The sequence below is a fragment of the Carettochelys insculpta genome, chromosome 12, assembly GCF_033958435.1.
Source record: "Carettochelys insculpta isolate YL-2023 chromosome 12, ASM3395843v1, whole genome shotgun sequence".
NCBI lineage: Eukaryota > Metazoa > Chordata > Testudines > Carettochelyidae > Carettochelys > Carettochelys insculpta.
In genome coordinates this window covers 35,505,122-35,793,479 of record NC_134148.1, presented here as the reverse complement: position 1 = coordinate 35,793,479, position 288,358 = coordinate 35,505,122, and the positions used below count along the sequence as shown (strand labels likewise).

General features: G+C 43.0%; 1 protein-coding gene and 1 long non-coding RNA gene across 20 annotated transcripts; one reads left to right on the top strand and one right to left on the bottom strand.

Annotated features, from left to right (window-relative positions):
• Positions 1–88,686: 88,686 nt before the first annotated feature.
• Positions 88,687–101,349, bottom strand: NR2F2 (nuclear receptor subfamily 2 group F member 2). 6 transcript variants are annotated; one of them, XM_075006875.1, is made up of 4 exons: positions 101,048–101,349; positions 100,633–100,756; positions 92,822–93,349; positions 88,687–90,034 (listed from the first exon to the last, which is right to left on the bottom strand). In XM_075006875.1, the coding sequence occupies exons 2-4, from the start codon at positions 100,673–100,675 to the stop codon at positions 89,760–89,762; spliced, it is 846 nt and encodes a 281-aa protein (XP_074862976.1). In that variant the 5' UTR covers positions 100,676–100,756; positions 101,048–101,349; the 3' UTR covers positions 88,687–89,759. The 6 variants fall into 6 exon arrangements, with proteins under 6 accessions (XP_074862976.1, XP_074862975.1, XP_074862972.1 ...); XM_075006874.1 differs by lacking the exon at positions 101,048–101,349 and having other exon boundaries at positions 100,633–100,821; XM_075006871.1 differs by lacking the exons at positions 100,633–100,756; positions 101,048–101,349 and adding an exon at positions 94,862–96,093 and having other exon boundaries at positions 92,822–93,370.
• LOC142019691 (uncharacterized) lies at positions 99,952–231,605 on the top strand. Of its 14 annotated transcripts, XR_012647165.1 has the most exons (12): positions 99,952–100,074; positions 107,270–107,318; positions 123,589–123,803; positions 127,577–127,669; positions 128,342–128,496; positions 136,137–136,236; positions 137,840–137,894; positions 157,622–157,744; positions 169,231–169,302; positions 169,675–169,781; positions 185,670–185,753; positions 197,212–206,520. It is a non-coding gene; the product is annotated as an uncharacterized LOC142019691 (long non-coding RNA). The 14 variants fall into 14 exon arrangements; XR_012647162.1 differs by lacking the exon at positions 157,622–157,744; XR_012647161.1 differs by lacking the exon at positions 157,622–157,744 and having other exon boundaries at positions 169,539–169,781.
• The last annotated feature ends 56,753 nt before the right edge of the window (positions 231,606–288,358 follow it).

The following is a 288,358-nucleotide window of genomic DNA, read 5'->3' as shown; positions in this document are numbered from 1 at the left end:
GTGTGTACTATTAACAGGTTCCACTGTCTACCTCACAGGTGGCTTCATTTTAGTAGTTGGTGATGCAATCTCTGAATATAATTTTCCTTTCTCGTAGAGCTGTTGAAATGTTTAATTAATGTTTGTAAAGCACTTTGAGATTCTTGGATGAAAGATAGTGGAATTGCAAAGAATTATTATTGTTATTATTATTATGAATAAATGCTACAACAAAGAAATGGTGACAGCTCTCACATGCTCTTAAAAATGCAAACCTATTGTGGAAATGTACTTTTCCAGCTGTGAGCAAACTGTTGTTTCACATACTCAAACAGAGAAAAGATTAATCTTCAAGTAGCAGATATCCAGTTATTATTTAGTGTTCTGGGCACTTTACACTAGGGTATGTAATTTAACTGCACATCATAACAAAAATCAATGTGTAGACAAAACAAGAGGGGGAAAATCCTACTGTTCTTTACTTTGATAATACACACATACAAAATTAAGAGGAAACAAAGGCAAAGAAGAATCCTGAGAATTGAAAAGATTGTTTTAAATATCAAATTGCTAAAATATTGCTGTAGGCATCACCTGCAGCTTAAACACAGCAGCTTTTCCTACATGATGCCTAGAAGCACAGAAACTCCTATAAATTTAAACAAACTTCTCTTTGTCAGTCTAGGGGCTTTTTTTAAACAACTGTAATTTTATGTTATTTATTTTTGTTTGGGTAATTCAGTAGCTTACGTGGGGATATGTCTTCCCCATTCTTCAAATGAAGTTTTGGTTTCTTGGGGCAAAATGTACAAAACCAGATTTTCACTTGTAAAATCCTATTTACACTTAGACCCAAATTCGGTGCAAACAGATGTTTCATAGACAACTCTGGGATCACTGAAAATGTAATGGAGGACAGATAGGAAGACAGGCATAGAGCATGAGGCTAGGTTTAGACCCCTTTAAAAATTAGCTATGTGACCAAAGCTAGGTAAGTGCTATTACAGCCTGCCTAAGCACTCAGATACCACAGTGACGAGTATGGTATAATAAGGCAGAAGAGCAGATGACAGGATGTTTTGGAGGGTGGTATTCAGACATAACCATAGTTTGATCTTAATATAGCACATGAACTATAAGGACTAATGTCCTCTAACCTCTGCATGTAAAAATGTCTAGGAACATAGACAGAGGGACTCTGTCCATAGCCAACAGAAAATAGATACTGTGTAGAACTTCCAGTGGTCAGAATGTATTGCCTGCAGCTCTGGGCCATATACTATATCAGTCTCAGGCACTGAAAAGTATCTTGTTGCTAACACAGTTTCAATCACTGTTTGAGTGCTAACACTCATCTAGCTTTCTTAATAGAATTTCATACAGCCCATCTTCACAGTACTTTCTAGCGAGCTATCTTCATAACTACAGTATATGATTGCCTGCTTCAGACCCTTTGCCTATAAGTTACAAGTAAGTTAGAAGGAGCAGATCAAGGATGAGGCCATGCTTACTGCAAAGTGATGGCTAAGTGAAGTGGAACATTTCCTTTCGATAAGGCCTCATATTCCATTTGTTGTGTTGTGCTATTGGCAACAGTAGTTTAGGAGATGAAGTGTATATTAATTATTCCCCTCTGCAAAATGCCATCCACTGATTTAAAAGGAGATAGATGGATATCTCTAGTGGCATTTTTGTTAACATTGTTTCACAAATGTTGGTGTTTAATTCTGACTGATTCTGATAAAATAGAGAATGATATTGATTAATACAGTGCAACATGTCTGGATATTTTTTTAAAAAGTCTTAATAGGCCAGAAAGTTTTTTTTTAAATTTCTTTATTATCTAAAAATGTATTTTTGTTTATAAAACTTGGCATATCCATTTTATTGCAATTCTGTGCTGTTATATTACCTTCAGGAGGAGTTGCTGCTGTATCATAAGAAGCAATCAGTCCAACAGAGAATACATACAAAATTATGATACGCATCCTGATAGAGAGAAAAAATGTATAAAATGGGAAAAGTTTACATGAGTGCCTGGTTTGACTCTTTACCAATGTTATTTTTATATGAATGTACTCTCTTTAAGAACATTGTAATCAAGATGGAACTTTGTTAATGACTGAAAGTGAGCTATGGAGCTGAGCACCCAGACAGGATGAGCAGGGATTTCTTGTACTTGTTAGTGGAGGCACACATTGGTTAACTTACTGCAGTCTGATCACTCTTCTGTGACTTACGGGAAATGAGCTGATACCCTCAAAACACACTCCCCAGCTAAATGCCTTGTCAGTCTCAAATGAGATGTCTGTGGTTGGACGGGCTACAAAGACTGATCTGTACCCCCACCTTAACAGATGGTTCCTTTTGGGTTTATCTTCCTACAGTAGTGTGGAGAAGATAATAATGATTCTCCAGCACTGTACCTGTTCTGTGGATAAACAGGACTTCACTCTCCAAGGCTGTCATTCTAGCATCTTTCGTGAAAACAAATTCTCACACACTGAGAATGCAATAGTAGGTGCAAAATCTACTATGTATTTTAGAGAATGTGTGTGATCAAGAACTCCTCCTAAACAGTGAGCATTGGGATCACCAAATTCAGTATATAGCTTCCTCTTATAACTTATAAGCAATATAAAGGTTTGGCTGTGCCAGGAAGACAGGATGTGCCTGGAACGGGATTGCTTCTTATCAAAACAAAACAGAAAAGAGACAGAGAATCATCAAAACAAGTACAGTCCTCAAAACCGACATAAATGAGAGAATGTTGCAAGAGACCTAACTAAGGTGAATCAGAAAAATAGGATGAACCTGCAATAGGACTGCTGCACAAGAAACCTCACAGAAAAGAGAGATAATGGAGAAATTTGGACCAGGGCTCTGTTTTTGCACAGTTAAATCAATGTTTAAGGTTGGAAAACTGAAGGAAAAAAATGTTATTGGAAACCAAATTGACTATCACGTGTTTTTGTTAAAGCATAGTGAATGATAAGATGAGATATATATAAAAAAATACTTGAGGAAATTCCCATTTAAAAATGTACTAAAATACTTAAACAGAAAAATTGGAATATTTTTAAGAAATTTTAAAAAATAAAATTAATTGCTTAAAATAACCTTATTTCTAAAAAATAAAATCATTTAAATAAAATATTTTCTTTCATTTCCTGAAAAAGAAAATAAACGGAGTTAAAAACCTGAGCAATGCCAAGTAAATCTGATAGTATGTTACAATCAACATACAATTATGTTGAAATAAGACATATAGGCTACGTCTACACGTGAAGCCTACATCAAAGTAGCCTATTTCGATGTGGTGACATCGAAATAGGCTATTTCGATGAATAACGTCTACACGTCCTCCAGGGCTGGCAACGTCGATGTTCAACATCGACGTTGCACAGCACCACATCGAAATAGGCGCAGCGAGGGAACGTCTACACGCCACAGTAGCACACATCGAAATAAGGGTGCCAGGCACAGCTGCAGACAGGGTCACAGGGCGGACTCAACAGCCAGTCGCTCCCTTAAAGGGCCCCTCCCAGACACACTTGCACTAAACAGCACAAGATCCACAGAGCCGACAACGAGTTGCAGACCCTGTGCATGCAGCATGAATCCCCCGCTGCAGCAGCAGCAGCCAGAAGCCCTGGGCTAAAGGCTGCTGCACACGGTGACCATAGAGCCCCGCACGGGCTGGAGAGACAGCGTCTCTCAACCCCCCAGCTGATGGCTGCCATGGAGGACCCCACAATTTCGACGTTGCGGGACGTGGATCGTCTACACGGTCCCTACTTCGACGTTGAACGTCGAAGTAGGGCGCTATTCCGATCCCCTCATGAGGTTAGCGACTTCGACGTCTCGCCGCCTAACGTTGAAGTTAACTTCGAAATAGCGCCCGATGCGTGTAGCCGCGACGGGTGCTATTTCGAAGTTAGTGCCGCTACTTCGAAGTAGCGTGCACGTGTAGACACAGCCATATGGTGCTATGATGTGTTGAAACTAGCAGTTAAGTATACAATTATTTGATATGAATTCTATGCAATTTACTAATGTATTCCATTAAACAATACCAAACCTGATTTATAGTAACAAGTCTAAAGGTGATTAATTAAAGAAGAAACAAGGTTAAAAAGGTTAATAAAATATTATTAAACACTCAGTCATATATATGAAATAACATACATAAATAAATAAATGCCTGTAGTCAATGGACTCCATAAATGTTATGGGTGAAGCATTGGAGAAAATAATTTGGTAGGTTACATTTCTTTGAAATATGATTAGAGGAGTTGGTTGAAATTTTTCATATTAAACTTTTAGCTGTTGACAAAACATTTTCAATTAATATTTTATTTTTAAATTGCATTTTAAGGGTCCATTTCAAACTCTGTGAACTGGAAACAATTTGCAAAAACAATTCTTTCATTGACAATTTTAATGATTAGCTATAAAAATGTAAAGCATTTCTCCTTTGGGTCCTTCTCTTGCTATGAGACTGTAAGGGCAGAATTAGGATTAATGCATATTGGCCCTGTCTGTACTCAGCACAGGACCAAAGAGGGTAGATAAATGGCAGCTTTAAGTCTCCCAGGTCACCTTCAGGTCCATGGTGGATCTGTCACAACCTGGACTCTGACATGTGTTAGAGTATCACCTCAGAATCAAAATAAGATAATGCTGCTATATAGATCCTTGGTACATGCCCAATGTGAATACTGTGCGCCGTTCCAGCCACCGCGTCTCAGGAAGGATGAGAGGTTGTGGAATCTCCATCACTGGTGATAGTTAAGAGCAGGTTAGATAAACATCTCTCTGGGATGATTTAGAGGGTGCTTGGTCCTGCCGTGAGTGAAGGGAACTGGACTCAATGATCTCTCAAAGTACCTTCCAGTTCTAGTATTATCTGCATCTGTGATCCTATGATACTAGAATTGGTGAAAGCAAAGAGAGCACAGCAAAATTATTAGAAGCATGGAGCATCTTCTAGTTGATGTGAGACTAAAGAGATTGGGACTGTTCACTTTCGAGAATAGATGACTAAGTGGGAAATATGATAGAGATCTATAAAATAATAAACGTTGTGGAGAAAGTGAATAAGTAATTGTTATTTACCCTTTCACATAACACATAATCAGCAGTAGGTTTAATACACAAATGGAGAAGTATTTCTTTATACCATGTATAATCAACCAGTAGAACACGTTGTGAGGGGATGTTATGACAGCCAAAAACACACCTGGGTTCAAACGAGGATGAGGTAAGTGCATGGAGGACAGGTATAATAATAATAATAATCTGACTAATAAAAATCAGAAGTTGCCCCACTGAAATCAGTGCTATTGCACCAAGACAGTGAGATAAGAATAAGCCCCACAGGGTCCTTTATTGCCATTGTCTATATCATATTACAATAATAATATCAGGAAGCTGATGTGAAAATGTGGCCTATGGCAGGAATTTGCAGATGGTAAGAAGGGCAAAAGATGCAGAATTAAGTTTAAGTCTGTGTAATGACTTAGTACGCAACTGTCTATAAAGTACCCAATAAATGTCATTAAGATTTCCAGGGGCTCTCATTAAGATTGTATTCAGCAAATCAAGGGTACAGCTAACTGAGTGAGCTTAAAAAATATCATAGCCATCGGAGGGTGGGGGGAGCATATTTAGTCCTAGGGGAATTCTGTAATTGTTGCATTTGTAGCCACAGTAAAACTGCAGAATTCCCCCAGGGCTGATATATAAAATAGCTTCTCAATGAGTGATATTTGCCCTCCACTTTGTTGTTTAGATTTTAATTAGTCAGATTCCTGATAGTATTATGACACTGAGTATTTATAAATAAGTAAAGGACTGTTTGACCCATTCCTTCAGCTTCATAGTCATGAAAGTCAATATGTGACAGGCTTGGAGGATCAGGCTCTTAAGTGAAGATCATACCTAAACAAAAGTCTAGATTATTACTGCTCTGGCTGGTTTTGGACTTAAATGAACAACCCCCCCCCCCCCCCAACCTCTATTTTCACTGGAGTTTTGCACAGTTAAATATTGGAGAACCACTCCCTTCCTGGACCCCAGATTACATGTACAGGGTGTGATCCAGCAGCACATCTTCTGGTACAACTCACCATGAACTTCAATGGGAGAGTAATCAGTGAAACCATGTTAAATGTAAGACCAGAGTGAATGAAATTCATCCCTGTGAGGATAACCTACTCCAGGCCTACAGACCATTACATCTCATTCAAGTAATGTGTATGCTGTGTACAGGATCTTTACAGAGGGTACACTCCAGGACAAAGACTGCCTAGGTCTTACTCTGGTCCTTGGCAAGGAGGTGAATTTCACTCCACTGAATCTGCTGACATGTCCTTCAACAAAGCCCTGTGCCTGGATGCGTGCATACCTCACTGCTCAGATCTTTAAGACTGAAGATGTGGGGTTGAAGAAGGAAGTGACAGTAAGGCCGTTTGAAAGCAACATGTGCTATAAACAGAAACAACATATTCCGTAGTACAGCGAGACCCAAGGTCGTGGAATTGTCTGTAAATTCATATGTCACTTAAAACCAAATAAACAAGAAAGAGAAATGGCATAAACTATGCATTTGGTACAGAATAATGTTTCACAGTGAATCCCTATGTTACTAAGTGAAAATTATGGCTTGATCATCATGTATCCAATAACAACAGAACCAGTTTGTAGTCACCTGGTTTGTTTTCGTTTTACCAGGCAACAGTAACTAAATTAATTCATTTCCTAATAAAATATTTCAAGATGTTGAAAAAATACAGATAAGTAGACAGAATCCTTATTACAATCATCAGCATTAACATGAAATCTTGTTATGCTCATTAAAGAAAATACAGTCAATTTAATTAATACACATTAATCTCTAATTGACATTAAAATCAGCTAAAAATCAACATTGATATAGAGTATTAAAACTGAGGCATAAAAAAAGTGTTAAAGGTGGCCTCTATGGAAAAGAAAATAATTTCTAAAGATCTAAATGTCTCACTGTAATTCCACTTTAAATAAGTTTATAATTACATTTGCCAAACACCTATTACACCAAGGAAAAATTACATATAGAATACTGCTTTCCTTGTGAGGTTCAGTAATGGAAAAGTACTTTTTCAAAATGTCATCTAATTTGGATCTATTCCTCACAAAACCTGACTGTTAGGGGTGATGCTTTAGATATAGCAAGGAATCCAAACACCCCGGCAAAACATTCACTAATACCTGCCCTGACGCAGACAAAAAGGGATGGGCCTGTAGCTCTTACATTCACTGCATGGTCCCTTGCCCTCATAAAGTAAGATAATAATACCACCCATCTGGGTGGCTGTCAAGTTTCCAGTTCTCCACATCAGACAAAAGATGGCCAGCAGTCATTCTGCTACAGGATCATTAGTGCATTTTAGGACCTGTAGCGGGTGGACATCAGTGCCAGCTGAGCATGTTTTTCTGTTTACAGATGGCACACTTCCCTTCACGTAGCATCACAGCAAGCGTCTGGTCTGGAACCACAGGCTACCTCTGCACTACAGAGATCTTTGGAAAGAAGCCCTTCCAGAAGATCGCTTCCACAAGAACTTCTTTCGAAAGTGCGTGTTCACAAAAAAGTGAGGTGCTCTTTCCATAGAGAGCATCCACACAGCCCCCCCTCTTTCAAAAGAAGGGGCCAGGCCTCGAAAATCAGGTCCCATTAGGGCTGCTCTTTCAAAAGAAGAGCCCTGAGGAGCCTCTATGCATGTTTTCTTTTGAAAGAAGCATTCAAAAGGGGACGCTCTTCCTGAAATGGGAAAGGAAGAGAGATTTCGAAGGTAGCGCTGCATTCCTTCTATTTACTTTCAAAAGAATGCTTTTTGGGTGTAGGCACTCCATGGGATCTCTTGAAAGAGCCCCCGGCTTTTAAGAAATCTTTCGAAAGAGCTTGCTAGTGTAGATGCAGCCACAGTGGCTGCCAAATCGTCCAGCTCTCAGCAGGCAGCTGCTGAAAAGTGTCTCAAGGCACTGTGGTAAGGTTCCATCCGGTGTCAAAGTACCTGAGCAGGCTGCAATCTGTGAGGCCAAAGCAGGGTTGTCGCTGGCACTTTTGGGGCCCTGGCAGCCTCTCCCCCCGCCCATGGTCAGGACCTTTGCAGATTGAGCCCTCTGTGGAGGGTAGGAGCTGCACACAAGGGCTGTGAGGTCTGGGAGGCCAGGAGCTGTGCAGGGAGGCTCAGAGGTGCAGGTAGCAGGGGCAGAACAGAGAGGCAGCAGTTGTAGGGCATTTCCACCCACACACTGGCAATGGAGGGAAGCACATTCACCTGGTCCCAGACTGATCCATTGCTCTGGTTCCCAGCTGCATCACTCCAGGGAGGGGGTCAGGAGAAAGGAGTGGAGCAACCCCCATACTCACGGATGATGGGAAATGGAGAGATATGGCTGGGATATGATGGAGAGGAACCTGTTGGAGCTGAGTTGCTCCACTTCCTGCTGATGATGATGATGAGAAGAGCTGTTCCATCCATAAGACAATTCAGGGTGGCCGCCCCAGCACCTGTGCTTTGAGGGGCCTGGCAGAAGCTGCGTTCACCATCCTATGGACAGGACCCAGGGTGAACTGGGGGATTACCTGGGGTCTGGCACAGGGTGGTAGCAGGGGTCACCTCCCCATCACTGTAGTGCAGCACTCCCCCCTCCTGGGGTGATGTGGAATGCAGTGGGCTGGGAGATAGCAGTGGGTCAGAGTGGACCAGTGTACTCCACTCCCACCACTGTGGGGAGTACAGGAGGTGCTGAGCCCTGCTACCACGCCATTCCAGGCTCCCAATAATCCCCCATTTCACATTGCTCAGGCAGTGGAGGCTTTGGGCAAGAGGGTGGAGCAAGGATGGGAAGAGGCAAAGTGGGGGCGAAGCAGGGGCAGGTCTTGAGGGAAGCAGCAAAGCACCGGGGGCCCTAGGGTTGGCCCTACTGGGCTGTGACTGTCCACCAGAGCCCACACTGCTCCACATGAGGCAAGCAGCTGCTTGAGGGCACCATGGAATTTGGGGAAATTTGATTCCCCAACGTTCAGGCTACCCTATGTGGCTGTGCATTTTCTGTATTGGTAGGGACAGCCTTGGGCTGAAGGGGCTCTGTGGAAAGTTCTGTGCCCCACTCACACTCTTCATATAGCGAGCACTATGGCTTGTGCAGGTCTTTGCTGAGGACACCTGCATTCGGTGAATTTCCATTAAAGGTACATCTATACCAGAAAAAAAAATTGTTGAGATTTTGGGCTCAGGCTGGAGCCCCAGAAGTAACGAAATTCTCAGAGCAAGGCCTTCACGTGCAGTCCAAATATCTGCACTACTATTTGTAGACTTGTAGCAGAAATCCCACAATTCCAAGTCACTTGACCTGGGCTCTGCAACTCACTGTCATGGGTCTTCTTGTGTAGAGTAGACATGCCCTAGGAGACCTTGCAATAGCCAAGATGTCCCTTTTGTCCTGAAATCAATGGGAATTAGGTGCCTAAATGGCGACAAAGATCTGGTTCCATGCGATTTGGCAGCCTAAGTCTTTTTTTCCATTTAAGACATTTTACAGCTAACATCTTGTTGGCTTTCAATGAAATTTAGTTTCCTAAGGGTGGGACACACTCATGTTTGCATATATATACTTGCCAGACTGAAGTTTCCTACATTTCATGCATCTGACAAAGTGGACTACAGCCTATGAAAACTTATGCCCAAATAAATTTGTTAGTCTTTAAGGTGCCACAGGACTCCTCGTTCTTTTTGCTGAAGAAGACTAACTCAGCTACCCCTCTGAAACTTAATAGAATCAGAAATCAATCTCCTGCTTTCAATGATACATAAGTATTTTAAAAAAAATTGTAGGTAATTATGGACCAAATTAAACCTACTGATAGTTTGCCATTGACTTCTTGGAACCTGGATTTGCAACTTTATGATGCAACTTAAATGTGCATTTTCAAAAAAATTACATGGGTGTTCTTATTACCTATAGATTTTAATCTCGGGAGTCTGGGAAAGCTTAATTTTTCTTTTTTCTTCCTGATTTTCTGCTCTCTTTTAAACACTTAGCCACTCCCTTCACTATTGATTACATTTATAGACTCTTATCTTCAGCTTATAACTTATTTCATTCACTGTTTTAAAAGTTTAGATAAAACATCAAAAGGAGAAAGTGAATTGTGTGGTTATCCCATGAACAGTGTGTTTAAGAACTTACCGTGCTACTAAGAAAATAGAGAAACATTGATTTTTATTGCTTGACATGTTCCAAACTATGATAAGGTTTTGGGGTAATTAAATAAGATTCAAGATTTGTTCATGTACTGTCTGTGATAAATGTAGTGTGCTTCAGTATTTACTTCTGTTTCCCTTAATATTTTAAAGTTTCCTTTTAAGTGTGTGAAAAATACGTAAAAGTGTCAGTTCTTATCATACATGACCTTGCTTTTTGGTTAGACTCTTTCCTCTTATCTATCAAACACATTACTCTCTGCATCATAATGTGGCAGCGCAAACAGTGCAGCCAGCCAGCAAACATGACCAAAGCTACTTTTAAACTGCCTCTAGACTCTTTAAACACAGCTAAAAAGCTGATTAGCGTCCACCTCTTTGGTCATTATCTCATTTTGATAGCTACACTATGAAAAAGTGATTTATTAAAAATTTGCCTAATAGGAAAGCTAGTTAAAGTGTGTGCTCACTTAGAAAAGTAGACTTTGTTGTTGTCATTTATTATTATTATTATTATTATTATTATTATTATTATTTACTTTTCTAAACACACACTTTGTTATTAATAATAATAATGATAACACCTCATTTGTTTGTCATAATCAACTATGTAAACTAGTTCATCCATTTGCTGAGTCTTGGAATGAGGAAAAGTTGCTGAGTCTTGGAATGAAATTAACCCAGATCAAGGGTTTTCTTCCTTTCTCAACTCCCATGGAAAAGCTCAGAAAGCCAAGGGCCCTGACTGGCAGACCTAGGATTCAAGGGATATAGCTACACAGCAAAATTATTCTGGAATAGCTTATACCAGAGTTATTATTCCAGAATAATGAAGAAAAGTTTTTAAAGAAGTCTTATTGGGGAAGTGGAAGCAATTACACATTTCCCAAAGCTAACGTTCAAATACTAGTAACTGATAAAACCTGCCTAGTATATTAACCCTTTCTGTTAGACCCTTGCAACTTTTATATTGAGTTTTATGTGTTTACAATTCTTTTCCCTTGGTGTGAAATTAACCCAGATCAAGGCACAAGAAAAATGTAAAGAGGCAAACTGAGAGGCAGTACTGAGGCATCCACCCTGTGAGCTTTTTCAAAGGAGAAAACAATACTGGGATCTAAAGCTGCAAAGTGTGTTGTATGTCCTCTATTGCTGGTAAAACAGAAGTGAGGGCAAAACATAACTGTGTTTTCTCATTGAAGGCTAATCACATTTACCCCCAATTGACTGTAACCTCTCTCCAATCGCTCTTTGATCCATATACCTTTCCAGTAGATAGCTTCTCTTTCTTCTTTCTGCGCCAAATTTTAAAAGAAGAGACTAGAAAGGGGAGAGGAAGGCTGGCTACAAGAGAGCGGGGTGTGGTCTGATGTGGGGAGGTTAAAGTCAGCATGTGTAGGAAAACCACAAACCATGGTTGGAGCTGGTTTGCACGATTTACTTCTGCAAGTGAAATACAATGGCAATTATTCAGAAAGTGGTCAATGGGGCCTGACTGTAACAAGCCCTAAAAACATATATGCTTCATTATGCTGGAGCCAAGGAATCATGTTTTTAAGTGTGATTTGCTTTACTTGGTCAATAAAGCCGCAGGCAATATGTCTAGTCTCTGGCATACAATAAAAATGTGCACTTCCCCTCCCCTCAAAAAAAAACAAACCAAACCAAACAGACAAACAAAAAATAGGAAGTTTGAGGCTAGAGACTTATCTTGTTCCCCTTTCTTACCAACTGCACAGATTGCAGCAGATCAATGGTTGCAACCTCCTGACATGATCTTTAGTGCAAATACCCCACAACACCAGTTAGGAGTGGCATGATTTAGTTACATGTGTGTAATTCAGGTGCTAAGGGGATGTCTGCATTGCCAGGTTTTTCCGTAATAACTTATTTTGACCTCCTAACATCTAAATAAGTTAATTCTGAAAAGATTGTTCATGCTGCAAAAGCATTTCAGAATTGAGCATTCATAGTAGAGAGCCCAGTTTCAAAACATGCCTCCCTGGAGGCCAATTAAGTCTTAAGTATGTCTGCTTAATATACACTGAGGCTATGTGTACTGGGTGGAAGCTATTTTGGGATACTGCAGTATCTCAGAATAACTGCCCCACAACCATGGAATGCACCTGTGAAAATAATGGGCATGCTATTTCAACATCCCTGTGCATCTCATCACAGGAAGAGTAAGGGATGTTTCGAAATAGCACTTTATTTCGACATGTAGTGCTGTTTAGACAGTGCCACATGCCGAAATAGCCTCTTTTGAGTTTAAGCTGTTGTGTAGACATAGCCTGAGTCAATTTCAACATTGATAGCGGGTACATGATTGACAAAAGTCATGGGATACGGCTACACTAGAAGCATCTGTCAATAGACATTTCTATCGGAAGAGATTTTCCAAGCAAACATCTGTCGACAGAGTGTGGCCCTACTCTAAAGCGGGTCAAAAAAGCGATCTGCTCTGTCGACAGGCACCCTGAAGCACAACAGACAGGGCTGCCCATTGTCTTGGGCACCTTGTCTGTCCACAGAAGGCCCCACCCCAGAGCATCCACACAGCTTTTTTGTCTACAAACTCTGTCGGCAAAGGTGCTCTTCCTCATCTGGGAGAGGCAGAAGGTTGTCTGCAGAAGTGCTGAGTTTTGTCGACAGACTGTCAACAAAAGGCATTTTGGTGTGGACGTCCATTGAGTTTTGTTGGCAAAGCTCACTAGTGTAGCCATAACCATTGTCTTTGGGAAGTCTTGAATACTTTTTCAGGTGCCTTTCAAAGCACAAGAGAAGGAACATGATTGCATAAGTCTTGTACCTGTAACAACAGGGAAAGGGTGTTACTGTCCTGGGAGTATCTGTCATTGCATGCACACATCTGTTAGTTTAGGGAGGCGACTATCTCCTGAAACCAAAGTTTTGGAGACCCTCCTCATTCACAAAATATCCTTGGCTCATCCAGACTGATGCTCGATTCACAGGCTGTCCTCTGGAATGACAATCCATCCAAGTTAGCATCACAGCCTCTGTGTGAGAGAATCCCTCATTGGCCAGAGATCACTGACAACCACCTAAGCTCTGACTGCCTCTTTCTTCCCTCCCACACAACTGAGATTTTTCTGTTAGTCTGGCTACAGCCTGTGAGGATGTGGCTTGAACCCCAGGACAGGCCAGAACTCTTTGAGTCCCCCTTCCTTTTAACTGAATTGCCCAAAAATTTTGCCACTGGCTTCAGTCCCACCAGGTTAGTGACCCCTTGGGTTGCTAATCTGGTCCAAAATACTATTCAAAAATAATTAAGCAGTCCTTCAAGGTGAGAGGTCGTGTCCTTGCCTGTGGACAGGAGAATATACACACATAAAGCCCCGGTCCATATCCCTAACTAGACAAAATAAAAAAGAAATTGCAAGCAAGTTATTGCCTGGGACTGGGGGCAGGAAAGTAGCGTAAATACCTTGTTTAAAGAAATCCAGCACTGAGGGGGTTAAAGAAATTGCCTTCACTGAAGACCAGGGACCCATAAACATTTTTCACTGATCTCTAACAATAGGCAACATTACCGATTAACATGATCTGTCAACACTCCTTTGACCCAGGTGACTATAGCAGATCTATTAGCTGGCACCTCCACTGCCCTCTCGGTCACCTTGGTAAGACTTTGTACCCCTGGTTGTGCCTGAGTCCCTGGTAAATATTTTCTGACACCAGGCTGCCCTTTTCCGATCCCTGATCCCTGTGTATACTTACCTTGATAGCAGCTGTTTTCTTAGCCCAAAAATGGCACCTCCTGGAGCCTTGCAAACATCGTTGTCATAGAGTTAAGATCTGCAGGGCAGATAGCATAGGGGCTTTTTTCACAGAGGATTGGCCAACTTTGCGGGGAGTTGGTGGACATGGAGAGAGGATGTCACTGTGGACTAGGTACTGGAAAGGATGTACAAAGGGCTACCCAATAGCAAATAACTTGTCTCCTCTGTCTTAGGGGACAGGATCCATCTGTTCCCCTCTCTGATCAAGTTGGGTCTTGTGTCTGGTCAGAGTGGTATGGCTTGTAGTTTTCATCTGATATTGCTACAGGTATAATGCCAGTCAAGGCTGAAAAGACATTGGTGGGGTGGGGGAGGTGTGTGATTTACAAAACCAATCAAGAACAATTAAAAGTGAAAGGAATTCTTTCCTTCTCATCTCCCATGGAAAAGCTCAGAAAGCCAAGGGTCCTGCCTGGCAGATCTAGGATTCAAGGGGTATGGCTACACAGCAAAATTATTCTGGAATAGCTTATGCCAGAGTTATTAGTCCAGAATAATGTGTCTATACTACAGGGAAGCCCCAGAATAAGCAAAACTTATTCCCAAATATTGTATCCACACAAGAGAGCATATTTCAGATTAGAGCCCCTGGAAGCAGTGAAATAACTTTGCTGTGTAGGCGTACCTAAGGTGGCTGGTCCAGATGGTATTTAACTGAGAAGTCAACAATTTTCCCAGAAAAAAATATTTCTCAGGCTCCCAGCTGGAAAATCATTGGCTTGTTTGCTATGTTTGCTACCAACCTTGTGTGTTGGACTTAGCAACCGATGGGGAGGCTGTCTAACTTCGCTAGGGTTTGGATCAGGACCTACACTTTCAGTTCCCCAGGCTATAGCTACACTAGAGAGTTTTGTTGACAAAACTGGTGGAGCATCCGCACACAAAATGTGTTTTGTGTTTTTCCAACAATCTTCTGCCTTTCCCAGACAAGGAAGAGCACCTTTGTTGACAGATTCTGTTGACAAAAAGGCTGTGTGGACACTCTCGGTGGGACCTTCTGTCAAAGATGGGGTTTGCAGTTCACTGGGCAGCCCTGTTTGCTGACCTTTCAGTTGGCCATTCTATCGAGAGAAGGCCAGGCAAACCGGTCACCATCTGACAACAGAGCAGATTGCTCTTTCGATCTGCTTTAGTGTATGGCCACCCTCTGCCAACGGACATTTGTTCGGAAAATCTCTTCCAACAGAAACGTCTGTTGACAGGTGCTTCTAGTGTAACTGTTGCCCAGGTGAAACTGATTAATAGAGAGCCTGTTGCCTACCTCGCCTGTTCCTTTTGAGACAGGAGTAGGAACTGTCTGATTTAAGAGACTGCCACGGGTCCCTGGCAGTTGAGCTGGGAACAGAGATGGAAGGCTGTAGTGCTGCAGTCAGAGAACACAGTCGCAGGTAATGACCCTGCTCCTTGCACATTTGTCCATCACAATTTGCAGGGCTGAGCTCTTGGGATTTTCCCTCCTGGGGCAGTGAACAACTTTGCACTGAATTTAACCTGAGGAAAATCTGCTGAGAACACTGAAGTCTGAGGCTCTACTCAACCCCTAAACTTCTGAGCAACCTACCACAGATCAACTGCAATTAACTCTGCCAGGGCTGATTGCAGCCTATTCTTGTGCTTTGCAAGTTCCAGCCAATCTGAATGTCCAGAAAGAGTCTTTTAGGAAAGGATCTGAATTAATTTAAGTGACGGGTGCCCTTGGCTTGTGTGAGTTCCATTACAGAAGGAAATATGCAATAAAGATTACATATTGTCAGGGGAAGCAAGCTGCACTTCACTACTAGTTCACAGAAACCCTTCACTGTATTTCCCGAAACCCTAGCTTGTGCAGTAGAACCTGCTGTGTTAAATTATGATCCAAAGGCTTTGGGGTGGGAACAATCAATCAGAATACCTGGGGTAGTGTGTAATGTGTGTGCTCTTGCCAGCAGGAGCGAGCTGCCCTCGAACACAGTCCCCCAGCAGGTTAAATAAATATCATGCTATAGACAAACCGAGAGGATCACATGGCAGCATCAATCAGCTGTTGATAAAGTCCAATCTCCCTTAAAGACACGCTGGGAAAGTTATTTAACACGTACAAAACCTGCATCCACCGCTTTTCCCTTTTGGTGAAGGGGAAACTGTTCTTTGCAAGTGTAACTCTTTTAAAGAAGCGAAGGGAGGGGAGGGAGGGCTGCACTTTCCTGGGAAATAGACCAGAGAGCTTTTAACGAAGCCACACACACACACTGTAAAAAAACACCAGCAGCCCAATGTTGGGGCGGGGAAAATGGACGCAGTTAAACGAAGAAATAAACGCAGAAGTGGCCAGAGCCCAAGTTTTGCTGTCCATCGTTCACCAAGCTGGTCACTGGACGGTTCAAAGAACTTAGGGAACTGGTTTTCTCGCTATGCAATTAACTATAATGCCAAAAGGAGAAGGTCTGCCAGCCGCAGAATCTCCTGGATTTCCTGTTGCAACGGGTCATTTCTGACACGGGCTGGCAAAGTATACACCAAAGAGACACATAAATGCTCTTCTGATACAGTATGTCAGAGAAATGGGAAGAAACCTATAGGGTTGTCCGGAACTGAAATAATTATGAGAGTAGTTAATTTCCTCGGTAATGAAACCAATTGTGCATTGTTGTAAGGAACTGGGAACCTTTAATGCGTTGACTTTTCCGCGCATGTTTTTCAATCAGGCAGATGCAAATGGCAGCGGATTGACTGCTCAGCGAGAGCAAACAAGGGCGGGGTGTGGTCCTTACCTTGTGTTTCTTACCGCTCTTCTGTCAACGCCACACTTCTAAGTCGCATTTTAAGCCCCTTATTCTGGTTTGCATCAGGCGCCAGGCCCCGATCCTGCAAACATTTACCCTGTGGCTTTAGAGCACGCAGATGCTCCCATTGAAAGCGATGGTAATGCCCAGGCGCCTGTAAGTAAAGCACCTGTCTAAATATTTGCCTAAGCGCCAGCAGAGGTCCCTGTACCTACCCACCCACCCGCGCGGCAGGGCCAAAGTGCGAACGTGCACAGAGGAAGCCGGACGCTCGGTGGTGGCTCTGAAGAAGAGGTGCCTCCCTCAGCCACCCCGGGGAATTCTGGCCAGCCCGCTCTGCGCCAGTGAGGGCGAAGGTCCGCCCGAGAAGGACGCTGCTCGAGGTGCTGGTTGCCCCCCAGGAATGCTGGGGGTGGAAGAAGCGGCTGGGAGCGAGAGGGCTGAGCGTAGAAATGAAAGGCTGAGGCGCCAAGAGCTGCCACGCGTGGAGTGTCCTCCCCTGGGCACCACCGGCCCGGGCTGCACGCGCTTGGGGAGCTCAGAGCAACAGAGGGAAGAGCGCGTCAGTCACGAGATTGCGCTATGGGCTGAAGTTTGCAGCCAACACTGCTCTGCAGGCCCCTGCTTCGGTCGGGTCTGGATACCCGAGGTGACGCAGGCGGCACCTCACACCTGGGCATGACCAGACACAGGGCCTGTCACCTGCGCTCTGAAAACGCACTTCCCCCGCCCCCCCATTGATCTTCCTTGCGGAACCCGGAATGGCGATAGATACGGTGGCGCGTTCCCACCTCGGCCCAGAGCGATAACGAGCGAATCCGATTTGACGCGCCCACACAGCGGCACTCTGGGGCTGAGCTGCAGGCGGCTTCTGATGTCACCGGCTGGTTGTGATTAGACAGACGCTGCGCTGGGGCGTATAGAGATTTGAGCGGCACAGCAAGGCTGTGTACTTCCCTGTGTGTTTGTGTGTGTGTTTGTGTGTGTGTGAGAGAGAGAAAGGAAAAGTCCAAATTTCCCATGTAGCTTCTCTATTACTTTTATTTTTTGCTGGGGGGGGGTGGGTGAGTCGGACCTCGGAGTGGCTCGGGTACCCCCGACCACCAGCCATTGGCCGAGCTAAAACTCTCGGGCTCCCCTCCCGCAGGGTGTGGTCCGCGCCGCTTGGGAGAGAACAAAGGGGTTTTGAAGCCACGCCCCCCACGTGGGAGGCCGTGGCCGCTCGAGGCGCTCAAAGCCCCGGGCGCTCCCAGCGCCTCGCGCCGGCTGTGCCTGCCGCGCGCTGCGCCTTTGGCCCCCCGCTCGCTGCCGGCGCTCGCTTTGCGGTGCCTCATTGCGGTTGGCGGAGCAGGCGCTGTCCTGTGCCCTGGCCCCAGAAGAGCAGCCGGAGCTCCCCAGCCGCGGCTGCTGCAGCAGGACCTGCATCAGCGCCGCCGCCTGCTCCTGCGAGGCGCTGGGAAAGTTGCGCGCTAAAGAGCCCTTTACCTGCGCCAGAGTCCCTCCAGCGCTCCCCAGGGGCCTGTTGGGCAGATGTAATGGGAGGGCCAGGGAGGTCTTGTTTGGCTAGACACGGGGACATTTGTCATGGGCGACCTCTGAACTGCAGCTTCTGAGCGCCGCGCTGTGCGGAGGCGCTTGGGCTAATGCAATAAAGCCAGAGAGACAAGAGGAAAGGCCTATCTTGCCCCAGGGCCACCACATGCTCCCTCCGTTTTACTGTCAGTGCTACATGGAGGCTGCGGCTTCATTTCATATTCCATTAATATTTACAGCGGCGATTGAATTTCCCATTACAAAGTTCACCCTCCGCACAGGGCTCGGATGAAATATTAATCCTATTGTGCGCCTTCTGAAACGCCTTACGGTGGTTGGCAAAAATCCGAGCCCCAGTTTGAACCAGCACATTCATTTGCTCCGTTCACTTGGAATCAGAGGTTTTCATCACACGGGGAGGCAGAAACGCTCTCTCCACGCTTCGAGCTGCGTTGGGGACAGGTTCACACAGCCAACAACGTGGTACCGGGTTTTCACGCACAAGATGTATCTCGAATTCGCTACAAGTTTCCATCTGTGTAGGTTAGAAAAGAAAAGCGTCAGGTGTTCAGATGGTTTGGTTTTGCCGAGGCTCAGAATGACCAAGAAGGCAAGTCAGAATAATATATCTGCATATTATTAACAAGATGACTCTGGACCATACATAAGAACTTTGGATGTTTTCTTTGAATAAAAAGCAAACAAAATAACATACACATAAAACCGGGTTTTCACCAAGTTGGGAAATATATTCATGGTAAAGACGAGTAATGTGAGGTCAGTTTCCTTTGTAAATTGCAGCTGAATCATTTTTCAATGCTGATCATACAATGAGTTAACTTCTGCTAACTTCTGTGGGTGGGTTGTTGCCAGTAAGCATGTCACAAAAGTGCACCGGGAATCAACTGAATTAAAGTGAAACTAATCATTTTTCCAGCGGCCGTAACACAGAAATAGTGCTGAAGTAAACTTGGACAAACGTTAAAGTTAGACCAGGAGAATACCTGGCGGCGATTTTTCCGCCACTGTTTTATTGTTTATTGTCTTTTCGATTTGAGGGGTGACATACCGATCATCGCTTTGATTTTTGCCCTGAATATATTGTCTTAGCTTCGATGAAGTGCAAAGCTGCAAATCTTTGACCAAAAACAACAACAAAAAAAAAAACTCAAAAACAAACAAATAAACAAAACCAAAAAAACCCAACCCCCTTAAATGTTTTCAGCCGGACACAGGTATGTAATCTAACTATTACTCAGAGAAATGGGGCAGTCCTGTACCACAAATAACTGCTTACCTCTTTTTGCTTTTGACTACCATTGAGTCAGAATAATTGCCTTAGAGGTTAAACAACTGTCAGAAACTCTGTGCCTAGCATCCCTCTGTGGTAAAATAGTTGGGAGAAAGTTGTAATTTTCTCCCACTATTGGTAGCATTCTGTTCCTGGGCTCACACTTAAATTACACTGATGCAGCCCAGTTTTTAACCAGCTTTTGTCAGGAGCAGGGCTGTGTTGACTTCCACCAGTGTTTACTCTCTGTTGTCTGCAACAACTGGGAAGCTTCTATAGAGAGTCACTTCACCCTGGTCCCAGGGACCTCTGGTTAAGGTGGGGCTTGAACTTCTCTGAGATTGTTCCTCTACATCGTTTTCTTGAGCCCTTTCTACTCTCAGCCTGTCCCTGATTTTCATCTTGCAATATTTTGATCATGAGTGGAAGAAAGGGAGTTATGCTTTTTTTTTCTTGCATGCCCAGAGCCTCCAGAATAAGCACGCACGCCTTGGTCTCTATTTATCACTCTTAATCAGCTTGGTCTAAGGCCTTTTGGGAGCACTTAAGTTAGCTTTTCAGCTCAGGGGAAAGACACAGGCTCTGGAAGGTATGCTCGGGTGACATTTTCAGGATGAGCTCTCCCCTTCTCTCCTCCCCTCCCTCTCTCTTTTTTTATCCAACCCTAAATGTGTCATGCTTTGTCACATCCTCTGTGTGTGTGTTTTTAGAGAACATTTGAATAAAAGGCTCGATGCCAGGTATTGGTGACACAGTGGGTGGAATTTTCAGCCTTTCCACAAAGAGTTGGAAGCCTCCATTTGCATAAGGTCAGGGTACAGCTTCTGATAGAACTTTAGCAGCATCTCTGTCTCTTAGCAACACTCTTGCACTCTTGGTCCCTGCATTAAATTGACTGGTCCTTTCCTTTTCTTCCTTTCATAGGGAGGCTTACAATAAAATGTCACCCTTCCAACCTGTGCCTGTCACCCAGTAGGTCATCTGTTTCTCTACACCTCCCCCCCCTCCACTCTCCATCTCCAATTAGAGGATGAGATTATTCATTTGGTGCCTTCCCAAAACGGCTTCATTTTTATTTTGTTAATTAATATTAATAACGTTTCTCCTTTTGTATTAATAAAAGGGAGCCCTCATAAACAGAGAGGAGATAAGGAGCAAATTGCAGGCACCTGCAAAACAATGGGATTGGAGAGGGGTAATAAGGCGCGTTGAGATAGAGAGAGCAAGGTTTAGGCCACCCTCTGCACCCATTTAGTTGATGCGGGGTTGAGCTCGGTCAGCATGGAAGCCTTCAATGTGCTTTAGAATATTGGAGTCTCCCTCTTGGCTCCGGGATGGGAATTGGTGACAGAATACAGATGCTGATAGGTGGTGTTAATGGAGGGTCACATTTGGACAATGGTATCCATCACTTGCCTCATGGCTCTGCTGTCAGATGGAGTCGTTTCTGACTGCTCTATCACCAAGATTTGGGAGCGATTCAATGATTACTCCATTCAGCTTGGCAGCGGTATATACAAATGTACGGCTGATTTTTTTTTTTGGTGGGCGGGCGAGGGGAATAGACGCCATCATTTTGGGTGTTCCACCCAAAAAAGTATTTTTTTAAAAAAGTCTTAACTCTTCAATATGCCCCTTTGATGCTTGTTTCTAAGGGGTGGGGAGAAGCTGGTAAATTACTCGGTCTCCAAGTAACTTGGCAGCAAAACTGGCACAAAGAAACTTTTGTGGGGAAGATGGCTGCAGATCTGATGAAGTTTGAGCCATCTACACGCTGTTCGGCGGTGACCAGGAGTGAGAGGGAACAGGGCGGAAAGTGATCATTTGGGCACGTGTGCCAATTCTAGCCGGCCCTACAAAAATAAACACAACTGTGCTCACCCGAGCAGGAATTGATCCCGACTTTTAAAGTTCCATTGTCCAGAAACTCCTTCATGTAAAGCACTGGCGAGAGCATACAGCCTAACAACTCTGCGTTGTTTTCTTTATGTCTTAAAGGCATTTAAGGGATCACAGCCTTTTGGAAGGCAGTCCGGATCTTTTATTCACCCGCTCCCGGGGACGAACTGAGCCCCTTCTAAGGAGACATGGCTTGTCTTCCTATCTCTCGAGTGATGCAAAGGTGTAGGTGAAATCTGGTGCTTGTCAGAGGTCTGTCTTCCAAACTCCGACTTCTCTGGGGTGTTTCTCCCTTGCGAGGTTTCCAGACACGGTAATTCCTGCCAGAGAAATTCTCAGGTAATGGGTTCTGAGAAAAAGCAGCAGAGGTTAGGAGTCAACTGCTTCCTCTTTAATAATTCACATGTCATATTTCTTCCACTTTGTCAAGTTGGCTAAAGAAGATAGACAGGGCTGAGACAGGAAGACACTTGAGTTTATTAGCCTAGGCTGGGAAATCGTGGCAAGGCTGTGCCTTTTTACCTATGGACCGGGGCAAAGCTACCTGTTGCCTAGTTCTTTCAGACTGCCGTTTGCTCCGCGATCCTCCAGCAAGTTTGCAAAGAAACAGTGGTTGACAGTCAGACAGTTATATATAGCTCTCTCCTCTTCTCTCAGATTCTCTCACCGAGGACATGTCTCTCCCCTTCCCTCTCATGCAAGTTAACCATATGGTTCATTCACACCCTTTGCTGTTACAATTGTCCATCGACTATTTGCTAATTGTCTTGAATAGGAGCCTAAACTTCATTATTAATTATTATTATTATTATTATTACTATTATTACGAGTTAGCCAGAGCAATGTGATACTGATCCTGCCTTCTAGGTGATAAGACATTCTTCCCTTTTCTTTGTCTTGCTGTTCACATTTTGGAGACTTGGGAACTAACTTACTCAGAATCAGGCAGTCTGAAACAAAATGTCCGAGGAAGGCAAAAGAAGCAGGGATAGGCTCCTGAAATGTGTGAATCCTTGAAAAAACAAACAAACAAAAACAACACAAAACAAAACAAAACAAAAACAGAGGGTCCAGATCAGGCAATAAAAGATCCTGCCTACATCTAACATCTAAACTCTGACTGATCAGGAGCGTGGCATGATTCCTCACATTTGCCTTGTTATCTGTTTACCTGGACAGAATCAACGTTTAATTCATCACAGCTCCGCCAGTCCACACGCCTTTCGCCTATTCGCCCTCCTTTCCTTCTATTCGTCTGTCAAAAGTGCTTTTCTGCATTTTTCAGAACTTTTATGAGTAAAATGCTGGCTAGAAAATCTACTTTACTCCGCCCTTAATCAATACTCTCATGCCCTAGTCTCTGTTAGTTTCCGCGCGGAATAATATCATTCACTGTTATAATTTTAGTTATATTTTGAAATAAGTTTATAAGAAAAGGGGAAGAGAACTTGTCTGTTGTAACGTATGTGTATATAAAGGGAATATCATCTATCTATCTACCTTCACTGTAAAACATACATTCGGGTAACTTAGCAGGAGACAATAGAACAGGAAAGATCACTATTCTGATTGTTGTGTCGTTTCCCCTGTATTGCTATGGTAGAATTTCCGTCTTGGCGTGGGTTTAAGCATGAGGTATATTTAGCAGTCTGTCATTTAAGAAATACCCCGTTTGTGTTACTTCGCCGTTGTACTGTAGCTTGATGTAGTTTAAGTCTTATCCGACCAACAGAGCAGTACCGTTACCCGCCGGATTTCGGTAAGTTTACACGAGAAGCAGTAATTTCAGTAATTTAGCAAAACGTGAGGCTCAGAGCAGACCTCCCGGCCGCTGGGAAATCGGCCTGTGGGTGTCCGTTCAGGTGGTCACATTTTCGATTCCAGCAGGGGCTGCCTTGGACATTTCACCTTCTCTGTTCTGCGTCCTTTGGGTTGTGGGCTGGGGAAGCCACGGCTACTACGGAACCGGCCCCTGGGGTAAGAACCCCCCGAGAAAGACCCAGGAGCCAAGTACAGGTCGTGGTGGCCGCGAGGATGCTACTGGGAGCCCGATCCTGCGAAATCAGCGGGGTTGCAGTGGCCCTGCGCAGGTGTGAGGCTCGGGGTTTAACACCTGCCACGTTGACTTGTGTAGCTGCTGTTGGCGCTGGGGAGCGCGTGACAGGTCCAGGTTTAAAAGGAGCATCAGTGGGCGGGGGGGGGGGGGGGCGGGGACGACAGTGGCCAAAGGTTCATTTGTGCCGAGTTACACCGGCCAGCCCAGCGATCTGCTCCTCTGGGGCTCTGCTCCCCCCTGCTTGGCGCAGAGCGGCCGAGCCCCCAGCGTGCAACGTGCGCTCCAGCCCTGCCGCACGCCTTGGTTTGCTTTGCAGCCCGCGCCCGGCCCCGTTTGGCTCCTCCGGAGACGCGGGTGTCCTTGCCGGCGCCGCTCGAGCCCCCGGGGCGGTAGGAGAGAGCGGGCTGGGCGGGGGCGTCTCCCTCGGAGGGACAGAGAGAATCACTTGGAAAGCTGCCCGCGCGGATGCTGCTGGGAGCCCGATCCTGCGAAATCAGCGGGGCTCCATGGCCCTGCGCAGGTGTGAGGCTCGGGGTGTTAACACCCGCGACGCTGGCGCGTAGGTGCTACTGGCGCTGGGGAGCGCGTGTCAGCGTCGGTGAAGTCCTCGGCGTAGCTCTGCCGTGGCCCAGGGAGGTGACATGCGCTGTGAGGCGTAGGGATAAAACCACTGGGGGGGGGGGTACAAGCCGAGACTGTAGGTGTGACGGAGATGGTCAAACTACACCTGGCTCGTTCCACACCCCGCTGTGATTCTCTGCCCGCGATGAGCGCACACACAAGGGACACCGGGGCTTCCTGACACAACGGGCGGGTGATCACCGGGGGCTCGCAGCGGAAAGGGGATGGACGACGGCGGGACTGAGACCTTGTTGTTGTTGTTGGTTATACGGTGTGTGTGTGCGTGTGCGTGAGAGAGACAGAGAGTGTGAATGTGTGTATGTGTGAGTGAGTGTGTGTGAGACAGTGCGTGTGTGACAGAGCGTGAGTGTGTGTGAGACAGTGCGTGTGAGTGTGTGTGAAAGAGTGCATGTGTGTGACAGAGTGTGTGTGACAGCGTGTGAGTGTGTGTGAGAGTGTGTGAGAGAATGTGAATGTGTGTTTGTGTGTGACGGAGTATGTGAGTGTGTGTGTTTGAGTGTGTGTGTGTGACTGTGTGCGTGAGTGCATGCGTGACAGTGCGCGTGAGTGTGTGAGAGAGACACATACAGAGAGAGCATCCATGTAAGTCGAAGGGAGAGAGCCCAGAACGCACAAGCCCAAAGGCCCAGACGTTAAGAAGCCCATCGCAGGGAAGAGTGGCCAACTCTAGTGCACTTGAGTCCTTGCTCGATACTGCTCGAAGGGGAGAGGCGGTATTGGTACTGAAGCATGCTCGGGACCTGATCTTATTGGAGAAGGGCTGGGCGGGCAGGCGCCGGCCTGCTGGTGATCAGCACCCCCCCTCTCGCCCCCGCCGCCCAACCCTGCCCGGCGCTTGCTGAAGACCCGCTGCTTGAAATCCGGCGGACAGCACCAGGACCGCTGCTAACACCTGCCATTGGAAGTCATCCGCTCCCCCTCTTCAAAACAGCTGGAGTCCTTTTGGGATTCCCCTTGCTGGTTCTTCTCCGTGAGTCCTCCGTGTCTCTCTGCAGCTTGTCAGAGCCTGTAATCAAACGCCCTTTTTGTCGGGAGTTAAAGTCCAGAGGGCATCAGATCTATTTCCAACTGACAGCAGAGAAAAGCAGCGGGACGGCAGTTGGAGGGTCTCTTTTGTCTGCCTCAGGGTTTTTTTTTTAATGTTTCACAACTAAAAGAGCCCCAGAGCACACTGGCCAGACACGTTGGTAGCCAGAGCATCAGAGGGGTCATTAGGCGGACAGGGGAACATCCCAGCTCCAGCACTGCTGACAAGCTATGGAATACAAGATTTCCTGGGACCCTTTCTCCCTTCTAATCATTCCTGTGACTTCTTTTTAAACAAGGCTCTCCTGGTTTTATCAGTGTTCACTTGGACGGTGTGAGAGATGGGGAAAGTGAATCAAATTAGGGTTTTTTTTTCATCAATATTAAGATGGATTCCCTTCTTAATCCTCAAAGTTGCCTATCACTGAATCAAAGATGTCACCCCCCACTTTTTTTGAGGGGCCTCCTAGAGACAGGACCTCCTCTGGCCAACTCATTTCTCACGTGTGTGACTGTATGATGAGAATTTCTCTCACAATTGTATTTATTACTGATAGTAAAGCTCACTCAGAGAAACATGGCCACAACCACACACGCTAACTATCAGCATCTGAGGAAGTGGGTCTTTGCCCACCAAAGCTTTTGCTCCAAGAAGTCTAGTGCCTGGCATGATGAATAGTCACAGAGAGGCAGCCCTGTTAGTCAGTATCTTAACAAAACAAAAAAGCAAACCATGTGACTGAGTGTTTTGTTTTGTTCCAACGTATCTGTTAGTCTATAAGGTGCCACAGGACTTCAGTTGTTTTTGCACATACAGACTAATATAGTGACCCCTCTGGTACAAACTATTAGGAAACTTTATAAAGGATCATGTATGTATAAGCATATTGACATAAATCATTGAAGCATGAGGAGGAGACTTTGGGGCCAACCCACATGTAAGAGGTCAAAGGGGTTGTTTCAAGAACAGTCAAAAATCAGCCCTGCACATGGTCATCATAACCGCAGGTGACCATCCGTCCCATGTTGGCCAGGACAGCCCATATTTCTGGCACTGGGAAGGAGTCCTGATATATTTTAACAAAGGTACTAATTGCCCTGTATTTGCATGGAGAAGTGGCTGCCATCTGGTCCCCAACTCCCCACAGAGTCAGGAGCAGCACTGGCATGGACGCCGCCCCTTCCAGCACCCTGAGGTGGGGGGGCAGCCGGGGAGGTTCCTCCATGGCTGCAGCCTCCTTCCCTGCAGCTAGGGAGGTCTCCTGCAGGGTGGCCTCCCCATTCCCAGTGCCCTGAGGTGTGGAGCAGGTGGGGAGATGCACTTACTTGGCAGCAGCAGCTGGGAAGTCACCCCACTGCCACTTGACAGGGTGTCTCATATTTGCACTAGGGAAATATGGTCACCCTATCAAAAAACCCCAGCTGTCCTACCAAAGGGCCCATCTGCAGAGCTCAACTGGCTGAGACTGGGCTGGGAGTGCTCATGAGCACTGTATCTTTGCGTAACATTTACGCTGCATTCTTTAAAGTTTCCCCTGCTTCCGAGACCCTCTCAGAACAGCCTTGATACAGACACAGCCTCAGCGATGATATCAAGATTTTTTTTTTATGGTCAAGCCAAAGCGAGGTCATTCTAATAATACCCAAGGTCACTGGTGGGAGCCACTGAGTCTCCCAGTCATTTTTCATTTGCTAGCAGCACTTAATGACAGTTCCAGGGGACGGGAACTTGGAGCTGATGGCCCTGTGATGTCACCAGCACATGCTGAAGGATTATAAGGGCAGGTAGGGGGCAGAGTTGTGGATTAAAAATGGGAGAAAAAAATAACTATTAACTGCTTCGCTTCAGAGCTCAATGGGAAACAATTAACAAGAAAGATCCAAACAAAGAGGAGGGGAGAGGGGTGGGTTTTTAAAACCAGCCCTGCAAAATGCCAGCTCAGCTGCTAGACTGTTGCCCAGACTCAGTGACTCAGCTGTAAGTGGAATAAGGGTGGGCGTGTGTTGGGGAGACGATTTACGACACCACCAAGCAGGGCAGAGGTTGCAAAATAAAGGGAGAGTGTGTGTCGGAGGCGTATTTTAATAAGGCTAATTCCTCTCCCTCCTTTCAAAACAAAAGCTGCTCCCACTGAATTCACACACACACACACACACGCACACGCACACACAAACTCAGTTCCCAGGTCCCGACTGCCACTTGGCTTGAACAGTGGGGACCTAACGAAGATGAACCAGCCATGTCAGGCTGGAACGCAGGAATTTCCAAGGGATTAGTGGTGCTTTTTTTGTAAGTGTGGACTGCAATTTTATTAAATATAAAAGGGTTGGGAATAGTCATGGAATGAGCATGCATAAGAGAGGCTAATGAAAAATTTGAGTGGAAACAAAATTTTTACCAAAAAACTGATTGGTGAAATGATTTAGTTATAACATACTAAAAATGATGCAGGAATCAAGGTTTTGGAGAGAATGCTTTCTCGGATCTTGAGGTAATGTCATAAATGAAAGACAATATTCCAAACTAGTCCAGTCTTTGTCTTCAGAGTTTTCCGGTTACGACTGTGTAGAGGCCAGTGTACAGGGGTGGCTGACCTGAGCGTGAGCAGGGGCCAGAATTTACCAGTGTGCATTGCCAAAAAGCCATAATAATATGTCAGCAGCCCCCATCAGCTCCCACCTCCTGCCAATCAGTGCTTCCCTCTCCCTCCCTGTGCCTCCTCCCCGCTGCAATCAGCTGTTTCACAGAATGCGGAAGGCTCTAGCGAAGGCTGGAGGAGAGAGGATGTGGCAGGTTCAGAGGTGGGGTCCGCAGGGGTGGGACATGGGGAAATACAGAATTGTAGAACTGGAAGGAACCTCGAGATGTCCAGTCCCCTGCACACATGACAAGACCAAGTACTACCTAGAACTAGTGTCCAACTAGTTCTGAAGCAGTGACCTCTACAGTGGCTCCTGCTATAGAGAGATAGCCGCATTATTATGAAAATATATGTATTGTTTGGATCAAATAGCCACACTCAACAGGACCACATAGCCACGTGTGGCTAGTGGTTAGTGTGTTGGACACTAGGGCTGTAGACCATAAGGGGTAGGGTAGGGGCAGAGTCTGGGGCAGAGCTGGAGGTTAAGCAGCAAGCACCCCTAGCACATTGGAAAATTGGCATCTGTAGCTCCAGCTCCAGGTTTGGTACCTATTCCAGGAGCCACAGATAAATTTCTGAAGAGCCACATGTGGCTCCACAGCCACAGGTTGGCCACCCCAGGCTAGCAGCAGCACTCACAGTGTCGCCCCCTTGCAGTAGCCCTCTCCATGCACAGAAAGTGCTGTTTAGGGGTCTCACTGCTATCCCCTCTTCTCCCTCGCTTTCCTATTGCTAGTGGCCAAGGGCATGATGGGAAATGTAGTCCCTTCCTTGCTTCAGAGCCAATTCTGTGGGCAGGGAGCTGGCAAAGGAACTACAACTCTCAGGGTGCCTTGAGCTCCCCCATCATGCTCTTCAGGCTTCCCCTGCACAGCGCAGCAGGGAGGAAGGGAAAGAAAATGGACATAGGGGATGCTTTCATGCGCTACACAAACACATCTGTGCACGTATGGGCCTGCATATGCACCAGTAGGCTCAGGATCCAAGACACCCTTTATGCACACACACCTCTTCTATCACTCCATAAATCGCCTGGTCACACACTCTCCTGACAGTTAAGGCTGGAGCAAAACTGAGTCACATATTTCCCTAGGCAGGAATCAATCGAGATCATTTTAATCCGTTTGAAACATAGGCTTTTTAAAAATCTATTCTATTTCTCCATGAAGTACTTTAAAAATAATTATATCCCATTCTCCAGTATGTACAGCTGTAAGAAATAATATTTAATTGCTAGGAAAATTTTTATAGTTATAACCATGTGTTCTGTCTCCTTGAGAGAAATTGAAAGAAAGATAAAATACACCTCTGTCTCAACAATTCCACATAAATAACCCACTCATTATTTTTTGGAATGGTTTCTTGTTTTGCTTATTTAAACAGAAGTTTACTTCACTTATGGAGTTGTTTCAAACACATCAGTTAGTTCTTTTGTTTCTGCACTTCTGTAACCTTCTAAAATATTAACTGCCTTGTCAATTTCATTTTCGCTGACTTTTATTAATACTGTCTCACTATTGTAAAAAATCATTTTCCTGCTCTACTTTTGCAGAAATTGTGACATTGTGGCTATAGAAAAAGGCATTTCTAAACAAAGCTGGATACCTGTTTAGAATTCTCACCCAATTGTATGCATGTCACCGCTATGTCTATAAAACCAAATAACCTCTATCCAGGTATGGTGGGCCAGAATAAAAGAATTAGGAAAATCATGGAATGATTTATTGGCTGTTTCAGACCAATAGTTGACCTCTGGGTTTCTTCCACAGCTTATTCAAATTGGTGCAGTCTTCCCATTAACTCAATAGACTTGGGATCTGGACCTATGTGAGGAAAGGCAGGTCAGATAGTATGAAATGTTAAAACCCACACTGATAAAATTTGTGTAATACTGATTGTAACCCTTAAACCACCTGCTGTATCCTGCTATCTTTTGAGTCTGTCACACCTTCTTAATACTTATGTCAGATAGTAGTGAAGTCAAATCTTCCATTTATGTTAAGCAAAAAGTTACTAGCTAACCATTAGACTAGATCTGAGTCGTCTATCAGTATAAACTGGCATAGATGCATTGATGTCATGCAGGTTTATGACAACTGGGCTGTGTCTACACTAGCAAGTTCTTTCAAAAGATTTTCCAAAAAATGGGGGCTCTTTTGAAAGATCCAGCGGAGCTTCTACACACAAAAAATGTTCTTTCAAAAGTAAATCTAAAGACTGTGGCAGACAGTGTCTTTCGAAAGAGCAAATCACTCTTTTGATCCGCTTTTTTGAGTGTGGGAGCACTCTTTCGAAAGAAGTTCTTTCTGAAGAGATGTTCCAGAAGAGCTTCCTTTGAAAGATCTATGTAGTGTCAATCTAGCCCTGGAGATCTGCCCCAAAAAAATCAGTGTGAGGGGTCTTCAGATACTGCCTTTCATTTTCTTTACTAGTTTTGTAGCAACCAAAAGGAAGATTTTGCGGGGGCAGATAGAAGCCCTTGCATTACTGCTTGTAACAACAGGCTTTCTTCCTATTTTTCCATTTTTCCTCAAAAGTAAATAATGACCCTGTTATAATTAGGCCTGACTTGACTTATCTCAGTTAATAGGATTAGTGTATCAGCCTCTCTCAACAACATACAAATGCACAGGAAGTCTGTTACTGACTCACTGATGGGTTTTTTTTCTCCTTCTGTTATGGCCAGTGTGACACACCTACAAGCAGAGGGGATTTGTCCAGTATGAGCAGGAAGATTATCTGTATCTAGTGAAATAAGGCGTGCATGGCAACCTTTGCCAAGACTCAAAGCCAGAACCTACTCACTATAAAATAATTGTGTCACTACCTTCCCAATGCACTCTTCATGTTTCATTTGTCTTTTGACTGTAATTGAATGGTTGAAAAGCAAAAAATGCAGACAAATTCCAGCTGTATTGAGATCTGTTTCTTTCTCTGCTACGATGGCCCATCATTAGATAGTTTCCCTCTCTGTGCAGAAGGTCAGAGAGTATAAATATAAATTGCATTTTGCATTACTTCTAGATGAGTGAAGCTGTCAAAGCAATAATATAAGCTTTCAGTCCCACATTCTACCACTTCTTTCCCATTTTTTGGCCAGGAGGTCATGTGCAAATTGAACGTGACAGCCCAGACGACATGTCCAACAGACTTATATTGTTAGACTCCTCTGCCCTGGCACTCATCACAGCATTAAATCCTCATTGGACTTAGAGCTCTTCGCTAGCTACTAACAGTAGTCCAGAGTTCTTGCAGAAAACTTTGCTTCATACCACATATACATCACAATAGCATTTCTTCTTTGAGATCTCACCTAAACATATTCAAGGAATAAAAATGGAAACAACTGGTAATCTAAGAGGCACACTTTATATTCATATCTTTACAGAATACATTTGTACAGTATATGCATATGCCAGTCATATCAACAAAATCTTGGGCCTTGGAGTTTTACAAAGTTAATGATTGTGCTTTTTACTGTACAGTATTGGAAGAAGCAAACACTTATCTAATATATATTTGCCGGAACTGCAGCCAGATATAAATTAGAAAATATTTTACCAAGTGCCTACTTCCTGTTGGATACAAATACATTCTGCTTTCTGTGCGTTGGCTGGATAAGGCATCATGTATGGAAAAGAATAAAAGTGTCTGTCTTGGAGCATGCTTGGAAATAAAGATATATTTATTATGTACATATCAATGAAAAGTTTTCCCCAACCAGTTGTGGAAATATTATTGAACTGGGTGTTTGAGAATAATTTGACCAAGAACGGGCAAATCCAGAGCCAGCTGAAGTCAGTAGGAGTCTTATCATTCACATCAATAGCCAGTGGTGAATTTACCAGGGTGCCAATTGTTCCCTGGCATCAGGCCCAAGCTTCCCATTTCTCTCCCACCTGCTGGGCAGAAGGGAGGTCCCAAGGTACCCTGAGGATAGGGAACATATTTACACAGGGTGTAGGCAGCCTTGATGCAGATCTCACCCTCAGACACCTTCACCAGACTGGATGAGGGATGACAGTGGCCTCAGTTCACAGCCCCCAGATAAGGAACTGAGTGGACAGATTGGACCATGCACCTCTGTCTGAAGCCTTGCAAGGAAGGTATGTGGACCCCAGTAGGAGAGGTTAATGCGATAGAGAGGCAAGGCTCTACTAGAGGGTCTGGGCACCTTTAGCTACAATACCAGACACACAGGAGGATATTACTTTATTTCCACAGCCATGGAAGCAGAAATGGGTTTTTCCTTTTCTAGACTTATCTAATACACAGAAAAGGGGTCTAGCAACTGCCTCTCAGATGCTAGCTTAATTTGGGCAGCTGTTGCATCATTCCTCCAAAATCAAATACTGACCCACTGTGATTTGTTGTAGAAAAAGTAAGACAACATTGAGCAACAAATGTTGGCATCTTCCTGGTGCTAACTGGGCCTGGAGTTACTATTTTCAACCGTTATTATTAGGGTTGGTTTGGGGTTTTTTTTTGTTTGTTTTGCTTTTGATTTCTTATTTTAAAAGGAAGCTAATTATATTGCATTGGTGATTTCCCCACAGAAACACAGAGTGGAACAAATCAATAACAAAGGCACCTCGACTTTTCAGCTATGTCTACACTTGAGCTATCATTTGAAAGAAGTTGTTCCGGAAGATTGCTTCCAAAAAACTTCTTTCAAAAGACTGCGTCCACACACAAAAAAGCTGGTCGAAAGATTGATCCACTCTTTCAATAGAAAGCATCCACACAGCCCCTGCTCCTTCTAAAGAATGGTCCAGAGACTGAAAAATCCATGATGACTGCTCTTTCGAAATAAGGGCCTATGGAGTGTCTATACACACTTTTTCTGAAAGAGGCTTTCAAAAGGAGGCTCTCTTCCTGATCCAGGAGCAGAAGAGGGCTTCCGGAAGAAGAGCTGCGTTCTATCGATTTCAGATCGAAAGTGTGCGTTTTGTGTGTGGACGCTCCATGTGTTCTTTCAAAAAAGGGCCTGATTTTCCAAAAGAACTTGCTAGTGTAGACAAGGCCTTCCTTATTATGTCAGTCTTACAATATAGACCCACTTATCCTCCAATCACACAAACTGAAAAATGTCCCATTTTACTGGGCACAGAGGTAGGGATCTGTCAGAACTACTGAGGTAGCTGTTGGCTGTGGAACTTTATTGAGCTGAGACCAGCCTCACATACAGAGATGAGTGAAATAGGGTGGTCCTGGAGACCTGGCTGTAGCATGCTTTGGATGAGGAACGAGATAACCCTTCAGGGACTTTCCCCAATCACTGTGAAATTTCTGCTCAGTGTAGACACTGATAGACACACATGGGTGTACAGTTCACTGTGAAAAACAGGCAGCTGAGGAAGCTGTGCAGAGCAGTGCACACAATCTTGCAGAGGTGAGTGATCAGAATGAAAAATGCCTCTGAGACTCAGCCCTGGCTATACATTCACACTGCCACACCAGGCCCACAGTCTAAAGGGACCGATAACGACTATGTGGTAGCCCACCAACATGTTTGACACTAGGCTCACAAAATGTCACCCTGGCCCTGTCAATAGCAGATGGGCCAGGCCCTAGAATGGCATTAAAAATAACTCTGTCACATTATGAACAATACTGAAGGAAGAATAATATTCCAGGTGAGAAAGTAGATGGCTATTGAAACTTCTAATGTAATACAGAGACTTTCACTTTTTGATATGTTAAAATCCAGTGCAGGCTACAATGACTGGAAGTTGTTAGCATATGAAATCTTTTGAGCAATCTATGAGAAATGATTTGGTGGTGTTGTTCCAACTCTAAGTAGAAAGTTCACATTACAAATGACATTGAGTTGGGAAGCCTTCTGGGAAGGCTGTGCAAAGAGGCCAAAGATGAAATTAACATGAAAATGATGCTATCCTTTTGTCCATGGACATGTTCTCTCCAGGTGAGGGTTGAAACACATGGATGTCTAGAGAGGAGATATTCTTGTTGCCCCAATGTTGATCTTCCATGAGTAAGTAAAGAATTATGTTTCCAATGCTGTCAGGCCCATCAGTCTGTCAGCATTGTGTATTTATTTATTTACTTCATAAAGACCAAACTTACTTCAAGCTGAAGGACTGGGATGTATAAATCAACATAACTTCCCAAAGACTTCAGTGTACCAATGATGATTTATAGCAGATGAGGATCTGGACCAAAATATTCAACAATCATTGTGAAAAGGTCTTTGATCATTAACACCCAAGTTTTATTTATGTTTACATTCTAGAGATTTGCATGGTGCACAGTGGGAAGTGGTGTATTTCTACAGAATATTGCACCCATACAAGTTATCCACTAACACAGCAAAAATAAAATGCCTTCTTTTTATCACCAGATGGACCAGAAAGGTTTTTCTTCTTCTTCCTCAAACAAACTTGACAACAATACTTAAATTCAAAGTTCAGTCAAAGGAAGAGAAAACACAGGAAGGGAAGAATAGCAAAGGTTCTTGACCAGGTGATTGTATTACAGGCAACTATAAACCTGTTGTGCTTAAGTGTGCCTCTAGAGGTAAACTAAATAAGAGCTTTGGGTAAGCTCAAAAGCCCTGTCTCCCACCAACAGAAATTGGTCCACTCAAAGGTACTACCTCACTCACTTTGTCTTCCTAATATTCAGGGCTAACTACAATTCTGCACTTCACACATAAGATGAAATATCATGCCAAAGTAGAACATACTCTGAAAAAAAATACAGTCCCTCATTTGATAGTGCAGTCATAGCATTTGTCAAGAGGTGCAAACCGGCACAAATCCAAACTGAACTCCTGAGGTAACTGGACCTAAACTTATCAAAGGTAGAGATGGATGTAATCACTCAAAGACCTGAGGCAATGTTCTGCCAAAATGTCAGCAAAGAAACTATCAACAGAAATTACTAATATTGAGGAAATCATGTCAAATTTGAGCTTTTGAGATGGAAATCATAAAATATGTAGCGTTTTTTATGTTTGTCTCACAAGAGAAAAGGAAGATAAAGGCCAAAGTAATATATATTTAATAACAGAACTATATGTATTGATCTTTCTCTTCCAGTTCTTTTCATCCTGTTTTCTAATTGTCCTGTCCATTCTCTTCTAGTGCTGTTTATATACTTGCATGTTTCTTAAAGTATCTTACGGCTGTGTTATCACCTATAAAGCTTCACCCCTGACAAGAATGCAGAGAGTAACTACTGGCATTTTAGCTACCATTGTCAGACCAGGACTAGATGACAACATGGTGAAAATATCAATGACCTGTCTGGCAGCATCCACCCATTTCTCCTCAATGGCAACATCAGCAGGAGCTGTAGTTGTCACCAGGCCCCATACCCCATCTGCAGTCAGGAGTGGCTCTCACTCAGCCAGTAGAACAAAAGGTTTGTTAGTCAACAAGGACTCAGCATGGTAGGGACTTGTCACTACAGCAACCAGAAGCAGTCCATGAAGTCCAGTTTGGGGGAGAGGGAGCCCAGAGTGGGGCACCAAGCAGGGACTTTCACCCCAGCCCTTTGTCTCTCATTCCAACTCCCATTTACAATTCAAACCAGCCACACCTCTTCTCCCTCCTTTTCCTGTTTCAGGTGGAACAAAGGTGTCACCTGGGAGCTCATGTTACCACTACCCACTGATGCTGCCCTGTGGAACTTAGGGAAGCTGCAGGGAACTACAGGGCATCAGGAAATGCATGAAATCTAATTAGAGGAATAAAATCCCAACACCTCCCAGTAGTGTAGACTTTTGGCTAGAATTTTAACCACTGCATCTTCTGAAGCGACTTGTCACAAAGCATGAAAAGCGTGGTTAAATCTCCACCAGCCACTACTGAACTGCCTCTGGCTGCTGAACTGGCTTTGAAGTCCCTAGGAGTTATTTCAGTTATTTTAATAGGCTTTGAATCACACCCTATATGAGTGCTTCTACCACTGTTACCATCAGGAAAGGTCCAGAAGTGGAAGTGCAACAGTGGGGAATTTTTAATGCACATGTTTTTATAGTCAAGGCCTTGGTAGAACCTCTTCTCATGCTCAGCACTTTGCATAGCCCAAGGTAGTCCATGTTTCATTATCAGTGGAAGTAGTTTTTGCCTGACATGGAAAGGCATACTCAGGCAAAAATTGTCATGATGACAGCCTTAGAATGTCAGCTGGTCATGTGGTGAAACAAGCAAATATATAAAGCTTTATCCCCATTTTGGAAGAAAATTTCATGAGAGCTAAAAATATACCATTAAGAAACTAGTGAGGGACATTGACACAGTATAAGGAGAACACAGTAGAAAATAGTTGAAAACCTGCCAGGTAGCTAGACAAACCGTCCTACTTAATTTTTTGAACTTTATGGACCAAGTCCACTCAGCATAAAAGTAAAAGCCATACACACATCATGTTGTCAGCATCAATGAGGGAGCGAGACCTTATACACACACACACTTACTGACCCTTGGAGCTCACCTCTACCCCAACAAGGAAGGATTCTTAAACCTCATGTTATCTGATTCAGAAAAACTGTTGCTATGTTTTAAAAATCCTGAATGTAATCCTTACTAGCCCACCCTCCAGGTCAGTGTGTCGCAATTTTACTTGGCCCCCTTTTAAATTCAAAAGAAGTTTTCAGACACCATAATAACAGTCTTATATATGGAGCTGAGAAAGTAGACCACAAATAAGTAATAATAATACTAAACAAATGCTAAGCCCCAAACCTTCCATCCCATCGCCAGGATTAACCTGCCTCAGCCCCAAATTGCCCCCCAGGATTAACCCATCCCCCCAAAGAGGCCCACAGCCTAACCACACCTGAACAAACTCTGCTGGCGTTAGCTCCTCCTGTTACCTTAGCCAGCTTGGTGGACAAACCTACCTCAGCCAATGCAGCTCCTCTGACTCTAGTCCTGAGGACCTGATTTTATTGGCTGCCCTATAGCAAAGCAAGAGGCCAGTCACAGTCAATGAAAGGTGAGGATGATGCAGTGCCTGCCTGGTTCCTTCTGGATAGCCATTGGTTCCCTTTGCCCCTTCTGCTTTGTGCGGGCCGGCTACTATGTGAGTGAGGGGGTCTTTATGGCTCCGTGCTCTGCCACCGCTGAAATAATGGGCCTAATTCAGTTGGTTTAATGGCTGGATCCCTCCCACTATCCTTCTGGCTGTTAAACCAATTAAATGTAGTTCTACTGTTTCAGTGGCAGCAGGGCAGGGAGCCAGAGAGGAGTGAGCAGCAGCAGCTTCCAGAGCCACAAATGACTCCTTAAAGAGCCACATGCAGCCCCGGAGCAGCAGGTTGCTGATCTCTGATCATAATAAACTTATATTTGTCACAGATAAATTTTTAAATACAAGAAATCATGCAACTATACTATATTCATATTCAGCCACCCATGTGCTCCACACTCCCTGAGAGTGAGTGTGGGGATTTACGGTGATATATAACAGACTATCACACCACTGACTGATTGCGCACGCAGCACCACTTAGTGGCATCATGGGCCCCACTCGGTGGCAATACACAGGGACTCTTATTGTAGAAAACACAGATGAAAATATCTGTTAGTCTATAAGTTGCCACAGGACTTCTCGTTGTTCCTGAAGATACAGACTAACACAACTACCTCTGTGATACAGGTGCAAATTGTTTTCATTAAATTTCATAAGTGTTTAAGTATTAACTATTTTTACTTTAAATCATAAAATGACATTGTAATGGAATTTTCTCGTGTAACCCTTATTTTCACTTTGAGGAACCCCAGAGTTCCATGGAACACCATTTGGGAAACACTGTTCTAGGCAAACCACCAAGCAGATGTCTTAGTACAAGATGAACCTGTCTTTGTAGTAAAACCATATTGGTTAAATTTTCCAAGATGCTTGTGACATGACACTCACAAATCTGGAAGTCCACCAGGAACCACTTAGCATGTATGGTTTGGATTTCAAACTTCTTTTGCCGTTCTGGTTTAATTTCTTAAAAGGCATAAAGCTGCTTGAGATCTTAGAGTGGAAGATTTATGGTGGTCCAAAGTGGATCTAGCTACATGTCTGCTACATAAAACCCAACCATCTGGCAACATGGACACAGACAAGAAGGAGAATTTGTCTTTACAGCATAATCTGATTTAATGGAGGACCTTGATCAAAACCAATTGAAGTCCGTGGAAATACTCAGAATGTGAAACTAATTTGTTTGTGATGTGAAAGACTCACCCATGTGAGGACTTAATTAGTTTGAGAGTCAGGTTTTCACTATGTACTATGCAAAGTTAAAGTACAGCAAAGAGCTGGATTGTTCAGAATGTCCCACATTGCTCAAAGTTTTTGAATAAATGTTTCTCCTAACATTCTTACACTCAGAGAAATGGTTTATGGATTTCATGAATGAAGATCTTGTTTTAGCCATTTCACATGACTGTGTTTTACACTGTTTCTATATAAACAACTCTTTTTGCTTTTAATTGGACCTTTGCTCAAAGACTAAGCATGCTATATAGTTCAAAATGTTCTCCTTCTTTATATAAAATGAGGAGAACCATAATCTTTGGACAATAAAGTGTATCCATCATAACAGACTCTTATTTGTGGTCTATCAAATCTTCCTCAGCTATCCTATGTTTATTTTCCCTTTCGGTAACCAGTTGCTGGTCTTTTAATTCACAAACTGGACTTACTATTTACAATTTACTTTAAAAAAAACAGTTTGACAGAATTGATTACAAGATAACTGTCTAAAAAGTGAAGTTTTGGGTCCATGGTCTACATCCAGGGATCCTTCACAAATGGTAATTGTAAAGAACTGTAAAATATCTCTTCCCTTTGTTTTACACTACCTGTCATATTGGTGCTCAAGAGACAGGCATTAACAAGGGAATTCTGTTGTGTAGTCCCACTTCAGCTGTGGATTGATCACTCATAAGCTGTGTTTACACATGCACGCTGCTTCAAAGCAGCGGTGCTAACTTCAAAATAACGCCTGTCACGGCTACACGTGTTGGGTGCTATTTCGATGTTAACATCGACGTTAAGCGGCGAGACGTCGAAGCTGCTAACCCCATGAGGGGACAGGAATAGCGCCCTACTTCGACGTTCAACGTCGAAGTAGGGACCATGTAGTCGTTGCGCGTCCCGCAACATCGAAATTGCAGGGTCCTCCATGGTGGCCATCAGCTGAGGGGTTGACAGAGGCTCTCTCTCCAGCCCCTGCGGGGCTCTATGGTCACCGTGTGCAGCAGCCCTTAGCCCAGGGCTTCTGGCTGCTGCTGCTGCAGCTGGGGATCCATGCTGCAGGCATAGGGTCTGCAACCAGTTGTCGGCTCTGTGGATCTTGTGTTGTTTAGTGCAACTGTGTCTGGGAGGGGCCCTTTAAGGGAGCGGCTTGCTGTTGAGTCCGCCCTGTAACCCTGTCTGCAGCTGTTCCTGGCACCCTTATTTCGATGTGTGCTACTGTGGCGTGTAGATGTTCCCTCGCTGCGCCTATTTCGATGTGGTGCCGCGCAACGTCGATGTTGAACATCGACGTTGCCAGCCCTGGAGGACGTGTAGACGTTATTCATCGAAATAGCCTGTTTCGATGTCACTACATCGAAATAAGCTATTTCGATGTAGCGTTCACGTGTAGACGTAGCCATAGTGGTACTAAATTTCCAAGGCTGCCAGAACAGAGTGAATGTGGTTATATATGTGATAATTTTTCTGTTGATCTCACTTTCTAGGATGATTTAGCAACCTGGGTAAATGATATTTCTTACTTCAATGTTTTTTTTATTCTGCAGGATTTCCTGTGCTTCCTTTTTCCTCCAATTTACACTTTTTTTGTTTGATGGCAGTTTTAGTGAAATTTTAGATCTAGCGACTTTTTCAAAGACTGCCATCTCTTGTGGCATGTATTTAATGTTCTCTCCATTGAAGTGTTCCATCCGAAATCATTTCTGATGTCAACATTGATATATATGTTATACAGCATGGTGTACTAACATACACAGGAAATAGCTGTACTTTCTGATGAAAAGTGCTGTATAAGAGCCAACAAATTTATTTGGGCATAAGCTGGGTTCCTGCCCACAAAAGCATAGGCCCAAATAAATTTGTTAATCTTTGAGGTCTCATGGGGTTCCTTGTTGTTTTTGCTGAAACAGAAGAACATGTCTACTATTCTGAAACATATAAGAGTTAAGCATTCTTCTTTCTCTTACTACTATTCAACCTTGATTCTTCAAAACATGCAAGTCCTATTCATCACATCACATCCTTATTTTTCACATGAACATCTTTATTGTTATGTCCACTCCTCTTGGAAATCAGTGTTGCTTTTGTCCAGGTTTACGTCCTTGCAGCATGAGGAAGAAAGAATCAAATCACACCCTGCTTGGAAGACCCAGATCCCTGCAGACAATAGGATGAGAAAGTATCTATCACTGGCCATGACTCCAAGCCTCAGTTTGTTTAATGAGATAGCAGAAGACCATGACAGGCCTCCAACTTGGGGTCCATCACAACAGAATCTTGTATCACTCATCATCTCTAATATAACTTTATTTTGCCTTCTGCAAAAATAATTTCATTTCATTGCTCATGTGTCTCTGAAATTATCATGTTGTGAACTAGGGCTATATGGCAAAAGAATTAAAGGGGAAAACCGTCACTTCAGTCAAAAAATCTGTGAGAAGAGACTCTGCTGTGTCCCTCGAGTGTAGCAGAATTGTGATGAAATGATGCCCTTATTTTTATAGATCTGGAAGAGCTGTTCTAAATTAGCACTTCTAAACTTGCTCAGTGTTTTGCCTACATAGGCCAACTGGTATAAATGAGTGTAGTTCCATTTGAAGTCAGTGAAGCTGGATGAAGTGATTATTTAAATCAATGAAGAAAAGCTGCTGATGTAGGCTGAGGATGTAGGTTAGCATGCTTCAGTGAATGCCATGTCCTTTGTTATGACATCAGTCTGGACAAACTACCTGATCAATTCCTTATACAATATGAAACAGCAACGTAAATGTGATTCATTCTTTAAACTGTTGTGTATCTATGCAAGGCACTACATTTAGCCTGTTGTGTATCTATGTTGACATCTGCTGCTAGGTCTGTCTTTCTACGTCTTTAAAATATATATTCATAATGTGGAGGGCTCAAACCAGGGCCCCAGCACAGCCATGCAAGGCAACCAGAAGGTTACCCCCTCTCACAGGAGCTTTGGGGTAATGCAAAGCAGATACAGTTGATCCTACGAGCTGCACTACTTCCATAGTCATGTCCAGGACAACTTTAAGTTTAGGGTATGAGTCAGAAGTGGCAAGGGCTATGGGTAACACATCTTAACTAGTGTATCTTTGAGCATTCCTGTAGTTAATTTACAACCACTTTCTGTCCAAACATCCTTAGATGTGCCAAGTGTAAACTGGACATAGTTAATCATTGAGCCCAGACATAAATGTTTGTGCTGATAGAGAAAAAGTTCTTTATGTATGTAAGAAACATAGGCTACGTCTACAAGTGTATGCTACATTGCAAGAGCTTATTTCGATGTAGCGACATTGAAATAGGCTATTTCGATGAATAACGTCTACATGTCCTCCAGGGCTGGTGCCGTTGATGTTCAATATCGACGTTGGGCAGCACCCCATCGAAGTAGGCGCTGAGAGGGAACGTCTACATGCCAAAGTAGCACACATCGAAATAAGGGTGCCAGGAACAGCTGCAGACAGGGTCACAGGGCGGACAAGCACTTCCGGGGCAACAGCCAGCCGCTGCCTTAAAGGGCCCCTCCCAGACACACGCAGCCTGCACAGCACGTGGTCTGCAGAGCCATAGGCACGCACACCTCGAGCGACGCAGTCATGGACCCCCAGCAGCAGCAGCCGCAGCAGCAGCAGCCAGAGGTCCACACAGCCGCCCCTGTAGGAGCAGTGCCCGCCCTGCTCCATGCCATGCAGGAGGCAGCTGATCACATCCTAGCTACAGAGGAGGAGCTGCCTGCAGGGGAGGAGGAAGCAACCCCCAACCCTGCAGCACCCCGCCCCCACCACCTCACATGCCGCCAGCTGTGGAGCTACCCCACCAGCACCAACTGGTGGGAGCGGCTGGTGCTCGGAGAGTGGGACGACGACCGCTGGCTCAGGAACTTTCACATGAGCTGGCAGACATTTCTGGAGCTATGCCAGTGGCTCACCCCCACACTGAGGCACCAGGACACCTTCATGCGGCGTGCCCTCAGTGTGGAGAAACGGGTCGGCATCGCTGTCTGGAAGCTGGCCACTCCAGACAGCTACCGATCAGTGGGCCAGCAGTATGGCGTTGGCAAGGCCACCGTCTGGGCTGTCCTCATGGAGGTAAGAGGACCCACGGGGGGAGGGGGAGGCAGCCCTGGCAGGGGAGGGCCACACACACCCTGCACACCCCTCACTGGTGCTCTTCCATGTGCTTCCCCTGCAGGTCGTCCGCACCATCAACGCCCTGCTCCTCCACAGGCTCGTGAGGCTTGGGGACCTGGATGCCGCCATCGCAGGTTTTGCCACCCTGGGCTTCCCCAATTGCTTCGGGGCTCTGGATGGGACCCACATCCCCATCTGCGCCCCGGAGCACAGTGGAGGATGCTACCTAAACAGGAAGGGCTACCACTCAGTAGTCCTCCAGGCCTTGGTGGACAGCCGGGGCTGCTTCCTGGACATATATGTGGGCTGGCCTGGCAGTACCCACGACGCCCGGGTATTCCGGAACTCAGGCCTGTGCCGCCGGCTGGAGGCGGGGACCTACATCTCCCAGTGGGAGATCCCTGTGGGGGACACCACCATGCCCCTCTGCATCATTGCAGATGCGGCATACCCCCTCTGGCCCTGGCTCATGCACCCTTACACGGGCCACCTGTCAGCCAGCCAGGAGCGCTTCAACATGCGCCTGAACCACGTGCACCAGGTGGTGGAGTGCACATTTGGCCACCTCAAAGGGCGCTGGAGGTGTCTCCTCACCCGCCTTGATGCGGGCCCCACCAACATCCCCCAGATCGTGGGCGTGTGCAGCGCCCTCCACAACCTCGTCGAGAGCAAGGGGGAGGCCTTCTTTCAGGGCTGGGCTATGGAGGCTGGCAGGGCCGATGTGCAGCCACCTGCTGCCCCCAGTCACCAGGTGGACCCCGAAGGGACCCGGGTCCAGGAGGCCCTGCGGGCCCAGTTCGACGAGTCCGCAGGGTTAATGCTGGCAGGCCCCCCACTGCACCCCCCCATCCTCCATAACATTCCCTGCCCCTACGGCCACACCACAGAGCACCCAAGAGCACATCCCCCCCGACTTTTCTTGTAAATAAAAACAGACATGTTTTTCATCAAACCAGAATATATATCTTGAACTCTTCTTCTGATATTATAACTATGTACAGCCAAAATAAATATTATATATATACGTATTATAAGATGAAAGGAAAAAAAAGGGGAAGACAAGGAAGGGGAGAACTATTTACATGGGGGGGCAGGTATCATCATAACATAACAGAACAGGGGTCTAATACAAACTATTTACAAAACATAGGTGAGGGGGATATATACAAAGAGGGGGGGCACATCCTGGGCCCCACGACCCCTAATATCCAGTGCTGGGGGTGGGCGGCTGCGACCCGCACCTCGGCCACAGCCCACGCCGGGGCTGGCTGGGGGCCGGGCGGACCGGGAGATAAGGCCGGCGGGTGTCAGCTGGCCCCAGGTCCCCCTCGGCAGATGGGCGCTTGGTGGCGGATGGCAGTGCGACGGTGGGTGGAGCAGCGGGTGGAACAGCGGGTGGAGCGGTGGCCGGCGCGGCATGGGGGGCCAGGTAGTCTGCTATGTGCTCAAAGGTGCGCATAAAGGCCCCCCATGCCTCCTGGCGCCAGGCCAGTGCCCGCTCTTGGAGCTGGAGGCGCTGCTCCTCCACCCGCAGACGCTGCTTGGAGACCTCCAGCTGCCGACGAAGGATGGCCAGCAGCTGGGGGTCCGTCGCCGTCCGGGGGTGGTGCTGGCTCCGCCGTCGTCCCCGCCCTGGGGCCGGTCGAGGGGCTCCGCCGAGGGGCTGGCCTGGAGTGATGGCCCTGGTGGGCTTTCCGGGACCACTGACGCCTTGCCGGTGCTCTCCGGTCCTTCCGATGGTGCAGCTGTGGAACACAGGGGGGGAAGAAGAGTGGAGACAGCCGTTAGTGTGGGCCCCGAGCCGTGGCCCTTGTCCCCCCACCCCTCTGCTGCTGGTTCCCCATCCCCGTCCCTGGGAGATGCTGCTGCTGCTGCTGATGGGTGTCCCGCCCCTCCCCCTAGGGGACCCTAGGTTCCGCTCCCCCCATCCCCAGGGATGGGGCATGGCACTGTCGTGCTGGGGGGGCAGGGGCTGATGCACTCTTCTGAGGGACATGCCACTGCTGTCCTTGGGGCCATGGTCATCTGGGCATGGGGAGGGCCCTGGTCATATCTATTACCCCCGCCCCTCAACCCTGTGGGTGTGCACCGGGGGGGTACATGACTGATGGTCCACTCCCACGGTCGGGGGACACCCGGTGGGCGGACGCCCTGCTGGAGGTCCGTGAGGGCAGCACGATCTGCAGCCCTGCGTTGCTGGGGGAGGACTCCCCCTACTCCTCCTCCTCCTCCTGTGCCCCAGGGGTGGGTTCCTGGGGGGCCCCCTGGGGTGCGGGGCTTACCTCCGGGGTGGATTCCGCCTCCGGGGCCTGCTGGGGCTCATCAGCCAAGGTATCGAGAGTGGCCAGAGGGGAGGAGGTGTGCCGGGGGCCCAGGATGGCCCTGAGCTCCCTGTAAAAGGGGCAAGTGATGGGGGCGGCCCCAGATCGGCCGGCCGCATCCCGGGCCCGGGCGTAACCCTGCCACAGCTCCTTCACCTTACTCCTGACGTGGTCAGGAGTGTGGGCAGGGTGACCCCGGGCGGCCAGGACCTCGGCCACCCGAGCAAACGCATCCACGTTCTGCCTCTTGCTCCCCATTACCTGGAGCACCTCCTCCTCACTCCAGAGCCGCAGCAGGTCCCGAAGCTCGGCCTCCGTTCAGGAGGGACCCCGCTGCCGCTTCCCATCCTGGCTGCCGGTCTGGGAGCCCTAGCTCCCCTTGGGGGGGGTGCCCTGGGGGTGCTTAGGAGGCTGGGGGGCGGCCATCGCAGCACTGGGGGGTTGTTGTGGCTGCAGAGGAGCGTGCAGGCTGGCCGCATGGCTGTGCTGCCGCCTGCACACTCTGTCAGCTTCCTGCACAGGAAGGCAGGGGGCAGGGAGCTTTAAGGGGCCGCTGCACGCAGTGACCATCGAGCTCAGGGGCTGGAGAGAGTGTCTCTCAACCCCTCAGCTGATGGCCGCCATGGCGGACCCCACTATTTCGATGTTGCGGGACGTGCAACAGCTACACGTTCCCTACTTCAACGCTGAACATCAAAGTAGGGTGCTATTCCCATCTCCTGATGGGGATAGTGACTTCAACGTCTCGCCGCCTTACGTCGATGTCAACTTCGAAATAACGCCCGCCACATGTAACTGTGACGGGCGCTATTTCGAAGTCGGCACGGCTACTTCGAAGTAGCCGGCACGTGTAGACGCAGCCATAGTGCTACATATGAGTACAAGTACAGAACTTTTAACCTTTACTTTCAGCAGCAATAGGTCTAAGACTGGTCCCTCCATTAGTTCTTCCCCTTCGACCTTGTTTTCTGATCTTTGTCATTAGGGATTGCATAATACACTAGTGATAGCTAAATAAATGATTGCTAGAGCAGGTAAAACATTTTTGTGAATAAATTAGTTCCTAATACTTCTGAAAGAACTCAAACATGGAACTGTAGAACTATGAACTGTGGCTTTTAGCCTATCCTTTATATAAAGTTCTGTGTCAAATGACTAGAGGATAGCTAATGTGTTGCCAGTTTTTAAAAACGGCTCTATAAGTGATCCTGGCAATTACAGGCTGGTAGGTCTGACTGGCTATGTCTGCATCAGAAAGTTTTGACAACAAAACTAGGGTTTCATCAGCAAAACTCGTGGAGAGTACATACAAAACACATTTTATTGACAGTCTGTAATCAAAACTCAGCACTTCCTCTGATAGCGTTCTACCTCTCCCCAGTGAGGCATAATGCTTTTGTCAACAGTTTCTGTCTACAAAAAAAGCATATAGATGCTCTGGGGGGTTCTCTGTCAACAGACAGGGCTTCTGGCAGCTCTGTTCACTGAGCTTCTGTTGAGACAGTGGTTGGGAAATCTGGCCACTCTCTGTCAACAGAGTGGATTGTACTTTTGTGTGTGGCCATGATGTGTCGACAGAAGTTTTGCCAGATCTCTTCTGAGAGTAACCCTTGTCAACAGATCACTGTAGTGTAGGTGTAGCCAGTGGCAGGTACTGAACAAATTGGTTCATATTCTTATGTTCTGATTTCCTAAGAACCCCATGTGGTGCACAACCACTGTGGAGGTTCCTAAACCATGTGCCTTCCAGCCCACTGGCACAGGGTTCTCATGCGTGCCAGTGATTTTGGGCTACCACAATAACTCCTTAGCACCAGTGACAGCTAGTAAAAGAGACAGGATGAAAACCCAGGAGGCCCCAAGTTCTGAGGTTTGTTATGATGGCCTGTCTCAAGATGCATCAAGCATGCATCAATCACAGCCTAGGATAGATGGCTTGTGTTTGTACTCCCCAAATCTTCTTCTCCGATCTTTGTCTCTAATACCACCATCCTCCCTGTCACTGAGGCCCCTTAAAGAGGAGTGATCTTTAACTCCTCTCCTAAGGTACGCATCCAACCTGTAACAGGTTTTTGCCATTTCTTCTGGCATATTTCCTTTTTCTTTTTGTCCCCTTTACTTAACGTTTGCAGGCACTCTTGCACAAATGTTTGTGCTTCATTCTACTTCATCTTCCAAACACAACAACCTTCTCCACTGTGTCCTTCCTGGTACCCAGTTCTCCCCCTGCTGTTGCATTGTAAATACTCATCTCTCTCTTTCGGATGATTCTTCTCACCTCAACTCCTTCTCCATCACAGATATTAATCTCAATTGCCAGGTTATCCGTGTCCCCATAACTGTCTTTGTACCTCTTTCCATTCTCATGCTCATGTAATTCCTTCTACAAAATGATCCAATAACCACTAATTTCTCCTTCAGATGCCTCTTCCCAACCCAATACATCCAGGATCTCCCCAAGAAATTGGCCAACCACTAAACAATAGGTTGAGGGTAGTTGGATTAGGCACAGCAGATGTGTAAGAAATCCAACACTTCCTACTTGCTCATCTCTCAGGTCAAGAAAATGTGAGCTCTGTTATTTTTTTGCTTTTGTTTTTTTTTTTTCACGTGACTGTTCATTCGTGAACTCCTTCCTCTCTGTCTTCCCCCATCATTTGCATTCATGTCACCAGTGACTGTGATTAACCACCTGTCCTGGAATATCTTGACCTGTCCCCTGAAATTTCTATTAAGCCAATTTCCTTTTGTTCTTATCAATCTCTGTTGTAGGTGCACACTTTATGATCACCAGTTCAGCTTGCCTTGACACAAAGCTTGTTTAAAGTAGTGCCTTGTTGATTGGATTACATTTAAACATTTAGCTGTTTTAATATCAAGAAACTGACTTTCACTAGTGCCCCGTTTATTTAAGGAGCACTGAGACTGTGTTTCTTTAGAGGTGCAGAAAACAGCTCACCAGAACTGTGAGCTCTGATTAACAAATTCTTCCAACATTTGCAATATTTCTGTCATGTACTTCGTAGATTTCACTCTGAGTTAGTCTAAAATTCCATGGGAAATATTGCTACTGAGACAGAGAAAAAAGGGGGAAAAGTCCTAAACATGGGAGCCAGTGGAGGAATTTGACAGTAAGTTATTTGCAGAAGGAAGTGATTACATGTTGGCCTTATTTTAACATGTGCTTTTTCTGAAGGGATGTGGTGGGGAAAGAGGGCTTTGAGGACTGACCCAGTACATGGTTGCAAATGTGATTTCATGAAGTGGAAAGAAGAGAAGCTTGCCTCCCATGACTTTACTCTAGAGAGGAAGAAGATAATTCAGTGGTTGCAATGCTAGCCTGGTATGTAGCATTGGCCAGTTTCAAGTCATTCTCATCTCTTAGCAGCCTGTGTGACCCTGAGGAAGTCACTTAGCTTCTATGTGATTCAGTTCTCCATCTGTAAAATGGGGATAATAAATCTTATGTCCCTCCTCAGGGTATTGTGAGAATAAATGCAGTGGAGCACGGGCAATGCTCAGATACTATAGTGAGGTGGCCCGTATAAGTGCCTACAACAGACATTATGTTGAGAATGGGAAGGTATAAAGCAGAAGTGGAGCAGGCACCACAGTAATTTCTTATCTGCACAGTAAAATCAGGTTCATGGGACAGAGCAGAGCAAGACTATTGAATTCAGGAAAGCCAGCTTTGAAAAATTAAACATTCTGAAGAGTAAGAGAGGAAATGTTAAAATCTGCCATCATGGAAGAGAGCGGGAATTGTTAATATGTTATTTAATTCTAAGGCAATCGTACTTAAAGTATGTAGATTTTGTGCCATGCTATATAAATTAAGTTCATCATTATCTCTTCAACTGATTAAACCCTTTATATTTTAGACACATATAGTTCAGGGGTGTTTTTGAAGGTAGGGGTAGTGAGAGGAGTTGTAATTTTTCTCTACTCAGGAGCATATTGCTGGGCCGATCTATCACACAGCTGTTAGATGAATGTCTGCTAGAAGATAGTTTTCATAATAACCTGGAGACAGCAAGATCATGTCCTGAATTTGAAAAGGAGCATATGCTAGCAGCAAATATCTTCCACTGCACAAACCTTTCCTTGTGTACCTGTTAAATGTAACTTAGCTACTAGTGTTGGATAACAAAGTCCTACCACTTGTAGGACTTCAAAGAAAAAATGTAGGGATTGGATCAGTAGCATGAAGTTCATGCTAAGCAAAGCTAGTAGCAGAGAAAGAAAAATGTTGCTTGAAGCCATCTTCCCTAATACTGGGCTCACCAAGGTCTGAACTCACTTACAGCTACATCTACACTACCCTGGAATATCGACCTACTGAGGGTTGATCTTCTGGAGTTTGATTTCGTGCATCTGGTATGGACATATGAAATCAACCTCACAGTGGTTGCAGTTGACCCCTGTACTCCTTGCAAGATGTGAGTCAGGGAGGTCAACAGGAGAAACTCTCCCCACTTTCCTCAGAATGGGCAGCCAAGTTAGCCAAGCGCAGACATATTGATTTTAGCTATGCAATTGCCATAGCTAGAATTGTGTATCTGTGATCGACTTATTTGCCTAGTGAAAACGTAGCCTATGGAACAAATTACAGCAGCCACAGGATTGCTTTCACTTAAGCTGGTTGGAGCAGGTCTTTAAGGGCATTTTTGCTAGTGCAGGATTGCTGGAGAACAGCACATTTTAACCCCCCCTGCATATCATCTTGTAATGTCCCAGAGCACCTAAGTTCAGAGTCTCTCCCCAGCCTCCATTCTATTCAGCTTTGGCCCTCTAGGCAGAGTATCACAGCGCATCAGTCCATGTCATAGGTTCCCAAACTGGGGGCATGTCACCCTCGGGGAGGTGTGAAGAAATTCCCGGGGAGGGCGTGAGGCAACTCAGTCTCCCCATCAGTCCCCCCACCCCAAGAAAGAGCCCACGCTGGCATTACCTCCTGCAAAAATGGGCGTAGCACCGGCTTCCTGCAGCATGGGGGCGGGGGGGAAATCCTGCAGCTGCACGCCACAGCTCGTGTCTCGGGGAGTTTGTGCACAGCTTCCACTCCCCAAACAGCCAGCACGTTTCCTGAAAAGCCAGGTCTGTTGCCTGCCAGTGACTTCCTTCTGCCTGCTGCCTTCCAGTGCGGGGGGTAGGGGCAGGAGAAGCCCCGGGTTCACGTCAACTGCTCCTCACTCCCGACAGCAGCTGTGCACTGCCTGAGCAGTGGGAGCTGGTGACCACTCACTGGCAGCCCTGTCCCACACATTGGATCCCTCCTTTTGGCCACACCTCTGAGTGTAGAGGGGCCCACAAATTCCACTAACCCTGGCACCCCAGAAGGAATTAATCTGGCCTGAGACCTTGTACTTCAGTCCTACCTACCCTTCCCCCCATGGGGCTTGGGTGCCAGGGGAGGGAGAAGTCTCACTTGGGGCCACATCAGTGGGGCTTGCAGAGGCTTGGATAGTTGTTGGTTATTTTTTGAAAATCTTACTTGTGTGGTCCCTGACTTATTTTTCTGTGGGTTGACCCAAAACAGGTTCCTCACCCTCCTACAAATAAGCCAGTGCTGAAAGGCTCATGTTGGACATATTTTATTTAAAAATGAAGCCTGGCCAACAAGCCCTCCATTGAGGCCATACCTCCATCTTGCCACAGAAAAATGAAGCTCATGCTTAGCACAGCTAATAATGCAGAAAGAAAAATGTTGCTGTGGCCACTTCCCCTTTCCTGGGGCTGGCCAAGGTCTGAACTGACCTGGGGAACATATGAAAGTGGACATGGGGTTGGTGTTATGTAAACTGGCTGACGCAGGTTTTTCAGGACATTTTTGGCTAGTGCAGGATTGCCCATCTATGGTTTTTCTCCTCGCTTCCCACGCAGTTCTGGCAGTGATTTAAAGGGCCCAGGGCTCCAGGGCTCTCGTATCAGCAGTAGCCAGGAGTACCAGGCCCTTTTGAATTACTGGGCCATGGGGCAATTGTCCCCTTTGTCCCTCCAACCCTGTTGGTAGACTTCCTCATTGTCTACACTGTCACAGCAAGGGAGGTGGTGGCACAATACCAATACACACACACACACAATCCCCTTGCAGGAGGAACAGGAAAACTTCCCCATAGCACTGGCACTTTTTAATGTTGTAGACATACCAAAAATGGCAGAAGAGCTAAATTATAGTGCTCAAAGAGAAGAAGGGGAGAGGAGAAAATCACAGAGTCCAAAACTGTGGCAAACTTACTTCCTTACCGACAGCACAGTCCTGGACTGCTTTTGAAGTGAGATTATCCAACTCTGTAACACACTGATCAGTAGCAAACATCTAGTGCTACATCTACACTAGGCCAGAAGATTAACCCTGAGTGGGTCAATCTTCCAGGGTTCGATTTCACACATCTAGTGGGGACGTGCAAAATTGACCTCTCAGGGGTTGCAGTGAGGCACAAAGGAGTAAAGGAGGTAGATGGGAGAAACTCTCCCATTGACCTTGTTCAGTAGGGCCGGCCAAGTAAACTGAGCACGGATAGGTTGAGTCTACCTGCACAATTACCACAGCTAGAACTGTGTATCTGCAGTTAATTTCCTTTGCCTAATGTAGACAGAGCCTTAGACTGCATAAATGTGATCACATGCTGGTGATGTACAATAAAACCCTTCTGAGGCCAGTGGGCAAATGCAGACTGTCAATAGGAAACTGACAAAACAAAAGACATTATCACTTAGAGTTTGTGGTAGTTTCCACCCACACAAGAGTGCCACCCACTGCTGGGCAGTGAAAGCCATGGTTTTATCACAGGTCACCACTAGATGTGAGATAAGGAACCCCTGTCTTAGTTTTCTACAGAATATAAGGACATACTACAAGAAGATGGACATGTAGGCTGTGTCTACACTGAGCCTTAGTGCCATCAGTTTGATGCAAATAAGCAGTCTAGAAAATAAAAGATGGTGGCTTATTTGCATATTTGTGTGGTAGTATGCATATGCATGAGACTTATTTTGCATTTTCGCAGCAGAACTCAAACAGTGTAGATGTGGATCTGCAGGAGCCGCGCCCCCGCCCCCCCCCCGCCCCCATCAGTAGCCCCTTATGCCTGGGCAAAAAAAAAATCAGGCTGCAAAAAAGCAAATTAGTCTCATGAATATGCACATTAGCTATATGAATGTGCAAATGAACCACCATTTTGCATTTTCGAGACTGCTTATTTTCATCGAACTGTTGGCACTAGGGCTCAGTGTAGACACAGCCATACGGAGCAAGCTGATGTTAGAAATAGTGCAGTCTTTGGGATCACTGAAAGAGAGTTCCATTAGCCATGAGGAAGGAACTGGCATACCTGCAAAGAACAGCCACACTTACATCAGTTGAAATTAGCAGTGGATCAGCAGCCTGAAGTGAGAAAACTCCAGGTAAAGTTGGGATATGCTGTGACCCAAAACCACTGCACAAACCACTGGAAACAGGCTTCAATGGAGTGAGAGCTTCAATGGAGTGAGAGCAAAAGCCATGTGCCCAGCTTGGCCTGTACCTGTTACCCTGGCTGCAACACGTCAGCAAGGACTGGCAGAAAAGATGCAACACCAACAATTGTATGGTGCTTGCAGGGAGCAGATCAGGCGGCATGAGGGAAGAGTTCAAAGAAAGCACCAGGAAATCAGGCTGTGTGCATGTGGGTAGACCACTAGCTGCAACTGCCATTTCTCTGTAAATAGTTTTCTTTATGAAGGGCTAGTTTAGTTTTAGATGCATGACATCCCAGCACACAGTACACGAAACACCGTGCAGGCAAACTGACTCCAGCTTTTTCCAGGAAATGTGTATAGTTGTCAGGCTGTCTGCACCTTGGAACATGTCTGCTAACCCTTTGTGTACAGCTGCACAGCAAACATGAATTCAGACTTAACAGCAAAAACTCCTTTTCCATCAAAATCACATGCATTTCCTGGTGGTATTGGCGGTATCAGTTTTGCCTGTTCTAGACATCCTAGTTGTGTTGTGTAGAACATACACAAACCATGCGTCACTAATATGTTCAAACCGAGGGCCTGGGATTCTGGATTATGTGGGAAAAAATTTATTTTTTAAGCCCAAAATCTGTCAGATAATTATTAAATCTGTGAGCACCACAGGTCTATGTCAGCAGAAAGACTCAGGCTGAGAAATTCTGCAGATTATGCTAGCAAAAGCTTGGATTTCTTTGAAGCCTGAAGACCTAAATATACTTCTGTCTCAAGAAATACAAAGCTTCTAACCCTCTCTGAGAACACTGTGTGTGAAATGTCCCAGAAACACTAAACTTATGGTCCTTGTAACATCCATGCTCATCGCAAGTCTCACGAAAGTTACAAATTATACTTTTTAATATACTTCATGAAAACTAAAGAAATTTCAAGGCAAAGATCCCCACTGAAGTATGTTTTAAGGCCTGGAGGAACCTTCAAGGAGGACACAGTTTTATCCAGTAATTTCTAAAGTGAAGAGACTTTTCCCTAACACAGAAATTGGTCCCAATAACTTATGTTTGAATTTTCGAAAAAGAAATCAGACATGTAAAGACCACACGTTGTGATAAATTGCTCCATTGGAAGTAAGAATTCAGAACATAGTTCACTTTAAACTATTGTTAATGATGTTAGAGTGATAGTATTAAAACCAAATACATGAAACCCAGGAGATTTATTGTGGTCCTTACCTGTACCATGAATTTTGCTTCACATTCCTCCACCCCCATCACCTTTACACCAGAGATACACCTACCCATTTCCATTTTGCCTAGATTTATTTATCTCCATTTTCCATACCAATGAATAAATCGGCCGCAGCACCTACATCTATTTAAGGAATGCAGAATAGCTTCCCCAATCATTTTTAAAATGGCAAAGCAGTTCTACACTGTTATTAAGATTTCATGAGTATTTATTTTAAGTCTTACACAACTGCTGCAATTAAAATATCAGGGAGTTCCAATTTGCTGATCTTGGTGTCAATAAATATTCTTAAAGGAGCATTAGGAACTTAATTCTACTCTCTTGGAGGGGAATTTCTGATTGCAGTGGAATAACTCCAGACTTACAATTGTATAAATGAGGATACAATTTGACATTTGTTGGGAAGGGAAAAGCCTTGGATGGTTATTTCCAAGTATCCAGGCCTGATCCTCATTTGGATTTTTTAAACAGCAAACATAATGATTTAATAAAAATCAGCTTTAATTTTTGCTCATGTTAAGACTTGTATATAAATCTCAGCACGCCAATGGCACCAGAGTACTTTTCAAAAATGTATCAAAAATGTACTTGAACAGTCAGTCTCTGGTAGATGGTGTAAAGAAGGGCTAAACTCCACTTGTGAGTGAAAATGTTGGTGTCAGGTTAATGTGTCCATGTAGAAGTGAGCAATAAAGTGTGTTGAAATTGTATATAAAAGTGACAAACTGAATGAAGTAATATCTTGTATTGGACCAATTTCTGCAAGTGAGACCAGCTTTGGAGCTCAAAGAACTGTGTTTCAGCAGATTGTAAATACCCTTGTAAAACACAGAGAAATTACTACTTTGTGGCAAACTATATCCAAATACGCCAAGGAATAAAGAGACTAGTGTGCACGCATGCACAAAACAATAGTATCAGGGGGGTAGCTGTGTTACTCTGTATCCACAAAAACAACGAGAAGTCCTGTGGCACCTTACAGACTAAGGCTACAGCTACACTGACCATGGAAGATGAACTGCTCAGGTTTGACCTTCAGGGGTGCTGTTTCATGCATGAGCAAAAAGGTGCATTCCAGGGTCAACGTCAACCCCAGAACCCCTCACGAGCCTCTAGGATTAAGGAAGGTTGACGGGAGGTGCACTCCTGTTGACCTTCTGCCATGAAGACAGGAGCGGATGTCATGGCTGAAAAGTTAATTTTTGGTACACAACTGGCGTACCTGAAATTATGTATCAGCCATTGACCTTCCAGGTGACTATAGACACAGTCTAACAGATTTTTGGACCATAAGCTTTTGTGGGCAAAGACCCACTTTGTCAGATGCATGGTCCAAAAAATCTGTTAGTCTATAAGGTGCCACAGGACTTCTCGTTGTTAAAACAATGGTATTGTGCCCATGAAGTGTAAATAAACTGCTCGCTCTCTCTCTCTCTGTCTCTCTCTCTCGCTCTCGCTCTCTCTCTCTCAGTGTTCAGTAGTCACTAGAAAGAAAAGAATAAAGGTACTCTCCCTGCTTTGATACCTGTACCTGGTTTGCTCACTGCTCTTCAGAGTACCTTGAAGTAAAACTATGCCTGGAATAACACCCAGCCTGGGAAGACACTCACTCCAGTTATGCCCCTATGTAGATTCCTGCACAGAGAGAGACTAGATGGATTTCCTGGCACTCCAGTTTAGTTCAAGTGCAGTTTCAAAATTCATCTGAGTGGAAGACAGACACATGACTTTGATCAGGGTAGAGAAGTCGGGTACCCTGCCAGGAATGCTCAGCAATGGGAGGGGAGAGACTGTCTAGACCATGGTTTACCAAGCAGGGGGGTGTGCTCCCCTAGGGGGGCATGAAGAAATTCCATGGGGGGTGTGAGTTGACCCAGGCCCCCTCCCCCATCATTCCTCCCACCCAAAGAAAGAGCCGGACTTTGCTTCCAGCTCTCAGCCCCTGCCATTATCCAGGGGTGACCTGTTGCAACCACTATAGAAAGCAGGCAGCCAACAAAGACCCATGTGGAGCTAGTTGCCTCATGCAAAGGTGAGTGAGTGTGGGTTGGGGAGGGGAGGAGGAGGATGGGGTTAAATGAGAGGCTGGGGGAGCCTGGCTTAGGTGTGGGAGATGGGGTAATAGCAGAGAGCTGGTGGTGCCTGGCTTTGTGGGATGGGAGGGGCTTGGATAGGTGGCCTACAGTGCTTGCTGGTGCTTGGGCAGCCGGCCAACTTGTTGGAATCACAGTGCTTGGGCAGTTGGCCCTGGCATTGCAGGGTTCAGTTGACTTGGGCTCGGGCAGCTGGCCCTGGCAGCAAAGGGCTTAGACAGCTCAGGCTGGCAGGTGGGCAGCTGGCCCCAGCATTATGGGGCTCAGGCAGCTCAGGATGGCAGGCGGGCAGCTGACCCTGGCAGCATGGGATTTGGGTGGGCAGCTGGCCTACAGCTGGGGAGGTGGTTGGAGGGTGGGCAGCTGGTCCTGGCAGCGTGGGGCTCAGGCAGTGGAGGGGTGGGCAGGCAGCTGGCCTGGGCAGCTCGAGGGCAGGTGGGTGGCTGGCCCTGATGATGCGGGGCTCAGGTGGGCGGCTCTGGCAGCACAGATCTCAGGCGGTCAGGTGGCTGGCATGGTCAACAATGGCATCCAGCTGGTGCTGCACCAGGCACCTGCAAGAGGCCAAGAAAAACTATTTGTGCTTATTTTTAATTTTAAATAACATGTTATGTCAAGTTTCTGTGTTTATTTAAATCACGAATTGAATTTTTTGTTTAAAGTGGGGTTGGATGATGGTAAAAAAAGGGGGGTGTGAAGGTTTCTCAAAAATCAAAAGTGGGGCGTGATGCTGAGAAGTTTGGGAACCACTGTGCTAGACAGGCTAGAGCAGGGATCTGGATTTGCCCCAGTGTAGATCTCTTTAAAGTGAAGGTGATTCGGGGTGAGTCTGCCCCTGTGTGCAGAGCCACTTACAATCTCTAGCTGATGGGCACGGAAAATGCCACCATTATTCCTCCTCCGGAAAAGAAATCCCCTGTTTCTGGTGCCCCTGAGGTTGTTTCACACCAGGTGGCCTGGGCAGGGCTCCTCTCTGGGGAACTCAGGGCTGGTAATGGGACTTATTTCCCCTCACCGCCCCCATTTAAAAGAAGAAACGGTGATAAAAAGATCCAAACACCCTCTCCAATCCGGTACGGGAACATCGTCCAACGTGAGCACCTGCTGGGCATCCAACTGTGTCTTGCGCGCCCATTCCCGGCCATGAGTCTGGCCGCGCAGAGCTTAGGTGAAAGTGACCAGGTGTTCTGTCCCTCCCAGCTGCAGCCACCGGGCCTAGCAGCGCCTTCAGCATCGCCCGGTGAGTTCTTAGCTTTCAGCCACTTTGCAACCAAGTCTCAGAACTTTCCATCGGCAGCTTTCCCCGCCTCCTGCTCATCAGCAGTGCCTGGCATCCTATTTCACAAGGTTATCACGGGTCTGATGCAGATCGCTGGTACAAACTGTCAATCAAACATTCTGCTCAGCCTCCCCCGCTCTTCCACCGCTTGTCAGTCTCCCAGCGGCTCTGGGAGACGTTCTCAGCCAAATACACCACTCCATGAATGAACACCCCTGTTTGCTCAGGAATGCAGGTTCTGCCTGGCCGTGCAGCGTTAGCTGTATCGGAATCTTTGTCCTTTCTGAGCCCTTTGAAGCCGGGGAAGGGAAGGCTGTGAGGTGGCACCTCTGTTGCCTCGGGTTTTTAATAGTTGTCCTCCTGCCAAAAACGCCCAAGGTAGCTGAAGTTACAGACCTTATTGAAAAGGCGTTTGCTTGTTTTCCAATGCGACCGTTTCCCGCCACCCCCCGCGCAGCGGCTCCTCCCTGTTAATAATAAGAGTGGGATCTGATGAACAGTCTGCTCTGAAATTGTTTTACAGAAGAATCACTCCAATGCCCTAAAGGATCTGTTTGGAAGGAACTAGTACAGGAACTAATTCCAGCTGCCTGCCCCAAACATGCGAGGACTTTGTTGTACTGCTTAAAAGTCTACCCGAATTTCTCCCTCCTCCTCTCCCTCCAAAACCAGCTGTGGTCCTAGAGTGTGGAAGGTATTGGAGATGACTTGTTAGTTACCCAAAAGGTTTAATGGAAGCAGCAGCTGGGGATCCACATTTTAATATCTACCCGAATATCTACTTCAGTCTCAGGGTATGAATGGGAATCATATTTAATCGAGGGGGGTCCTGGGATTTCCCTCGAGTTGTAGAGCTCTAAACTTCTTACAGGGTTCAGTTCGTCAGGGGTAGTGGTAGGTGGTCACTCCAGGAAGCTTTAGGGATGAGGCTGACAACTAGGGAAATCAGTTCCAGAAATAATGGATCCAACTGGAGTGGTATGGAAGTGGCAGGCTTCTCTGGTTCCATATTGTTCGCAGACTCCCTTGGTTGTATCGGTTGGCTGTAAGTTCCAGGGCGATTTTGCGTTTATAGTATCGGAAATTCAAGCCTCTGGGCAAACATCGGTGGAAGGAGATCAAAGATAGATCTTTGCACTGCGCAAGACTTTGGATAAGCCACAACTTGGCTTGAAAATGTATCCCAGTGCCATGAACATGTTTCTATGAAATGCCACTGCTTTCATGATAAGTCTCAGACATGTTATTTGCCTTTTAGGTACGTTTTCCAGTGTATACTCACAATCACTAGGGGAGATTTCGTGCTTCTGCTGGTTGAGTTATTCCACCTGCACTTCGTATAAGAGTACTGCCGTTACCTAGGGATGTTCTAACGTTCACTCTCTGCAGGTGACATTACAAAGGGAATCAAATTGCACACCCAGCATTAAAGACCAACATAAATGGACAGTATTAGGAGCCTTTCTGAATTTAATGACTCAAGTGAAGTTTTTATTCCAGATAAGACCCCAGCGTCAGTGCAACTTTTGCCATGTATCACTTTTCCTCTTGAAAGGTGTTATAACAGCAATTCAATTACAGTAAATAGTGTACATCATCTTCACAGCTGGAAAATTCTGTAACTAACTGTGACCAAACGTTGTAAAGGAATATAGCTTAACCAGTATTACTTTTTTGCTGACCACAGGTTAATTAATTTCAAGGAGCTTAGTATATCTAAACAGAAACATACTGAGCTGCTGGCAAGAAGTCATAAAACATAAAAGGTGGAATTAGAAAGATCATATGAAACCTACATGGCAATATTTTTGCCTGGGAATAATTCTAACTGGTTTTCCCATCCTAGAATAATAATAATAAATAATAATAATAATAATAATAATAATGTAGTATAGCTGTAGTCCTATCATAACATATGTATTCATATACATTTATACACACATATATGCGTATGTGTGTGTATACACACACATCACATACACAGTCTGTATCCATATGCTACATACTTACCCCCTACAATTACATAGCCTCTATCCATTGAAATATACGTAGGAATATTCCTACATATACATACAGATATGACGCTACCTTGAGTAACAGAGCTATTACAAACCACCTGTTTTTTATTAAACAACCCTCGATACTCCAGCATTAACTGCATCCAGCAAATGTGAGGCATAGCTGGACCGGTCCTGTACATTGTACAAAGAGAAACGATTGCTCCTGAGTGCAGCCCTAAATCATACATGGAAAAAGCTCAGGGAAGACTCCCACTACCTCAGCGTTACCATTTCGCTAAGTGGTAATATTACTATCAGCTGCCGTCCCTCGTTGCCATTGAGAAGATTTAAGGGGGATCTAATTTACTTGCGGGCATATGAAAAAAGCATTAGAAACCCTTGGAGGTGTTCTGAGTCCAACAAATGTAACTGTGTGTTTTTTAAACCGGCCGGTGCGTAGAAGGGCCCGGGGGCTACTGTTGTGAGATCCGGTATTGCCCGATCCCCCCTCTTTGCACCGCCCCAACTCCTTTGACTCCTGCGGGCTTGCTCGGGTGTAAATGGCAAAAGAGGGGAGACTTCAAGGGGAGCGTTGGGAGCTGGAGCAGTGACAGGGCCTCAAGGTTTGAGGGGCCAGTCAGCAAAAGAGCCTGTAAACGGGCCCACTGACAACTGTCTGCTGAGCACCCTTAGGCCAGCGCTGTGCGTGCGAAGGGGAGAGCAGAGGGGACAGGCGACACCTGTAGGGAGCCCCAGGGGTCCTCTTGGGGAGCAGCTTCAGGCAGGGCTGCTCAGCATTTCTCCTGTGCTTCTAATCTGAAAACCATCCGGAAACATTGAGCATCCACGGTCAGACATCATCATCATCAAATAATAAAATAATAATAATAGTAATAATAATAATAATAATTGTGTGGCTTTTACATATTAATTGATGGGAGCTTGCTGGCTAGCCCAGAAGGTAGCAGAGCAACAGTAACGAAGAAATCCGGCGATGGGATATTAATAATAAAAAACGATGAATAACAACGGGGGACTAGCGCCAGATGTATTTTCTGAGCAAAGACAGCGGGATCGGGCCCCTTTCTCTTATCATCGACTTGGGCTGCAGCCGCTCCGGGGAATCCACTGCTGTACAAGTGTGTTAGCGAGTTGATTTTGATTTCGCGCGCGTGGTGATGAAACGGCCTCATAATCTGTAAATCTAATTGCTCAAAATAGCAACATGCTAAAAAAAATAAGTAAAAAGATGTTCTGGTTTCTCAAACAACCCCAGTTCCAGCTGCCCCTTGGTGAGGGTTGAAGGGGCAGTGTAGCAAACTTAAAAAAAATTAAGAAAAAAAATCCCCCAAAAGTCCCGTCTTCCACATCGACACTTTAAAAAAATATCCTGAAGGAGGGATAAAAATGAACAAATTAAATACAACAGCCAAGATTCTGTTGAAGAGACAATATCAAATATTCCATTTTAAAACAGTCCCCAGTATTCCTCAGTCCGTCCTAAAAATGTGAGCATCAAACTTTCTCGCAATTCATTCGTCAGGAAGCAAAATTATTTGCGTTTTGGCAAGTTCGTTTTGACTGAATTTTGTTTGTCTCTCGGATTTCGGATCGCGTGTTCGGTTCTTTTTCTGTTTTAAACCCCAGCCCCAAACCTATTTCCTTTTATTTCAATTTGACTTGATTGCTTTAGAGACAACGGGTTTACACACAGAGAAACACAATCACACACACAGACATCACACTTGTAAAGACTATCTACGGCTATCTAAAACTTGCAGAAACTTCGGTGATTTGGTGCCCAAAATATAGTTTTGTTCAGTTAAAAACTTCAGGAAACAAGAAAGGAGAAAGCCTGAAATTACAGGCTTGGTGTATACAAAATACATTTTTTATTTTTATTTTTTTGCTGATCCGCGGAATTTCGTTAACATAGACCTGCCTCCTTCAGAGTCCAAAACACTTTTTCTATCTGACTCATTTCTTTTGCTTCTTCATTACCTCCTGTTCTTTCCTCTCAACTTAGGAAGGTGTTCCGTGTTCCCGAAGAGTTTAACCTTATGATTAATATAATATCTTGAAACTCTCACGCATCTGAACCCAAGTGTTGGTTAACTCCCACCAAATACGAACACTTTTCATTCTGGCTAACCTTTTGAAGAACGTGTTTCTTAAATTCTGGTAAGGGAACACATTATTGAAGACTTGTATTAATTTCCTGGAAGTCCTTCAGATGCATAATATCTTACCTCAAATTTCTGTAAAATTATGTTTGTGACATTGTGATAAATAGTCACTTCAAAGGACAGTGCACATCAAACACGTCTTTCAAAAGTTTTTTTTTATGTTTTTTTTTTTATTTTGCAATTCGGGTGCTAGATTCCCCCCCCCCTGCTTAAAATGTCAATCCTCATTTAGGAAAGGTGAGATCTATAGATAATTATGGGTATTTGTTAATTACGTAGTTACTTTGGTGATAAAAATACACACATTTTCTATTGTGTTAATTACTAGGATGTCATTCTACCAAAGGTATCTTTGTCAATTGCAAAGGGGGGGGTTGAGATAGGAGATCGGAAAGCTTTTTTAAAAATAAAATCTTAAGAAGTGTTCTAATGGTAATTCAAGAAATTAAAGACTTATCCTGTTACTTATTTTGCATGCGATCGTTTTGCCTCTCAGAGGGACATGGCATTTACTTATTTCTGGAGATGCTTTTAAATATGTTTCTTGAATTCTTGAGGTTTTCTCTGCAGTTTGGTCCACATCTTTATTTTTTTCTTTTTAAGATATTTTCTTACACAAGCAATCATCTTTGTTTTTAATCATTGTCTCCATCCCGTAAAACTGTCAAAACTGAAGTTAGTCCATTTTCTTGTCCCTTCATCACCTAAGAATATCCGGCTACAGAAGCGAATTAGCCAAATAATTAAATAAACAAAAATCAAGCAGGGAGATGGAAAACAGGCTATGTTATTATGCTTTTTCTTAACTTTACTAGCTCACATAGCAACTCACGCGTGCGAATGTTCATCTGAAATAACTTTGACTTAATTCGAGCTCTCTAAACCTTTGGCCTTGAGCTAATTAAGAAAAAATACTCTCCAAATTGCTATTTCCAAAAACACCTTGTTCATTTGTCAAAGTTAGCGGTGTAATTTAAAAAAAAAAACCACACACACACAATAATTATAAATCACTGCATTTAACTACTCATCATTATCCTCAGAAAATCAATATCACTTCATTTAAAATGATTAAGATTATAATAAAGTTACTATCACACCTGACTTATCCAGACACGTTATACATAGAGTATATTGAATTTTTTTTTTTTTTTTTTGCATCCCTTTCTAACTTATATATCCTTCTTTTGCCATGACAAAGTTCTTGGCAGGACACTTTCAGAATATACAGCTGCTGTATAGAGCACTCTGCTAGTCTGACTTTCTTCCACTGATACCTCCACTCCACGCAGCACCGGCTTTCTAAAATGTTTTTCGAAACAATACTAATCAGACACACTTGAGGCAAACCGCCTGACTACTGCGATCTGTTAAAATGAAAAGCAATGGCAAATATCTATTGTAAAGAATTTTATGTCGGGGAGATTATCAGGCAATTATTTGGAAGGGATATCAGTCGAACAGGTATTGAAAGTGGCTGAGTCCATCGTTCTGATGACAGGGAGGAAAGGAAAACTTAGAGAAATGTCTAGGTGTGAAACTTTATTTATAAAACCCAAAAGTCTTCACTTTTGTTAGCTTGGTAGGAAAACACCATCTTTCTCTCTCTCTCCCTCCCTCTCTCTCCCTTTTCCACTGTCCTTTAAAGAAAGAGAATCCTAAATTTTTTTTGAGTGATAGGAAGTTACAAGACAAGATGCAATTTTCTCTTTCTTTTCTGACAACTCTGTCATCCCAAGGATCATAGTCATGTCAGGGTGTCTGTCTCGGGGAAAAAAAAATCACTGAAGCCTGTGGCCATCTTTGCATCAAAATTTTCCAGACCTCTATTTTTGATTGTGATCCTACTGATCTGAGTTTGAAATGCGAACGCAGTAAAGCCCCTAAGCCTTCAATCGTGTGAAATTTTCAAAAGATCTCTAGAAGCAATCTCAGGCTGTCTGACCCCTGACAGGCGTAGATCCCTTTATACCTCTCTCTGCCAGCACTTCATTTGTTGGAATATCTTTCAGATTTGCACCTCCAGATGACAACCTGAGTGTTTGTTATGTGTATGAAGCTGAAATCTTCACTCCATTACAAAGGCGCCGTCTTAAACATCATATCTAATTTCAGATCATAATCACCTGAGCCTTTTTGGCTGCTAATTACCCATTCCACCTTCCTCTCTGTGTCACGTTGATATTTTGTTTATTCTCCCTTTTAATCAGCCTTTTTAAAAAATCTTATTGCTTTATTCCACAGGGGGATTAAACATGTCACACTGGACACCCGTCATGACTATCGAGAGAGGTACACTGGCCTCACATCTTGGGGAGATACACAGTTATATCCATGTAGTATTTGCTCTTTAGTGCGAGCTAGCTAGTCTGTGTGTTTGTGCTCTGCAGAAAACACAACCCATTATTGCTGCCACGGCCATCGGACTTGCTAGCGCACTTAATCTCTTATTCTCCTGCGTAAGGCAATTTACATTAGGGATATAGTGTTTACCTTCTGCCTTGTGACGTAATAAATTGCCATTTGGTACCAGCCAGAGAAACTCAATGCCTTTCTGTTTTCCTGGCAAACTTCGCTAACTTTCCAGAGTTCTAGGCGTCAGAAGCTTCCCCGTACACCTGTTTAACCGAAGAGTCTCCCACTCCTAGATTGTTTATCTTTCACGAGAGACTGATCTGATGACACCGGACCTGGGCATTTAATTTCTCAGGCGAAATGCTGCGCATCAAACGTCATGATGGTTCTCATTCAGGATGTTAGGTCTATGGAAGAGGGCGGGAGGGGGGATGAAAGTTCTCACTGGACTTTAAGCTCGCACATTTTATTTTCAGTTTTAAAATCGGAAAGCGGTGACATGTTTAAGATCCTACAAATTATTTGCTGGCCAAGCGCCTTTAAAACGCAGCTCTGGAGGGCAAACTCCTAACCACGTGCGGCATAAGGGGCTCTTTAAATGGTACTCTTTAAATATTTGCTAAGGTGTCTTTATGTGGCAGCTAGTTTTATAGATTTCACATTACTTTCCCCCCTCCCTCCATTTGGACATAGGTTCTTTCTGTTGCTATAATTAATTTATTAAAATAACTCGTCATTAGTTTAATTTGCCTAGAAAACGCCTGCCTATGTGTTCAGATGTTTCTGTATTTATCCATTTTTCCCATAAACTTGTATTAAAACAAAATGTTACTTTTCTTTCTCTCAGGAGCTGTATATACATAGACCCTCCCTTTTTGAAATAGACCGCAGGGACTGTCATTAGATCAGATGGCAAGCCTTTATAGAAAGTGTTTTGCATAATTACATACCAAAGCCAGAATAGTCACCCTCACATTTTATGGGTCACAAACCATCAACAATTGGCACATTATTGTCCAAGAAACCTCAGTCCATTCACTGATAGAGAAAACTAGACTGCCTAATCTAGAACTGAAGAAGATGGAAATTTCTTCTAATAAGAACCCAGAGAAGATTATTTTCAAACTGACAACGTGTTTACATATAGTTATAAAGTTCAGAGGACCGATGAGGAGAGAGAAAGGGTAAAACCACTAAACATGATTAAGAATTGCACAGTGGCCTAATATAGATGGCTCATCAAAAAAGGAACAGACTACACCCCCCTCTCCTTTTCAGATCTGTTCCCTTTTCTACCGTTGTGATTCAGTAATTAAGATATTCTTATTTGGACAGACAGCTCCTCTGGTAACTGAATAATATTAGTTCCCTTTGATGTCAAACTTTTGACAGTTATCACACTCGCGTTGGGCCGTTTAGCACAAATGCCTCTTTTCTTTCTCTCTCGTTCTCTTTTTTTTTTTTAAGGGGGAAAAAAGACTTTGAAGAAAAGTAATAAGTGTGATCGCTATCAGCCAATGATGGAAATCGCAGCGGACAGCCATCCCAGGGTATAAATTACCTTTGGGTCTAGAGAGTGAAGCCGAGTTTTCTTTTTACCTCCTTGGGCTGTCGCTGTCCAAAATCAGGGCACTAATCCCTCTCACTTCACACCAGTTCACCCCCCAGGTGCCTCCCCGCTTGCTGCCCACCGGGAAAAGGGCAGATTTTTCATTCCCTTCCCCCTCCCTGGCCCCTAACCCACCCACCCACTCAAACGGCCAAGCCTCCAAGCGCGGCCCTCAGCCCAGCTCGAGTCCCAGCTGAACTCTGCCTAGCGCTGACGACCCAGGCAGGGGGTGTCACCTGGTTCTGGGCTGACATAAAGCCACCCTCGTGGTCGCCAGACCCTGGGTTCTGCCAGATGGCAGGATGAGAACCACGTCTGTTGGAGGGGATTAATAGAAACCTCCAGATGAGCACGTTGCTGTCCAGCCCCCACTCCCACCCCCGGGGGGTTGATTCCTAAGGCGCAGGGGCGTCTCCCAGCCCAAACGGCCTGGAAATCATTTACCTGTGGTCCCGAGGGGGGGAGATGTCAGTCTAGCAGCAGCCCACCGCCTGCGTCAGGTTCTGCAGCCCTCTCCTAGGGGCTCCTGGGCTCTCTCCAGAGCTCAGAGGGAGGCCACAGGGACATTCGGGACAACTTTGGGGAAAGCTCCTTCACCCCGGCCTTGGCATCGCCCGCCCCCCAGCCCCCCTAGGGAAATGAGGAAGAGCTGGATCTAGGAGGGACACGTTAAACCCCCGGTGCAGCCTGGAAACGTGCTCCTGAGGCAAGAGCAATAACTTGGTGGGGCTTTTTTCCTCCCCGGAGTCTTTCAGCACAACTTTGACAGGGGGTTGAGGGGCGGGTGGGGGAGAGCAGGCAAAGTCTCGCCGGTTTCTCGCGAGAGCCCAGCAATTAAAGAGGAAAAAAAAAGCCCCTTTGCTTTCCGTTCCATTCCCACGCTGTAGCGCGGTGGAGGTGGGAACCAGCAGCGCAACGTTCACGCGCTTTCTAATCTCATTATCTCCCGGAGTTGTCGCGCGATGCGGTTTTTGGGGGGCCCTCGGGCCACTTTGGAGCGCCCCTGCGGTGGGGTGGACCGTGGCCATCCGGCGTAAGTAAAAAAGATTTGAGGCGACCCTTCCCACTAGGCGATGCCACCTGCCCCTCTGGTGGCTCGCGGGAGGTCCCCTTGAACACTGGCTCAAACGTGAAGAAATAATGTAGGCAAAGGAAACACCCCCAGGGCCCCCCCCATCCCGCGTATTTCCCGCAAGCACCCCCCCCCCAGGACAGCGTGTGTGTGTGTGTGTGTGCACGCGTGTGAGAGATATGACCTACTTACCTCGCCATTTCTCACCGATACTTACCCAGCACGGCTTTTTTAGTGTCCTACTGGTGCGTCTCATTAGCAGCCTTAAGGCTCGCACTAATTAATTTAGCTGCCTTGGGTGACACTGGAAGAGCGACTTGTTTATGGCCACAAATGCCGTTATATCATTTTCGGGCTCGGATTCCCACCCCACTCCACGTGCCAGCGCTCTGTCTGCAGGGGGTGTTCCCGGGGTCCAACTCCCCCAGGCTTTCCTGGAAACTTTTGCCCAAAAGGGCACACAGCCCTATAACCTTTTCCGAGGATCTGCATTACACCCTCACTCAACGGGACCCGATCACCACCGCGACGGCTTTTCTCCCCACTTCTTGGTCTGGCACCTCGGGCCAACCCCCTCAGATGGCCTCTCTTCAAATCCGGTTCCACCCTCCAACTAAAAATTCCGTCTCAGTTTGGTGGGGGCAGAAAATGGAAGGATCTTTCCCAGCCTTGATGGCCTTTTCTCTGTAAGACTTTAAAATAAAGCTTCCTCTTTGCTTCCCCCCTCCATCCCGGCGCAGAGGGACTAGAGCAGCACCCTGGAGTATCTGCCAACTGAAGATCTGTTTGTCCTTGCTCGTGATAGGGGGCTGAAGAAGCATCTTAACCCCCTTGGCAGCTTTTGGGCTTGCAGCTCACGAGGTTGAAGCAGCTCCCAGAGCGAGTCCCGAATTAAAGTGAGGACCGTGTAATTGAAAGATGAGCCCATCATTCATTGTCAAACTTCCCTTGGAAAGGTTCAGAGGGGTAGCCGAGTTAGTCTGAGTTTTCAAAGCAAGAAGTCCTGCGGCACCTTGTAGACTAACAGATAGCTCGGAGCATAAGCTTTCCTGGACAAACACCCGCCGCGTCGGATGCATCTTTGCCCACGAAAGCTTGTGCTCCAAAATATCTGTTCGTTTATAAGGTGCCCCAGGACTTCTTGCTGTCGTGGAAAGGTTGCAGAACAACATGCGGATTCCCTGAGAGGTGCCTGGGCGCACGGCTCCTGGGTTGCTCTCCATTGGCGTGTAAGCACAATGTGGATTCCCATGTGATAATTATTTCCTCGGCCATTTTTATAGCCATTTGTAACATTGCTGTCAAGAGGAACTGGAAGGAGGCATATGCGGGGCAAAAGGCAGCTTACTGAGGGGACATCACTGGAAATGAATGGCCACTCTGACAGAACTATGCGAGAGATTTCATTCACATGTTTATAGTTTCCTGGGATGGGGTGGGAATGTGTGGAGAATGTATCTTCAAATACTTGCAACAGGTATAGGGAATTTTCCCAGTCTCCAGAGGTGCTAGCAAAAGAGACACGCTATTTTTGAAAGCTTCGCGTCTTATTTAAAGAAAGAGAGGAAATACATTTTCCTCCTACTTTTCGAACGAGAAAGCAACTTGAGAAGAGCAATGTACTAGACAAGCTGAACGTTGGAGAGATAATGTAGTCGTCTGGGTGAAGTCAAATCAAGTTCTTCACTGGCAAAAAGAGAAAAAAATAAAACGGGTCACCCTTTAAGTGTCAAACTTTTCTCGGAGTTCTCTGTCCCTAGTTTTCTCTAGAAGTGAGAACAGCCAGGTATTCAAAAAATCGATAACAATCAATGGCAGAATCCCAAGCGAAATTTTATTTCACATCATGGACATTTATTTGTGTTTAAAGGCTGTATTTCATCAGCATTGCCTTAGTAACAAGACTGATACAGTTTACAGACAGAGGGGAAAGGCGCCTTTCTCTCTACAAGAGCCTCTTTCAGGATATGAGCTTCATTGACATTGTTTAAAAAGGGAAAACGCGGGGTGGTTGACAGTGATAGGAAATGGAGGCGAATACATTGCCTTTTTTTGCTTTTCTTAAAAAACAAGCAAAAAATGCACCATTGGCTTGCATCACCTACTGAGCATCGGTTCGCTTAGTTCCCCCTTTAGCTCATTTTTAAAATCACTTTCCCCTTTGGCGTTAACAACCGCCGACTGCAACACAACTAGTGGCAACATCAGAAGCTCTGTGCTCTCAATTAGCAAAGGAAGTCTTGTTTGTGACCGGGGGGGGGTTGAACCCAGAAGGTGACACTGAGAATGGACATTCGCATTTTTCATAGCTCGAGTAAGGTCAGTGTTGCTTCAAAAGGTGAACATTTCATGCCAGAATAGCGCAGGGATCTGCAAAAGAAACCCTTTGGCGCAGGGGATCACAGCGTCCCATCCATTATTACCTCATGCTCATTGTTTTCTTTGCAATGTTTTTAGGGTGCGCAGGATCTCATCCATGGAGGACAAGACTTACAGAGTGTTTCCCCCGTTTGGAACAAACACACCGTCAGGTGCTACAATGAAAAACGCTCTTTGCTACACCTGAGAATCCCTTTCCTTAAAAGAATCGCCCGTCTTCTCAGACCTCTTCAGCCTGGCTGTTTAATATTCTGGAAGCAGGTTAAGCAGATAAGAGACACGCAACGGCCCACATTTATTTTGAAAATGTTACTAAGTGCGTGTCCTACAGAGGGGGAATGACTAGGCAGATCAGAGTGACCTTAATATGTATATAAACCAGGCGAGAGCTGTTTTCAAAGGCCTCTAAAATCAAAGCGAAAATATAAAAGTTCCTGCATTTCTCAGCTTTCCACAGTGGATCACTTAAATACATCTTTGCCTCCGAGGATCCGTAATAAAAGCAGTGGGAAAGACCCCGGTTTCCCCTATATTAACTACTAGTTAAGCTGGCAAATAATGTGGTTCATTCATCTTTTTTTTTCCAAGTTGATTTATAGCAATCGACAGGTTAAAGCGTCATCTGACTTCATTACTTTTAAAAGCTGTCTGTTGCAGAACTGTCACTTTTCATCACCGAAACCAAATAAAACACTCGAAGAAACGAGATGAGAAAGATTTCTAGATCATGTTTATAATTCTTTGTCTCGACGTTAACACTCTTATGACCTGAGCTGCTTTAGTTACCTATAGGTCTAATGTGAGGAGTAAAATAAAATCACCAGGTTGTACAAGTTACAGAAAATGGAGAAAGTGTGAGGGACCAGACAACACACACACAGTTGTAAGGTAGTATCTCTAATGTCTGCATCTCTCTCTCTCTCTCTCTTTCATACACTCACACACACACACACAAACCTAGGGATGCTTTTTTTTTTTTTCTCTATTTAAAACGTGCATTGAAACAAACACACCCAGCTTTAATATATGTGTACCCCGGTGATGTCTTTCGTGCGTTATTAGCACATTCATTTTTAACAAACTGTAAAACTAATCACATTGAAAGCCCGAGTATCAGAACTGTAAATATTCCACTGCAAAGGACACTCAACGATAAAGTGTCTTTACTGATTTAGATAGGCTAAAATATAAACAAATAGATACATCAGAGAGGAATGCTGAATAAAAAGACTCATCCGATTATACAGAAACTTAGCTGACCACGTTAAAATAGTTTAGTTTTGTGTGGATGCGAGCTCATTAGAAGGCATATTGGCATGGCTTTTCATAATACTTTTTAAAGTGCATCTCATCTTCAAGCTATTATATTTTGCATATTTATACCAATGTAAATGCAACCGATTTCAAAGACATGAATGCAGCTTTTGGAAACAGTAATAACTCAGGAATGAATTTCCAACAAAAGATGCAGATTTGGTTTTATTTTTTTCCTGTCACCTCAGTAGAAAAATAAAAGATAGATTTCGAGCTTTATTCATATACGTTGAAACACAAACCTACACTTCACAAGCGAAATTTATGACCCTAGGTTGCTTTTGGATTTGGTTTCAGTCCATCACTGTATATATTTGTCCCCTAACACCGCCTTAATAAGCAGCAGCCCAATTCCCAATTAGTAATACCAGTAGTACCATTCCAGTATCAATAATACATTTAATGTCTTGAATGCAATGAACCAGATATTGCAAATGTTATCTGGGTTTTTATGAGTTGTATGAGGCTCAAATATTTCTTTGCAACACTTTTCATCGTGATTTGCTGTAACTACTGAATATTGATAGCCCCAACTTGCTCGGCTTTATTGGTATCAGACTGTTTTACCATTTGTTTGGTTCATTATGTCTTTTCTTTTGAAACGCCTAGTTTAACTGTATTCTTCTACAGACTCCAGTTCCACTGCAAAAGTCTTGCTAATGTGCTTCTGTATAAATCGGCCACACTTCCGTACATTAGAGCGCCACCTTGCTGCTTAAAGTATTACTGCGCGGCAGAAAACATAATAATAGGGATATTTGAATACACTTACTTTTCATAATCAGAAACCTAATAGAGCAGGGGACACTCGAAAGTACTCCCTACTAATGGTTTATGAGACATTATATCTTTGCTCAGGATCTTCTATAGTAACAGAACGTGCGTGAAAAAGACAGAGAGAAAGACAAAACCAGAGTGTACAATTTCACAAAGACTGAAGTCGTAACACAAGCTGCAATGTTTAACGTGAGATATAAAATAACAGATAGTTTTTCTCACCTTGCCTACAATGTAACACCCATTTTTTTATTTTGTAGGTAACTAACCTCGTGAGTATGTGGAATGCAAAGTTATCTGGTGACACAAACAGCCATGCTAGACTTGAATATGCAATTAGGACGTGCAAAATCAAATAATTAGAGTCAGCCATGCAATGGCATTTGAAGCATCTTCGCTATTTCAGATCAGCCTCCAATGGTGGTCTTTAACTATTTTATTTTAGCTGGTACAAATAAAAGTGAAATATCAGAATAAAAATATTGAGCTAGTTAAATACAGTCCAGAATATGACATTTCCTCCTTTCCCATGCCCTGTCCCCGTATTACCCCCCCCCCATATGTTTATGCAGCCGACTGAAAGCAAATTCGAGCAAATAGCTTAGATCAAATTTGTGTAATTCTCCACCTTTCTTTTTCTTGGCCCAAGGAAAATGCTTTGGAGGCAAGTGTAAGAAATGAAAGGGAAGTGCAAAAAAAGAGACACGTTTTTCATCTCTCTAAAGAAGATTTTGCAAATTATTAAACAAATCAACTATATCAATGCAGCCAAGGTCACGGGTACATTTGCTAAGTACTACGTGCGTCTGTATTTTGGAACTCTCACAGGGCGTTGTTGCACCGACATGCCCCTATGGTCCCGTTACCACTGGGATTGCATCTGAGATGCGGAGCTCTGTCCCCTCTGCAGCTGCCGACTTCGGAGGTGGTTAACACTTGGGGAGGACAGAGCCGGGAGTCACCAAGCAACTTTTGGGGCTAGGAATGACCGGCCAACTTTTCGCCTGGCTCCCAAAGGCGCGGCAATGGCCGCCTTCAATGCCAGACCAGCTTCCTTTGCACGCGTCAGTGGGCTAGCAAAAACCACGCTGTTAAGTATTGATTAAGACTATCCCAGTGACTACGGAAAGCCAGGGAGGGCCAGAGAGCAGAGGCTATTCATTCACGCGCAAAAGACCAAGTAAAAATCCTATTGGAGGAGTGCGCTGATTTTTCTAGTTTCCCCAGCATGAAAGCTCGGGAACTGTTGCAAAGAAAACAGAACACGAGAGGGGGGAAAATCCAGCCTGAATTTACACTAGCAACAATCTCGCCAGCCGGCTGCGACAGGTGGAAGAGAGCTCACTGCGCACAGGTTCGGTTTGAAAATTAAACGCAGAGAGAACGCGCAAAGTCCAGGGCGCTTGATAGCCGCGGATCGGACGGCGCCGTGGCCGGGTGGTTTGAACTGGGCAGCAAAACTGTCAGGAGAACTGCAACACAAATATATCTATAGGAGGAGAGATACGGTAGAGCTCCGTCTGTGTCTCACCCCGCAGGCTATTCCGATGGGAGCTGCCGAAATTTAGGAATCCCCTGCCCTGCGCTCGCCTCCCCCCATCACCTTCCTTTACGGTTAAGAGTTGGGATTTTCTGGTAGCCAATTTCATGGCACGAGCCTTGGACAAAACCGCTTGTCTTGCGCTGGCGCGCCCTGCCACAAGCTGCAGAGCAAGTCGGCGGAGTTTGTATTACAACTCTGTCCTAATGTTTCGCTGATGCAAAACATGTCGCCCGAGGGGCTTGCTAATGATTCCTGGATCCGAGGGGGGAGGGCTGGTGCCGTATTTTTAAAAAGCAATGCAAAACCTCACCATTAATGCCGGCACCGGCGGAGCTCGCAGTCCCTCACCCGCACGCGGGGGGCTGGCGGGAGCTTTTTAAGCACCGCAAACGTTTTGCATGTTCTCCCTATTAATTGTATTTGCATCCTATTCATTTGCGGCGTGGCGGAGTGGCTCTTCGAGGGACGACGGGCTGTCGGAGGGTACCTGGCACAGACCCTGCCCCGGGGAAGAGCTGCCATGGGTGTAAGAAATTCGGGGAGAAACCGATGAGACCGGCAGCCGGGGGGTGACTGGGTCCCTTTCCTCTCTCTGATGGTCTCCTCCTTTCACCGGCAGGCTTTGGGGGAGTGACAGCAGATTGTTCGGGGTGGGGGGCAGGAGGAGGAGGTTAGAAGTCACCAGTCCCAAATTCAAGGGGTTGCTCTGCTAAGAGAGGAAGGCCTGAGCCCCCACTCCCTTTCTGCTCCATTGCAATGTTTAGAGGGCTTTGGTGGCGGGGGGGTGTAAAGGGACCAAGGACTCAGGCCTTCGTCTGTGAGCAGAGGCAGCAGTATATATATAGATAGAGATTCTCTCTCATAGCTATCTATAGAGATACAGATAGAGACATAGAGTCTCTCATTCACACATATATATATATATATATATATATATATATATATTCAGATCGTTAACTAAAGAGTAAACATGCTGCTCCATTGCAATATTTAGAGCACTTTTGGTGTGTGTGTGTGTGTAGCGTGTGTGTTTGTGTAAAGGCACCAAGGACTCAGGCCTTCTCCTCGTAGCAGGGGCAGCACTATACATACACATAGAGAGAGACAGAGAGAGAGAGAGAGATCCCCTTTGCCTTACATGTAGATATAAATCACACACACTACGCACACTACATATATATTCAGATCGTTAAGTGAAGAATAAGCATTCTGCTCCATGGCAATATTTAGGGGGCTTGCGGGGAGAGCTGCGTGTGTATATATGTACACACACACACTATATATATATATATATATATATATGTATTCAGATCGGTAACTGAGGAATGAGCAAAGGCCGGGGGGAAAGGCCGAGATCTCCCCTTTGGACTCCCCCTTCATACTACGTCCTCCGAGGCCGGAGAGGCAAGACGCCACACGCGCTCTTCATTCATAAATAAGTAGGACGGGAGCCTGAAGGGCTGCGGTCGGGCAGGGCTGGCTGAGCGGCGAGCAGCGGCCTGGCCCTCGGAGGACGCCGGCCGCGGGCTCCCTTTTGCGCTCGGGAGAGCGGCTGCGCCCCGCCGCGGTCTGTTCTCATTCCACGGGGGGAGCCGGTGCGCGGCTGGGCCGGGGGCTGCTCGCTTGCCGGGGAGACGGGTGGCCAATGCGGGCTGCGATGCTCTGCGTGCGGCCGAGTGCCTAACGCTGGGAGCGCGGGCTCGGGCCCAGGAAAGCGGGACACGACCCACGTCTGGCTCGGCGCCTCCGGTCCCGGATTCCGCGCCAGCCCCACGCGGGCCCGCTTTGCCCACTGCCTTCCCCACTCCTGGGAGCGGGCCCGGCGCCTCCTCGCCAGCCAAGCGAGGGCGGCTCCAGAGGGGAGAGGTTTTCCACCCTGGACAAGACCTGCAGAGGAGCGCCAGCCCCAGGGCTGGGCTGGGGCTGGAGAGGGGACCCGCCATAGCCGGGCTATGCCGCACTGTTGTTGGGGCGGGGGTGGGAGCCTCTTCCGAGGGCAGACAAGTGTCGTTCAATGGGGGAGCTGAATCAGGCGGGCAGAGCTCTGCTTGCGTGGGAGCTCGGTCCCCTGCCAGTCAGTGGTACCCAGGTAGCCGCTCACTCCCTGGATCTGCTCTCCAGGAGTTGAGTCCCGCCCCCGCCCCATCCGGAGCCTTGACTAAATGACGGCGGCACCGGGGGACCCCGCGTTAGGGCCCGGCCTGGCCCTGCAACTGCACTGCCTCCCCCCGCCTTGCGGGAGCCCAGCCCCGTCCCAGGAATCCAGGTGTGCGGCTCCACCAGCCGCACGCGTCTGTGACGCTCCCGCGGGCTTTCGGGAAGGATCGGCAGAGAATTGCCTCTCCGGCCCTCGTTTAGCCGCTTTCCCTGGTGCTGCCCGAGGTGGGGATGAGGTTCTAGAAACCATTTCAGGTGCCGCCTAGTTGTGCACGCCTCGGTTGATGGCCCCTTGCTGCTCCCCAGTACTGTCATAAATGGCCTCCTTTAGGGCTTGTCCCACCGACTCCAGATCGGGCCCCCTCGGCACTGACCCGTGGGCAGGACAACAGGTGGATCGTGGCACCTGCGAGAGGGCTCGGAACACGCCGGGGTCTCCAGCAGAGCCCCGGAGCGCGCGCCTCAGAGCCGCGTGAGCCACCGCGGGGAGCCGAGCGCGGCAGGTACCGCCTGAGTCACTCTGGTGCCTTTACAGCCCCCAGGTACAGAGCAAAGGACACGACCCCTGGCGCATCAGCGGGAGCGGGGGGGAGGGGCAGACACGCAGGTGGAGCCTCCGGGAGGTGGGAGTGGCCGGGGGGGCGGCTGTCTCCCCGAATGCGCCAGCCAAGGAGCAGCCCGCAGGAGGGTCTGGAAAACCATCTTCGCCCCGGGAACTGGCCAGCGCCGAGACCGCTGGCGGGGGCTGCTGCAAAGAGCAGCCAGGTGGGGGAGGGGGGCGCACAGCCCCTTCCCTGTGCCGAGCCGTGCTGCGCACCAGGCGTATAAAAGCAGTAAATATAACCAAGTCTCAGCTGCCTGCTACCCCCGCGTTCGCATCCGCCGGGTCTGAGGTCCGCGGGGCGGCTGGAGGCCGGGGCATAGGAACCAGGTGTTGTCAGACTGTGGATGGGTCGGGGAAGTTTTAACCCTCCAGCGCGAAGGGGGCAGGCTCTTGGAAGCAATCTGCTGGCTCTAATCTGGGCTAATTTACACGGCGGGGCGGGTGGAGGTCGCGCACACTCACTGCAGGCCACAAAGACGGGGAGAACAGATTCCCACTCCCCCGGCTTGTGGCACTTGGAAGGAGCATCCCGAGACAAATCAGATGCCTTTTGCAGCGCTCGCCCCTGGGCGGAGGGAGCCGGGGAGCTGTAAACAACCCCGAGGAAGGCGAAACGCGATCGACCGGCAGATTAAAAGCTCCGGGGGTTGTGTCTCAACCCCCCCCGGGCTGCAGTGAGCCGCAGGACTCTAGCGAGACCGGGACGGGCTTTATTTAAACCCTTGGTGCTTCCGAGGGCGACTCGTTCTCCGCGGGCTGCGTAATGCGGCCAAGCTCTGCCGCGGCTGCTACGTGAGGCTGCTGGCAGGCGCGTGCCGACGAGGCAGCGTCCCGGCGCGCGACCTCCTCGGGAGCATCTTAGCAGAGGCCGACGCCTCCCCTGGAAGCAGCGCCCGGCTGCAGCCCGCGGCCCTGCGGCCACAGTCGCGTGCAGAGAGGCTGCGAAGGGGGGCTAGGTGGCTGCTGGTGTTAGCCCCCTTTGCCCCCAAACCAGTGCCCCATGAAGCCAGCTGAGGGTAGCTTCTCCCCAGCCACTCCGCTCCCCCGGGGCCGGGCGCTTTCTTCCGTCGGTCCCATGCCCGCCCCCGGGCGCCTAACATTTCCCATGGATCAGGCTGGGTGATGGGGGGTGGATTGCCAGGCTCACCTGGGCCGCCCATCACCCCTCCCCCCCCTTCAGCCCACTGGGGCTGGAAATGACCCGGACTTGCTCCCGGACTACGCTTGGAAAAGGCGGGCGATCCCCAGGCCTAGACAAAAGGATTCCTGTGCACACATGCAGCCTACGTCGGGCCTAGGGAGCAGACCCCACGGCACAGAGAGGTCCCCGGAGCCGGTGGCCGCTCCTCATCGCTGGGGAATAGCGGAACGGGGCGGAACCGCGCGGTGCGGATCCGCATCCCGGGGTCTGAGCTCCTTCCAAAAGGCGGGGGAGAGGGCCGGGCTGGAAGGACGGTCAGGGACCATCCGCCCGCCTCCCCCCTTTTAGGGTGTCGTGACAAATCACCTTCGCTGTCTCAACCACTTGTTTCAGGGTGATGCACGCGGCCTTGCAGGTGACTGGAGGAAATGTCATTTCCCCGGAGCCTGTCGCTTTTCCCTTTAAAAACGTGGCTCCCTCTTCCCAGCCCGCGATAAGGAGTATTGTGAATATAGAAAGATGCGACAGGGACGATATGAACAATGGATCGCTGAACAGGCAGACGTCACACATCAGGTTCAGCTCTGTGACCGCCCGGCCCTTCAGCGAACACAATGAAGATGAAAACTCAAGTGGTATTGCAGGAAGGTATATTGGTGGCGGGCAATACACTGCTGGATGGGCTGGGTGAACGTCCTTGGGCGTGCGCGTGGGTGTGGTTTTCTTAAGCTGCCCCCGGTAAACAGCAGCCCCGCACTGCTTCATACAGAGAGAAGCAAACGGAGAGATTATTCGCAGACACTCAATTAAGCCGTTATCAGGCCCCTTGCCCAAGAAACTCAGTGGCGTTGAGAGAGGAGGAAGGTGAAGCCCATTTAAGTGGCTGTTCCTTTAGGGTGTGCTTAGTTTATACTTGGTTCATACTCCTGTCCTTCTAGGGCTGCTGGCGGTACATCAGCCGAAGTCCTAAACTGTTTCCTCAAATGTAGCGTGCGGGAAGCAGCAGTGAGAAACGGGGTGGTAGAATTCAATTGGATTCCATGTCATGGTCAATGTCTTTGGTAGGGCGGTTAGTTTTCCAATAAATTGACCCATTTGGTCCATCTTATTGCATGACACAACCGCAATAAATGACCGTTTAGGTGCATTCTCTGCTGCAAAACGTAAAATACACCCCAGGCAGCCCCTGCCCCAAGGCTAAGATCTGCACCTAGCAGTATTCCTATTGCTGATTATAAAGTGCAGCTTGAAATTATCTCAACTAGCGGAATATTAATCACATCAATCAAGGCTGACAAATGAGAAATATTCGAGAGAAGGTGGTAATTTACAACTTTGGTATTAGTTAAGAATCTCTCTCCTTGTACAGGTAATTAATAATTCTTGGCTGGGAACAATTTGGAGCCGCAAAACACACTGCCTTCACATGCAAATGGGAGAAAGAGAGGGGCTGAAAGTGAGTTATGGGGCAGTGGCAGAAAACACACACGTGATGTTTAGGAAGATCGCTGCATGGGGAGGTAAATCTGAACACATGCACTGAGACAGATAAAAGGAAATCAGTACAGACAATAAAAATGACTGAAGTCACGTCTCCCTTCCAAAGACTGAAAGCAATGGTGGGTTTGTTGTGCTTTAGAGAAATCCCACCCAACAGGAACAGTTCACTGCCTGAGAAATGTAAAGATACACCCCTAAACTCTAGCTCCGACAGGGAAACTTAATTGTCTTTAAGGTTTATTGTGGTAACCCTACTTATCTTCGCATTCACTACGACACCCCTCCCCATAAACACACATTGATTATTCCACTATATGGACCACCCGCCCCCCCTTCCTCCAACCCCATCCTGAAAGAAACTGACCTAAAAAATGCCTCGTTGGAAAACCATAAATCATTTTCGTGTCTGAAACCTTGAAGACTCTATTTAAGTAAATACGCTTACTGTGAAACAGTGCCTAGATCCAGGTCCTTCTCCGGATTGCTTCCCGAGGGCTCCTGTCTTCAAAACTTTTATTTAGAAGAAGGGTGGGGGGGAAAAAACTTTGGCAAACTTTATCTCTTCTTTATTATAAGCTGCAGCCTTGCCTGGGTAAGCCCCAGCCAGCTCTACAAAAGGTGGCTAGAGATTGAGATTTATTGGTTTCCAAATGAAAAGATTCATTCGATATAAGAGGTTAACTCAAAGTTCCTTAAACCGTGACTAGCATTGGCAAAAAGCTTTGCCTAGTCATCACAAAGGCAGTTCAAAGAAACCTTGAAAAAACACACCCAGATATACATACACACAAACACACTCTCCCACTTTAGTCTCAACTGCAATTTTCTTTTCATTTTTGTTTCTTTCTGCCATTACAAAGCCCTGAGCTCCTTTGTAGGTAGCTGGAGGATTTTTTTTTCTCCAAGCTGAACTTTGCCATTTTGGTGTTGGCCAACCCCCTTTTCTTTCGCGACCAGTGAATGAAAAGACTCTGGGGAAAAGAGAAAGAGGGGAAAATATAGTAAACGGGGTGAGCGAAAAAATCCCCCGAAGCTTCTTATTTGGAGTGATCAGAGCACGTATTTAGGTAGAATAGGAACCAAAAAAGCAAGAAAGATCCATGTAAAGAGAAAAAAAAAAGGCGGGGGGGGGGTTTGGGAAGCGGATCTGAAGCTACCAGCCTGGCTTAGGATGTTTAAAATATGCACCCCTCTCCCCCATTCCTCCCGACAGGATGTGGAGAGTAGAACGTTGTCGTGACACACACATGGGTCTGGCTGGCTGGCCGCGAGAGAATGTGTCTGCGACAGACACGCCCGGAGAAGAGACAGACAGAGGCTCTGAAGCTATAGGGCAGAATCCAGTGTGTGGAGCCCGAGCTATGGAAATGCTAATGAAGGAAAATTAACCCGGCCGTTGGTTACATTGCAGAAAGATCAATGCGTGACCCAGGGGCTGGAGGGATAGCTTACTTCTGTAGGCAAGATATGAGATAATCGCCGTGAAACGCACCAGTGCGGAGGCGCTCGGGGATAAATGGGAAAAAAACCTTTAAAATAATAAAAATAAAAAAAAACCTCTTTGAAGAACGTGCTGGGAGAAAACCAGCTCAAGGGAGTTCAAGGGTGTGCAGGAAAGGACACGCCTTGAAATTAGGAACGGCTCCATGTCCCGAAGAGACAGCCTGCCCCCTCCCAGCCCCCTTGCAATCCTCTGATTTTATCACCAGAAATGCCTCTCATTATTGCAGAACTTATTCTTTTGTTTGGAGAGGGCGAAAAGGGAGCGTCCCACTTAGGGATGGGGAATAAGGGAGAACCTGGCCTTGGAGGCAGCCTCTGGACTCCAACCAGTTCTTCATTCCTGGGTCCAACTTCCCAGCCCATTTTTGAGTACCAGACCCAGGGAAAAAAAGAGCGTAAAAAAGCTGGAAGTTAGGAGCTGGGAAGTATTTTCAGAGGCAGCTCGGCCGAGCAAAGGGATCGACCCTTCTGATTTGACTGTTTTTAGTGAAACCTCAAAATAACACATGGGGGAAGCAATCCGCATAGGACAAGGATGCCATGAGGGCTGTTCTTCTCTGCGCCTTTGTTTTTAAACGACACATCAGCAACCCCACGATACTACTAATTCAGGGGGGCAGAAAATGAATGCTGGCCTTGGAAAGGGAGCCGGGAATATGGATCTTAATAAACACATGATCAGCAGAGTCGCCTGGCTCTCTCCTTTAGATTCCAAGAAGCCATATGTACCCTGCATGGATTTTGCAATTGCAGACATTTGCCATTGACCACAGTGACAGCAGGATCGAGTTTCTGTCTGCATAAACTACACCAAACTAGCTTTCTCCTGCTATTTTAATTTCATCCACACTAGAGGTGAAATTAGGGATGCTCCCAAATATCTCTCTTGCGCTGGGGAAGTCTTTCGTGGAAAGCCTTGCTCAGAGAAAGAGAGCGAGAGGCAGGGTGAGGCTTGCTGTCTAGTGAAAGAATGAATTTTTAGGTCAGGGAACAGCTGAGTTCCAAAGAATCGTTAATTAGTAATGTTGCTGGAATTAAGGAACTAACTTGTTGGCTGAGATTAGATTATGCAGGGAGGGAGAACCCGTGTAGGGACTCCATTAGCTCTCCAAACTGAGGACTTCTTTCTTGACAAGAAAAATAAACCTTCTAAAGAACAGAGACAGACAATAAGCTCAGTGAGATAAATGACAAGAAATATGACCACGTCATATGCCAGGAGTACAGCAGTTTTGGGTTGAAATGCCTGATATCTCTTCAAATGACTAAACCCCACAAGGAATAAAAATTACTGCTGCCCTTGCATCTAGTTAAATATATCCAAATCTCTAACCCTGCTCCAAAAGAAAATCAAGTCCCATGAAGCGTTTGGAATTATTTGTCTGGAAGGAGAGAATATCATGTCTGATAAGAGTAAACAATTTATATTAAGTGTGAGAGATATAGCTTAGTAAAATTTGCGTTTTAAAAACCTTGGGATAATGATTTTGTCTTAGGGTGAACAGAAGATGATTTTACCTTTGCATGGGATGCTCTACGTTACAGTTCAGAAAGAACAAAGATTCAGCTTTAATATTGGACCATTTTAAAATGCAGCCGTTAAAGGGGAAAATAATCACCAAGAACTAAAAGACGAAACAAACCAGGAAGAATAAAGGGTGAACATATGCAGAAATAAACGAGTAAAATGGGTCAATGAAGACTGAGCATGCAAATAAGAATAAATGCAAAGTTAAGGACCGCAGAGAAGTGACTCTGGTAATTTCGTAGAGTTTATATGGAGAGACCTTCAAAATATGCAAGTGGAGGAAAACTACGGTTGGCTGTTTTTTATTTTTATTTTTATTTTTATTTTTTTTTGCAACAAGTATCCAAAGATCTAAACTAATTGATTCTGGAGTTTCTTGGAATTTATCCAAACAGCCATATAGTTTTAATTGTATGTTGCTTAAAACTCCATTTCTTGAACAGTGTGAAACAAGTCATAAAAGTCATAAAGCGTATCCCTCTTCCCCCCACCCCAACTCTAAATACTCAGTCTTTCTTAAGACTCCTAAGGGGTACGAAATAATTTCAAAGACGTGTAACTACATCATAAAATTGGAAACCGCTAATCCGTTTTAGCTGATTTAGAAGGCAGTTATGAATTTTGAGAAGTGGGGATTAAAAAAAAAAACCCTCAATTGTCAGTTTCCCCCGAAGAAGCGAGATTTCGGAACGCATTTGGAAACGCGCCTTCTCCTCGGATTCTCGCCTGCGGAAAAGGAAACAGGTTTCCTCTTTACAAACCAAGCAAGAGGCTCTGAAAAGTATTTGGATGGAGTTAAATAAGTTTGAAAGTTTATAGACATTTTCCCGATCCCGGAGTTGCTAACCCCAGCCAGCAGTGACACTCGCCAAACAGCCAAAACCAACCTTGGGAAGCCAGCTTTCCCAATTAAGAATAATATATTTTGATCATTAGAGACAATGGTTATAAATAACAGTGTTTCTTTTTAAAACCCGGCAGAGGATTCATCCCCTTTCTCCCTTACACCCACGCCTTTCGTGTCTAAAGCAGCAGGAAAACTGAGCCCTGGAATAGCAAGGGAAATGTGGCTAACGCAGAAGCTCCGTGAATTATTGTGAAGGGTTTGGTTCGGAGGCAGAAGCAGCGAGCAAGACCTACTGCAGCTTGGCAGATCACTTTGGCGTTTCAGAGAACGATTCAAGCTGGAAATCTGTAAAATCCAGGGAACCCTTTCTCTCCTCACTCCTAGCCCACCCTTTGACACAGTTGTATTGAAGTTCGGGCTGGAAGGTCCTTGGAGGTCTCTGAGTGTGACAGTACTTAGAATAGCGGGTAGATGGCACAATTTTCTAACATTTAGAGAGAAGAACCCACGCTGGGAGCAATAAGTCCATTTAAAAGCCCTTTATTTAAAAGGAACAAAGATAACTGACAAGCAAAGTACAGAGACATCTCAATGAAATTTCTAGAGAAGAATAAAAACTCTCTGCAAAGGAAAATACAAGATCTCGACTTTATTTTTTTTAAATGCACAATAAAATAAAATAAAACAAAATAAAAGATCTATCCTAACAAGCCAGTTGGGTCCAACGAGTGATGTATCTTTAATTCGAGGGTCCAGAATAATGAACTAGGAGCAGCTACGGTCAGGAAAGAAAGTAAGACGTTAGGGTTAAATGTTTCAGAATGAATACAGCTGTAGCAAGTCCGTTGTTCAAACCCCATCAAACCTTTCAAGGGGAGTCGGGGGAACGTGGACACTGGGGACGGAAGGGAGCATCTGAGTTTCTGATACAGCTTCTATAAAGCGGAAATAATCGGAAGCTTTAGAATGACACGGAGAAAATATTTCAGGAGTTTACAGTTCTTGAATTAAGTCCGAACGGCGGCGCTTTTTCTCTGTCACATTGGCAGGAATAGAGTAAAAAGAATTAAAAATAAATAGGCGGTGAGGGAGACTAAACCAAGAGCTAAGCATTAACGTGGAAATTGAAACAGGGCTACACAGCGTCAATTTAAGGAGATTAACTAGTTTCCTAAGAGCGGGTCGCAAATATTTAGGGACAGACACACAGAAAATCAAAAATTATTATTGCGCCTTTTACCACCCATCCCGCACCTGGAAACTCACCGACTGGTGATACCAAATCCGCGCGTCCTCATCATTTTTGCTGAAGTAAAGCGGGGTTGGGGGGAGAGAGAAAGCGTAAAGCAAAACCAAAAGGGCTAATTCTGTATTGAGACACAGTGTATCACAGGCTGCGAAACACCTCCAGAAGCAGAGAAACAGGAGGTTCGTTTGCAGCTCCATTTAGTTTTAGAAAGAAAGAAAGAAAAAGAAAAAGAAAGGAGCTGTATCTATGGCGCTGTAAAGAAATCGGGTTCCTGATAAATAATTGCATTTGGGTGGGTGCTTTTCCGACTTATTTGCTGAGTAAATCTCTCTCACTGAGCTGAAGGCGAATCCCTGTTGATAAATCCATCATTACCGCTTGGATACTGGGAGACAGCCGCACCACTAAATTTATCTTACATTTGTAGTGCTTTAATAGACATTTATTAAATGCTTTTAGAGCGAGACGTGGGGCGCCTGATTACATCCTCGTTACAGGCAGAACACAAGGGCGCACGTTAACACCCCTTCACTAGGAAAAGGGAAGAGGAGAAGACAAAAGTTTGGGAGTAAAACTACTACGTGTAGTACAGAGGCGCCTTTTCACGAAGGACCGAAGTGCCACATATTCCTGGCACGTCTCCGGAGTCTAATAACGGCCTTTATTTGTATGTATCAGACAAACCTTATGTGTATGTTTATTTCCTTCTATCAAGCCAGCCGCTGGCTCTGCAGTCGGCTCATCACACGCTTTTCCCAACCTCCTCCCCCCTTCCAGCTTTTCACTCTAATTTCAATCTTCTCCCACTGAAGAATCTCCAGGGACCGGGGGAAACTTGTGTAAAATAGTTAAACCGAGCGTGGTTCAAAGAGGATCGCCTAATAAACCGAAGGGCCCAGTTCAAAGAAAACACACTGGAGCCCAGAATCCAATTCTGGCCAGGGTCACCTCTATGGCAGCGCTGAGATAATCGATTCAGCTTCTAGCCCGGGTGGGGACAGAATTGGACCCCCCGCCCTTCTTTTTGGGGGGCTCCTTCGTTTCGCCTGGTGCCCTTCCGCGTCTTTGCCCAAGGGCCTTAGGAAGCCACCTCCTGGTTCTACAACGCCAAGTGTCCCCAGCTGAGCTCTGACCAAACTGCCACCCTGGCACTACGCGGATCCCGGATTTCTTTGTAGTTCCTGCTTTGCATTAGAATCAGTATTACTAGTACCTGCCCACGGGCAGGAATTCTAACTGCCAATCCCAGCGATGGTCCAGGACAGGTGACCACGCTTAAATTCCCACAGGACATCGGAGTGTGAGCCGCCTTCACACCCCGGGGCTTCCTTCCCCCAGAGCCTTGATGGCTAAACCACACCACTAGTATCCGATTGGTAAGAAAACACTCACAAAACTCCCTTCTTACCCTCTTTAAAGAACACTTCCGCTCCCTAAAAGTTTCCTTAAGAAAATAAATACAAGTGACACTGTGCTAGGGGAAAGCTCATTAGTTCGTTGTCCAACCCTAATAAAAGAACAGAAGTGCAAATTATGGCGTTCAGCTTCAACACCCTCTCTGTCAACTAAAATCAGCCCCGTGCAAGCTTGATTCAAATTGCTGCTAACTTGGTCCGCAGTTCAAAGCCCCTCTCCAGCCTCCTCCGAGGAGTAAGGACATTCGGTGGGAAAAGAGTGTTCCACGGAGAGTAACTACCAAGCTTTACAGTAGGAAGACTGAGTAAATTCATTTCCCCCCCCCGTAATAACCCCAATAATTTTAACTCGCTGCCCTAATGGAAGGGGAGGGTCGGGGGAGAACTCCCGAAATAGCATGATCTTTGCAGCAAGGTAAGAAAAGAAAAAGGGGCCCTTTGTTTGGATAATTAACGAAGCCCCAACTAGGAAAGCAGATGTGTTTGCTTAGCTAATCATAGGACAAGTTGCTTTCAAACGGAGCTCCGTGTGGAGCTTGCCACTGGGAAGGAAAGAGGAGGGATCCATGTTTGGCCTCCTCTGCATTTCCCCCTTCTGATGGCACACAAACGCTTCCGATTACCTCGACTGGACGAGCCGACGCTACTTTTGGTACCGACACAATAAATAAATAACAAGTAATATCTCGATAAGGCAGGATCCCCGAGCAAGCGGTTCTGGGCTATCACGCCAGAGCTGTTGACGTTTTACTTTATGGAGGGCGTGGGGGGGCAGGGCAAAATCACAAAGTTTTAATGACACGTATGACATATTAAATTAGGCAGTTTTACAACTGAGTTTGAGCGCGATGCTAACTGATTACAACTGTGTTATCAAAAGGGCGATAAGATTTATAACTTCGCAGGCACAAGCGCCTTGCTTTAATGACAAGAGATGCTCAATAGGAGAAATCAGACATATTCTACAGGAAGAGATTTTCTTCCCTCTTTATTACATTGACTGCAGCACCCAAGATCATCTGCAAAATCGCCGGGTCTTGGAAATCCGTAGGCCAGAAATATCTCTGTGGTCACCTATTAACTAGTGTGCTCTTTACACTTCTACTGGTGTTTCTTCTACAAACCCCTTGTTGCATAAAACACATTTCTCCCCCTCCCCAGGTATTTTTAGGGATTTTTTCCCATATCTGTGCTACACAAAAGGCTGCTCCCCCACCCTCTCTAAATCAACACATTAAGCAAACTTAGAAAAAACAACAAAAAACAAAAACAAAAAAAACACCAAAAACCAAAAAAAAAAAAAAAAACACCAAACTAGGGTCCTATTACAAACCAACGCCCAGGACTAACTGCTTTAAAATTACTGCATAATTAGATTTAGCTGAATTTCACCATTAATTAGGCAGCCGCACTGCGGGGAGCCTTTGAAATCTGAGAAAATGGGAAAAAATCATCTGAAGCACGTTTTTTAAACGCAACTTCAATCTACCCTGACAAGGCCTGAATTTCTCCGAGTTGTCTCTTTTCTCCTCTACAAAGCGAAGTGAAGCAAGCCGGATTCGCAGGACCGGTAAAGTTTTAATTAAAAAGAACCCCGGGTATATTTCTCAGGCCGGCTTTCCCTCCGCGGCGCAGGACAGAGGGGACGAAGGGGCTTGGAATATTTTTTTTCTTCCAAATGAGCTTTCTCGGGAACTCTTTTCTCTAGGAAGAACGAGCCCCGATGTAACCTTCTGAATAGATGTTCGTTTATTTCAATGGCCATTGAGCTGAAGGGGAGGTAAAAGCTTGCTCGGGAGAGATCCTTCCCCAGGTAATTTACATTCAGCCTGGATACACTCTACCTACACAGGCCTGGCGACCGGCCTCCCAATGATCTGATCTCCCTTCTAGTGACCAGAGGATCTTTTAACTCCTTCACCAAGGACCCGAGGATGCAAATGTCTCACTACCTACAGCGCAGCAAACGCAGCTCCTGCCTTACTGGGGGCATCGCAGGAGGTGGCTTTAAAAACAACCCGCCCCCGCCCCTTCCCAAATGCGGACCAGACACGGTTCCAGCGCACCCTGCAGCCAGCCCGGCGGGGGGGGGGGGGTCTCTGCTCCGGGGTGGGAGCGAACCAGCGCGGGTTCCCGCGGCTGAGATCCCGGCTTGGGTCGCGGCGCAACCATCCCGGCCCCGCTCAGAGTTTGCAGGGCGGGTGTGCTGGTTGCAGGAGGACCGACCCCGCGCTCCCCTCCGCCGCCGCCTCTCGGCTCTCGGCCCCCCATGTGTTTCCCATTACTCAGCGCTGCCTCGGCTCAGCCGCTCCGCGCAGCTCGCCTTCCCCGCTCGCCAGACGCCATGTTGGCTGAGCCGGGAGCACCCCAAGTCAAAGGCGCACAGGCTTTGCCCGCGCCTCGCCGCCCCCGCCCAGCGCCCCCCGCTCCGCCCGGGGCCCGCCGCCTTCCACCCCCGAGTCCCCCCCGCGCTGCAGGGGCAGAGCGAGGGGGCGATCGAGCGCCCCGCCAGCGGGGGGAAAACCCCTCGCAGGGAGCGTTTGAAAGTCCGGGGCGAGCCCCCCGCTCCGCCGAGCTGTAGGTCCCGTACACCCAGCGCTCCCGCTTTGTGTGAACTTTCGAGCTCACCCTCCCCCGCCCCGCAGGAGGGGAGGGGAGCTCGCGGTAAAGGTTTGGAGCTGGGGGTGGGGGGTGGGAGCCCTTCCCAAGACGCGCTTTAAAGTGGGTTGAAAGCAGCGATCGCCGGTCTGCTTTTACTATTGTTGTGCTCCGCGTTGGGCTGTTTGTTTCCTTCCCATCCCGAGCGCGGATGGCGGTGGCAGAGGGGGGAGAAACCGCGAACTAACAGCAGATAAAACCCTCGCAAGCGGGGGGAGAAATAGACACTTAAGGGGAAAGAGTCGCCATGTTTAGCAGATTTTTTAAAGATCTCGTCAATTTCACATAGCACAAGCCTCTCATTCGCAGCCCTCCTCTTTTGTCCGGCTCAGTCGTTGGATAGGCCTTTTGTTCTAACTCAGCGTGAAAAGAAAAACTTTCCTTAAATGCCATAAACTTAAACCTAACTCAAGTCCCTAAACAACTCCTCCTCTGAGCCTTCCCAACCTATGTACATGGGGTTTTTTGTTTCACCCTGATACATTTTCTGTTTACTCTTTATTACCCAAGCTTGCTGCAGAACCACAGCTCTGGCTCCCTGAGCTTACAGGCTTTAAAACAAAGGGGGGAAAATCAGGGACTGTCTTTTGATTTGAAAATCATAAATTATCACGTCATGCCAATAACAATGTACAACAAACGGGTGCTTACAATAAGCTAACGCAAAACAAACAAGTAAAGATCCTGTGGTCTGAGCTGGAATAAAAACTTCACACACGCTCCCCTGTAGAGCACTTGCAATAGAAAAAGCTAAATCTAGAGGTCAGCAAGCCCCTTGCAATAACTCCCGCACACATGTATGTATACCGTAGTTCAGATGTAAAATTGCTCAGATTCACAATGATGTCCATAATTCCCCACCCCCACCACAGATGGGTCTAACTGAGAGGAAGATCAGGGTTTAATCGACTTTGTAGAATTATATCTCTCGTGTTTTTTTTTTAAACCACAACACGCTAGAGTAACTTGTGGTAGAGGGGGTGGGAAGCCTCACACAGGGACCGAAAGATTGGAAATGGGACACACACAGACAGAGGGACCAAAAGATTGGAAATGACACACACACACACAACTGCTTTCAAAATCCCCCCCCCCCCGTGTCTTTCCTCCCTTCACATTTTTATTTGTGATGACACGGGGAAGTGAGTATTACATACACAAACTGTGCAGCCCATCCTGCAGCGCTTTCGCAGGCAAACTCCCACCGGTCTGAATGGGACCTTTGCCTGCGGGATGATTGCAGGAGAGGGCCCTGCAGATGGATGTGTGTGAGCAGGCACACACAAGCATTCAGAGGTCCCAAACGTAAAATATATTGACGACCGACCTCTGGTCATGCTTTCACTGTCCAATTTTTCAAAAATCCACTTGCTATTAGATATACATTAAAAACAGTCTCCTCAGTCCTCCAAGCTAAGTCGCTCCATTTGAAGACCTCTCAATGACAACCAGAGATGGCAGTTACAGAAGACTGTATTAGAAAAGCTCCACATATGCTTAAAGAAAACCCTTTGCAAACAACTGACCTGTATTTACAATCCTGCTAGTACCTTGCTCAGTGATCTCCTGCGTGTATGTCAGAAATTCACAAAAGATTCTTCCTCCATTCTGATCATAAAATAAGTACTGATCTTCAGATTTCTACTACTTTTTCACAACAATACCTTTCCTATGTAGGCACTTAAGTGTGACAAAAATAAGGGCCTTCTCTAGAAAATCCATTTTTAATTAACAGGAGGATTAGATGAATGGGGGGTGGGGGGATAATGGTTTACCATTTCAATATAGTACTTCCTAAAACCATAGATAAACCATAAATGTAAGTCCCCGAACCTCGCTCCGGAATTAAACAGGTAAATATACCACCATAAATCTGCTACAAACTTATTGTGACAAGTAAACAAATCAATTGCCTATGGACTTACATGACTACAAACTATAGAGCAGTAATGGGATTTCTGAAAGACATTTATGACAGTCAAACAAGTTTCAGATATCAAATAATATTTTAATTTCTGAATACTTTCAATTTTCCTTGGAATATAACACACAAAGACTCGACCAAACAGTTCAGTTATTATAACTTTTACAGTATACAGAAATGTTGCACTTAAAAAAAAACCTTCAGTTTTTTTAAACACAAAACTGTAAACTCTAAGATACTGAATCAATCACGTTATCTATAAGTGCCAACAGTGTTATTTTTGTCATGCTGATTTCAATGATATTTTTTAAAAAGGGAAAATATCAACAATTATTATAATACAAAGGGCTTGCAAATATACAAACAGATAGAGGAGTTTAATAACAATTCATGAAGAACTATGTGGAACCCAATCCAAATTACAAAAGTTCACTTTGTTTTTTTTTGTTTTTTGTTTTTTGTTTTTGTTTTTTAATCAAAACCATAATGTGTCTTGGACACAGTTCATTCTACCTACAATAAATCCCCGCAGTTCATTTTCTGTCTGAAAATATCAAAAACCTAGTTTTTGGGGTAGTTAAGTGACATGTGGTTCATTTGGGTCTGTATAATTATAGCTCCTTCTCAGCTTCAAGCTAAATGGTGGGTCACCACCTCTAAGTGCGCTTCCATCATTGTGTTGTTGAGTTTTTCCTTTCCTTTTCCTTTCTTCCTATGATACTTTCTTGGACTCTGTTTTAATTCTTTCAGAACATATATTTTAAGGATACACTTTTTTAAAGAAGCCAAGATTATATCAAAATTATTATAGAACCACAGAATAAACTGGTTTGAAACCAGAAAAATACAAAAAAGAACAACTATAGGTACATAGACACATAGGACAATTAATAATTTGGAAAAAAAGACTTACTTTTTTCCATTGCTAATTTTCTCCAAATTTCCTTTAAAAGCACTTTCAGCAAGATTTTTTTTAAAAAAAGTTTACCCCAAAAAGGAAAAAAAAAAGAGGAAAAAAAAAAAAACCTTCCCCCAATGTAGGTCCTTCCTTTTTTCTTTTACATTTCTTTCCCCTTTATTTCTAAACAAACAAAAAATGATAAGTAGCAAGTTTTTTTTTCTCTTAATGACACGGGAGTTTTTAATGCATTCTGTAAAAGTTCATTTGAGAGTCTTTTTTTAAAATTCACAGTCCATTTTTTCCTGTCTTCTTTTAGCAAACTTGTAACATCCTTTTACATCCTTAGCAGAAGGAAATTTAAGCAACCACCAGAACCCAAATGTCATTTGCTTTCCTTTCTCTCTGTCATCTCCCTTCTCAATATATATATTTTAATTTTCTCCACTATTTTATTGAATGGACATATAAGGCCAGTTAAAACTGCTGCCAGACAGTAACATATCCCTGATTAGGGTTTCTATGGGGGTTTTACCTACCAAACGGACGAAAAACAATTGCTCTATGACAGAAGATGAGACAGTGCGCAGGGAGGGAAGACGTAGCAATAACTTCCCGAATCGCGTTGGTTGGTTGGGATACTGGCTTCTAACATACTCTTCCAAAGCACACTGTGACTTCTCCTGTAAACTTTCAACATGGGCTACATCAGAGAGACCACAGGCATCTAGAAGAAAGTTAAAAAAAATAAAAAAAAATAATAAAAAAAAAAAAGAGAGAGCAATCAGTTTAAAGAGGATTTTAAAAACCCGGGTAAAAGGAGGTAGAGAGCGTAACAGATCATGTCGCTTTCAGAAGAAAAGTTTTCAGCAAAAGTGGCATCGCTCTTTATCGCGATACACGTGTCATGTCCACATCTGTGCGCCTTCCACCCTTCGGAAACGTCTGTTCTAGAATTCAAGCCCTCTTCAAGCCCTGAGGGTTTATTTGTTCTCCTGATCTACGTGGGGATCCTGAGACGCTGGGAAAGTGGCACTGCATTATTATTATTTTTTATGATTTGCCAAGGTCGCAGCCGGTACGGGCAGAAGCCCCTCTTCCTTTCCCACTCGGAAAATCGTTGTGAAAGATTTTATCCTGTGGCTAGGAGGAACAATACTGCTACTATCAGCGGGCCCAGCCAAGAACAGTGGCGCCCCGGACCCAGCCAACGCTTCTTCTCCCCCCACCTCCCCCAAAAGAAGACAACGCGTTTTTCTGCAGTCTTTGAAACTGATTTGAGTGGCTCTTTAAAACTGATCTTGTCAGTTTAGCCTATTCAGAAGCAGCCATGCAAACTGTGATCTCTCTGTTCATTTGAGCTGTCTCCCCCTTCTTTTCTCTTTCGTTTTTTCCTTTTTCTCACTTTTCCCTTTTTTTTCCCCTTTAAAACCAAATCCTCTACAAGATGAAAACTCCCTGATAGGGTCTGGACATTTCTCTGATACGCTAAAATACAATCAGTTCCCTTTAAATCACAGACGTCTGTGCTGAAAGAGCACAGGTTGTGACCTGACCTCTCTGTGCCTTTTTAGGCATAGGGCTAACACATGCATATTCTGCGAGCCATTAGAACCCAGATTTTTAAAAAAGCAAAAAAGGGGAGAGAAAGTAAACATTATATGCATCTATGTGTGCGTCTGTTTTATATCAGCGAGAGTTATTGGAGCGTCTGGGAAGCTGCAGGCATAACTCTATTTTTGCATGTGTGTATTTCCACAGAATCAGATAACAGAAACCTTTATCTAGTTGGGAGGCAATTTGCATGCCAGGCCTCACGTTTTGCAAATAGTAATAAATTTAACAGTTACCGCCGTGTCGGACGATTGTTTTCTTGAAAGGCTAAAAAAGTGCTCTTTAGAAATCCAGGGTCTGAAATAAACTCATCAGGGCTGTGCTCGGGAGTGGATGTGTTGGGGGGCGGAGGAGCCCTGGCTGAAAATCCAAGCAAGGGATAAAATGCATCCTTGGAAAATGACAGGAAAATAAAATAAGCATCCCACCAACAAACGGTCCGCTCTGCTTTCCTACGGCTAGATGCTCCCTGCTAATTGATCACCTTAGGACTTTAGCACAAGTAATTTGGGGGGAAAAGTTTTATGTGTAAAGCAATAATATATAAAAGGAAGTTTAGGTCACGACCCAGAACCTGGACAAAGTCCAGAAAATGACTTGGTTCCCCAGACCCCCTTTAACACAACAAGGGATGGATTGTGAGTCTTCCTCCCCCACTCCACATAAACTACATTTTTTTTTCTGTTTCCTGATATCAGGCTTTAAAAACCTCCGATGAGTAATTATTTTACAGGTCCTGCTTCCATTCATATGTTTATCACGTGGCCACTTTTCCCAAGCTTTCAAATTAGTTACAAAAGAAATCATTTAAGAAAACAAAACCACCTTAACCCAAAATTCCTAGAGATCCAGTACAGCGTGTGTCACCGGATGCCGTCTTAAAGTTAGCAGCCTAAGCTAATGTCGTGCACAAATGAGAAAGCATGTATTTAAATATATATATATATACACATACACATACATATAGCTCTACATGTATAGCCTCCAGAGTTAAAATGAAGTCTATTACTCACACAGATTAAACTACAGTGAAAGCTAATTAGATTTCACAATGCATTCAATTACTGTTTTATAACTCATATACTATTTATATGCAGACAAAATTTGGCACGTATTTTTCCACTTTTAATTATCCAAGAGAAACCTCCCTGCTTTATTTCCTTGCAGAGAGGCACAGCTCTGTAAGCAAAGAATTATATTTTAAGTCTCAGTTCAGCGTCCTCTCCTCTTACTTTTCGCAGCATTATTATGTATGCAGGGGAGTAATTATCTTTTCCAAACCGCTTCTTACTTTGGACCTACAACTCTCGGTGGGTATAACGGCCAACTTTCCCCTTGAATTCCATGATACAGAACCGCTCATTGCCCCATTCTATTTAATTCAGAGACAGCTCTTTGGAAATGTGATTTATTTTATTCCATGGGAGGCAAGCGAACATATTTTAAATCCTGCTTTGCGCCCTTAATTTTTAATTCAATTTTTAATCTGGCAGGGCTGATTTTGTTGTCGTTTTGTGGCTGCCCATAAACCCATATGCCTTTTTATCTTAAAATAAAGTGGTTTCAAGGATGGGCAGACTTTGCATTTTGCATGTGGCTGCTGTTTGGATTGGGGGCATGAAATGCCAGAGAAATACTGTTAAATGAAACACTGGGGGAGGGGGCGGAGGTTCACGTGTTTTATGGGTGCTCAAAAGTCCCCCCCCCCCATCACTGTTCAAGCTATTTGCAGGTTCTCTCTATGACCAGGCCTTCCTTGGGAAAACACACCCCAGTTTTGGGAAAGGACCCATGCTCACTAGCAGGCTTTCCAGCGTCTCATCTTTGGCCAGAATGAACCGATTTCCAAGGGGGCAAACTGGAGGGGCGGGGGGGAAGATTGCAAATAAACGCTGCCTACCTGAGGTGAAGAGGACTATGGCCTTTAAACAGCTATACTCTGCAGAGTCGACATGCAAGGCTTTCAGTTTTTCTACTTGCTCTTGGAAGATTCGTATGTGGTCCATAAAGGCGACCACTCGGTCAGCAGACATCGGGGAGGCGTGGAGGCCAGCCGCGGCCAGGAGCGGAGCTACGTGGAGGGGCATGGAGCACTGCGCAGCGTTGAGCACAAACAACTCACTCCAGGTCAGCCGGAGGAGGGCCACCTGGTCTGTGATCTGGAGGTCTGGGAAGAAGGGGATATTCCTGGCCCACTCCACCGCGCTGAAGAGCATCCTGGCGGCTAGTTCACAAATGTTCTCGATGCCCATGATGTTGTTGGGTTGCATGCATTGACTGCCAAAGCGGGAGGTGGGGTAGGGCTCTGCCCGCAGGAGCAGGGAGATATATCCGGATAGGTAGGAATGGCAGTTGAGAGGGTCCCCATTTGTCAAGGCGAACTGACCATGAGTTGGCTGTGTGGGTGGCATTCTGCCCCTCTGGACGGCTGCAGTAAATAAAGAAGAAACTACAGCAATTAATACCTGCATTACTACCAACCTTCATCATCAACTTCTGCTGGGGGTGTCACCCCGGGTACAGCCAGCTGCAGGGGGCGGTGGGGGGGAGACACACATTTTTTTCCCAGACAGAGCGCAGCCTGGGTCTGGTTTAGGGCTCTGCAGCTGCTGATTAAAGTAAAAGCAGCAATAAAAGATAAGCCACGCTGCGGACTTGCCTCAAGGCTGCTGCTCTGAACTGCGTTAAGGACACCAGGACGGATCCACAGCTCCTAAACACGCAAGAATTCCCCCACCCCTTCCCCGCTCCCCATATGTACCGAACGTCTGGGGCGGGGGGGGGGGGTTCCTCTTCATTACAGCTAACCACCTGATATTGCTTATTGATTTAGGGCTGCAGGGCGGGGAGGGCGCAGGCACCTTTGGAAATACAAAGCGCTGGTCCCAGACAGCATTGATTGACCGGCCAATAATCCTTTAAAAAGGCAAAATTCCAGCGCCAGGCGCAGACGTCTGTATACATACACGCGACGGGCCGGGGGTGTTATTTAAAAACACCTTTATCCGCTGCTGCTGCAAAGTGGGGCCTTTCCTTGGGCTCATAAATTTACCCGCTGACAGCGAGAGAAAAGGAGAGCGGAAGGGAATAACAGACAGAGCCCGAGCGGCTGCAATGTGCCGGGCTTCGGTTTGCTATTTCGCCTAGGGCCGGGTTAGTTTCCCCCGCAGCCACACAAAGAGAAGCCGGACAGCCCGGAGCCCCTAACCCTGCACCTCCCCGAGCAGCGTCCACACAGCACAGGCCGAAGTGGAGGCTCGTATTTCTCGGCTGATTTGCCAGCACAAAGACTCGCATGCACCGATCAAAGCCCCTCAGCTAGTGGGTCCTATCCTCGCCCGTCCCTTTTGCCACATTCTCGCGGTCTCTCCTCGCAGGAGGAGCTGGAGGGGGGGGTTAATAATAATAATAATAATAATAATACCAGGACGAGTCTGTTTTTAAAAATCCGCCTGAGAATCCCTGGTGGAGCTCCGGCCAGCCCCTCTGTGGTACAATGCGAGTTACATTGCTACAGTAATTAGAACCTCCTGTGCAAAACTGCAATGGACGGGTGGCTGGTGGGGGCAGGCAATCATTTATCTATAAATACACACACACACATATGATTTTTTTTTTGGGGGGGGCAACGGTGAACATGCAGGAGGAGCCAGAAAAAAAGTAATCACGCCTCCAGAATAATCCTTCAGCAGCTGAAACTAACTCAGCCACTTCCAATGCACCGCCACCAGCCACCCCACACACGCACACAAATCAATTAGGAGGGCAGGAGAAAGCAACCCCCCACCCAGCAACTCTTTCTGAATCCAGGGAAAGTCTCCCTCTGTTTATGGTGGGTTTGCCCCCCCCCCCCATCCCTTAAAAAGCAACTGACTCGTTAGAAGGGGGAGGGGGAAGGGAAGCAAAATGCAGCCACTGAAAACAAATGAAATCCCAATACCTTCCCGTCTCATGCCAACTTTCAGGCATTTTTTGAGGCGGCAGTACTGACACTGATTGCGATGGTGCTGGTCAATGGGACAGTTCCTGTTGGCACGACACGTATAGCTCAGGTTTCTCCTTACACTCCGCTTGAAGAAACTCTTGCAGCCCTCGCAGGTAAATTGGCCATAATGTTTGCCACTCGACTTGTCCCCGCAAACCACACATTCAATGTGCTGCTGCTGCTGCTGCTTGTCTCCTCCTTGGCTCTGCTGGCTTGGCTGGTTGGTCTGGGCTGGAGTGCTGGCAGCTCCTCCTTGGACTGGGGTTTGTGGTGTGTGAGGGGCCCCAGCTGGTGGTCCTTGCACGGGGGGAACTTGAGAAGGCTGAGTTCCCTGAGCTCCGGGTACATCGTCCTGGGGATCTCGCCACACACTAACTACCATTGCCATATCTATTGGACACCGTTTCCAAACTTCCTGTTCCCCCTTTATTGTTAAAGTTTGTTTGCTTTGCTTTCAGATCAGCTTTGCAGCAGTTTTTCCTCCCTCTCTCTCTCTCTTCTGGAAAAAAAGGAGAAAAGAGGATGGGGAACAGCAAAAAAAAAAAAAAAAAAAAATGCCAGCGAGGGTGCAGAAGGGGGCACAGATCGCCAGTCGATTGTCTGGTCTAAAGACCGAAAAGTCAAGGGGTGGTGGGGGTGGGGGGGAGAGAGAGAGAGGAAAAAAAATCTCTTCAAAGATCTCTCTCTCTCTCTCTCTTAGAGCCGATCTGCTGCAGGGGAGTCGAAGAAGGAGAGGCGAGTGTCGGGGGGCCAGGTCCAGGGGAGCTCACAGTCAGCCATTCAGGAAAGCCATCAAAATAAGAATGGAGAAAAGGTTAAAGATTACACACAAAGCTGCAGGGGAAACAAAAATGGCACAACTAAAGAGACTCGTCTCGGCGCGGCAAGCGGAGGGGTCCGCTGGAGTTTTTTGAAGTCCAGGGGGTGGAAACATCCACTGAGATCCGCTTCGCTTTTTTTTTTTTTTTTCCTCTGCCCGCTGCTTCTCTCTCCTGCTCGCTCGCCGGCTGGCTTTTTTCCCCTCGTCTTTCTTTGGCCGCTGCTTCTCCTCCGGCTGCCGCGGCTGTTGCTGCTGCCGCTGCTGGCTGCCTTGTGCGGCGGCTCCTTCTTTGCAAGTGGGGCTCTTAGAGCAGTTGGTTCACACAACACATGGGGTGGGGGGGAGGGGAGGGGGAAGGGGGAGGTGAAGGGAAAGAGTCAACTCTCCAGCGTCGAGCGCAGCCCGTGATAAGGATGAAAGGGGAGCGCAGGAGGAGGAAGAGGAGGAGGGAAAGACGGATCACAACCTAGAACACAGCATCATTCTTCATGCAAAAAAAAAAAAAAAAAAAAAAAAAGCAGGACGAGGAGAGACACGGGAGGGACAATCCGTCCCCCTCCCCCTTCGGCGCACACACACACACGCACACACACACACGCACAAAAAAAAGCAAAAAAAAAAAAAAAAGGCAAAAGAAAAGAACTGAGACTCAAAGTGATCAAATATGCTAAAAAGGGGGGCGAGGAAGTGAATGCGATTGATAGGAGCCGGGCTGGCAGAGCGGTGAGTGCTTTCTCTGCGATCAGCTCGCCCAGCTCTCTATATAGTGAACTTTGACACGACTGCTGCAACTTAGCACACGTTACCATGGCGACCGTTCGCCTTATAAGGCAACAGACTGTGTTTGACTGGTCAAAAGCTCCCGGACCGCCCCTCGCCCCTCATTGGACCGCGCTGCCTTGTGCAGGCTGGCATGGCGGCCGAAGCAGGCTGCCCGGTCCTAAAGACAGACTTGTTCCCAGGCAGCCCGGAACGGGGGGGGGGGGGGTGTGACTTTTAAAAATATGATCATTATGATCATACTTTCTGCTCTTTCCCTTCGCCCTCGTTGCAGAATTTTTCTTAAGAATGGGGCAAAATAACGCTGGAGACCCAGAAAAATATACATGTCAAAGTAAGACTGAAATAGTCTCTGCAGCTCTCAGGCTTTATTAACTCTTTGATCAGGCACGAGACAAAAAAAATCTGATCATGTCATCACCATCAAGCAAGAGAGTTACGTTACATATTCTCTTTCCCCTTTGTGGTGCCAAAAATATCTTGTTTTTTTTCCGGGGGGAGGGAAGAAATAACAGTTTCTTGGTTAAATAAGGCACAGTTATCAATCAAAATCTGGAGAAGCAGGGCTTTCCAGAATTGATATTCTTCAGTGACCTTTTTAGGGTTAAAGTTTCACAGGTATGTAGATTTACCTTTTTAATTGCTCAAGAAGGAAAGACGATGCTGACACGAAGATAACTCAGATGCTGCAGTTAAAAGACATTGTCGTGAGCCTTATTGAGCACCATTTTTAAAAAGCTCTTAAATGGAGTTCTCTATAAACTATAATTTCTATATGTGCAGCCCTAGCTAATCATTCGGAGCCTGGCTATTTGCAAAGGTAGAAACACCTGTATTCAGAGCATACACATGAGTGTAATGTCTTCATGGATGCTACATTTATATTAGATATACATCTATCAATGTATGTAGACAGAGACCTCAGTGAATATGGTACTTGATCACAGAATAGTTGAGTATGGACTTCATTGTTCTTGACTGCTGATGGCATTTCAAGAACCATTCTTCGCCAACATAAATTGGAAATAATTAGCATACAAATACGCATCACACGTCTGAATATCTATATATGTGAACACATACCCACACATTTATTCTGAGTTGCATAGTGTTTACAGAAATAGCAACGGTTTAATCAAATACAGCATGTATTAGATTCATTGAGTATGTTGGAAAACTATCAGTGGTGCTTTGCTTTCCAGAATATGAATTTCCTTTCTTTTGTCAGATACTAGGCGATTTGCTCCTAGCGTAATCCATTTCTAGCTATTCGACTTTTTTGGTTGTTTTTTTGTTTTAGGCGAGGCGTGTTATGTTGACGGGTAACATATAGGGATTCGGTGGCATTGTGACTCGGTAGCACAACCTCCGTACTATACATGGAGCCACTCTGCACGGGTAACCGATCTAAGTACACAGGAGCAATTGTTTATATCCCATTGAACCTGGGTACTAAGCATCATAACAGAGATTAAAGTTTATTTTCTACTGTATATCTGTACCAAGCACTAGAACAGACAAACGCATGGCTGGATGGGAAGAAATCTTAAAATACACAGCTAAATGGACAGGCAGGCAGTTATTTCTCAACATATATGAACAAGTCTGAGACAGGGACTTCTACACATGTAATCAAATTAAGTTTAAACCTGGGGACACAGATGCATACAGAACTATATAGAGGATTAATTGCTGCAGCTCCCCCTCTCCACACACACTTTTTCATGTTGCCACATGCACACCCCTTCTGCCGCAGAAATAATATATGTCTCTAAAGCCGCAGGTGCTGAGATGATTGGAAAGTTGTAGAAAGCGCCTAGACTTGACACCGTCCTCTTTATAAACCTGGAATATAATAAGATTCCCCCGACGAAGATGCGAACCTGGTCAATTTCAAAGGCAGGCTGTAGAATTCCGAATTCCATTTGATCATGGTGCAGCAATATAAACCCTTAGTTTAAATAGTGATCGAGGGGGAGATGGAAAGAAAGGGGTGGGAGGAAGGTTAAAATGTGGAGAGCTGCCTTATGGTTTCCAAATAGCTCAGACATTAGGGAGTCACGCATTTTGGTTGAGAATATAAAACATAGTGGTTGCCTGTAGTTTATGGGGCATATTCTGGAAAGAAAGCTTCCTCCCTCAAATCTTACAAAGGATACAGGAATAATGCATCCTCTGAAAACCGTAACATCTTCTTAACAAATGCGGAAAGGGCGTTAATTATTTTAACAGCATCCACGTTAGGAAGAGTTTGACTATGTGATCTACATATCTATGTTTAAAAGCTTTAGTATACTCGGATTCCTCAAACCATAATGAAGAACGCCCCAGATTAACTATTTGCTCTTCGAGAGATGCAGCAACACAACTGCCTATGTAACCATTAAGTGGTTTATTATTTATTTGAAAACATCCCTGCCATGCAGGCTGATGCAGGATAGATAACCATAATGTTGAACTGCAGACAATTTTGCTGAATAATATTTGAAAAATGAGAGTATCGCTGGTAGAATAAGATTCTAAAATGTCTTTATCGGAGCTGATTCACGATAGAACAGCTATACATTTCAAAGGAGGCTTGTATTATTATTTCCAATTTATTCATGTATTTATCTATCTACAGAAAGAATTAATCCCCCCTGTCGTGTTCCTGCAGATGCAAATTTATTTTAATGAGTCAGGGTCGGGAAGATTTATTTTACTAAAATAAAGTTTTGGGGTAGCGTCCCTGTACATCTTAGGGAAATAAATGGGGGGGGCTCCGTTTTTCTGACAGAAAGTTGCCTGATAGTCCTCTAATTCTTTATCGAACAAATGCCGAGTTTCTCTCTGAAGCCAGTGGCAAGCAGTTACGTCTAACAGAATAGGACGAATTCCTCCTCTCCCTGAATGTAGTACGTGTGTGTTTTTCTCTTCCACCACACTGAAGTTCCATGAATAGGGAAAGTGGCTCCTATTGTGCGCCTCTGAACTTCCAAGTCAATGCAATTTTTAACCACTGGCTTGTGGTACTTTGAAAATCACCAGGGGCTGTCAGAGTTGGGTCCTCTGAAAAATTTACAGTGCTAAATCAGAGCATATGCTGGGAGAGAGGGAAAAATCGTTCAAGACTGGAGCAAGTACAGTATCTGTCTGCCCCCTAGTGTATGTCTCTTATTCGCCTAAAATTCAACTTTAAAAGAAAAGAAGCTCTTAAAGGGAAACGACTTTTGGCTCCCGTAGGCTCACGCGAATGAAACTTCTGGGCATTTTAATCTGATTAATTCCTAAGGATTTAAAATTAATTGGCTTGGGCACTCCTAGACCGGACAATACGATTTCTGCACGAGGGTTTCTCCCAGCCCTGTGCTGAATAGGTATTCTTAAGCGGGGGGGGGGGGGGGGGGGACACGGAGGACAGACGGGACTGGTGTGATTTGTTTTTTTAAAAAAAATGAGGAGCCATGCCTCCCGTGCGTTTGTCAGACCAGAGCAGTGCTGCTGCTTAAAGTCAGATCTGCGCCTTTTGCAATAGAGAAGGACAAATATTTGCCTTAAAGCCGCACGCTGCCAACCGCACCTTCCGAGGGTGAGTAGATATTCCTGCTTCTTACCATTTGCTTACACAGAAATTGTTCCGGGGGGGGGTGGGGGGAAGAGACCCGGGTCCTCAGCAGCGAACATGCAAACCCGACCTTTCCCAAACCAGCCTGAGGATTAGCACCAGGCTGCCAACTTCGCGCGGTTACAAAATGCCTTGCAGAATCCATAGCCTTTAAAGTTCGCCCCCCGCTTCCCTGCGAGCCAGTGACTATCACAAAGTAGAAGGGAGCCCGCAACACCATTCCGAAGGGCTCTGCGTTCTCCGCTCCGGGCTCAAACCGCTGGGATTCGCGTTTGTACGTTGGCGTTTGGATCGGTTCGTTCTTATTATTATTTCCACCCAAGGTCTTGGTAACTGATGGGGCTGTAATTGCAGACACTGAGTCTCCCCCCCCCACACCCCAGCAACCCACGTAACCTTAGAAACGATAGTTTAAGACGCAAGTCACCGGACAATAATTTTTCGCGTAAGAGACGCGCAAGAGCACAACACAGTTAAAACAAGAACGCGTGAGAAAGAAGAAGAAACTAGAAGGAAACATACCAAAACCATATTTGCCTTGTTCAAGGTCCCAAATCGCTTGCATCTTCTCCTGCTCCCACCTCTCCTTTGGTTGGGCAGGTGAAACTCACCAACCAAACACACCAAAAAACCGCCGTTGGGCCCCCTGGAAAAAGAGGCGCGTGGGGGAATTAAGGAGAATCGCCTTCTTGGTGTTTATCTAAGGGATTGTGCAAACTGATTTAAAAGGAAAAAAAAAGGGGGGGTGTAAGCAAATAAATAAATAAATAAATAAAAAAGGAGGCTAGAGCCTTCGGGGGGGGGGGCAGAAAGAAGAGAGGTGAAGGGGATAGAATTCCCACAACCTCCAGGGAAGTCCGTGTGTTAGCGCTCAGCCTTGGCGGGAGGGTGCTAGTGGTGGCGGCGGAGGGGGGGGCACAAACAACCCAACACTCACTCTAACTTTGCAAAGAGGTTTGCGGGCGAGCTTTGTACACCGCTGCGTAGGAATGTGCGCCTCGCCTTTAAGGGGGAAAAAAAAAGCCAGCCCCAGCCCCAAGGTAGGAGATGCCTCTGAGCGATCCGCGTTTCTCGCCTCCTTCCTTCGAGGGCAGAGCGTCTTCCCACACCTGGGTCCTAGCTGCAAAAGCCAGGCTCAGAACCACCCCCCAGACAAAGCGGAGACCCCCCCGGGCCTCCTCGCCCAGCCGGAAAGCAGGGAGAGACACCGGGGGGAACGCTCCTAACTTCTGGAGTGGGGGGTGGGACGCGCGCGCCCGATTGCAAACCCGCGAGGACAGAAACCGCAGACAACTGCAGGCGGACCAGCAACACATGCCCAGAAAGCGGACTGGGGCGGGGGAAGGGGCGAAGGTCCTGTGTAGGGGTCGGCGGGGACCGCCAGCACAGGCTGGAACAACTGGCGGAGACTCGAAGCTAGCCGGGGGGCTCTCTCCGCCTCTGTCCCCGAGCTGGGCTCCCAGCTAGGAGAGACGCCCCCATCTCCAGCTTTTCCAGGTTAAAATAAATAAGCCCAGCCACCAACCCCCTTGGCACATTCATGGCTGCGGCTAATTGGAACCCTTAGAGACGTCTCCCGCAGCCAGGGCAAGGCAGCCTGAGCCGTGCCGAGCGCCACGGTGGGGGTGGTTTAGGACTACTCTGCTGCGATGCCCATTTTCTACCCCCCCATAGGTGCCCCTTCCCCACTGCAGGAGACCCCGGCGCAGGGCGAGCGGGGCACAACTTGGAGACCATCAGGCTGCCTTTGGCGCTGCTCTAAACTGCATGGAGCCCGGCTGCTGGCTTTGGGGGCGCGGCTGGTTTTAAGGCAGGAATGGTGCGGGGGTGGGGGGGGGCACGGATCCTCGATTTTAGGAAGCAGTTCTGGGACTTCGGGTGTCAGGCTTGACAAATGGGACAAACGCTCTTCCCTGCCTTCGCCTTAAAGCGGGAATTAAGTTAAACACAGTTCTGAATGTTAATTGCATGTTTACCGAGCTAATGAAAATTACAAATGGGGTTTACCACCTCAGACAATGAAGGAAAAACAAACCCACCAAGGCAACGATCATTCCAGCCTGGGCGAGGGAAGGGGGTGGTATAAAGGCACAGTATTGATCGGAAGGGTAAATCCTTTAACTGTTCAATTAATACCCTAACTAGGGGGTGCTCAGGTCTCAGCTCCTGTGATCGGTACATGGCAGATGGAGTCACAGCCCGGCTGAATGAATGTGTATTATGGCTGGAGGGACACCCAGCCCCCCCACCCCCACCACCGCGATCTCCCCTTCCTCTCCAAAATAAACCCCTTACGGGCGAGAATTCTTAAGGTGTGCAGGCAAACACAGGATACATAGCAAAGTAATTTCCTCTTTTAGCCTACGCCTGCCGCTCTGCCCACACCAACTTCCCCAAATGGTCCCTTTCTATCAATCCCAACGGCTAGGAGGCATGGCGGAGAGGGAGGGGGAATTAACTCCCCCCCCCCAGCTTTATCCTTGCAAACCAAGGATGAAAGAATGACCTAATAATTCAGTTTTATGATAACAGTTTTCATGCTGGAGAACAAACAGCCCGAAGAAACCTAAAGGAAACCAGGAAGAGAGAGAGAGAAAGACTGTGGACTGTACCTTTAAGGGTCCCCTACCCCACCCCCGCCCCAGGTGTTGTATGTAGGGAATATAATTAAATCGGCTAAAGATGTTTTAAATCTAAAATAAAAAAATAAAAATAAAAAAATCATCCCAGGGACACATTTTCGCTCTGCTGGGCAGCTCAGCTTTGGAAAACTTTGGCCCAAGTTGTAGTGATAGCCGCGAGTCTGCTCGGCAGGGGTCAGGGGTGAGGGCTATTTTAACCCTAAAAGCCTGCGAAAGACCAAGGTTGAAACTAGACTTGCAATGCTAATAGCCATAATTACCTCCCCCCCGTCCACAGACTTGTGAGCCGAAGAAATGTTAGACGCTGGGTAAGAATATCTTGGGGGGGGGGGATCTTTAAAAATAACAGCAATATCAAGGAATTTTTCAAAGAGCTCCGTTTGCTTGTGGGATTGGAGCCTTCTTTTTCCCCCTAAGCATTCCCAAGCCGTTACGTCTTTGTCTTAGAAGGAATGGAGTGTCTGAATGGTGTGAAAGGGACAGAAAGGGTCGCTTCCAATCGATTTTACTTGTCCTCTCTGTCTTTTCGGATCAACGCCCTTCAATGGACACATAGGTGCTCTTTCAACCAAAAACTTGTGCAACATTTTCTGCCTGTATTGGCGCTAAATACAATAAATGCTGGGCAGATTTTTTTTCTTCTTTCCAAAGCAGAAAGCACCCTAATTAAATTGTTTTATATGGACAGTCAAGACAGACCAATTAAGTATGCATTAGTATAAAGATATATTCTGGAGATAATCGCTCTATACAAGATGTGCAAAGTTCCTGCGGCAGAGAGGGTGTAACACCTTTTGATATGGGTCTGCCCCCCCCCCTGCCCCAGACGTCTCCTTTACCTGAATAAGGGACTGGATAAATTAGTTAAAAGCCATTAGTTAAAGTGGTTTATAAGGAAAGTTAACAGGTGGATGTAGTCGTTTGTATAGTAGAATATTTAATTACAGAACACATGCACGTATATAATACACCGAATATATGGTGTGTGTGTATCTATATGTGTATCTATATCTATATAGCTATATCTCCATATTTTATACACAGCTATTTCTCTGTATGTGTGTGTATTTAATCATCTGTCTGTGGATAACTAACAGATATATAGGCAGATGGCTAAATACACACACATATAGAGAATAGCTGTGTATAAAGTATGGATCACACAAACACACTCATAATATATATATCTCTGTATCTTATATATGTATTATATTTTGCACCTACGTGCATACACATATACCAAGTTATAGACCTGGAGAAACACATACTTAGATACCGACGTAATCACGTACAACAGAAAAAAATATTTCATATTCCAGACACCAGCTTTGCCTGGAATGAAACAGCAGCTCAGGAGAAGCAGCGCTCATCAGCTCCTCTTTCTGTCCACTGGAGTGCCTGGGAGAAAGCGCTCCAGCGTGGACAGCTAGAGACAAGGGGACCTGGAGGCACCTTGAGCTGCCAAGTCCTTCCCAACCAGACCGCTGAGCTTGCCTTTGCTAGAGAGCGAAACCCGCAGCAACACAAGTGGGACCGAGGAAACAGACCCTCACCTACGCGCCCCCTACCCCTCCCACTGCGCTGCCCAGCGACGAGCGAGGGGTGCACAATGGCGCACGGATTGTGACCGGTGGCTTGCTCGATATTCATTTTACAGCTGCCCCCTGGAAGCCCTGAGAACACCACAGGGCGCTGGGAAACAGGGTGATGCGTAGGTGGTTTAATGTCAAGGTAAACAGGTTGAGAACAGACCATTTAGAACCCCCCGTTTCTCTCTCTGCTGGGTACACTCGGGCACAAATCAGAGCATATTGTAGGGGAGGCGGAGGAGCGCTCAGCAAATCTTCTCCCGGACAATAGCCCACCTCCTGCTGGGCTGGGTATTGATCAGGAGAGGAGCTGAAGATGTCACCACACTAAATATTTACTGATCACACACAAATAGCCGGGGCTTGAACGATTTTCTCCTGCGAGGAGAGCAGAGAGGGAAGGGTAAATCATTTTATTAGTGTGTCTAAAGCAAAGAGCACACTCCGGCTTGGAGTGTTTTAAGATGTGTCTTCAGCTGGATGAAAAGAGTTAGGGAAATCGATACGGAGTGATTAGGCGACCCAGTAGTGTCAAAGCGAGAGGCTGTGAATTTCATGGATTTGGTTATACCGGGATGGGGAAAAGAGAGAGAGAGAGAGAAAAGAGGGAGATTAAAGGGAGGAACCTATTGTAGCAGAACCAATGAAAAAATAATACCTAATCAGACCGGAGAAGGTAGGAAGAAAGATAAGACCCACTTTTCTAAAATGACCCCATCAGCTCGGCAGCAGAATGAGGCACACGCATGAAATAGACAAAGCAGAGGATAGAAATTCTATAAGGAAATAGAACAAGGAGAAGAACATAGAAGTTTTTTCCACCCACATGTAAATCAATGGCTGCAACACTCAGAAAATGGTCACTGAAGACCTGCAGCGAGAATAAAAAAGAGAGGGCTGGATTAAATGATGATCTGACTTTGAGATCAAGTTGAAGGGACTTCAGCTATTTCTCTCCATCAGACGGGGAGGTCTTTAATAGCAGCAGCTACAATAAATTCATCACTGTTGTGAGACTTTAAATCAACTGATATGAGTGTGTTCCCATCCCCTAAAATAAACGGTGCATAAAATAGATTTCAGTGTTTAAGCACATCATTTTATACTGTAATGACAGCTCTTCTAGTATATTATCTGCAGATTACTGCATCTGTAAGGTAACCACAAATGGCATCAGCAACAGCATGTCTGGAAATGACAACAGGGTTCAGTTCTGCTCTATATTTCCTACTGTAACTCGGAAGGGAGATTCTTACGCGGGATCTTCAACTTCAGCAGTTTGAGAGGACTATTCAGTTCTGTCTCAGGTACAATAAATGCCACTTGATGTGAGCCGGTCGGTTACATCCAACTCTGCTTCAGACAGTCATGCTAAGCAGCAAACTGCAGCAAGCTAGAAATTGACAATGAGGCTGTCAATCAACGTTAAAATAGAACATATAGAGAGTCCGGTGATGGGGGGCGGCCACAGATTAAAGGTTATCTTCGCGGTACTGAAGGGGCAAGCCGCAGTGCTTAGCTTTTCTTTGGGGGCAAATCCCAGCTAGGATGAAACTGACTAGAACTCAGTCCCTAGGAGGCAGGGGAAGTCTTAAACGAGGCACCTAAGAGCAGAACTGATGGGAACATGGCTCTTTGCTTTCCCGAGTGCTCATTTTGCTACCGCACACAAACACTGAAGTTAGGACCAGTTACAAATGGGCACGTAGTTACTAATATCAGAGCGGTGGCCTAGGAACAGGCTTTCCAGTCCTCTGAATGCCTTTCATCCAGACACTGCTTTCTCCCTAAATAAATGGCTGGTGCCGTTGTAGTTCTTGTGGGGGGAGGTATATTAGATGAATTTCATGTAAGGCTAAGGGGTTCCTACTGCCCTGTTGGCTCACTACTGCAACAGGAAACCCCAGGACAGACTCTGGCTAATTAACAGTTTTCCATAGCTGAAGCAATTTTTAAGAATCCCAGTGGATTAGACCAATATGTTCAGGTGCGAGGCCAGGAGGGCCTATAACTCCTCTCACTATAATCTTATAACCTCTTTACCTAATTCCTCAGATTGCAGATAGGAAGAGTCTGACCTTCCAGGTCGTAAAGAGCTTGGTTTCATTAACCCTTCCCGCTCCAGCACAGAACCAAGGTTAACTACGCTAATCTAAGGGGGGGGGGGTGTGTCAGACAGAGAGAGAGATACTAGGCAAGAAAGGCGATTGCATGGTGTTAGATTCTGTGTGGCTGCAAGGTTTAAGAACTCTGCTCCTTCCTAGTCCATTTTTCTCTTACATGAAGGAAAAGAGCTGTCTGGCCTGTCTATAAATACACACATAGACACAGGTACTACACATATACACGCATGAAGCTTATAGATATAAAACTATACTTCTGATGCACTTAAATGCAGATTTTCTTTTTTTCACTACCTTTAACATGGGGAGCAAATGAAGTGCTTGAAAAATGCCAGATATCACAAAAAGAAAACTGTATTTATTGCCTCCAGAACAATCCCTTTAGATTCCTCTCCATAGCCAAATGACGACTTTTAAAGAAGATATCTACAAATGAGTTGCATAATATATTTGCCAGATAGCACACCTGCCTGATATTTTAATAGGTAGCTACATTGTATTGAAATAAGATTCATAACTGATGTCACAAGTTAATAACTCTCAAATTGTACCTGCATGCTTATATACATATTTACACACTGAGAATAACATGGGATAAATTTGCATTTTTGCTTCCTAGTCTCTGTTCTTCAACCCTTTAACAAGATAGTAAATTGTGTCTTTGTATGCTATCAAACTACTTTTTAACCGATGAAATTGACTATAGGTTTCTGTATATTTCACACAATATTAGATGTGTAGAATTCTTCACTTATACATTTGAATTGTTTGTTGTGTTTGTTTGCTTGTTTGTTGTTTTCCCCAGTAAGAAGACAGAAATATGCTAACTACTGAGGAAGATTGGTACATTTTTGGTAAGTATGTTTAATTATGATCTCTGCGTACATTTATTTTATTTTTCAAATTAATATGATAATGGCCAGAATTGCAAACAATAAGAATGATAACTGTATCAGTTCTTTTCTATTTAACAAGCTCTGATTTTAGAATAAAACTATATTTAATCATTATACTGCTAAGCAAAAATTAAAAATAAAAATGTAGCTTCCCCCAATAAGAGTTATGATTACCATTTATTTTAATTATCAGCAGACCTAATAATGAAATCTTTCAAGCGACTTAAGTGTTTAAGAGACAAGTCCAAAAATAATTAACAGAATCTTAGGCCATTGAAAGTACAGAATCATATACATTTAAAATATTCAGCTTCAAAAATAATGTTCTTATCAAACGTGAAAAGAAAAACTGATCTACATTGTTGTTTTTCAAAGTTCTAAGTTTTTTTGTTGTTGGTTTGTTTTTAAAAGCAGAAATAGATTATTTAGGGAAGCAGTTACTACATTCTAGGGTCTGCATTAAGCAGTATAGAGATAGAAGTACAGCTATCAGAAAGGGCCGAGAGGAATGAAGAGATGTACACATATAACTGCAGCTGAACAACATATGAATTTAGGTGATTTTAAAATCAATTACATATTTATAGCATCTTCATTAAAACTCTCCCTCCTCTGAAAGACTGTAGCTTTCCTGGAAATATTTTAAGTGCATATTTAGATTCTGTGTTCTGAACTGAATGAAGATGAGCAATTTTACACTGTAGTGAAATGCTTCCCTGTCCTTCGTGATTAAGAATCAACTGCGTATCCATGTGTGCGTTTATTAACTTTTCCTCCTTTATTTCTCCAGCTATAATTTAAAAGGGTGCTTTTTTATGAAGCTCTAATTTCTATTTATAAGAAATTAATGAGTCATAAAAATCCTGTGTTTTTGAGGTACTTTGGAGGAGATTCTATCACGTTAGAGTTTAAGCTAAACTGAAAACACCAGCAAAGAGTGAAAAATGGCAGGTAGGCCTTTCTTAACAAGTTTGCCTTATGTCAAGTGTCAGGAAGAGCAAATTTTAAAAACTAGGACTGGATTTAGGTTTTAATATGAAAGAATTAACATGCAACTTTTATTTTCAGCTGCAGTATTTAATTTTGATCTAAGTATTAGCTGAAAATGAAATAACCCTATTTTGGATTTTAAACATATTAGTGCTTATATCAAAGTTATGGGGTCAATCACATCCTCACCTTTGATATACTTAAGTATTCAACTTTCCTCCGACACAGACCAGTTAGCTGAAATCTGTGGTGTTATTTGAGTCCCTTTATATTATAGGCTATTTTGTTATTAAGTCTAAAAATTCTTGCTATAGAGAGGGAAAATAAATTTTCCATACTAGCAATTTATGTTATGCAGAATACAATCATTTACTTTAGACACTAATTACACTTGTATTCAGCAAACATCTTTGACAGTGACCGGAAATATCAGTTTGTCACTTTTAAACCTTGTGAAGTTCTTCCCCTAAAAATTAATCATTTTGACCAACACTGAGCAGTTAACCTTGCCTATGTGCTTCAGATCCAGTGACAGACCTTCATGGGGAGATGAAATTGACATCTCAGTCAAATCTGAGAACTGGGTTGCTTTAGCGGGAGGGAGGATTTTAAAACCCCCCAAAGTCATAATAGTACAGCATGGCATACAGCAATAAAACAGTTTGAGAACATTGCTCATGGATTTCTCTACCACATAAAGTTTTCTTAATAACAAGCAAGAAGAAACATTATCTCAGTTAATGAAAACAGGGCAGATGTTAGGCATGGTTCAGATTATCCAGTTTTTCACCTCTTTGCCTTTGGCATAAGGGTGTCTTTTTCTTCAGACAATGTCTGTTTTTCACTCTAAGATTTCTAAGATGTCCCTAGATTTCTACTTTTATTTTATGTTATTTTACTCTCTAAAATCCAAAGTATCAATTCAATAACATACTGTCCATTGCTTGGACAGATAGGTCCGGTTACTGAGGAGCAGCTTTGGATAAAGTAATGGATCTATTTGCTTAAGAAAAGTAGGAGCAGCGGAATCTGTTATTAGCTCATTTCTGGATTGGTTGTAGATGACTTTTTATTATGATGACAGAGGCTTCAGTACAACTGGCTTTCAAAACCTGAAACCCTTATATTGTTCTCTTGCAGCATGTGTTCTAAATGTTTAAAAATGCAAAAGGTCCCATTGCTGGAGATATTTAAAACTAGCCTAGAGAATTTAGTGCACAGTCTTGAGCAGACAGAGGTATGGACTAGAGTACCAAATAAGCCTTTTCCATTAACTGTTTGCAAATTATGACAATTAAATTTCTGTTCCAGTACACTAGTATGAAGAAAGGGTATTTATTTATCCTGTTGGAATAACTCCGATACAAGGCACAAATCGAAAGAGTAGCCAAAGTTGATGTTTGGTATATTTTTGTATGTTAGAGTTTATAAAGGATGGCCACTATATGAAAAAAACAACATTCAGTTCTTTGCATCTCAAGATGACATGACACTCCTCTTAGTAACAACTGTTGAAGGTTAATCAGGATTTTTTTCTGAACAGGATATTTAGAAGCAGGAAAAGTGAAAGCTGCTTCTTCCCTCCCCCCAATCTCTTTTCCAAGGCACTGCTAACTTTTATGATTTTTTTTCCTCCTCTTTTACTATCTGTCTTTGTGCCTCAGGGCCAGTGAAAGAACACTGCAGATTCTAGATTGCTTTCAGAGTTTGCCTTTGCTGATGATGGATTACCATGTCAATTTAAACGGCATAGGATTAATTTGTTTCAATGATTTCTCTTTAGGCTGAATGCCAGCCTTTTTTTCTATCTCTCCCTTGCTCTTCAGAATGATAATAATAATAAAACCTTTAAAACAAAACTAAACAAAAACCTCTTTCTGTATCCCTCTTTAAAGAGACAATAATAGAAATAGACAAGTTAGGTGTAATATTGCAACAGAGTTATAGGTTTGAGTGTTTTTATCTCATTCTAAAAGGCAGAAGCATACAGTCAGTCACATTAAAATGAAATTGGATCCAACGTTTATTCAATAAATACTTGTCTTGTAGGTAATCCAGAGCAGAGTGCTTTTGACACATAAGGACTTAATTTGTCTTGGATAACAAGTTATTAATATGGCACATTTAAACTTGCCACCTACAATAAGGTCATTTAGATCTATAACATGATTCACAGGATGGTTTTGGAGAACTTCATAGAAGCGAGAAAGTCAAAGTCTGAGACTATGAGTTCTGGAATGCTGCTACACATTTATGCATATTACTCATTGTTTGGATCTTTTAAAGAAAAGTTCATTACAAGATTTTTGTGGAAACTGAAGCACTTAATCAGAGAGCAATATGATATATCAAAATCAGGAAAGTATCTTCAGCTTTTCTTTTAAAACGTACTGTTCCTGTGGAGTAAGGTTGTTTTAATGAATAATCTTTAAAGCTATGCTGCTTCTCTTAACAAACTCATTGCAGGCATGAAAGCAAAGGTAACAATATTTGAATTGTGGTGAAATTCACATACATTTTGCACTATGCCTTGTCCATGTGGTTTGCAAATTACTTTTCTTTTAATAAAAAGGAAGTTTGAGCATAATCCATAAATGCTATAATTAGACAGTGCAATGTTTATTCATGCATTAGCTGTGCATGTAAAGAGAGGTGTACTATATGGTTGTGATCTGCATACAGTTGAACATGCATGGGTGGCTGGTACTGGATTTCAATACCAAAGTGCTACGCAATGAACCATTTTAAAAACTGGTAAACTGGAAAAAGAATAAACTCAATTTCAGTCCCTCCTCTAGCCAGGCCTAATAATGCTTGTAAGAGCTGCATTACGACAGATATATTTTGCCTTGTGGGCATGCTATACCAAAGACACTTTTCAGCTAGTACATTTAGTTTTGCAGCAACTACGGACTGTATTACATTGTTTTAACAGCTAAAGATTTTGGTCACTCTCAGCATAGTATAGTTTGTATGTATAAGAAACAAAATCTCCATTTAAGCTCTTTCTGGGGAAAAGGATATTACACATAAGTTGAAAGATGTAGGCAAGACAGGTGAATTGAATGAAAAGAGAGAATTAGGTTAAAATATAGAGTGCAAGCTAGTATCACATTTTAACTAGTGTAACCTGAAATGAAGGTGTCTCAAAGTCCCTAGTGATGCCAGAGTGTTTAGATGTTGGGCACAGATGGAGACACCTATTGAAATGTGTCTGAAGAAGATTAATAGGACTTGTCAGAGTTGGGAAAGCACTGCTTTGCTGTAAATTTCTACTAGCACAAGATGAATTACCGATGAATGCTCAGTTATCAACCCCATCACTATCATTCGACACTAAATCAAATTGAGCCGTTATCTACAATCAGAAAATTTCTTTTAAAAATAGGCATACACCTTTCGGCTGGAACTGTTTCATAAAAGCTCTCCATAAGACAATACTTTCCGTGTTTTGTGTGTCTCTTCACTAAAGGATATATTTTAAAGTTCTCACACAAAAGGCTTCTTTTCAATAATGAACTCCTAGTGCAGTGCCAAATTGGGATTGTCAAATAACAGAAGTTATTCATAAAACATCAGCTTCATCATATAACATCTTTACTCTGGGCCTGATCCAAAAGCTGCTGACTTTAACTGGAGTCTTTCTATTAACTTCAGGAGGATTTGGATCAGGTCCTGTGTCTCTGACACAAGTTTTATTTTTTCTGGTGATAACACAAAGGTTTTCTTGTAGAGGAAGACCATATACCCTAAACATATTTTAAGACAAAAGCGTGGTCAAGACTCATGACATAATATTAATAATAATAATAACAACATACTTTGGAAATAATAGCTTACTACAATGAAATCTGTATTGATTGAATGAAAAACGTGTTGGCTCAAAATATTTTCTTCCATCCTTTACTGAAGACTTGAAAAAACTATAATGAAAATTTACCAGCAAAGGGACCACGTATACTAGATCTACATTTACCTTCTTTATTATTATAATTAAACAATATATCTTTGATTCAGTTCTGAGAAATTTCTTCCCTATACCCAGAGGTAGAAATAACTTAGCCCACATGATTTATTCCACCATGTTTCTAAAAGGTCAGGCCTTCCCAAATCTTTTAATTATAAATTATTATTATTATAAATAAGATCAGTCACTAATGCTTAGGGTGGAATACCAAGAAATTTTCCCTCATTTGGTCTGTGTTCCCAAGCAAGGCCATAATTCCTGCTGTGCAGGATAAAGACCTAGCTGTACAAATTTCAATAATCATTCAACAACTCGTCAGCCAAGGAATATATCCCTCTTTCCCCAGTCATCTTATCTTACATGTAGTTTACATCACCTTTTATTAAACATATCACATGCTGTTTACCATGAGCTGCATTTGGAAAGTCTTTGTGTTTCCCCAGACCCCTTCAGTGACCACCTACAAAATTAATTGGATAAGCTGTAATAATGGTTTACTTGTTTATGTTCAAATTCTTATTTTCCTGTAGCCAAGGCCAGACACGCAACTGGTGTAAATTGGTGACTTTTAATGGAGTAAGTAGATAATTTATAGCATCTGTTTTTTCTAATTAAACCCTTTAAAAAACATTCCCTGAAATTAGTTTGAAGAGAAGATCCTTTAAATATGTTGGTATTACGTCGAATATCATTGCAATCTTTAACTTCAACAAGAAACATTCAAAGAGAATATTAATAAAGTTCAGTGCAGTGAGAAGCTAGCTAGAGTGCAGCATTGGAGAATTATGAACTACTGAGCATAATCCATAAACTCCATTTGGTTACTATAATACTCCAATCTGTATTTATTACCAACCCACTCTGATGCTCATACAACTAAATTTGCTAGATTTATACACTCTAATGGTTCCACAATGGGAAAAACCTGTGTTCTTTATCTTTCCTTTCCTGTCCCAAATAACCCCTTCCACATACACTCTAAGCTTTCTCTGGACCTTGTCTGGGTTTAATCATAGGCTGCAGCCCGAAATGTGCATTATTAAGAAATATAAATATTTTCAGAAGCAATCAAAGGGTTGAAAGATTGATTCGGCACGTAGATTGGGTTTAATTTGAAGCAGCTTTGTTCTAATGAGGACTACTGGGATACAAAGACAGCAGCCGGTTATGGCCACCAGTTGGGAACTTTGATTCATTACAATAACCTGTCAAGAATTTCAGCTAATCGCTAGGTACTAAGAAGCACAGTGTTTGGGTAGCTGGAAGTCTACTGTTTTCAACTTCTCTCTCCAGAGAATAAATTTGTAGTTTGTACTGTTTTGCAGAAATGATAATTATGTCTAACTTCTTGCTGCATACAGGGCCAAATCCGACACTTTCTTACTTGGGTAAAACTCTGATGGGGTTCCGTCTGAGTATAGAAAGCATGTGGCCATCAGTGAGAACTGGGTCATATAATAAATCATCAGCATACCCACTCTGAATTAAATGGATTGACACCTATTTCCACTGTCTGAGGATCTGGCCTGGTTAGTTTAAAAGTGAAGCAACCTTTTGGACCAAATTCTGATACATTTATCCATGTAAGCGGATGGGCCTATTCAAGGAAGTAGATGCTGCTCAGTGTGAATAAGCATGGAGAGAGTTAGCTCTTCGTTGGTTTGGAAGCTAGTTTTTAATTATTATTATTATTATTCATTATTATTATTACAGAAATTACACACCACACCTATCGAATATGGGAAACATAGAAAGCTTAGTAAAATTTCATAGGAACCACCATTGAGAAATTTATTGCTTTCCTTTTAGACTTTGAAATACATTAGGAAAACTCATCTGGTGCACAATAGTAATATGTCACAGGTGCTATTAACTTCTGGAATTCAGGACTCTGAGAGCTTTGCTAAATGTGGTGCATACAGTTAGAATCACAATACATACAGGATCAAACACAGACTAGCTTTCCCCTCACCCATCACTTTTGTCCAGGCAGGCTGAGAAAGCTTGATTTTTCTGAACTGTTTCACCCATCCACAGCTGGAACTCCAAAGTGAAATGAAAATGGCTTCAAAATCAACACTTCATGGGAGCCTGAGAGAACAAGTTTTCCTTTGTTGTAGGGTATAGTATTATTTGCTGTAGGTTTTTGATATACATTCTAAATTAGGGCTGCAAAGGCATGCTTCATCTTTAATTCATCACTCTCAGCTGAAAGAGATTAGCAATGTCTAGCACGCACCCTTCGTATGGTGCTGACCTCATCAAGTATGGCCTGAAATTAATTAGCTCATTCATTCCAAATGGAAAAGGATAATGGAACTGCATTTTAGAGATGACCATCACAAATTGTTTGCAGCATATTTAAAAGCCCCCTCTATTTTAAAACTATGTAGATTAAAATTCTTTCCAGCGCTTGCAATTCAGGGTTATTGAAGCACGAGGAAAGCACGAGGAGCAGAAACTGCTCAGTTTTATTTGCAGAACTGGAAGTCACAGTGTGTGTGTGTGTGTGTGTGTGTGTGCGCGCGTGTGAGTGTATACGTGTTGTGCGGCTGTAAAAGAAACAAGTTTGTCAATGGCAGAACATCTGGAATTAATTTGATATTTCCAGGTGTTCTGGCATAGCTGGGCATCAAACACATGATGTTTAAACATTCTTTGGCTGGATCGTTTAAATCAATATAAAATCAGTCCTTTTGTCATTCATACATGCAAAGTGCTAACACAAATTCCAGGCTGGCTTTAGAGGCCTACTTCATTCATTATCTAATTAGAAATCAGAGCAGACCTGAAACAATATTCCTTTCAAGTGTCCTGGTGTCCAGTATCCAGTGTGGGATACTTTTATTGGGTAGCTGTCATCATGTTGCACCCTCCAAACATTTGTGGGCTAGATTTTAAATGCATTTAGGTGCCTAAAGATGGAAAAATGCACCCAGGTGCTTTTGAATACCCCACTAGTTGCTTAACCTCATATTTGGAGCCTAAATATTTTTAAAAATCTGGCCCTGCATCCCTTTCCAGACACTCTAATAGTATTTTTAACCATTGCTGCTAACTCTGTCTACTCACTGAAATAACCATTTCCCCCTTAGTAGTTCCCATTTCACCAACTGGGGATGGATCAAAACAGGCCAAAGCTCTGAATATTAAATTTGCTGTCTTCCTTAGCTAAATATTTTATTAGGAGACTCAGGGATCCGAGAGTGATTATGTAAAATTGTTCTTTAGGATAAGCGCTCAATGCCCATGATTTTAATCAGGTCTGGTCTAAGTTTTATAATTCCTGCCCCTCCCAGTAGCACTAAGGGAAGTATAAATATTTAAATGCAGAACAGGAAATAGCTAAGTACTGATTTGGTATAGCAGCTTGAGCTGGAAGTTCATTAATTTCAGCATTCTGGCTACAACAGTGTCCTGTGTGCAATATACCAGAGGAAGGAGAATTATCTTCATAATGCACAAGGCCGGTGCTGAACACCGGGGGGAAAAATACTTTTTGACATCCACTTTGGTTACCTAATGCCCTGAACAAGAGATTTAACTATCCATCCTGTAGCACATGTAATACAAATGTTTGTCCTTCTAATGTTCCCACTGAAGTCCCTAGTGATTTCAGGATTGGGACCAGTATACCCTGTAAACTGAGCAACTGGTTGCCACCCAAGAGAGATTAGCAGCTGATTAGCAGAGCTCCACAGAGCTCCACAGCCACCCACAGTGGGCAGCATGTGTTTCTATTGGTGGCGCACATCCGCACACGCCTTGGTGCACATAACATTTATTCTGCCCATGCGTGGGAAAAAATAGAGGGAACCATGATTGGGACCATGACTGTGGTTCACAATTAAACTTGCATATTGGTCACTTATACTCAGAATGAAATCACTCAAGTCTTTGAGTTCCCAAATTAAAGTTAACCCAGTAAAATACAAGCAAATACATGTCAGAAACTGAAGAAGAAATCAAACCGTAGGTATAAAACAAGCGGAAACACAAACTAGATTAAATTGTTATGTTAGCCTGCACAGTGATTTAGTGTCAGTTTTGTCTGTAGATTTTATCTCTGCTCAGAACAGTATCTTCCTACATTAAACAAAATGTTGAAGACATGAGAAGTGAATTGACCCAAATGTGTGTAAGTCTGCGTTCTACAGTCATGTCATCCTGAATCTGCTGACTGCAGCTATCATTTTAGTATCTTTCATCTTTCAAAGTTTATATCACGTTCTTTGAGTTCAATGCTTGGCATTTACTTTCCTCTTTGGTTTCACAGTTAAGGATCAAAACCTTTCTGAATCTGCAGTGAAATCAGAGTGAGTGGACCCAAGAACTAAAATGGAGTCCCAGGAGCGAGACAGATTTGATGGTGAATGTTAGGGTGGGTCTACACAGCAAAGTTATTTTGAAATAATGGCTGCTATTTCGATATAACTTTGCGAGCGTCTACATAATGCAACTGCTATTTTGCAATAACTTCAAAATAACAGTCAGGTTATTGCGACTTTGGTAAACCTCAATCCACGAGCAACAGCACCTATTCCAAAAGAGATATTTTGAAATAGGGGCTGTGTAGACTGGAAATAGGGGCAATTTCCAAATAAATTATTCCAGAATAGATTATTTTGAAGTAAAGATGCTGTATACCATGGGCTGTGGCCACAATAGCCCTCTCCTTTTGGAGGGGGCATGGTAATGAAGCACTTTGGCAGATGCTAATGAGGCTCTTCCATGAATATGCAGAGCCTCATTAGCATAATGGCGGCCACGTGTGGGTTGAAAGTGCCGCTTTCGAAATGCATACTGCCCATGTATCTGGGGTTCTTTAGAAATGACCCTGATTTCGAAGCCCCTTCTTCCCAAAACCAAATAGTTGACAATAAGTTGACAGGATGCAGTGCTTTTGTCAACAGCTGTACCCTGCTGCCCAAGAAAAAATACCTCTCTGTCGACAGAGAGCTGTCAACAAAAGGTGGGGGTGAACATTCAGGGGGGCCTTCTGTCAACAGAAAAGGTCTCCAGGATGCCACATAGATGACCTGGAGGACACCCCATCCACAGCAATCAGTGCTCTATGGTCCCTGCCTCTGGCCTCTCTTAAAATTTCAGGGAGCCCAGGAAATCCTGTAGCAGGAAGCTGAGAGTGTGTGAGCAGCATAGCAACACACAGCTGTGCTCCATGCCCTTGCAGCCCTCCTGAGCAGCCAGAAATTCCTCATGGCTAAGCAGCAGACAGCCTGCAATCCCCATCAGCCTGAGGGGTCCCAGCAGCCAGGGCAGCAAGAGGTGGTCCCTCTCCTGTGCTGGGGCTGAGGCCCAGGCCCTGTTGGACCTGTAGGGGGAGGAGGAGACTTTCTAAGACCCCAAGGTGAAGTGCTGCAATTCCCCCATCTACACCTGGATGGCCAGTGCCCTGGCCAAATGGGGACACCCCCTTCCCTAAACCATGGAGCAGATGTGGTCCAAAGAACTTCACCATGGCTAGGTCCAGGCCTGGGATGCTGCCCAATGCTCTGAGACAGGATGTGTGACCTACCCTATTACCACAAGCTCCACACCATCCTGCGGGGGAGGGACACATCCCCACCATATCACAGTGTGGACACAGCACTCAAGGCACTCTCACAGTGGGAGCTGCCGAAGGATGATGAGGCCTCTGAGCTCCAACTTCTGCTGGAGCTGGACCCAGACATGGGCCAGAGGCCAGTGGCAGCTTCTTAACATCCTGGAGCCAGTCCCTACCAGCCAGGCCACCTCCTGCGCATCTTTGGAGATGGCAGGGGTCCCTCTGTTGAGTGCTTTGCTTGTCACCCATGGCAGAATGTGGGAGGCGGGTGCAGAGGAGGCATGCTGTGAGCGTCACACAGATGGCTTGGGCAGGACTTTTTGCTGAGATCCCAGCATGTGGAGCCATGTGAAAGGCTGTGTGTGCTACTCGGCCCCAGCAGACAGCCCCCAGGCATGTGCACCAGCCTGCTGAGAGCCTCATGGGAGGCTGGATGAGCCCCAGGCCTTGGGGGAGACCCTGCCAGCACATGCCACGTCAGCTCCCCCCTGAGTTGTCCAGGAACCCACCACCCCCGAGGCTGTCCCCCCCCCACAGCAGTACTGTGCGGGGGTGGGTTGACACAGTCTCCCGGGATGGGCTCCCCGCAACCCCACATCCCAAGGGACGGCAGCCTGGGAGTGCCTTACCTCCATGAGGAGGACTCCGACAGTGGACTTCCCCATGCCAAACTGGTTGCCCACCAAACAGTAGCTGTCGGGGGCGCTGAACAACTGTGACCCACTCCTCCACAAGGATGGCAGACTGGAGCTGGGCATCCTGTCTCCAAAGGGTGGGGGTGACCCAGGCCAGAGCTCCAGGAAGGTGTCCTTCCACATGTGGAAGTTCTGGACCCACTGCTGGTCTTCCCACTGGCCCATGACCAGCCAGTTCCACTGGTCAGAACTGGTGCAGTGCCTCCAAATCCACCTGGTGCGTCCTGCAGCCATGGTGAGGTCCTCAAAGGTAGTCTTAGGCTTGTCTTCTATGAGGAAGAGGAGAATTGCCATCAGGAGGTTCAGCAGATGCTGAAGCATCTCTATGTGGGGTCAGTGCAAGCCCGGGGGTTGCTGTGACACCATGGCTCCCTGCAATGAGCTGTGTCTCCCAGAAAGAGTCAAAGCCCTGTTCTGGCTATGCTGTCCCTGGAGGAGGTAGGCATGCCTGCAGCATAGGCAGGGAATGGGTGTCTGAGGGGGTCCCTGTAGGGGACTATCTTGCTGGGGTTCCTGGAAGGCAATGGTGACCTGTGACCCTGTCTGCTGTGCTTCCAAGTGGCTGTTTTGCTAGTAGAGTGACTGGGCACGCTGGCCACTCTCTGTAGACAGAGCGGATCACTCTTTTGATCTGCTTTGCTGTCTGGACATGATCTGTCAACAGAAGTTTTGTTGCAAAATATCTTCTGATAAAACTTCTGATCTAGACATAGTCTTCCTGCTGTAAATCAATATACTCTGCTCAGAGATTCAGAGGCGTTCGAGTAGTCAGAATTAAATACCATCTCATTTCTTGTGTAATGATTTAACAAAAATGCCTATTCATGACACAAAACTATTCTCAGCAAGTTAGACAGTGATTTCAAAGGAAAGAAATTATGATGGTTTTTACTGTGGTTGCCCCAGTTCATCCATAGTGTAATGCCATCAGCAACAAATGGAGGTGACCTAGAGATAAATTTCATATATTCTTTTCATATAGACATCTTGTAGTAAGCGGATTACTCTTAACTAATACAACTGACAAACCCAGGTTGAGTAAAAAACGATTTTCCATGCACACAGATCACTTGGATCCACAAATACATCAAAATTCAAATGTTTTATAGTGGATAGTAACCCTAGACACCAATTTAGGACAGTAAGAAAGGAAGGACTTACCCTCACATATTCCACAGTTAGGCAGAATGTGATTACCAACACTGGAATTTGGCCACAACACTAAATAAACGAAGCAAATCTTTGCCATTCAAGCAACAATTTACTCTCTTTCAATAACAGCATTCATGAGGCATTGCAACAGATGGCTTACATCAGTGGGTAACCTTATGTACTCCTGCTGGCTGCGCCATCCTCGGCACAATGTTGTGAGTTCAAGATGGAGGATCATCCTTTACTCTGTCTGCTCTTTTGTGGGTTTGAGCTGGATCTTTAGCCTAGACAAGGATTTTTGTTATTTTTCTTTTTTGAGAATAGGGGAAAATGTTCTTAATGCATACAAACAGGAACAAAATCTTTTTTTTTACCAGGATCAAAGAGTTTTTGAGATCATTTGTAGTCTCATTGGGGGTGGGGGGACATTTTTAAAGGAACAAAGAGCAGTTAGATGTCCAGTGAAGCTCAGTGAGAGTTTAGTCCCTAATGTTCATGAGTTTGGTCATCTTCCTCTGCAGTGAGGTAGTGCTACATAGGGCTTTTCTGGGGTTAAAACTCATACTCTATTTGTGTTTGGCACAAGAATCACTGTTGTGCTGTGAGTTCTTCCCAGTCATTTGTGGCATTACAGAGTCACATAGCAAGTTTTAGCATGGTTAATTTATTTGGCTGTTTTCTTTTCCTTTCTTTACGACAAATTACTACTCCTTGGCTGTAATTACCAACCATTAGTGCTACCATTAGTGAAAGTGCTAGAAGAACACAGCCAGTAGTTTCTGTCCCTTTTCAATCCTGCAGCGAGGCAAAGTATTTAAAATGTTTCTAAGTCAAAGATTTGGGGTTGAACTCTAACTTTGTATAGCATGTAGGTCTATAGCACCTGTATTCCCAGTTAGAGCCCTGTTTACATGGCACTCATCTGCAGCCCAGGGAACCAAAATGAGAGGGAGTGTTCATTCCGGGTGCAGGGGTAGAGGAACTGGAAAGTGTAACCAGTTAACTGATGGGGAATTTGGGAGGGAATGTAGGGAAACCCCTGACTCAGACAGCATTTGTAGTGCCATGGGCCTAATGGTTTAATGCTTTACTACATGTAGAGCTCTTTAAGAGCTAGGGTCTAGATATTAATTCACACAGCACTAATGAATCCTCATGTAATAAATTCTGCAAAATTAGTCTCTTTGAAGCCAATGGGTCAGATCCCCAGGCTACAAGCCTAGGGTCAAACTGCACCAACATGGTAGCTAGGGGTTCTCAGAATGTAGGAGAATCCCTCTGCATTATGAAGCAGATTTATACCACCTGTTCCCCTACTGTAGGCTGGAAGTATTCAGGATTGGGCTGGCAATGAGAAGGGATTATATCAGGGACTGGAGGGGGTGGGGCCAGGACGCATGAGGTCAAGGGAACTTTTATTCCAGCTACTGCCATGATTTGTGCCAGGTGCTGACACAGAAGACCAGGGGTGATGGAAATGTGCCTTAAACTGCCTTTGGCTCCAGCCCTAATCTGCCCTATCTGAGCCCAGTGATGCTGAGGTAGAAGATGGTCCATTGACTGCACATGCTGGGTCATGGTAAGGTGCAGAACTGATCAAATAGTTCCTGCAAAAGTTAGCGCATTTTGTAGGCCACATCTAGCAAGTAGGTTTAACGTTAGAGATGAGCCTGACACTTGAGATAAAATAAGACTCCACCTGAACCTTCCCCTCTTTCTTTTTTGCCAATTTTCTGGATGACGAAAGCAACGTAGTAGTATTGCACCATAATAAGCCCTGCTTCCGCCCTGAAAAGTGCAACGGGCACCTGCTTCATATACTGAAAAATAAACATATGCCAGTAAATGGAAAGCAACTGGCCCATATTTTAATACAGATTGTTAATGGATGCGCATGGGCATGGAAGGCCACTGTGTTTGGAGATTGCTGGAAGTCGTCAGATAAAATAACATGTTCTCAGTGACAATCTTAAGGGCACATGCCACTGCCCAAAAATAACACTGAATTAGACACAGAAATACTCCCTGGGACCTGGCAAGCACTTCTAAGTGGGCTGTACAGGCTGCTCCGTTCTTACAGTAACCATGCATGTTGAGTAAATACACAGCAGTCGCAGAATGTCAGCACAAACAATGGACTGATTACCAGCACAAAGTTGTATGGAACACTCAATGTCAAGTAAGAGCCACTTGTTTCCCATTTACTGGTATTTGTTTATTTTTTTCAGGGTATTTGCTGAAACATATGTATGCATATATGTAGATTAATATTAATAGATTTCCCCTCTGCCACAAGCTGAGTTGTACATGGGTATGGTTTGAAAGAGGCTGGGAGAATGAGAATTGCAACATAGGGGCACATATGGCTGGCTCTAGTATTACTTTGTGATGCTCTAGGTGCATTAACGTTTGTTGTGTTTTCTGACAATGCTGTGTCACCTCATCTCTTTAGATAGCCATGATGCTACAAAATACATACCAGGGGTCAGCAGCCCCCCAGTACGGTTGCCAAGAGTGGCACGTGAGCCAATTTTCATTGGCACACAAGGCTGCAGCTCAGCCCTGCCCCTCCTCCCCTATGCAGCCTGGAACTTGCTGAAAGTCACGTGGCCTGTGGATTGACAAAAGCCAGCTGATGCTACCATCACCGAAACAGTAAATCTCTGCATCTTAATTTATTCATTAATGAAGCTGTTGTAAGCAGGATTATTAGTGACTTTAAAAAGTATCACCAGCACTCGGACCATATCCAGAGGTCAAAAGATCAAATTTCAGTACTCTGCCTCAGAAAGGTTGCTCACCTGTGCTTTATACAATGTTATATGAAATTTTAACTATATAAAGAGATGTTTAAGACTAAAATTTCCCTTGTTAATTAATATGGGTAAGGCCAGAGCATCAGCTGGTATAAATTGATGCATACCCAAATGGCGCTATGGTGGATTACACCACTTAAGGCCTGCTTTTGCTTCTTTTACTCTGTCAGAACCCCGCACTGAGACTGGAAGAATGAGACTGGCAGGGTTGGGTCATGAACAACTGGTTAAGTTAGAGAACAAATGAATTCCTGCCAAAAAGTTCAGAAGTATGTAAAGTGTCAAGTAACATTTGTGACCAGTTATCCAGGCTGAGGAGGGGAAGACATGCTTGAACACACTAATATGCAAGCAAAGTTTGAAAGTTACAAGTCGCGAACCTGTATTATTTTTTTTTTGGTTTAGTCATGGCACCAATGCATGTGCACACTTCCTTGTGATTAACAGGAAAAAGTTGTTACTAATATCTGTGCTCTTGTTCACACCCACATACACACAAACTGGCATGCAGCAGCAAAATAATTAAATATATGTGGCAAAAAAGATCCTGGATTATTGTATGAGCAAAAGAGCTTCATCAGCTGGGCTGGAAAATTTTGCATAATGTGTCTGGATTCGTTATTTTCCCCCCAGCTGTGAAGCACTGGGAAACAATCTACACAAAGGAATTTTGGAAATGAAAGCTATCTGTGCCACTTTTTGTTTAATTAACACAGGTATACCAATTTAACCCCATTTATCAAGATATTAGAGATTAAACAGTACCTAACGGAGGAGGATGTTAGCTTTAGGGCTGCTAAGCATAGTTAGAAATTGATCATGGTGACTATTGCATTGTGCGTCAGAGCGAGCTTGTTGACTTTTTGGCCAGGATGTACAGGTTTGAAGGAGTTTGGGATTCAAATGTAGGTGTGGTTTATTTTTCAATCAATAAAGATTTATTGGGCCATATCCCCACTCCCAACCCTTAACCCCAAGAAGGGCAGCAGCTTTTTTTTTTTTTTTTAAAAAAAGCAACACTATCCATCTTTCTTTCTAACAGGTTCCTGATGTTAAGGGCCTGACCTTAAAAAGAGTGGTGCCCAGGTCAGGCTACCAGGGAGGATATGGGAATGAGCCACCCCTGACCTGCAACCTTACTAAAAGCAGCTATTTTAATAGCCCACGCAGTGTTCTCCTGATCAGCACTTGAAGAGATGCCCTCCAGCTAATTCCTAACATATTAACTCTGAGTGTTCTGAATGATCTACAGTACCAGTACGTATATTCAATTTCCAGCATGGATGGCAAACACTTGATACCTTCCAGAACTAAAGATGCCTTTTTTAAGCACTCAGATAAAAGTTCACTGATACTGCATCCCTTTAACTCCCACTAAATTCACTGATTTTACAGGTGCTCTTAGTGGTGCTGACAGCTACCATGGGCCCTGGGGCATGGTAGGAGGGGGCTCTGGATCTATGCCTGCAAGGGGTGGGGCCAAAAGCAGAAGGGGTGGGGCCGAGAATAGTCACCTCTCAGTGCCTCCCGGATAGCGATGCTGGGCTCTCCCCCGCCCACACTCACACAGCCATGTGCAGCTGGAGCAGCACTGCTGTGGCATTTCAAAGGGCCCAGGAGCTCCGGCTGCCACTGCTACCAAAGTAACAGCAGTGGTGGCTGGTGCTGCAGGCCCCTTTGAAACACCAACCCCCCTCCCAGGGACAAATTCCCCCACTACTCCCCTGCACACTGTTGGGGGCCTGGGCATTCTGCACATATGAATTCAGCCCTGTACAGATACAAAATTGGTATCAACATCCACCGGTCATATTTGCAGATAACTGTGCCCACAGCTGCCCATATCCATATCCACAGATGCAGACACTCATGGATATAAAGTGGATATCTGCAAATTTTCAGGGTTGTAGGTAAAAAAATTGTGTCTGCATCTCCAGTCACATCTGCAAAAAATGACTTCTGGATATAAAGCAGATATCTGTGGATTTTCAGGACTCTGCATATGAGAAGCATCTCACCTACATCTCCGTGTCTAAATACAGATTTAGGAGCCTAATATCGGCCAGTCAGGTTTGCAAACTTGTGATTTTTAAATCCCTTATTAAGAGAAAAGAAGCGAGCGTGGTGTGCAGGGGAACAAGCTTCCATGTCTATGTGCTTCAAATTTTAACCTAATGAAACTCATCAACAGGAGTGAGAAGGGGTCTGAGCTGTTATGAGTCACCAATGTCCTTAACTTCTCTCACCCCTAAGAAAGCCAAATTGGGTAATAAATACTACCATGCCCCTTTTTATGGTGAAGGTGGCACTTGTTTACCAGTAAACAGACAGAGATAGCCTAACTCATTTCACACAGGTCACCAAACAGCCTCTGGATACTAATTGCTTTCGGGCTTTTATCAGTTGTGTGGATTTGAATTCACAAGCTAGAGATGCAAAGTACTGTATTGCATCAGAAAGCTCTTGGTCATCCAGTCTCTGCACAGACACTTCAGTAAGGTAAATAAACAAATACTTCCAGCCAGTGGTATGCAAGGAGTTTTTGAAAAAAGAGGAAACATCCGCAATTAAGAACGCTTCTTTGTGGCAGCTGTTTTAAAACACTGACCTTGCCGGGGCAGCAGTGTTGGAATGCTTGCTCTAGAACACTTAAAAGCCAGTGTGATTTTCTGATCGTTAAAAATACCAGCAACATCCATTACATTACCTTTGGTGGTTCCTGCTTGGACCCAGTCTGTCCTCTCATATCTCCTCGAGGAGGAATATCTGTAAAACATGAAAATCTTGAGAGTGCAGCCTACCAGCGAATTATAAGTTGCTAAGAGTTCTATCAGCTTCAAAGAGACCATTCATGGTGCATGCTAACCCGTTTTCCAGGGTGAGATGAGCAATGGATTGTTGCATTACAACATAGTGTCTCATGCCTGAAAACTACTGCAATCAGTGCTCCAGTTCCCAAAGAAGTTTAATGTTTTATAAGAAGGCGAGGCAAGACTATACAGTATCCACTACTCACCTATCAGTGTCTGATGAAACTGTGCTCAGGGTATGATTTGTGTTATTAGTGTAGGGACAGGAAGAGAGTTTTTTACTTTCTTTGATCTGCAGGGCATCTCAAGGTTGATTCAGCTTTTGGAGTAATTTAGAGCAGTCCCAGAGATATCCTAAAGCACAAAAAAACATCTTGCTAGTGACTACTCTGCTGGGAGGGATTACCAAAACATAATGGCTAGGCCTACACAAGAGGCTTTTCCCAACAAACCAGGCTTCTGTTGGAAAAAATGCAGAGCATCTACATGCAAAATGCGCTTTAACTGACAGTTTGTCAACAAAATCCAGCACATCCTCCGGCAGCGTTGCACCTCTCCTCATTCAGCTTAATGCCTCTCTTGACAGTGTTCTGTTGATAAAACAGCCATGTAGACGATCTGGGTCCCTTTTGTCGACAGACAGGGCTTCCGGTTCACTGGGCAGCCCTGTTTGCAGAACTTCCAGTCAGCCATTCTGTCAAGAGAGGGCCAGGCAGGCTGTCTGTCTTTGGACCTGCTTTTATCCATAGACGCAATCTCTCATCAGAAGCTTTTCTGGGAAATCCCTTCTGACAGTGACCTCTGTTGACAGGCTTCTCGTGTAGACATAGCCATTGTGTTATGGATATATTATCTTGCAGTCCAATGTACGTGACTCGTGTAAGACAAAGTAATTGGTTTAATCTGCAAGGGAGATTTTGGTTAGATATTAGGAAAAAAAATGTTCATAAGGATAGTTGAGACCTAGAAAGAGTTACTAAAGGAGTTTATGGAGTCTGTCACTGGAGGTATTTAAGAACAGTTTAGACAAATAGCTGTCAGTGATTGGTTTAGGAATATTTGATCCTGCCACACAAGAGGGGATACCTCTGTAGATCACTTCCTTCCCTACATTTCTATGGTTCTCTGATATGTACATTGAGATAAGAGGACTGTACCAGTTGTATGATGCTCCAGGATTCCCCCTATGCAAAGTATCAGAGAAGTAGCTTAGTTAATTTGTATCTTCAAAAGCAACAAGAAGTCCTGGGACACCTTATAGACTAACAGATTGTTTGGAGCATAAGATTTCGTGGGCAAAGACCCACTTCGTCAGATGCATGAGTTGGTGGGCGGGTCAGAGGAGGATTTATGCAAAGAGAATTCCCAGCTGTCCATTCCCTAGACAGCACAGTGTACTTTGGGGAAATGAGGGAGGCTGACAATTTCTTTCAGACACTGTTCTATTTTTGTTGTTCAACCTTTAGGAAAAGAAAAACACCACAAATTACCAGGGTGCAGTTCTCTTAGTTGGACATTATTGGCATTTCATGCAATACAGTGTGGAAAGCCACTCATTCCCAGTCATTGGAGAGCAGGAACAATATTTTGCATCCTACCTCTCACTGAAAGGGAGAGAACTAGTGATACAATGGAAATGTGTACATCTTTGATGTGTGATACATGTTGTACACTCCCATGTCTATGACAGACACATTTAACAAGAAAAGATCTGGAGTCAAAAGTACACCTTAAAATGTGCATATCATCCATGTCTAGATGTTTATAATCAGGCAATGTCCTGAATGGATAACACAACAAAAATCCAGATTGGGTGGGCAAGAAACATCATTCAAAATTCTTTTACTGAGGAACAAGGTGGTATTAGGACAAGAGCACCATAAATGTCTTGTAATATATTATGGAGGCAATGAGACCCAGGAGACGTTTGTGTTGTTATTTTGAAGAGAATCCACCTCTGCTCCTTGAATGACTGAGAACTGGAAAGGAATGGGCCTAAGGGGGACACATCCTAATTCTCCTAGAGTCTCACAAACTGGATCTGACCCAGATTAGCTGGACTTGGTCTGGCTTGAATGAAGACTGAGTCAGAAAGACCCTTATCTCATTTCTGCTTATGGCTGAGACACATGGGACTCTTTGAAGCCTATTCTTGCTCTTGGGTAATACTGTGACAGCAACAGCTTTCGAATCTCAGATACTCTTGCTTTCCATTTTCAGCCAATAAAGTGGAAGAGCTGATTGTCCAAGCTCCACCTTCAGCCAAGGAACACTTATGAGTAATCCAGAAAGGAGAAAATGAAAGACTAGAAGGTAAGCGAGGACTGAGGTAAAACAGGCATATTCAGGTGTAGGGAACTGATTCATTTTTATACCAAAAGATTTCAGATGTGAGTTCTCACCTTGGAATTATCACAATGGCTGAGGCTTGAGTCATTGCAAAGACAAATACATAATTTTTTCACTATTTTGTATTATTTCACTCTGGGATCAAGTTGGAAAGCGGCTGCGTGCTGAAGGAGAGAGCACCAAAGTTAGAGGTATTAGAACAAGAGTATAATTTCAGAGCCAGCAGACTGATGTTTGAGTTGGATTTTCCCCAGTGCCAAAGTCTATCTTTAATCCCGAGCCCAGCCATAAAGCTTTACTTGACCATTTCTTGTTCAATTCCGTAAAGCATACATTGTTACCATAGCAACAGCTGCATCATTTATACATCAAATTATTTTATCACTTCAGTCCTTTGAGAGTTAGCATTTCACTTGTAAGGGATCCTATAATCCATATTAGTTATGCCACTTTTACTGTCTGATGTGTTGAGTGATTTTTTTATGCCATTTGTATTATACAGTGCATTGAGACATCTCCTTTCATTTTATTTGAACAGTTTAGGAGGTTGCAAAGAAACAATACGAAGATGCAAAAATAACTCTTAGCATATAATATGGGCACAATTTACATGCATTACAATTTTCTCTTTGGCAGATTTCATTCCAGGCTAGTCTATGGGACCCTCATTCCTGTCGGCCTCATACCTTTGCTGTCCCATCAAAATCAAGAAGCAAAAAATGGCTTAACTACTATAGGATCTCTAATCAGTGAAATCGATAGAACTATTTGGGAGAACAATTCTACTCAAAGTGAGTTAAGGTTGCATGATCTAGCCCTCTAATAAGCTTTACATCTATTGCTATTTTGAACAACCTTTTTCTGGGGGGTAGTTTTGGCTAAATATTTAAATGCATTCTTTGAAACTGCAATGCTACACGTAATAGAATTCATTCTCTCCAACTGTGTGATTTGCCCTGTCATGGATATCACAAAGGGTCACTCTTGCTCCAACTACCATTTAGTCAGCTACCCATTTAAATCTTCCAATTGAGATTCTTAGATTTCACCATATGTGCCTCCAGACAGCGTATAGGAGGGCTGCCCAGATAATGACAAGGCTGTGTATAGTAGAGCTAGCAATAACATTAGATTGATGCATCAAGATTTAAAGTTTTTCTAACTTCTGGATGGTTGCATTCACTGAAGTCTGGTCAACATGACCTGAGGGTGTTTGTATTGTTGAGAAGCTTCTACATGTTCTGCCTCCCTTGCTTCCTCTATCTGTCCCCAACAAGTCCTGGAGCTAACTTTGAAGATGCATAAGGTATGCAAGGGATTTTTAAAGACTGTTGTGAACAAGAGGGTGCCAAAGGTTAATCTATTTAGTTATTTCTAAGATGCAGAATCTAGTATTGTAGCACCAGATCACAAGCCACTTATGGAGTTCTCTAGGAATATCACTTCTTCTTTAGGCAACTTTGCCCCTGCTTCTCTCTTTAATTATTGCTGTTCTTGTTCCTTGTCTTCAGTTACTGTCAAAATGCCTTTTTAAAAAACTGTCTGGAGAATGTTTAGCTTGGATTCAGCCTTACCCCTTTCAGAACTTCTGTTCCACAGCTGAGGTTACAGAAACCAAGAACACCTTCACTCTGGCTCCCCTGAGTTTTGTCTAGCTGACTGCGGGTGCATCATCCTATAGAAAAGGACAGTGGTGGCTAGAGGACATTGTCTGATGCCGCCAGGCCTCAGCCCATCAGAATGTCATATTTTCTCTTGTCTTTTCCAACTCAGGAGAAAAGCTGCTGTATTCTGCGGAAGTGAGATAAGTGGCCTCCCTCTTCATATCTGAATACTTACAGCGGCTAAAGGCCAGCCTAGAAATAATAAGCACATTGATCCATGTGGCCAAATCCTTATTGGAGAATAAGTAGTGTAGTTTGCTGTCAAACTATAGGAGGAAGAATTAATTTCTTGCCGCTGTGGATGTCTTGAGATCCAGGATCAGTGGTGAGTCCAACAAGACCCCAAGGCTTTGTGACTGACATTTGAGTTCAGTGAGAAACAAATGTAGGGTTTAGCTAGTAAATTCCTTCACAAACTAAGACATGCAAGGTTTGTATTGCCTAGAATTATATGGCATTTACCTGTCTTCAGATTTCCTCACAAACACCAAACTCAGTGAAATATTCTATCTTTCAAATGACCCTAAACTAAATCACCCAGGGTAGACTTTTATAGTTTGACATAAGATCAGGCAAAATGCACAGCAGATTTTAAAATGAGTTAAGCTCTAAGATATTGGGTCCATTCAAATATGAAACTCAGTGAAATGATGAGAGGAAAGGTGAAACCAAAGATAATGTGTTGCAGAAATCTGAAGGCCAGCTAGTGTGAACTGTGTATCTTGGAACACAGAAATACACCCTGTAATTTCTGCATCAAGCACAAAACTTCTGGTGGAGATATTAGTACATATATTTTAGAAAGATTTCTAGTCCTGAGTCATAAATCCATCTGAACATAGTTAAATTTTTCCAGGTTCAAGTATGTATGTTTGGGGCATAATTTTAGATATTTAGAGGTCATTAAAGTCAATATTGTAGATCTGTCCTTGGACGTGGCAGCTGTAGGTATGCAACTGAGGAGATAGCCAAGAGTAGATTGAGACAGAAGATCTGACAGCATCTGCAGCAAAATGTCTCCCCTTTGTGTCTGGGGCTGTCATTAGGGTTCTTTTTACTGTTGTCCTTTTGTGGTGGTAGAGCTACTATTTAATTGATCTGTAGAATCATCTAGCTCAGGCTGATTCCAGTGGGCAAGACTCTAGGGGCAGATCCTTCATGGGGGATGATTAAGTTACTGGGCATCTGTGACTAAAGAAATCACTGTTGTGACTGGGGGTAGGTCTACACTGCAAAGTTATTTCAAAATAATGGCTGTTATTTTGAAATAACTGTCTTAGCCTCTATGTAACTTGATTGCTATTTTGAAATAACTTCAAAATATGGTTGACTTATTTCAAAATTGGTAAAGTAATTTCATGAGGAATAGTACCTATTTTGAAATAGGTGCTCTTAAGACAGGGAATAAAGCCTGTTTTGAAATAAACCATAGTGCGTTCAATGGCTGTATTTCAAAATATCAAAATAGGCTCTGTGTGTGTAGACAAGTTAGTGGTGGAAGCGGGGTTATAGGGACACCTGGATCCACTGAGCCCCAGCCCAGGGCCCTGTTAGCAACAGTGGTTGGCTGCTAGGGTCAGTGGGGATCCCCACGGAAACACACTGACCCCTGTTACCCCTGGGCCACTTTCAGATCTCCTCCTCTCCTCATACTTGGTAAAGTGCAGATCAGGCTTCTCTGGGTCTGGCAAGTAGTTCCCCACCCTCTCCATGTCTTCTGGCAGGGGTATTCGTGGTTCAGGCTAGTCCTCGGCCTTCTGGTCAGGTGCTAGTTGGGCTCTTCTGGGTCTGGAGGTGTGCCACGCCTTGGCCACAATGGGTTGTTCCTCCTCAGAGTCATCTGGGAGGGGTTCCAGTGGTCCGGGCCAGTCCTCGGCCTCCCAGAGCAAAAGATCCTCCTCTCACTCTGAGAGCTCAGAGCCTGCACGTGGCTTCTCTGGTGGCTGGGCCCCTACTGAGTCTGGGCTGTGGTTTTTATACTGGTAGCCCTGCCCCTTGCCTTCTGGTCAGATAAGAGAGTGGGGATAAATTCTGTCCATCACAGTGAGGGGAGGATTCTCCCCCTTCTGGGTCAGGTAGTGGCTATGCCTGCTCCCTGCACCTGGCATAATGAGCTCACTAAAACTAAGAGATGTGTTGTATAGGAACGAAATATGACTTGGATATAGTATTGCTTATCAGAGAACCCTGCAGTGGGATTCAGCAGACCTGACTTTGCCACTTGTTTTTCAGCCAACCTTAGACTTTACTTTAATCACTCAGTGCCTCAGTTTCCACATCCATAAAGTGGGGATAAACAATACTTTCCTCTTTTGTAAAGGGGTTTGAGGTCAATAGATGAGAAATGCAACAAAAGATATTAGCTATAATAATTAGATATTATTATCGCAGTCCTTAGAGGATGAAGAGGATGGCTTCTGATGAAGATGATGCATTTAAATAATGGGAATACACATGCTTGTGTGAGCACAGACATGGACTTCTCTGCTATTATTTCCAGAAGCTGAAGTCCAGTTGTTGCTGTTGTGGAGACTAGAGAAGAAATAGGAAAAAGAAAGGAAAAGGAACACTGGAGATTAAAAGTGCATTTGAAATGGAAGAAATCTACTTTTCAATGAAAATACTTTTAGGCCATTTCAAATGGCTAAATGAAATAATTACAAAGTTTGGAAATGGAGAACGGTAGCTTTGATTTTTTTTCTTCTGTGAAGTAATTAAAATAAGCAATTTTTCAAATACTAAGCAGAAGATTGCTAATGGCTGAACCAAAAAGCTTTCATTTCATTCTTGGGGCCTCTTTTTCTTCTAAAAAAAGACCAAAAATATTAAGGTGGTTTTCTAGATAGATTAATGCACGAAGCAGTTGCTAGTTGGATGTCATAAAGATTACAGCAGCACAGACTAGCTGAGATTCAGAGCCAAATTTAAATCACATAATAGTCCAGTTAATATCAATGTATAATTAAGAAAAAAGCACCAAAAGTCTGTAATGCTTATTTGATGGAGGAAAAAAAATCTAATTGTGTTTCTTTAGGAATTTTCCATTTCAATTGCTTTTGTAGACATTTAATGGATTTCCTGCCCTGTTTTGGTATTACTGGGAATTATCCACAAGTTAAAATCAAGCCCTAAATTGGAACACAGGTAGACAAATTAGCTCAGCCAGAGAGTGGTCTTTGTGGAATGACACTGTGAGTTCACGCTGAAGTTTTAGTACTAATGTCTCAAATCTGGTGTGAAAATTTGCCATATTATCTTAAACAATGTAATTCTAACTCGTTTCCTCACTGTTCTAATCCTGCTGAAATACCTAACAATTCAAGAACACTAAACTATGGGCTGTTAAACGTAACTCATTAATCTACATAAATGACAAGATTTTTTCTAATGTATATTATTAGCATGTTGAGGCGTATTCTGCCATTGCTAGCAGAGAAATTTAGAGTACATGGTTCCTCATGAATATCACTGATTTTGTTGAATCTCCCACTCATCACAAAACAACGAGAACTCCCGTGGCACCTTACAGACGAAAAAATTTTTTGGACCATAAGCTTTCGTGGGCAAGACCACTTTGTCAGATGTCACAGGACTGCTTGTTTTTTGGATACAGACTAACACGGCTACCCATCTGATACTTGCCCCTCATCACAGATTAACTTGATCCTTTGAATGAGACTAAAGGGGTGTCACCTGCCATTCCTTACAAAGCATTATGGAAGTTTGGCCAATTACCCAATTTGGTTGCTTTTATGGTTGTGCCTTGAATGTTAAGGGTATATTGAAATAGTAAAATTAAGGACAATGCATTTCTATGTTAGCATGAATATAAGGATGCCCACACTGGATAAGACCAAAGGTCCATCTAACCTAATATCCTGTCTTTGGACAGTAGCCAATGCCAGATATCCCAGAGAGAGTGAACAGAACAGGTCGTCACCAAGTGTCTCACTCTCTGTCATGCATTCCCAGCTTCTGATACCATGTCCACAGCAGCCCAGCAGAGAGGGGAGAAGGACTGGCACTGGATTAAAGCAGCAGTGTATTTGTTGCCATCGCTGTTTTTGGCCCATTGAGAGCTGAGGGAATTATCTCAGCTATGTCTACACTAGCATTCCTCTTTCGAAAGAGGCACGCAAATGAAGGAAATTGAAAATGCAAATGAGGCATATATTTACATATCTGGCACCTCATTTGCATATTCTTATTTCAAAAGAAGAAAAGCAGTGTAGACCTGGCTCTTTCAAAATTAATCCCTGTCCTCGAAGGAATCCTCCTTCCAAAAAAGAAATTGAAATCTTTTGAGGATGGGGGTTACTTTTGAAAGAGCTGCGTCTATACTGCTTTTCTTCTTTTGAAAGAAGAATATGCAAATAAGGTGTCAGATATGTAAATCTCTGCCTACTTTGCATTTTCAATTCCCTTCATTTGCGTGCCTCTTTCAAAAGAGGAATGCTAGTGTGGACGTAGCTGTTAAGAAGCCAGGTAGATTACAGGAAGTAGGTACCTGAGGAGGAAGTAGAGCAAGGGGTCATTTTGTACTTCATTAGAACACATGAGAATGCAACACACTGACTAGAGGAAAACAGAGCGCATCAGTCCATCTATCTGTATCTTCCTTTCCAATACTAAATCTATACAGAGACCTTTTAAACTCTGCCCTTTAGCTTAGCAAATAAAAAGGTGAAAAGAACAGAGGTGACACCAGAGTGATGTATAACAGTGAAATTTCTACAGTTTGTTTTACCGTTACTGATCGAGTCATCCTGGTCCAAGTTCACTCCAAGTATAATCCCATTGGTAAATCAGGGATAAATATGGGCCTATTATATTAAAATGTAGAGTGGCAGTTGTGATAAGAGGAGGTTCCTTTAATTTACACCCTTCTGGCTGAAATGGGAGGGCATTCTGGGTGATGTAGCCTCAACAATTAATCATATCTCACTCGCCCCAGCACCACTACATCTTAAGCAACTGGGGCCCTAGATCATGCTGAAAATCTGATTTTTTCTTCTAAGCTGCCTATGAAGAGATACATGTGGTAGGTAAAATTCCTTTTAAATGATCACACAAGACAGAGGATTGGTGATTCTGAGACCAGCTTTCAATATATTTATGCAATTCTTCTAAAAAATTGATTAATGGAGCTTTTTCTAGCAGCTGTTCATGACAGAGGTAAGCTACATGGATAAAACATGAAAAAGGGCTCCCAACATTAGCTACCCAAATGGCAGACATACTTCAAAGAGGTGAGGAAACTTTCTTCACTCCTACACAAAATCCATCCATCTTTAGAGCTCACTATAATTATGTTCCAGCCTTTGCACATAGAACCCAAATGACAAAATTAAAATAAACGAATACATCAGTTACCTAGTTACAGTAAGACTAACACATACACAGAAAGATAGCATTTCCTTTACCGAAGTCCGTTGCAATTGAACTTGAAGAGGGCCAGCCAAGGGGTAGATAATAGGTCTCTTTGTCAAGTCAGCTAGACAGTGACCCAAAAAGTAATTACTATCTGATGAAAGAGAGACGTAACGCTATGGGACATATGGGTGTATGCCTCAGAATGTGAAAAATGAGAGTTGAATGGAAATATCAAGTTTGTACAGCCTGTCAAGAGACATGTAAGGACTAGTTTGGATATAAGCAGAAAGAAAAAGAATTTGAACATTAGGGCTGCATTTATGCGAGCAAGTTCTTTCGAAAGATTTGTCAAAAGAAGGGGCTCTTTCAAAAGATCCCATGGGATGTCTACACACAAAAAGTGTTGTTTTGAAAGTAAATCAAAAGAATGGGGTGCTCCTTTTGAAATCGCTCATTCCCATTTCAGGAAGAGCATTCCCTTTTGAAAGCTTCTTTCAACAGAAAATGTGTGTAGATGCTCTGCAGGGCCCTTCTTTCAAAAGAACAGTCTTCATTTGCCATCCCTGGCCCATCCTTTTGAAAGAGTGGGGGTTGTATGGATGCTCTCTTTCGAAAGAGCACATCACTCTTTTGATCTGCTTTTTTGTGTGTGGATTCATTCTTTATTCTTTTTTGAAAGAAGTTCTTTTGGAAGGGATCTTCTGGAAGGGCTTCTTTCAAAAGATCTCTGTAGTGTAGACATAGCCTACTTAAATTTAGTGATAGGAATGATCCTGGAGGGACAATGGGAGTGAAGTTCTCTATCTTGTGATAAACTATTCAGCTCTGTCTTACCTGACTTCTTCTGCTGTTATCCTCCTATTATTCCTTCCCTTCCTTCCCCTTTTCTCTTTTCTTTATCTACATTGTTCTTGCCTCTTCTGCTCCTTCTACCCATGCTTCCCATTTCTTTTAGCATCCCACACCATCCCACACCCATGTATGTACCATTTTTTGCAACACAAATCTCCATTTCCATCTTTGTAGACACATATATGCAATGACTGCAAAAGGCAGTCAAGAATTAGACTCGGTATATATCTATACCTCTGTCTCTTGATACGTGTAATAGGGTTACCATATAAAAAAGAGGGCATCCCTCAGAGGCAGTGTATCTGTATCTACCAGCTCAGGATGTATTAATATTTTATAGTATATATAATACATTAACACAACATGAGTTGGTAGGTACAGATACAGATACACTCCCTTTCAGGGATGTCATCTTTTTTGTAAGGTCAGATAGCCATCAAGATGAATGTAGCAGCAGCTAAGTATCCATGCTCATCCATGTAACTTATTCCCACCTCACCATTTGTTTCAGCCTCTCATTGCACCATTTGTTTATATTTCAGATTCCTCAGGACAAGAACTTCCTCTTACAATGTGTTTGTATAGCACTTAGCACAATGGGATCTTGGGCCATGAATGGGAGTCTGATCCTGACTGGATGCTGTAAGTGCCCTTATGATAGAAATAAACAATATAATTGGTGAAGGCTTTCACAATTTTCTCTTGTGGGAGAGCCTATGAACTGGGGTTTGTGTAAGTGGAAATTTGAGTAAAAAGAGCTACAGACAGTCCATGTTTTTAAAGGACACGTTCCAATTTTGGGAGATGCCTGATAAATTGAAAATCAAATTAAACACAACCAAATATCTATGGAATAGGATCACAGTATAATCTCCCCACTTCACATCTCCCACTATATCTCAACGCTGTCCTGGAATAACCAATTTAAGGGGTGAAGTTAAAATTCCATTTCCTGGTCCGGGAAGAATGTATCCTATAATCAAAACTGGCACCTTGGCTCGTTCTCCTGGCAGAGATGTTCTGTTCAACTACATCACTTTGCCTTTTCCAAAAGGATAGAATAGTCCTTCCCATTCCATCTTCCATCTGGGAATACTCCTATGCAACTTCTACTCCCCAGTCTCAGGCAGGTTGGAGTGATTGCTGTCACATGGTCACTGTACAGCTGGCAGGAAGAGATGAAACTGCTCATTTCCATCTGTGACATTTCTCAGCCAGGAAGAAAGCTACAAGGCACCAAACTGTAGGCTGAGAGGCATCAAAGCAGCCACCTGTTAGAGATACTGATAAAGAGAAAACTTGGTAAAATGTAGAGCTGTGAATAGCTGCTGGGAATAAAATAAACTGATAAAAAGAAAGGGATGGTGCCTTCTTACCACCAACCACCCTGTATAGCTCCTGTCTGAGGTTAGAACCCAGGAGGACAGAAATAAACACAAGCCTGTATATAAAACAGATTACATGAGACACGCTGGAGGTGTGGATAGCACAGATCAACCGCTACAGTCATAGGGTACAATGCATTGTACTGTTAAAAAGGCTTGGGGAAAATAGAAGTCCATATGGTCCAATTAGAAATGCACAATGCTTCTGCTATAAGTCAGAAAATAGCACCTGAAAGGCTTTTGTCATTTCTGGACTTGCAAACACATGTCATTTGCAGCCTTGTATTTGTAGGTGCAGACTTCCCTGACTGTGGGGGAAGGTCAGAGAACACATTACATGGAAATCATATTTCTCTCCACATAATGTGGTAAATAACTAGAGTCTGCCAAATCCAGATTCAAAGGGAAGGCTGTGAGGGGGCAGGGGAAGAATTCTTAGCCTATGTATATACTAGACTAAGAAAGTTGACCACGGATAGGCCAATTGTGTAGCTAAAATCAAAGTACCTGCACTTGGCTAACTTGGCTGTCTATACAGGGGAAGGTTAATGGGAGAGTTTCTTCTGTCAGCCTTCCTTATTCCTCACATCCCGTGAGGAGTACAGGGGTTGACTGCAACCCCCAAGAGTTTGATTTTGTGTGTCTCTACTAGACTCACAAAATCGAACCCCAGAAGATTGACCCTGAGCAGGTCAATCTTCCTGCCCTTAGTTGATATAAGTCATCTTAGCTCTATTGACCATGGCAGGTGAGAGGAAGTGATTCTAGGAACTGAGGATCTATCCCTAGAACCCCGTCTGTGCTCCACAGAGCTGTAGGATTTAATCAAATATTTTCTAACACAGATTCAATTTGAATAGGTACCCAGTTTTTCCATGAGCAATATGTTTGTCAGAGGAAAAGAAACTCGAGGAGGTAAGTTCCTCTTTTGACGTTTATATGTAGCTTACAGGAATGGGAAATGTACCACATGGAGAACCTTTTTCTTGGGTATTTAAGTAATTATATATTCCAGATTAAAACAGAATTCTGCTTAGTAAATCCCTGAGATATGGATTTGCACCCTGCACAAGAAGTAGCTGGTCCAAGTGCCAAGATGTTATTTTCCTTTTAATGTTCAATAAAATTTCCATGAGCATGACGTTAGCTAGAGATATGAAATGCAAATTTATTTCGCTACTCTGTTGCTGCCTGAATGGATGTAAAATAAGCATATAGAGGTCCTGAATTTTAGCCCTGATGTCTTTGTATATGCGCCTGGAACAGCTCTATGGAACCCCTACATTGTCCATGCAGAACTGCATATATCTGTTCAAGTCTCCAATGTGTGCACCCTTGAGACTAGATGACTGAACATGTCTATGTGTCTTGACATTGTGGATTTGTCCACACGCACAGATATGCACCAATACCATGCTGGGAGTCAGACCAGAGCACTTGGAATCCTGACACTTACAAAAGGAGCTGGTGGCTCAAGCAATATTCGGCTCATTTTATGGTGCTGGATAGAGCTCTGATGAATCTCACAAGTCAGGGTAAATTTGACAGACAGCATGATTCGTGCCCAGGGGACAAGACTGGGACTTGTGGGACATGGGTGCACTTTTCAACTTTACTGCTGTCCTTCGGTATGCTCAGAGTAAACTGCGTCATTTCTTTATGCCTCTGATTTTTCCATTTACCTTTTCTGTCATATCTACTTAGGTGGAGAGTTTCAAAATGACTTGACTGAGTTAAGAGCCAGTGCACCTGTGCTCCTAATTCATCCAGATACTGTTACCCCATTTTTTGTGTGATATCTGTTTAGCTGTTAAGTCCCTTAGTACAAGGATTTGTTTGACTTTATCACTTGCCTAGCACAATGGCCACGGAATCACAGAATACTAGAGCTGGAAGGGCACTTGAGAGGTCATTGAGTTCAGTCCCCTTCACTCCTGACAGGACCAAGCACCATCTAGGTCTTTCTGAGATGGGACTTCCAAGTGCTAGTGTAATACAAATAATACATATATTACTTTTTAAGTAAATTTGGGTAGAATTTTCTGACATATGAACATCTACCATGATGACAGCTAAGGGACTTAATTCTTCCCATCTATATTCAGTACTTTATTATTCCATGATGTGTATTGTTTGACCCATATTTATTCTGGTGGTGTGCGTATATGACAATTTTTAAAAGGGTTTGAATGTCTCATAGCATGATAGTGGAGCTATAACTTCAAATTATTTTTATTTTTAAAACATACAATAATAAGAGCTACCTCTGGAAAGGCCACTAACTGAGCTAATTTGTTAACCTGGGTAGAATTGTTAACCTGACTCTAGAAATTGCCAGTACTTGTATTACCCTCACAAATTTCTTATCACTTCCACACTCAGTGACAGACACCCCTTTACCCAATCTGTAGGGCCCAAGGTGTGACCCTGTTAATTTAAACTCCCACCCTTACCCAATTCCTAGGGCTCAGGGCATAATTCCCTGTGGGTATATAACATCTGTGCCACTGAAAAAGCCTCACACAGTAATATTGTTATTCTCTATTTATTTACAAGTACCAAGAAAGCAGAATAAATGCCAAGCACACAGTATCAAGCTCACTAGTCCTGATAAGGCAGGCTGATTTCCCTGTCGGGACAGACAAAGTCATTCTCTGGATGCTGGTTGTGCACTTCAGAGTCTTGGGGGTCTTGGGGAGGTGAGTCCTCCTTAAGGTGTTCTTTCCTTCCTTTCCTGCCTAAAGTTCTTTCCTTCCCTTCTTTTTTCCTCTTGCACCCCAGTTTAAGTAGCTATACCTTGACCAGTAACAGAGAGATAGCTGTGTTAGTCTGTACTCCAACAAAACAAAACAGCAGAAGTGTAGCACTAAATCAGCACTTTCAAGACTAACAAAATGATTTATTAGGTGAGCTTTCATTGGACAGACCCACTTCTTCAGACCATAGCCATACCAAGACAGGTATGGTATGGTCTGAAGAAGTGGGTCTGTGCCACAAAAGCTCACCTAATAAATTATTTTGTTAGTCTTTAAAGTGCTACTTTATTGCTTTTTTGGTTTGATAGCATATAGACTAGCACAGCTTTCTCTCTGTTACTAATCTTGAGATATGTTTCTTTATCTGGTAACAGTGGGTGGCATTAGGATGTTGTCTTCTTCTTAACAGTCTGATGTGACACTATGGTACTGAAATGTAGATGGAAAGTGAGTATGTGACCTGTAGCTTCACAGTTAATGTCTGCTGCTCATTATTCTGGCTGCAGAAGAGCTCTAGGCCTCTCAATATGGCTATAGAGAAACCACATTGGTTAAACAGTTACACTTGTGCTTCATTACTGGGAATGCTTAGATTAATAGTTTCAGGTGTGAAGAGACTATCAGCTTATCTAGTCTGACATGTATTACACAGGCCAGACGATTTCACCATGTAATATATCCTTTCAGCAAAGCATCCACTTTTGATTTGAAGACTTTCATAAGATGAAGAATCTACCCCTTTCCTTGGTACAGGTTGAACCCATCTCATCTGGCAGCCTCAGGACCTGACCAATGCCAAACAAGAGAATTTTCCCTTGACAGCCACCAGTCCTGGCTTTCACTGTTCTGTGCTGTTATTTAGCTGTAACTTACCCAAAATATCTTCTACGATCCCATTAAGCAGTGGAAGTATTGGTAATGCTGCTAGCCACTATTGACCTCCTGTGGTCGATCAAATTCTCTCATTTGGCACTAGTCAGGCCCCAAGAGTGATAGACTCAAGAGGTTGCACCTGTAGTTCATTTAATTCAATTTATTTAAAGATAAATATTCTGATATATCTGAAAGTTTTCAGCTCAAGACCCTACAGTTTTGTTTAAATATAATTCAGACCTTGATCTTATCTGGTGAGAGCACTCTAGATAAACGGTTAAAAAAAAATCCAGTGCGTCAGAACTGAAGGCATTGCACCCTGGGGAATTCCACAGGCAAAATGCATACTTTGAGCATTTTTTTCATTATCACATGGGATTTCCAGCACTGAGATTGTTTTGCTTGAAACGTGCATCTCCTTGGAGAATCTGTTAAAGATATGATGTAAGGTGCAAAGAGATCAAATTTCCAGTATTCTTTAGAAAGACTTTGACAAGGGTAGAAAGAAACATATTTCCCATTTTGGGAAATAGAAGCAAACACTCTTCACAGAAAGAAAAGTTTAATATTGCAAAAGAAACACTAGGCTGTAATGTTATGGGATTGATATATCTATGTGGCAATCAATCTTGTTTGTACAGTATTTCAGTGTAAGTTACTATTAAACTAAGATGTCATCCTATAATTTACACAACAAATTCAGTGTAAAAATTTCTGATATTTCATATGGACTAATTCCTGACTAACATTTACTGAGTAATAGAAATTACATTTGTTTTCTCAGGATGTGAAATATAGACATGAAAACTGCTAGAAAGAAAAGAAAAAAAAACAAAGAAAAATTACACTGATTTTTGAGGGATGAGACAACCTAGAATACTTAGGTTCAGAAATCAGTTGACCACGTTATTCTGGAAGTTTGGAGAAAGATAATATTTTTGAAGGCTGTATTTTGCTTCGGCTTCTGTGTGAAGAAGCCAAAGAAGAAAACTCACATGAATTTCTGCATCTGCTAAAAGATGCACAAAGCTCACAAATGTACTTCTTGTTTTTGTTTTAACTCATGTAAGGAATGTGGCAGCAGGAATGCAATGCTGCTGAAGGCTGGGAGGAATGTGTCTCCCAGAGATCGTTTGCATGAGAATGCAAAGGTGTGCATGTGTGATACCTTTCAGGCAAAGCCTAATGGGTAGCAAGTAAGCCTAGAGATTTTGTGTATTGTAAACACATTGTTGTAAAATCACAATTTATGCTGACACTCAGTGTGGGAGTTGTGGGATCTCACCAATGCTCTGGGTTGTTGTGGGGGATGTGGCAGTTGCCATAGCTGCATAAGACATTGATTACACAGGGCTCCCTGGTTTAAAGCATATCAAAACAAAAAGCAGTCAAGTAGCACTTTAAAGACTAGCAAAATAGTTTATTAGGTGAGCTTTTGTAGGACAGACCCACTTCTTCAGACCATAGCCAGACCAGCTGTAAGACAGGAGGGGAGGGGTACTAGTTGGGCCATCTTGCTGAGTGCCTTGGCCTTGCCTATGCATTATAGCTATAAGCATGGCTTGACTAGCCGTCCCTGCCTGTTGAAAGTTAGAGCTGGATACTAGGGTTTTCATGAAACTCCACACTGGAGATATTAAGAGCTGAAATCATGGAGTGGCCACTGAAGTTATGCAGAGCTGAAACCACAGAGTGGCCACTGAGGCCACGCAGAGCTGAAATCACAGGATTCTGCCTCAGGGCAATTCCCCCTGGAGATGCTGGCGGGTGGCTGGTAAGGGAGCAGTGGAGGATGACAGCGACCGGCGGATGATGGCGACTGCCGGGCGGCCAGTAGGAGGAGTGGCGGATGACGGCGACTGGCTGGCAGCCGGTAGGAAGAGCGGTGGACGACGGCAAACGGAGGGCAGCTGGTAGGAGGAGCGGCGGACGGCGCAACCAGCAGACCAGCAGGTGACCAGTAGGAGGAGTAGCCAGCAGCCAGCAGGTGGCAGTCAGTGGGATGCTGCAGATGAGTGGACAGCTGGTACTGCCCTGGTGATGTATCTGTGGGCTCTGGGTCCGGGACTGCACTGTGAGAGGTACACCCTGTAACTGTGTGTAGGGGAAGGGCAAAGAGCCCCAGCAAGAGACTTGGTTCTATAGTGTATGGGGATGGTATCTTGTTAAAGGGGTTTGTGTCTCCTTTGCTTAGATATACTGCATCTGTCACAGTAAACTTGGGGTAGGTTATGGTCATTAAATAAGGTGTTTCTATCTTAGACCCTGTGCTTGTGAGGGGGCGGGGAGAACTGCCTTACAGGCACCCAGCAAGTGGGGTGAGATTGTCCCAGGCCGCTGGGTGGGGGCTCAAGCCGGTTGGTTGTATCCTTGACAGGAACCCCCTAGGAGCTGAACCCGGTCCTTCTCGCAGGCACCTGGCATTAATAGAAGGGTTACACTCAGAAGATACTAGCAATTGCCAGCCAGCTAGCCAAACTAATGCTTGGGAAGGATGCATGTAAGTGGGTGTACACACTTGCATTATGTCTGCTGCATCTATCCTCGGTGAGACAATGACAAGAGTTTGCTCAGAAGTGGTTATTTTTTGAAGCCATGTGTTAAAATCGTCACAATTATATAGTATCAGTTTACTAAAGTATTAAAAGAGAGTAGATTTTTCCTATGAAATTTCTATTTAATATCTAGCTAAAAGTTTGAAGTATTTGAATCTCTCATTGAAAATGAAATATCTCCCTTTTCACTTGTATCTAAATGTTCATTTCCATTTCAGTCACTGTCCTTTGTCCATACCAGGAGTGGGTTTTCATAATCAAATACTAGTTCAAGGTTGAGCATCACTGGAGAAAATGAAACATTCTCCCCTTCTTTTTCCTTGCTCTGATGTTTGGGGTTCAACGCAGATTGGCACAGGGCTGCCACTCCGGGTACCTTACTTCTCAATGCCCAGATATCAAGAGCCTGCATACAAGCATACAGGTCATCCTGTGGCTTCCACCATCTGACCACTTTTAATTTGTCCTTCCCCAATACCACAGTACCTTCCCCTTCCCAAATTTCCCCAATCTTGTCTGCCAATGTGATAATCTGTCAGGGTTCTCAGAATTGTAAGCCTTGGCAAGTGAGAGCTTTGCTACTATAAGTTGGAATCATTGTAGATTTTTAAGAACAGGTTAGAAAATACCTCTCTGGGAAGGTCTAGTTAATACTTAGTTCTGCAGGGGACCAGACAAGCAGACCTCCTGAAGTCCCTTCAAGTCCTACGATTCTAACATTCTAAGGCTAAGCAGTGTGGCAGCTTCCTGAGACACCAGGTTGTCTTCCTGAGGTGCCACCTGGAGCAAACTGTCCAGGACTTTGCCAGTTCACACCTTATCTTGCAGGTAACAAAATAATGAAATCCAGCTCCTGAACTCCCCAAAGATGTCTCTCAGAAGTCCTCTAGTGGAGCACTCAAAGTTACAAAGGCTGTATCTCCTTTAAATGGACAAAACACTGGCACTCATTAATTTGTTGAGTTTGACAAACACTCTTATTTCAGTCACAGCACTTAATCTGTAGTAACAGCAAAAGAAGTGATAAGGGATAAATATTAAAACTAAGAATATATTTTGAAGAATAAAACTTAATTGCAGCAAATTACAGTCTTTTTCTAAACAGGTTTCTCAAACGAACTCAGTTTCTGGAGACTTCAGCTTTCTTAGATAAAGGGTCCGATGCTCTGTGATTTCAAAAACTCTGTGCCCTTTAATGTCCCAAGTGATGGACAACTCAGGTGTCTTCCCCCCATCCCTTTATCCCCCCAAATTCATTGATTCTGTTTCAAGTGCCAGGATGGCTTCTTGCCGTTCCCCCCCCTGGCACCGCCCCATGAATTTCCTATCCCTCTGGGGATTCGTAGGTAAATGGGGGTTCCATAATTTTTCCTCTATAATGCATAATTTACATTGAAGACAGGTAGATAGATGTTTTCCCTCCTGTTTGAGACAAAATCTGTTTCTCCATGTGTTTGGCCACAGATTTTAAAGTAAAATGTCAGTATCTATAATTCCTGCCATAGTGTTAATAAATACATTTCTCAGTTATGTTAATCACTACTGTGCCATGGGCTTTCATAAAAGACCTCATCTGATTCTCTTTTATAATTCAGTAATATTGTGTACAGTAAGGTGATTCAATTGCTTCTCTTTGGAGGGTCAGATCTCCCCCTCCCACATCTTTAAACTTAACAAACTTTTGAAACGTTTTCTTTGAGATGTAAGCTTAGACAAAGATTCTCTTTCTCAGAGATGTCACGCTGTCTACTCCCCTCTTTTTTTAGCATAAAAGACTTATTTACCTTGTAGTTAGCTATATCTTCATTGTTTCTTCCTGATGATGAGGCTGGTCAGACAAGCAAATACACTTTCCTTTGTGTAAGGCTGATTGTGCCAAAGAAATGCTTGACAAACACCTTTTTAGAACATAATTGCAGTACATACCTTTTTCTGGACACTGCATACATACAAATGATGTAAGAATATTCATGATCAAAGAGTTGTTAGCATCACAGTGATATATTACATGACATCTTTTGGTTAAATGTCATGACAACCATGTATTAGATATACTGAGCCACTGATGGACATCTCAGCCAGCCTGGTCATTATCTTTTAGTTATTAGCAAAAATTAGTGAAATGGTGCAAATTGTCACAGCTACACTGTGATGCTGATTTCTATCACTCAAGAACCTGGCTCTTGATCATTAAAACAAGAAAAAGGATAATATCAAGGTATTTTATGTTCATTGGCTCTAGAATATTTTCTCAGTCTCCTATAAACAGCCTTGATTAAACTGGTATTTCAAGTACAAATAATACAGTTAGTTTGACTTCTTGGCACATGTTTCTTCTGCACAATAGCAATCTGCTGAACATGGAAAGACACCATGCCTATCTTCTCAGTTAATCTGAAATATCATACAGAATCCAACGCCCACTGAAATCTGTGGTATTCTTTCCATCAATTTCCATAGCAGTTGGGTCAGGTCAATAGTTCTGAGGTAAATACAGAAATTTTAAAGAATATGAAATTAAAAATATCCCAGTGGAATAACAGTGTACCTGCCTTCCATACCTCTGATGATTCCTTACATGTTGGTTAAAATCCATTTCAGTGGTGTCTTATCCAAAGTCCACCAAAGTCAACAGGAGTTTTTTTCATTGATTCCAGTAGGTTTTGAATCACACCACCTGTCTTTTGTGACCTACTCTATTGTGTTAGTCAGGGTTTCTTATTCATGTGGAGGAGGAATTTACATCTTTGTATTTGAATAAAGATCTTAATGAACCATCTTTCTCAAGAGGACCAGTTACAGAGACTTAGTTTTAAGGCACTTTTATAGGAAGAGCAATGGCAGTTAATGCCCAGTAGAAAAGACGTTAGTTGAAGAGCTAAAATATGTAACCCATGTTTTACTAGTAAAATTGGCCCAGAAATACAATGTGGAATATATGCTGTGCTATGCTACACTGTGCTGTCCTCTGGTGTACTATACTATACTATACTATACTATATATTTGAGAGAGTTTGCATGTCTGTGTGTCCATCCATCTGTCTGTGAGTCGGTTTGTTCAAGAACTCTTCCTAAGCAGTTGGAGCTACAACCACCAATTTGGTATACAACTTCCTGTTATTATGACTTAAAACAAGGGCAGGGTTTGGTTGTGCCACAACAATGGGATACTCCTGGAATGCAATTGTTTTTATCAAACGGAAAGGGAGATATATAATAGCAGGGACAGTTATGCTCACAATGACTATGGGGGCAGCAAGCACAGGGGACGGTTAGATTTCACAATGACCCCAGCTGGGCAGTAGGTGCCCCAGCCCCAGGGAGCACCTGATGGCCAGCAGCATGGCTGTTGCTGTCCTGTCCCGCCCCAGGGAGCAGCTGCTGACTGGCTAGCGTGGAACCTTCTGCCCCAGCCACCTTTGGGGAGCAGCTGCTGGCAGGGCCACACAGCCTCCACCACCTGGGCTGGCCTATGTGGTCCCACTCGCTCTGGGCTAGCCCTGGGGAGATGATGGTGGGCAGGTTGTGCATCCCCTCTTGTCCCAGGCTAGTCCTGGGGAAAAGCGAATGGATGGCCTGTGCAGCCTCTACTGCACTGAACCAGCCCCTAGGGAGAAGCTGCCCCGTCTCTACCCCTGAGACCCCCCCACACCTCCTGCCCTGACTCCTGTACCTCTGTGGTCACTGTGAGTTTGGATCAGGACTATAACAATCTGATATGTCCTATAACACTCCATGTGATATCAAGGATTTTGTTTTGTTTATTAAGTTACTGTTATGGACTTATTTTATGGTTCATTTAATATTTTCTCCCTAAGCTATTCTCTCCCCCTCCACAACTCTTCAAAGTTAAATACTTACAAAATGAATAAGGAATTTCTATCTACACCAGACTAGAAAGCAAACCAATTAAAATCTAGTCAGAAACATGAAATAAGGTCTGTTTCAGATCTCAGAGAATTACAAACACTATTAAACTGTGTTTCTGTGTAGCTGCCTCACATTCACGGAGTCAGCTGTGCATAACATATTCAGTGTCAAGTAAATACAAATTAAATAAAAAAATTAAAAATAGCTTCCATTAGAGTGATCTATTAATATTTTAAGCCTTTAATGCTTAAAGCGCGTGAGTCTAATTACATGATTTTGCTATTGGAAGATCTTAAAGAGTTTCTTGATCTTCAGTATGTTTACATCTTTGGAAAAGTTTTCTTGTAAGGAATTAACTTTTGGAAAAGGTTTATTTCTACAACTAGGAAAGTTAGCAGCAACAATTGGGCTTCAGCTATTAATTTTTAATATTCCTGATAAAACCCAAACAAAGCAAACCCCATTTTTTATCAGACCTGCAAACAAAAAAATACCTGGTACTACCTGGTACCAGGATTTTGTTGCAGTTTGGATTAAAAAGCAAAGGGGAATAAGGTATGAGCGTAATTCAGACCTTGTGGGCCATGCAAAGAGATCTGTAATAACAATATGAGTAAAACAGTGGGCACTTTGTATAAGGGAATGTTTGTGTCCAACTGTTTAAAGGGTAAAGTATATGTCCTACTGCATTCACCAGACACAGCGGCGGTAGCCAGAACCTAGATTTGCTTCCTGGTATAGTTGCACTGTAGTGAATGAATGAACTTCTCAGACTGAGCAGTGCACAGCTTGCGCACACAAGTTCCATGGTTGCACAGTTCCCTCCTCTTCAGCGAACTGACATCACAATGCCAGCAATGGTGACAGAATGGCAGAAAACAAAAAAACAAACAAAAAAAAAAAGGAGCAATGGAGGCTGCAAAAGCTTTGGGCTTTGCAGTAGCTGCTGTGTTGACTTGTGGGTAATAGAGACTCTTGTCTTGGCAGTACTTGAGAAAAGATGAGTTTCATCTCCACTTACAGCCTTCTGGTTGCTGATACCTTAGCACTTGTCATTGGATCCTTCCCGCTTTTCTTCCTTAACACCACCTATGGACTCCTGCAGGGTTCCCTCAAACTTTTTCCATCTATGGGCAGAATACATTTTGTTATGTGCAGCGAGGCATATGGGGATGTGCACCATCAGTAGAAACATAAGGCTGTGTGTGTTGTGGGTGCTCTGCTAATCAGCTGGGCAGCACTATAATCTCTGCTGGACTGCCACCCAATGCTCACCTTACAGGGAACACTGGACTCCTGGTTCATTTAATTCAAAAGAGCCCTGTCGAATTGGGTCTGGAGTCAACAAGATGAGATTCTAGAAAGACAAGTGCAAAGTACTTCACCTGGGAAGTAAAAATCAAATGTGTAAGTAGACAATGGGGAATAGTTTCCTAGGTGATAGTAGTACTGAAAAGGATCAGGGGGTAATAGATCAGAAACTGAATAGGAATCAAAAACGTGATGCAATTATGAAAAAGGCAAATGTCATTCTGAGGCATGTTAACAGTATGAAAGACACCAGAGGTGTCTAGTTCTGCTTAGAGCAGGTTAGGTCTTAGATGGACTACTTCGTCTAGTTCTGGGAGCCACAATCCATGAAAGATGTGGAACAAGCTCAGGAGAGAACAACAAAATTGACAAATGATTTAGAAAACTTGGCCTACCAGGAAAGGTTAAAAAGATGGGGCCTGAGAAAAGAAGAGAGAGGGAGAGCCTGATGACAGTGTTCAGCTATGTTAAGGGCTGTTGTAGAGACCAGTGGTCAATTTTTCTCCATGTCCACAAGAGGTAGGATGAGAAGTAATGAGCTTAACCTGCAACAAGGGAGATTTAGATTAGTTATTAGGGGAAACTTTCCCACTGTCCACATCGTTAAGTTCTGGAATAGGACTCCAAGGCTGATTGTGGGATACCTGTCAGTGGAGGTTTTTAAGAATAGGTTGGACAAACACCTGTCAGGGATGGTTTCCAGTCACAGTGCAGGGTCTGACCTTGCTGGTCTCTTGAAGATTCTTCTACATTTCTCTGATTCTATTATTTCTAAATGAAGTTGCACACCAAAAGAATTCTCCTCTCCAAATTCAGCATCTTCCTCTGTAGTTAATAGACCCTGTATTTTGTTTCTGACAAATACCTACATGACTGCCTTATTTAAATGATAAATTAGCTTTCCATGAATGGGCAGCATTTCTCTGAAGTATGAGAGTAGAACTGGCTCTGTGAGATACTCAGTACTCAACAAATTATACTTTGGCTGTGCATCCTGATTCTTCACTGCCCTGTTTGGTTATTGACCTTGATAATTGGTCCTTCTTCTAGAGAAATATTATTTTCTTTGTTGAACATAGATCCATCTCTCCTGGATTTCTTTCTTTCTTTCATAATGAATGTTTTTGATACTATGAGCAAAGAAAATCCTCTGGGAAGATCACAGTTTTGTTCTCCTTTTTACATAGTACACTACTAATAAAAGTGAAGTTTGTTAAGAATTTCACACTGGAAAAGACACAGTTGTGAAAGGCCTCATGTAAAAGCCACTTGAAGTCAATGAAAAGACTGTCATTGACTGCAATGGACTTTGGATCATCCCTCTTTTTTGTACTGGCCTCAGAAGCATTCCACTCATACAAATACAGACCAGTGTTCCCTGTAAGCTGAGAGCCTGGGCAGATGCCCAGGAAGGATTCAGGTGCTGCTCAGCTGAATAGGAGAGCATCTACAGCCACTCACACTGTGCAGCATCTGTTTCTCTTGGTGGTGCACATCCCCATATTCCTTGGTACACATAATCATATTTATGCCGCCCATTTGCAGGAAAAAAATAGAGGGGACACTGGTACAGACCTCCAGGAACATAAAACACTAGGATCAAAATACAAGGCAATAGATGTTCAGAAGTTCAGGAGGGCACAGCAGCAAGTTGATAATCAGTGCGAAATTTAGTCAGTGTCCAACTATGGAAGAATACACGAAGAAAGAGAGTCATGGGGAATAGGCTTAATCCATAATGGAATCATGAGGAATAACAGAACTTCAACCATGTTACAAATCTCTGCCACTTCATGTCAAGCACAGTGAAATGCTGCATTTGGATTATTGATATGCATTACAGAAGAAGGCTAATGTAAAAATATAATAACATGCTCACTGATAAAAATATTGGGAAAAACGGTATTTTCATGCCATCACCACAACTCTGAATAAGAGGATATTTTAAGAGATTCTAGCCTTGAACTGAATGTTTTATATACTTCTAGTGACACAGCTTCTTACTTATGTATCACATACAGTTAGCAAGATCCCTGGAGGTTTCAGGAAAGTAGTTTTACAGAGAAAAATGTGTCAGTTCTTGCTGATGATATTGGTGAAAATTGGGCCTGCTTCACAAATTGTCCCAGAAACACTTTACAAAGAACAAATGGAGGATTACACACAGCTCTAACCATGAAATGGTGTGTTTAAAATGGATGATAATATTTACCTACCAATAAACTTAAACTCACTGAACTGTGGAATTTCTCGTCTGTCCCATTACTTTTGGCTTCACCCAGAATAGCCACACTCTTTGTGTCTAAAAAAACATCTTAAAGTTTTAGAGAAGTGGGTCTTACCCACAGAAGCTCATGACCTAATGAAGTTGTTAGTCTTTAAGGTGCTACAGGACAACTAAAAGTTGACACTACTTATCTACTAAACCGAACCACTCTAGTAATGCAACACCTTTCTTCAAACATTCTCCTCTGTTTTATGTTCCAATGAGGTTGCTGGCTCTGTTGATGGAAGTCTAGGCCCAGGCAACCTATGACAAGTTAATTCAAAGAGAGAGAGTCTATCTAGGCAGCTAACTGATTAAAGCATATATAGACTTGATAAAACATCATCAAGGCTCAGTTATAGGGAGGTGCTGAGAAAGATAATTTTTCCCAAGGGAGTGAAATGCCAGAGGCCCCACGAAAAAAGGCTGTGTGACATCTAAGTCCAAGGAGAGACCCTGTATTTCACATTTATTTTAGGATTTAATTAAGTGGCATCGCAGCAGGGGAATTTTGTTTTATTGAGTCCTTAAAGAAAAACGAAGGCAGAGAGTGCTTCTAGCCCCATGCTAGGTAAGCATGGGGCACCACAGGGTACACAAGTCCTGTGACAGTCCCAGTTAACTTTTAACACAGTTTTTTAAAAAAAATGAGGAGTGTACGTGGGAATAAATTGTTGCACTTAACAACAAAAGAGTAGCACTGAGTAGAAACAGAGCACTGAATAACGCATTCCAAACCATGCTGCAAGTTTTCCCTCCCTTCTCCAGCAGCATTCATCCTTCCTTTTCTGGCAACACCACCTGCTCTTCCAATATTAGGCTTCTTCCGAACAGAACGTGGAGCAAATAAGAGAAAAAAAAATGTTTGTCATTGAACTGAACTGAGAAGAAGGAAGGGGAGAATGATAAGATCATAGCCTGCAGCACTTTGTTTATGAGAACATCTTTCTACTGATATATGTCTGAACTAGGTGAAAGGATTGTGTCACCCCTAACATATTTTAAATGCTGGGACTGTCATGCAAGAAGACAATGATTAACAAGTTTAAGCAAAATATGGTGTCCATGAACAGTCGGTGTTTTTTTAAGGTTTGCACTTGGTAAGTTTGTGTGATGAAATGGTTCCTCATTGTGTTGTGGTCTTCTCTAATGGAACCTCTTCTCAAACCCCCTCAAGGTTAGTAAACTAGCCTGGACTGTAGGTGAATCAACAATGTTCCTAAGTATATTTGTCACAGGTTTTTCAGCTTGTCTATCTTATATGGCCCCAATTATCACAATACTGAGTTTCTCAAATCTTTAATATATTTATCCTCACAATATCCCATACAAAAATGAGAAGTGCTAATATCTCCATTTTACAGATGGGCAACCAAGGCACAGGAAAAAGATTAAGTAACTTACCCAAGGTTACACAAGAAGCCTGCGATAATGCTAGGAACTGAACCCAGAAATCCTTCCTCTCCTTGTCTATATCACCCTCCTAGATAGCACATCCACTGCTTTTTCACAGAAAAGCTATGTCTACTCTAGAGGGTTTTGTTGGGAAAATGTCCATTTTGCCGACAAAACCTGCAGAGTGCCTAGATTCCCAAGATGTACTGTTGGCATCAGCACTTTTGCTGACAGCTTTACACTGCTCCCCATGAAGAGATCTGTTGACAGAAAGACGGGCTGGACGTTCTGTGGGGGGACCCCCTGTTGATGGACAGGGCTTCCAGGACACTGGGCAGCCCTGTCTGCTGTGCTTCCAGTTGACCAATTTGCCAATAAAGTGACTGGGAAGTCTGGCCACAATCTGTCGACAGAAGTTTTGTTGGAAGATATCTTCCAACAAAAACTTCTGTCAACAAATCCCTGTAATCTAGACACAACCAAAGTGATTCGGAGTTTTTCTATTGGTAGTAAGTCCCTTGTGTTGCAGAGGCAGTATTTGAAGCCAAGGCATTATTTGCATTTACTTTAAATCACATTCATGTTTTCTTTCCGTTTCTCTCTTCACTCCTGCCTGTATATCAGTGGCTCTCAACTAATAGTACACAGGGGTTTCCAGAAGGTGTGTCAACTCATGTGGATTTTTGCCTAGTTTACAAGTATAAAAAGCACTAGTAAAATCAGCACAAACTAAAATTTCACACAGACAAAATTAGAAAATGAGGCAATGTTTCGGGGAGAATGTGCTCTGACACATTTGCATTTTTATATCTGAATCGTGTAAGCAAGGAGCAGTGCACAAGACAAGGGGTAGTGGTGCCCGGAAAGGTTGGAAACCATTTGTCTAGATCAGTGTTTCTTATACGCTTTGAGATCACTGAATACCAAACAATAATATTTGCATGAGAAACACCTCTGAAAATTTTCTTAACAAAATTGTTGCCAGACCAAAAAAAAAACAACCAACCAAAACAACAACAACAACAACAAAACCCCTGCAACATATACAGCTAACCCAACATGAAGTAATTTGATCAGGTATCATAGCAATCAAGTAGTAACAGGGTAGCTGGTTTTAAAGACAGAAAATATAGACCATCAGTGTATGATATCAAAAAAGTATCAGACTCTTACAGCACAGCTGAGAGTTGTTCACGCAATACCAGTGTTCCTTGGAACATAGTTTAAGAAACACTCATCCTGATTACTTAGGTTAGAAAATTAGGACTAAAAGATAGGAATTCCTGAGTCTTAATCTCTGTTCTGCACCTATTGCCATCCTGTGTGGTCTTGCGTAGACCTCTGAAGTGCTTTGCCTCAGTTTCTCATCTGTAAAATGGAGATAATACTTGCCTTACCTACCTCCCAGGGATATTATTCAAGGAGGGTTATTTACTTAATGGCTGTAAAGTTCATCACAAATGAAAACAGCATGTGAGCACAAAGCGTTATTTAATCCTGGGATCAAAAATAGTCTCCAATCATTTTAAGCAGAACATTACTTTTTGTGTGAGGCTCAGTCAGACACATGGGTGCTTCCCTTAATTTGAGTCATCAGGAACCATACACTGTCTCTTTAAGCAATAGTTTACTTCTGAACGAGTAAATGTACTAGACAAAGCAGCCATTATTTATGCATTCCTGCATATATGGCAAGGTGAGAATAATAGAATAAACATCATATACTTCATTATGATATCGGTTTACACTTCCAGGGTACACAAAAAGAGGCCATTTCATCAAGCTAATTGCCTGAAAGTAAAAGAGAGAGAACTTTAGCTATTAGTCTATTATGGGGCTTTTTTCTTAATCACAAATAGGGGCTGTGTTTCCCTAGGGGGATGTGTATTCTAATTTACAATTGAACTACAGATCAGAGCAATCAATCTTGTGCAGCACTTTTACAGTGTAATTGCTGCAACATAACAAATAAAAAAAAGCAGCCTAAGCTGAGTTTCAGCTTGAGGTGGAGATATTTACCAGGCATTGGTTCATGGTGGGAGGGAGGGAGAGCGATGCCACAGCCATGAATATGCAATGAGGGCTCATTAGTGCCCCAGTGTTGCCATGACGAATGGCATTATCCCCAGACTGGTGCAGCCTAAACATGAATTTTATAACGACCCATTTATCATGACTTGTCATGGGTTTTTTTACTGTACTTTCCACTGGCTTGCGCACCTTTCACCGTTATTACTTTAGAATCCCTTTCTTTTGCTATTATTTTATTTGGTGTTGATTCCTGTCTCCTAAAGAGAAAGTGCTTTCAAAGAAGAACAGGCCAGTGGTGCTTTAGGATGCACTAGGAGCTTCCAAAGCTGAAGAACCCATGCAAAATATGTAGGTGGTCTCTGTCCACTTCCTAGTGGACAAATGTCCTCATTGTCGTAAATATCAGTACTAGCTAATAAGCTTGTCAGCTGACTTAGCAGAGCAGTCCAGAATTGAATGAGCAGGGAAACAAGAATCTTCTCATTCTGGTGCGTATGATGCATTGATCTATAATATAATATATGGAGATACACATGTCATAGAACTGGAAGAGACCTCAGGAGGTCAGCAAGTCCAATCCTCTGCCCTCTTGGCAGGACCAAGCACCATCCCTGGCAGTTTTTTTAAATCTATTTGCCCCAGGCCCCTAAATGGTCCCCTCAAGGATTGTGCTCACAATACTGGGTTTAGCAAGCCAATGCTCAAACCACTGAGCCATCTGCATGGTCATCCTGGGCAGGAACTAAAAATGTTCCTCCTCAGTCCATTCCACCAGTGTGCATGACATAAAAATCTGGATCTCATCTATAGGATGACTATGCACTAAATCCAGCAAACAAAACTTCTGGTGTATACAAGTATGGGCTGAACATAGTGTCCAAGCAATGAGATTAGGATCCAGTGGTTTAGAGCAAGATACATGAGTAAAATCTAAAGAGAAAAGGATTTTTTAAATACTAAAAGCAACCTGTGCTTCTCCTTCCACTGTCTCCTTGTCTCTTGACTGTTCCCCGTATTTTACTACTGGTTCACAAAGTAGCAAAGCTAACCTATAGTTAATTAATTATTACTTAAAAAGAGATCATTGTATATCAGAAGCTTGCACTGATCTTTCCTGTGTATGTTCTGCAGTACATAAAGGTCTTCATTCTCCAGAGATAAGAATCTGGTACTTTCATTGGCATTAAAGTTCACTTAAAAAAAAAAGACAAGTGTATTTTATTATTATACCAAAATATCTTGAAGGCAAAGATGCATTTTTTTCTCTGAAGTTTCTTTGAACTTTTACAGGAGTTTCTGGGATATCTATCAATATCAAATCTGTCATTGTTGGTTTTCCCCCATTTTGCTATCTTACAAGGGTTACAAGAGCATAGAAACTTATTTAATCTATTTCTGGGATAAAACTTAATTTTCTCAAAAAAGTTGTGGGTTTTTCATGGTATGTGGAAAGAACTCCCCTGAAATTTTATGGTGGGATAGGACACAGGTTCTTCTGTCATAACTTGGTGATATCTTCGAAAGTTGTAAAAGTAATCTCAAGTATCAGTCCAGCAATTTTTAGGCTCAGAGATGGGGCATTCAAAGTCCCTATTTCTTGCGACAAATCTCCATTTCGCTGTTATAGTTATCACAACACCCACATGCTTCACTAAAACTTTAGCTTGTCGAGGCAATGGTGCATTATCCAAAGATTCATGACAGGTTTTCACTCTAGCATTCAACAGTCAAATATTTGGGTGTGAGAAAGTGACAGAAGTGAAAAGCTCACCTTCTGAAAAGGCACGTTAGATTTGTGGCACACCCTGATACATTAGCCATATCACAGTCACCTTGGGCCCTCATCATATTGACATATATTGTAAGCTCTTTAATGCAGGGACTATATTTTCTCTATGGCTATGTTTAGATTAAAGGGATTTGTCGACAGAAGCTTTTGTCAAAAGATATCTTCCAAAACAATTCTGTCAACAGATTGCAGCCAAACTGCCAAGCAGATCTCACGCGCGATCTGCTCTGTCGACAGAGAGCGGTTCTATCCTCAAAACAGCACATGAGAAGCACAGCAGACAGGGCTGCCCAGAGTCCTGGAAGCCCCATCTGTACACAGATGGCCCCCTGAACATGCAGATTGGCTTTCTGTTGACAGACCTCTGTCTACAGAGGTGTTATTCCTTGTGGGGAGAAGGCTACAGCTGTCGACAAAAGTGCTCTGTTCTGTCAACTTACTGTCAAGAGAATGCCTTGGAAATCTGAACATTTTGTGGGTTTTGTTGACAAAACAACTGTTTTGCCAACAAAACCCTCTAGTGTAGACATAGCTTACAATGCCTTACTCATTAGGGTCCCAGACCTTTACTGAAAGTGCTAGGTCCCAGTGTAATGCAAATAACAATGATGATAATGGCCACATTTGCTTAGCTTAGAGAGACTCAGCAAAGAGCAAGAAGAACTTAAAATTATGTTTTTTATTAAAAAGCAAATACTAAACCAACAAAAACTAAACCAAACCAAAAGGAAACCTGGAAGTGAATGTTAGTGTGGTAAAAGGAGATCATGAATTTAACAGGATTTGAGACAGCAGAAGACAACATTGTATTTTTATTATGTTTTGTTTGTATTATGTGTGCAATTTAGTTTTTGTAATAGATGTCCAAATAGGCTTCTACAAGTCTAGATTTTATTAATTATTTTCTCAGTGTCTGTCCTGATGGTACTTTATAGATACAAAATAAGGCAAAGCCTCTAGCCTCTGGGAGCTTTATGATGTTAAAAACCCAGATAATTTGGTGAATATTGGCAACTGATCATTGCTCAGTCTTGATCATCCATTGGGGAGCTAAGAGAAGAGAACATTGTTATAAAAGGAGGGAAGGGAATACAATATAGCCTAGTATGTTCCCCCCACCACCTACAATTATTGTTTGGTCCTTTCTTCTCTTTTTAAAACTGATCAAATTTGTTTCAGACAATCATGATCACCCACCAAAGTGGTGGTGGGTATCTCTGGAGTGCAGATTAATGTTAAAAATATACTGTTTGTATTAAGACCAAAACAACCACATTATGAGCCTATTGCTAGACCTGTCTGTAGCATTTCAGATGATCAGTTGTAGAATCTTGCTGCCCTGTTCCAGACAGGTGGCAGAGTGAGCAAGTTCCTGCCGAGATGATTTTAATCATTCCTCATACGTTCCAGTCAGAGCACTGTGGTGGGCGCCTGCTGGTTCACCTCTGTAGTCCTGCCTTGTGGAGTTGCTTAGTAATTCAGTCTCTCTCACCCCTTCTGTTCATTATCTATATGAAGACAGATTTTGAACATCATGGATTACAAAGCCAGCCCTGTGCAGATAAAACCTAGGTCTATGTCTGTTTCATGTGACACACAGACAGCAGGGTCTCCTCAGCCTCAAAATGAGCAATCATCTGAAAGAACAGATGGGTGAAGATGGGTCCAGAAAACACTGAATTGATGCTTGAAGGAAAAGGGAAGTGTTTAGTAGAACTTGCCACCTCTGTCATATTACCTTCCAGTGAGCATTCACCCTCAGATTACTAGGACTCACACATACTTGCTATTTCTAGATCCCGAAACAGCTGCAGCTGAGAAAAGTGCCACCTTCCAGCAAGAGCTGCCAAATATGACACCTGCCAGTTTTGGACATAGCCCCAAGGACCAATGAAATCATTCTTCTTCATATCAGAGAGGTAGCCATGTTAGTCTGTATCTTCAAAAACAACAAGAAGTCCTGTGGCCTTATAGACTAACAGATATTTTGGAGCCTAAGCTTCTGTGGGCAAAGACCCACTACGTCAGATGCGTCTGATGAAGCATTGGCTCTTCAAATATATTAAAGAACATAATTATTTTATTTTAATGATTGCCATTTCCAGATTGAATAAGTGCTGGTGAACAGTTTGCAATAATAATTATACCCATTTTCAGAAGAAGCATTAAAATTAGCAGAAATTGCAGCATTTTCAGTAACATATTTGGATACCCGTAGATGTGGACCTAAAACTGGAAAAAATAAGAGCCTAGCTTCTAAACTAAACTGGCCATTTTAAAATTGGTTTTATATGTCTTTCTTATTTCTTATATGGTAGACATCAACAGAATATCTTAATGCCTCCGACCCAAAATAGAGAAGTATATACGCAAAAATACATTCTTTGCTTTCTGTCACCTGCTTGCCTCTTTAAAAAGGGACTGGCCTGATATGTGTAGGTCAGTACAGGTAAGTAGACTGAAGAATAGGGGCTCTTTTGCATACCTGGCTTAATCTAATTCTTGACTCCCCCCCCCACTTCTGCCCCTCTACTCTGTGATTTGCCCACCTGGATAACATTTTTCTGATTTGTCAACCTTGATTACTATTTCTGGTTCTCTGTGCCTTAAATATTGAGTCTGTTCTGGTATGGCTATGGTCTGAAGAAGTGGGTCTGTCCCACAAAAGCTCATCACCTAATACATTATTCTGTTAGTCTTTAAAGTGCTACTGGACTGCTTTTTTGTTTCCAAAATATCTGTTAGTCTATAAGGTGCCACAGGACTTCTTGTTATTCTTCTTACTGATTTGGAAGCCTTTCCGATTTAGTAAGACAAATAACAGAGAATGATGTCAATGCCCAGACATTCCAAGTCATCACACCAATGCCCAACTCTCTACAGTGGTTTAATCAGGAGTCCTATGTCAGATTCAAGGTTTTGGTGGTCATCTTTGAAGACTCCTATGGAATCAGCCCAAGCTACTTATTATTTTACATGATCATGACCTCCTACAACAGGTATGTTCCACTCGGACCATGGAATTATCATCCTCAAGAGTAAAATGTGTGCTGGTAGGAGAAAAAGTTTTTTGAGTGACTGGCCTTCAGATCGAAACTCCAGAAGAGAGAAGGATGACACCCTGTTGATGGACAGGGCTTCCAGGACACTGGGCAGCTCTGTCTGCTGTGCTTCCAATCAGTATACTTACCTGTACTGACCTACACATATCAGGCCAGCCCCTTTTTAATGAGGCAAGCAGGTGACAGAAAGCAAAGAATGTATTTTTGTGTATATACTTCTCTATTTTGGGTAGGAGGCATCTAGATATTCTGTTGATGTCCACCATATAAGACAGCAGAAAGACATATGAAGCCAGTTTAAAAATGGCCAGTTTAGTTTAGAAGCTAGGCCCTTATTTTTTCCAGTTTTAGGTCCATATCTATGGGTACCCAAATATGTTACTGAAAATGCTGCAATTTCTGCCAATTTTAATGCTTCTGAAAATGGGTATAATTATTATTGGAAAACTGTTCACCAGCACTTATCTGATCTAGAAATGGCAATCATTAAAATAAAATAATTATGTTCTTTAATATATTTGAAGAGCCAGCTCTAAAAAGCAGAGTGTTTATATTTTTTTCAAGACAATCCTTTAAATTTATAATAAGCACACTCAGATATGAAGAGTCGGAGAATAAAATGTTCTTTGTTCTGTGGATATTGGCTTCCTGCAAACTGTCAGTCTATGTGCTTGTCTCACATTGGACTTAGGAAATATGGATGGGATTTTTTTTAACTCTGTGCCCATGGAAATCAGTGAAATTTTATTATTGATTTGAATGGGAATGGTACTCGGCTAAAACTGTGTACATTCAAAAATTCAACGCCAAATGTGTATCTGAAAAAAATTATGTGCTGACATAACTCCCACCAAATCATAAAGTCAAACAAATGAACATTTTTTTAAATTGTAAATTTACTTACGTTAGCAAACAGGGTCTTAGTGTTAAAAAAAAGTGAAAATCAGAGTGATAACAATTGTATGGCTATATATAATGTTCAATACTCACTGTGTATATTTATTAAAAAGAGAAACAACAGAAAGAGATGGTTTTCTATACATAAAATCATTTGAAATGTTAAGACCTACAAAAGAATATTCACAGAGAACAAGTTTGCATTTAGGGTTAAGTAATACTTGGCTATTTGAGCATCGACGCAAAAAGAAAATGTTTTTGTACTTGTAAAACCACCAGTAGAAATCTCTGATTTAGACATCTTTGATGTTTCATTTTATATACAGAGCTATCTTCGCTTTGAAAAATGCTTCAGAGCTTAGCATCTTTGGTGGGTTTTCATCCCTATCCTGCACTCAATACCAGTCAATCAGATTGATACTTCCAATAAACTAATCATCTTCTCCTTCTGTTGTATTTTTAAATCCCCCCTGTTCCTTATTTGGAATCAGTCACACGTTTATTCCCACTTCAAAAACAACCAATTCTCTTCTCCTTCTCCCCACTTTTTAAATGACATCTTCAGTCATTAACGAGTTAATAAAATCTCAAAGTCATCTGGGGATAGATAAGGAGAAAGAAAGAAGAGTATTGTGCACTTAATGACAGGCTCCCTGCTGCCCCTAAGATGTCACGGGTCAGCCATGTTAAGAATGTGTGTGCCCAATCATCTGCTGATTTTTATCAGCAAGGCCTCAAGCAGAATCTGACACGGGCCAGTTTGGGAGTTACAATGAATAAACAATGCCTTCTTGGATTGTTGGCGGCTGTATGATAGAGTGAGGGGGTTTATATATACTAAAACATGATGACATTAGCAATCAATACACCCATTACTAGACAAGTTATTGGACAAAGAATGCACATGTCTAAGCTACGTGCACTTTGAACATACGACCAGTGGTGGAAATCCACAGTAATAATATTTCTTAACCCTTCATGAGCCTGATATGCTACACCTTACACTGCCTTGTAGTATCTGCGATGATGTGATAAAGGAAAGCTTGACCTGATCTAGAATGTGAAACAAGACAAAAAGAAACATTCAAACTCTGGTGGAAGGTGATCATTTTCTATTGTATTGCTTCACACTTTGCTATAAAATGGAATGGAAAAACAGACACATATGAATAATTTTTTGTGTGTGTTCCTTGGCTATTATAGGAACATCTCCCCATGTCTATCTCAGCACACTCAGCATCAATCAGTGCTTTTGTGAACTCAGGATATCCCATGTTTACGGCCTGTGTACTGTGTATGGCAGTAGTTGTGAAGGTGCCAAATGAGTGTCAGAGCAAAAATGAGCATCTGTGGCAAATCCAAATGATCATTTAAAGTACAAATCTACTCAGGGCTTTGCTGTGCAAGTTGCCCAGAGCTCTGTCGTGGTGGTGGGCGAGTGTTGCAGAGGGCTACGCAATGTTAGGGAGCAAGAAGAAGCACAATCCCTCATGAGACAGTGTGGTGCACCCATGGCATTATCCATTAGGAGGAACTAAGAGATCTGCACTGGTCCTTCCTCTGGGCTGATGAGCAGAGAGACAGAGATATAGCCCCACCTCTTTCCTGACATTTTGCTTCCCCAGAGGAAGCACAGACAGCTATGCCTGCACGCTGACCACTAAAGTCAGTTGGAGTTAGATACCTTAGTAGCTAAGACGATATGAGCCTGAGTCACTCTGGTCTAATCCCTTCAGAGTTCGTGGGAACGTCACAATCTGGCCTTTGGAGTTTTGGCTTTGGTGGTGGGAGAGGGCTGTGGTCCAAACACACTGTGAAAAATCATGAAAACTCATTTCCTTTAAGCTAAAATAGTTCCCAAGCCTTTAGTGAGAGACATTGGAATATTCTCTTCTACCTAGGAAGAAGGTTCTAGAAAAGTCTGAAGGTGAATTTAACAAGCATATGCCTGAATGATTCCCTTTCTAAATTGGAAATGCTTCATAAAATGGCACCTTTACCTTACTTTACAGTGAGTACGGTTTTGTCATGTTTCTTTGAAAGCCCTCAGTGAGCCTCCCTATGTAATTTACAATTAACTTTTTGCCTCAAGGTAACAGCTTCATTCAGAAAAATAATGATAATAGACTGACCTTGTTATGAATGGATAACAAGCTGGAAACAATATACTTTGTCACAGAGCATTAACTGTTACCGCTGAAATTGTAAATAATGTGTACAGACCTCCAAGTAAGTGTCTCTCCTTAAAAATATTATGTCCATTAAACACTTGGTATGTAATGTATTATTCTGAAATCTGTTTACGTCCATGTATTCTATGATTGTGTTGGCTGGCAGCATTCACCTCCAGGCTGCCCAAAAATTTTGCAGAGGTGGCATGTCTGTTCAGTGGTGCATTTCTACACCTACAGGATGAGGCCAACTGTGGAATCTGCTCCCAAATGTTTGCAAGCTATATGGCCACTGCTGTTATTTGAACTGGTTAATTATTTTTTTTTACCAGTCATTATTACACATAGTACTATAGTGTTCTACGCTTTGGGCCCTCTTCTCTGATGCTTTTGGCCTATGCTGGGTGTTCCTCTGCTGATCAAAAGCAGCCTTAGATCAAGCTTAGCTGGCCACTGGAGGTTCTTCTCCATTCCAGAATCCCTGGGTGATATAAGACATAGTGGATCTCATACCATTTCCCCTTCTCAATCACTGGGGTAGAGGGTGTGACTCAGAAAAGGGGGCATAGCCATGTTTTTTAACACCTGGCTGATCCCATACTGCCCCGTTGGCCTAGTTGTCTATGTCTACAGGAGGACAAAGTGATTTGGAGTCACCGTTCTGCTGTCCCACCTGCAATAAGTGTTTGTAAGGTGTAGTTTCAGCCTTTAGACTGCATTTTACATTAGCAGTTTGAAATTGTTCTGGTCGACTACTGTGGGACATTCACTAAGTGGGAGAGAGGACACTTTAAACCAGGGGTCAGCAACCCCCAGCACATGTGCCAAGAGTAGTGAAGGAGTCTGTTTTCACTGGCACATGAGTGGGAGCTCAGCTCCACCCCTCCTCCGACATGCAGCCAGTAGCTTGCTTGCAGCTATGTCACCTGTGGATTAACAAAAGACCAGCTACTGCTACCAACCACCACCTAAATGGTAAATCTCTGCATCTGTATTTATTTATTAATGAAGCTGTTGTCAGTAGGACTATTAATGACTTTAAAAATGTCACCAGCACTCAGACAGTACATGGAGGTCAAAAGGTCAAATTTCCGCACTCTGCTTCCAAAAGTTTGCTGACCCCTGCTTTAGACAGATAAAGGGCAGCATTAAAACTACAAGTGCCATGGCATTAACTATCTGGTTGCCAGTAGTTAGGATTACTAGCTTCCAGCAAAACAGTCTCTCAACAGCCAGCATATATCACATGGTGGTTGCCAGAATGAAAAATAATTAGCTAGAATTTTACTCGCATGACTATTGTGCTCTATGAACAAAGTGAAAATCCATTGCTTTGGGCATCTAGCGAAGCCATTAGACTGGCCCTTGGAATGTCAGCTCCCAGCTCTGTCCCAGACTTTCAATATAACCTTAGTGTGGCCGAGTCCCCTAGGTGTTAACTAGTAGCCCAGGCTTGTAGGACTTCTGGCTGTTTACCAGAGTCTGTTCCTTCAGTATGGGGTGTGGCCCCAAGAGTCCACTCCCCCACCCCCCTCAGTGGGGGTTTCCTTCTGGTTCTCCCCCTTTGCACCCTGGGGAGGGTTTGGAGGCTTGTGTCCTCATGCAGCCAACACAGCAGACAGCTCTGGTTCAGGTCCTGTGGACAGCAGAACCAGCTCCTGCTTCTCCACTGGTCAGCCCATAGCTGAGCTAGGTTCCATCCTTTTATCCTCCCTCTGGGCCTGGCATTGGCTGCTGATAAAACAGGGAGGGGCTAATGGGGTAAAAAGCCCTTGTTTAGACTCTGCGCTGCTAGGCTCTCCTTTCACTCCCTAATACTTTGGCAAGTGTCTTTTGTGCCTCAGTTCATCACCGGGAAAAAAGGAGCAAAGAGAAGCACAATCCAGACACTTGCTCCTTCATTTTTCTATATTGTTTAATTAAGATGGAAACTCTTTAGGGCAGGGACTGTGTCTCGCAGTGTGTTTGGACAGCCAGGCATGATGGGGCTAATTGCAGTTGTGGCTAATCTGCTGCTGCAGAGCTGTAATACGAGCAAATAAGCGAAAAAATACACTCTCATTCACAAGGAAACACATGCCTTGCACAGGTAGGTCTGGGTAAAAGTCTCTTCTGTCCATATTGGAGCCAGAACTTAATGCATTGCTAGTTATTAAAGTACACTTATATGTCCTTCATTTGGTATTTTTCCCCAGTAGCTCTGTTTTAAGTTCTGAATTCTAGCCAGATGATGTGCAGTGCATTTTGGTGCCATCCCTCTGTAGATGTGCATATCCACTGGCAAGAAAGTGAAGGATTAGCAATGGGCAGAGGTCAAGTCAGTCAAGACTTAAAATACATAGTCGGCTGTAAAAAAGCTTACATTACTGGGAGCTCTCTTCCACATCAGTACTTTGATGCCAAATGTTAATCCTTGCTGGGGACATGATGGCTTGTAAATGTTATAAGAAAATATCATTTTTCCTCTAGAAAACAACCATTTATAGTTAAAAAAGAGATTATTTTCCCATGCTCACATTTGCATTTCATACATACCTACTCTGCTTGAGCTCTGCTTCAGTGATAATATTTAATCATATTATTTATTTATTTTTATATAAAGGAAAAAAGCACGAGCTTGTGCTTGAAGCACTGGGAGAATTACAGTCTAATTCCTGGCTCTGGTGGAGATTAACAAATGACCTTGGCAAATCATTTTCCCTTGCTGTATTTCACTTCTTCTATCTGTAAAATGGGGATAACAATGCACAAAAGGGGCCCTGTGAGGATGAACCTGTTTGTGACTGTCTGAAGAAAGATGCTCCTGGATGCACAAGTATTTGAGTTACAGTGTACAAAAACCTCCATTTGCTGCTAAGAAATCACCAGAAAGAGCTATCTGTCTACCTATCTGTCAAAGTTTCCAAGATGATCAAATCAATATAAGATTCATAAATCATTAGCAGCTATATTGCCACAGTCCGTACTCAGCCACACATGGGACTAATTCCATGCCTCATTCCTCTGCTTGGCTCTGTTCAGATGGTGGCTGTACAGAGGAGATTGCAAGGCCTACTTGTGTGATACTCTCTCTGGAAAGGAAGAAAGTAGGGGGAGAGGAGCAGAGAAGAACAGAAAGTGGCTTGCAAGCCGGATTAGCAGCTTGGTTAGACAGTGGAGTGAACTGCTCCACAGAACACAGTGAAATAAGTGACTCCCTTTCCCCTCCCCCATAATGAGAGCAAATGGGAAATGAGGCAGCAATTGTGACTATCTGATTTACTGCTTTGTTTGCTCCAGGGATGATGCATTTACACACTGCCCCTTATTCAGGGTAGATTGGGAAGTTCTAAGTCTGTTGGAGAGGATGAGCTTTTGCATTGGACTGGGACTCAGGAGATATTGAACAAGTAACTTAGGTCATGTCTATCTTACCTGGAATATTGACCTGCTCAGGGCCAATCTTCTGGGGTTCGATTTGCATGAAATCAACCTATCAGGGGTCAGCAGTCAACTGCTATACTTGTTGCTATCAAAAGGCATAAGGGAGGTTAGTGGGAGAGACCCTCTTGGTAGATATTCCTCAGTAAGGACAGCCAGATAAGTTGATTGCTGATAAGTCAATTCTAGCTACACAAGTGCTGTAGCTAGAATTTTGTATCTGCAATCAACTTACCTGCCTACTGTAGCCCAAGCCTGGGTCTCTGTTCTTCAGATACCCATCTGTATTACTTTACTCTCTGGCTTTATAAACCACCTGGATCATTTGCCACCATTGTACCCTGTAAGCTGAGCACTAGGGAGGCCACCCAGGAGAGATTCAGGGGCCACCTCGTTGGTTAGCCCAGCACACACAACCACACACAGCTGACACCATGTGTTTCTATTGGTGGTTCATATCCACACATGCCTTGGTGCATATTACAAATTTATTCTGCCCATGGATGGAAAAAAATTAGAGGGAACACTGTTTGCCACTATCACAATTTGCTCCCCATATGTCTTTCTGTTGCCTATGTTCCCAATAAGGATAATTCACATTAAGAATTTTTAGGACTTGCTCAATTATTATCCTTCCATCCCTCCATCTTCTCCCTGGTAAGCAACTATAAGGAGGTCCTTCCAAAAGGTGCTTAACCGGTCTGTCTTCTGTCATCCTGGCCACATGCCCTGCCCATTGAAGTTGTTGGGATTTCACTACCTTTACTCTACTTGGCTCTCATAGCGCTCCTGCAGTTCCTCTTTGACCTTCTCCTCCACACATTCTGCATTTTGGGACTAATAATACTTCTTCACCTCCCCACAATATTGGGAAGTGAAACCCATTAGCATCTATGAGGTCCTCTGGGGACATGAACTATTAAGTCCCAAGACAGATAGATCTGATGACACAGAGCCCACAAACATAATAGAACCAATTCAGCTTGGTGAAACCTGATCTCCTAAAAATCACACCACAAATAGTTGGCAGCTATAAAGTTATAATACTCAGTTACAAGGAAGATTCTATATACTTCTCTGTGGCAGTAAATAAGTGTGGCATCCTGCATGGTACTAAGTTCTAAACTGCATGAGTTTGGTTTTGTTATGCAGATGGATTTGTTTTCCTCTTCCCCCTAAATGTTTTGAATTAAAATGACTAACTCAAGGTCAGCAAAGGCATATGGTCCTGCTCAAAACTTTAAACAAAACATTAGTTTTTACAACCTTTTGTAATTTGGTATTGTATACAACATAGTTATAGATGGAGTTTCTGTAATGTTTGCAGTGGGTGACAGAAATATGAGAACCAAATTGATAAGCCATTTAGTGAAGCATTTAATCAATTTCATGCATAGAAAATAACTCCAATTGCTTTTCTTGATCAATCTTTCTTTCCCTGTGGTCACCCCAACTTCCAAACACTTAAAGTATATATATATATATACACACACACACACATATATACATATGCAAATATCTAATGTTATACATAAAATGTCAGGAGCTTCTGAGAACTGTTTCAACTTAGTTGCCAGCATCAATAATCCTTCTTGAGGCTCTTAATATATTTCAGAAGGAAGGCAGAATGCCTATTATTTATAGGAAATTGCAAGGCCTCTTGGTGCAAAGTTACTCGTTAAGCGCACTTTGCTTAGAATGACTCCCAGATACAGCGTAGAGCTATGCAGATGAAGCTTGTGTCTAGTACTGAAGTGTTTGTCTGGAAACTTTGATCACTTACTGACATTTCCCCCTACCCCTACATCACACTAATCCCCTACAAACATTTTTTTAAAAACTTCCCCGCATCACACTAGTCTTCATATCTCTGACTGATGGGAAAACTACTGGACAACGTCAGAGAGACACACACTGTAATAGGAACAAGGGGCAGAGTTTACATACACATAAACTCTGTCCCTAGCACCACACTCTAACCCATATATATGGATTACATTGTGACTTAGACTATGAATATATTTAGGAATCTAAGAATGCCCCGAATCAGCTGTTTTCTGCATTCCAGCTCTGGCAGGGTGGGGAAAGTATGGGGACAGAATGTGAATCAGGTGATTTGTGTGCTCCAAAAGTGCTGGGCAAAACGGGCAGGAGCAGGTAGGTGTCAGGCCCTGGAGCATGAGATGCATAGGGGGCGGGGAGCACACAGGGGCTGTAGGACTGCAGGTGGCTTGGGTTGCTGCAGCCTACTAAGGTGAAGAAGGGCAAGTCATGTGGGCTACCCACTATTCCTGGTTGCCCATTCTTGCTATATAGGCTACCTGGACCTTGAACTCAGGCACATGGAGGTAAATGGGGTGACTCGCCTACTTAATCCTAGAGCAGGTGGCTAGGGAAAGGGAAAAGCTCTGGTTCTACCCCCGTGGTATTGTGTGAACAGAGAGTAACTGAGATAAGTTGTAGGCCAGTAGTAAGTTATTACTCCTTCCCCTATGCAATCAAAATAGGCCAAAAATATCACTTGAGTCAGCTCCTGAGTCGATGCATTTATGCCCAGCTGCTGTACCCAAAGTCCCCACCTTGACCAAGAAGCAGTTCCTAATTGTTTAACTCTGCAGGCCAAGTTTTCCTTTCGATCATGTACTATGACATCTCGCATGACTCTCTACTCAGAACAATATATGGTAATTTTTGTGAAAGGAAAAGCTCCCAAGGGAGTAACAAAGAAAGACAATCTCTCTTTGCTAATCATCAGCTGCTCTACTATTTTAAAATTAGACAAGTCTATGAGACTGCCAGAATGGCTCTTTGCCCTCTAAAATTAGAAGTGACAGAATGGTGGGCATACTACTAAATATATACTTCATTTAAAAATAATGGGAGCTTAGGCTTTCCTCATCTTTGAAAAAGTGATCAGTGTAAATTTCCAAAATAAGAGCTCCACTCGTTCTAGAAATGTTCCAGGTGTGATATTTTATACTTTCATGTCATTTCTGTGAACAGGACAATCAACAGGCATAGAACCAAGCACCTATCTAAATGATAGGTTTCCTTGATGTATTTTTTTTTGTTCTTTGTAGCAAAAAGAGATAGATCAAGGGACAAAAACTCCACCAGCCATTAGCTACCCTCCTGCAATGCAGACAATACAGGAAAGGAAAGTGCAGTATTACAGTCTTTTGCAATTTCATCATCAGTCATGATATGTGATGGTTTTCCTTAAGCTCCAACTCCTGCAGTCAGAATGTTGGGAATCTCAGCCTTCATTTCCTTTTAAAATAAATTTCTAGCTGGTGTAGCTGTGGATAAAAGCTTAAAAATCTAAGCCCTAAAGGCTAAACACCTGCTCACCCCAAACCTTCAAGCAAAATAAGAAGAATCCCAATTAAGAGAACAAAACTTCATGATTTAGGAAAGCTTATGTCATGACTTTTGAAATAATGGGAGCTGTTTCAGTTTGGGTGGGATCCTGTATTTGAGCAGTAAAAAGAAACTTAAATAAAAGCCCATCACTGTTTAATCATCCTTAATATTGAAGCAGTTCCTGTTGCAAAGGGATTTGTGCTCTTGTTTTGAACACATGATTTAAAGGAACAACACTCACTTTAGCAGCAGGCCTTCAATCTGAATTTCTAGCAGACCCAATTACTGTGGCTGAGCATTTCACTCATGCAGCACTCCCCTAGCCTTTGCCTACCATGGAATGAGGCTACACAATCACAAAAAGAATATTGGGATCTTGGAGGTCTTAAACATCTCCCTATGGAAAAAGCAGGGGTTGCTGAGGGAGAGATTTTATGTTTTATCTTTGTGTGCTTGTTGGTTGTCTACCAAAATATTTGTATCACTTTGCAGGACCTTCAAGAAAAATGCAGTGAGCAACTGAGAAGAATTCCTTTGGACTGATGAGATGTAGAAATACAAAAAGTAACCTGTGCTCAGTGTGGGTCATTCCTTTTGGGTGGGGCATATTTTGGGTGAGGATATTTTTAGTGGTGTGTTAGGGAATGAGTTGGTGGTTATTAAGTCTATAAGTAGTGCCTAGCTTTTAGTGGGGGTGGAAAAATAGCTTGTCTAAAGAGCTTGTTTATTTTGTTTTTAATTTGGATATAGGGTGGGTTTGTTTGGGGGAATAAAAGAAAAGTCAAATTTTTCCACCACAGGTGATGGTTGATCCACATGATGTGAATCTGCCATGACCATGAACGTTCCTTATTGAAACATGGATCCTATGGTGTTGGTGTTGCTATTGTATCTTAAAGAAATCTAATGCATTTGGAGTTTTCAACATTTCTCCAGCTGGAAGTTTCTTTCGTCCTCAAAACCCTTTATGTTCTGCGTTTGGACCACACTGGACCCCTGGAAGGAGCTTCTATCAATGATGATATACAAAGGACACTGAAAAGGTAAGGAAAGTCTGTTCAGAGGATGATGGACTATAGAAGAGTTTCTTAAACTTTTTGAGATCATGGAACATCAAACAACAATATATTTACTTGGGGCCTCTATGAAAATTTCCTTAAAAATTGTTGTCAGACCAAAACAAAACAAAACAAAAAACCCAAAACAAAACAAAAAACAAAAAAACAACAACAAAGAGCAACACATACAGCAAATCAGGTATCATAGCAATGAAGAAGCAACATTGCATCTGGTTTTAATAACAGAGCATATCTACCATCAATGTATGATATCAAAGAAGTGTCAGACACTTACAGCACACCCGCGAGTTGTTTGGGGAACACCAGCGTTCCAGGGAACATAGGTGAAGAAACACTTGGAAGAGGATCCTCTTGCTGAGGAAGTGGAGAGGCTAGACTCCTCGGTTTGACAGGGTTTACCAGTGGTAGGCTACCAGATGCTTTGATTATCTTTACCTGAGCTTCCACAGACACAGCTGCTCGCAGCTTCCATTGGCTGTGGTTTGCCATTCCTGGCCACTAGGAGCTCGGGAAAGAGGCGTGGGCTGGGGCACCGCTTCCCATGCTCCCGTTGTCCAGGAGTGGTGGATTGTGGCCACTGGGAACAGTCATAGCTGAGGATGATGATGTAAACAATGACCTGCCAGTGGTGAATTCTGGCAAACTGCATTTGGGCTATGGGCTGCTTATTGCCCACCTCTGCTGTAGGGAGTGATTCTTCATTTAAGAGGTAAGATGGCCTGGACGAATCCTGCTTTGTACAAATTGCATAAGTTATTTTGAGTTACAGGTACTGTGTAGCTGTAGCCTTAGGCTATGTCTACAGTACAGAGTCACTCTGGAATAGCTTATTTCAGAGTTATTGTTCCAAAATAGGCTAGTCTGGAATAACACATCTATGCTATAGGGACACCCCAAAATAAGCAAAACTTTTTCCAATATAGTATGTCCAGTGCAGTTCAGTGCTTCCAGGGCTCTAATCCTAAATACTGTGCCTACACAACAGCTTTATTTTGAAATAAGCTATTCCTATAGCTCCTATTCCTGGCCTATGCAGCCCCTATTTCAAAATATCTATTGCAAAATAGGCACTGTTCCTCATACAATGAGGTTTGCTAAATTCAGAAAAAGGTGTCCACTATTTCAAAATAGTGATTGCATCGTGTAGACACTTGGAAAATTATTTAAAGATTGAGGTCATTATATTGAAATAACTTTGGTGTGTAGACACACCCTTAATGCCCCCATGGTCAGTTATGCTTTGTTTTGGGCAGCATTTTTAAAAGGGGTAAGAGAGTGAGGCTGTCACTGACTTTCAATATCATGAGGGCACCTAAATGCCCCAGGCATACTGAGAATTCTTCACCTTGAGAATGTCTCCTCTATCCTTCTTAACTACTGCAACCTGGATCTGGCCATTTTACTGCCTTCAGTGGCCTTTTTCTATTTTCCTGCAGAAATAAACAGGAAATATGTTCAACAGGTAACACAGACTTTGAATTTTTTAGAGGCAGCAGTTACTTCAGATAAAACAGATCCAATAATTTGAAAGCCTCCAAGTATTTTTCTATTGTTTACAAAACATGGTATTTTATGGCTGTAATTTATACATGGAAAAGATGAGGGCTATTCCCAGTTTTATCTTTATCTTCTACACATAAATAACAAACAACTCCCGTAATCAAAATTTACTACAATTGTAATTGGTTTTGCCATCGTTTATGTATCGCAAGGAATGTTAACATAATGTTGACTTTCAGGACTGGGGCCAGGGTTTTTTAACATATTTTTTGGTTGGCGTCATTATAAAAAACTCACTGTAGTTGTGGCATTTATGATGTTCAAGAGATTAATTCGCATGAATAAAATGGTTTCTACCTCCTTCTAGTCAGAAAGTTGAAATTATCTGTGACAATGTATGCACTAAAAGTTGAATACTATGAAACTATTTCAATAATTAATGCATGCACCATCTACAGCAATTGACAGTGAGGTCATAAACATAATGGACCATCTGTGTTTGATTTGTATCTGAAAATGCTTAAAGGGATAGGCAGGTAATTCAGGCTCCTCTTGCAAATGTAGACAGGCAAGATTTTTTCATTTTCTGCAGAGGTTGTTGAGCCATTCATTGTCCGCCCCCCCCCGACTCCAGCCACCGCCCCACCCCTACGAGTTTTTCCTGGCTAAATTATTTTAAAATACTTCCAGTGGGTTGCTGTGTTCCTCAAACAAGGCAGAATGGATGAGTATGACTTCAATTTCCTTACTGCTTATATACAAAGGATTGTGAACTCTTTTGTTTTATTAATTTTATATTAAATTTAACGTATGGAATATGACTCTTCTGGGCTCCAGGGTAATGCCCGTAGTTTCTGCATATTTTAAGATTCAGTTCAAAATGGCTGACCTGGGGCCAGATCCTTAGCTTGTGTAAATCAGCCGCGATGCCTGCAGCTATTCTGGTTTTTACTCACTGAGTGCTCCTGCTGGGGAGTGGGCACTGCGTGCAGGGGGCTTACAAGTTCCCAACTCCACTCTCTGGCAGACACGCTGGGTAAGTGGAGCAGCGCTAGCCTCTGACATGGCTCCCCAAGCCTGGCTGGAACTTTGGGCAGAAAGGGGCAAGCCCCTGTGCCTGGGTAGAAGCAGAGTCAGGACTGGGGGCAGGTGGGCCTGGATCTTTAAATGGATGGGCTGTGGCCTACCCAGGCCCAACCTTGGCTGGGACAATGCAAGTGGCTGATAATAAACTTGCCCCAGAGATGGCACATGACTTAAAACCAGCAACTTAAGACCCTAACCAAATTGTTTCACTTAAAAATGAGGCTTTTGTTTGGTTCAGTAATTACCTGTTAAAAGAAATACCCGTTTTTGCCAACAAATTAACCAGTTCCAAACTTTCTTCCAATGCTACAGTATTTTGAGAAGAATAATGATGTCTATTGTGCTGAATTTATGAGCCAGTATGACTCTAATATTAGTCATATAATAAAATGTTTAAAAAGTATTGGCAAAATCATTGGCTTTGAGATTTCCCTAAGCGGCATTGATTAAGAAATGTAACGGAAACAAAGGTATGGGGATGACACGTGCAAGATTTTGTCGCTTAAAAAGTCTGAGTAATAACTATTAGGTCAGTGGCTGTAAGACAATCCTATAAACATGGATTAGAAGATTTAAACTGGGGCTTTGCCTCAGAGTAATTATGTCAGCAGCTAATGGTAATGTCTAGTGGGCTGTCCATTCTTCCTGCTTCCCCATTTAAAGTGACACCCTCGCCATTTTTGTCTGCATCTATCATAAAGACACATTGATTTCCTTTCTGCGGAAAACACATATTTCTTCCCTCCTGCAAAGAAGATAAATCTGACAGATTTTAATCAAAGGTAGTTGTTCACAACTACAGAAACATTTCCAGTGCCACAGATGAAAACAATTTTTGAAGAGGAGGAGGAATCTCAAAGCCAAGTGTATTTGGAGAGTATACCTGTGCTAAAAATCTAGCTATATGCCCTAGCTGCTAAGACTTCATGCCCTATGGACAGGTTTTAGCTTTACTGCCCTCCAACATAATGCCTGTCTTGTAGTGGTAACCAAGTATCCTATTATAGTTAAGGATCTGTCTCTGGCTCTGTCATAAATGCTCCTGTTTCCAGGGTTTTTATAATGCAGCCATAAAAACCCTTGTCAAGCTAAAGCTGAGTTTACTAAGGCAGACCTGATTCTGATCTCAGAAAGGAAGGAGATACGCTTTCTTCTGTCCCTTTTAAAATTATCTGTTGTCCGTGAGGATGGGCTTTTGCAAATCATGGATGTCAGAGGTGCTCAGCAATATGAGAAATGAATTGTGAGCAGTGTTTTAGTTAGAAACTCTTTCTCTTCCTTTTCGAATTGCAAACAAATGGGCTTTACTTTTTTAAAATGAAAAGAGTCTAACAACTTTGTTTTCCAACTTCAGATGAATTTTTTGTTTAGTCTGGGACGTCTGGACCACATTCTGATCTCATTTATAAATCTCAAGTGCCTTGTTTTGGTTTCAATGATGTTTGTCCAGATTTACACCAAAATAAAGTAGACTTCATGAAGATAAGAAACAATAAAATCTGAATAGAGGAAGCATATAAAGGAACCATGTAATTTAACAGTTATTGTGACTGTGTGAGAAAGAAAGCTAAATAATACTAGCAGAGTTCTACTAAGACAATAGCTTTCTGTCTGCCCCCAAGATTCAGTGGACTTGGCCCTATTTGTAGTAGTAAAAAAAACAGTTGTCAGTTCTAATACAAAGCTAATGCACATGCATATAGGAACTGCTTTGCATAAGGGTATATACTGTGCATTTGGAAATATGGCCTGCAACATTGTTAAGTTCTATTGTGGAAGCAGAATGCAATCAATCCAATCTGTCTTAAGGATTTATAGTAAAGAATGCCTAGTACATCTAATGTTACATGTGTGCTGTGAATGACTATTATAAATAAGGTAGCAAATTTCAGGTGCTGTAAATATGTTTTTTTTTTTTTGGGTGGGAAAAGAGTAGGCTGGGAAGTATGCTAGCAGAGTCTGCCAATCCTCAGGGCCTTCGTGCCCTACAGGCAGAATATTACAACTGGAGCATGGGGCACCCAAGATCTATGTAAACAGGAACACACAGCATTTTCTTATCTTTCTTTTTGACTCAGTGAGGACTCATTTGAAATTCACAGGCCTCTAACAGTATAGCTAGTTCTACACAGTAGTGTTATTTCAAAATAAGTTAATCTGGAAGAGATTTTCTGGAATAGTTTATTTCAAAATAGGGCAGCCACACACAAAATGCATTTTGAAATAGCACCCAGCTATTTCAGAATAGAGGATCTACACACAATAGGGCCTATTTCAAAAGAGAACTGTTGGACGCACAAGGGCTTATTTCGAAACAGCCTCTGTTCCCTGTCTGCGTAGCCCCTATTTGGAAATATATATTTCAAACAAGGCACTATTCCTCATACAGTGAGGTTTACCAATTTCAAAAATACTTCAAAATAGCAGTTGCATTGTGTAGACACTAGCAAGTTATTTCAAAATAGTGGTTGCTATTTCACAAGAACTTTGCTATGTAGACACACCCTATGTGGGCAAATGGAATAGTGAGAAGAGAAGAGAGAAGGAAGGATGTGAGAAGCAACAGAAGGTAGAGAAAAGGAATAGCAAACCTAGAACATGGGGACGGCTGAATGAAAGCCTTGGGTTTGATCACTCACCATATTTTGTGAATCTAAACCTGGATCCACGTCTACAGCTACTCCATAGTTCCTCCTTGTTCTGACAAAGATCTGAATCAAAACTGCAAGTCTAGAAATCCCAAGCATTGTGGTAGGGCAAGGGTTAAAAAACTTGTGGCCAGATTCAAACATTGCAGTATGGGCAGTTTTAAAGTAAATTAAGTTGCCAAATCTTTATTTCATAGTCAAACAGATCTAAAACGCCAATTACAAGGTTTTATTTAATCTAACTATGAGGCAAGGGCTTGATCCAATGCCAGTTGAACTCAATGGGTGTTTTTCCACAGTGCATTAGATCAGATTCAAAACAACGGTGCTTGACTCTTGGTCACTTATTGCAGAGCCAACTGCCACTGAAGTCAGTGGGAAGCTTTCTACTGGCTTTAATACTAACTGGATCAGGTCCTATGCACAGAGAACATTTTGCCAGTTCAGGAGGCTTCAGGGGTTTGAGTGTTCCATGCAGATACAGAAGTTTGTTTTTGATGGGGATTAGCTAGGGTGAGATATAAGAAGTCACTTGTATCCTTTAGTCAGGACTCCAGCATAGGCTTACTTGAGCCCTATTGTTGCTTTATGGCATTTTTTAAATTTTTTCCTTGGTGTTCTTGCTTTTAAGGGGTTGTTGTCTGGAGTAAAGTGAAAATGTCAAAATAGCATGAGAATATCAAAGAACTCCAGCCCAGTTTTGAAACCCCCAAAGATCTGCATTCAAAACAAAAAAGCAGTCAAGTAGCACTTTAAAGACTAACAAAACTATTTATTAGGTGAGCTTTCATGGGACAGACCCACTTCTTCAGACCATAGCCATACCAGAACAGACTCAATATTTAAGGCACAGAGAACCAAAAGTAGTAATCAAGGTTGACAAATCAGAAAAAAAATGATCAAGGTGAGCAAATCAGAGAGTGGAGGGCGTGGAGGGAGGTCAAGAATTAGATTAAGCCAGGTATGCAAAAGATAGGGGCTCTTTTGCATACTTGGCTTAGTCTAATTCTTGACCCCCACCACTCTCTGATTTGCTCACCTTGATAATTTTTTTTCTGATTTGTCAACCTTGATTACTATTTTTGGTTCTCTGTGCCTTAAATATTGAGTCTGTTCTGGTATGGCTATGGTCTGAAGAAGTGGGTCTGTCCCACGAAAGCTCACCTAATAAATTATTTTGTTAGTCTTTAAAGTGCTACTTGACTGCTTTTTTGTTTTGATCGTATATAGACTAGTATGGCTTTCTCTCTATTACTAAAGATCTGCATTGTTTGACTAATGTTTGCATGATAAAGCAAACTTCATTACATTTCAAAGTTAAACCTACAATCAGTATGCTTGCATCATATTATTAATCTAGATTTAGTTGCCCAAATGCTTCTTCTGAATTTATAAAATTTGATTTTTGAAACCAGTCTGTAGTTGGAGAGGCCCAGATAAGTGTATAAATGTTCATAAGTGTAGGGTGACCATCCATCCCATTTTGGCCAGGACAGCCCCATATTTCAGGCGCCAGGAAGGCGTCCTGATTTATTTTAACCAAGGGGCTAATTGCCCCGTATTTGCGTGGGAGAGTGGCTGCTACCCAGTTCCCGGCTTCCCACAGCATGGGGAAGTCAGGAGCTGCACCAGAGCAGCTGCTGCCCCATTCTCAGAACTCGAAGGCTGGGGAAGAGCATCCAGGGAGGTGCCCCAGAGCTGCAGACCCCTTTCCTGCACCTCAAGGCATGGGGCAGCTGGGGAGGGTCCCCACAGGGTGGCAAACCCCTCCTTAGTGCCCCAAGGTGTGGGGCAGTGCATGGGGCAGCCAGGGAGGTCCCTTGCAGGGCAGTGAGGCCATTCCCAGTGCCCTGAGGTCTGGGGAAGGTGGCGAGCTGCACTTGCTTGACAGCAGCAGCCGGGGAGCAGCTCATCACCAGGGCGTCCCATATTTGGGCTAGGGAAATATGGTCACCCTTCCTAAGGGTGTATTTAAATTTGAAATGACCTGGTTGCACAAACAGATCAAGTGCTTAGACCTCTAAGTGCTAGGATTTCTGCATCCACCTTTACAATATTTGAGCATGAGTTTCTAATGCAGTTGACAGAGTTCTCTGATTGTGTTTGGCTCTTAAAGTCTCTTCTTTTGTGGAGGTAAAATGCAGGAAGGAGAGTACATCAGTTGGGTGGGGAATAAGTGTTGGATTCTGCCCAGCTGCCCGATGTGTTAGCCAGCACAGCTGAGTGGGTGGGGAAGGTAGCATATGGGTCACGTAAAGAGATGGAGCTGCAAGGCCTGAGGATGGGTGGGGGCTGGAAGGGGTACCCCCAAACCTGGTTTTTCAAAGGGGCCTGGAGCTCCAGCTGCCACTGATGCCAAAGTAAGTGTGAGGGAGTTGGGGGAGCAGTGCCACAGCCTGGGCCGTGCTGAAGGCTGAATGTCCTAGGCCCTGCCTCTCCCTTGGCATGGAGCCAGGTCCCCTTTCTGACTTGCCATAAGACTTGTGGCGGCTGTTGGCACTGCTGGGTGCTGCTTACTCCATGAATGGGAGAAGGGGGACTGAAGAGCCAAATTCTGTCTTTCCGAGTCCCAACTTGATCCCTAGTCTGCTTCTGACTTTAGTGCAGCCATGCACTCCAGGCTCATGAGAGCACCATGTTCTAGCTCTGAGGCAGCAACATGACCCACTACTTCCACTTCATAGTTCATAAATGCTCAAAGAAAATGTATCGAAAGCATGACTGTTGGAATATTGCTTTCATTCACTAATTCTACATTGATAATGAAGCATTAATTTAAATAGTTTTTGGCAACGAGTCAGGCATACACATCAGCCAAGGCCAGCCCGACCTTTGCTATTGCCAAGCATCTTTGCTTCTGTGTGTTTTTGAGCTTTTCACACATTATACACTCCAGCCGGATCATTAAGACCTCATGCTTCTTTAGATTTAAGCCAACAAGTTGATCTTCTGATGACCAAGCCTTTTCACAGAACACTCCTGTCATTCTGACTCTCCTTTTTTCAGGATCTCAGGGAAGACCCTCCTTTTAGGAGGCTGTTCTCCCAGTGATTTGTGGTGGATTTGCACATTTAAGTCCCATCAAATGGGCATAGGAATTCCCTGCACAAATCCCCACCTCCTACACATAACCCATCTCTGTGCCTGAGTGGGAGAAAAGACCAATTAATGTTTAAAAAAAGTAAATTTCAAGGTTTCCTTTCTATGCATTCCAGTGGCAGAGGTTCATTCCTTTCTTCCTTTTAGTTTATTGTGTTACCTTACATTATTTGCATGATAACACAGCCTGTAAATGGATTATATTGTAACACATTGTGTTGGGTTAATGCTAACAACTGCTTGGTTTGGATACCAACTTAGATTTTTGGTTCTGATGCGCCTTTCAGAGAAATTCCTTTTGAGGGGCATGAGGCAAAGCAGAAGTGAAGATAAGAAGGAGTCAAAAGTTGGAGTTAAGTTGTCTGAATAATATTAGGCAATGCTAGCCCTGAAAGGCGAGAGGAATACATTAACTTCAGATACTCTGCGAAAAAGGGAGAATGTATTCAACAAAACCAGCAAAACAAAGCAGCAGAAATGTCACACTTTAAAGACTAACAAAATGATTTATTCGGTGATGAGCTTTTGTGGGACAGACCCACTTCTTCAGATCACTTTCATTTCCAATACAGACTGACCTATATAAGTACAGAGGACCAAAAAGAAAAAAATTGCAATAAAAACTGTCAAATCAAATAGGATAGAAGTAAGGGAGTGAGAGGTGGGGGGATGTTAATTGTCCTGTCTGAGTTCTCATCCAATGCCAATGAATATGTATTTTCCCTCTGATCTTTTCCCACCATATGAAATGAACTTCAGTGCAAGCCGCTCAGAGGATCATGCCACTACAACTTGCCCATATATATGAAATGAAGCCAATCCTCTAGGGAAGCTCTATGTTTGCAGAAAAGTGGTGAAAGGAAGAAAAGTTCTGGGTCCCCCCAGACAAAGTTCCATTCTAATTTTTTCTATACACATGCAAAATAAATTTTATGTGCACCGAAGCATATGCAGATGTGCCCCACCAGTAGAAACACACGCTGCTGGCTTTGGATGCTCTGCTAATCAGCTGAGTGATATCTGAGTCTCTCCCGGGTGGCAGCCCAGACACTCAGCTTGCACTCAGGGAGCACAGTTTTGAGACTCTAACTGGACCACATAATGACTTCTGGTGTGGAAGGTTTTGTAGTCTAAGCATGAAGTGTGGAAGATGCAGACTCCCCTGGGAGTTTAAATCCTGGCAGAAATTATTTGGCTCTTCTTTTGAAATGCAGCATCCTGCAGTGTATCGGCCATACAGTTTACTTAGCTGTGACTATTTCAGGGGATAGCACAAAAACAGAATCTTAATGTGGGCACTAAGAGACTCCCAAACTTGGTGACACCTGGGTGTTTAAGATGCATAAAGATGCTGCTTGTTATTTTGCTGGTGGTAATGAATTGATTGATCCATCCTAAATTGCACGCAGTTCTGCAGCTTGAATCAACTAAATTGCAATTCTACAAAAGGGCCATGCTCTCTGTTTTCATGACAGACCTACAAGTTGACTATCTCTAGTCCAGCACCATTGGGACTTGACTGGTGCTGAACCAGAGAATTTGTCATACTACAGAAGGTCAATATTGTCTTGCAGCATTACCAACACTTCCACTTCGTACTGGGCTCTTCGGAGACATTTATGGAAAAATTAGAGCTAAATAACAGCACAAAACACAGAGAGCCAGGACTGGTGGTTGTAAACAAACTTTAATGGGACAGCGGGAAACTTTGTCACATCCATGATAAACAGCCACTCAGCTAACTAAAATCATGCCAAATTATGGATATAATATGGAAAGACTAGAGTCTTTCAACCTGTAATGGTTCAATACTACAAAAGTGCTGAGCATGCTGTCTCACCTCATGCAAAGCCCTTAAGAATATGCTTAACTTTCAGCATGTATATGGTCCCATTGAAGTCAAAGGGATTTTTCATATACTTATAATCAAGCACCACAGTTCAGGATCAGGCCTGGACTACTCAGAACCCTACTGAGTAAGTAATTTATCCATGACTTAAAGGCAGACGACTAATTCAGAAGTGAAAATGTGTTTGATTGCTCATTTTGTCTTCAGTTCAAATGTTTAAGAGGTACAAAGTACTTCCCTTATTTAAATAAGATAGTTCTGTTGTTTGTGAAATGCAGTGGTAAAGATATCAAAAACTGTTTTTTAACTTCAAGGATTTCCTGGTGAAAGCAGACCAGCTGCACAAACTTCATACATCCTTACATTTCAAAATAAAGTGCTACTCAGAATTACTTTCTTCCATTTTCTTGACTCAACACAGGCATAAATATCACATTCAGAAACATTTTGATCAATGTTTTCCAACAATTAAAAAATTAAAAAAAACTTTTCTTTTGGAAAATGAAGAGCAAGAAGAAGCCTTTGAAATTTTAAAGTATACTTAAGCTATTAGGCAGTGTGCTATGCCCTGTTGTGAAATGTTTGATCCTATTAAAGCTTCACTGCATGTAACGGAAATACTTTAAAGAGAATGAGGAATCCTGTGTTTATGTAAGTCTACATAGCACACTGAAAGAACTGGCTTCTACACATCATTTATCAAAAAGAGCTGTATTCAAATATAGACCAAACTGTGCCCCTGATTTGTGCAGTCTCATAGATGTCACTGGCATCACATAGATGTAACATAATTCTGCCCTTTTGGAGATACCCATTGTGACAGCCCATAACAGGTTATAGCAACCTCGTAGAGGGCACATATGTGGGCATTTGGGTCTGTGCTTTTATATTCCCCAGGGATCCTTCCCCAGCAAGGATCAGCCTGCAGCAATGGGCCAATCCAACACCTGGGGCTAATCAAGCACCTGCAGTCAATCAAGGCCTGTGGAGCACTTGAAAAGGCTTCCCCTCAGGTAAGGAAAGGGAAGGAGAAAGGGGGCAGACCAGGAAGTAGGAAAGGTCTATGAAGGAGAGCCCTGCAAGAGTGAAGTCTTGCTAGAACTGCAAGAGACGTTCCTGGGAAAGCATCTGGGAAAGTGGCCGAGGGAAGAAGCTGTTGCCCTTTCAGCTGAAGGGGGACAGCTCCTCCAGCAGCTGCTGCCCATGATCCCTGGGTTGGAACCTGAATTGGGTGGGAGGAGACTAGGTTCCTCCCAGACTGCCCCGCACTCCCTGGGACAGCTTGGAAGGAGCAGGAGGAGCCCCAGTGTCCATGGGGGTCTCCCCCATTTATGATCGCCTGTGATGAGTACAGCTTAGTAGGCTGTGCTCTGCCCTTTGGGAACCCTTGGAGGCAGAGTAAAAGGGGCACAGAAGCCTCTGAGGCTTTACTTTAACTGCCCCAAAGTGCAGGACACGTGAGGGACTGCTTGGGACTCTGTCACAACATGTTTACGCAAACCACTTCATCCATATTTTTTTCTGTGGACACATTTCCTAGTTACAATGTGTAGACCTGGGTTTTCCACTGACCTACCATAGTGTCAATCAGGAACAACCCCACTAAGTTCAATAGTGACACTTATGTCCAAGTGAGAAGTCAATGGCCTGGTTCTCATGTTTGTTATCCTGGAGTAGATCAGGAACAGATCCAGTAATGTCAAGGAAGTCATGATATTCAGGAGTAACTCCCTGCACCTTAATGGTTCTGATTCCGATCTCTCACACCCTGGAGAGAGTCCAGTGGAGGGTGACAAATGATTATGGGGCTGGAGCATAAGGGTGATGAGGAGAGGCTGAAGGATTTGGGCTAATTGAGGCTACAGAAGAGAAGAGCGAGGAGGGATTTTCATAGCAACCTTCAACTACCTGAAGAGGGGTTTCACAGTGGATGGAGAGAGACTGTCCTCAGTGGTGGTAGGTAACAGAACAAAGAGCAATGGTCTCAAGTTGCGGTGGTGTGCAGGGAGATCTAGGTTGGATATTATGAAAAACTATTTCATTAGGAGAGTGGTGAAGCTCTGGAATGTGTCACCTCGCGAGGTGGTGGAATCGTTTTTAAGTCTCGGCTTAACAAATCCCTGGCTGGGATGAATTAGGTTGGGATTGGTCCTGTTTTCAGCAGAGGGTTGAACTCAATGACTCTTGAGGTCTCTTCCAAACCTATGATTCTATGACCAGTTCTATACTGGCCCAGCTTCATTGACTTCAGTAGGGTAAAGAGATGTACTGATTCACACTGGTGTAGCTGTGGCTGGAATCAAGCTTGAGAATTTTAACATCAGTTCAATCTAGAATGTTGATGATAAAAGGCAAACTTCCTTTGAAAGGTAGAAATGAAATGGCCAACCAGCTACTGGTACATAACTAACAAATTGTTTCAACTCTTTACTGAAAGAATATTTGTATTCCCCAAAGTTTTGAAATTGGTAAGAAAATGTTACATGTTAGCCAGATTCTGATCTCAGCTACTCATGTATAAATCCAGATTAACTAAAATCAATGCTGGTACTTCAAATTTACATAGCTGTAATTGAAAGCCCATTCTGGGCTAGCAAGCATATGTGAATAATTATTTCATAGGAACTCCTGAATCGGTTTTTGATTTTAAAAATGTTAGTCGATATTTCAAAATGCTAAAGGGCCATAAAAAGCAGTTTTAATCACAGCTACGCATAAAAGGTAGTATAACTCAAAAGACTATTTTTCATGTATGGATACTAAAAAAGGCAGATTATTCTTTTTTCCATTGTCTTGTTTGGTGTGTTTACAGAATTACACACCTTTCTGTGTTATTTTGTATGACTATTGTATCCATAGAGAGAGCCCAGGATGCTGTAAACACATTACAGAGAAAATCAGTGTGCATTTGAAATTAAAATGAAATTTAGCATATTGTTCAGAGAGATGCAGAATGATCTAAAGCTACTGTTATCTGAAAGAAAAACAATATGATCAAAACTGATAATCATTCCTCCATTGAGGGACTGATAAAACTTTAATTAAGATAATCTACTAAGGGGTCATAATGCTTCATGTGTAGCTAATTATGACTGACAAAAATATTAATTTTAACAAACACCAATTTGTAAATTTCCTGTTATTTGTAGAATAAAAGACATTATATATATATATATATATATATATGTACTGTACACACACACACACACACCATCTATAGCAAAAACATCTGGATTGTTAGATATCCCATAACATTTCTTCTAAGGTTTCTGATGTCAAACTGATGTGTATAAACACTGTATTATTTTTATATATTTATATCATGGAAGCACCCAGGAGTCCCAATCATTGATCGGAATCCCATTGTGCTAGGTGCTGTACAAACACAGAACAAAAAGATGGACATGCCCCCCAAAAAATTACTATGTACAGATAAGACAAGAGATTATGGATGGATACAGTCAGACAGGTGGACAAGTGCAAGGAAACAATGAGACATTGATCAATATCATAGACAGTGGCATAAGCACCCAGTATCCTAGCATTACATCCATCATTGTTATGCCTTTTGTAGGCACATTGGAGAAGTTGAGAAGTAAGGAGGATTCAGTAGAACATAATGCATTCATTTTGCAAATGTTTATGGGGAATGACCTGCAAGTGTGAGGGGCAATATGGGATAAAACAGGAACATGTTTGCTTGAAAATGTAATAAGTGGAAAATGTATATGGATAAGAAGATGGACTCTGACCAGAGACACGATGACATGAAAGACCCTGAAAGTAAAGACAAGGAGCTTATGTTTGATGTAATCAAGAAGGAGAAACTAGTGGAGGGATGCAAAGAGAGATGATATGATCAAAGTTACAAACTAGGAAAATGAGCTTTGCAGCAGCATTCTGAATGGATATGAGCAGCACAAGATAGCATTTGTCCAGGCCAGAGAGAGAGAGACATGTTGCAATAATTGAGACACAAGTGCTTTGGTGAGAAATTTAGCTGTTTGGCTGGACAGGACAGGCTGAGTTTAGTACACAGAAGGAATCACCAAAATTGATATGCATGTGCATGAATTCCTGGGAGCATGGCACACCAAAAAATAGTAAACTATTCATGGATGCCATGACTTAGTCATACTATAAATAAAGTATGCCAAAATCTGCGTTACTCTTTCGTATGCCAGAGAGGGCACAGTGGGTACTGAGCTGTACTGTTGTGGCACCTGAGCCTATAGTCTTCTAAAAAGCCAATGGGAAATTTGTTCAAGTTATGAACTGGACCCTAAAAAAAGTGATTGCTTGAAGCTTAGCATTCTCTGTTAGGATTGTAAATATTGTGCTAATTGGTTAGGATGAAACATATATTTTGGAAAATGTTTTATTTACAAAACTTTTTGTATTTCAGCTCTAAAAACATTACATCTTTCTTTTTATCCTAATGTAAGGCTTTCATCTGGCTCCAGTTACCCTCTTTCTGAACACCTTACAAGTCTTTAACTTCCTTATCCTTGCACTATCCCTGCCAGGTGTTGCTTAATAGGAGGGATCTATGTTCCCTGTAAGTTGAGTGCTTGGGCAGTTGCACAGGAGAGACTCTGGTGACATACAGCTGATTAGCAGAGCCCCCACAGCCACTCATAGTGGGCAGCATGTGTTACTATTGTTGGTGCACTTTCAGATATGCCTTGGTTCACTTAACAAAATTTATTCTGACCATGGATGGAAAATATTAGAGGAAATGCTGGTAGGGATGTACTTTTATCCTCATTTTACAGATGATGGCAGGCAGCTGAAGGAAACTAAATGGCTTGCCCACATTCATACAGAAAGGTTATAGCAGCACAGTGACTTGAAGCTGGATATCCTAAAGTTTTAGGTTTAGTGGCTTATACACTGGACCTTGTGTCTCTTCTTGTGCCATTGTTTGCATGGGTGCAACATGGAAATTTTAAAATGCTGTCTAATGAGAACAGCAAAGTGTTTTGGATTGGCAAATGATGTCTTAAGGCACAAGGCGTGGGAGAATTAGATTCTGTTGAGCTTATGCTTTTAGGCCCAATCCTAGTTCCATTGAAACCAATGATAAAACTCTAGCTGACGAAAGGCTTGGAATTATGGTAAAATGAAAATCATTAAACCTAAAAAGATAAAAATACATGGAAATCTGATAAACAGATCAGGCAAACTTAAGCCAGACCTCTCTCAGTATTTGAAACCTTATTTTTATAAAGTGCACGCTGATTTGGTGTTTCTCAGTTTTGGGGTGTCCAACTTGGGACAATGCCAAAACTCCCATTGATTGCAAGAGGACTGGAATTTTACCACTCCTATTTGCAGAAGGGCAACAAACAGTGGAGTCAGCCAAGCCTGATGGTACTTTTGAACATTTTGTCTCTGGACCTTCAGGTGATTTTGCAGTTGAAGAAGGGAACATTTTTCATGGGTATTAATATTGCATTGTCTTATGTATGCTGAAGCCACAATTATGCAGTTGTAAAATAGCTCTTTCTTGAATAGTACGTGTGTAGTCTGTAATGCTTTACTAGCCCATTTTCATCTCCCTGTTCTATAACACAATAAGCTGTCCTCTTTATAGATGAAAATATCCTTTAGTGTAGTGATTTAAATTAATTTAAGTGATCTTTTCTCTCTTTTTTTTCTTTTGTAAAGAGTGCTTCTGCTCTGAAGAAATGGAGTTGTGGGTTCCATGTTTGCTGCTCATTGACTTCAAGATCAAATGTGCACAGTTTCTAAGTAAGAATTATTTGCCTAAATGGTCACGCTAAAAATGCAATTCATGACCTGAAAGTCAAGTCATGTTCTTTCTGGCTCATGCATTATTCTCACTAGAAGTAAAGATTCTGTTGATTTGGTTTCTGCCTGTCTCACTCTGAGGGCTATGTTGGCTCTACCGTTCTGCTAACACAGTTATTAATTAAAACTTACTTTTGCCCCTACAGCTTTTAAAGGAATGTGACTGAATAGAGTTCACAACTGAACTTCAGTAAGGGGGAAACTGAGTCCTATTCAGAGGTTTATTAAGAGGCTTCTACAGCACTTCAGTCCCATATGAGTTTTCAGGGTAGGCTTTAAAGTGGAACTTCAGTCGTGCATAGTCATTGCGTTGGCCACTTGCACAAAGTGAATTTTATCCACTGTATGTTGAAAAATCTACAACAGCAGCTCATATCTTTTAATTGGCTTAGTGGCTATAATTCATGTACTTGCCTCACATATTGGTTTGATCTTTGTTTTGATAATGTGTTTGAATTTTTCTGCAATATCATTATTAAATGGCTCACCATAAGAGGTCTTCTCCGTTTCAGCAACTGATCCTTCGTTGCTTAATCTTGAATTCTCAATTATTTTTATCTCATCTTGACCTATGTCATCTTATTTGAGTCAGAAAACACCACAGCCACAATCCAATCTGACAAGATAAACTATATAGCCAAGAAAAGTAAATGATTTTCATACTAGTAGGCTCACATAAAAGATCAATTTTGTCTTGAGGTTCTCTCACCTGTAGTGATTGCAACATTTTTTCACATATTTAAGCTATTGGCATTCAGTAAGACCCAGTGATATAGGTTGATATTTCCTGATATTTCATTCCACTTGTTCATCTCCAGGCACAACTTCAAAATGATTTTGATAAGTATGAAAAGCTCTATATCACCTAAATCTATGGATGGTGTCCTCCCCACCCCCAGCCAAACCGTGGACTATAGCATTTTACCTGAAGCAGACATACAACTTAATTTTTTAATAATAGCAATAAAAATCTATTTCTAAATCAAAAATGTTAATGGTGAAGGCTTCAGCTGTTCAAACATTCTTCTTCTTAAAACCAAACAGTGGGCAATATCTAATTATTGGTTTATTTTTCCCTTTATGTTATTTCTTTTCATTTATGCCGCTAACAGAATGCATGTTATGTACAGGTTTCCTGCAACCCTTTTCCCTATTATCATGTTTTTGGTTTCCACACTTTTACAACTCTTTAAATTAGGAGAAATTATTTAGTTGTGGGGGAGGAAAAATGAAAGCCTATAACTCTCAGTAGTGGCTGAGTTAGTGTCCATTTTCCTTCTGTCACTTTAACCATTTCAAAACAAAATTCTGGATCTTTTTCATTTCTATTGCACTCAATCTCAACCCTTCAAAACAAAAGAAAAATGGACCAAAAAGGGGGTCAGTAAAATTCAAAATGTAGGTTTTATTGTGAAAATGTTTGGAAAAAGTCCCAGTTTGAGCATTACAAAATGGAAACAATGTCAAAAACTTGATTTTTCTTTTGTCATGAAACAGTTTTCCATTTTTCAACCACCTCATCTTAAGAAATTCTGAAACTTCACCTGTGTGCATCACTATGTTTATCTCAGTTCTGTTTGGCTTGGATTCTTCTTTTATAAGATACCAGCCACAGCTACACTGTCTCTTCTGAATTAATTATGGGTTTCTGCTGCAAATTTTGAGTCTACGCAAATGCACATTAGACTCATCAATCATTGGCCCCCATATCACTCATGCTAACTGCTACATAAGATGTCTCATCTCTTAAGTATTCCGAATACCTAGTGGCTACAGTTTACACTAACAAGTTTTGCCAGCAAAGTCCTGGTTTTGTCGAAATAATTTGTGGAGCGTACACACACAAAATGGGATTTGTCGACCGTATTTGGACAAAACATAGCACTTTCATGGACAGTGTTCTGCCTCAAAGCTATTCTACCATAGCCTAATATATTACCCCTGAAGAACGTGCATTTTCTTAAAAGTGAAAAACCAGACAAGATGGAAAATACATTAAAATGTTTACTAAAATATTAAGATAGTTTGATAAACTGATGAGAACATAGACATTTCTCCCTTTATTTGTTTTAAACCGTGATGGGATGTTTCAGCCTTGCACTGAATCAGAGAAGGCTAATCTGTCTCATCTTGCCAAGGAAGCCCTTGCTGTTTGGCCTTGCTGGGCATGCTCCAGCTGCAGGCCTGCTATAAAGGCCTGTGTAGCTGGTTTGTCTGGGCTGGCTGCTGCTGGGGAAGGAGGTGCCTTGAAGCTCCAGAGAGGGAATTGTCTGCAGACCAGACCGCAGAGTCTAGTCAGCCAGGGAGGACTGGCAAAGCTTCCAAGCTGGAAAGGAACACCACAGAGGATAGCTGGGAATTCAGGTAGGAAGTAGCCCTGTGGAGGGGAATGCTCTGTGGTAACTGAGCCCGTTTTGGTTGGAGTCCCTGTCAAGACAATGGTGGGCCGCCCCACTGCTGGTAGGGCCCCGGGCTGGGGCCTGGTGGAGTAGGAAGGATCTGGGCCCAGGGAGTTTGCCCTGCAAAAAAGGGCCTTGCTATATAGACTCTGACTGGTAGGACACACTACCTGGCCTAGCTCTATAGACTCTGGCTGCTAGGCTGCACTGCCCTTCAGAGAGGGGTTTGGTATTGACTTTGCCTGCTAGTTTACATTGCCCTGTGGGGGGAAAAAGGGAGTTCTGACTAAACCACCCTGACACAAGCATGCATCCTGATTTTTCTGGGGAAAAACAACCACAACAGCAAATAATTTATTATGGGTGAGGAAAGGTGGTTTGGCAGGGCAAGTCGTGGAGGAGGTGTGTGGATACTTGAGTCCAGTTCCAGGCTGCACCACAGACTTCATGTGTTACCTTGGGTCAGATATTTAATCCTTTGTACTTCCATTCCCCATTTGTGAAATGGGGATAAGAATACTTTTCTACTGTTCTTTATCTGTTGTGATGCTCTGACCTGTTGGTCCTCTAAGTGCTATTATAATACAAATAATTATAATAATGGACCAGATGATAAATCCATGCAACTAGCAAAATACTGTGTAATCACTGCACCCATATCAGATACCCCCTCATTTAAGGTGAGTGGGAGGGCATTACTTAGCATCATCACATATAAATTCAGTTGCTCCTAACGGCTATACACATACTGTAAGATCATGGACGAAACTTTGCTTGCGAATCGAAACTGTGTGGGAATGTTTCTTTTCATTCTCTGCTCCAGATATGATGCTGTCCAGCTGATTGTTAGGAAATAATCAAAATACCTGCCAGAAAAATCACAAATCAAAAGAAAATGGTTTTTGAAGCACAGCAATGCGTTTTCCAAAAGCTCTCACTATAGGTATAGGCTGAGTAGTGAGAATAGGGCAAGTATTATAAATACCTAATATTCTTGTTGAATCAGTGGAAAGACTCCATTGACTTCAGTTGCAATAGGCACCAGGCCCCACGTTTATATCTAATCCTTTTACTGAACAAATCTTGTCCACTTCTAAAAGTTTGGACTATCTGTAATCAAATTACTAAAATATATTTAGACAGAAATATCCTTGGTCTTATTATCTCCTAGTTTCCCCAGATTTTGTCCAAAAACTCTTCAAAGCCTAGTGGTTAGATAAACAATATCAGGATGCTTGAGGCCTAAGCAGCGGTAACATTTTACCTTTGTTTGCTGTGAGAAAGAGGGTTGTACATAAGCCACAGAGTTTTAACTTTCACCAAGTTAAATAAAGGTTTAGTAAATGGCATTCATGCCCTTTTAACCCCCAATATCCAGAGTGCATCCTGTGTGACCATTCATTACTTATGAAATGGCTGTAATTTATACCAAATGGGGAAGGTGAATTCAAACAGAAAGATACCGTCAATGATAAAAAGATAACACTTCTCTGTAACAGATGCTCCATTTTATGATGGAAATGGGGAAGTTGAATGCTGCAGGTGCTGGGCTGACATTAGGTCTGTGGAGAATCATTAGAGCCTCCTTAGAGATCTAGGTTTACTCTGTGTTTAATCAGCCACAGTCAGAAGAAATGGCTTCATTTCAGCTTGATGAGAGCCAGATTACAAAAGGAAGATAGATGGCCAATAAGGTTCATCACTATAAGCATATTGTCTTAATTTGAAGAAACAAGCTGGCATCCTGTGCTGAGGAAAAAGTAAAGTGCAATATGGCAAGTATCAAAACCAGGTTATTTCAAGTCTCGGTACACCCTTAATAAGAATTTCTTGTTGTTGTTCTTTCAACCAAGGTAGTTTAAAAAATCAGAAATAAAAGTGCAACACACCACAAACTGCAAAAGTTACTCATGAGATTCCAGTACTTTAGGTTCCAAAAGCCTGATGCCTCTTGAAATATTTTTCTCATTTTATCAATTCTCCAGACATATATTTGAGCTGACTGTTGATCAAAAGGGTCTCTGACCATAGTATGTACATATACCTTTTAAAAGGGTCGAGGTGAAACAGTCTATCAAAACGTCCCATGACACCCATGGTCCAACTGGAACCATGAAACTGTCAGCCAGCACAGGGACGCTTGCAACAGTATGAAATGGTATATTGAAAAGAGTGGGACCTAGACCAGTGACCTCATTCCTGCAAGAGACAGGGATGACCATGGAGCTCTCTGTTTTCAGAACCCAATATAGAAGTCCTTACTTAGCTTTCCTACAATATGTTGTTCATTATTTATCTTTCACACAAACACATCCACAGAAGTACCCTGTAAACTAAACAAGCTGTTTCTCCTACAGGACATTGTCAAGACAGGGCTATTTTGGTTACGAAAAGCCTGGGGAGCTTTCAGATATTGTGGTGATGGGGACAAAAACATTATTACAAGTTGAACTCTCTCCAATCTCGCAATATCCATAATCCAGCATGATTTTTAGTTAGCCAGATGACCATTTATCATGGATGTGGCCAACTTTCCTGTGGTCCCATAAAGCTTGTTTACAGCCACCATTCCTGGCTATCAGTGTTCTGAACAGTTATTTAGCTCTAGTTTACCCCTAACTGTTTAAGACTCCAGTAAGCAATGAAGTGCTGGTAATGCTGCTAAACAATACTGACCTCCTGTAGTTCAGCATATTCTCTCATTTGGCACCAGTAGGATCCTGAGGGTGCTGGACTAGAGAGGTTTAACCTCTAATAGCTTTTTCTGGAGGAGCACATAGAGCAGAGATTGGCAATAAGCCGGATGCCCTTCAGCAAAGTTAGTTCCTAGTGGGCTGGTGGCACTTATTTATCTATGCATCCACAGGTACAACTGCGTATAGCTCCCATTGGCTGAAGAGCACTGTTCCTGGCCAATCGGAGCTGTAGGAACTGATGTGAACTGGGACACCACTTCCTATAGCTCCCATTGGCTAGGAATGGCAATGCACAGCCAATGGGAGCTGTGAATGGCCATACCTGCAGACACATAAGTAAAGTGCCAGGGGCTAACCCTGGTGAACTGCCTCCAGCTCCTAGATGCTCCAACCATGTTGGAATAGTATGATGACAGCCCCTATCCAGCTGCCTAGATCTTTATTGGCAGAGTGCTGAGCAGTCACAATTCCAATTGAAGTAAGTGGGAACTGTGGATGCTCAGCACTTTTTAAAATTAGAACATACATAAATGCTCCAAAGAAGTTACCGGATAAGGGCCTAATCCCAAAAGGTTGTTTTGTCTGACTCAATATGCTTTGGATCAGGCCCTGAAAGAGAGAGGATGAAACAAGTGGAGGAGGGTTACAGCTGGATGGGGAATATCAATAATCAGATGTTTCAGCATAGTCTATGTGCACAGTTTGTAGGTGTAAAAAGCTGATTAATAGCAGGATATACCACCTGCTGAGCTGTTATCAGATGGCAGATTTGCATATGCATCATGGCACAGGATAGTTTTAAGGAGGGACTGGAAGGAGGATAATGTGGTTGCTTTATGGAGCTTCATGAGGTGTTTTCAGGCAGCATGTGACCATGAAGGTGCTTGAGGTAGAAGTAGAGAATCCATCTTGGCAGAGCAAAGGTGAAGGCTGACATCTCCACTGACATAATGGACAGAACGGGGCTAAATTTTGAAGTGGTGTTGAAGGTAAAGCCAAGAAGCTTGTGTCAGAGGACGGTAAAGTAGATAGGGAGATGGCCACCAGTGTGACCAGAGCAGCTGCATTTTGAATGGAGTTGAGGGAAATGAGGTGGTTGTACTCCCGACATGATATGATCATCTATAACATCTTGATAGATAAAACAGAAAAGCAGATGACAGTATTCTCCAATGGTCACCATTCTATTATCGTCAGTCCCATGCAAATAGCACACTATCTTTCTTTTTCCGGGTGTCCAGCTGTTTCTTCTCTTTCAGGTTCTGTTCATTCAAGATCTCTTGCTCCTCTTTTTTCACTAGTGCAAATATGAAAGTGAAGGAAGGACTCATGATTAACATTGTGGTGAGGGAAGAGAATTAGGCCTTGTGAGTCCCTTGAAGCATAAAGAACATGCTCATTTTCACCTCACCTCTCATTTTCCTGACACACCAGAAAAATAATCTCAAGCCTTAGGAAGAACAATGACATTCATTCAATCTTTATATATTTTCCAAATGCCTCCTATCTTATGTAAAAGCAGAGCATGAATAGTTACACACAAGCAAGTCTTTTTAAACAGTTCTGTCCATGTCACCTTTCTGGTTTTGCTATATCCGTTGTACCTCCATATACAGAAACATTTAACTGTCCCAACCAATAACTGTTTTATAGCTGAAAAGTGTAGTGATGTGACCCCTGAAAAGTTTGTAAAGGTGCCTTTGCACAGACTTCTTTATGGAGTGATCTGGAGATGCCGAGATAGACTAATGCGAGCACGTTATCAAATCTTACCTTTTCTTAGGCACATTGACTCCATTTTTCAGAAAACAAAAGGCTGAAGCATTCACAAAGTGGGGACGTAAGAAACCTAACAATTGGTAGAAATATTATCATCCACTATCCTGGTAACATTATCCAGTCATTCCCACCCACAGATGTAGGCCCACAGGGTGGATTTAGGCTTAAAAAACTGCAGACAACACGGTAAGTGTGTGGTCCTCAGTGTCTGAGGAGGAAGTGAGCAGAAATGTCTCCCAACCCACAGCTGAAAGAGGTGTGGGGGAAGGGAGAGCTGCCCCAAAGACTATCATCTTTCTACTATCTTGCTTTCTACATATTGCTAAACTATGCTTGGCAGGCATGGCTTTTATCCTGTTTTTGAAGAGCAAACCCTTTGCCTTTGGAATGCATCAAACCATATTCAGCTGAAAAGTATGATCACCTGGTAAAATATTCTCAAATTTCCTATAACTCTTTGCTCCTCTTCTTGCCTCTTAGCAAATTACGTCATTTAAGCACTGTTATAAGTAATGGTGGGGGAGAAAACAAAACAAAACAGATCCTTGTGGGCATCTGACTTGTGGGCCCAAGCTGAGTTGAGGGGACATAGAAGCTTTCTTCGTTTTGCCCTTCCACCCTCAATATTGGCTAGATCCTGTGTGTAAACTAGAGCAATTTTAGAGCAGCTTTAATTTGCACCAGTAGAAAAGATTTGCTAAAGCTCAGTTGGTTGGCACAGGATTGCTAAACAGTTTGGTTATGCCTCCTTCTGGCCCTAGGGTAGCCATCACATTCTGCAGTGCCTGGAGAGGATGGGCAGATGTTCTGATATACAGCCAAGTATTCCAAGTTTATGCCACCTGGAATTCCTCAGGAAAAGAGGCTGCCCGGTTAGGTCACCTCATTGTTCCCTTTTCATGGCAGCACAGGACAGAGCAGGGGTCAAACCTGTGCTCTGACCTTTCTGACTGAACTTCCTATTTTAAAAATGAAGCTCATCTCTGCTTTTCTGCAAATCATATGTGAATTAAAGGGTGGAGGAAGATAATGTAAGTGGATACATACCAACTTACTAAGTTTTGGGCAAGCTCTGCCTGATCATGTACATGCAAGTGCCAATGTTAGCATTGAAAATGCAACATCGTTGGTTTTGGAGAGAAATTTTTGCCACCAAAGGGCCTATAAAATCTTGGTGATGTGTGCAGACTTTCCTCTGTTGGACTCAGTCAGTAAATAAGGGTTATTCACAAAGAGTAAAGGTTTTAGTCCAGACTGGGACTTTATTCAGTGACATAATTAAAGAGAAACCAGTTCTCACCTCTGGTGGGCATGCATCATCCTTTTGGATTCTGGCAAGAAGGTAGAATATTCTTCCCAGCTCATATGCTGTGGGTAGATGACATTCAGTGGAAGAGACTTATTTTTTTTCCCTTCAGCAAAGGCACATGCCAAAGCCTTCTTGCAACAAGTACTTAATGTTCTGCAGCATGTCACTCACGCCGCCTCTGCCAGTGCAAAATGAACGTCCTTCCTGGGAGAGCTGCCATTTGCACTGGCACCAAATCCCTGTGAAACAGTCACATCGAGGCACTTTACACATGACGGTGAGAGCGCACACATGTGAAGCACTTTGAAGGCAATGGTGCAGATTTTGGCATACTGTTTTGCATACTGCTTAGCAATCCACTGCCCATGGAGCAAGAGAATCCTATGCCAGTGACAGTTGCAAGTAGGTGGAATTAGTACCCACATAAGCCATGTATTTGTTGGCATCCTAGGGAAGAACGTGCATGTTTTGCTCCAAATAATATCCCTGCTGGGGTTTCTGGATCTACTGTAGTAGTACGGCACTGAAGAAGATGACTCAGCCAATAAGGTTCTATCTGATCATCAATGTGTATCTCGCTTAAACAGTTCCTTGACTGCAGGAGACAAGGGAGTTGGCAAAATTTGCTCCCTCTTTTGCTCTGCCTGGCTACGTCTACACGTGAAGCCAACATCGAAATAGGCTATTTCGATGAATAACGTCTACACATCCTCCAGGGCTGGCAATGTTGATGTTCAACTTCGACGTTGCGCAGCACCACATCGAAATAGGTGCTGCGAGGGTACGTCTACACGCCAAAGTAGCACACATCGAAATAAGGGTGCCAGGCACAGCTGCAGACAGGGTCACAGGGCGGACTCAACAGCAAGCCGCTCCCTTAAAGGGCCCCTCCCACACACAGTTGCACTAAACAACACAAGATACACAGAGCTGACAACTGGTTGCAGACCCTGTGCCTGCAGCATGGATCCCCAGCTGCCGCAGAAGCAGCCAGAAGCCCTGGGCTAAGGGCTGCTGCCCACGGTGACCATAGAGCCCCGCAGGTGCTGGAGAGAGAGCATCTCTCAACCCCCCAGCTGATGGCCGCCATGGAGGACCCAGCAATTTCGACGTTGCGGGACGCGGATCGTCTACACGGTCCCTACTTCGACGTTGAACGTCGAAGTAGGGCGCTATTCCGATCCCCTCATGAGGTTAGCAACTTCGACGTCTCGCCGCCTAACGTCAAAGTTAACTTCGAAATAGTGCCCGACGCGTGTAGCCGCGATGGGCGCTATTTCGAAGTTAGTGCCGCTACTTCGAAGTAGTGTGCACGTGTAGACACAGCTCCTGTGGCACATAATAACCTAGGATCCTATGGGCTCTAATACTTTGGTTTAATTTTGGTGGTGGAGTTTAGTATGCTCGTGACTGGGTGGTGCTGGGTACCTGTACTGTATCTGATTAGAAGATCTTGAACTCTGTGACTCAGTTGGGTTGTACATCTGAAGAACTCAATGAAAACCGCACAACATTTTCCATTGTGTATCACACCACTGGTCCCTTGGGCCTGTAGCAATAGGCAATACCTCCTGTTTCAGAGGAAGCAAACAGTAAAACTAGAGCAGGGGTGAGCAATACTTTTTGATGGGGGCCAAAGTGAGAATTTGGTAAGTTTTCACACTTTTCTGTGATATTATTGGCGGGGGTGCACATTCTGGGATGGAGACTGGGAACAAGAGGGAGCTGTGAGTAGGGGATTGGAGTGCAGGAGGTGGTCTGGAGCTTCGGAGGGGGTTTGGTGAAGTGGGGAGTTGTGACCTGGGGAAGGGGATTGAGGTGCAGGGTCTGGAAGGGTGTGTAGGTTCCAGAGCAGCATCCTTTCCTGGGGAGGGGCATAGGAGCAGGTACAGAGGGTTTGGGTCATGACTTGGTACGGAGAGGTTGCTGAAGGGGGTGCAGAAAGAGGGTTTGGGTTGTGACCTGGGTCAGGAGGTTGGGGTGCAGCAGACTGTACCCAGTGCAGGCTCTGGCCAGGAGACACTCATCTTAGGTTGTTTCTGGCCAGCAGCCTAGCAGGAACTTTGGGATGGCTCCCTGCCTGCTGCATCTCCCCGTGCCGCTCAAAGCAGCCAACTGCTGGGGCCAGCATGCGCTTCTCTGTGTGGGACAATGAACCTCTTTGGAGGAAGCATGCATAGCTCAGGCAACTGCCATTGGCCAGTTTCTAGCCAATGGGAGATGCAAGGATTGTGCAAGAGGTGGGAGCAGCATTTGGAGACCCCCAACATAGGGTGCATACCATGCAGAGACACACGCTGTCCCCAGCAGCTGGCTGCTTTGTGCAGTGTGTGGGGCAGTGGCAGGCAGGGAGCCTACCTGAGGGTTGCACTGGGACACAGGACATTGGCGGCCCAGAATATCATGGCAAGCTGGATCTGAATGTGTGGTGGGCCAGATCCAGCCTGTGGGCTGTATTTTGCCTCTCTGCCCTAGACCATACTTAGCACAATGGTGGAATGCTTTACAGAGAGTTTTCCTGAACTCTGCAGAACCTCAAGTTTGTCATGAAACACAAAGTTTGATTTCCCTTACACTGGTCTGTATAGCTACCCATAAAAGCTCAAATTCATCCCTCAGCTGGCATTAATGGAGTTACCAAGGATCATTCAATGCATAACAAATCAGAAAAGGTAAGATTTATCCAGGTTTATTTAAAATCCTGCTGCAGCATTAGGAGATTGATTATTGTATGTCCTGAATGTGGGGGGGAAATCAATGCAATAGTGAGGCAGTAAAAAGGATACAGCAAGGAAGAGGGAAATATAGACACTCCCTCAAATAAGACATAGTAAAAGAGAAAATGTAATATGTTTACCTTACAAAAACAGCCACTTTGTATGTCTGGATCCACAACTTCACTGCTGGCAAGGAAGGGGGAGAAAAACCTAGTAATTTATGGCTCTTATTAATATGGTAGGCTGGATATGTTGACAATATGTCAATAATTATTTCTGGAAAGACCCTAGCAGTCGCCTAGAGGACTCTGTAAGATGACTCGTTTTACCAGCAGACAGATATGTGTGACCTGAGTTTTCTGACAGATGTCAAATATATCGAAGTGTGGTATGGGGAAGATCATCTTATTGGCAAAGCAATGAGAGGCCTCTGGGAAGATTAATGCTAAGTCTGACTTATGTTGTACATTGTGTCCCCCTTCTCTATTTTTGCTGTAGGGGAGACAGGAAAGAGTGATTGTGCAGGGCCTCAGGTAGACTCGATTTGGCACAAATATGGGTAAGTGATAATCCTGGTCCATGTGGCACCTTCCGGACTTTGGGAAGGGTTTAAAAACAAACCAATGAACAAAAATGCATCGGCAGAAATAGTCGTGGCTTTTGATGAACCTGATTCTGCTGTATGTGAGTCCAACAGTGTGGCCCTCATCTTCCAAGTGGCTAGTGACTTGGTGTCCAAGTTACAGAGGTCTTATTTTCAGGAAGTGTTAAGTACCCAACATCTGAAAATTGGGCCTGCTGATGGGGCAAGGAGGGGAGGAAAAGGGGCAATTTCCTGGGAGCCAGGCAAGTCAAAGGGGCCCAGGACTCCTGGCTGCCTTCGCTGCTACTGCAGCAGTGGCGGTGGGTCCCTTTAAATCACAGCTGGAGTACTACGCTGGGCCCCTCTGAGGTCTGTCGGGGAGGCCAGGCTGTGCTCTGGGTGGTGCCGACTCCAGCTTCCCCAGTCCCTCCCTTTCCACCTGAGACCCTATCCCTTCTGGGAGTGCTGAGCTGTGACTCCCCACACCTAGCCCTGGGGCCCATGGTGGCCACCAGTCCTGCTCCTTTTGTTTCTGATGGTCCATGATCACCCCAAAATGGAGGCACTTAACTTCATCAGTCTCTTTGGAAAATGAAACTCCAGGACATTTTACTCCAGGACATTTTTGTGTTCTCATGATAGCCCGGGACTCTTTCTTTCCAGAGCTGGGACATTAGTCCCTGGGCACAGCTAAGACACCTTATTTGCTTGGAGTGCCTTGTTTATTACTGATCTGCAATAGTGGCTGGCTGCTGGCATTGCTGATTCTCCCTTGAGAAGGAGAGAGAAACTGAGTTCCTTTCGCTCTAACTTCTAGAATTTAGTAAGGCACTCATATGTCAGTGATGCTCGTGGCACAGCAGCCTGGAATAGAATAGAACAGAATAACTCTGGCAGCCTGCCAGGCAGTCTAACCATTTGCACACTAAACTCCATGCCCTGCAGTGTTAAGGTGCTCAGCTTACAACAATATGGTGGCTGTAAAGGGTCATGCCATTCCATCTTTCAGTTGGCAAGCATGCCCTCCACATTTCTCTTCTCTCTCACACCTGCTTATGCATGGAGCTCACAGAGATTTCACCTCAAACTAAGGACACTGGAGCTGCACTTCTACAATAAACGGAAGGCAATAGCATGCCACGTTGATGGCAGAAATGCTAGAGCAGCGCAATCCGTTTGGTATTGTATGACAGGAACAGGTGTGTCCTCTCCAATACAAAACATTGTGTTTGAAATATAAACCAGCCTTTGTGTTGATAAAAGATGGTCATTTGTGCAGCTCCCCAAAGGGTTAATTACCCACCCCCACTATTCTGTGGTCCTGCAGGAAGGAGCTGTTAGGAACTATTTCTTAGGCTGCCCACTGACTGTCCTGAAGGCGTGGGCGCAGATCCTGCCTTTTCAGCTTGCGGCTCAATAAAGCCTGGAATATATGTGAGGATACTGAGAACAGGTGGTGGGTTAAATTTTTTGGCCTCCTTCATGTTTTTGTTTCAGATTTGGTGATGCTGGAATACTTTGAAATCATGCAGGTTTTTTTCAAAATTGTTTGGGTTGGGAGAAAAAGATCAACTGTTTTTGTTCTGACATTTTCTTCCCAAAATAAACTCTTCTAGCTTTTTCATATGCTGGAAGTTTTGGAAAATTTCATTTCTGGTTCATCTTGAATCACTTTTTTCCCAGAATTGTCATGGAACTTTAAAAAAATCCACTATTCACGCATTTTTACTGAGAACCTCTGTGTGGCTGGTCCATCTGTGGATCACAGAATCATAGAATACTAGGACTGGAAGGGACCTCGAGAGGCCATTGAGTCCAGCCCCCTGCCCTAATGGCAGGACCAAGTACTGTCTAAACCATCCCTGATAGACATCTATCTAACCTGTTCTTAAATATCTCCAGCGACGGAGATTTCACAACCTCCCTTGGCAATTTATTCCACTGTTTGACCACCCTGACAGTTAGGAACTTTTTCCTAATGTCCAACCTAAACCTCCCTTCCTGCAGTTTAAGTCCATTGCCTCTTGTTCTGTCCTCAGAGGCCAAAAAGAACAAGTTTTCTCCCTCCTCCTTATGATACCCTTTTAGATACCTGAAAACAGCTATCATGTCGCCCCTCAATCTTCTCTTTTCCAAACTAAACAAGCCCAATTCTTTCAGTCCATTACTGGCACTGCTCTACAAGCTGGGAGGTATGGCTGAATTTGCCTAAAGGCAGCAATTATGACAGTGGAACAGACTTCGTGGAGGAGTTGGGGATCCAGCAAGCTATTGATGGCCTCTGATTAGTACAGACAGCTCATGAAACAGAGATGCTTGCACATAATAGCAATGTCTATGTGGCAAAATTACGTATAGGTTGAACCTCTATCATCCTCCACCCTTGGAACCTGACCAGTGTCGTATGAGAGAATTTTCTGGACCATGGGAGGTCAATATTGACCAGCACATTACCAACACCTCCACTGCTTACTGTGCTTTTAGAAGACATTTAGGAGTAAATTATTGCTAAATAACAGCACAGAACACTGTGAGCCAGTGTTGATGGCTGGAAACAAACTTTTTGGGACCACAGGAAACGTGGCCTCACCCATGTTAAGTGGTTGTCTGACTAACAAAAATCATGCCAAATTATGGATGTTGCTGTACCAGAGAGTTCCAGATTAAAGAGGTTCAACCTGTACTGCAATTAACTGAGCTATTTTTAGCCCTCATTTTTCTTATCTGTGCCATTTTGTTCTGTGTTTGACCACCACAACATTCATGACTGTTTCCTAGTAATACAAATAAATAAAAATGTCTTTCACACTGGAGACATTTTTGCCTCTAAAATTAGGCTTGCAAGTTGGAAAATATGACTATATAAAGGACTTGATGGAACAGAGGGTACTGCTTGACTAATCCACACCAAAATCCCTTTCAACAGAGATGGATATGTAAAAAATAAAAATCAAGATCATGTTCATGGTTTCAACAGAAACAGGAGAATTTTCTTTCCTTCACCTCTAGAAGTGGCACAAATGGAACTATTGTGTTAGCAGGTGCTGCCAAACTAATTAAAAATATAGTTCTGACTATTTACCCTCGTTAGTTACACCACTGAGATTTGTATGGATCAGGCAGCTTAAGTATTTTGTCAGTTTTCAGACATAGAAAGGATTTGTCTTTTCATTTTACTTGGGAGAGTATTTAGAATTTGCTTTTTTTACTTCCAGGCCACCAGTTCAAATCTGCCCCAGTGGTATGTTAATAATGCTTAGCAATCACAGTTTTATATGTGCAACGCACAGTCTGGATTAAGTAGCTAAACTCTCAAAGCCCCTGTGAAGTGAGAGGGAATGTATTATTATCTCTGTTTTACAGATGTGGAAATGGAGGTACAGAAAAGAAGTGACTCAGGCCAGGTCTACACTAGGAGGTAAAAGTGATTTTTAGATAAACAAATCCAGCTACAAGAATTGCGCAGCTGGAGTTGACTTATCTAAAATTGATTTTTTGCCAGAGTCCAGACAGCAGGAAGTCAATGGAAGTAACTCTCCCATTGACTTCCCTTACTCTTTGGGACTGCCAGGAGTACTAGGTTTGACCGTGGTGCCATGACAGTTCGATTTAGTGCATACCAATTAGGCATGCTAAATTGAACCCTGGAAGACTGACTGCCGGGGGTCCATCTTCCCCTAAGTGTAGACATATCCTGTTCACTGAGGAAATAGTAGAGACTGGATTAGAAATCAGGATGATCTGACCCTTAACCCCGCATTTATTCTTCCATGAGCAGTTATGTCTGAAAGATGATGGTTCAGTGGTTTGAGATTGGTTCTTGCACCTGAATAGGGTAACACAAAATTTACAGAAAATATTATGAAGTAGAATTTCTTTTTTCTCACAGAAAACTGAATTAGGACACTGAGGGATCATGTCCCTGTAATTCAGAAGGACAAGAGAAGATGCATTTGAGAGCCTTAGCTAACCTTGAGGTTCCAGTTTTATATGTGCTTGGCATATCTTTAGTCAAGTGTTTACTTCAGCACAAGTTGTACTTAGCAGTGCAAAGCAGTGGCCTGGTTGCAAAGAGCAGAAAGAAGCTCAAAGAACAGAAGTGTGTTTGGGGGTTGGGGGGGAAAGGGAGGCTGATCAGGGAATGGTGATGTTAGAGCCAAAGAGGCCTGAGACTAGCTCACAGTTGTGGGAATCTCAGTGTTTGCATTGTTGGGAGCATGCAGGAGGTAGCTAATATTCAAACACTATCTCCAGCACATGGTGAATGGTAAAGAGGGTAGGAGGAATTCCTGGTTTTTGTTCTTCCTTTGTCAAGTTCTCTTTTCTTTCTTTTCCAATCCCCTCTCGTCTCCACACTTCACTTTTTCTCAGTCAGATGAAGGAGCTGTGTTGAATAGAAAAAGCTGCATCATCTAAGCTGTTACAACATAATAGAGAATGATGTAACTCTACACAGCCTGTCATGTACCCTGGAAGTGTAATTAATAGGTGTGCTCTCCCCCCTACCCAAGGCAGGTGCTTGACTGATACAATTTGGGGTATCAAATACCAGACTGAATTGTTTGTTGTGGGTATAAGTGACACAGCTAAGAACACCTGTGAGCCAGATACCCTATGAATTCTGGCCCACCTGAATTATACACTTATGCAGTCAGTAAAAAGAACCAAACGTAAATTAACATAGCTTGAAGAATCAGACTGCACCAAAGATACAAAGCAAGACTATATAAAAACATGCTTTAAACAGCAGAGTCATCAGTGTTCCGGATTGTACAGCCTGGATTACATTGAAAATTGAGTGCTCTTTAAGCACATTTTCATGACACTATTTCCCATACCTGTTTCATTATATTTTCTCCATTCCCCCGCTCCATTTTATTTCTGATTTGACAACATGTGAATCAAGATTAAATGATTTGGACACCTCCCCCTTGCAACTAGTTGCATTTACAGTCTTCTACAAAAGTGGTTGAAATGAATTTTAATATGTTGATGGCACTTATTGAAGAGCTTAATATTCATAATAAATACCCCTTGGAAGTAATCACTAGCACATCCTTTTGACAGAGGGGTCAAGGCTGCTAATGACAATAACTACTGCAAAATGCAATTCAGTCAATTACGTTAATTAAATTTCAAACTCTGTAATGTCTTCCCATTTATATAGCAAACTAATGGGGAGGAATAGAACACCATCTTTATCTACCTCCATTTAAATGTCCCAGAACGTTTCCTTATGTTTTGTTTTAACATTTGCAGCTCTCACCAGTTACTCAGAACATTTTAAGATAATTATGGGGTTTGCAAATAAAGCTTATTCTTCAGCAAGAAAGGTTGAGATTTTCTTTTGAATGTTCTTTTATAGAATAAAAGCTTTTGCTTTACAGATACTAATCTGGTCTTTACAGACTAGCCTACGTTGGATTGTGCCAGCGTACATGGTAGAAGTGTCTACGTTTCAGCAAATGCTTTTTTAATTATATTGTTTGAAATCGGAGTAAAAAAGAACACAGCTGTCTGGAGATTTTACTAGCGTACAGGTTAGAGTATACATAATGAGCTCATGAGAAAAAACAACAGCAGGGTTTTAATATATTTTGTGTCGTGAAGATATTTTACACTCGGGGCCAGATCTGCAGATGGTGTAAATTGCTATCCTTTGATTCTGTGTACGGTCTTTCACCACACTCATCACAGCAATATCTCAATTCCTGTTGACTCCATTTCATATATACCAGCAGCAAATGTGACCCAGGTTTGTAACGGTGCGATAATGTGTAAAATTAAAGTCCTACATTATGAGGAACATGCATGAATTAAATTACAACAGCAATGACAATCCCACTCTGAATTCAGTAAAATCAATAACATTGTTCACAGGCACACAATAAGTACTCACATGAACGTTTGTAAAGTGATGAACAGGGTTGGTGTATGAGGAGGTTACATGAATTTAGGGACTATTTTGAAGTTGTCCATCCTTTGGGAAGCCCCTTATTTTGCCAGTAGTATAATCAATAAGATTTGAAAAAGGTCAATCTTTTTTAACCTCTCTAAGCAAATGCATTAGGTTCTGAAATACCCACTGGGATATTTTCTTTGTATCTTTGCGTTTTCACTGAACTCTTGTAAACTGAAACTATATCTTCAGGAGGCTCCCCAGTTCTCTGACAATGCTATAAATTTCATTAGGAAGGTGAAGTTCTGCAATGCAGTTAACTGCAAAAGTGGTACAAAGCAATAGCTTGGAGATACTGGCCTGCAGTACTTAGCACTTAACTCTGAAATTCAGATAAGCCCTATCAACTCAGGGTTGTGTTTAATGTTCACTCCTGCTTATATAGCACAGATACAACCTAGCGGTCACAGTGTTAACACTCCCCAATATCTATTACAATTAGTTTTTGATTAAGAGGCCTAGTGCGGCTTTTGAAGCCTTTTATGTTGTGTCAAATGGCTAGTGATGGAGTGAGATGCACAGACACCTCCCAGTAACAAAGCATCTTGTAAAAGGTTTCAAGCGAACTATTTTATCATCCTAATGGAAACCAGATGACTCTAACTCCCCCTTTAATTTCAACTATTTACTGAAGAGTCCTTGTTTTGAATTACTTAAAGATTTATTCTAACCTGCTATCTCATGCATTAAGAATTACTAATAACAAAGCCATTTCAAGTGGATCAAAGCTTTTAAAAACAACAGTGACTATGCCATTGCATTTTATTCTTCTGCATATACCACTTTGTAATCTTTGAATTTTTATATCACTGCCTGAATTTTCTTTTTCTGATTATCACGAATGAGAGTTTTTATTCAAACATTTCTACACGGCACTGGAGTTTCTCATTGTGATGGAGATAGTCAGTGGTTTGGGTTATTTTTTTCTATGTTAAGATCATTGATGACCATCATTTGGGCCTGATCTGCACTGGGCCTGATCCTCCTCAGAGTGAACTTATTGACACCAGGAGAATTACCTGAGAAGGGGCTGCAGGATGAAAATGAAGTCCTCTGTACACATTTCAGTTATTTCAATGGAGCAATGAGGTCTCAGGAAAAAAACTGAACCACTCTTATGCCAGCTTAATGGCTGGCGTTAGCTTCCAAGATCCCAGAATTCCTCATCTGAAGATGGAAGGACTTTAGGGTCTATACAATGGTGGATCATCTATCCCTATCTCTACTCTGGGTTGGTCTAGCCTTTCACGGGGCCTAAGTCATGCTGCACCTTGTAGTCCAGGGAGTCAAAGAAGTAGGCTTGCTGTTGCTGCCACAACTCCTGCTGCTTTACAGCATGTGTAGAAAAACACTATTTCCATGTGTCCTCACCTATATAGAAAGCAAGGTTCCTTCAAATAAGCTAGGACCTCAACTGTTGATCATGATGCCATGTAACACTGTTCTTTACATCTGTTACAGTGTGTTACCATGTGTGCTTTCCAATTCTCTGCACTTCTAAGATATTCCAAGCAATACAGCTAAAATGTTTTGTACTCAGTCACCCTGTTTCTGTCAAAAGCTAAAATATTTCTCTATATAAAAATTGTATTATCATGCTGCATGGTATTAAAGAATAACATGGATAGTTTAAAGAATATGGAAAACTGTAGCTAAATTGACATTAAAAGAAACACATTTGTCTGGAAAGAAAGATAAAGAAATAAAGATTTAAGCACAGAGAAACAGATCATGTATTAAAGTGTAACCATTAGAAGTGTTTTGAGAAACCAGTGATTACACTGAATGAGAACTCTGAACAAACAGACAGCATTATGCTTTATTTATAAAAACACCAAGCAAGCATGGACTTCTCTTGAGGTGGATATCAAGATTTATTGATCCTTTGGGAGAATAAATCTTCCGTGTTTCAGAAACATGTCGTCAGTATGTATTGTTATGATACAGACATTACAAATGTTTTCCTGGTAAATCTCTACACTGTGTTGATGGATATCAAAAGTGGGACCATTTTCCCTTTGAAATGAACCTTCTGTAATAAGTGATAAGTGAAGATGTACTTTTGAGGTATGGGAAAAACAAAAATCTATTCACTAACAGCAAGGAGAAATAACTGCTGAGAATTAGGATGCCAAAACCAAATAATATTAGTCATTACATAAACTCAGCAGCATGCATGTAATGTGCTAACTTGTAAAGATGATCTAATTGCTCAATACTGTTCTGTAGTTCAATTGACTTCTGAAGTTGGACTTCAGAAGGTTATTGACTCATTTGCATCACTGACATAAGCCAACTGCAAGGATGTTTTATTGCATGGGACAATGCTAGTTAGAGCTGCAGGTGGGCCCAGGCCTGGTTCTAGGTAGGGATGGGTGAGCAGATGTAGCAGCTGCAGGATGCTGCTTTGCTCTGATGCTCAGTTGTTTTTTTCTTTCTCCACTATTCGGGGCAGAAGATGAAGGGGGCTTGTTGAAAACATTTTCTGCCCTGGCCTGCCAAAGAGCTAGGCACACCTTTGGCCTGGCCTTCACTGTAAGGTTCAGATCTGGATCCAGGTCTTAACAAATAGCAAATTTCAGAGATGCATGAATTTGATCTGAGCTCACTTTGTTTAGAAATGACTTAATAATAATAATAATAATAATAATGAATAGTGGAGCACATGGCACTAAAAGCACATCACAAACATTAATTAATTAAGCTTCACAACACCACTGCAAGGCAGATGACTATTATATACATTTTACACAGGGGAAAGCTGAGATGCTTACAGATTACATGACTTCCTGACAGTCACATATGGAATCATTGTCAGAGCTGGAGGGAGAACTCAGGTGCACTGATTCCCTGTCCTTTGCTCCACCTATTAGGTGGAGTTGCCTCTTACCCACATTTTAAATTAGCACTCCCAAATTCAACTAAATACAGACACAAACAAGAGATTGGATGAATGTCTGCACAAGGAAGAAGGAAGACACAGATACACGTTTCTTCTTTATTCCTGCACTGCTGAATGGAAGGCTTGTACTCCTTGGACTTGATCCAAAGCCCATTGAAAGAGGTGGAAAGACTCCTACTGACTTAAGTAGCTTTTGGCTCAGGTGATTGCAAGGCTCTGGGGAACCATATTGTTGGCCAAACTCCCTTGCTTACTGTTTTTGGTTCTCTGTGCCTTAAATATTGAGTCTGTTCTGGTCTGGCTATGGTCTGAAGAAGTGGGTCTGTCCCACGAAAGCTCACCCAATAAACTATTTTGCTAGTCTTTAAAGTGCTACTTGACTGCTTTTTCTAAAGGGATATAGTAAGTGTGTTTCAAGGGCCCTCTGTACACTGGCTGGCACTCAGAAGCTGGCATTAAGAGCAACATGGTCTCACCTTGTTAGCGTGCTCTTTCCACAGATTTGTCCATAGTCAGCATGGTTCAGTTTAAAAGCCAAAAATTGTCCCTAAACTGCTATACAGATTGCATTGTTAATATTGTTTCATGGAATCTTGAGCCTGGAATTGGCATCATTTTATATATTTTAAATTGAAATAAATATCTGACCATGCACATTTATAACACATTGGTCATGTCTACACTGGCACAAAACTTCGAAATGGCCAAATCGAAGATTACTAATGAGGCATTGAAAGGCATATTCAGCACCTCATTGGCATGCTGCTGGCTGCGGCACTTCAAAATTGCCGTGTTTCGCTCCTGTGTTGCTTGTCCAGATGGGGATCCTTTTCGAAAGGACCCTGCCAACTTCGGAATCCCCTTATTCCTATGAGCTGATAGGAATAAGGGGATTTTGAAGTTGGCAGGGTCCTTTCAAAAAGGACCCATCTGGACGAGCCGCACAGGAGAGGAACGCGGCAATTTTGAAGAGCCACGGCCAGTAGCATGCTGATGAGGCGCTGAATACGCATTTCAGTGCCTTATTAGTAATCTTCGATTTGGCCATTGTGATTTTTTTCATACTATGAAAATAGACTCTGATAAAGTCTCATGAGATAGGGCAGAGTTGACTACATCTTACTATTTCAAAATAACCATATTGGTCAGCCATGACTTTCTACCGAAGTATTATTGGTATATAACTGCATGCCTAGTTCACCAACCCAACCATCAGAAATCTTTTCATTTTGATGATGTAACATGAGATCTACTTTAACTTAAGATGAGTATGTCATACTGGGTACAATGCACTTAAGATTCAAAGGAATATTTATCTTTACAAATGTTTTTGCACACATACATATAGAATCTGACATACATGTTATGATGCTCAACATTCCGTCCTGTGTGAGCATTCATTCCTCAAGTTTTACATTATGTTCATTACAGGGGGAAAACTCAGTCGTGCTGGATAGGAAAGCTACAGTTGAGTGAAATGGACAAAAGCTCATTCCTTAAGGCATATTTGAGAGAGAATCGCTGAGAATGCCTTTTTTAAAATCTGGGCAAAACTTTTACCATTGGCAATTAAAACACATTTTGCTGACAATCACTACACTGGTCCTGTGATCAGCATCAAAGGGTACTAAACTCCAACATTTATATGTTTTAATACATTTTTCAGGTGTTATCTGAAGAAGGGACTATGTTTTAAAAACATAAATTTGGAGATGAAATCTATTCTTTATTTCATGTTCTACAAAGTTGTCAACAAGAGAACATTGTGGACTTAGGATAAGAATCAACTTCACAATATATAGCCATGCAACACTTTTTAAACAATGACTCAAATAACTTTGGCTGTCTGAATTTGAAAAAAACACGTTAGGAAGGCAAGGGCAAGAAAGACCGACAAATTTATCTCTTAAAAATTAGGTTTCCTCTAGATTTATTTCCAGATGCCTTTAAATATTGGTCCTTGCCCTTCCCAATGTGACTTCTATCCACTGTTTTCATGAGCTTGCTGTAAACTGACCATTTTCCTGTGTTAATTATTAATATGACCTGTTTATGTACTAGTCATCCAGCTAACCATTAATGTCTGTTTACTCATTGATGACCTTTGCAACTATGTACCAGTCTCTTGGCCTGTAAATGTCAATTTTTTTAAAGCATCAAAATACTCTTTATAGCTTATGACTACCTAAATAACTCTTCAGAGATTTTTTTTGTTTAATAGACAATCAAAATGTAAATACTGTCATTTTGTGAGGATTCCAATCCACAGAATTTTAAGTGAAGGAATTTAAGTCAACAGTTCTGAGTGAGAAAATCTGGAAGAAATAATCTTACTATAAGGTTTTGTCACTTTTGTATTGAAAACTAAAACTCCAAACCCACCCAACCCATAACTCTGGACTAGGATTTAGTCCTGGAGAATGGAACACATTTTACTCAAAATGTCATTGTTAAGCACTTCCATATTCAAATAAGTCTGCAGGATTTATCTCTAGTTAGGCAGTCAGTATATATTAACCCTGATACTGGCAAGACATTTCTATTCCACACACTTTCCTCCTAATGGCTAAATCTTAGATTAGGCAATACAGCTGGATTAAGGCTGCAATGGGTGACCCTTAATTTTACCCATCACTGTGTATCTTTGGTTTTTGATAATTACATTAGTCTAATTTAAACAGACAATCGGAAGCTCAGTTAAAAACAAAAAGGAAAGCATTTCCCCTTAGAAATGTTATGCATGATGGTCTCTCCCTAGCTGTTAGCAAGATTAGAGATGTGGGCTGCTTTTTTTATTTGCTTGGTCCTCTACCCTCCTCGACTAGGACATGTCCCACTGAAATATTGTATTTTCATTTGTAGATTTGAAACTGGCTTTTTATGTCAATATTTTCAAAGATTAACATATTCCTGTCCTTAAGTAAGAGTTGGTGCTTTTTTGTGCTGGTACTTGTCTGTACTGAGTACTGGCACCTTGGTAGCACCAGCTGTGGGTTTGGCTGTGTGCAGTAACATTAGACAACAGGACTGCAGCTGAAGAAGCACATCATAGCCAATTGAAACTGCAGGGAGAATTTAGGGAGTATGTACCTCTGTTGCTTGAGGTGGATAGCTCAGTGGTTTGAGTATTGCCTTACAAAACCCAGGGTTCTGAGTTCAGTCCTTTAAGGTAGGTCATTTAGGGATTGGGGTAAATAGAGGCCAGGGCTGGTGCTTGCTCCTACCAAGAGGGTAGGGGGCTGGACTAGATGACCTCCTAAGGTCCCTAGGAGACATGGGTTGCCAACATACTTACTCATTTTTAACATCCCCAGGACACTGGGGTCAACTCTAGGTTTCTTACAAAACACACAATGGAACCATGAATAAACAAAAATGATAAGATATTTAAAAAAAAATCTCATTTGAAAACCCATACCTCAGCATTTCTTATTATCATGGTAGGAAACTGAGTGCTGACTCAGAGGACAATGCATAAAATATCACGCAGCATTTCTGGCAGCACCTAGATCTTCCTTATAGGTCTCCTTGTAAGACTGAGATAGCTTAGCATATCTTAGTTTATGAAACAAAAGCCATGTCTCAAAGGTAATAGTCCTCTGCAAAGCATTCCTTTATCTTCATATACTTTAACATATAAGTCAATTAAATATTTAATGTTTTTAAAATGCATACCATCTACATGGAGCAGTTCCATACAGTTCCAATATGAAGATAATCCACACAAATAACTATCTTCTCCAATTACCCAACTTTGATATCTTTTCCCAGAAAACTTATTCTAACCCAGGTTTAGGCTCATGGGGCTTATACAGAAAAATACATTTTCATGGAGAAGATTGGACCTGGGTCTGAAATTTTCCACAAGGTCAGTGGTGTCACTGAGGTTCATCCTCAAGGAAGAGAGAGTCCCTTTTAATTCAAATCATGTGGAAATCTGAGTCATACTCCATGGAATTGAATATGGCAGAGCAGAATATTGCTTGCCACTGTTTATGATGGATCCTTTTATAGAGCATTTGCACCTGTTTGATTCTCTTGAGCTGACCTGACTTAAATATCCTAAAGGGAAGATACACCCGGTGGGGGGAGATTTAAAACACAAAGGACTCAGCACAGGACACCTAGGTTTGTCATACCTTCCCTGAAAGAAGCCCTAATACAGGAGATGGTTTGGGCAGGCAGTGGTATGTTCTTTGAGAAGACGAGGGTGTGCCAATGGCAATCTTGCATCCCAGCTGTTTGCTGGCATTGCCCATAAAGGCAATGACAGACAGGAGACAAGTTAGGCCTCCCTGTCCAGCATGTGGATAAAGGAAGTGTAACCCAGAGACAAAGAGATCACTGACAAGGGAGATTGAAGTCTATTCTACAGCCTTAAATAAGGGCCCTGGGGCTTTTAGCTCACGAGGTAGAAGCACAAGGCTTTAGCCCCTAAGGTTGCGCGTTCAATTCCCCTTGCTTTACAGAAGCACTAGCTTCACCTAGTACAGAGCTATATGGGATGAATCTCTCTACAAGAGCTCTATGATCATGTGAAGTATCTATCCCTTATGTCTACCTTTACAGGGTCATTGAAGACTCTGTTAGAAGTCTGTTTTTTTCATTCAAATGTTCTTATCAGCTTCCCTGACTGTTTTCAACAAACCCTGAAGTAGACAATACATCACAAGGAGGTGAAAGTGAACAATGATAGTTTTCATTTATTACTGAGTAGTCATGAACAACAAGTCCTGTGGAACCTTATAGACTAACAGATATTTAATAATGTACATCTTAAAATCACTAGTCGTCATCAAAAGACAAACAGAGTTAGATGCTTTCTGCAGAAGGATAATATTCAATTCACTGTCAAAGGCTATTGACTTCAGAAACAAAGGGATAATATGTGAAACAATGACTTTACTTCCTTGAAGGTAATATGGCATCAGAATGAAATTGATGGTATTCATGATTTCTTAAAGTGACTTCCTTTTTGCTAATTTGGTGTTGGTAACATCAATTTTTTTCAAGGTCTCTGGTCCAGAAGTCATGTGACTGCACCAGAAGCTTAACTTATATTTAAAAAAAAATGCTTTTCTTTGTCGTGTATGTGAAGGAAAACTCACAAATTGTGCCCTAAAGGCATGTCTGTTGGACAGATCTGAGCAGGTTACAATGCCTTATTAATCTTAATTTTCTGCCATCCTGAGGAACAAGTCTGGTGCAAGGACCGGTCTACAGGAAGAAGTTTTGTGAGGTGTGACTGGCTTTCTGCATTGCTCTTTTTCTTTTTTGGCTGTCTATTTAGGTGAGATTGCACAATCCTTGCTCATGTTGAGCAATATCTTACTTCACTGATATCAATCACACTCCTTGTGGAATAAAAAAAAAAGCAGTCAAGTAGCACTTTAAAGACTAGCAAAATAGTTTATTAGGTGAGCTTTCGTGGGACAGACCCACTTCTTCAGACCAAAGTAGTACTCTGCTTAACAGACATATTTGTGCAGATGCACATTAATAAATGAGTCATGGAAGTGAGTCTGTGCTCACGAAAGCTCATGCTCAAAACTTTTCTGTTAGTCTATAAGGTGCCACAGGACCCTTCGTTGCTGTTACAGATCCCAAACTTGAAATCAATGACACTATTATGACTAGTGGAACAAAGTGCCACTCAGAGAAAGAAAGGGTAGCAGTACCTGAACTAGGGATTGTAAACTTCCTGGGCCAACCCCTTCTGTCTTATTATAAGACAATAAACACAATCAGAAAGTTAAAGTACTCTAATGATAGACAGCTGTAAAGCAAGCACAATTGGGGGAACTTTAATAATAACAATAATAAGAGTTAAAGGACAAAATTATAAGCATGTGTTAATCATTGTCAGTAATCAAAAACCATGAGATGCAGTTTTTAATGTTCAGAAAGTGATTAAACTCAGAGAAACTTAAATATTTTCCAAAATAATTTATTAATGGCTACTAGGAAATCCATTTACCTCTAATCAAGTGAAACTCGAGGGCGCTGGCTTTTTTAAGTGCCTAGAGTCAACAACATTAAAGTAAATAGTGGAGAACATTCCAAGATAGTATTAACACAATTGGTTTATTGATGATTGAACAATGGGAGGTTATCATTTGTTAATTGACTCAGTAAATAACTTCATAGGCGTCACTACCAGAAAAAAATCTATTGTGTACTGGAATGTTGATAGGGTTTTAGAGAGGGTGAGGGAGCTGTTACATTCCCTGAGCGGTTTACCTGCTCACTAAAATAACACAGAGAACTCTCTGACCAGATGAAAGCACTCAGATTTGTTTTGGGATATGCTAACAAGAAACCAAACGGAAGCTGATGTGTGCAGGGATGAAAAGTGAAGCCCTCAAATTCTGGTGGCTTGTCTTGTACCCTGTTGCATTTGAAATGTGTTTTTTGCATTGGATTTCACATAAGCATGGCAAATGGAGCTGTCATATTGGAGCTTTTGCTAATGCAGTCCCCCAAGAAGAAACCTTATTTATAAATAAGATGCGTTCTGTGTGCATCAGAAAGACCTTCTTTGCTCTGTGACAATTTAGCCAGACAGCATTCTCAAAAGCATGTTTTGAAAACCCAACCCTTTCCCCAGTTTTTTTGCCCCTCCTGCCTTTCCCTGTTTCACTCTGTTTTATTTTGTGTTTTTTCAGCAAAATGTGCAAGGCGGTAAGTTCCTGATCTATGGAAGCACTTAAGCATGTGTGCAGTCCTATGGATGTCAATGGGGCCACTCACACAGATTAATTATGTATGCAATTAAGAGCCAGATGTTTAAGGCTATTTAGGCATTGGTATACTTAGCACTGCAACCCTTGAAATGATTTAGGAGCCTAAATTTCATGTTAAGAAGAGATTTAGGCACTTTGGAGTAATATGACAGCAGATTTAGAAGAGGATTAGCTCCCCTCATCTTTTGACCCTACAGAGTCACCTGCACCAAGTCATGCTGCTTTCCATGGCATATCAACAGCATAATGTGCAAAAATCAAACAAGCTGTGCCACTCTTTTAAAAGTGTGCCCAGACTGTGGGAACAAAGGCTCACCTGTTTTCTAATCTCAATGACAATTGAGACATCAGATTAATAGAATCTTTAAATGCTGTGACGGATGCATGTGCAACACTTCATGTTTACATTGCCTTCAAGCCTATCAGCCCCCTTAGCATTAAAGGTCATATTCAGGAACACAAAACATCAGGGCTGCAAGCAAGACCTGAAGTCTTGTTATGGAAAAAAATCACTGTTGTTTTTCACATGGCCAGTTTTGTGAGATGCTGGCCATTTTCACAGGACCTACACTTTATCCTCGAGAGCCATTTCATGGGCATGAAGTTCTCTGGCCTGAAGGAGAATCTTTCTCCCTTACTGCTTCTCCTTATTCCCTTAAACCATCAGCTATGTAGGATTATCACACAAGCATTTCCCATCTTTATCTGTCTGAGTTGGCACTGAGACCTATTTGCTTCTCATCTGCTTTGATGCAATCCATCCATTTTGTCCTCAGCTTTCCTCAGGTCTCTTTCCCACCACCCTCACTTCATGTGCTATCTGCTCCAAGTCATCAGCATTCATCCTCTGCATATTGATTTCACCTCTTCCAAAAGTTCCAAACCTCCCAAAAAGGCTGTTATGGCTGGGGAAGGGGTGTGAAAGGCACGTATCTGGTGATCCATAGCTTGGATCAGAATGGAGTCTTTTATCCTGGGAGTGCAGACTATTTAGGAGGAGGAAATTTTTGATCTCATATTTGCACCGGGGAGTGCCATGCAGCCTGTTGTTGATCAGAGATATCATTACCTTCTGTTGAGGGTCCACTAAGGTCATGGCAACAAGTTAGGTGTAGACTTACACTACACCCCACCACCTCGATCTAACCTACAAAACTTCAGCTACAAGAATAGTGTAGCTGAAGCTGACACATTTATCATGGTATCTTCCATGTGGTAAGGTTGGTGGGGGCTGCTCAGCCATCAACTCCACCTACTCTTCTCATCCTGGTGGTGTACTGGAGTTGATGGGAGAGTGCTCAGAGGTTGATTTATTGTGTCTAAGCAGATTTGATAAATCAGCCACCAGTGGATTGAACACTGCAGCCTCGATCCACTGTCTAGTGTGGATAAGCCCTTAATCTAACTGGGGAAAGACTTCACTATGGTATATGTCAGGAACACCAACTGATGTATTGAAATTCTTATTGGTTCTTATTGGTGCATAGTGACTACTTCCCGCTTCTCCTCAGTGGTTCACTTAGTGAATGTAATGCCCTTGCTAATAGGATTTTACCGCAACACCTATCTTTGGCACCAAAACCCAGCATGCATTTACTTTTAGCTGGCTATTTTAAAATGTTGTCTGACTGGTAACTGTTCCAATGTCTGCTCTCCCAATATTCTGAGTAGTAATCCTTGGAATTAACCTGGATCAGACATAAATGAAGAACTTGTGCAGAGGACTCAAATTTCTCTACTTGGGTTGTAACTAAGGCCAGGAGTTAGTGCCAGCATTTGCAGTGCCCCGGGGGAAGTGAGCATGCTGAACTCTGAGCCTGATTACATGTTCTCCTAGAAATGTTTAATGTTTAAGTATTGTGGGGATGCAAACATTAGAAACATCTCTGGGGAAAAAGCCTAAAAGCCCACTAGTTTTTGATTGACTAGATCAGGAACAGTGAATGCCAAAGATTTTCTCTTGTGGGAGCGAGGAGAAGCAAAATCTTATATTCTTGTTTTACTTCCAAACATGCAGCCTCCCATTTGTCCATTGTTTCTTGTGACATTGCTGAGCCCATCCCATTCTCTTTATTTCCTAAGCTGGTGGGAGATCTATATAAAGAGCAACACAGCTGAGGGGTGTCTGAAGAGACTTGCAGGATCCTGTCAGTGCTTCTAAAAGAAAATATGCTCAGATTTTGGCTTCTGGTCCCTCTTTTGCTTTAGGATTAGCAGAGGCTATGTCTACATGGCAGCATTATTTCAGAAGAGGCTATTCCAGAAAAGATTTTCCATAGTAGTATATTTCGAAATAGAGCAGCTTCACACAGAATGCATACTGAAATAGTGCTCAGCTATTTTGAAACAACGCTGCTGTGTAGGCATAACCTGACGCCTCCTATTTCAAAATAGCCCCTGTTCCCTATCAATTTTGAAATAAGTTGTCCTCTATCTTGAAATTATTTCGAACTAGTGGTTGCGTTGCGTAGATGAATAACTTTGCTACGTAGACATAATCAGAGCTAACGGCCCTGGTCTAGAAGCCTTAGTATACTGCAATCTAATTAGGGTAATGTCTTTTTCTCTTTGCTTCTTCCTCCTCATATATTTTATCATGGAAAGTAAGGAAACTTTTTTCTCCTAGCAATTCCTCAGTATGTGTCCCTACACTGAAATCACTCAATAAAAACTTTAAGTGATCAAATTTACACCTCTGCCACCTGCTCCAAAAGTTCGGACATTTCACTGACCCAGAGTTTTATCACCGCAGATGTTCCTGCCACTATCCTTGACCTAATCATAGCACTCCTGACCCGTGTTTCTTGGTCAGAGACAAACATGTTGGCAAAAGTATCTTATAAACTGTAGTGTGCATTAGATCCATGAGAACAGTGTGTGAAATTCCTTTTAAGTTCAGTTTCTTCTGACCCGTGAGGGGCAGGGTAGCTGAACTTCATATTCTGCCTGAATGCTTCTTCACTTCTTTGGCACAGGCAGTTCCTTGGAGGACAGAAAAGGGGGGCAGAGACTGGGGGTGGGGGAGGGAGGATGCGCTCAAACTCTCAAATCAGATGACAGGCACAGGTGCAGGCTGTGGAACAGTGCTGCAATCCAATGGCACGCACCACAGAAATCGCAGGCTGGCCTCTGTCTCTAGACGTGTTCTGAAACACAGATTGAGTGTCAGGAGTTATGACTATGATGCAAAACTGCTAACCTGATCGCATAAGTTTATTAAAAATTCTCTGTCACTATCTATAAGAAATTGGGAGGCTGTTAGTTCAGTGTCTCAGCCAAAACCCAAATTGGGGAATGGCATTTTTCCTTCTTAATTAAATTCCCTCTTGTTTATCATGGGGCAAGTTTGTTTTCACTTTTCTCCTCTAACCTAAAACCAGCCTGAATCAGAACTCCTGATTCACACACCTGTCAAATATGATTAAATTTGGATCTGGATTTATATCTATTGTTAATCGCATTTCCAGACTTGGGGAACAATTGCCTGACGTCATTGGTAAAAATGGCTTCCATTAACCCCACAGGCTGGATTTCTGTGGAAAGAAAAGTGATCTCTGTTTACACAGAGGCAAGTACAAAATAACGCCACATGCAGACTTTTGTTCTGTGCAAACTGGGTAGCTGTACACAGAATGAACACCACTGAATGTTATCCATTTTGCAAGTGCACAAGTGGGTTTAAAAATGGATGTATAATACATGCAATTTTTTTCACGAGGACTTTTCTTTCTTGATATTGTGTCCTGTATAGATTGCAGAATGCTTGTGAAATTGCTGCTGCTGAGCTACTGTGCCCTGTTCTTACATCAGATATCAGAAGCCAAAGTCAGGACCCTGCTCCGACTGAAATAAATGGCAAAGTCCCATTGGCCTCCCTAGTTCAGGATCATGCTTTAAGCATGGGATGGGATAAAAGATTCCTCAGAAACTTCCAACTAATGCAACCAGGTGTTTTGATAGACACCATTCTTCCTTCTGTAAGGCCAACAGACTCAGGCTGTCGGCAGGAATGACTCGAGCTGCAATCTTAGGAGGTAAGCCCTGGGCTTTACCACATGAACTAAAGGCCAGCTGGCTAACAGCCCAGGCTGAAGAGCAGAGATTTCACTATCCCTAGTCCAGGGGCTGGCAACCTACAGCTCTGGGATATGCGGCTCTTTAAGGAGCCATTTGTGGCTCTGGACACTGCCAGTGATGATTCCTCTTGCAGCTCCCTGTGCTGCCCCACTAAAATAATGAAACTAAATTGAATTGGTTTAATGGCTAGTATCAAGCCAATTCAAAAGTTCCATTATTTCAGCAGAGGCAGCACAGGGAGCCACCTGCACTGCACATGGGGGAAGTGAGGAGTGGGAGGGACAGCTGCGTCTGCCCCTGCTGGAGCTGCCCAGCCATGTTAAGGAGGATGAGGTCAAGAGAGGACTCCTGCAAGAGCAGCTTTCCTCCCTTTGGGGCCAGCGCCTCCTCCCAGGCAGTGCAGCATCCACCAAACTCCTCCTCACTCCACAGCAACTGCTGAAGCTGTGGCTGGCAGTGCAAAGTCAACTCCCCCAAGACCTGGCCCAGCCCCCCGCCTGACCCTGGGACCCGGGGAATCTGGTGCTGGTGCCGCTGGATGGGGAGTGCCTAGGAAAGGTGCAGACACTTTCTGGCCTGAGAAGTTTGGCGGGGGGACCCAGAGCAGGGGGAAGGAGGGTGTCAGGGGGGACCCCAGAGCACATGTATGGGGACAGCAGAGGGTGGGCAAATAAGATGTGGATTCATTTGGCAGGTTGGGGCAGAGCAGCTGAGGCAGGTTAAACCTGGGGATGGGGGCGTGATTTGTCACTGATCGGGATTAAGCCTGGGTGGGGGGATGTGGTGGAAAGCTTGGGGATAGAGGGTGGATTTGTGAGCTGAGGTGGATAAGTCCTGGAGATGGGGGTAACAACTTTCTAACAAATCATTATGTGTGCACTGTTCTTAAAATACAGGTTAGAAAAAGGACAGTTTGACGGTATTTATTAAGGATCATCTCATATTCATGTGCATTGTGGCTCTTGAAGTATTGATTTTGTAACTGAATTTGAGAAAATGGCTCTTCTCACTATTTTGATTGGAGACCCCTGTCCTAGTCAGTGGTCTTTTGCTTCTGGGGTTACTCTTCTACGACAATACCAAACCACTCCAAAGCATACTAGGAATTCGGTTTGAGGAGGTGCTATCTTTCTGATATAACAGAGTCAACGGACATTTTAAAACAATCTCACGGTAGTTTTCTTTATATTTTACAGTTGGCTCCAGTGTCCTGGCTAAGTTCCAGATCAGATCATTACAGTCTTTCTAAGTTTCCCATACAGTTACCAGTTGATTCAGTATTTTCCTTCACTTCCTGTCTCAAACTGTTGCTCAGTTTTACATCATGCTGTTAACAGATACCTCAATTCCCTTCTCTCTCCAGGGCTGGTTACATTCCAATTATGGGTGAAGTGATCTCTTTAATTTGCATCCCAATGTGGTGTTGGTAAAGCACTTGAGGTGATTTTGAGATGAAGGCACTGTCTGAACAGAAGTTCTCATTAAACCAATACATAATACTAGTATTCAACTCTCACTGTTAGAATGCTAATTTTTATCTTTGCTGCCACATACACAACATGGAATTATTTTTCTGTTTGCTTTACGGTCTTGACAGCTGAACGGACTATCAGCACAAATTCATGTAGAAATTTTTAAGTCAGTCAAAAGATTTTGTCCTTCCAGGCTTTAAAAAAGAAACTGCCCTTCTAATAACTCATTGCAGTTTTGGCTACTATGTAAATCTCTTTATCCAATCAATCAGACCTGAAATAAAATACAGTGAACTGATGCTTGATAGCATATAAATTCCAGCTCACATGAGACCTAGTGACTTATAATGCAGAAAAAGGATTTTTCATTCTCCATTTGTAAAATGATATCTGCTGGGCTCATTAAGTGAAAATATTTGAGGGGCCTGAGCCTTTACAAGGTAAACGGGCTCTTCTGTGCAGGAGAACATTCACTGAAATAGTTAACATGGCTCATCTGATGACATTAGCTTTGTAAGTAATTTCCATGATGTCAAGGGCACACTGGAGATTAAAGGGGGATTAAGGCCTACTTGCACAGTCAAGGCATCAAAGTAAATTGACTTGACTTGGCAGGCTGCACCTAACGTTGGCAAGTTTTCACTAACTAATCATATAAAGCCCAGGTTTGTGGTGGTAGTTAGACTGTACTTTCACAGAGGCCAGGAAACTTAATCTTTCAAGGTGGGAGGTTTAAGGGGATGGGAATAAGGAGGGGAAACTGACAAAGAGACGTTTGCAATGTCAAAGTGCCAAGAGATGCTAAGTAAAATAATAACCGTCCTTTACCTGGAAAGATTGTAAGTTTTCAGAGAATCCTGGTTGGATTTTTATCCAAACCTCTTTTCTCTTGCAGTTTATTTTCCACCTTTTTTTTCTGTCACAAAATGCAATCTCCTCTAAAAAGATGAGGCCTTACACAGGAACTTCACTGAATAAAGATGAGTTTATAGTTTAAAAAGGAAACAGCTGGATTGCAAAAGTAAGGGAGGTAGGCAGCTCTTGTTTCATTAGCTAAGGGAAACTTAGGCCCCAGAGGAGAACAACTGGGATAGCAGCCATGACAGAGAGAAGAAAAGGAAACAGAAGATCATAAAGAACTAATAATGAAAAATGGAAAGTGAGAAAGAGCCAAGAAAAACAAGCAATAAATAGATTAAAGAAGAAGAAGAAGTAGAAGAGGAAGAATAAATGTAAAGCAACAGCATGAATTTTATTAAAACACAAACTGCTGATTCTGTAAACAATTGTGAACTCAATGGAAATTTTTAAGTGATAACCTTTTAGACTCAGACCTGATTGCTAGTGATCAATTATGTGCCTCATTCCAATATAAATTGGAGAAGGAACACTGCTCGTAATCTGACAGCCATTTCTCTATCCCCTCACTTGAAAGAAAGTGGTAAGTTTAGGGTCTTGGCCACTTCCAAACTAATGAATCTGGGTTATCTTAGATCACCTTATAAAACCTCAATCATATGATTGTTTAGAAGGACACAGTTAAATGTTTACATGTGCCATAATCAGTAGATGCTGATTTGAATCTAGTGGGGGTTGAGGGTGTACACTAAGCTGTTTCAGATGGAGAAAGAATGAAGATGGAAGGAAGAGAGCGTTAGGAAGAAAACCAGATCCTAGTCTGTCCTTTGTCTTGAAATCTGGTCACTGTGATAAAGTATACAAACACAGCCAAGTCTTCCTCCTTAGATGGTGAAGAGATTTTTTTTTCAGCTGCCCTTCAGTTAGATCCGCAATAATCCTGAACCTTTATATGGTTTACAGATGACACCTCAACCAGCAGAAATGGTTCTATCCTTTAAATTTGTACTGTGCTCATTAGGTTTTAGTAGGAGTGGTTGTTTGGTGGGGGCAGGGAGAATGCACTTGATGATGCGTGGTGGAATGTACATTAATCTTGTAATGACAACACAGTTAATGTTTGGCAAAACATTACTTTTGAATTAACCTTTTTCTTGTGCAAGCTCTACTTGAGAAACGGAGCCAGGATGCTGAAGATATAAGGAAAGTGCATGAAGACAGGGATACAGGATTTCCTATGATTTTATGTTGTTCTTAATTAGGAAGCATATTGGCAGCAAATGCTAACATGTGTTAGGATGTTTAGCTTTAGCCAAATAAATGTTTTCTATTACAATGCTGAATTCCTTGCCTAACCAGAGTGCACGCTGTTCTGTTCATGTCTTACAAAATCGCTTTATAAGTCTCTTGGAGGCCAGTTCTGTTGGCTCATGCTGCAAAGCAACAATGAACATAAGCACTGGTTTTAAGAACATAAAAATGGCCACACTGGGTCAGACCAAAGGCCCATCTAGCCCAGTGTCCTGTCTTCCAACAGAGGTCAATGCCTGATGCCCCAGAGGGAGTGAACAACACAGGTAATTACAAAAGCAATCCATCGCCTGACATCCATTTCCAACCTCTGACAAACAGAGGCTAGGGATGCAATTCCTACTAATCCTGGCTAACAGTTCTGCCTTATGAATGTATCTAGTTCTTTTTTGAAACCTGTTATAGTCCTGGTCTTCAAAACATCCTCTGGCAAGGCATTCCATAGGCCTACCATATGTTATATGAAGGAGAAACTTCCTTTTGTTAGTTTTAAACCTGCTACCCATTAATTTCATTTGGTGACCCCTAGTTCTAATGTTATGGAACACATAAATAACTTTTCCTTATTCACTTTCTTGCTACCTGTCATGATTTTATAGACCCCTCTCATATCCTCCCATAGTGTCCTCTTTTCTAAGTTGAAAAGTCCCAGTCTTTTAAATCTCTCTTTATATGGCACCCATTCCAATTTCCTAATCATTTTTGTTGCCCTTTTCTGAACCTTTTTTAATGTCAAGATATTTTTTTTGAGGTGAGATGACCACATCTGTACGCAGTATTCAAGCTGTGGGCATATGGATTTATATAGATGCAATAAGTTATTATCTGTCTTATTCTCTTTCCCTTTTTTAATGACTTCCATAAGGATCATCCTCCTCACTTGCAACAGAGAATATATTTTAAAAGAGTGGTAAGTGGGGAAGTCCTTCCTCTGAAATGAAGAACAGCTGAGCAATGTGCTCTAATGAGCATGTTCTATAGGAGCATAAAGTAGAGAATGGATGTGATTGGTTCTTTGCTGGCACATGTTCATAACAAGCACTAGGCAAATCATTTATAAGGAATTATTTACCTGACAGATTTTGCTTCTTTTATTATTGGTGAATAGCCTGCAAATAACTTGGAAATTTTTTCAAATCTATTTCTTATTTCTCGTTACCAGTTGAATAATTTTAGATCTGGTCAGAAGGTTATTTGAAGGGCAGTTTGCTGTGAAGACTCCCACTTGATGACTCATATTAAGTACATTATGCACACAGATCAGATATGTATGTTTCTGGATTGGATTGATGTAATTTTTTTCTAGTGCAAATTCTTGTCAAATTTGCTCAAAGAGTGTGCCATGTTTGCTTTAAAATCACTATTTTTGCTGATTGTTATTGGCAGTAAATTCATTTGGACCCATGGAAAGCAAATTGATAACATGCAGGGACACAGTGACTCAGAAAATTGCACTGCTATGAGGGAGTGTCATGGAGAGCCCAGAGCCATGATCCAGGCAGTTCTGAGGGCTGACTGCCTTTTGGCCCTGTTCCTTCTTGGGCATGGAGCTGTGCCCCTCACTCACTTTTCACTGGGTCTTACCTGACTGATCCTGTGGGTCCCCTGTTACTAGCAGCAAGAAGCTGAACCAATGCTATTAGGATTCTTCACACTGAATCCCAGCACTGTAAAAATCACCCTGCCATCCTATACTTCAAGCCACTGTGAAGCCATCTCCTCAGACCCGACCATGTTTTCCCCTCTCTTTTCATTACCCACATTTAGCTCCCTCTTCCAGGATGGTTGTGTCTGCCATTGCTTCATGTTTTAGATCAACTATCACTATCCATAAAATAATCATGCCCACTAACTCATCAAGACACCAAACCAGGTCAGATTTAGTCATTTCAGCTGCATTTTGAATGTTGGGGCTTGCTAGAACTTTAAGCTCAGGCGTGAAAATAAGTGGGTGAGTCCTGGTGTGCAGCTTTAATAAGAGCTGGCTGAGCTGCAGCAAAAGCCAGCAGGGAACTATTTAAAGAGCTGGCAGGGACCCAGGTTGCAATAGGATAGTACCTGCAAGAAATTTTAAGTTACTTTCACCCTGGCTCAAAGCAAAACTTTGGGTGTATGCAACACAGACGCTATATTTGGAAAGAAGTCTATAGTAATTTACAAAATGAGCCACAGCCCATACCTTTGGCTCATGAGCCTTCTGACTCACAGGATCACATCCCTGGAGTGGAAGCTGAATGTGGAACATGCATTTAGCTTTTGTAGATTTGTCAATCTTTGTGATCAATACCAGAACCCAATTTCATATTTCACTTGGCTCACCTCCAGCTAGTTCTTATCCCTCTATCCTACATACATAGACTGTGTGCAAATTTCATGTGTTAGATCAACAGAGATAACTTCCTCCAAGGAAAAATACTTTATGCACAGCTATTTACGACAACCATACCATATTATGAACAAGATACCAGTTCAAGATTTTCCTCCACGGATCAGTTACTTTACAATCAGCTGTAATGCCAACATATCAGCCTGCTTCTACCATGTTTTGTAGGGAAGGATTCCAAGTTTTAGATAGTCTTTATGTTCATTGAATTCTGAACCTCCCTTGAGACCACAGGGAAGCAGAGGAGGATGCTACTCATAACTACTTTGAATGGAGCCACCTCTTTGTTGCTGGAGAGGGAAGTTTTATTTGAGAGGTCAAGCTTCCCTTGCACCATATGACTATAACATATAAAGAACAATTCACAATAAAGCTGAAAAAATTCATGCTCCAAAGAAGTGTAATAGTTGTTGTATCTTGCTACAAATATTTCTTGCCGTATTAAAGTATAAGCTTATAGTCACCAATAAGAGATAAGAAAGAAGATGGTAAGAAGTTAGGAAAAGGCAAGCCACTTCTCATACAGTCAAAACAAATCTGATCTCAATTTCCTTTCTCAATTGTGCTCCCCAACCCATAAGCATTTAAAGACCTAGATCAGTTAGTTAAGGAGCTCCCAAATGTGGGTGGTTCACAGTTGCTCATGCTCACCAGCCTACTTTGCTGACTTCCTTGTCCCCTATCACTTCAGTTCCACAGGTTTCCATTTACTGTTATGTCCCCTGGCTGACTTCTATCTGTAAATCTCGCTGGACTGGGCTGTAATGTCACCAGCTTGAAATCTTGTCTGAGCTGAGGATGCCCAAGCTGGATTGTGCATCAGATCCCTCCAAAATGCAGGGTCAGCTGCACTCCACAACTTACTTTCAAAAGTCATAATGTGATTATGCAGCACAAAATTCACGGTAAATACTTGGATTCAGGCTTGCATTCATGGAAGACTTGTATGCAGGAGAAAGAACTGTCACTCTGTGGCAGACTGGACTAAACTGATCTGGTGGAGAGAAGGTCAAGGGACAGAGTGTGGGGATACTTACGAGAGGTTTGCAGTTCCTTGACATGGCTTGAGCCCCATTTCTCCGTGTTCAACCTCCGTTATGACATGTCAGGGAGCTGGAGTTGACTCATGGAAGTGGTAGGAACTGGATGGTTGGAAGAATTTCTAAAGGTTGGGCAGAGATAGAAAGAATCATTTGGGCCGGGATTATATGGGAGTTAGTTAAGGAGCTCTGGTGTATGGGAGGTTAGGACCTTCACATCTGTAGTTATGATTCAGTGAAGCATCCAAACTATAGAGTGCTTATTCAAGCCTAACCCTTTTTTAGGATCGTGCATTATTATTATTAACAACACTGAACATTACCAAGGAGGAAAAAAATGTCATTCTTTCCACTGAAGGATAAAAACAAAATAGTGAATTAAAGTTCTAAACGACAGGACTGTTAACATAATACCTTTTACCTAGAATGAACTATAAAACACATACAGACAATGGAGAAACCCCCGTAAATGTTAATGGATAGCTATGTGTTCTTTTCTTTTACAGTTTTCCACTATAAACGTTATCCTTCATAAAAAACAATATTTTAAAATGAAAAGTTTGGCAAAAAAGATTGGTAGTTAATGGAAGGACTGGATTATAGTACAGTGCTTTTGCTGTGAATGGTGAAATAGAAAATGAAAAACATTCAGGCATTATATGAAGCCCAGCAGTCATGTTCCATATGTTCTAAAGAGTTGAGCAATGCTTGACAAAGATTTTACAACTTCATTTGCTTAACATTTGGTATGATTGCTTTGATCTCACCCTCCCAGCCCTTTCTTGTCCTGGAAAGCACGAGTCATTTAAAACAAAGAAATCTGTTTTTATTAATGCAGCATTTTATATCGATGTTAATTGTGTGTGTTGTCAATGTTTTAATAGGCAGTTTTGTTAACATCAAGCCTTTTCCAGGATTGCCTTGTGGTTAGGCAGTGGATTGGAGCTAGGGAGAGCTGACCTCCTACTCTGCCACAGACTTCTTATGTAATTTTAGGCTAGTCGCTTAATTTGTGTGCCACAATTCCTCCTCTGTAAAATGGAAATATTAGAACTTCCTTAACTCAGAGGAGTATTTTGACCACAGTTATATTAAAGAATGTGTCCTGTTCAGCTATGATGGTGGTGAGAGCTGAGTAAGGACCTCTGATGGCCAAATAGAGACTATATACTTTAGTCCTTTAGAATACTCCTGGAGTAAAAATAAAATATATTGTCAGTTCACTAATACTGTATGTTTCATAACTGTTACGTGTTAAGAAAAGCATAACATATATAACAGTCTTCAAAGCCTTTAGAAACATTAAGTAATTTTTATGGCACCCTTGTGAGGTAGGTGTTGTTCTTGCCATTTCAGAGACAAGGTAATGCAGGCTCAAAGCAGTAAAGTGAATTTCCTGAGGAAAACAGATGTCCCTGTTGGGTTTGGAACACCAAATTTCCTGGCTCCCAAACCTGTGCGCTTACCATTAGCTCATGCTCTACACTTTAGTTTTAATCAGCCCTCCCAATAAGAGACACACAACCCTCGTAACTCCATGCAATGATCAGCATCAGCCTGATTGTTCTGCAATAACTACACTTCATTGATACTCCACTTAATAAGCCAGGCTGCCTAGATGTCCCCCTGAAGAAGAAAGAGCTTCACATTCTCCCTCAAATAGTTGTGCAAAATTTTCATTCACTGTCACTCTATAACTGCTAGATTGTGGAGGAAAGGAGTGTAGTCTGGTGGAGTCTGTTCTTGTCTCTGCCACTGACCCTCCTGTGATCTTGGGCAAGTCATTTACTTTTCCCCGTTTGTAAAATATTAATTTATTATTTTATTAATACTATTTGCAGAGGTTTCCAGAGGGCACAGCCTGAGACTGGGGATCCATTGCGTTAGGTGAGGTGCACTTACATAATGAAAACATGGCCTCTCTTCCAAGGATCTCACAATCTAATTAGGGACATGTTAATAATCTATTACAATATTCAAGGTAGTGTATATTAAAGTTGAAGTCTGTAGAGAATTGGAGACTGACAAACAGTTGTCTAGGGAAGCAATAAGCAGCCAAGTGGAGATTCTAGCTCTAAACTTTTCCCATGTGTGTTAGGATCATTGATTTCCGTTCATCTGTAAGTACTAATTGTTGTTTATTGCAGGATTGACACATGTTCTAATACAAAAGGTCCTGAAACATCACTCTTCATTCCGTGTGGAAGACTCCACAGGAGAAAAGTGATCCTTTCACCCTTTTCCTGCTAGTTGTAGGTGCAAGCTGCAACATGGGGAACTCACGTTTGTCAGTAGCGCAAATGGCACTTTTCGTATTAGATGGACAGAGTATCACTGTTTTGTGATTGTTTTGTCTCATGAACTCAGTGCACTGGAGAACACTCAGCTGGTTAATATTTCATTTGGATTTTTTCTTTGTTTCCCTTTCCAACCATCTATGTAAACTCATATACATCCATTCTGGTTTTAGGAGGGTATTTCCTTGCTGTTGATTAAGGATCCATTTTTGAATCACTCCTTGGGTACTTCAGAGGAATTAATTTCAAACCTTGAAAGAATGTATTGTAAACAGAATAATGTGCTTTCAAAATTAGCTAACATACCAAATTATGTATTTACTTAATACTCCTTAATAGCTTTTGAAGAAGCCATTAGGGTCTATTGCTTAAGTGGTATATACGCCAAAATATGTATTTAACCTAGATAAGGCAATTTCTCAATGCTAATTTCCCCTCCTTCTTCATAAAGTTTTATCCTTCTCACATTTGAAAAATCTGTTTGTCTGAAAGTTTTTCCCATCACAAAATAATATTGTTGTAAATGCTGTGAGGCCTCATTAGTTCTAATGAAGAGCGGCCAGCTATAATTGGTAAATGGGCTAAACTTGCTTCCAATTAGCTCAACAGATGTGACTTTTCAGACATGGGACTGGATATGGGATGAATTTTCCTTTGATATTTCTTAGCATATCTGTGGTTTTACAACAAACAGAGAGAAGTTTAATCCCAGCTCAGGGAGCTGGAATGGACTTTACAATTCTCAGTATTAGACATAGCTTAGGGTTCTCAGTGGAGCCTACATTATGGAGGATGGGAATAGCAAGGCTTTCTCATGCCATCTCCTCTCTGATCCTTAGATAGTGATGGGGGAGTGGGGGTTAGAGGCACAAGGACGATCTGTGTTGCTGATATATCATTAGGGAGTTTCTTTATACCAAGAGACTTCTGCACTGGTCAAGTCTGATGTATTATTATGGTTGCTTTGTACCAACTCAGCAATCCCGGCTAGAGAATGTGGCCTTGTAATGCTATCTCATTAGGTGAAGAACAGCAAATCTCTGATTCAGTTTCTCAATCTGTTTCTCTAAAGAGGAGTATTTCTGAAGATTAATTACATACGAAAATAAGAACATCCATAATGGGTCAGACCTAAGGTCCATCTAGCCCAATAGAGTGGTCAATGCCAGGTGCCCTAGAGGGAATGGACAGAACAATGATCCATCTCTTGTCACCCATTCCAAACTTCTGACAAACAGAAGCTAGGGACCCCATCTTGGTTAAAAGCCATTGATGAATGTACCCTCCATGAATATATGTAGCTCTTTTCTGAACCCTGTTATAGCCCTGGCCTTCACAACATCCACTGGTGAGGAGTTCCACAGGTTGACAGTGCATTGTGTGAAGAAATACTACTTTTTATTTTTTGTAATACCTACTACCTATTAATTTCATTTTGTGACCCCTAGTTCTTGTGTCATGGGAACAAGTGAACAACTCCCTATTTGCTTTCACCACACAAGTCTCGATTCCATTGAATATTGATATCAATGAAGTGCTTTAAAGATGAAAAAGGCCTGATAAGAACTAAGTTTGGCTACATCTACACTACAGTGATCTGTCAACAGAAGTTACTATAGGAGGATATCTTCCAAACACACAAAAGTGGATTGCTCAATTGATCCACTCTGTTGACAGAGAGTGGCTGTACTGCCTGGCTGCTCTCTTGACAGAATGGCCAAATGGCAGCACAGCAGACAGGGCTTCCCAGTGTCCTGGAAGCACTGTCTGTCAACTGAGAGCTCCCTGAAGCATCCACACTGGTTTTCTGTCAACAGATTCCATTGAGAAAGGCATTCTGCCGTGTTCTGTCAATTTACTGTCGACAGAAAGCATTTGAAATGTGGATGCTCTGCCAGTTTTATCAACAAAACTCTCTAGTGTAGGTGTAACCTTTGAGAGGTATGAAAGCCAGGACAGCAGACAGGAAAAATACATCCAGGCAAAAAGCTGATTATTTTTACTGTTTCACTGATGTCTGAGGTGGCTGGCACATGTAGTAAAAAACTCCTCCATTTCCCAACATTTAGAACAGGCCAACAATGCAAAAAAACTCTATTCAATTACAAACGCAAAGGCCGCATCTACGCGAGCCAAAAACTTTGAAATGGCCATTTCGAAGTTTACTAATGAAATACATATTCAGCGCCTCATTAGAATGAGGGCTAGTCCAGCTGGGGCTCCTTTTTGAAAGGACCCCGGCAACTTCAAAGTCCCCTTATTCCTATGAGCAGATAGGAATAAGGAGACTTAGAAGTTGCTGGGGTCCTTTCGAAAAGAAGCCCTGTCTGGACGAGCCACGCCGCGTCAATTTCAAAGTGCTGTGGCCGCCCGCATTCTAATGAGATGCTGAATATGTATTTCAGCGCTTCATTAGTAAACTTCAAAATGGCCATTTGCACAGCCATTTTGAAGTTTTTGGCTAGTGTAGACATAGCCAAAAAGTTACAACCAGTGTATTGATGATGAATTATTCCACTAACTTTAACTACCATCAAGAGTTATGATGCACTGACATTTCAGAGGGATACCTACCTTTGCTTCTAGGATCCAATGAGAATTAACCCCTTTAGTATATAATAGAGATATTTGAAATTTAAAGGAAGCATTTCCCAGGTTGGGTGAGAAAAAGGATGGCAATGAGTCTGAATTAGGTGACCAATGTAAGGTTAAGAAGACGTTATCTACATCAAACAGGTCTTAGGCCTGATGTGGAGAAACTGGAGAAGGTCCAGAGAAGAGCAACAAGAATGATTAAAGGTCTAGAGAACACGAGCTGTAAGGGAAGACTGATAGAACTAGGTTTGTTTAGTTTAGAAAAGAGGAGACTTGACAGCAGATTTCAAATACCTAAAAGAGGGTTACAAAGAAAAGGGAGAAAAAAACTGTTCTCCTTGGCCTCTGAGGGTAGGGCAAGAAGCAAGGGGCTTAAACTGCAGCATGTGAGGTTTAGGTTGGACATTAGGAAAAACTTCATAACTGTTAGGGTGGTTGTGGAATCACCATCACTGGAGATATTTAAGAGCAGGTTAGACAGACATCTATCAGGGATGATTTACACAGTGCTTGGTCCTTCCATGAGGGCAGAGGACTGGACTCGATGACCTCTCAAGGTCTCTTCCAGTTGTAGTATTCTATGATTCTATTCTTAAGGGAGCCCCCAATAAGGATAGACTTACGCATATGGTTTTTGTTTTCCTGATGTGTATGTGAATTCCTATATGAAGGCACTTAGGCTTGCTGCACCAGTGAACTGGAATCTTAGGCTATGTCTACACTAGACTAAGAAAGTCGATGCATGATACACAATTCTAGCTATGCCAGTTCTGTAGCTAAAACTGACATATCTGTGCTCTGCTAACTTGTCTGTCTATACAGGGGAAGGTTGACAGCAGAGTTTTTCCCCTCGACCTCCTTTACTCTTCACATCTTGCAAGGAGTACAAGGGTTGACTGTGACGCCTGAGAGATCAATTTCACATGTCCATACTAAATGCACGGCATCAAACCCTGAGTGGATTGATCTTCTGGGGTAGTGTAGACATAGCCTCAGGGTACTACTTTAGCTAACTCTACTTAATAACAGTAGTTGGTCACAAGTATATTTCAGACTTCCTTCACACACAGACACAAGCTCTTTTTAACATTGTCCTTGTTTATGTGACTTCAGACACATTCAGTAAAAGAAATCTTTGGAGTGTAGTTCCCATGACTTTATCTCTGTTATCCAATGTAAGAATTGTTTTCCCCTAATTACTAATACTTGAATATGTGCAGAAAAATACACAAACATTCAAGTGTGTAACTATATGCTAGAATTCTGGCACCAGTATAGGAGACAAAAAATGCCAGTGGATCTCTTTTTCTTCTTTTTAATTGTTTTTAATTTACTTTTGTTGACCACAGGAAAAACTGGCTTGAAAATACAGCACAGAAACACGCAGTCTATGTAAAAACCCATAGGGTCAATTTGAATCGTAAGCATGAACTAACTGATAACATTTATTTGATGGTTATTAAACTAAGTCTCAATGAATAAGAATTTCACCTGCCATCAGTAGCTGGTTGAGATATTTTTAATGAATGCCTTGCTCTTCAAAATTGCTTGTTTATCAAGGCCAAAACTGTTTATAGAAAAGGATTGGTTTTGACAAATTTCCTGACTAAAATAAATTAAAATTAATTTCAAAAATTATCAATGCATCCCCTTTCAATATTTACAGAATAAAAAGTTTTGACATTTTTAGTTCAAAATGACTTCCAAATGTTTCTTTTTTGGGCTGTTGGTCACAAAAATTGACATTTTGACTTTTCAACCAGATTGGGATGAAAAATGAATAAATCTCAAATTCTGATAGGACAGGAAATTTTTAGATAAGCCCCATATCAACACCTCAATACTTGCCCCTTATGCGTTCCTCTCCTCCCTCTGTCTCTGTCTTCTTCAGGCCTCTCCCTTCCCTTCCTTTCTGCTGAGCTAATCCACCTTATTAACTCCCACACCCACTGAAATAATAATATAACTCAAATGGACTTTTGCAGATATCATGCTGTTTACTCCACATTCATGTCTCATTTCCTTCCTCTCATCCATTGTTTGTCTTGCACATATGGATTGTAAGCCCTTCACAACAAAGACTGTCTGTGCTTGTAACAGTCAATAGCACAACACAGTACTGACTTTGGTTAGTCTTTAGGGACTCGCTAAATACTTTGAGAGAACTAACATTACTTTTTTCAGGTATTGAGAGAGTAGGTATCCTTCCTGTGCTCTACCTAGGTTTAACAAGGACAAATATTTGTATGTACAGTAATGGATTAATCGGGGGGTAGGGGTGTCTGTTAATGCCGAAAGTCTATTATATTGGAATGGTTATATTGTATGATGATGCACTGACCTTCCCAGTCCATCACTCACTCCTGTTCTTTGTCCCCACTTTCCTTCCCCGCTCCTGCCCCATTCTTTCCCTCACACCTCCATCCCCCTCTCCCTATTACCAGGATTGGAGCTGAATGCTGGCCTGGCTCCTTCCTCCTCCTGCAGCTCTAAGCACTGCGGCTCCTCCAGCCCCCGGCTCTGAGCCGCCCACACTAAGGTAGAGCGTGGCTGCCCCCAGCCTGGCAGGAGGCAGCCTCCTCCGACACCATGGCTGCTGCTCAGTGCCGTTGAAGACAGTGGTAGCCGGGTGCCAACATGCTCCATGCACACGGGGTTGGGGTAAGAGAGCTCCTGCGCCCCGTCACAGCCCCCCATGGCTTTTCTGGCTGCAGTGGCCTCAGCCACTCTGGTGGTGGCTCTGGTGAGTCTCCGGCATTTATTAAGGAGGGGCAGGGGGCTGGCAGACAGCGTCCATCATTTCCAAAGTCCATTATATCAGGGTCCGTTAAACTGAAGGTTTGCTGTACATTTATATTTTGGCTAGAATGTGTGCTCCTTATGTCTGCACAGATGAATTAAATAGTTCCAGGTTTCACACCATTTTTGTTTGGGTTGCTGGTCATTAGCTACAGGTGCTCTTATTTGTTTTAAGCTGCAATAAAAAAGTGTTTTCTTTAGGGATTGACAAGCCACTAGCAGCTTAACCAAGCATTTCAGAGAGGAAGTGGGGTTTAGTCTTCTGTGATCATGAATTTTTAATCATTATTGATAGCAAAGTGGGCGGTATCTATTGTGACAACAGCAGATGACTCCTGTAAAAAAAACAATCAGATTATTCATGTAAAATTTTAGACAAATTCCTCAAGACTGAATTCACACCCCTTTTGTGATATCTTTCCATAGATAGTGAATGAGGGCTTGGTGCAAGCCTGGTAGGTGTGTGAATGTGAGGGAGTTAGACAAACACTGGATATTAGTTAATAATCTATTTGTGAACAAGTTGTGAAAAAGTGTGAACTGCTTCAACAAAGCGATATTGTCACAAATGATTTGCCCAGTTGTAATTGCAACAAACATCTTAACAACATGATAAAACCTCAGTGTCCTTCCAGACTTTCAGCAACAAACTTTATGAGAGCAGCTGCATAGGCAACTGGTGCCTTGGGGAGAAGGGGCGCACAAAAGGCCCCCCAGAATGGGAGGCCCATAGTAATTAAAATTTTGGTGGGGACTCAGAGGGATGATGCACCTCCCAAGTGTTACCACAAGTCACTGAGGGCAGATGGTACTAACATGTATCTCTCAATCTCTTTCAGGCTTTTGAAAGTCGAGTTATCCAAAATAAGTATTTACATATAATCAGTCTATTATCTTTTTTCTCACTGGATCCATTTTCATTTGTTCCAAAGTGTAAATTCCTCCCCATTCACGTAAATTCCTCCCCATTCTTCTGTCCCAAAGTTGATGATATCATTATCATAGAATCATAGAATAGTAGGACTGGAAGGGACCTCGAGAGGCCATTGAATCCTGCCTCCTGCCCCCACGGCAGGACCAAGCACTTTCGAGACCATCCCTGAAAGCCATCTATCTAACCTCTTCTTAAATATCTCCAGTGATGGAGATTCTACCACCTCCCTTGGCAATTTGTTTAAGAATTTCGTATTTAAGAAACAAATACAAAAGAAACAGTTATTTGGTTGAATTCAGCTAGACACAGGAATGATATCATTATCTGGACAGCACCAAGTTAACATGATTATAAATAACCTTGGGAAATGGTGGATTTGCCAGAGGTGTAACTCCTTCTTGGCTGCTCCTAAGATTTTGGATTGCTAATGACTTGTCCTCACTCTGTCTGTGCCTCCATTCTCTATCTCCACTGGTGGACGCTTCTCTCTTCCTGCAGGGCCGAAAAGCCGTGCATTGCTCTAGCTGCTGAGCATTCCTTCCTCAAACAGCATCTTTCCATGGGGATGTTGCCTCACCGAACAATGTTATTTCAGCCACAAGCATTTGTTTGTACATGTCCCCTGTCAAAAAAGAAGAATGTGTTTCCTTATGCCTGTGCTTGTATCTCATGCTTCCCACTTCCCATGTCCATTTTCTATTACCACACACATCCTGTCTGCCTGGTGTTTGCCTGATATTAATGGCTTATGATATCCACAAGGATGGACTACATGATCTGGTGGCCCGTTCTGGCCTTTAACTCTGACATCTCTAATGCAGCAATTAGCATAGAAAGGACATGGAATTGCGTGAGGCAGAATTTAAGGGTGTGTTTACGCAGGGAGGGAATTAGAAGGGTTAGGCAATAAATGATGTCATGTCACAGAGTGAAATATCTATTTTTACAATTGTCTCTAAAACAAATGTTACAAATTCTCCCTAACAAGAGGACTGGAATCCTCTTTTTTTAGAACACTAAGCATCTGATTTGACAGTGCATCCTGCTCAGCAAAGCACTTAGGGTCAGATTTATAAAGGTTTTAAATGCTTAAAGATGCAGCTAGGAACCTACTCAGATTTAAAGAGTGCCAAGGTGCAAAACTCGTATTGAACTCAATAAATCAAATGGGAGTGAGGTGTGTGGCATTTCTGAAAATCTCACTTTCCACCTACCTAGCTCTTTAGGCCTAAATGCATTTAAATATCTGGCCTTTAAGCATGTGCTTAAATCCTGAGCTTAAGTATTTTGCTGAATAGGGACAGGCAGAAGCACGTGCTTAAGGACCTCACTGAATTGAGGCATTAATCATCTTTATAGCCCGCAAAATCATAGCACTTGAAGAAATATTCTCCCATTAGAATGAACTGGATTATTTCCTTCATTTGTGTGCAATAAGTAATATTTTCAATAGCACATTCCCAATTGTATTTAATGTGTTATAATGCTTTCTGTAATATTAGAAATCATTTTCCATAAGATTTCATATTGCTCAGGAGAGATCTGGGGAGATTTTTGAATAGATGTGCTCTCTGGTTTTGGATTTATATTAATAATAAGTTGTGAGGAAAGGTGTAATGGGACACACACACACACACGCATTTCCTACTGACTTCGTCTAAGCAGAAAATTTTGGTGAGTTGTATAACCAGTAATTCATTCTTGGGAAAATTTCTTTCTTTCCTTACCTGATTTTAATTTGTTTGCTCAAACTGAACGTAGCTCTTCATACACTGTAGCATTTTTCCTTATTTCTTTTACAATCTGTCAGTAACAACAAGTTTTAAAAACAGACAAAACATTTGCATGACTCATTCTGAACACCCAGTTACATACTAAATAATAATGGTGATTTTCTTGTTGCTTTTGTTGATGATAATAACTAAGTAACTCTATAATACTGCTTTTCATCCTGAATTATCCCAAAGTATTTCACAAACTATGACCCTGATCCTGCAAAGATTTAAGCATGTACGTAATTTTATGTGCTAACGGCTCCATTACTTGAGCCCTAAGCTTCTACGAGATAAGACTTGGTGGATCTTCCCCCTCAGAGACACGTACATGTATCCTATTCCTGGGCAGATTCCCTTTAGAAAGAATTCAGGTCTACAGTACAGAACTATATCATTAGAACCACATTGCTCAGGGATGTGAAAAATCTACTCCCCTGAGCAATGTACTTACACCAACCTAATCCTTAGTGTAGACAATGTCATGCTGATGGAAGAAGCTCTTTTAGGCCAGGACCATGCAAGCTGCTTTTCCCAGCAAAACTGGGCTTTTGCTGGAAAAAAAAAACATAGCATGTCTACACAGCAAATGTGCTTTGTTGAGAGTTTCGTCGACAAAACACTTGCACATCTGCCAGCAGCATTATATCTCTGCCCGTTCAGGTGTAATGCCTCTCTGGACAGCGTTCTGTTGACAAAATATCCACGTAGACACTCTGGGGCCCTTTTGTCGACAGATTGGGCTTCCAGTTCACTGGGCAGCCCTGTTTGCAGAGCTTCCGGTCAGCTATTCTATCTAGAGGGTGGGGCAGTTTGGCTTTTCTCTATGGACGGAGCAGATTGCTCTTTCAATCTGCTTTTATGTGTAGCCGCAATCTGTCGACAGAAGTTTTGCTGGGAAATCCCTTCCAACAGTCACTTCTGTCGATAGAGGATTCTTGTGTAAATATAGCCTTAGGGTTTTGACCGGGGTGGCCAATAAGCAGCCCACTGGCCAGACATGGTACAGTGAGCTTAGACCTTGACAGGCTGACATATGCCTCATTCACATGTGCATCTGCAGATATGACCACTCAGCTCTCAGTGTCTGTGGCTCACCATTTCGAGCCAACGGGAGCTGTGGGAGGCAGTGTCCCAGCTGCACCACTTCCTGCTGGAAATGGTGAACTGCAGCCCACAGGAACTGTGAGCATCCGTATCTGTGGACATACAGTTAAATAAAGCATCTGGCAATCTGCCAGGGGCTAGCTGTGATGAACCACATCTGGCCTGAGGCTGCTTATTTCCCACCTCTGGTCTTGACTGAGATGAGTCTATTCAGTAATCCATGTGGAACTCGGAGTATATAATTCTCTTCTAAACAGCAACAAGATGGGATTTTGATTTTCATCAGAAAAAAAGACAATACATACATTCCACTGAATATGTACATGCTGCTCGATATGGTTCATGTTAAAAAGATTGTGAGTGAGATGCTGATAGTTATTACATTTGATAGAAGAAGTTATGGACATTTTTCTACCTATAGTGCTTACATTTTGCATGTTTTGGTTATTTGTCACCATCACTTATTGTAGCTTGTCTTAAATTAGATCACAAACTCTGTAAGGCACGACAGTGTCTTCTGATGTATTACTTGCTTGTTCAGAAGCTAACATAACTGGGTTCAGATCCTGAATCATGATCATCATCATGATCATCAAGGATCCATGAGTCTGGAGTTTTCCAGCTGGCTGCCATATCTATACCCTCACCAAAAACTCTGGTCAAGCAGGGAACAACACCCTCTGAGCTCTGTGGGTTCAAGCGGCACAGGATGTCCCACCTACAAAGATCCTGGTTAACAGAGCCTACCATGTTTCCTGAGTGGCATAGGCGCACTGTTTAAGACCTAGAGAAAGATCTGGAGGCTGTTTGCCCACCTAGGTGCATGCCCAGCTTGTTGCTCCTGAGACTTTTTGCATGCTCCTCATATATTGCCCTCCTCTTGGTTCCTGACCCCAGCCCAGCTCCTGATGACCAGACTTCCTTTTGCTTTTGGGTGTCCTGCTTTGTTCCTGATGGCTTATTCTGCTTCTGCACTACTAACCCTCTTATGACTGACTTACTTGGTTCCAACCCAGTGTGGATCATCAAAGCTGGCTCTGACAAGATCCTATGGTGTGATGCTAGTATGGACTGCACCTTCTGACTTTGACCTTCTAGACAGAACTCAGCCCATGTGTCCTCCAACTCAGGCACTGGCCTTAACTGTTTGCTCATAGCTAGGGTCCTGACAATAATAATTAGAAATACCAGTATAATGATTTTTGTCACAATAAAGTAAGATTATTCAAAGTTCAGACAATCCAGGAATCATGTAACTTTTGTGTTAACAAACCTACATCAAGATGGGAAATTTATAAGAAATTTTCTGGAAAAAAATCCATATTTTAGTGTAGAAATTATACTTGCAAATGTTTAGCCCCCTTCCAGATATCAGAAAAGAGGAAGTTCTGGATTCCTTTAATTTATAGTAGTCTCTGGCAAAAGTATTGTAACAACAAGATGTTTTTTTCCCTCCTTCTCATGGCACTAGTTGCCAAACAGGATATTCATAAGAGTCGTATGTGTATTTAGCATAGTTGTTACCCATTATTGCCCTCTTCTAATATTCTTGCAAACAATCAAGGAAACGTAACTTGTAAATGAGATGGACAAAAACATATTAAAGGAGTGAGGCAGACTTTGTCATCCCCCACCTGCGCACAACGAGATGCATTCTATCAAGCTAAGTCATCAGAGGACATATGGTCTGTTTCATCAATAACTCAGAGAGTTTCTAAATATTTCCACCATTTCACATTTCCTCTAGCTTTATCTTCAATTATTCCTTGTATATATTATTAGTAGTGTGTTGCTAAGAAAACCCATATAAATCCATGTGCATGCAATTCATTCCAGCAAAGGATGAAATTATAACTTTGACTGCTATCAGACAAAACAAAACATTAAGACTCTAAGGATATTACGATTACAACTAAATCACTAAAAAATAAATATGAGAGAGTTTTCAAAAGATTTTGCATAAACAATTATCCCTTAGATGCAAGTGATGTCTGGAGAGCTTAGGGAGGCAAAAATGGCCACACTAACTTGGGTTCAGTCCTGCACTAGGGATTGATATAAATGTTTCCTGTGGTTCTAACACTAGTTCACTTCCCTCTCCATCTTTCTCATTATGTGGACCTGTGAGAGAGACACAAGTAGCTTGGAAGCACCCTCGTTTCTTTGCTCAGTAGGCTGCCTTAAGAGCCCTCATCGACCCTCAGAGCATGTGTAAATTGGTACAGAAGGGTATGTGCTGCATATCTACATTAGGGTGAGTTTAATGTAAGATTCTCTGTGGATTCATTCAGGTCTCCAAGGTTGTCATTGTGGTACTACATTCATTACTTGTGTAAATAAAATCTGGAAGAGTTGATTTGCAATGTTCAAACCTATACAGAGGTTAACGGGATGTTATAATTCGTATGATGAGCAAGGATTTTTGTTTTCATACTACTTTATCTGAGTAATGGATATAGCCCTAGAAGTTTCAGTGACTGATGCAGTGGAAAAATGATATATGATGGTATATTTTATGTCCATATAATTTATATAACACTAAAAAGAACTCCAATATGTCCAAAGGGGTTGGGAGGGACTAAACTTTCAAGACAACTATCTCACTTCAGGGGAAAACATAAACAAACAAACAAAAACTCACCACACCTACCAGCCAACCAAAACTCATGTAACAGTTTCAAAAATCTCTTTATTTTCCGTCGTGACATAGTACTGATTATCTCAGGGAATGATAAATTGATAGATCTATAGGAGACTCAAGCTAAAAGTCTAAAGCGACCATACAACTTCTTAATGGAACAGTCCTGTTTTTCGTAGAGTCGTCATGTCCCAGGAACTTCTTTCAGGCCATCACATCCTGGCTTTCATTTTCTCAATAAAAATGTATTTTATTTTACAACACTGGACTTTTAGTTCAAGGAATACTGTTATTCCTGATAGAATTTGTCCTTTATTTACCAGGTGCAAACAGTCCAGAACTATAAATGTTTTGTGTGATGAATGGTGTTTGGAGTGCAGAGAAAAGCCATATGAGTCTACCCACTGTCACATATGTTCTTTAGCTCAAACTGAATGCTCATGACATGGCTGGTGTTTTATGATAAATAAATTCAGAACATTAAGTAATTGGAAAAAAATCCTTCATTCTCAGTAACAGAACAATGTTTCTATGTAAGAACAAATGGTCAGGAATGATCAGTATATGTATTATGACTTTTAAGTATAATTTTTGTCTTTTGTACAGCTTTTTTTGACACAAAAAATATCACCAAAAGGTGTCTCAGATTTTAAAAATGGGGTCATTTTCTACAGATTAAACATTTCTAATCTGGAATTCCCTTGTCTGGAAAACTCCGTAATCCAGCATGATTTTAGCCATAAGAACACTTATCATGGATGTGGCAAGGTTTTCCTGTGGTCCCATAAAGTTTGTTTATAGCCACCAGTCCTGGGTCTCAGTGTTCTGTGCTGTTATTTGGCTGAAATCTACCCTTAAATGTCTTCTAAGAGCCCACTAAACAGTGAAAGTTTTGGTAATGTGCTAGAAAATATTGACCTTCTGTTGTCCAGCAAATTTTCTTGTCTGGCACTGATCAGGTTCCAAGGTGCTGGACGAGAGAGGTTCAACCTGTATTAGTTACTAACTTCCATAGTGTTTCAATGTGATGCATGTATTCTCAATTACAAATTATCAGAATCTCAGCCTATTCATGTTTAATTGTAAATTTGAGAATAATCTTATTTTCACTAAATATTTGCATCACGAGACAGGACCATTTTTGCGTAAGCTTCTTTTAACCAGGGATTTCTCATCTTTTTGAGAGAAAGAACTGTTTTTGGTGAGATTTCGGGAAAGCACACACTTTTATGGACACAAAAAGCCATTTTGTAACATTTTGTCCACAATTTTGCTGTGTCCAAATATTGTTTCACTCCCACATAGAAATTACACAACTGGAAGCCATAATATTCAACCCAGCTACAATGACTTGAGATTTTTCAACCTTTTCCAGCACTTGCTTGTTTTACAGGTTCTTTAAATTTCATTTTTAATGTAGATATTAGTCTCCCATGTTTTTCCTCTTGTGCTCTGGCTCATTAACCCGGCCAGTTGACCTGCATCATTCTAGTGTTGACAAAGATAGGCGGTATGAACCTTAAACTGTCATAAACACCTATAAAATGTGACCTTACGTGAATGCAGTGATGAGGGTTTGACAGCATTACACCAGTCATCTGATAAGCTCAGGTCAGAAGTCACTCAATTGCTTGCCTTTTGTTTGGGTGTCAAAGAGCCAAAAGCTTTTCATGATTTCAATAAGCAAATTAACCAAATACTTATACTAGATTGCATATATTAACTCCTTGGTAGCTGGGGTTTTTATGGGGCCATCTTTCCAATGGTCAGAAGACATATTGTTTCTGTTTGCGAGAAACGCAAGAAGTCAGCAATTTTGTCTTTGACATATTTAGCATTCCCTTTATTCTGTTTGCTTTTCTTTCCAAAGTCATATTAATATCTGCCAAGTAAGCCTGACATAGAACAAAAATGCACTGGACACACACTCAAAGATCTTCCATGGTTGTGCATTAGTGTGGAATATCAACAACTGACTATGGGATTAAAAAGTCTATTTCAGTGCCTTCTGAAGCAGAAGGAGGTCAGAAAAAGGCCCAAGAGGTGAGAGTGAGCTGTGAGAGTGAGCTGTTCCACAGCCCCAAGAGAACAGGAAGTGGGTGGACTCTTATTGTGGCATGTTCTTCTGTAGCCACACAATGGGATACATGCATCTGACAAAGTGGTCTTTGTCCATGAAAGCTTACGTTCCACAAAATTTGTTAGTCTAAAAGGTGCCATAGTCCTTATGATTGTTTTTGCAGATATAGATTAACATGGCTACCTCTTTGACAATGAGAGAAGCATCTTTAGCTCTGCACAATCAGGCAATAGGCTACTGCAATTTTGTTAACTGTTGTAATTTAAACCATTATTATTTTAGACATTATGTATCACTTTTCATCCACACAGCTCAAAGTACTATACAAAAGTGAGTAAACCCCATTATTCTACATTTACAGCTAGAAAGGGGTCCGCGTCAAAGGGATTGTCGAATCACAGAGGTTAATGTGTGGTTGCATAAGTGGTGTAGCAGGGAAGGATTTGGTTTCTTTGACCATGGGATTCTTTTCATGAACAGGGATTACTGGGAAGAGATAGGATCCACCTCACAAAGAGAGGAAAGAGCATCTTAGTGGGCAGGCTTGCAAACCTAGTGAGGAGGGTGTTAAGCTAGGTTTGTTGGGGGAAGGTGACACAAACCCGGAGGTAAGTGGGGAAGGAGGAGGGAGCAATCAAGTGGGTTTCCTGGGTGAAGAGGAGAATGTGGGCCAATCGGCGCCTTCTCTAAGATGCTTGTACACTAATGCCAGAAGCCTGTGGAACAAACAGGAAGAATTAGAGGCCCTGGCACAGTCAAAAAAGTATGAGGTGGTTGGAATAACGGAGACTTGGTGGGACGATTCGCATAACTAGAGCACGGTCATGGAAGGTTATAAACTGTTTAGGAAGGACAGACGGGGAGGAAAAGGGGGAGGAGTTGCGCTCTATGTGAGGGACCAGTATGATTGCTCAGAGCTCTGGTATGAGGAAGGAGAAAATCCAGTTGAGTGTCTTTGGGTTAAACTTAGAGGCAGAAGTAACAGAGGTGATGTTGTTGTTGGTGTCTGCTATAGACTGCCAGATCAGGGAGATGACATGGATGAGGCTTTCTTCAGGCAGCTAAGTGAAGCTTCCAAATCACAGTGTCTGGTTCTCATGGGAGACTTTAATCATCCAGACATTTGTTGGGAGACCAATACAACAGCACACAGACAATCCAGGAAGTTTTTGGAGAATGTTGGGGATAACTTCTTGGTACAAGTGCTGAAGGAACCGACCTGGGGCCACGTGCATCTTGACCTGCTGCTCACAAACAGGGAAGAACTAATAGGAGAAATAGAAGTGGGAGGAAACCTGGGCTGCAGCGACCATGAGATCATAGATTTCAGGATCTGGACAAAAGGAAGAAAGGTGAGCAGTAACATACAGACCCTTGATTTCGGAAGGGCTGACTTTGACTCCCTGAGAGAACTGATGAGCAGGATCCCTTGGGAAATGAAGATGAAGGGGAAAAGAGTTTAAGAGAACTGGCAGTAGTTTAATGAAGTCTTACTGAAGGCACAGGAACAAACCATCCCGCTGCATAGTAAGAAATGCAAACATGGTAGGAAACCAGCTTGGCTTAATGGGGAAATCCTTAGTCAGCTTAAACTCAAAAAGGATGCATACAAGAAATGGAAAAGTGGACAGTTGAGTAAGGAGGAGTATAAACATATGGCTGGAGAATGCCGGGCAGTAATCAGGAAAGCAAAAGCACAATTGGAACTGCAGCTGGCAAGGGGTGTGAAGAGTAACAAGAAAGGTTTCTACAGGCATGTTAACAATAAACGGGTTATCAGAGAAGGTGTGGGGCCATTACTGGATGAGGGAGGTAACCTAGTGACATATGATGTAGGAAAAGCTGAAGTACTCAATGCTTTTTTTGCCTCAGTCTTCATGGACAAAGTCAACTTCCACATGATGGTCCTAGACAATGCAGTATGGGAAGGTGGAGGGCACCCATCTGTGGGGAAGGAACAAGTTCTGAGCTATCTAGAAAAACTAGATGTGCACAAGTCCATGGGTCTGGATTTAATGCACCCGAGGGTACTAAGGGAATTTGCAGAGGTCATTGCTGAACCTTTGGCCATTATCCGTGAAGACTCTTGGAGATCGGGGGAGATACCAGATGACTGGAAGAAGGCAAACATAGTGCCCATCTTTAAAAAAGGAAAGAAGAACAATTCAGGGAACTATAGACTAGTCAGCCTTATCTCAATCCCTGGGAAAATAATGGAGGGAATCCTCAAGGAATCCATTTTGGAGCACTTGGAAGAGGGGAAAGTGATCAAAAGTAGCCAACATGGATTCACCAGGGGCAAGTCCTGCCTGACCAATCTGATTAGCTTCTATGACTACGTAACAAACTCTGTGAATGTGGGGAAGTCAGTGGATGTGATATAGCTTGACTTCAGCAAGGCTTTTGACATGGTCTCCCACAACATTCTTGTCCATAAGTTAAGGAAATATGGATTGGATCCTTGGACTATAAGATGGATAGAAAGCTGGCTTGATGGTTGGGCCCAACAGGTAGTGGTCAATGGCTCAATATCTGGATGACAGTCGGTTTCAAGCGGAGTGCTGCAAGACTTGGTTCTGGGGCTGGTGTTACTCAACATCTTTATTAATGACCTGGATGAGGGACTGGATTGCACCCTTAGCAAGTTTGCAGATGACACAAAACTAGGGGGAGAGGGAGATACCTTGGAGGGTAGAGAGAGAATCTAGAGTGACCTGGATAAATTGGAGGACTGGACCAAAAGAAATCTGATGAGGCTCAACAAAGAGAAGTGTAGAGTCCTGCACCTGGGGCGGTAGAATCCCAAGCATTGTTACGGGTTGGGGACTGACTGGCTCAGCAGCAGTATGATGGAAAGGGACCTAGGGCTTATGGTGGATGAAAGGCTGGGTATGGGTAAACAGTGTGCCCTTGTAGTCAAGAAGGCTAACGGCATACTAGGGTGCATTAGGAGGAGCATTTTGAGCAGATCTGGAGAAGTAGTTACCCTCTATTTGGCACTGGTGAGGCCACATCTGGAATATTGTGTCCAGTTTTGGGCCCCCAGTATAAAAAGGACATAGATTTGCTGGAGCAGGTTCAGCGGAGGGCAGCAAAAATGATTAAGGGTCTGGCGCACAAGACCTATGAGGATAGGCTGAGGGATTTGGGCTTGTTCAGTTTACAGAAGAGAAGTCTTAGGGGTGATTTAATAGCAGCCTTCAACTTCCTGAAGAGGAGCTCTAAGAAGGAGGGTAAGAAACTGTTCTCAGTGTTGTCAGATGGCAGAACAAGGAGTAATGGTCTGAAGTTGAAGAGGGAGAGGTGTAGGTTAGATATTAGGAAAAACTACTTCACCAGGAGGGTGGTGAAGCACTGGAATGCGTTGCCTAGACAGGTGGTGGATTGTCCATCCCTCGAGGTTTTTAAGTCCCATCTGGACAAGGTCCTGGCTGGGATGACTTAGTGGGGGTTGATCCTGCTTAAAGCGGGGGGCTGGACTAGATGACCTCCTGAGGTCCCTTCCAGCCCTGTGATTCTGTGATTCTGTGCAAGAGCTTTGACTTCAGTGGGAGAGACTGTTATTGACTTCAGTGGAAATGTGGATCAAGTCCAGAGTTAGAGACAAGAAAGAGAACTCCTGCCTTCCATCTCTCAATCCAACTGACCAAATTTAACGTAGCTATTTCAGTATAGTAGTCATAGTTGTTACACCTAGCAAGACAAAATATATGCTTTCGTTGGACTATGTATATCAGGACATGGCCAGGTCTTTTTCATTTTACATCTTATTTTTAGTTAAATTCAGATTTAATTTTTGTTTGTCAGTAAAATAAGTCTTAAATCCATATTGCTGTTTCAATTCCAGAAACATAAAAGTTCAAAATATAAAGGTAGCCCACAATGCATTTTAGTCAGACTGGTTGGGAAAGTTGCCCAACAGTGTTGTGTATTTCCATGGGGAACATTTCAGTGTTGTTGGAGTATCCAGAGACACTTAAATGAATGCCTATCTTAGCCCTACATTAGGATGTAGAGTTGTCATTCATACAGAGCTAAGAAGAGTGTAAGAGCTGTGGAACATGTGGTAAAACCCATCCTGTCACATAAATTACAAACCATAGGCATTTCTTAGTAATTCCCGTAATCCTCACTTTATAGAGGATTCTACTGCTGGGATTCATTGCTGGCTTTCAAACCAGTAACCACAAGCAGTCCTTCTTCTCGACTTAAAGTAACAGTCACCCACAGTCATAAACATACAACCGCAGTCACCCCACAAACTCAAACAGACAGCCATAAAAGCCTCGTATAGTTCTAAATCTCTGCTCAAAGTAATCTCTTCCTACATCATGTCATAAAATCCCTACCATAGTCAGTAAGTTTCGAAGAATACTAATGAGACACTGAATTGAATATTCAGCGCCTCATTACCATTTGCACGCTTCTGGCCATGGTGCTATGAAAGCGGCACTTTTGAATGTGCGTGGCTCGGCATGGCTACTCGAGGGTCCTTTTCAAAAGGACCCCATACATTTTGATATTCCCTTATTCCTCTCAGCTGAGAGCTCATTAGTATACTTTGATTTGGCCATTAGCATGGCCATTTTGAAGTTTGGCCAAGTGTGGCCACAGCCAAGCTCTTTTTTCTGAGGTCATGCCAGCATCCATCCAGCCTTTCAGGGGCTTTGCCTGTTTGTGATACTCCACCAATAAGCAGTCAAGCAACATGATGCTAAGGCCTTGCTGTTTGTTGCTTAATTTTAGTGAAAGGACACGTGGCTGGTGGCTTTACCCATCTCTGTTCTAAATGTGGTGTAGATGTGAGCTATGGTGAGGGAAGGCAGAATTGAGGGTGCCATAAGATTAGGGCAACTGGGCCTTCTTACCACTCCTATGTCTCCTGGCTGTGTTTATGGTTTGCCATAATGCAGTTTCAGTTGATAACTGCATGGTAGAAGCAAGTTAAACAAGGATAACTGTGAACCTACATAAATTTAGATACTAATTTTCATATTCCAAGGAGGAAGGGGAAATGGAGAATGAAGTGGAAGAACATCCCCCTTTCTTTATCTATCCATAGAGGAAAAAAGCATAATGTAACTCCTAGTATGTGGGAATTTACCCTCACCCTTTTAGCTGGCCATATAAAAAGAACATCCACCGTAAATTATCTCGGGCATTCCTGGTATTAATGAGAACCAATAAGATGTCCCTAATAGGCCTGTACGAGCTTATGTATATCTGATGTCAAGTAAGGCAGTTACTGCAACCTGGCTAAGCAGATGATATTATGACATTCTTAAAGCAGATTCAGAATATAGCTGCTAGTGTTCACTAGATTCATAAGTTATTACTACCTCCTCATTTATTTTTGGTCAGTTTAACAGAGCAACTGCTTGATATACATGTATATGAATTTATAGTAGACTAGCAGATTTACCCAGCTTTGCTTGGGTCCCTAACTCATTTAGGTTTTTTAAGCTGGGGAAAAAATAAAAGGAAAATGTACATGCTTTATTTAAAGGATTTATTTGTTTTTCAAAAATACAATCTATTTTTATTGAATTAATTTTTATTTTGGATTTCTTTGAAAAGGGGATTGGTAAAATTTGTCCATTAAATTATTTTTAGTCTTTAAAAATAGGAATTCCATCAACTGTATTTTTTCCTAAGCTTTTATCATTTGCTATGTTTTAACAAAAAAGTGCAATAACTTTGTTTACAATAACATTTTTTTCTCCAAATTTCTCCATTTTATCTCTTTTTCGATACTTTTTTTTTTTTTTTTTTTTTGAGAAGCAGTTCTATTGTGGGTTCATCTTATTTCTCTGTCTCATCTTGGTTCAGTCTCTTTCAACATTTGCTCAGTTATGTCAGTCTTGAGGACTGCATTTACGTAGTGATTCTGTCTCTTTTTTGTTTGGCTGTAGGAGAAGCAATCCCATCCCAGGCACATCCCATTTTCTTGGCACACCCTAAACCTTACCTTGCTTTAAGTGGAGCTGTTTACCTAATTTGGTGGTCCTTGCTCTAGAAAGCATTCTTGATCAAACAGACAAACTGTAAAATACATAGTAGCCGATGGTGTAGGATGCATTCACATTTGGTCTAGAGGCTTGTATTCACACACTGCATGCACAGATGCAATCACAGGGACCCTTATATTATGTGACGCACCACTAATTGTTAACATGAAAATATCCAAGAATCATAAAGAACATTTCCATAAGTGGAACAAAGGAGAATAGCAATTCATGTCTGACTTCATCATCTGACACAAATACAGCTATTAAAAACGAATTAGCAACCTGCACATGTAACAAAGATTATAGCCAGCCATTAAGAGGCTATAGCTTTCTATACAAATTAGGACACATTACAAGTCAGTCCAGGGTTATGTCTGAATGGAAGAGTTACAGCATAGAAGAATAGCTTACAAATCTATGCGGAGAAACCCTGACAACTCACTGAAGAGGAATATGAGGGTGTGACTTAAAACATCCTGGGAACTGCTGGAACCCACCAATTCCAAGAAATGGAAACTACAAGCAGGCCATAAAGTGAAACAACATATAGGAACTTCACATACATATGCTCCATTTGTTCCATGAGAAAGAGTAGATCCACTTACAGGACAGTTCTTAATGATATTTTCATTGTGCTTTCTTAATATCAGTGATCCTACCTTTTTAATATGTAGACGTAGCCCTTCAAAAATAAATTCACCAAAGGGCTTGTTTTGTTCACAAAATAACAGATTATGTTGAAGTCAAAAGATATACACTTATTTCTCCATTTACAAATGTAATTCATTCAATGAAAACTCTTTGTAAGGTAAAAATTTGTAAATTGAAAATGGAGCTCCCGCTGGAGTACTAGCTGTAGTGTGGATTCTTAGATGAAGGCTGGTTCTTTGTTGTGGAGAAAATAGTGTTCATATATTGAAAAACTGGCATAAATTTACATGGTTTGTTGTAGCAAAAATTTCATAAATCAAATTTTGTAAATGGAGGGATGGATGTACCAATGACAACTTTAAATTGGATGAGTAGTTCTTTCTCCCCTTTCTGACCTGTAGCAAGTAATAAAAAGTTGTAGTTACTTTTTCATCCCACATGTTTTATCTATCTTTCCATATGGGTTCTTTTCCATCCAATAAGCTTGCTGGAAGACTGGCCAGTGTTATAAACCAATAAAAATGAAAAACTTAACTGATTTCTAACTATACTGATGTTCTGTTTTCAGTCTGACAAATTAAGTGCTTATAAAACAGTTTCTGCTTTGTTTTGTTTTAATGGAAAAAACCAACTTTCTTTTTGCATGAGGCACTTGAGTATCTCTTGTGTGAAACTGCTCACCACGATGCACCTCTCAGCTACTGCAGGTTGAAACACTCTAGTCTGGAACTCTTTTGTCCAGAAACTTCTTTAATATGGTATGATTTTGGTTAGCTAAACAGCCATTTGTGAGGGTGGCCAATTTCCCCGTGGTCTCATGAATCTTGTTTACAGCCACCAGTCCTGGCTGTCAGTGGTCTGCGCTGTTATTTAGCTGAAATTTAACCTCTAGATGTCTTCTAAGAGCCCAGTAAGCAGTGGAAGGGTTGATAATGCTGCTAGACAGTATTGACCTCCCACAGTCCTGCAAATTCTATTATTCAGATTCCAAGGGTGCCAGACTAGAGAGGTTCAACCTAAACAATTATTTCTGCTAGAGCTGTCAGCAAGCAACTAACAATATTTTGCTTGTCTTCAGTGTCTTCCTCATTATCTATTGACCTATTTAGTTACTTGCATAGATCTCAGCACTGTAGCATCTGTTAACTCAAACATCTTTGCAAACACAATTAAAGAAGTCTTACAGCACTGGTGGTAGGTAGGTCAGAATGGTGATACCCTTTTTAGAAGAGGAGAAACTAAGGGCAAGTTGCATAGCAATAAACCTCTGAGGCTGGCTCATGGGACTTAGCTGCTGGTGCAATAAAATTGCAGGGTAGATGTTCAGGCTTGGGCTGGAGTCCAGGTTCTTGGGCCGGCCTGTGTCAGCTGACTTGTGGGGTTCAGGCTGCAGAGCTATAAAATTTTGCGTAGAGCCCTAATGTCTACACTGAAATTTTATAGCCCTGGAGATTGAGCCCCTTGGGCCTGAGTCAGCTGACGCTAGTCAGTCATGGGTCTTTTATTGCAGTGTAGACCCACCTTAACACAAGTTAACTGACTTGGCTAAGGCCTTCATAATGGATCAGTGTGAGAGAGCAGAACGGAACAAAAGCTTTTTGGCTCCCATACTCCTAACCACTTCTTCCACTTATTTATATATCCAGGTGAACACACCCTAGTTTTCACTTTTACTGAGTCCAAGGAAAACAAAATTCTTTTTTTTTCCAGTTTGCCAGCTGAGAAGTTTTGTTTTCTGTACTCAACAAAGGCAAACCTACCATTAAATAAACCCGCAGTAGAGCTGATAAAGAATAATAGTCTCGCTTCATTTTGGAGCATAGCTCGGAAAGTCTGGTTAAAGGAACAGGAAGGTGCAATGCCATCTCCTTCACCTCCCAGGCCCCAGTTAAAGATGTGTGTCTCTTCTTGTAGTGTCTCTCTGTTTGCAGTTTGGGAGGAACCTGGCAGCTACAAACTGGTATAAAACTTCATCTCTGAAACAGACAAGCCACATGGTATAGGATAGCTTGACATTGCCAGAAGTACATGTAGTTGCTACAAAGTCATATTTTAACAATTAAATTCTGGTTTGTCAGGATTACATGTCACTATGCCAATCTGTTGACAATTACAAGAGATAGTCACACGGCATTTTACTTTACTGCTTAATGTATTTCAGCCAAACTGCAAAGGATTGTTTGAATTGAAACTACAATTTCTATTTCAAGGACAGCAATCACTTTTCAGTAGCTTTTAAGCAGTGCAATCTTTCACTGTATTAAACACAGCATGTCAAGGCAGACCTATTAAAAGGAGATTTGCTACAAATTTGAAAATGGACATACAGCTTTCAGGAAGATGCACCATATTCTTTGCCAGGGTGCTAGAAAAGAGAAGGAAGAGAAGCTATTTTTTTTTTTTAAATCTTAGGTCACGTATTTTACTTAAATCCCCAACAACAATTATTAAAGAAAATAAATACCTTGCAAACAAATAGCAATTCGTTATTTTACTGCACAGCTATGTCTTATTTTCTTATTGTTTACAGTATTATGCATTACCATCTGAGTACAGTATAATACCATATGGTTGGTTAATTAAGAATTGGATTCTACTGAAATCAGACTCCTTTCCATTGGCTTCAGTTGGTGTGGGATCGGTCCCTATGGCCTCCAGTTTAGGAAAGAATCCTTATCCAGGAAAGCACTAACACACATGCTTAAAGTTAGACATGTGATTAAGTGATTTCTTTAATTAAGGCCTATAGGAGGAAGTATTCAGCACAGATGGTTCCAACCAGTTCTGTCAGTCGCTAACTTCTCCAAGTAATAAATCGACAATATAGCACATGCATAGAACTCTGTCCAACAGTTAAATGTCTCAGTGAGTTATTTCTTTCAAAGAGTTGTGTGAAAGTTTAGTGTTCTGTTGAAATTATATATGTGTTAAAGTTGCCCCAACCAAAAATATGTTTAAGCAAAAGCTTAAGTGCCTGAAAACTACCACTATTATTTAATTAGTAGATAAAAGTCTTGGCTTGTTGTATGAAATGCATAAACACTTTGAAAATGTCTTGCTTTATGTAGGTAATTAAGTGAAAATGGCGGTCTCCAGCCCAACCTCCTTCCAAAATTAGCCCACATTCCTTGAATCAGATTCTATAATTGTATGGAAAAGCTGATTTGCCTGTGTGCTAAATCAATAGTAACTTGGCAATAGAAACTATCTAAACCCTTTGGTTACCACTCACGCTTCACATTTGGCAGCACAAGCCCATTCAATAAGGGCAAATGCAAAGTACTGCAGTGAGGAAAGAACAATAAGTTTCACACACATAAAATGGGAAGGGACTCCCTAAGAAGAAAAACTGCAGAAAGGGATCTAGGGCTCACAGTGGACCAAAAGCTAAATATAAGTCAACAGTGTGACACTGTTGCAAAAAAAGCAACCATCCTGCGATGCATTAAGAGGAGTGTTGAAAGCAAGACATGAGGTAATTTTTCCACTCTGCGTTGATTAGGCCTCAGCGAGAGTACTGCGTCCAGTTCTAGGCATCACATTTCAGGAAAGATGTGGAGAAACTGGAGAAAATCCAGAGAAAAGCAACAAACATGACCTATAAGGGACAATTAAAGGAATTGTTTGTTTAGTTTGGACAGGAGAAGACTGACAGGGAACACATTAACAGCTTTCCAATACCTAAAAGGGTGCTATAAGGAGGAGGAGAAAAATTATTCTCCTTAACCTCAGATGATAGGACAACAAGCATGGGGCTTAAATTGAAATATGGGAAGTTTAGGTTGGACATTAGGAAAAAGTTCCTAACTGTCATGGTGGTTACGTACTGGAATAAATTGCCTGTGGAGGTTGTAGAATCTCCGTCACTTGAGATATTTAAGAACCGGTTAGACACACATCTGTCAGGGATGATTTAGATGGTGCTTGGTCTTGTTGAGCGTGCAGGAGACTGGACTTGATGACTTTTCAAGCCTTTTCCAGTTCTAGTATTGTATGATTCTATCATTTTATGTCCTAACTGGAGCAAAACCATGACTACAGTGTAGAAATCCAGTCTTCCCATTAATAGCTTGTCATCTTGTGCAACAAGTAGAACAGAACAATTTCATATTCAAGCATAAAAGATAAAGAAGAAAAGCCTCATATTTTTTTCTTCTCTTGTTCTGTTAATTGATCATGCACAATTATTAATGAGCTTGATACCATATAGCAAGGCAAATCTGATTCCTATTTCGAAAGGAATGGCTAATTTAAGGCATTGTCTATGCTACAGCAATCTGTCAAGAGAAGTATTTTCTTGTATCCACACGATATCTTCTAACAAAACTTTTGTCAACAGATCACAGCCAGACTGCAAAGTGGATCGAAAGAGCGATCCGCTCTGTCGACAGAGAGCAGCCAGAGTGCCTGGCCACTCTATTAGGAAACCGGCCAACCAGAAACACAGCAGATAGGCCTGCCCAGTGTCCCAGAAGCTGCGTTTGTCAACAGAAGACCCGCGGGAACATCCAGACTGGCTTTCTGTCAACAGATATGTTCTGTCTCATGGGGGAGCAGCAGAATGCTGTCAACAAAAGTGCTGCATTCTGTTGAGTTACTGTCGACAGAATGCCTTGCGAACGTGGACACTCCCTGGGTTTTGTCAACAAAATGCACATTTTGTCGACAAAACACTGTAGTATAGACATAGCCTTAAAAATAGTATTTTTGAAGCAAAAGAAAAACAACAAATGATCACAACTGAAACAATATGGCTGCCCATACTACCCAACAACGATGGCATAGCATCACATTCCTTCCAGGGACCTGGAAGAGGTGAACACAGTTCCAATCTATAGAACAGAGAATAAGGACAATGCAGATTACCAACCAGCAGTGTTCACAGTAAAATGAGTGTTTGGATGTCTGACCAGGGGAGATTAGTTGATTGGCAGAGAACCCATTGCCACCCAGGGTGGACAGCATGTGTTTCTAGTGATGGTGCACATCTGCCTGTGCGTTGGTGCACATAAAATTTATTCCATCCAACACTGCTGACCAGTCAATTTAACTTCAATCTCCAGAAAGATCAGCAAACAATCAAGCAGTTTGCAAACAACAGAAAGACAATCCAGTGATAAGTAATAGTCAACATGGATTTGTCAAGAACAACTATGTCAAACAAACCCAATAGCTTTCTTTGATAGAGGAAGCCATAGGTGTGATATATCTTGACTTTAGTAAGGCTTCAATACTGTCTTGAATGACTGTCTTATAAACTTACTAGGGACATATTATCTAGATTTAGCTATTGTAAGGTACAGAATGGGAAATGACTATTTAAGGGGGATGCATAACTGGTTGGAAAACCATTCACAGGGGATGCGTCTACATGAGGAAGTAATTTCAAAGTTAACTTTGAAGTTAGGCACTATGTCGAAGTAGCCATCAGAGAGTCTACACACATTTTTCCCTTACTTTGAAGTTAACTTTGAAGGGAGTCCAACTTCGAAGTACTTACTCCAGTCCTGAGAATGGAGTAGTGCCCTACTTTGAAGTTTAACCTCCAAGTTGGATGTGTGTAGACGCTCTACTTTGAAGTTGCTTACTTCAAAGTACAACTTTGAAGTAAGCCAAGTTATTTGTGTAGTGTAGACACAGCTAGAGAGTAGTTAGTGATACATAGTCAAGCTTGAAGGTCATTTCAAATTGAGTCCCACAGGGATTGATCCTGATTATATTCAATATCTTCATAAATTATTTAGAAAATGGCACAGAGAACAACAGTTGTAAAGTTTGTGGACAATACCAAACTGGGAGGGGTTGCAAATGTTTTGGAGGATAGGATTAAAATTCAAAATCATCTGGTCAAACTGGAGAAATGGTCTGAGGTAAACAGGATGAAATTCAATAAGGACATATGTGAAGTACTCTACTTAGGGAAGAAACATCACTTGCACACACACAACACAGAAGTGACTGCCTAGGAAGGAGTATTGCAAAAAAAGAGATCTGGGAGCGTTAGTCATTCAAAATCTAAATATGAGTCAACAGCGTTGGTGGGGAGGTGGCTGTGTTAATTTGTATCTTCGGAAATAATGGGGCGTCCTGTGGCACATTTTAAGACTAAGGCTACATCTACGGCTGTGTGTACATGGGAGCCCTTCATCGAAAGAGTAAAATCAAAAGCAAGAAATCGATATACTGGCTTTTGAAAGAATATGACCACATGACAAAGGCGGATCATAGTTCCGGCCCACTTTTTTGAAGACCCCATCTTATTTTTTCGAAAGAGATTGTCCACACATGTACGAGTGCTCTTTCGAAAGAAGGGAGGTGGAGATGCCGTGGACGGGATCGCATGGCCGCCAAGACCTTTCAGGGCCCGCAGCCAGCCGCCACCTTAAAGGGTCCCCCTCCAGTTCTCCCACTCTGCACTAGCCAAGGCCTGCTGAGCTGCCAGGAGCAACGTGGGACCCCAGCACAGCAGCACCATGGCCGACGACACCGTTCTGCTTGCACTGGATGCAGACATCGTGGGCACTGTTGCCCATGTTGTCTGCACAGGTGCTGCAGCCGCCCCCCTCCTCCTTGGGAGACAGAACCCTGAGCCCCCTGAGGACATGGAGCCCACCCAGCTTGCACCCTGCCCCCTGGCACCCCGGCACCTGTGGAGCCACCCCAGCGTCATGGACTAGTGGGAGCAACTGGTTCTGGGGCAATGGGATGATGCCACCTGGCTCCAGAACTTTCATATGAGTCAAGACACCTTCCAGGAGCTGTGTCACCGGCTGGCACCTTTATTGAGGCATCAGGACACCACCATGCGGCCTGCACTCCCCCTCGACAAGAGCGTTGCAATTGCGGTGTGGAAACTGGCCACCCCAGACTCCTACTGCTCATTGGGACACCAGTTTGGGGTGGGCAAGGCCTCTGTCAGAGCAGTGCTCATGGAGGTAAGCCGGGACCAGGGCACACTCCCACCACAGGAAGGGGAAAGGGGGACCATGGGCACAGGGACACCTCAGAGGTCGCCGGCCTGGGGGGCCCAAGAGGGGGTTGCCAGCTGGTGGGGGAATGGGAGGGAGTCGCTGGCTGGGAACACACTGCCACAGCCTCATTAGAGTGCATGGCCTCCCTCCCATGCAGGTTGTCTGTGCCCTAAACACCATGCTCCTGCACCGGGTCATCTGTGTTGGGGACCTGGATGCCATCGTTGAGGGTTTCTCCTCTTTGGGGTTCCTGAACTGCTCTGCTGCCCTGGACGGGATGCACATCCCCATCCGTGCCCCACCACACAGTGCTAGCTGCTATATCAACCAGAAGGGCTACCACTCGGTGGTCCTCCAGGCCCTGGTGAACCACAAAGGCCGGTTCATGGACATCTACGTTGGCTGGTCGGGGTGAACCCGTGATGCCAGGGTCCTCCGCAATGCCGGCCTGTGCCGGCGTATGGAGGCTGGCACCTTCATCCCCCAGTGGGAGGTGCTGGTTGGGGACACCACCATGCCGCTATGCATAGTTGCAGATGCGGCATACCCCCTGCTGCCGTGGCTGATGCGGCCCTATACTGGACCCCTTGACTCCAGCAGGGAGGCCTTCAACACCCACCTCAACCAGGCCTGGTACATGGTTGAGCAGGCCTTCGGGCACCTCAAAGGGGTGGTGGCAGTGCCTTCTTGCTCACCTTGAAGTGGGGGTGCACAATGTCCCACAAGTGGTGGGTGTCTGCTGCATTCTCCACAACATTGTGGAGGGAAAGGGGGATGCCTCCATACAGAGGTGGGCAGCTGAGGCCACCAAGGGGTTCGAGCAGCTGGCTGCTGCTGCCAGCCGCCAGGCAAACCGCGATGGAGTCTGGATCCGGGAGGCCCTTTGTGTAAGTTCCACCCAGGGACGCATTGGCCCCCCGATGCCCATCCCTTCCCCTCACCCCATACATTCACCCCCCCGACGTGCACTGCCACCACCACTGCACCCATGCCTCCCCTCCATAGGACCATGGGACATAGGCATTGGTGCATAATAAAAACCTTTATCAACAATAAACTATAAAAGACTGCGTTATAAATGTCCAACTATTTACAATGGGGGGGGCACCTCTGTATGTTGTGGGGTGAGGGGGGGCCTGAACTTGGAGAAGGGTGGGGAGGGGCCAGAACTGAGAGGGTCACTCAGGCAAGGGAGTTGTGGGCCAAGAGCCCACTGGTCCTGGGAGCCCCTTCCCTCCCCCAGGAGCGGTTGCCATGGCGGGGCCGGGAGGGGCAGGGAGCACCAGAAGCGGGGCATGGTGGGATGGCAGAGGGAGCATTGGTGAGGGATGGGGTGAAGGACTCTGTGGGGTTTGTGGGGTGACGAGGGGATTCTGGGGGGGCCCTTTCTGGGAGGGCCCTGTGGGAGGCTCAGGGGGTTGGGCAGCTGGGGTGGGGTGTGGAGGGCCAGGAGCCAGGCCACATTGCCCACATGCTCCTGCAAAGTCCTGTGGATGGCATCCAGGCAGGACATGAGTTGGTCCCAGGCCTCCCTCAACCAAGCCTTGTCGTTCTGCTCCAGCTGGAGGCGGTGCTCAATGAGCTCTGCCTGGAGGAGGTTGGCGGGGTCATCCTTTGTGCGCCACTGTGACCTCTGGCTGCACACCCAGTGTCCTGCTGCCGCTGGAGGTGCCTGGCCTCTGTCTGATGCCTCTGGAGGCCTCTCGGGGATCACCAACACCGAAGGAATGTGTGGGCCCTCGCTTGCTGCACCTGGAAGGGGTGATGGATAGCATGTCAGTCTCTGAGCAGAACCTTGTCCCCCATTCCCCCCTGGGACTCTGTCCCACTGAGGCCCTGCCTCTCCTGACCCCCCCAGGGCCTGGTCATGGTGGGCATGGCATCTCTGTGGCATCAAGTGCACACCAGGCTTCCTTCCTGGGTGGAACCATCCCTGGGTGTGGGTTGGCCCGCAGGTGTCCCACTGGGCAACTGGGTGCCTGGAACTATCCACAGGTCTGGGTGCTGGGTGGCACAGGAGGGTGTATAGGGCATGTTCGGGTCTGTAGCCCTCTGGGGTGTCTGGCCCTGGGCAACTGGGTGCCTGGAGCTGTCCACGGGTCTCGATGCTGGGTGGCTCAGGCGGGTGCAGAGGGCATGTTTGGGCCTGTAGCCAGCTGGGGTGTGGAGCCCTGGGTCTCTGGGCCTGTGCCTGATCCACTGGCAGGGTTGCCACCCCCGCCCTGCCTGCCAGGTTGCTGGCCCCCCTGTTCACTTACTCGGTGGGGGGACCTCGAGGATCTCCAGGGATGCCCGGCTCCCCATGGCCCGCCTGGATGACTGCGAGGGGACGTCAATGATGAGGTCACCCTCCTCACTGGACCAGTCCCGGGTGGTGTCTGCCCCCTGGCTCAGGCTGGCTGGTCCTGGCTCTTGCAGCTCCTCTGGCTCAGACAGGTCCGCTGAACTGTCCAGGTCCACTGTGGGTGGGGAGCTGTCCCAGGGCCCCAAGATGTGGTGTAGCTCCTGATAGTAGGTGCAGGTGGAGGGGCCTGCCCCTGATTGCCTGGCCTTGTCCTGGACTTGGGCATAGCCCTGCTGGAGCTCCTTCACTTTGCTCCGGACTTGCTCCAGAGTCCATTCCAGGTGGCCTTGGCTGGTCAGTCCCTGGGCCAGGTGGGCGAAGGCAGCTGCATTCCTTCACTTTACCCCCATCTCCTGGAGGACCTCCTCCTCTTTCCAGAGGCCCAGGAAGTCCCAGAGTTCACGGTCCATCCAGGAGGGGCCCCTTTTCTTTTTTTCAGGGACGGACCCCTGGGAGCCCTGTGGGGGCTTGGAGGGGGGGCCCTGGGACTCGGGAGACTGCCAGGTGCTGGCCATGTGCCCGTTGTTGTCGTCCAGGGTGGCTGAGAGGGCATGCTGCTTGGGGCTCATGCTTTCGCAGCTTGCCTTCTCTCTGCTTCCTGTCACAGGGTTTCTGGGTCGGTGCAGCTTTAAGAGTGTCCAGATGCACGGGTCATAGAGCTCCGCTTGGTGGGGCAGGGCATCTCCACGCTCGGGCTGGGTGCCATCGTGGAGGACTCCTCTTTTGAAAGAGCGGGCCGTGGAGTGTCACACGTGCCTTCTTTTGACATTGTTGTTCGACGGGTGGTGCTCTTCCTGTACGGGATCGGGGTCCAGCTTTCGATGTCTGGCCTGCCTTCCTTCGATTTCAAATTGAAAGAGCGCATGGCACATGTAGACGCTCCCTTCGTTCTTTCGAAAGAGGGCTGGTCTTTTCGAAATACTGTGCACGTGTAGACACACCCTACATGAGCTGCCTCTGTCAACAGAAGTACCTGTTGGAAGTACTTTCCCTGTAAAACTTCTGTCGACAGATAGCACCTACACATAAAAGTAGATTGAAAGAGCAATCGGCTCAGTTGACAGACAGCAGCCACCTGCCCTGCTCCCTCTTGACAAAATGGCTGACTGAAAGCTCTGCAAACAGGGCTGCCCGGGAAACCAGAAGCCTTCTCTGTTGACAGAACTGTCTACTCGGGCACTCTGTCAACAAAATACTCTTGACACAGATGCTATTCCTGATAGGGAACAGGGGTAACGTTGCTGACTGAACAGCTGAATGTTATTGACAAATTCTCAACAGACGCTTTAGCCATGTCAACAAAAGGGCTGTTCTAGTGACAGACGCTGCCTGTGTAGATGCGGCCTAACAGATCTATTTGGGCATAAGCTTTTGTTAGCAAAGACCCACTTTTTCAGATGCATGGAGTGGAAATTGTGATTTTATGCCTGCCGCTGTTGTTTCCACTGAGCACCAACATGAAACCAAATTATTAACAAGGATATTTTAGGATACAACCGTGACCTGATTTTCAAAAAATAATGAGCATCTGATAATCAGAAGTTAAAGCAAGTGCTTAGGACCACTGAAAAGCAGGCTAGAAAACTTTTATATTATACCATTGACTTACTCCTGTCAAAATCAATGCAACATCCAGATATTTCTCATGCTGTGTGTTTGGCAGCACAACAGGTGTGTTCTGCCAGATGCACCAGCAAAGACTGTTGGCTGTGTCATTAAGTCCTTTTGCCAGATGACTCAGGTATATCTGGCAACAGCCAATTTCTTTAAAAATTTGTCTGGAGTTTAGAGCTTACAGAGCTGAAAAGAGCCCAGCTAACTAATTTTATTAAGCAATGACTTCCCCCAGCCTGAGGGCAAGCCTGGGAAAAAAAAACCAAGCTTGAAAGCATACCCTGAAGTTCAACAAATCTGCTCTCTGTTGAATCAAGTGATGAAATAAGTGATTAAATAAGTTGAAGATCTGTCACTAAAAGTGACCTGCTAACAGCTTCTTCCCTTTTAAAGGTGTGTGTTGGGGTGGGGGTGGAAGTGGGGGGAGATGGACAGGATGAAGACTATAAAATGTAGCACTCAGATCTAGCTGTATCTGTCATTTTGACAGAAAGATTTGGAATCAAAATTACCCTTTTGAAGTCCATGGAAGTGCACACAATTAGACCAGCATTGAAGTTAATCCTTTTTGTCTTGTAAACCGCCTGGCCTTGTGCAAATTGTGTTTATGTTTCCCAGTTTTAAGGAGATATTTAAAGCTTATTTACACTGAATACAAACAAGTCCAGGAACATGGAAACAACTCTGGTAGTTTAGGAATTTTTCTCGCAATTTTTTTTATTGTTGCAAAATGCTGATTTGTCAAAAGCATCAGTTTTGAAAAAAAAAGTTTTGAAAATATATTGGGAAATATGGTTTCAAATATCCTGTTACATTTTTTAAACAAAAATTGTGTTTTTGTGTCAAAATTACATTTTGTTTAGAAATGTAAAATAACAGTAATTAAAAAGTCAGAATTAAAAGAAAACAATTCAAACTTCAGAATGAAATGTTTTGATTGACCCAAACATTTTTCCTTATTTTTCTTTTATCTTATTTTTTTTTTTTTAATTTGCAGAGATTTTGGGGATTTTGACATTTTGCTCCCTAATTCAGGCCAGATTTAAAAAAAAAAATCTTGAAAATTCTTGCAAGACAGGAAAACTGTGTTGTGTCTCTAGTTACAATATCATCGTCCTCTATGTCAGTTACAAACCTGTTCCAAACTTTATTATGGGCTGAATCTGAATTTTGTTTTAACAATGCTAAGAGCCTTCGTCATATCAACCTTGGTTGTTTTGTAGTGTGAAGGGCTGTGTACTAGACTTAGTGAAATATTTACCCACAATTCTCTACCCATGGATCCCCATTGGTGGCAGCCATAATGAAAGCTGTGATGCTCATAAGAATCACGCCTTCTTACTGCTACATAGCCTAATTCTAGGAAAACACCTCCTGAGCTCTGTCTAGCCTGCAACTTCCACCATTAGTACCAATAGTGCAGTTTCACTGCGGGAGCCAGAGCAGTATTTATCTCAAGCATTAAATAACTTTTGGTGAGGTCTTTTTTTCTTTCATCTGCTCACAAATCAGGTTTCAGGTTTGGGCATGCTGGTGAAGGGGAATGCTTAGCTTACCCATTTAAAACACTACTGGATTTTGCTATTCAAATGTAGGAAACCTAATTACACATTGGTGAATTCTCTTCAGTCTACCAAACACAGGAGGGGGAAAAAAAAAAACAGTGACAGAAACTGAAAGGCCAAAAAAAGAGAAAAGAGTCCCTAAGACCTAATGAATCCAAACTAAACACCTCTCCGCAGAAATGTCAAACATTTCTCTTCGTACAAAACAAGGCTTAAAGAATTCTCTGCTTTTGTCTCTGGGCTAATTCCTTAAGCAGAGAGGGGGATTTTCTTCTGGGAGTGTTATTTCACAAAGACCTAAACAGCAAATAAACAAAAGACTCTCAAAAAGTGAGAGAGTATAAATAAAATTCATGACTCCTTAAAGAGTTTATACTGAAAGAATGTGGGGGATTATTTACAATTAAAGCATAGTCTCTGGAATACAGTTATTATTGTGAAAATGAATAAGAGGATATTTCATTTAGTTCACAATAGAGTGCACCTGGGTCTCCTCAGTTTGTTAAAATTAAGAAAGCTTATTTTGTAAATGTCAGCTATTATTTTTGCTGCTCTTTGAAAAATCATTTTATTATAACAAGCTGGGTTAATAATTCTAGTCCATCCATTAATCCCTATTTATAAAGTTGTGGATGCCACTTGTTATTGCTTCGTAAGGTTGCCAATGAAGGAGCCATAAGAAAGGGAATAAAAAGTAAAACCTCTAGCAGACTTTTCTCTCTCTCTCTCTTGTTTTTACATAAAATAATTTCTAGTGTTTCCAAATGAAAAATGCACTTAAAATCTGCATTTTATTTACTTTAAGTAAATAAGACAACTCATATCAGTGAGGATACATGTTTTTATTCTGTAGGAATAGGAGGAAAAAAAAATTTGCATGACATTTAAAACGTAACAGCCCGGCAAGAAAAAGTTTTCCTGTCTACCTTGTTACTTGGCAAATTGAATGAGGACACAATGGAGCAGGTTAATAACAGAAACAAGATTAGCTGAGAGTAAGATGAACGTGGAACAAATGCAAGATTTCAGTTCCAATAAATTAGGCAGACAGAAATGAATGGTTATTAAGATAAAGAAACATAGGTCGAAAAAGCCACTTGATTATAAATTATAGAGCAATTAGTCCTCTTTTCAATGCCTTTTTTAACTAGGTATTTTGTATGCTACAGCAAGTGTGTCATAAAACAATACTGATAATGATGTTGTTGAAAGACAAGGCGCAGCATCCAAAAACTATACATGTGTATTAAGGGGGTTGTGAGTGATGTATGTGTGTGTATATCCCTCTGTGTGTATATATAAATATTTATTAATTCGTATTACAAATTATGTCTATTAATATAAATTAATGGGGTTGTGTATGTGTGTGCTTATTTGGATTTATTTTACATATATCTCTAAGCTGTCTTCTAGTTATATTTCAATCTATTTTACTAACTACCGAGCACGTCTACACCGCATATATACATGGAGTTAAAGGGAGAACCTGATAGCAGAATTTGGTCTTGGTGACTTATTTCATGTGTATGAGTGACAGCAATAGAATTTAAGGCTTTGCTGAATTTGCTGCAAAGTTTTGACTGAGTCTTATCTGGCCATGGCTGTCTCAGTGAAATATCTGAAACATTTGGCTACCCAAGATTAAAAGAACAGCATTTATTTTTAGCATCTGCCGCCCCCGACTCAAACTCTGCTACTAAGAAAATCCAGCTCTATGGAAAAGAATTTGAATTCCAGCTGGGCAGTTTTCAAAATAAGATGAAAAGTTAAGCAGGCAATTGGTGTGTATTTAGGGCTCAAAACACCTTGCCTTCTAAGAAGTCTTGAAGGAGTTAATCCCTTCTCAAGATAATCCACTAAAGAGCATCCTTCATTATGATGTTAAAAGCAAGGATCAATGCTGGGGGAGTCTAACAATAGGACAGGGGTGCTTTTGAATCCCAACCACATTCTTCCCAGGTTAGAAACAGAAACTGCTGTTAGTCCAGGCGAAAAACAAGACTGGTTTCTCTCTTGGTGTTAAATATTCAGATTTTAAAAGGGAATGAATGGGACGGGGGGGCGGGGGAGAGAGTGCTAATTCACTGCATTAACTAAACTTCTCATTGGTTTTTCTGCAGAGCCAATCTCGCTAACTTTTATAATAAGGTGGAGATTACAGATGGGCTGCAGCATAATACCAACAGACACAAACTTTGTTCACAATCTTGTTTGAAGACAGAATGACTTTTGATCAAGCACTTTTAAATAATTACCCCTGCATAGGATACTGAAACTGAAGTAAATCATTGTAGCTTCACTGAAGTTAATTCTGCTTTTCTAATTTATTTGAGGATTTGACCCTTTTAAAATACAGAAAACTGCAACACCCTTCAACATACTTTGCATTGTGGCCAATGATCATAGTATTCAGTTTCTTGTCAGACTCTTCTAATTACGCAGCATGACTCCTTTTTATTACTTGAAAAAACATGAGATGTGCTAAATATGTGTTTTCCTCTGGATAGGGAAGGCATTTTATCACTTACTTCAAAAATGACTTCCTCCAAACACACACACATGAAGAAGTGAGCCACCCTGTGAATGTGCACATACAGGACTGATTTCCAATTTTTGCAAGTTTTCTTAGTCTGGGTTGACAACTTAGATATACATCTGGATATTATATTATTTTAACTGAATGAGTGAATTAATTTTAAGATTAAGAGAAGGGATGATTCAGGGAAGCACTCACTAATTTATGTGGTGTGAAAAGTGAGATAAAAGTCACTATCTCTGGTCAACTCTAGTTGACCATACTGGCAATTTTCATCTAATTGGCTTTGTTTTTAACTTTGGCTTGGTCTACACAAGACTTTAAAATCAATCGACTGCAGATACGCAATTCTAGCTATAGCAATTCAGTAGCTAGAATGGATGTACGTGCAGTCAAATGTAAGGTCTGTCCTCACTGAGGGAGGTCAATGGGAGCATTTCTCCCATCAACCTCCCTTACTTCTCATAAGAGCATGACTACAGGGGGCTGACTGTGGACCCCAGAGAGATCAATTTCATGCATCTTTCCCAGATGTGTGAAATCAGACTCTGGGAGGTCAGCACCTCAACCTGGTAAGTGTAGACATACCCTTTGGTCACAATGAGTATTGGATCAGTCCTTTAGAGTAAAAGAACATAATCACAGAATCACAGAATAACAGGGCTGGAAGGGACCTCAGGAGGTCATCTAGTCCAGCCCCCTGCTTCAAGCAGGATCAACCCCCACTAAGTCATCCCAGCCAGGACCTTGTCCAGCTGCGACTTAAAAACCTCGAGTGATAGAGAATCTACCACCTCTCTAGGCAACGCATTCCAATGCTTCACCACCCACCTGGTGAAGTAGTTTTTCCTAATATCTAACCTACACAAATTACCTTCAACTTGCATAGCTACCTGTTGTAAAGAACCTGTTCCTAAAAACCAAACCAAACTAAATCACCCTCCCCAGTTCCCCCCAAAACAATGCATTTTCATTTTCTCTGCCATGCAAACACCACCTTAAGAAATGTTTACCCCCTAAGGGTAGGGCTGAGAGGGAGGACAATAACTTTTTAAACATGATGATTAAATGAGGTCAGAGCAATTATTTTCTGATTTTTTTGAAATTCCAACCAAGAAGAGCTGTGACTGAGGCCCAGACACTGGCAAATTGGCAAATGACTGAACGTTTCTTTTCTCAGAGGGGGACAGTTAAATGAGAATATGACTCAGCTGTACTAAGTCATTTTGATTCTTTGTCCAGAATAATCAGCAAACAGTTTCTAGTTTGCTATTGAAGTGCCCAGCAACGGAAGGTGAAGTCTTTCTGACATGGGGCCACAGCTAATACTTCCTGATCATGGAGACAGTTTTAAACAAAGTAAATGCAACTCTTAATCCATAGCCTGGGCTTTCTCATAGTGCTTCTGAATGCCGGAAGTAGAGAGAGAAAATCCCATCTCTAGTATGGATTGCAGTTCTAATCCCACCTCTCTGTATAGCTGCAACACTATAAAGTACTTTTCTGCATCATGTCCACATAGGTGACCAAACGCAGCCCTGTGCCAGCTATTTACGTTGAGGCATTTATATTAATTAAAGAAACATGTAAGTCTGTGTCATCAATTAAGTAGTTCATACTATAGCATTACCAGCATTGCTGGCATGGGTCAGCTGCTCCAGGGTAAAGGGATTTTCTGGTTAAGCAGTTATGCTGGATCTTATGCCAGACCCTCACCTGCTGAAAATGAAGATGGTGTGTTTGGCGAAAAGAGACATGAGTGGAGTTTCTGTATATCTCTGTAATCCCAAATGGCCAAAATTATGGGAAAATTATTCATTGCCTCCATGTCTGAGCTCAACTACACATCTCCTGAGATAGCCAATGATGGGGGACCACAGTTTCCTCTAATCTTTTCCCTCCAAAGGCTGATTTTTCCTATCCATGTGCAAAATAATTTTTATGTGCACTGAAGCATGTATGATTGTGCACCACAAATAGAAACAAAAAAACCCTAGCCATGAGCATGTTTCTAATCAGCCAGGCAGCAGGAGATTCCCTCCTCGGTGACTGCACAAATGCACAACTTCCAGGGAACACTCTCAGGGACCCAAACTTTATTTACATTGCCTTAAAGTAAGTGACAGGGAGTGGATCACTTGATGAATATCTGTTCTATTCATTCCCTCTGGGGCACTGGCCACTGTCAGAAGACAGGAAACTGATGCGCTTTTGCTCTGACCCAATATGGGTGATCTTATGCTCTTACGTGCTGGAAGTTAACTAACCTCCCATTTCTTATGGCAAGCCCATAAGTACTCACACCCCAATCCATGCCCTCTGACAGAGGTGGGAAATAAACAGTCCAGGGTTCATCAGGGTTAGCTCCCAGTGGACCACTGGGGTGATATTTACTTGTTTGTCCACAGGTGTGGCTGCTTGCAGCTCCCGTTGGCTGCAGATTGCCATTCTTGGCCAATGGGAGCTACAGGAAGCAGCGCAGACTGGGACACCACTTCCCACATCTCCTGTTGTCCAGGAATAGTGATCTAAGGGTTGCTGCAAGTGGCCATATCTGCAGACATGCAAGTGAATACTGTGCTGACAGCCTGCCAGGAGCTAATCCTGGTGAACTATGTCCAGCCTGCAGGCGGCTTATTGCCCATCCCTTCACTATGCAGATGCATCATGTATGCTAGTGCTGTGCCTGCACTGGTGAGCATGCAGGATTCTCGTGTGTCTGGTTGCATATTTACATAGGATAGGTTAGACACTTCTGCAGTGGGACAAAGGCATTTGGTCTTAGCACATCATGTTTAAGCAAACTCCTAGGCATAGGCATATTTTTTTTTACCATGCTAATGCTGCTAGAAGTTTGCGAAATTAAATGAAGATAGAAGATCAGGTGAGCTGACAGCCTTGCTGGCCCTCTGGGCAAGGTGGCAGGTGGGGTGGGGAGAGCTCAGTTCATCATTCCTATAAAGAGCGGGACCTTGAGTGGAAGGGGTGAAGCCGGGGCTGCTGGCCCTCAGTGCTGTTTGGACCATGCCACTCCCCCACTCTGTACCAAGTGGAGTGTGCTGCTCAGGGCTCTGTAGTGTGCCATTCAGGGCTCTGGTAGCACATTAAAAGGCCCAGGGCTCTGGTCACCACCACTACAGCATTAGCAGCAGCAGCAATATCAGGTGGGAGCCCTGCACTTATTTAAATCTCTGGGCCCCAGGGCAACTGCCCACTGTGCACACCCACTCCCAATTGCAGGCCTATAGAAGATTATTATTTAGTATTTATAAATGCTATAATATAAGAATGACAAAAGGCCCATATCAAAACAAGTGTCTCATTAAACTAATGTCCATGCAGATCCAAAACAGGAAACAGTTCCCTTCCACAGGAGCTTGCGGTCTAAGCAGAGTCCCCTGTAAAATGAAACATGAACAATACTTCTGCTGGTGCACAACCTCCGGCTGAACACAGCTTCTGGAATGAGCTTATCAAGCTACGTTTAGGGACTATAAAATGATTGCTGACATAAAAGAAAAATCTGTCAAAATTCAGAAAAAAAAAGGAGCCTCGTGGCATAAAAGAAACTAGTTCAAAGTCCTCTTTGGATGATGCTCTCTTCAGGTCACGGTTCAAGCCGTATTGATGATGATGTGCAGTTGTTCGACCCAACTCAGTGTAGCCGCTGCTTAGTTAGGGTTTAAGTCTTCAAGATTCTGATAAAATACCTTCCTCCTTAATGAGAATGCAACTTGCTTTTATTAATGAATTCCATCTTTTGTGCATGAACCAATAATTCAAGCTCTTGATTACACCAATTAAAGGCCAATTTAGGAAAGGCCTCCAGCCCTGGGATGCAGCTGCCATTTAGCCACAAATTATGGTCCTTACATGTGGGTGGACATGAAGCTCTTTCAGAAGAAAATAGATAGAGAAATAGGGGAACTATTGTAATGACTTCAGCAGAAGGGGGACATTAATTGGATACATTGCTTGAAGTCAGTCAGAAATTCAGCTATTCAGTGGGCCTTTTGACTTCAAGACCCTTGTCTTTTTATGTAAGTACCTTCAGCTAGATTAATTACAATGACTAAACAAGCAGAGATTTTTTTTCCAGTTTTTTAGTGGGAATAAAGAAATAGCTACCTATGTTAAAATTCTACCATGAAGTTAATAATGAACACAGTCATAATAGTTACCAGGGTCCCAGGCCTGAAAACAATTATGCACATGCTTCAAGTTAAGATTACTCATGAATTTGTAGGATCCGGACTTATATTTGCAAATAAAAATAAAACACTTATCTAATAACAGTGGGTCATTGCAAAGTGATCAACATTTGTGATTGTTGTAACTTCAGTTGAAAATTTGATGAAAAACCTATCTTGTAAAATATTCATATGTTGTTTAAAAAATTCATATTTTATTCCTGACTCCATCTGCTTATGTGTATGGAATCACAGAAGCCTAGACCCCGAAATACAGCTTTCCAAGAGTGCTGGTGCTTTAATATTAGTTTATTCACATCATGGGCATGTCAGAGGCCTGGGTTAAGCCAGTTAAAATATCCAAACATATGAAGTGATCTACCTCCCCGGAAGTCAAAGACGCAGATCTCATTAACTTCGGGGAGAGCAGAAGCAGACCTTTAAATACTTGTGGACATTCTGAACATAGAAGAGCCAAGTATGTTGACAGTGTGTCAGCAGATAGCTTCCTAGTCAGACCACCCAGCATCTAAGGTATCCTGTCTGCAATCTACTCGGTAAATTATTTTTTCTAATCAGTATTCAGGTTGCCAGGAATCCAATTTTCCATCAGAACATCCGATTGAAAAGGGACCGTGGTGGCTCCAGCCAACACCACTGATCAGGCCATTAAAAGTTCATGCTAAGGCAGGCTCCCTACCTGACGTGGCTCTGCATAGCTCTCAGAAGCAGCTGCCAGGTCCCTATGGCTCCTAGGTGGAGGATGGGCCAGGGAGGTTCCACTTGCTGCCCTGCCCTGAGTACCAGCTCTGCAGCTCCCATTGGATGGGAACTGCAAACAATGGGAGCTGCAGGAATGGTGTCTGTAGATGTGAAGGCAGCACATAGAGCCTCCTTGGCTGGCCATGCAGCTAAGGGCTGGAGCGATTTGTCAGCCACTTCCAGGATCCATGTTAAGTGCCACTGGGGTCCTTTACCCCCTCCCACACCCTAATCCCAGCCTAGCCCCAAGTCCCCTCCGGCATCCCAACCCCCTCATCCCCATACCACAGAACTAGCACCCCCAGCTAGAGTCTTCTCGCAGAACCTGATCAACTCATTTCTGGCCCCACCTGTAGCCCATATCTTCTGCACCCCAACACTCTGCTTCAGCCCCACTACCCCTCCTGCACCCCAAACACCTCACCTTCAGCCCCACACCCAGCTGGAACCCTCAGCTCCCTGCACAAGCTCAGAGCCCCTTCCTGCACCCCAACCCCTCCACCCCCCAGCTCCACACCCACCTGGAGCCTTCATCCCCTGCCTCAGCTCAGCGCCCCTTCCTGCACTACAAACACAACATCCCCAGCCAGTGAAAATGAGTGAGCATGAGAGAGAGCAAGATCTCTTCTCGGAACCCCAGCAGGGAAAGGAGCAGAATGGCTAGTGTAGTACAAGAGAACTGCTCCCTGTACAAATGTGTTACTTATGGTACACTGAGCATGCGCACAAAAACTGAGCATGCTCAGTAACAACTGCTGAAGTGGTTCTGACAGGGAGCCATTTCCCGTACTATGCCCTCAAGCAGCTGCCTGCTTGCCTTATGCTCTGTTCCTCCTGCATCTTTCCAGAAAACTGGGCCAGCTATCTTGCTGGTACAGCATATTACACCAGCCAGCTCGCCCTGCTGACTGCTTCATTGTTACCATCAATTCTTTTTATTGACTTCATACGCAGATGGATATTCACTGTATTAGATATGAGAGAAAGAGAAAGAGAGAGAGGGAGAGAGAGAGAGAGAGAGAAAGAGAGAAAGGTGAAGAAGTAAACCTTGTCTGATAACTCTGCTGCTGATTTATACCTTGACTCAGATTCTATTAATATAATTCTAGTGTGTATACATAACACGTTATGTAGTATCTGTACATACATTTTGCAATGGTATCAATGACCAATGTGACCCTCAACTTTCATTTACATCTCACATAACATTCTTTGGTGAACTAGGATGTACATACCAGATTCAGAACCAGCTGGCATTAAAGAATTCTTGGATCCCAGAAATATTCTGGGTCTTGAAAGCTCTATTGCAAGGTTGATTTTACCTTTAATCTCTCCTGCTCCCCAGTCCTCCCTAAATTCTACAAAAATTAAAAATTGGTGAAATAAGAACAATTTTGAGGCCAGTAGATAAAGTCAAAGGGCTAGAAATGGTTTCCACTCAAAATTTCATTCATTCCATATGCTCCTGGGCTTTGCTTGAAAATCAGAAGCTACTTTACAGAACTGAAAGGTTGTTTTGTGTTATATGCATATCTTACATACCTGCATTTATGGACATCAAAGTAAATCACACATGCCTTCTGTCTACAGAAATGTAATTTACTACCATGATGTCTAAATTTCTCCCCCTTTGAAAGAACTGCCTACAAAGAGTATTTTTCTCCAACAATGTGCACAATGCACATGGTTAATGATCTACTTCTGATGCGTCTTATTTTTACCAATTAATCTCTAAGTCTTAACATTTATCTCTCCCTGACACAGCATTCATATTACTTAGAGTTTCTGTTCTGAAATCTGATAAAACTAATAAACCCAAACTGCCAGAGGTGGCACATTAAACTGGTAAAATGGTTTTCATCTTAATTGGATATGAATGCTGTTATCTTTAATAACCGTAGGATACTTCTAATTGGAGGAGTTTTAAGCACTAATTCTCAATGACCAGTCTTAATATGTCCCCTTCCCCTGTCCAAGAAAACCCCACACTATGAAATCTGAAACGACGACTTAGGCCAGCTTCAGCCCAGTGAGGAAGGAATATTTGTATTCCACTAACAAAAGGTGATTTTATGTTTGGTATAGTTGGAAATTTTAATAAGGCGATACAACATTATCCAATAATGTCTTGAATGTTGGTTGTGTTCACTGCCCTGAGATTCACCCCAGGCCACCAACTTCTCAATTTTCAGATGTTATCCCAAGACAATGGGCTTCGTTGTATGGTCTCATATTGCAATTTTAGTGTACGTCTTGCTTAGCTGTCTTACATGGTAAAATCATTATTATACTTCCCTGGTAGCTTTATAGAGTGTTTTCAGTTTTATGCTTATTAATGGAAAATACTAAAATAAATTTACATTTATAGGGAAATTGAGTACTCTGTATTCAGCATCATTCTTGTTTTATTTCATGATGGTTCAAGCTGTGAATCCCTTACAGGGCTGAGAAGCTATTCATCCTATTGAAAGTAATGCGTCACCAATAGTAGTAAAGTCCTCACAGTCTTGGGCTAAATGATTTGTGAGTGAAATTAAATAACTGTTGATCAATACTGAACAATTTTAGAAACACATCCTGTTTTTTCTCTCTTTCCCTCTATCACACACACACACGCACACACACACACACACATACACACACTTTAAATTAGCTATTCCAGTACATCAATTCTACATTAAGTTTTTGTCATGCAAAATCACCTTCAATTTCTCTTTACACTAGTCTTCTGCAACAAAGCGCAGACTTTGTTGGCACCAAAAGAAATATGATTAAGCATTAGAATTGGGAGGTGCGGAGGAAAAAAACAATTGTATTAACACCATATACTACAGACTGTTTTTGCAGAGATTAAAACTTGAAGCTGCATAAGTTTTAATTGTCCTGAGGCATACCTGGGAAGGTGTAATTAATTTCTCCTACCCCAGAACATACATATACACAATCATAATACAAACCTAACTATCAGATTGCTACCATTACCTTTTTATATATTTGAGTACATTTATCAGCCAAGGATGGACCCTCATAATTATTATTACACTGACATATAATTAAAAGCATTTATGTGATGCTCATTAAATAATGTGACATAAATGCTTTAGAGTTTCAAAAATCCATAAAAAGTCAATTGCCGAAGAAGAAGAAGAAGAGGAGGAGGAGAAGGAGAAGAAGACAATAATAAACCCTGTTCATTAATTTATATTTACATTCAGATACTGTAATTAAATCAGCAATACCTGGAGTGCGGATGGGCGTAGATCAAAGAACCTTTACAGAAAGAGCCTTTGATAGTATCAAAGCTACAATGACATCACATTTGTCTTTTATGCAGAGTTAGATAATTGCAAATAATTGTAACTCTGAAAGATGTTTCGTTTTATGGAGGGTATGTGCCTTACTATAGGCTCAGTTCACAAACCTTTTGACCCATCGTTGGATTGAAATTTTTGTTAGATAGAAAGCTAAAGAATGTTGTTTCCTTAATATAAGAGTCAGGCAAGGGTTCTAGATAATCCAGACATGTCTGCTACTTGAGGGTAAGGTAATTAACTAAGCCCATGACCTGCTGGGCATAGCCCTCTCCAGTTCTTGCAGAAATTTCCTGCCAATGGTGATGGTAATTAAAAATTACAAATATGTTAGGCCTGATGGTCAGTTCTTTCATTTTTGTGCTTTCTAATCTGTTTTGGTAGTTTCCATAACATGCCACTACGTCTTTGCCTTTTCCTTCCCGTAAAACATACTCTACACCAAAGATTAGGAGCAAGGTTTATGTGGAAATCTTACACCAGGAAGATCAAAGAATATGGAGCAAAAGTCGTATTCTCATCCATCCTCCCTGTTGAAGGAAGGGGTCCAGGTAGAGATCGTCAAATCATGGAAGTAAATGTGTGGTTGCACAGGTGGTGGTGGAGAGAGAAATTGGTTTCTCTGACCATGGGATTCTGTTTCAAGAGCAAGGATTACTATACATGTGGAGCCTGGAAATCAGGCTTTTTTTTTTTTTTTTTTTTTAACAGTGAGACTAATGAATCTTCATAACAATTTTCTAAGGCTGCTGGTGGATTCTCTATCACTGATTAGATTTTTTTTCTTAAAGATATACTCATTATCGTAAGGCAATTCTTTGGCCCATGTTATGCAGGACGGTACAATAAATGATCAGAATAGCCCTGGAAGCTGTGACGCTATGAATGAATCCATGTATTTATGTCACTCCCGCACTATCAAAAAATTGGCTGGGGTGTAGTATACAAAATATAAAATCAGATAACACTTTATTTAGCTTTTTCCTGGAAGAGAAGTGACATCCCTCCCAGATCCAGCCCACCAAGTTGAAACATGAGGTGAAATCCTGATCTCTTTGGTGTAAATGAGTGTGATGGGGTGTTCACCTCACTCCAGCCTCAAGGACCGTTTCTACACAGGCCACTTCCTTCAAAGTGGCATGCTAATACAGGGAGCGAAAGATGCTAATGAGGCATGGATGCAAATTCCCTGTGCCTCATTAGCATAACATCATGTGATTGGAGTCCAGAAGACCGTTCTTCTGGACTCCAAAACGTTGGGTAGAAGTGCAGCCCCGGGGGTGGGAGTGGGCTGCTTCTGGAAGGAAGTCCTCCTTCCGGAGGCCCCTTCTTCCCGAAAATTTTGGGAATTTTGCATCTGTGCCTCATTAGCATCTTTCGCTCCCTGTATTAGCAAAGTGGCCTGTGTAGAAATGGCGAAGGAGTTCAGGTGGTGCAGATAGGTGATAACCTGACAGGCTGCACTTGGCTGCGAGTCTGGTTTGACTAAAAATGAACAATAGTTGATAGAGCCCCGCTATGAGATAAAATGGCTAATGTATCAAACCAGAAAGTTTGCACCAGAAAGGGACGACAATATAGAAGTTGGCATTACATCTCTGGGTTTAGAGCAGTGGTGGGCAACCTGTGGCCTGAGGATTTATGTGTGACTCACAAGACATTTTGTTTTCCATTGCCCATGTACAAGTTTGCCAGTTTTGGCTGGGTTTCATCCGCATAGTGTTTTTCTTACCAGTATGACAAAAGTGTCATACACTTAAAGCAAGGGAATGTAAAGTGAGGCATGTTGACTGCACACAACATTATTGTGAGAGCTGTGCAGTATACCCCACTATTCTCTTTATGCAAGTGCAGTTAGCAAAATTACCCTATGCCATCAGGTCCTTTTGGTTACGATAATCTTTCAGCCCACTGAGATGGAGGGTCATTCATGTAGTCCATTCACTAGCTGAGGTTACCCCTCATTGGTTTAGAGGGACAAAAGAAAAATCTCCAGGGAGGGAGAGAACCTCTGGGATCCTGGCTCTGAGCGAAGGAATGGTTGGGGAAGAAAGCCCATGAAAGGTAGAGTAGGAAGGAGCTGAGGGAAAGAGTAGTGATGCTGGAGCTTGTGTGGACATAGGCTAGTCCTCCCTTCAAGTCTAGAAAGCAGTGGTTCTAAGGATCAGAGCTGACATTCTGATGGGAAGGGATGCTGCCCAATACTGTGCAGTTAATTCTAGACAGGGGTTTCTGGAGACTTCAGGCAAAGTGCCAGAATGAAATGGTGAAAACTTCAGGGAGACACCCAGGTCCAGAATCTTCAGAAGTCTTAGAAGAGAACTATGAAGAGAACTTAGAAGAGAACTATGGTCCCTTACCAGCAACTGAAATGCACAATAAATACAAATCATCTACGAGTTACACAATTTATCAAGTTGCTGGAGGTCAGAATCAGCCTTTGAATTCCCTCCGGTTTTGCTGCCATTAGGCCAACTTCTGCTACCTTTAGGATGAGCAGCGGTGAAGTCCAAAATCAGCATAATTGATTTCACTGGGGGACTGAAGGTGATATGATGGAGCTATTTCATCTTTTTCCAGAACTGATGTCAGGGCATAATGAGTGGACAGCTTAGAGCTGAAAACCTTCCATGAGGCTATGTCTACACTATGAGATAAATTTGAATTTATTAAAATTGATTTTGTAACACTGGGTTTTATAAATTCAAATTCAACTATCCTCACCTTCCCACAAATTCCCCATAATGTCAACTTTTTTTCTGCCACACTCAATCATCAAACACCAAGTGTTGCAGCAGTGTATTGTGGGAATATATCCCAAAGTTCCCTCAGCCTTGTGGCAATATGGGTATTTTTGCTAGTGCAGTATGGGAAAAAAATCCCCCACAGGTGGTTGTGGGTATGTGATGTCATCTTCCCACATTGCATTGCCCTCATTCCCCTCCCATGGAAGTCAAACAGCCATTTTTTCAGAAGGAAAGAAGGAAAATTAGGGAATCACAATGCGTATGTGCTCTGGGATCAACCAGATGTCTACGCCATGTCAGCTGGTCCCATAGCTACTTTTCCCCCCTTGAAACCACAGTATGCTATGACCTGTCTTAAGGATGCCATTTGATCAGGAATTTGCCAAAAGAAACGAAGATTGGGGAGAAAGAATCAACAAAGATCACCAAATTAACTGAAATCTCTTGCTTTCATAATTGAATTATCAAAGATTTTACAAAAAAGCAGCAAATGGCCATTTTTTCAGAGTGAAATAAGTAAATTTAGGGAACCACAGGCACAGGAAAGCCAAATAGACTGGCTTCAGAAGGTGTAGTGCATCAGGCAGGGGATCTGTTACACTGACTTGTGATCGCCCAGGAGACTGTCATCTCACCTGGTCCTCCAGCCACTTCCCTGCTCCTTGAATCCAGAAACATCGTCCCTGAAAATGTTACAGGAACCATGCAAAGCTTGAAGAAAGAGAAGATAGTGAAAGTTAGGGAAAAAGACATTTTGTGATGCAGGAGTTTTGGCCTCTCACTACACTACACAAGTGTGTCCAACATGAGGCATGGAGCTCACCAGATTTCCATATGCATGGGTGGATGTGTGGTGTGGGGTTGGCCAGTTGAAATGGTCCCTTCAGTGTTGGTCAGGTTGTGGGGGGCAAGCCCCAAAATCTTTGGCACCAGGGGCGGACTTCCCCTCAGCTACAGCATGCCCCTGAAAATCTTTGACACAGAGAGAGACTTTCCCTAGCAGCCGCAAGCCCCCCAAAATCTTTCCCACCTTTGGAGCCCACACAATGTGCAAGTCAGGATATGGTGCTGCCTGGCAGCATGGGTTGCATGGAACAGCAGGCATGTCCTTTTATTGGGTCGGGGGCTAGCCATGTTATGTGGCTGGGCATGGGAAAGTCCCCAACTTCATGGCCCCTGGGCAGGGAGTGAGAGAAGGGCTGCCTCTGTACAAATGTAAACCACAGAAAAGAAGATTCTTGGCCTCTCATTAAAGCATGATGGCCACAGCCTAGCTGCCATGAGTTGCTGTAGGCAGGGGCTGGTGCCAGCGCTGAAAAAAAAAGTCCAAGTTCTCAGCTTACAGAGGGAGAGACAGAACGCTGAATTCTGTGTTGGGGTTATTTTTAATGGGCAGGTGTGCTTATCGTGCTGATAGCAAAGAAAGAAAGAAGTTTCTCAGCCTCTCTTACAAGCATGATCCCACAGGCTAGCCACCATGGGCTTCCTGGTGCCGAATTCAACTTCATGGGCTTCCTACTACCTAATTCCTACGTATCTGGAGATCAGTGAAGATGGAGGCAGCCAGAGTGGTCAACTGTGGGGCATTGTGGGATGCACACAGGACACTTCTGGAGGCTAATAAAGTCTATTAAAAGACATGGCATTTCCACGCTAGCCTTAATTTGAACTTTTAAATTCAAACTTGATGCTATGTCGATTCACCTCTCACAGTGTTATAATAGCGATCTTGGTGCTCCCTAAAATTGACAATGGTATTTGCAGTGAAGACAGTGGCATTGTAAAATCAAGCTAACTGCCTTAAATTCAACTTTATCATGTAGTGTAGACATAGGCTAAGCTCCCCCTGCCCAAAATTGTTTTCCAGGTGCATTAGGAGGAACTTAAATACAAATAACTTTCAGGAATGCATGTGAAGTCTGAATCAAACAAGAGAGAAAGTAAAACTGCTAGATGCAAACCACGGAACAGGCATTATGTAACTGTAAAGATAACTAAGCTGCAGTTACCTTTGGAAGTGGTGTTATGCTTCACTGCCCTCACAAGCCACAACCTGCCAAGTGGGCAGGAGACCAAGACAAGATATCTGTCTTAGATAGCTCAACTGTCTCAGGCTTGGAAGTTCATTAAGGAGTGAAATCATCCCCAGAATACCAAAACACCAGACAACCATGAAGATGATGTAGAGGAGGATTTCCCCTAGTAACCCATTTAAAAAGAGTACAAGAAAACCTAGTTGTTAAAACATTGTAACTTGCCAAACAATTTGGGTGTGTGCCGGGGGGTGGGGGGGGGGGGCGGGCGGGTGGGAGGGAAAAAACAGACAGCCAACTGGACAAAACACCCCTCTGTGTTTTGCAAAGAATGATTCAGTTGGATACTGGCAGAGATGTTTGATTTGTTGTATTACAGCCATAAGCTTAACCTGCTGGAGGTTTGCATTCAATTTTATTTTAATTTAAAACAAAATTAGTTTGGTGGTTTTAAGCAGGTGTCAGCCACTCATGTAGCTGCAAAACAAAATCTACTACATATTTGACAATCTGATTAGTAGAACCTCTAAAATCTATGACTGTCTGGTCTGGCAACATCTGTGGTCTGGCACGACCATGGATGTAGCTGGACCAGTGAGCCCCATAGCCCTGACAGATGGGGGTTGGGAGACAGGTGGATAGCAGAATTGGGCCAGGAGTGATGGCCCATGGTGGGGCTGGGAAGCTGTGGCCAGGGCTGGAGATCAGCAGCCTGCAGCAGGAATAGAAGCTGCAGGTGGGGCTGGAGAGTGCTGGGGCAGGGGAACCTACAGCCTGGCGCTGAGGAGCAGGGGCTGAGGCCAAGGAAGTGGTTGGTGGCCAGGAGCAGAGCCTGGGGGCAGGGCTGGAGGCCAGCAGGGGTTTGACCTCCTTTGGTCCGGCAAAATCCCTGGTCCCAAGGGTTCTGGCCCAGGGAGGTGGTACGTGCAGAACTGTGGCAGGGTTGTTTCAGACTATGGCCACATTGCATCTGCAACACAAAAATGTGAGGCTTTCTTGCGTAGCTGCTCCATCTAACATACACTGTTACAGTAGTTTGAAAAACAATGCCTACGCCTATATAAGAGGCTTTTCCCAGCAAAACTGAGCTTTCTTCAGAAAAATCACAGATTTCTACACACAAAAATGCACTTTGTTGACAGTTTGTTGATGAAACCCGGCACATCTTCCAGCACCATTATACCTCTCCCTGTTCAGGTATAACGCCTCTCTCAACAGTGTTCTGTCATCAAAATATCCATGTAGATGCTCCAGGGATCTTTTGTTGACAGACAGGCTTCTGGTTCACCAGGCAGCCCCATTTGCAGAGCTTCTGGTTAGCTGTTCTGTCACGAGAGGGCTGGGCAGTCGGGCTGCTCTCTTTTGACAGAGTGGATTGCTCTTTCAGTCTGCTTTTATGTATAGACACAATCTGTTGGCAGAAGTTTTGTCTGGAAATCCCTTCCGACAGTCAGTTCTGTCAACAGAGACTACTTGTGTTGCTGTAGCCAACAGGTAGATACTGTAGACAAACAAAGCTGTAGTTATTGCAGAGAGAGAGACATGGATGGAACTTATTTAGAAAAATTGTGAGCATCTCTGGGTGCAGGTCGAAGACAGACATATAGAATATCTAATTAATTCTCTTTGGTGACACCAGGTGACCTAACTGGAGCGTCAGGCCCTCCTTAGCACTATCAAGGCTGATGTGATGCAGACATCCTGTCCTAGGTTGAAAATTCTGTTTTGACTTTGATTTTTTAACTTGTGTATTGTATTATACAAAAGTTGTTTCAAAATGAAAAAAAAAAATAGAAAGATTTGGTTCCCAAAAGGGAAGTGTTGACACCGATGGAACAATCTTGGCCAGTTTTCCTCCTAAACATAATTCCAGGAAAAAAATCAACCCGATTTCATGAAGCATTTCAACAGAGATAGAAGTGCATGTCCAGAAACAATATGGTCCTGTTGAAATTTCTCCTACCAGTTCTATTAATTATATGTGCATAAATCAGGGCTGAATAGAAATAAGCTTATGCAGCTGAGTCAAAAATGAGGTCAATTGTGTCAAATCACTTGGTTTGAGACTGTAATAAAGGCATAAAACACAGCAGAGCTCATTAGAGAATGGTCGTTATTTCCTGATCCCTAGAAATATCTCCTGATGCATTACTCAGTACAAAACAAAACGCACTCCTTCTCATATACGTTGCCAAAGACAAAAAGCAACATATGTGGTTTAATAAAGTGGTTGCCACTTGAATTAAGAGCAGGCTCAATATTGTTCAAACAATACTCACCAATAAAATTTGAATGACTGGCCAAAGTCCATTATCAAATTTCGGCTTAATAGCTGGATGTTTCAGTGAACCAATAGCTCAACGAATGAGCCTTAATACAAAATTCTTTTAAAGTGGCACTGAGCTTAAGAGTATATTCATTTCCTTAATATTTACAGAATATAGTGCGTTGTGTCAAATTCCAGACATATTTTAGAAACAATACAATTTTATATACACTTTGGCCTTCAGTGTTCTAGTGAGCTAGAATTTAGCACACAAATGGTGACTGCAACCTAAACTCCAAAACATTGGTTTATAGTTGAGGCACATAATTTCACCACCCATGTGTGTACATGAGCCCCTTCCTTTCGGGGTTTGAAAGATGCTAATGAGGCGCTGCCATGAATATGCAGCACTCCATTAGCATAATGGCGGCTGCAGTGATTCAAAAGTGCAGCTTTCGAATCATGCACCACCCCTGGAGACAGGGACCTTACGAAAGGACCCCCAGTTTTCGAAACCCCAGTTTTGTCTGGAAATCCCTTCCGACAGCCAGTTCTGTCAACAGAGACTTCTTGTCTCACTGTAGCCAACAGGTAGATACTGTAGACAAACAAAGCTGTAGTTATTGCAGAGAGAGAGACATGGATGGAACTTATTTAGAAAAATTGTGAGCATCTGTGGGTGCAGGTCGAAGACAGACATATAGAATGTCTAATTAATTCTCTTTGGTGACACCAGGTGACCTAACTGGAGCGTCAGGCCCTCCTTAGCACTATCAAGGCTGATGTGATGCATTACATCCTATCTGGTGTTAGGAAGAAGGGGTTTTGAAAACTGTGGGGGTCCTTTCAGAAGGTTCCCATCTCCACAGGTGGTGCGCGATTCGAAAGCTGCACTTTTGAATCGCTGCAGCCGCCATTATGCTAATGAGGTGCGGCATATTCATGGCAACGCCTCATTAGCATCTTTCGAACCCACTCATTAACATGCCTCTTCCAAAAGGGAGGGGCTTGTGTAGACCCAGCCCACTTGTTTATAAAATACCACTTACAGAAGAAAGATTTAACTTCATCATTGCCATCAATTCATACTAGTGCATATGTAACATTTGATATTTATTTTTAATTCTACCTTTGGAAATGATTCATTACGAACTGAATGTATCCATGGAGCCAAGCTCCCTTTATTAAGGAAAGGCAGTGGATCAGTGCAAGCTCTTCTTATGGAGAATATACAAGTGATGCGTATGTCCCATAAGAGAACATCTGGATTAGATCTCACTATAAAGGCGGAAAACTAAAATCACTTGATAGATCAAAAATATTTTGTAAGGCAACAAACCATATTAAGTGATGATGAAATTAGAGCTATTTTTCACTGCTGGGAATGCAAACATAGGGATTCAGAGAGTAGGCAGCCATTGTTTATCATGCAGCAAAGCCACTCATCCAAAAGATATGAAGAAGGTGAACCTTAACATACTAGAATGTCAGAATCTGGAAATCCACAAACTGTGATCTGCTTGCATTATCTATTTTTAAGAGAGTTGCCTACATGTTCACATGACTCCATTAGAGTTAATCTTTCATTGTCCCATGCAACTTCATTACAACAGCGTTGTTAGTAGCACAACATAGGAAACACAGAGTAAAACTCCCTTGAAGTGGCTAATAGCTTTCATACTCACTTTTGCCACTGCCATTCCGCCAGTGACTGACTGAACTCAGAGGCCATTTATTTATTTAGGCAGAGACTGTGACCCTGTGAAACCCAGCTCACTCTTTGGTTGTGCTAGGCAGGAGGAGTAATAGGATAAAGTAAAGCAAAGGAAAATGGAGGCTGACAGAAGGGCAAAAATCCTAATGATGTGATCCATTAGATTATAGACTACACTGCCAAGAGAAGTGGTGGAAGCCTCCCAGGTCACTTAACACTAGACGGGATAAAATGCTGAAGAATACAATGTGGCAAGTGCCCCTGCATTGGCAGGAAAGTGGACCATATGACCTAATGGGTCTTTCTCATTGTAAATGTTGATGGTTCTCTGCAATATATAATAGCTCAAAAGTTTGGCCACAGCATCATTTCCTGCTAAGAATTTAGAAAATTGATTGTTTCGTCAGAACTGCCATTTAAGCTTGAAGAATAACATTCTTCCTGCTTTATTTCAACTGGACACTCAAATTGTTCAAGGTTGCTCTTGGTCTTCAGGGTAGAATAAATTAGTTCTCTGGAGCTGAGCAACTAAAACCAAAAACAAACTAATTAGTTAGAAGCTTTAGTGTCCAGCTATTCTGGTTTAATTTCAGTTCTCAAGTTTTCCAAGCCTTAAAATTGACTTTGAATATCTAGGGTTTTTCTGAGAGTTCATCTTGTTTTCCTTTTTGGAAATAAAATGTTCATCAGAGAAATAGACAATTTTATTTCCATTGCTGGAAAGATGACAATCTCAAACAGCAGTTTAACTCATCAGCTGGTGTAAATCAACATATCTCCAGTGGAGTCATTTCTGAACAAAAATATTTCTGTAGTTTAAACTTTGAATAAGACTTTCATGTTCACGTCCATATAACTAGAGATACCGGCAAGTAAACTGCATGGACATGTATTGATGAATTGTATGAGATAAGGAATGTACTCATTCCTCTGATGCCAGAACAGTATTACTGTGAGCATTAGAGAGACCATTACAGGAAAATCATGTCCAGTTCCATTAAAAAGATATTGAAAAACTAGCAAGTGCTCAGAAAATATCTACAAGAATGATTTAAGATCTGGGAAACCTTCCTTACACTGAGGGACTAAAGAAGGCCCATCCACTGCATTTATCCTTGAGAAAGTTAAGGGATGACTTGATCACAGTCAAAAAGTACATTATTGATTAGTAAATTTCTGACAATAGAGGAGTTTAAAGTAGCAGACAAAGGAATAACAACATTTTTTTAACAGTGAAGGTAATCAACCATTGGAACAACTTATCTAGGGATACAGAGGATTCTCTGTCACTTGAAGTCTTCACCTCAAGACTTTCAAATGTCTGCTCTGCATCAACTAGAAACTGTAGGCTTGATGCAGGAATTACAGGGTGAGACTGTGTTAAACTGGAGGTCAGATAAGGTGATCATAATAGTCATCTCTGATTTAGAATCCATGACTCTATGAAGTGTGTTTTCTTCTTTTTAATATTTACTTTTCCAGTGTTTCAAATTTCAGGGAATTCTCCCTCCTTAAACCCATTGCTGTAATTTATTACTTAGGAGCATGATACAATGGAGGCCATGTAAACACTTGCATTTGATCAACAAAACTTTGGTCATTCATGGGTACTTAAGTTCCCCAATCCACGAACAACAAAATTTTGCTGCAGCAAGTGAAAGCTGAATGCTGCCTTGTCAGTGGTAGCACTCTTGCTGACAAAGCCAAACCTATGGGGGGTGGAAGTATTTTGTCAACCAAAGGGCTGACAAACAGCATTCACACATGCTGACTTTTAGCAACTGGGCTGGGTAGACACCACCTTGTTTCTAAAGGCTGTGTAGTGTAAACACAGTCTGAGATTTTAATGATTGTGTAGAGAGCAAATTCACTTCCTTTAATTAGCTTCTTATGGATGGCACTGTGTACGTCCCCAAATGCAGTCAGTCTGTGATTATGAGACAGTAACATTTAGAAAGAGTGACTGTGCATCACAGTGATAGGGGCCCTGAGCTAAGGAGTTTCAGGGACTCATCAACCCCCTGGCACAGGTGCCAAGAGTGGCACGCAAACCATTTTCATTGGCCAGCCAAGCAGGAGCTCAGCCCTGCCCCTCCTTCTCCATGCAGCTGGGAGCTTGGTCAAAGCCACACTGCCTGTGGATTAACGAAAGACCAGATAATGCTACCAACCATCACCTAAATGGTAAAGCTCTGCATCTTCATGTATTTATTAATCAGGGCATTATAAGCAGGAGAGGGATAGCTCAGTGGTTTCAGTGTTGGCCTGCTGAACCCAGAGTTGTGATCTCAGCCCTTGAGGGGGCTGTGTAGGGTTCTGGGGCAAATAATTTTTTTAAAGGGGGTGATGGTGCTTGGTCCTGCCAAGCGGACAGGGGACTGGACTAGATGACCTCCTGAGGTCCCTTCCAGTTCTATGAGATGCATGTCGCCATATATTTTATTTTATATATTAGGACTACTAGTGACTTTAAAAGATATCATCAGCACTTGGACCATACATAGAGGTCAAAAGGTCAAATTTCAGCACTCTACCTTGGAAAGGTTACTGCTTCTGGGCTAAAGTATGCCTGACCTATGCAGGAATAAACAGAAAGAAGCAGTCTAATTTCCCTGTCGTTGAAGTTAATAGCAATTTTTTAGAACTGGGCCCCAAAACTTTAAAAAGTAGGAAATGGACTTTGTTTTCATCCTAAAACAGGATAAGTTGAAATTTTTAAATTTTTCAGCAATAGACATTTTAAAAAGTGATTCAGCAATGCTAAAATATTTCATAGCAAGATTTTTAATCAAAAAGAAACATTTCGACATTCCTCAAATCAAAATATTTCATTTTGGCTAGTTGAAATGATCAAAAATGTAGTTTGAATTATTACTTCAAAATTAAACTACATTTTGGAATCGTTTTCATATTGCCCTATGGAGTAATAGTTCTGAACTCTATTCTCTGTTTGAACTACACCTACATTTTGGGTCATTTCAACAAAACAAAATATTCTGATTCAGGCTGAACCAAGCTAAAATAAAGTATTTTATTTTGATACTCCCAATGGTGCCTCCATCTTTTTCTCAAAATAAAAGCTTTCCCATGAAAATTTTTGTTTTGGAATAAATTGCATTTTCCATTTGAAAATAATTAAAACAAACAAACAAAAATCCCAACCAGCTCTAATCAAAAGGGCAGAAAAGTAATAATCTCTGTTGTAAACCAAGGTGTGATGCTGAACAATGTGAAAGAAGGGGAAAATAACAAGGACATGGAATATATTCTGTAGTTGTTATAAGAAAAGATGTGACTGTAATGAATATATTATTCTTAACTTCTGGCCGTTAATAATCCTTTCATTTTAAAAGGTCCATAGGATTTTACAGAGCGTGGAAATTTTTTCACCCACATTAGTAGTAGTAGGCATCCTTCAGTCTGCATAGACTATAGATCGTGCCCTTTATAGTTTCAATTGAGACTTCATTTACAGCGTCTACTGTGACTATGAAGACACACATGAGAGTGACAGTCTTTGCTGCACTAAGGACTTGCCAGACACCTACCAGCTGAAACGCGAACACTGGTATTCACCATTCTTTGCTAACGAGGTTACCCTACAGTAGAAAATAACCTGTAGGAGTGAAGGTGAAGGTATAGATATACAAAAAGTAATTACACAGTTGGAATACAGCTAAGGCCTACATTATAATCCTTGCTGTTGTCAGTGAAAAGCATTATGGTATCTTTAAATGGCCAGAAGTCAGAGCTTTGGTTTAACGTCTAATTTGAAATGTATAAACTCCAGATACACAGAGGCATTTGTACAATACAGATTGCCACTAAACCACCAACAAAGCCATTTCTTGAAGCAACTGTACTTGAAGGGTCTCCTGTCCAGGTTCTGATAAAACGTGATGACATAGTTTGGCCTGGTAGTGACTGTTTCTACTTAATTAAGCTAAAGGTGAATGTGTGAATGGTCGATATTTTTCTCTTTCTTGTAAGCTTGTCATTTCCCAGACCAGTGAAAGACTTAATAAAATGAACTCAGCTTTCTTTGCAAGGTACATTCTTCTTAACAGATAACCATTTAAATTAACTTGTGTTTACTGTAAATGCTCTTGCTGCATGAAATCTGCTTCTGTGATAAATACGTTTTTCGTAACAAAAGGAAATATTTCCTTTTCAGTACTTTTATTTGAGATTTGAAGCCCATTAAAGAGACATTATAAATTCAGAAATGAATCTATTCAGTTCTATGAATGCTTGTATAGTTTACAAACATGCTGCAGAGACCTTAAATTTTGGCTTTGTTAAAAATGGGAAAGATGAGTCTTTAAAATTTAATCACTCCTCAGTAGAGCTAGAAATTACAATAAAACAAAATGTTTTTTAATGTGGCTAAATGTAAATGTATACACCTCAGAACAAGGTCAAGAGGCCATACATACACAATGGGGCCTCTGCCTAAGAATATAAGAACAGCCATACAGGGTCAGATCAAAGGTCCATCTAGCCCAGTGTCCTGTCTTCCAACAGAGGTCAATGCCTGATGCCCCAGAGGGAGTGACTAGAGTAGGTAACAACAAAAGTGATCCCTCTCCTAACATCCATTTCCAACCTCTTCCAAACAGAGGCTAAGGACACCATTGTTACCTATACTGGTTAATATCCTTTGATGCACCTAACCTCCATGAATTTATCTATTTTCTTTTCTGAACTCTGTTAAGTCTTGGTCCTCACAGCCTCCTCTGGCAAGGAATTCCACAGGCTTATTATGTGCTGTGTGAAGAAAAACTTCCTTTTGTCAGTTTTAAACCTGCTACCCATTAATTTAATTTGGCGAGCTGTAGCTCTTTTGTTATGGCAACATGTAAATAACTTTTCTTTCTTTATTTTTTCTACACCAGTCATGATTTCATATACCTCTATCATATTCCCCACTTAGTCTCCTTTTTTTCTACGATGAAGTCTTTTTAATCTTTCTTCAGATGGCACCTGTTCCAAACCCCTAATCACTTTTGTTGCTCTTTTCTGAACCTTTTTCAATACCAATATATATTTTCTAGATGAGACAACCACATCTGCAAATATGTGGGTGTTCAATGGATTTATATAGAAGCAATAAGATATTCTCTGGCTCAGGCTAAGTCTACACTAGACATAGCAGTCAACTCCTGATGCGCAATTTTAGCTACACCAATTGTGAAGCTAAAATCAACTTGCCAGTGGTCGATTGCTATGGCTGTCTACATGGAAGAAGGTTGACAGGAGCATTTTGCCTGTCAGCCTTCCTTAATTCTCACCTTTGCAAGGAGTTCCGGGGTCGACTTTGACCCTGGAAAGCACCATTTCGTGTATGTGTGAAACAAAACCCCAGAAGATCCACACTGAGTGAGTAGATCTTCCATGGCTGTGTAAATGGAGGCTCATTCTCTATTCCTTTTTAAATGCTTCCTACCATTCTGTTTGCCTTTTTGACTGCTGCAGCACACTGAGTGGATGTTTTCAGAGAACTACCCATAATGACTTCAAGATCTCGCTCTGGAGTGGTCATAGCTAAATTAGTCCCCATCTTTTTGTACGTATAGTTGGGATTGTTTTTTCCAATGTCCATTACTTTACATTTATCAACATTAAAATTTATTTACCATTTTGTTGCCCAATCACTTAGTTTTGTGAGATGTTTTTGAAGGTTTTTACAGGCTGCTTTGTTTTGAACTATTTTGAACAGTTTAGCATCATCAGCAAATTTTGCCACCTTAATCTTTACCCTGTTTCCCAGATTATTTATAAATAGGTTGAATAGGATTGGCCCCAGTACAGACCCTTGTTAGGCCTAGTTACCTCTCTCCACTTTGAAAACTCATCATTTATTCCTACTCTTTGTTTCCTGTCTTTTAACCAGGTTTCCGTCCACAAGAGGACCTTCTCTCTTCTCCCATGACAACTTATTTTACTTAAGAGCCTTTGATGAGGGACCTTATCAAAGGCTTTCTGGAAATCTAAGCACACTATAGTCACTGGATCCCCCTGATCCATATGCTTATTGACCCCCTCAAAGAACTCTCACTGAGAATTTGTAAATGAAGACTGGATTTTTCTTCTAAACAAGGTCTACTAGGAATTACTTTGGATTCTGTGCTATACGTGAGATCAAATGAGATTATCACAATGGTTGCTTCCGGCCTTGAAGTATATCTTCCTATGAAAATAGTATGATGCTCATTAGTGATAGGTCAAAAGCCCATCTCGGACTGAAGAGTCTGAAACTCTTTGGGGGAAAAGAAGGTTGAACTTGAGATCTGATTTCAGCTGATGCATCATCCCATTATTTTTAGGCCCTGATTCAGCAACAGTTGTGCATGTGCATAAATTTAAGCATGTTTGTAATCATGTTGACTTTAATGCCTAAAGCTTCACATCTTGAAGAACTGGGGTCTTATTGGTGCTATTGCAATTGGGAATGTGTAAGGATGCAGCTATGGTCCCTGGGATATTAGTTAAGTCCATGCTAAAATGGGGCAAAGAGTTAATTTTGTGTTCAAGTGTTTTTATGCCAGAGGCTTTGGTTTGGCCCCCTGAGCAGATATTTGCATGTTAAAATATTGAGGTTGTACCCTTTTGCATTCCGTCATCTCTCAGTCAGTGTTACCTTTACTTGAGGCCACTTGCAGCTAAAAGCAGCATTAAGAGCAAGTATACTATTTTGAGAGAACGCTAAACATAACTCCTATAACACGAAGCACATGACAAGCAATTTATTTAATAGGAAAACAGAGAAAAGAGATGGAAAAAATCTTTGTAATCATCCATATCATCACTGCGTGGACACAGGATCATTAGCCAGGCGACTTTCCCAGTTCTTTGGCAGACTTTTTTCTTTCTTGCTTTCTTTTATTTTCATTTCAAAACTAAAATGAGAGGGAGGCCAACCCCGGAGACCCTTTGACTGACCTCCCCACCTTGCCCCAGTTCCACACATCAGCAGCCAATTATGCATGAGCGGAGGCAAGTTGCTGCTTTCTGGTTTATTTTAAGTACTCTTAGTATCTCCCCCGTCCTTTAGAGAACGAGGACAGGCTGACCTCTTCGCCACATAATCGGATTGTACATTAAAAAAGAAGTCCAGAATTTTTCTTTGGAAAACAGTGTCATTGCTGACAATTTACAGTCCAAACCATGCAGTGTTAATGTTTAATTGGATGACTGGGTTTTAAAGCAGAGGCATTCTTTAACCCGGCTGACTCTGTCTGCCCCCAACCCTCTGCCTCACAGCAACCTCACTCGAGTTATCAAAGTGTCATTAGTAGAGACAGCTGCCTGTAAACAACAGAAATGTCAACACAACTGTCTCAGTCAACAGGAATTTAACTTTAATCTGTTCATTACTTAAAGATATATCATCCCCCTTCTGTGTGGTTATCTATATCACTTTGAGACAAAGGCAGAAAACAAATTGACACCACCAAGAAGGGGGAGAAATCAACCCAACTGTCCAACACTGAGGCGGAGTTAGTTCATAATTTCCAGTGGATCTCTCCATATATACATATATATTCATATTTGCTGGGCCAAGGAGGAGGCGGGGTCAGGAGCTCCTTGTTTAGCTGGAAACAGATATTACATATTTATAAATGTAAACCTGGAAAACCGCCAAAGTCCTGCATTTAAGTGATTAACAAATGTTTCCCTTCAATGGACACCTCGTGTTCTAAATATATTTGACAAGAATGTAAAGAGTCAACGGGAGGGTAGAGAGGGCACACCACAAGCATTCTTTGTGGAGGCTGCCAGGATTACTGGGACTGGGCTTCGGCCTGCATGTGTGCATTTGCTTGGTGCCAGCTGAGTTCGTGTTGCTTGTGGGCAGGCTGCCAGCAGAACGCAGCCTCCCTGCTGTTTAACGACAATGGATTTACTGCTTCTTTGCGTATTGGTGTTATTTTGTGTAAACAAGGTTAATGCTCCTTTTATATTAGATACACCACCTGGTGACTGAGTGTGTGACCTTGGCAACTATCTTTCACCTGGTGTCCAAAAACCATGGATGCTGACATTGTGACTTCAGTTGTCTCCCTGTCAGATTTTTAAGCACACTGTCCAAAATAAGAAACCAAATTTTGGTGTCTGCTTTCATTCCTTTAATACATGAGATCTAGAAGTGGGAAAGGGGAAAGAGAGAGACAGAGAGATTATTATTCTATTTAGCCTGTATCTAGCATGTTAGCAAATGTCCAGCTTTCAAGGTACCCCCTCCCGCTTTCTGTTATTTCATTAAAATCAATTCAATACACCTTTTTCTTTCTTTTTTTTTTCCATTTTGCTCTGTTTCATAGAGAATGTTTTGTCTGGAGCAAGATTGGGAGTAGTCAGGCAAGACCTGCATTAGGTCTGATAGTTTGTAAAATATGCTTTGTTCATATTTGTAAACATTTCCTAATGTTTATCTAGAGCATCATATCTCAAAAATGGCTTGCCTTACATGATCCAAAATTAGTTTATTTTCTTGTCTTCAGTATGGACTGGTGCCTTGGACTGTTTTTGGAAAGCTTAGTATATTAATTTGGAAATTATTTATTATGGTATATTCAAAATTATGAGAATTTCACATTGATTATAGATTGTGTAATCTCTAGCTGATAAAGGTCAAGAAGCCCACAACCATACCAGCCTCATTTTCTGGTCCCAAGGCAAACTCTTTAAGCCCTTAATCAAACATTCAATGTTTACCTTAGGTGGCATAGAAATCTGATGGGTCTTTGGCACTTGTATACTTTGCATGGTCTTTGCATACATTTTAAGTCTACTGGTTCCTTAGCTGAAACATATGGCGGTTTATAAACTGTGCAGAAAGGGTTGATGAACTCTGAGGGTACATACAGTGAAGCTGGGAGCATTCCTGGGGAGATAGATCTGGCCTGGCCAGATTGAAATTAGTGTGCTAAAAAAAGTTGTGTGACATTGCAGCACCAGCAGAGGATTGCTTTAGCCACCTGAGTTCAGACTCACCTGACACCTAGGTTCACACTCAGAAAGCTATCTGAGCTCTCCTACAATATTCACACTGCTGTGTTTAGCATGCTGATTTAAGCGAACCTAGAGTAAGTCTGTCTAAACAAGCTGCTTCAAGCTACATTGTGGCCATAGTCTGAAAGACCATAGGAAGTCGCCAGCACTCCTGGAGGGCCATCTGCTCTTACCATGGCAGCAGTACTCAGAGGCATAAAGAGCTTTGGATGAGACTTTTCTATATTTCTCAGCAAAGGCAGCTTATCTTTGTCTGGCAGCTGAGTCACTGGGGCAAGACTTACCCTAGGCCTGCATTAATGTTAATGTAGATCCCTGAATTTCAGCCTGTTCATTTTAAATGGAAGTAAATGACAATTTACAAATGT

Bases quoted from the DNA above. Each gene is read 5' to 3' on its own strand.
- NR2F2 (XM_075006871.1), bottom strand. From the start codon at position 95,294: ATGGCAATGGTAGTTAGTGTGTGGCGAGATCCCCAGGACGATGTACCC. The intron at 93,371-94,861 runs GTATTGGGATTT...TAATTGCTGTAG, and splicing joins AGTTGGCATGAGACGGGAAG to TTTCTTCTTTATTTACTGCA. The intron at 90,035-92,821 runs GTAGGCAGCGTT...ACTTTCTTCTAG, and splicing joins CATAGTCCTCTTCACCTCAG to ATGCCTGTGGTCTCTCTGAT.